Below are 288,358 nucleotides of genomic sequence, written 5' to 3'. Positions count from 1 at the left end.
CATCTAGGAATCCGTTCTCTCCTTCCACATGTGAGTTCTGAGAATTGAGTGCAAGTCATCAAATTTGGCATTGAATGTCTTTACTAGTTAAGCCATGTTGCCATTCCGACTTGTTTTTTATTTTATTTTATTTTTATTTTTTATTTATTTAATTTAATTTAATTAATATCTGCCTACATGCCAGAAGAGGGCACCAGACCTCTTTACAGATGGTTGTGAGCCACCATGTGGTTGCTGGGAATTGAACTCAGAACCTTTGGAAGAGCAGGCAATACTCTTAACTGCTGAGCCATCTCTCCAGCCCCCCCTACTTGCTTTTTAAATTAAACTTTTAACCAGTGGGTATACAAACTCCTTCCTCAACACACTCTACATTTATTTCTAACACGAGGAGTAACCAAGAATCAGCACAGTTAATTCTGAAGAAGGGAAGGATCCTTCAACTGAATTTAATATGAATGACCCTCTCTATTTGCATAATTCCTGTCTCCAGGGAATCATCCCCTCTACATGGATGTGACTCACTCAGAGCCAAGGATGCTTGAGAAGATTGCCCTTCCTGACTGGACAGATCAAGAAGACAAAAACCTCCACTGGGATGCAACTCCACTGAGCTCCAAGGATGCCTAGAAAGACTTCAGAATTTTTTTCATCTCGTGTCAGATTTCTTCCATCTTAATAAATTCAAGTTTTATCACTTCTATTTCAATAACTAGAAACAACGGGTCTTACCTGGCTATTGGATGTATGATCCACCTCTGGAAGAATTAGAAGTTTACTTATTCTTCTTAATTTCTGTAAATACTCGATGTCATTTAAACCCAGGGAATTTCTAGCCTACTAATGGCAGATAATCTTGTCTACAGTGCAATCTGATCAATCCTTAGACGGCTCTCATTTTCACAATCTACAAGGCAAAGGATACAGTAGTTTTCTTTACGGTTGTCTGCTATCTTTGTATGACCCTAGTGTTAAACGGAAGTCCATTAGCTAACTGTATAATAATAGAATTGAGGTTTTGTATTTAGAGTTCACTTTATGGTTACTTTAGCAATCTTAAATAATTTACTCTTTTTGCACAATTTTCTATGTCTGTAAAATGATCCCAGCTTTGGCTTTTATGAAGATTTAATGGTAGTGCATGTGAAAATACTACACAGTCTCATCTCCAGTAACAGAACCAACTTATATGTCTAATTAGATTTTTAAAAATTCAGTAGCTATAGCACAGCAACGGATAAGAATATTTTAAATGTAATAGCCTGGTGGTATGAGTCAGCCATTTTCATTAGCATTCTTTCTGGGGCCATACCCAACCTTTGTATTGTCTGCGCAAAAACACGGCAGTTTATTCTGGAGTCACTTTGAGTCGCCATGGCCTGGGAACACAAGATTTAGCGTTCCCAATTCTATTTTCCAGTGTGGAGGCAGTTTCATGAAGTCTTATGTTACAGAACATACATTTAAGGCAAGTTTAAAATACTTTGGTGGGTACAGCAGAGAGGCAGGTTCAGAGATGCGGGGAGCTTGTCTATAGGCCTAAGATGCTAACTAAGCTTTTGGTTGGTCGAGTCCAGTGGGCTGCCAAGAACCAAAGGGTTCTTATCGATTAGTCACAGGGTGTTGTGACACAGAGGTGAGAGGCTTATTAAATATACTCCCATGAAATACCTACGTAATTCTCACTCTGATCCTTCGGAAAATCCCTGGTTGTAATTATGATGTCCACCTGTTGTTTCAAAGATTAAGAGCAAACCGACTGAACAAAACGATTCCTGCAAGTCTTCCTAATACATAAGACAATAAAAAGCCGGAAGGTTTACAGGTATTGCAGGGATAATCCTACCGGGAATGTCCAACCTTTTGACATTGCCACACAAGGTTGTCATCTACAAAGCTCACACTGGAGCCTCTCACGACCCATAAGAAACAATCCCCACAGTCCCTGGTTTATATAAAGGGGGTGTTAATCGGTGTAAAAGAAACAATCCCCACACACGCTGTTTATTGAAGACTGGGAATTTTGTGCGTGGGCACAGCTGGAATCCTTAGAAGGCAGTTTCTGAAATAACAGGCACACCTCAGAGCAAAGGGGTCGTGACAGTTCTCTTTCTAGAAACCGGGAAAACCGGCTCTGCGCTGCAGGCGGCAGGGCAAGCTACGTGGGACAGCGCACCTTCGCCCCACCGTGCGGCCCCGGCAGGAGGCGGGTTGGGGCGGGGCTAGGAGCGCCGCGCCGGGCTCCGGAGGAGGAGCAGGGCGCCTGCGCGAGGTTTCTCAGCGGCCCTGGGTGTTGGCGCGCGTTCCCGAGGAAGCGGAACGAGGCGCGCGCGAGTTCCTAGAAGGGCGGGCGCCTGCGCGCGGTCGGAGAGGCGGGGCGGGGCGCCTGCGCGCGGACGCAGAGGGGGGGGCGGAGCGCCTGCGCGCGGACGGAGAGGAGGGGCAGGGCGCCTGCGCGCGGCCCGGGAGGCGGGGCGGGGTGCCTGAGTGGTGGGCGTGGCCGACTGGCGTTGGTTGCTAGGCTGAGGCGGGCTGGGCGTCAGACTTAGTCGGCTCCTGGTTCGGCCATAGCGGAAGTGCGGATTCGAGCGGCTCTCAGGTGCGCCGAGCTGCAGCGAGAGCGAGATGGAGTTGAACCAGGCGGCGTCTGGCACCGACGGTGTCCGCGAGCGGGGAGGCTCGGACCGAGCTGAAAGGAGGGAGCAGAACCGAGATGAGCGGCGTCAGTCCGGGACGAACGGGCTCCCGAAACACTCCTACTGGCTGGATCTCTGGCTCTTCCTCCTTTTCGACCTGGTGTTGTTCATCTTCGTGTACCTCTTGCCCTGGTGAGTGCAGAATTGAAGTGTTCAGGTTGCGGGTTGCTCCAGGCTTGTCGGGGACGGGGCACAGCTAGAGTTGGCCGAGTCGGGGGGTGGCGCTGGGAGGGAGAGCGACAATGGGCTATCTTTGCAGCCGTGCCAGTGTGGAGGAAACTTGGCTTCCCACTTTTGCTGTCTTGGGTTCCCGAATGACCACGAAGGAACTGAAGTTAACTTCTAGAAACTTTTATCTTTTATTAGAAGCCGTAGTATATCATTAGTAGGGTGTAATAGATTAAACGTGATTTTATCTAAAAGTGATTTGGATATTGTGTACGTGCTTAAAACCCGTACAAAAGCAGGCCATGTCATGCTTAAGCCTTGTCATGACATGTCTAAGCCTTGTCAATTTATGTAGCTATGTTTATTATCTTCTAAAGTATCCCTATTCCTACATCTGTCAAAGAATGGAGTATCTTAAACTTCTTTGCCACCCATTTCCGTCCCCCGATTTTGTGGCAAGTTAGAAGGCAGAGGAAGGGGTGGTGGGGAGGATGTAGAGTAGTGAAAGGATAGGAGTTCCTTTTTTTTTATTTTTTGATAACTTTTCCTAAGCCATTTTGGTAGAGGTAGACATTTCAAGAACAGCGAATGTCTGATTTTCGCCTCTGATTCGAAAATTCAAGACTTCATGACCTAGGCCTTTTGTTTTTCCTTACCAATGTAAATTATGTAGGGATAGGCATATGATTAGCAATCTAGGTGTTCCGTTTGGCATTAAGTGTCAAAATAAGCAGATACAGGAAACGGTAACCAGCGTTTGGTTTTTGCAGACTGTTTTGCCGAGATGTCAAGAGCATGTGGCTTCTGGGGTGAATCCTGAATACTACAGACTTCTTGAATAAAGAGGATTTCCAGCAGCTGAATTCCAGACCTCTAACCTTTCCTTAAGCCCTGACCTCCTCAAAATAGCACCGTGTATTTCAAGCCTGTTTTTAGTGCTTGAATTAATATTATTGTAGCTAAATGATATATGTATATATAATATATTTTTAATAATGCTTGCAACTTAAGTACTTAAGGGAAATGTATGTGGAATTTACTCACCACATGAGGTATTGGGGCCCCTCACTATTAACCAGGACACAGCGGTCAACAACAGAGGAAAAAAAACATTCCTTTGTGACACTATCTTGAGTATTGTTTTAAAATATTTATCGTCTGTGGTTGGGTAGGTAGCATTTACTCAGAAATGCAACGGTCCCAAAGCAGCCAGTATAAGTACTTTGGAAGCTGTTCTTTTTCATCCTAAGATTTGTGTAATTAGAAATTGGTTACTGTTGGTTTTAATGCTGTTCAGTATGAGGAATGCCTAAAATATAGGGGGGGCTTCTCCCTTATAGTTAAGTCATATTTGGTAAATTGTTAACAGCTATGTCTTCAGGATATTGTTGCATTTACTTGGATAATTTTTTTGTAATTGCAATTTATAATTGAAGCATTTGTATCAGAACACAGGACTGGGAGGACACTGAGTATACTAGACTGTGTGACCCAATTTGTACTGTGTACTAATTTTCTCTAATAAATGTTTAGTTATACTGCTGAATTTGGTTTCACTGTGTCATATTCTCATGATAAAGTAGGGAGGTTAATAGTCCTGACATAGCTCACATGCACTTTATTCTCGAGCCCCAAAACTGAAAATTTATAGTATGGAGATCTTAGATGATGGTTAATTTTTGGGTCACTTTATTCCTGGGTATGTCTCTGTTTCTGGAAGATAAACTAATATGCTGGAAAAATGGTAAAGATACTCGCCCCCATGTGAGACCACCAGTCCTTTGAGAACTTGGATGAAAAGGGAAGGCAAGTTCTCTGTGCTGGGACATTTGTGTGTATACCGTCCTGGGATGAATGAAGGTTGTGCCGAGCTACTCTAGACTAAGAACAAGACTAGGATCTTGAGGACAAGCTGGGCTCAGCATCGCCGTCCTCTCCAAGCACGACTGTTCTTACCTCGGAGTTAGGCATAACAGGCGCAGCTGTAACTGTTCTGAGCGCCATGACATCCAGTCACTGCCTTAATGCCTCCCCTTAAAATAGCTTCCGAAAGCTTTTGACTGCAGTGCCCACTATAGCTGCACAATTGTATTTAACGAACTATTCCTGGCCTTCTCATGATTATTCTGTCACCTAGTGCCAACTGCCACATCAACTCCAGTGTTGTCTGTGTGACATGACATACGTCATTATGCCGGATGGGAGCTACGTGTCCTATGGGACTAGGCTTCCTGGAGGTCAATGGCAGACGGCCCGGTATTGGCCACCGCTGAGGCATAGACTGGTTTCTCGATTAGCTGGCTATGCGAGATATGGGCTTTGCACAATCTCTTTTATAATAATGATATTCTTATATCTACAAGACAAGGATTATCATTCAGGAACAGCTCCGGGATAGGGAAGCAAAGTATTGGAATGTATAAGACTACAACAGAACCATTGTCATACACTGGGGTGTATGATGAGCAAGGGAATAGATGGGTTAATGTTGATGGACAAAGACTTATATTATACTCTGAACTTTATGGATAGGCTTGCTAGATCTCAACCTCCATGGTGTCTGCTGCACAAGAAGGTACTAAAAAGTATATTTCAGCAGGTGCAGAGAACTGATTAGACATATTTGGTCACTAGATGAGATAAAGGGTTAGGAAGAGGAAGGGCCATGATCGTGATAATGAGACAGAAACTTTCTATTCATAAGATAAAACCACTTGTCTGAGGTTCACGTTCCCGAGGACAAGATTTCCTCTTCTAAGGATGTTTTATGTCTAACACCTGTCCCTGGTAATATGCTTTTCTTAAATATTGCTGATGTGACTAAAAAGAAGCTTTCATACTGTGCCAACCAATGATACATGACCTTCTGATTTGTTTTGTTTGAATACTATATAATGAAAACATGAATTCAGTAAGATCACAGCAGATTCCAACCATTCTCTTGTGTGTTGTGTCTGTCATTCGCCGAACTTGGGCCTTCCTGTGTACCAAGACCCTGCTTCTTCCACGGTCTGAGTGGCTCCCTCCGTGGCAGCCAACCTGTGAATTTCTAGGTGTGGCGCCGTGTCTGTGAACATTAGCACTACAGATTTCTTCGTTCTCAGGCTTCAGACTGCCTAGTCTCCTTGGTTCTCTGTCCTAAGCTGTGAACTGGAATTCAAGCTTTCCTAGGCTTCAAGTCTACAGTGGACAGCTGAGGGGACTGCTGAGCCTCGATCACGTGAGCCAATGCATGCTAAATCAATTCCTATCTACCTACCTATTTATCTGTCGTGCTCTTTCAAGAACTCTGCCCACACTGTGAAATTTCAGAGTACCTGGTAGCTGTAGTAGGCTGGCTTGGGGCTCAAGAGAAAATGTGCACTGTAATTGACACATAAGAGCACGAAGGCTGAATCTCCAAGAGATAATTACATTTTTTAGTAAACTGTGGTGCTCACACTTGGGAAGTTACCAGAAATATGTAAATGGAACTTCAAGGCACACTGAAAATTTGTTCCCATCAAAGATAGCAAAAGAGTAATCTGGTAAGTTCCTTTGTAAATTCATTTAGCTCCTAAACATGAAATAGCTTCTGACAGTTCCATCTGAATTGGCTTCGGACTCAGAAGAAGTTTTAGGGAGATGTTAACCTCAAGTTACAAGACGCAAAGAGTCCAAGTGCCAGACCACAAACAAGAATACATTGGAAATCAGTTCTGTGACAAGGTAGAGCCTGGGCTTACTTTTGCTTTTACATTTTATTTTCTGACTGTGTTGCCCTGTATACAGGGCTGGTCTGGAACTAGCTTTGCAGGCCAGGCTCGCCTTCAACTCTGAACAATCCACCAACCTTCCTCCTCAGAGCTAGGATTAAGAATGTGGGCCTCTGCCCAGCCGATTTTTTTTAAATAATTTGAAGTGATTGGAAAACAAAATAATTTCATGACACATGAAAATCACATACAATCTAGATTTTGATGCCGACAAGGTTTTATTGAAAAACAGCCACACTCATCCATTACCAGTTGTTTATGGCTGCTTCTAAACCAGAAAGCTATGTGACTGTTACAGAGATCTGCTGCCCATAGTCCAAATCATTTATATCTTGCCCTCTAGAGAACAGCTGCCACTTTCTCTAGGAGTTGTGCTTCAGACTTTGCTGGGATTTAAATCTTAGAAACATCCTGGGCTAATATTTTATGATCTTTATTTTTTTTTAACAATTTCCCATAGAATATGTAATGTGTGGAAGGGGACACAGTTCATAAGTGCAAAAAAAGACCAGCTATATTAGCTTAAAAATGAGTCTCTTAATTTTTTTTTTGAGCCAGAAGAAATTCATTTCACATGAAAATACAATATTCTGGAGATAACTATTTGAAACATGATTGCATTATTTGAGAACTTAGAAGCTTATAACAGAAACATTGATAAAAATAGGCACCAGAGGAGAAGAAATTTATACAATTGGCCAATATGTAGTGAAATTTATTCTGTGTTGAATCAACAAATGGCTAGTTTCTACTTCAGTCAGTATTAGAGAATGCAGAGAGTTTTAACTGAGTAGTGCATTAAAGTGAGAAACAATATTTCTGCTTGCAAACTCAACTGAGTTGAAAGGGTGTATCTATGAAACTGCTGTAAAATACAGAAATTAGTTTAATGTTTCAAATAATACATTCCCAACAGGAAATATGGACCAAATAGAAAAAATTTTTAAACTTAAAAATCTTTTATAAGCTATTAAAAATAACGGAAGCTCTTTTCTAGTATTTTACAATGTTATAAAAGCAAGAATTATAAACATTGACATTTCAAATACAATTTTACAAACTTTACATTATATACAAACTCTTCATACTAAAAGCTGTTAAAAAATAAGCTTTAAGGATCAATTTCAATTTGCTATTCAAGTGTTTAAGAGAATACAAAGTAACGACCACCAACTAGACAGCTGGAAAAAAACAAGAACAAGATTTGGCCAAGAATTGATTAACAGTGTGAATTCAGACTTATAAGCAATTTTCAGTTTATCTAAAAGTACTTAAATACACTTTGGATTTTAACAATTTATGGTACTCATCAAGCTATTGATTTTATCAGTTTACTGAGTTTTAAAGTAATGATTACAAAATTTACCCACTTAGAGATATTATAAAGACAACTAATTTTGTAGTTCTCAATTCTCTGGGGCAGGCGTTAGGAAACTCTTCTAAAGCCCAATTAGTTTATTGGCCTGTTCCAAAATAAAATCATAACCAATTAAAGCAATTCAATTAACTTACTTTCAACATAGGAATAAAGATTCCTTTCAATATAAACTCCACTCCATGATGGAAGTGGAGATAAAATTACTATTGAAGAAAAAAAAGAATAAGATTTCATCAAGATTAAACCTTTATATAAAGGCAAAAATTTAACCTAAGCATTGACAATCTTTAGCAATTTGTAAGTCACCAAAGCAGCAATTACAGCCACAGTCCCAATAAGAAAGCCCAATGCTAATTTGTAACACTGGTTATTAGCAGCCCAAAGTAAATCAAACCAAAGGGAAGGCCTTTCACATTTCATACAGAGCTAGAAAACAATTTAACAAGATAAAGAATATACTGCAATATTCTTACTTTTAACTTACATGATGCAAATGTTTTTAGTACAAATTATAAAGGCTAATTTATGTTAAGTAGATATTCTGAAAAGTTGTAGAACAAAATAAGTTTTATATGGCCTTGAGATTTTGATTTAAAAATGTTGATCATTAAGGCAAATGCTTTCCAGATGATAACTTAACAAATCCATGGGTGTTTTTAAGACACTTGAAGGAGCCCACGTACTAGACTATCACAGAAGTCAAAAGCATGTGGGGATAGCCATCTTTGGGTCACCCACTAGAAAGTGCTCTGCAAAAAGCAAATACTGCTTTCGCTATACAAACGGCATCTCTTAATTAGCAAAATGGACCAACCCACACATTAATACAGGCTAGTATAATCCATGTCTATCTGCCAAATCACAGGAGGGAGGCATACAGGCTAGGATAATACATGTTCACTAGCCAAATTACAGGAGGGAGGCATGGCGTTTGCTCATCGGTTATATACAGCAAATGAATTTTACCTTTCTTACTTTTAAAGGTATACCATGACCACTCCAAGGAAATTTCTAAAATACTTGGCAAATTCATCATCATAAACTATGTAAGGTTAACCTGGTTAATAATTTTCAATACCAGTTTCTGTTTTATATATCATTAGGTTTGGTTAGTTTGTATATTTAAAGGCTGGCTCATTTATCTTACAATGGACACCAGGGTTTTATATCCTTGTTTAGAAGGGCAGCGGGAACCAAGATACCACTATGTAATAGATCCTTCTATGTGCTCAGTCTGAGACAGCGAATTATTACAACGGCCACTGCTCTCTGGGAAACAGAGCTTGGGTCTCTGATGATATTTCAATCTGTATGTATCAGTCATGCAACTATCAACTGAGAAATAGGTCGTTAGTGAAATTGCTTCATTTGGGCACACAGAACTGGAGTGTTGATGTGGTTGGCACGGTGCGTCAGGTGCTGCTTCTGAGTCTGCCTGAGAATCGTGAGCTGCACAACTGGACGGGTAGTTGTGGGCGGTGTGCTGCCTCCCTTGGACAGCATCTTTGTCGCTTTTGTGGATCATGTGCGCACTCCCTTCGGAGCTTGGTCCTGATGCAGTACTCAAACTGTGTTTTGGAAGATTGGAGGAATTAACTTTGAATACCTCTGTAAGTCTGGTATCAGGTATAAATTCCGCTCTCTCTAACTGTGGCACACTGGGCGCAGAATATTTCTTTGGCGGCAAAGGGGGTGGTGAGCTACGGCAGTGGGGTTTTGGCACCTGACAGCTGTCAGTGTTGCAGGCTGACTGCAGTGTGTGTCCTCTGGATAGGGAGTTCTCAGAGTAACACTGCTCAGCAGTTCTCCCGTGTGACCACAATGACGACGGTGAGACCGTTTCTTTCCTGCTGACTCTGGTTCCGGGCACAGAACTATCATTAGTGTGAAATGGCAAACCTGTTCCTTCAGAATTTTCTACTTCATGCCACTCAGAAAACTTGGTCCCATCAGAGTTTCCCATTTTTTGCTCATTGGTCTGGTAGACATGATCTCTTGCACTATGGTCCTTAAGTATCTGTGGGCTGGCTGAAGGGAAAAACTTATCACTGGTTTCGCCGATATGTGACCTGAAATTTGAAAATAAAAATACAAAGTAAAGCCAAATAACCACATAGAGAAACTAAATATTTATCTTAGTTTGACTTTCCCAATTTATGATTTATAGTTTTACAACACAGCAGTGGAAATGGGGACTGTTTTGTAGCCATGCCAGAACTGTACATATATGACTACCAGAAACATCCACCGCATTAACAATCGTTATCTCTGTCTCTGTATGTCAGGGTTGTGGGGGTGGAGAGACTGAAACCAGGGCCTGTCCATGCTAACCATGCACTCTAGTATATCACTACACAGTCACTCCCCGGATCACATTCCTAGTAGTTAGAAATGTGATCCTAAAAAACATTTCAAATTAAAAACACTGAAATTACATTTATTTATGATAAAATATAACATACAATTTAAGGTAAATGTTACAAGTGAACAATTCAAAACTTTAAAACATTTCCAGCCAACATTACAATGCTTACAGGCAGCAGAGGTAGAGAAAGTTAAAATTCTGATATATAGCACAGGGTTTAATCAAGACTGTCCTGAGGTAATCGGTGATTTTAAAGTAAAGAGAAATAAAATTATTTTCTCCTATTATAAAGCTATTTTTCTTCCATGAATTATTTGAGATGAAACAACAGAATGGCATGGCTCAGTAAATACAACTATGATGCAATGGAGGAAGGTCATTGGTCACTTAATAAACTGCTTGGCCCTGATAGGTTAGAACATAGGCGGGTGGAGTAAACAGAAAAGAATGCTGGGAGGAAGAGGAAGTGAGCTCAGAGGTCATGCTCCCCTCTCCTCTCTGGGGCAGACGCGATGAAGCGCCGACCCAGGATGGACGTAGGCTAGAATCTTCCCGGTAAGCGCACCTCGGTGCTACACACATTAATAGAAATGGGCCAAGCAGTGTTTATATGAATACAGTTTGTGTGTTGTTATTTTGGGGCATAAGCTCGCCAGGCGGCCGGGAGCTGGGTGGCAGGAACGCAGCCCACAGCTCCTTCACCAATGATGAAATCTCAGTTTCACTGCTTTCATATGCCACTTGATCTGAACCGCAAATGTTGTGGTTTTCTGTAAATACAGTAGACCTTCCTTATTCACAGTTTCAGTTACCGAAGGTCAACTGCAATGTGACTCATTAAATGCAGAATTCCTGCCATCATTAATTCAGTTTTAAACAGTACAAAGCTCTGAGTAGCATGCCATTGAGGACCTGACCCGTCCTGTGTGCAGTCTGCCCGTGCTGTCTACCCCTGCCCTTCAGCTGTTACACTGATGACTGCTGTGCCCTACCCAGTGCATGTGCCCACCTAATCTCGGCCTCCAAGTGCAAGCACAGTGACTGATATCAGCTCTGAGATGCCAAAGGAAGTGCTAATATCTACAGTAAGAACCCGCGACCATGGAGAAGGAAAATGAAAGTCATGCTGGTTTTGCTTACACCTCAAACTACAAAACCGTCAGTGCTACAGGGTAAATCACAAAAGGCATTAAGCGTCTCTAGGTAAGTATAAGAAAAAGCCAAGGACACTGGTACTACACGTGCATTAAAATAATAAAGAACTGTACCCAACAGTTTGTAGGCATTCTACCTTAGGCCTACATGCTATTAAATAATACCGGTAAAATATGCACTGTAATGCTTTTAGATTAGAAATATACCTGCAAGTCTTCTGCCAGAATTCCAATTATATGTAAATTTAGGAACTGAAATTTTCCTATTTGTAAATATCTATGGTTACCTTTTTATGAAATGGCTTTTTATTTGCAGATGTGATTCTGGGTGGAGCTCATGACATTTATCACCTGCTTCCAAGTCCTGGGTTTTTTTCCTAAAACCTGGGGTAGAAACGGGGGGGGGGGGGGGAGAGAAACATAAAATTATTTAAATTATCTTACAGACTCTATCCTACTCAATTTTACATTTATGTAAGTAAGCTAATGAAAAATATGCAATCCTTTTGTGCAAGTAAAGAACAAAAGGCACATTCTTCAACACAACTAAAAATAAGACACCTGCCATTCCCCCCTCCACAATTTTTCTGTTTGTTTAATGAAATCTTTTATAAGCAAGAAGCAAGGCTACTTGTTCTTAGTATGTCGGCAATCCCAGAGCAGTGTTATTCTGGCTCATGGGTACTTCCCGGGGCATGTGCTTTACTGAGAAAATGTTACAGGACGTATCCTGCATCTGAAGACATGGTAACTCTAAGTAGGCCTATTACCATTACGGCTGCCTCCTTTATGCGATGAGAAGCCATTTGCCTTACCTCATGGGAATGTTTAGGGACATCAGTTGAATTAAAACGGTGGGATGGTATTAAAAAGCACAGAAGACAAACTCCTACCTATCAAGGCATATACATCAATTTTATTAAATTATTATCATCTTTGTGTACAAACAGACTTTGCAAGGCTCCATAACTTGCTCAAGATTATATTGGTAGCAAACGCAAAACTAGATCTGTATAATTCAAGCCTGTGCATTCCCTCTCCAGTGCTGGGGATGGATTTGAGGGCTTCTACACAGCAGGCAAGCACTCTACCATTGGGGCTCTACCCAGGCTCATGTCCACTCTCTTCTCTTGTGTGACTTAACTTACCCGCAATTCTAACAATGACTCAAGTATTTTTGAATGTTAAAGACATATGAAAAATAGCTTTACAATTTTATTAGATATTGTAAAGTAACACTGTAAATTCCAAATTCTAAATTCCTATTTTCCTGTTTAAAAAACTATTTAGTACCCGGGAGGCAATATTGTAGCATGTAAAAGACAGCAGCTCTCCCTCCTTCTAGTTCTTTCTAAACATCGGTTCTTGGAAGACTGTCCACTAGACAGGCCTTAACAATATTAATGTTCAGAGTAAAGTATCTGGACAGCCTTACTTAAAAGAGCTCTTAGTAATTTTCGCCTCTATTTGACTAAAAGCTAAAACCAAACCAGGAAGGTGTGCAATGAAGAGGCTGAGACACCTGCATTTTACAGCAGTTTACCCAAGGGCATCCTTGTTTCTGAAGCAAATGTTTGAGGAACCTGAGAATCTGAACAGCTAAGCACAGGAGATCTGAGACAGACAGGGTAACATAATAAAACTACAAGGACAAAATTATAGCCAAAACTCGGAAGTAACTTTGGAATTTAGTAAATTCCTTTGTGAATCCCCTGACATCAATAGCTGGAATTTGTGCTTATAGCAACCGTGTTGTTCACTGCCACACACCTGTGTTCTCAACAGAACCAAAGTTCAGTGAAGCACTGGAAGCTGGCTCAGAAGGTGACACCAAGTCTGAGGACGTGACTCTGATCCCTGGGGCCCACGAGACAGAGGGAGAGAACTTCCTCCCTCCCAGAAGCTGTTCCTGTGATCTCCAACTGTGGCCAGGATGTGTGCGTGCATGTACAAGAACATGTGTATGCAGATACGGATATATACGCACACACACACACACACACACACACACACACACCTACCATTGTTGGTGATATTATCAGTGGTAAAATTTAAGCTTTTAGATAAAATTTTGGAAAACTTGTATCTACTATTGTCATTTTTTCATCTTCCTAATACTCATATTCATGGTGATATTAATAAATAGCTAAGAATAAAATTTATCAATATCTTAAAGAATTGAGTAACTTAGCAAAGCAGATCCCCTTCCCCAAAATTTAGATGTTACAATATCATGCTCAATAAAATACCCTTTAAAGTAGAAGTATCAGTGATTTTAATGAGTGGTGTCTGAAATTTCACGGTTTATATTGCAAATATCCTTGACAAAATGACCATTTTGGTCTGTAGAGTCATAGAAGAGTGCTAGCCATTCCTAGAACAAACAACAAAACCTGACATTTCCCAGCTTCCTCTCTGTGTGAAACTGGACCTTCATAAATGAACGGTCCACACGCAAACTCCTGTAGGATGCGGTCAGGCATCACAGCCACTCACTCCTCTCCCCGGCTTGCTTTGTTTCTGGAAGCACTCTTTTAAAGTCAGACACTTCCCAACGGTTATCTAGGTTTGCCTTCATTCATCTTTCTGAAGCTTGATCTTCAGCTCCAAAGAATCTTGTTTATATCAGCATGTGCTGATTTTTCTCTAAGTAAACGAATACTTTTAAATTTTTCTTTCTCCATCATCAGCATAGGAAATGCTGACATAATCCTCAGAAACAAAATCTGCTACAGACCAATCCTGTTTTGAGATTATGAAGAGCTCCGAAACACAAAACTTGCCACACTTCCTGTCCTAGTTGTTGACAATAGTTTTGTTTTAAAAACGCCAGTGGTAACTATTCTGCCAACAATCCCCTTTCACATTGAGACAGGCTGGGGAGCTTAGCCAATGCTATACAGCTGGCAGGAGATGCCCAGTTAGGGGAAAGCCTCTGCTGTTCTCACTCCCTGTGAGCTCGCTTTTGCATATGGCATTAATCTCTAAGCCCCCACTCACCCATCGGCATGATGAAACTAAGACAGTAGTTTAAACATCTGATAACACGAACATTCTTTTTTCTTTTTTCATGTTTAAAGGTGCAGCTTAGGCAGGCAGGCAGGCAGGCAGGCAGGCAGGCAGGCCTAGAACTCATGATCCTCCTGCCCAGCCTCCTCTACACATCCCACCAGTATATGCCACACAACAATATTTTTAAACAAGGTAATGCCACAGAAAATACCCAACTACCTAGCGTTACCAGTTCGCTATACAATTGAGAATTCTTCTTCTCTTTTGTACTTTTATCTGTTCCCATTCATCCCCCTGTCCTAACTTATCTGTTTGTCACATCTATGAACTGAAGGCTACAAAGAAAGCAAAAGGAACATAAGCTTACAAATCACTGAGGTGCTCTGACTTAGGTGGCCTTTAGTCCCTAAATAGAACTTCTCGGTATTTTATAAAACAAACAAATCTGATCATTCTAAATTCAACTGGAAAGTACATTTGACTAAGATAAATGTTACTCAAAAAGGATCAATAGTTATGATCAGAAAGTTAAACTTTAGAAGTGACTTAAAGCCAAAGATTAGCATTATTTAATCATTGTACACTGATTAAAATTCATTTAACTTTGTGACCAATGAATACAAATATGGCTTGCAAATATATAATAAGCATTTTTAAAGAAACAGTTCCTTCCTTGTCCCGATTATTCACACACGAGGCAGCAGGAGGCAGCAGAGGGCTTATAAACATTTCTGAAAATTTAATAGCACTGTGGCAGGCATTCAACCCAGTGGTTTGAGTTCAGAATTCCAACTAACTTAAAAATAGATGTGTTATTTCTCCCTGCTGCTGACACAGACATCCACATGTCTTTACTGGGAGTTTTGGCTCCAAGGTCTTTATAAACCTGACAGTCCAATTTTAACGTTAACCCAGCACAGAAGAAACCTCAGTACTAAGGCAAGCGACTCTAACTCATGTTTACTGCTCCTGTAAGAATGACAGAACACAAAATTCCAGACGCTGATATATACGCTTTGTCTAAGGCTTGTGTCTAGAACAGGTTCATGGAGAAATACACTCACATGAGCCAAAACAGTACAATCTTCACTGGATGTAGTGAGGTTTAAAAACACAAAGCTAATTATTATAGTTCTCAACTTACATACTTATTTCAACTTATAATTACAAATGCTAAGCATTCAAGAATAGGAATCTAAACACTGACTTATTTACAAATAAAATGTAATTAAATATTTCAGGAGAATCATGAAACTTTTAACTTTCTAAAAATATTTCATCCATATACTAAAAAGATAGTGAGATAAGTTAGTATATAGCAATCTGTGCTACATAAGACCTAAGTTTTGTAATGTTATAAACTAAAACAGTAGAAGTTAGTTACTTCCTTTGTCACTGGAATTATATTTTAAGGAAAAAAAATTTGTTATTTTGTTATAAATGAATTCCAACACTACAAGTTTAGTTCTTTAAAAATGCATAGATTATATTTCATAAAAGTTCAGAAAAGATTAAAAACTAAAAGTGGCACAAAGAATATACAAATGCTCCTCAAATGATCAAATATTAACATTTAATACCCCTTTAAACACCAAAAAATAAGTTGTATACATTATAATCTAATACCTCAATGCTACCCCCATCATACCGCCATTTCTAATACTTCTTTATCACATAACTAATGACTTCTTGCAAAACCAAGCTGGTACTCTGAAGTTCTGTTTCATTTGTTCTTAAAGCTCTCCAACTCCTTGGTTCTTCTGTGCAGTGTCCTCTCCTGTTTTCTATTTTTGCAGCTACTGAGACTCGGACCCTTCAGCAGCTGCTCCTTCCAGAGGCTCTGACTTCCACTGTTTCTCTTACTCAGCTTCTTTGCTTTCTGTCCTCTCTTGTTTTGCAGTTCCCAGTCTTCCTGAATGATTGGTCCATATATAAGGTATTCAATACCACATGGAATGGTTACAAAGCACATTATTTTCTTGATTTCTGGACTTGGTTCTTCACTGAACAATAAAACCTTATTTATAGAGGTGATGAGCTCAACAACTTAAAGCTTAACACCATACCTGTCTTTCACTTCCCTCTTATTTTCCCAGTGTACCTGGTTATGCTAGCCCCAACATAGCTTCTTTCCTTTCTCATCATATATACCTACCCACTACACTCAGCTTATCTTCCTGGACATGGCTAATGCCTTAGTTCATGACCATATAGTTATCTTTTAGGTTAGGGCAAAATTCAGATAATTTTTCTCCATGCTCAAAAATTCACCTTTACACTGCTACCACAGAGCACAAAGCTGCAACCTGATATAGGTCCTATTAATTCCTCTGGCGGTCATCTCGTAACCTCCACGTCTATACCACTCCAGGCCTGCATCTGTCAACCTGTATGATCATTTCTGACAGCGTACTCTTTGCATGTATCTTTTTTATTGCATTGGAAAGAATTTGAAATCCCACTAGGAATTTAGAAGAGATGCTAGAAATTTCAAGTATCATTATGGCAACTTTAAGAATATCCTTGTATCGCAGCAGAACTCATGATATGGTGATAAGGCTACAAGAATCTCTAGTAATAAAATGCTGATGTCCTTGACTGGTCTTGACAGGCACTCACACACAGGGCAGATATTCACAGACACACACAGGAATGCAAAAGAGTAAATTTCAAAAACAAACAAAAAACCAGACAAACCACCATAGGGTGTGGCAGCACTAAAAAGTGACTGTGAAGAGGTTCCCAGTAACAGTGTTTACAATAGGTAAAAGGTAGCAACAACTCAAATGTGCATCAACCAATGGACATACAGCAACAACAGACATGCCATCATGGATGGGGAAAGCCCAGGCGGCCTGGAACGGTGAGAGCAGGAGAAACAGGCTCACCCATGAAGAACCCACCGATTGGTTATCCAGTACCAAATGGTCAGCTTGGAAAACATGTAAATAATATTCTAGACTCAGCAGATTGTATTTATGTACTTAGGAAGATACATGTATGTATACATATGCTTATAATAAAAAAAGGCATCCATGGATTTGAAAAAAAGCAAAGAGGGACACGTGAGAGCTTGTAAGGAGGACAGGGAAATGGGAAGTGATACAATTATGTTATTATCTCAAAAAATGAAAGAAAATGACGTTCTCACATGTGTTACAGCATGGATAATCGCTGGGGTCATTATGAATAAAATGGCCCAGATACAAAGGATATATAAAAACCTATTTACATGAGGCACCAAGAACAGCCAAACTTGGTGACAAACAAGCCAAAAGAACCAGAGTGACAATTACAGTTTAATTTCTTGAGGGGAGAAGAGGAAGCTGTTTAGTGAGCAGAAAGCTTAGCTTTCGATTAAAGAAGTTTGGGAGATGGAGGCGGTGATAGCTAATGACACATAAAAATAAACTAGAATCATAAGTTTTGTTAAGTATTCTTTACTGAACACTGATGTTCAATGTGTAAAGTCGCTGCGAACAATAAGGTCTTCATCACGGAGATCGCCATGACCTTGTGTTTTCACACCCACCAGGAAACGAAGAACATTCCCTGAACTTGCAGTTATTGTTCATTTCACTGACCTCTGCTGTGATTTCTGGCCAACCTTTTACAGTTTCCTGTAATACTTGTTACTTAGACTTTTATCGGGTTTTTAAAGCAAGCCAGGCATTTTACTATGGGAAGGGAAAGTTACTTCCTTAATATAAAGTGTTTCCTCCTGATAGCAAACATTTGATGAAAACAAAATAAATTATCAAATAATCATTTTCAAGGCCTGTAACCTGGAAAATAAACTCCACAAAAACCTTAAGGAGGATAAGGACTAAAATGTTTGATGTTTGGCTCTTTATGGCTGTTTACTGTGAAAAGGGACTCTCTCTGTCTGAATTCTAAAACTTCAAGTGTTCTCGTGCATCTCAGCAGCCCAGCCCCTTTCCTCCCCCATGGGCCCTCACATTTGTCTGGCTTATAAGCGGCTGTATATTTAGGAAGTCACATATAATAGAGCGGCACCATCACGTATTATTTCCAAACTGATCCTTTTCTGATGACTGCTTGTCAGTCGTTCTTAAGTCTATGGTATCATTTCCGCTATTATGCGCACTTCCCCAGCTCTAGGCATTTGTAAACTACACTCCATTCCCCCTGCTATCATTACAGCTATCACACACACTTAATTCAGCTCTAGGGATTTCTTAGAACTCACATTCCATTCTTAAAATGAGGCCTCCTTCTAAGAGTTACCTTAGACAATGGGGAGTGAGCAGAAGAACATGTGCCACCTCTAGTGTGACCTTTAGACCTAGAGATGGTTTTCCATGCCGTACGTTCCTTTCATTCCTACAATTACAGTACTGCTTGTATGAGGCCTTGACTGATACATTGCACAGATATGAACAAGGTATAAACCTATGACAAGACACTGAAATCTTGAAGCTAATACCACACAAGTGTTATAGTTAATACTCCCAAACTGACAGAATCTAGAATCGCTTAGGAAACATCTCTGGACATGAATATAAAGACTGGGGGACTGAGGTAGGAAGACATACACTAAATATGGGCAGCACCATTCCATGGACTGCAGCCTAGACTCAATATGAGCATTCATCTTTCCCTGCTTCCTGGCTGCAGATGCAATGTGTCTCAGCCACCTCAGCTTCCTGTGGTCGCCCATCCTCGCCATGCTGAGCTCTAATACTCTCAGAGTGTAAGCCAAGATGACTCAAGTCGCTTCGTCAGGTATATCACAGCAACACGAACACTGACTAACACAGTAAGCTAGAGCCTGTGTACCCTATTGATGTTTCTCTTTCTCACTGCCTAGAGTAGCTAATGCCATCCTTTAAAGGCCTTTGAGCATGAACTTCCCTTATAGCAGGGAGACCAGCTCTGGCTTGCCATTTGGTGAGGGTATCTGGTATCTTGGTCTCAGTTCTGGTTCACAATTTAAAGCAGGGGGCCCATTATCTACATTCTGGCCTCAGTTCTGGTTTGCCATCTGAAGGTAGGGAGTGCAAAGACATCAGTCCCCACCCTAGGTCACCGGACAAGGTTAGGTAATCAGCAGAGAATCAGTCTCCCCCAGTACTATTTCCCTCTACAGCTCTTCCTTATTTATAGACTACACAGTCACTGTGGCAAGCCACTCTGGGTCCTCACTGTTCATGTCCTCCACATCCTGTCCAAACTGTCCCCTCCAAAAACTACAAAGCCCAGAGAAATGACCTAACTAAAATTCCTGACACACAATTCAAATAAACAATTTAAAATATGTTCACATAACTCAAAGAGGACATGAATATATTCAAGAACACAAACAGCTGGATAAAACGAGGAAGTCAATTCAGGATACTAATAGAAGTCAATAAGGAGATAGCAATATTGAAGAAAAATAAATCAAAATGATAGAAATTAAAATTACAATAGGTGAAATAAAAGTTCACTGGAAAGCTTAGCCAACAGAATGGATCATGTGGAGAAGAAGACTTCAGGACTCGAAGGCAAAAGAAAGGAACAGGATTACTCAGTCAAGGTCAATGATAAATTTTAAGATTATATATGCATATATATATAAATTATTTATACACTAAGTTAGATAAACAGAAAATCTTTGGAACACCATGAAAAGCAAAACTGATGAATTATGAACACAGAAAGAGAATAGGAAATACTTTCAATAAAATCACAGAACATTTCCCAAATCTTGTGAAAGAGATACCCATCCAGATATAAGAACATCATATAGATAGGACAAGAATATCATATAGTTAAAACACTGAATATACAGGACCAAGTATGCTAAAAGCTGCAGGTGATAAGGGCCAACCTACAAATTAAGACAAGTCCATCAGAATAATTGCTGACTTCTCAATGGAAACTTTAAAAGCCAGAGAACCTGGAAATATATAACTCAAATTCTGAAAAAAAAATTACCACAGCTAAACCAGTTTAATATGTCTAGCAAAACTATCTATACTAAATGAAGGAGAAAGGAAAATTTACCATTACGAAAGCAAGCTAAAGGAATTTATCACCCAAGTCTAAGTCCTACAGGATACCTGAAAGATCTATTTCAGACAGAAAGGAAAGATAAGAGGTTCATAGAAAAAAACAAGAAGGCAGTAGTTTCACAAAATGACAAAAAAAACAAAACCCCTAAAAAAACCAAACCTACAAAATCAGAATGAAAGGAATCAATACATACTTTTCAACAATAATTCAATATTAATGATATCAATGTTCTTGGCAAAGACAATGTAACAAATTGGATTAGAAAATTTCCTTCTGTTGCTTTCTTTTCTTTCTTTCTTTCTTTCTTTCTTTCTTTCTTTCTTTTTTTTTTTTTTTTTCCGAGACAGGGTTTCTCTGTAGCCTGTCCTGGAACTAGCTCTTGTAGACCAGGCTGGTCTCGAACTCACAAGAGAACCGCCTGCCTCTGCCTCCCGAGTGCTGGGATTAAAGACATGTGCCATGGATCATGTGGTCCTTCTGTTGCTTTCAAGAAATGTACTTTGCCATCAAAGATAATGTCTTAGGATGGAAGAGTGGAAGAAGTCTTTCTCAGTGGGAGGTCTTTCTGTAAATGTGTTGTTTTTATTGGTTGATGAATAAAGCTGTTTTGGCCAGTAGCTTAGCAGAGTAAACCCAGACAGTAAATCCTAACAGAGATAGAGTAGGTGGAGTCAAAGAGAGGCCATGTAACCTCCGAAGGAGAAAGATAGATACCAGAACATTACCTGTAAGCCATAGCCTCATTGAGAAAACACAGAATAATGGAAATGAGTTAATATAAAATGTAAGAGCTAGCTAGGAATAGATATAAGTCTTTGGTCAAACAGTGTTGTAATTAATATAATTTTTGTGTGATTCTTTGGGTCTGGGTGGCTAGGAAACAAAAGAAGTCTCCGTTTACAATGAACAGGATGTGGAAGTATAAACCAAATAAATCTTTCCTTCCCAAGTTGCTTGAGCTGTGGTATTTCATCACAGCAATAGAAACACTGACCAAGACATAGGTATATCATAACAGCGAACAATAAATCATTGTAATTCACTCTTTACTGAAACCATCAGGCATATAAGTGCAATTTTTACCTTCTAAGTGGTCTTTGCTCTGATGAGATATACACTCCACACTGTTCATATTTAGACTGCTCATCTTAATCTGTTCACTGGAAAAGAAGACACACACACCAAGAACATCAGTTATTGTGGATTATCTTTTTTTTCAAGAAAAAGGAAATAACATTTGTTAAAACATTACTGCATGCTATTCTAAGAACTTAATGTAATGTTTGTTATTGTTCTATTTTGTTTTACAGTTCCACAATCCTCCTGCCTTTGCCTCTGAAGTGCTACAATTAGTGGCATGGCTCAATGCATATTATTTATTTATAGCTTATAGACACTTGAATGTAGTTATACTCCTTATAATGAAAAATTGGTTTGTAAATCAAATTAATTTGCCCAATAATTAAGATGCACATTTCTGTCTTTAGAAAGTCCTGTTCTTTCTACTATGTGTTACTGCATTTCCAGAAGTGTACGAAATTTAGTACTAAGAAAAAAGTTCCTTTAATTCTTGATGGAAACAATTATTTTAGCTAAGCATAAGCAGCTGATTTGTATAAACCTAATTTTTTAAAAAATGAATCAATGTGGTCAAGCACTAGGTAAAATTAAGTATGTTTTTGGAAAATTAAAAACAGGAAAACATAGTAAGAATGATTCTAAGAAAACCCACTAGACTGAAAGCAAGCATGTTTGGGAGATTACAGAGAGGAATGTACTATTGATAACAATAAAAAATTATGTATTTAGAGTTAATGAACTGATCACAAATTTATTTTGCTCAATTACTTTATACTTGCTTCCATGGAACTGTGTTATAGGTAACAGAAACTACCCAGTTCTGAGATACAAATGTGTATGTGTATGTATGAACATGTGTATGTATGAATATGTGACAATATGAATGTGTATGTATGAATGTGACAATGAATATATATACACACATATATATACACACATGTAATATAATATATAATATATTATCTCTGACGCATATATTTTACATATAAATAATTCAACAATGAATTCAAAGAATTCACCAATCAGTTTAACTAAAATACCAATTTAAGTCAACACTTTAAAGCCTTTACTAAAAAATCAATAGTTGAGAGGAAAAGCTGGCTCGATGGTGAAGAGCGCTGGCTGTTCTTCCAGAGGACTAGTTCAATTCCCAGCACTCACATGGCAGCTCACAACTGTCTGTCACTCCCAGGGCTCCAACACCTTCTTCTGGTCTCAACAGGAACCACATATATTTGGCGCCAGACATACAAGCCAAACACCCCCCAGCCCCTCCCCCCCACAAAACCAAATGAGTTTATTTTTAAAAATCAAGTTGATAATAATGAAAATAAAGCTATACATTTGTAGTTTTCAAGTTTCCTAGAAACAGAGAGCTGTTATTTTAAAGTCAGGAAATAAATATTAAAGTTGACAATATGAGCTGTCAAACAAGCTGCAATATCCTAAGTCTCTTCACTCTAAATTCACATCAAACACAGACCTGTAAAACTACTTCAAACAATTACCAAGGAAGATGGTGAGTGCAGGGAGGCAGCACGGAGGAAGACGGCTTACCGTCTTTACGAGCAAATCAATACAATGAAGTAAAAGCATATATCTCACTTGTCTAAGTTCAGTCCAAAATTTACATAACAGTTTTAAAGCAGGAAAACATCTCTAAAAAAAGATAAAGAGGGTCTGGAGAGACAGCTCAGCATATAAAGACACTATTTGCTCTTCCAGAGGACCAGAGTTGAGTTCACAGCATCCTTGTGAGATTTGGTTGTAACTCCAGCTCCAGGGGATTCATTTTTGGCCTCCATGGGCACACACACAGTAAAATTCCCACAAAAAACCCACTATATTATATATACACAAATAGAAGAATAAAATTAAAAAATAAAACAATAAAACCCAAATAGTGAGGGAGAAATTGTTGATCTCTATTACCTGAAGGCTTTAACAGCAGCGGTCTCCATTACTGTCCCACTTCCATCAGTACCAGGTGAGTCCAAATTAGCAGATCCATTACTGACATGATCGCTGCTTTCATACCCAGACTCTGTCCTTTGCACCTGCCAGCTGTTACCAGGACCTCTGCTCTCTGTGGGGCTTGTATTTTTCTCTGTTCCTTTCCCATTAGTTTCCAGGGAACTTCGGCTTCCTGTTTCCTGCTTCATTTCATCTTCGTAGATGGTCATTAACCCCTTCTGCTTTAGGTTTGCTTTTGGCCAGTTCGTGAAACTCTGATCCTTGCTATATTTAGGTCTGCTACTGACATCTGACTTATGCCTAGGACTATGCTGCCTTTTTTCACTTTCACTAAAAACACTATCAACATTTAATGTTTCTCTCATAGGTTTCCAGGCACGGTGGCGGTTTTTAGTCCTGCTACTGCAGCTGCTTCCTTTGTCCCTTGAATCTTGACTGCTGTCGGTATCATATCCAGTGCCACTGTCACTCCTAGCCTTGCCTGTTGTTCTCTCTCCAGGAACAAGAAGATTCTGGGGTTTGCTTGAGCTGAACAGTTTCCCAGAAGTGTGGCTCTCATGGGCAGCTCGGTCATGTTTGCAAGGTCCTTTGCCTTGGCTATGGTAGAGATGGGGGCTGCCCTGTTGTCTAGAGCCATCCAGGGCAGGAGGTGATCCAGATTTGAGAGGTGAGACGTCTTCATCAACCAAATCTTAAAAATAATAACAGCACATAGACACACATCAACCTCCTCTCACAGCAGCTCAGTGAACACAAGCTAAACAACTTGTTGGAAATGCTAAACCCATCACATGTAAATAATAAAAATCAAAATATATAAAGCTAAACCCATCACATGTAAATAATAAAAATCAAAATATATCATTTTTCTATTTAGTATAGAAACATTCAAGAAATCAAACTGACAAACATGCAAATACATAAAATGTAAATATACACTGTATACTATAAAACTCCGTTTTAAAATAAGATTTTTGCTGGTTCTTTCTAAAGTGAATGCTCCAAGAGCTAACTTACCCCTGTGCCGGCCTGTGTCTTTCCTTTGTCCCTTTTCCAAATCTTTCCGTTGAGAAGAAAGTGCATTTTTCTGTTCAATGGCTTTGAGAGCACATTCTCGGGAAATATCTTTTATCTTTTCTCTTTGATCATTGCTTAACTTAACTGTAAAAAAATATTCTTATAATAATACACAGCATTTTTTCAAGTTGTTCAACAAAAGTAAACCCTGAATTAAAAAAGAAAAAAAAAACTATACTTAAAAAAGTCATGGAGCAGAGAGATGGCTCAGTGGGATGGGGCCCTTGTTGCCAAGCCTGACAACCTCAGTTCAATCCCTGGGACTCATATGATAGAAAGAGAGAAGCAATTCCCCAAAGTTGTCCTCTGACCTTCACACACACACACTGTGTCGTGCACATGTACATACACAGTGTACACACTCGCACATGCACACACATGTACATACACAGTGTACACACTCGCACATGCACATGTACATACACCGTGTACACACTCGCACATGCACACACATGTACATACACGGTGTACACACTCGCACATGCACACACATGTACATACACGGTGTACACACTCGCACATGCACACACATGTACATACACGGTGTACACACTCGCACATGCACACACATGTACATACACGGTGTACACACTCGCACATGCACACACATGTACATACACGGTGTACACACTCGCACATGCACACACATGTACATACACGGTGTACACACTCGCACATGCACACACATGTACATACACGGTGTACACACTCGCACATGCACACACATGTACATACACGGTGTACACACTCGCACATGCACACACATGTACATACACGGTGTACACACTCGCACATGCACATGTACATACACAGTGTACACACTCGCACATGCACACACATGTACATACACGGTGTACACACTCACACATGCACACACATGTACATACACGGTGTACACACTCGCACATGCACACACATGTACATACACGGTGTACACACTCGCACATGCACATGTACATACACAGTGTACACACTCGCACATGCACACACATGTACATACACAGTGTACACACTCGCACATGCACACACATGTACATACACAGTGTACACACTCGCACATGCACACACAAATGTAATTTTAAAAATCAAACTACATAAACTCATTTTTATGCTTAACTAAATGTTCAGCATGATTTTTCTTGACATTGGAAAACCACATTTTCTTTGAATACATTTTATATAGTATTTAGGGAAAGCATTGTAAATAAAAAAAGATGAAAAGTGTTATTGAATAAAGAGGCAGAAAGTATTTTCCATGTTCTAAGTATTCTTATTTATTTAAATCTCTGAGGCAGGTACCATAACAATCTCCAATTCGTGTGAGATATAAAGCTGGTCAAAGTTTACAAAGCTGTGTGACTTCATGCTGTCTTGTACCACTGCACAGGCTACCTTGAACTGGTCAGTAGAAATATAACTCTCAGAGAAATGCATTCCTGAGCCAGGCAAGGCAGTTTAGCCTTTCTGTTCAGTTCTTACCAGGAGATACAGGTTCAGTAAGTGAGTAAGAAAGAGCGCTCAATTGTTTATGAACCATGTACACGAGGCAATGGAAACATACCTGGTCCTCGCCTTCCGCTTGTCTGCATTTGCGTCCGATTAAATGATGACGTATCAGTTTGAAGTTTGTGATTTTCTCTTTGTTTAGCCTGACCACTAAATCCGTTTTCCTTTGCGTTATCTGGTTTGTAACTGATAGGCTTTCCACATCCTTAAAAAGACAGTTAAAGATGCATCATTCCTTTCCTTCCCATTAGAAGATGTTTAAATCACCTTTTCAGACATTTTAAATACTCTAGATAAAATAACTTAACGCTTACAGGGCTGATACCACTCGGGGATTGTATGCTTTGCTGCTTTGAACTTTCTGATCACTAAACCATTTACAATCTCAGAGTTAACCCCCACCAACTAGCCTCTTCTGTGTTATGGGTGTATCACACTGGGTGATTCCTAAAAGGGCTTCTGAGGCTACTGACAGGGAAAGGTTTCTTTGAAAAGATCAACAAAATATAGTAGAATTATTTTGAATTTTACCTGACTGAAACTCAATCTTAAAATATTCTCAATATTCATGCTACATTCAGCATTAAATGTTAGTTATTTTATAGTAGAAAAATACCAAAAAAATCCAAAGAATTACCCATATTTTCTGCAACCGATTTGTAATGTGACCAGTGGACAACCTGCCTGAGTGCATCCTCAGTCGAGACTGCTGTGCCATCTGGGTTTGCGTAAAACAGCAGAAGTGGCTGTAAGTGGCATCGTATGCACTTGGAGACTACATCTTTCCATCTACTTCCAATCTTTAAAGAAAAAAATCACAAAATAAAAACAAGAATTAATTCCTGAAGTGTGGAACACAAACAGGCAGAAACTGAATTAATTCACATTTCAAAGGCTTTCAATTGCTAACAATTCAAGTACTATGAGTAATTTTAATAACTAGCCCAAATAAAAGTTTTACAGATCCTTTTTTTTTTCTTCCAGATTCTCATTTTTAAAAAACTTGATAGGCAAGAGCCAATGAGATGGCTCAGTGGTAAAAGACTCTCGCTGCTAACCCTGATGACTTGGGCTTGCTCCTCAGGACCCACAAGGTAGAGAGGGAGAACTGACTCCCAATGGACTCTCCTCTGACCTCATACAATATTGTAGTATGTGTGTTCTCCCTCCCCAAATGTACATACAATAAATGTAAAGAGGCAAAATGATACTTTCTGTACTAATATTTAATAATTAAATTTTATTTATATACACATCTCAACCTGTACCTGGTTGAACTCATGGCAATCATAGTTCAGCTTGTCAAGGGCTGGAGTTACAGGTGTGAGCCAACATGTCTGGCCTAATACTAAATTTTAAGCAGCTTTTCATATATATCATTTAACAAAGCATCCAAGGCAGTTCAATAGAGACATATAAAGGAGTTTATTCAACAAATGGTGCTGGAAGGCTGGACAGCCCAAAGAGAAAGCAACTTCCACCCAAAGTTCATAAAAATAAACATCAGCTCAGAAAACTAAAGAGAAAATCTTTACCAAACAAACTCAGAGAAGAAAAAAAAATGGAAAATGGTCTTCATCAACTTAAGTAATAATATCTGTTTTGGAAAGATGTATCACTATGAAATGGAAAGTAGCCAGATGTATTGGCACATTCCTTTAATCCTAGCACTAAGGAGGCCAAGGCAGGGCATCTCTCAGAGTTCAAGGCCAGCATGGTCTATATCATAAGTTCCAGGCCAGTCAGTGCTACTTAATGAAACTGTCTGAAGAAGAAATTGAAAGTAAACATAAAAATAATAAAGGACTTGTGCATAGAACAAAGAAAATCCTAGAATTCAATAAGATATTCCAATTTGAAAAACTGGCAGAACATTTGAATAGACAACACATACAAACACACACACACACAGTCACAAACACACAACCAATAAGCACATAGGAAGAATGCTCAAATTACTATTAACCACAAGGAAAAACATCTAAACATTATAGTGAGATGTTTTATTCACAGTATTCCAAGAGCTAGTTTGAGCTACACAGTAAATTCCAGATTAGATTGGACTGTAGTGTGAGGCACTGTTCCAAAAAAGTGAAAAATTTATCAAAAGATATAACATATATGATCTAACTCCTTATTATATAGACACAATTTGAAAGGTAGTGCATCGAACTGCCTCTACCCTAAAACATACTATTCTAGAAATGGACTGGATTAAAACTTAAGTTGCAAAAGAACTTAAATTTTAAATAATTTTAACAGTAGCTTATCTTTACATTCATTAATCTAATAGTTACAGTTATAATTGTTATTGTGTATTTCTAAAGTATAAAAAAGTACAGTGATTGCTGCAGTTAGAAGGTCTCACCTCCTTCACGTGTGCATCGTCAAAGAACACCCACTTGGCGCTCTTGGTATGAAAAGCAAAGGCACAGTAGTGTCGGCTGGTGTAACAGATCATCCCAACAAGGTGAAGCTCGCTGTCTGTGGCATTTTCATCAGTCACCCTATAAAAAAGCTATTTAAAAACATTAATGTATATTTACTATCGTCTCTTTAAGAAGAGAAACAGTGAATGACAGATTTGAATTACTATGAAAGCATCTCACAGACAGCCTGGCCTTCGCCACCGTTCCTCCCGAGGCATGGCTGACAATGAACTGTGACAGAGCACTTCCAGTCTGCAGGGAACCTTAGGTCCCACACGCTGAGTCCCTATGCATTAGTGCAGTAGGTTTCTCTAGCGACACACAAATGACACTTAACCTAAACCCCAGATGTGAGATGACGTACACATTCTCAATTAGATAACACATCGGAAGAAACACTAAAGTATAACTGTTTAAAATCTTAATTGAAACAATAACAAACAATATAGCAATCAATTTTTAAAACCAAGTATGTATACATTGATTAATTTTAAACCTTAAGCCCTTCCTAGATTAGAATTTATCACATTCATGTCCAGTGGCATCGATCATCATTCCAAGGAGAAGGGGCATGAGATGGTTTAGTTTGTAAATTGAGTTATTTCTAGTCTATGGACAAAGGTATTATGCTTTGTCTGCCTTAAAATCATCTTCATCAGAGCACATCTGGATATCAATATTCCTTTAAAAGATTTAGGTTCTGATGAACAAAACTAAAAATCATGATATATGAAACATCAGAAAGGAATTTAAAGGCAGCAGGGAAAGGCACAAAGAGTTGTGATACCCCAGGAAGGTAGAGATGTGTGGCTAGGCTTCGAACAACATCTTCAGTTAAGTCAGAGTGCTCAGAATCCCAGACTAGTCCAATGGTAACAATCTCCGGGCAATTCATTAAAACACGGCGAATTTTTATTTTTTGGCCACAGTTACTCTAGAAAAAAACAAATGCAAAGAATAAGCTTTTAAATTACCAATTACTATATATAGCCTATATTACATAATGAAAATCAAAATGTATCTGAAATTTGTTTTTTCAGTTTACTAGAAATTGACTTCTAACCAGCTATTTGTCTTTACTCATTAAGCAAGAACTTAATTTTAACACATTTGGTATTTTTAGATGTGTTAAAACAAATATTCATCCTGAAACAACAACAAACACAGGAAGAAAACCCTCAAGGTTGCTAGCAGCTAGATAGATGGTGTTTAGGAGGCTGAGCCAGCCTGGACTATGGCATTACAATCTGTCTAAAAACGCTGAAGTCATTAACAATACTATGGAAAAAAACCTCACTTCTCACATTTACTCAAAGTAACAACAAAAATGATTCCTCTGCAGTTATATGATAAATTTCAGTGCTTTATTATAATGAATCCAATGGATGCACACTCTTAGTATTCAGACATCTGCACTGACCTGCCCTCGGGGTTCTGACAGGCTATGCCCTCAGCCGCAGCAGCCACTAAGAGCACCTCCTGTGCAATTCACTACGTTCCCTTTAAAAGGGCCCTGCCCACCTCCCATCTCTCTCTTCTCTCTCTGTCTGCTCCTTTTTCTCTCCTCTCCTCCCCTCCTCTCTCTTCCCCTCCCCTCCTCTCCTCTTCTGCTGCTCCTGCCCCCAGAGGCCAGCCTCCCCTCCCCTTCCCTCTTTTTATGCTCTCTTTCCCCTAGTAAAAAACCCTCCATGTGAACTCTGCAGCAAGGCATCTTTCTCTCGCACGCTGCTTATTAGACCAGGAATCAAACCCGGGTCACAGTGTTAAGAGCACCAAATCCTAACCGCTAACTCAAGTGATCTCAGTTTTGGCTCAATCTCCCAAGCAGCAGGGATTACAGATGTGAACATAGTTAAAGAGTTTTAAAAGTAACAGTGCTAAGATAAATAGCTCATGTGATGTAAAGTTATCTCCAATATAATTAAATAAAGAAAAATTTTTATACATGTACAATCAGTATTTGCATGGTAATTTCTGAATGCAGATTCTCAAGTTTAGACATAGAAGTACACTAACATCCTCTAAGTGTACTTACAGGACACTTCCGATAGTCATCTGCTGTATTCGCTGCTTGCAGCAATTCCGCAAACATCTCTGGTTTAAATCGCTCATGCCTTTCCATCATTCTGTCAACTTCATTGCTACAAAATAGTAGGAGTTTTAATCTAGCCTAGCCTATAAACTTACAACACATCTATAAATTATACTTAAAAGTGGGTATTAGTATATACTGATAGGTGTGAGTTACTTTTCTGTCTGAAAAATTAACCATACAATAAAAAATTACTAAATTTGGAAGGTGTATGAAATATTAAAGACAAATATAGAACCCTATGAGATTTTCCCTTTTGAGCTGTTATCCAATTTAGCCAAGGCTGGCCTAAACTTGAAATTCTCCCACCTAAACCTCCCAAACACCTGGTTTACAGGTCAACATGTCCAGTTAAGCTTTTGTTTAGGACTTCCTGGACGAGGATAAAACGTTCTGTATGGAAGTGGTCCTAATGTAAGTGTTTTGCTTATCCTATTAATTAGCAAGTAGGAATTTGAATTTAGATTCTACCCTAAGGAGCACAAAATTGAAGAAAAGTTTCTTTCCTTAGCCCAAAGTTCCCAAAGGCAAAGCTAGCATTTCAGCTGGGGGATGCTGACTCCACCAGCAAAGTCACTTAAGTGCTGCACTTGTGCCTGTCGCTTCTACTGTGAACACTACCGGCTGCGTCAGAGCTGGGACAGACATTTTCCTGTATTACTGGGTAACTGTCCCACCTTTGAAAACATCAAGGCATGTGAAACCTTAACACAAGTCTTCTCTTTTTGAAAAGCATTTTCAAAAGGAACTGGTGAAGGTCAAACAGCATCACTACTTTCCACAGACGTTCCAGTTCTACTCGATGGTACTGTAACTACTTTGTATATGCTTCACAGCTCCATGGTTTAAAATTCACAGTATTCAGTAACCAGAGTACTCCCTAACACACTCAACAGGTAAAGAACACACGAAGAGTCTGATAAGCATTCAAATTGCACGTGGCAGTTTTATAGTATAGGGTAACTGTTCCTTCTGCAATCAGATGTGGGTTTCAATCTTAATCCACCCTCCTGCCAGATAAATTTACCAAATTAAGCTTATTAAATTGATAAAGGACTTGCAAGCAACTTTGACTGACTGATGTTACATAAAATCTAGGATAGGTTTTGTATCTTATCTAGGTCCCTGTTTCATGAAGAGGGAGAGAGAGGAGCTGGCAGACAGGCAGTAGGCACGGCAGAATTTTAAGGTGACTGGTGAGGTCTCAAATAAAAGAACCTACATAAGGATGATGTCCATGCTTTCCTTTCTTTTTACTTCATCCCAGCTTTGACCATCATAAAGGAGACAATGAAAGTGGTGGGAACCACGGCCAATACAAAGGGAACATCTTAGTAAAGACAAGGTAAAGGTCAGCTCAGTTACCAGCGAGTGTCTCATTTCTAGCTCATTCACAGTTCCAAAAGTCTGCTATAAATATAATCTGTACATTTATAGTATAAATTGTATAAATTCTGTACATTTCATTAAATAATGCATTTAGTCTGAAATGCTCCAAAATCTGAAATTTTTTTGAGTGTTGAAATCATGTTATGAATGGTAAATTCTAAACCTAAGTTTATGCAACAGGTCATGCTTAAGATGCAGAATCTCTATAAATACTACACAAAATTACTATCAGATTATGTACATAAGGGAGGTATTAAAAAAAATCCCATTTTTAGACTTGGGTTCCACCCCCACGATACTACATATTACATATCTGCAAATATTCCAAACCGAAAGTTGAAACTTTAGCCAAGCACACATGCTAAGCCTCTCGCTCTTGTGAAAGCACACTTGACAGTGTCACACGAGGAAGCGCACACTGTTATAATGATGCAGAATAAATGTCACCGTGCGTAAACGTGCTCTTGGGCTCTGTTGAATGTGTCTGAGAGGTCTTACCACAGGGCCGTTGTAGAAATGTACCGCACGAACTCTGTGAAGGGCAGAGGGTCTGAAGACGCTCCACAGCTGCGGCACACGCACTACAGGCAAAAACACAGGCTTACTCTATCGGTCTCAAGACAGAAGTCTGGGTCTAACCAGATAATCAGGACACTTCACCTGTTCATACAGAGTCATGGCAAACTTCTGATGAGTGACACAGGATTTAGATGTGCACATGTCTGCATCCCGGCTTGGCACCAGGTGAAAATGAATCCTTGCCAATATATTTTCCTAATTAAAAAAATTCAGAAAACACAAACAAAATAACTTGCTAAGTTGCTCATCTTGCAGAGAATACTTTGATATATAACTGCTTTTAACCAAATCCTTTCCATGTGTAAATGTATCAATGTCACAAATGTTTTTCAATTTTCCTCTACAATCACTTCAAATGTTCATCTTCTACAGTACTAGCTTTAAAAAAACTAATGGGAAAAAAAAAACACTTAAAGTTTTATTTTAAATACCAATCAGTGGTTGTGGTCTAGAATTCAATATCAGAAACATTTCCTACATTACCAGCATTCTCTTAATACGTAAAATCAGGTAAACGTTTTTTAAGAAAGTGTATCTATGTGAGCGCACGTGTGTGTGTGAGCGTGTGTGTGAGCAGATGCACGTGCGTGTGGAGGCCAGAAGACAGCTTCAAGTGGCATCCTTTGAGACAACGTAAGACACTGGCCTGGAGCTCACCCATGAAGCTAAGGTGGTAGCCAACGAGCCCCAGACTCTCCTCCCTCTGCCTCCTTAGCTCTGGATTGCAAGTGTGTTTGAGCATGATGGGCAATTTTACATAGAACTGAGAAACTCAGGTCCTCAACTTGTTAGGTAATCCAACTCGGCTATGTTCCCAATCCTAATTACCGTTTTATATTCCTACTTGGACCAAATAGTCTATATAACTTAAGGGACTCAATGGCTTTAATTATACCATAATTCATGCAATGTCCTTTGCAACAAATCAATAAAATTTCAAATTTATACCATGGATCAGTAAATGGCAATCTTTTTTTTCCCTAAGAATAGATCTTTTACTTGCTATAACCCTTGGTACACCTCCTTCAGGCAGGGAGTCCTAACATGCACTATTCTTACCTACCCACTCTGAGAGCTCCTGACCTATGCCTAGTCAGACAGACTAGATTCCCATTACAACTCAACTCCACCCATATGGGCCAGCTTTACCCATCTCCATTCCAAACACCTGGTCTCCTCTCTAGGGAGACTCTAGGTTCCTGTGCCAACTCCACGCATCCCTACTACCCAAGGACCACTCTCTCTCTCCAGGGAAGAGTACTAGACTCAAACCAGCAATGCCACCCACCCCCAAAGCTTGCTAAGGATCTTGTAGCCAGCGCCTGCCTTCCAGCCCTCCACTCCTGGCCTTCCTCTTCATAGAGTGATCCTACACAGTCACCATCAATCCCACCAGCACCCACTACCTGAAGCCTTTTCTAGACTCCTGGAGGTTGACTGTGAGCATCCTAGGCCTGTACAGAAGGTCTGCGGCTGTTCTAGGTAGGAAATATACTTGAACTCATTAGCACAGTAAAGACCTTATAAACAGAACACCAATAGCACAGGCATTAAGAGAACAATTAGCAAATGGGGCCTCAGGAAACTAAAACATCTGTAAAGCAATGGGCACCATCACTCGACTAAAGAGGCAGTCTGCAGAATGGGGATAAAAACTTTACTAGTTATACATCTGAGTTAGGATCTAGAATATATAAAGAAATCAAAAAAATAAACAAAAAAGCAAAAAACCCAATTTAAAAATGGGCACAGAACTAAACAGTTCTCAGAAGACAAAAAAAAAAAAAAGGCTGAGAAACACTTTTTGGTTTTTTCTTATTTCTTTTCTTTTCTTTCTTTTTTTTTTTTTTTTTTCAAGACAGGGTTTCTCTGTAGCTTTGGAGCCTGTCCTGGAACTAGCTCTTGTAGACCAGGCTGGCCTTGAACTCACAGAGATCCACCTGCCTCTGCCTCCTAAGTGCTGGGATTAAAGGTGTGTGCCACCACCGCCCTGCAAGAAATACTTTTTAAAAATGTTCAACATCCCAGTGTAGATCTCTGTATCTGCTTCCATCAGTTGCTGGATGAAGGTTCTATGATGACAATTAAGGTAGTCATCAATCTGATTACAGGGGAAGGGCAGTTTAGGTGTCTTCTCCACTATTGCTTAGAGTCTTAGCTGGGGTCATCCTCGTGGATTTCTGGGAATTTCCCTAGTGCCATGTATCTCTCTAGTCCTTTAATGGTTCCTTCAATCAAGATAATTCAGTCCTAAGGCTCTTGGATCATTGATAGGGTGTCAAGGCTATAAGAGCTACAAACAGTGGACAACTACAAGGACACATTGTCTTTTGGACACAACAAAGCAGTTGCACATATGAACTCAGAGATTTTAATAGAACAATAAAACCTGAGCAAACTGAAGCCACATCAAATCTCAGCAATGGAGAGGGGAGATGTGAACAGAATTCTACCCTCAGCCAGTAGCTTTTGGCAGTTGTCAGTTGCTGGGACAGGACTGTTTCCTCCAAGAGTAGTAAGTCAACCACCCTCCAGTAAAACTACACACACAAATCGGTCTTGAAACATTAAAAACAAAATAAGACACAAAGTTGGATGGTCGATATATAAGTTATATATAAAAATATAAGAATTCTATGTATATTTTTATAAACTAACATGCAGTAAAAAAGCAGTTAATAGTCAAAACCCAGTATACAACATCAAACACAAAATGATTTAAATTCGATCTTGAGGATAAACAACATAAAGACACTAACCAGTTCTGACATTTTTCACTTAATGTTTTATTTGCCTTCAAATTTGCATCATATCAGGAATTAAAACTACTTCTGTAACCTCTTATCGTTTGTCAGAGATACTTACAAAGCACTCAGCAGCATCGTCCATGAGGCCAAGCTGAAACCTCTGCTCATCTTTGAAGCTTTCTGCAAGAGCATGCCTTATGTTATCTGAGGGAAGTGCTTTTTCTCGACTGTGTTGAAACTGGGCAAATATTGTCTAGAAATCAAAAGTACATCAGTAGGTCTAATGCTACCATTATAAACACTTTAATAATTTCACAGCAGAGAAATTCAAGAGAGCATAACCATACCCAGAAATGAATACAGAACAGTTAATCCTGATATTCCATACAAAGTGAATTATTTGGGAACTGAGGAGATGGCTCAGAAGGCAAAACACCCACTTGGATACTGGAGTCTGAAAGTCTGAATCCCCAGAAACCACACAAAAAATCTGGGTGGGCACAGAGTGCCTGCAAGCAATCCCAGTATGCAGAAGGCAGGGATAGGGAGTCCCTAGAGCTAGCTGGCTAGCCTGACTCCCCCAAACACAGCTCCATGTCCAACTAGAGACCCTGCCTCAAAACAACATGGAGAATGACTGAGGAAAGCACCCGACACCCAAAGTCACCCTCCCCACCTCCAATTCCCAGCTGGGGTTATAGGCAGATCCAAATTCAGGTCCTCATGCTTGCACAACAAACTGAGCCATCCTCCCCTCCTCTGTAATAGCCCTATTCTGGAGCTGCCAGAACTCCCCCTTCCTCTGAAATCCTTCTCTCCCCCCCTCCCCCCAGCTCTCTCATTCTCTCGCTTACAATGCTTCTGTGTCCAGACCTCTTTGGTATTCATTGAGAAACATTTTTAAGTTGTTTCTAAATCTACCTGGAAGATTCTTCTCCCACAAGGCCCTTTACTGAACGCCATCACCTAAGTCTCAAGTAAAATGTCAACCTCCTAATACTTCCAGTTCTTTCTCTGGTTAGTATTTCCTCCTCGGCCATCCACATTCTTATCACCTAACATACTCTCCATTTGGCATACACATTGTCTCCTACTCCACAAAAGGCCATAAAGGTTCCATGAGAGTGGGGTTCTGTTGTTGTTTGTGTTAACAGGCTCTCACTATGTATCTCAGGGCAGCCTTGAACTTGAAAGTTACCTGCTTGTATATCCCAAGTGTGGGAAGAACAGGAATTGTTACAAATTGTGCTCAGTGAATTAACCCAGGCTATATCAGTGCATTAGGCCAGTAATGAGAGCAGCACCCAGAACTCAGTAACAGTCGAAAACACATTCCTTAAAATGAATAAACAGCAACTACAAAGCAAAGTATTCTCAACAGTTTCATATTACTTAAAATATCAATTTTTAATTATCTAACACAAAACTAGAAGACAAAATTCTGTGATATTTTAAGCATTCATTTTCAAAACTATGTCATTTGACAATGAACTTCAGCCCTAGCCAAACGAAGCAGCCATGAAAATGAGAATTTTGGAGGACCAACAGTAATTACTAGATAGTTACCTTCAATGCACAAAATATACAGGCATCGCCCTGACACACATGTCCAGTCAGAACTCTCAAGCTTCTTCGGAATATATCTAGTTGCCATAAAACCTAAAAAACAGATTTAAATGAAAAACAGACTGAGCTTGTTCTCATTATGAAACAAGGGCATATTTTGACATTTTAAAAGCATTAAAATAGTAAATGACTTCTTTAATCCCTGTACATAAATGGACTTGCATAACCACTAGAAACAATGGGAAGCACAAGACTACACAGAAGAAATTCCAACCGACTCACATGAAAAGCCACGGCAGGCACAGAGCACGAGAACAAAGTTCTCAGAGTTAAGGGTCAGGACAGACAGGAGACAAGGGACACTACACAGAGAACTTGGCCGAGACATGAAAGAGGAAGAGGTCATAATACTTAGCACCACCGGAAGTCTGGGAAGGAAGTATAATTAGACTTTAAAGCTAGGATGTACTAAATAGTGGTCAGTGCGTCCTGCCAAGAAGAATGGGTATGTGTGTGGTCGTACTAAATGAAAGCGGCCTGTGGCAATGGGGGCATGGTAAAGAGGAAGTCAAGCAGCAAGTTGAGTATATTTGCTGCAATTACTCTTTAGACACTTGCTACTAAGAGAAAGGCAGACAGCCAAGTGTCAGTGTTGAAATAAATCAGTCTACTACCTAAAAGCCATGTTTGTAAAACCTGAATTCTACACAGTGAAATAAATAATATTACTTGTCTCATACAGTTTTTGTGAGGATTAAATAAACAAAATGTAAAGGGTGTGAACAGCAGGGCCTGACACATAGCTGGTACACAAGTAATTACTTTAAAAAAGTTCATCAAGATTCCCTGCATCTTTTAGTAATTTCTTCAGGTAATATAACTTATAAAAACCAACTTCAAACATCTAAATTCTTGACAAAAGAACAAGATATTAGTAAAAGGTTAAGTAAAAACAAAATGAATGTTTTGCAAAACACTTGGTAGTATTTAACTTTCTTACATATTATCTCTTAGCATATCACAAAAATACAAGATTGATATCCATTTTCAAAGGTCTCAACCAAGACGAGGAAGATTAATGATAGCAAAATGTCCAATAACACAAGCTCTGAAGGCAGAAGTCCTGGGCTCCAGCTCTGGCTCTGTTGAGCAGCTCTTGAACTGATAGACAAATGTTTACTGTAGCATCTATCTCCAAGCATTGTAAAGATTAAAGGAAATGGTATATGTAACAGTCAGACAGGGATCGAATTCATAGTAAGGGCACAGCAAATGTTAGCTATTAAATATAACTTTGCTTCTAACTCAAAGAATTTATCAGAGTACTAACATGCTAAGCATGTTTTAACTGTATGCTTTGTCACGTAAAAGTTTTAGATTATTCAGTGAGTAAGACATACTCTAGCTTCTGTTCATAAAACCAATGTCTTTCATGTTGTTTCAAGAGTTGAAGTATCCTCCATGGGTGGGCCTCCAAAGTGATTACTTAATGCCAATCTCAGTGCCAGGCATGGGTATCTCCCTTCCACTGATTGGTCAGGGAGCCAGAGGCACCCCAGAACACGTAGGCATAATATTATCATTGCTTTTGGTTGCCCACCATAACCAGATGATAAGATGGTACCTGCTGAAGACACCACCCACTTCCATTGCAGGACACAGAGAAATCAACCTGACAGACTAGGAAACCCTCTCCCCCTTGGCTAGCGTTCAGAGTGCTGGAAGGTACCACGCATGCTAACAAGGGGAGAAAAGACATCGACAGTGGCCTTTCTGGATCCTTCCGGTTACAACAGTGATCTGTCTGCCACACTGAATGCACTTGTGCAACAACAGCATAACAGTTATGAGAGTAACCAACTGTTTTCTGATTGGCTACAAGGTCTGCTCCATTTCAAGTCTGGTTCTGTAAACTTGTCAGAAGTTTGTCATGACTAGGGATATCACAGGCTCTAGAGGAAGGAAAACTCATATTAAATGGTTACGTTGTCAAATTAACTTCCAAATCTGTTTGTACGCACAGATTAGTGCTGCTCTCACAGAAGTTTCTTTTTGCAGTAGGTAACAATTAATGCAGAGACTCAGTATCTGGTCAATGTACCAACTGTAAACAATAGTTAGTACTAAGCTGCCAGATGAAGAGAACTCTGAAGTGCAGACTTGTAGATATGACAAGTTTGGGCAAATGTCATCTCACAGGACCTGTGGTTATCTGCAAGGAAGATCTACAAGATCAAGCCAGTAAAAATTCTGGCATGAATAATAGGGAAGGAGCTACTGAGACCACACCCCCAGCAAAGGAGCTCTTGACACTGATGGCTGCTGAGGAAAAGTCACTTTGAGGGAGAAGAGGCCTCTAGTGGGTTGCTTATGCCAGAGTGAATGGCCTAAATCCGTGTACATATGTGCAGTACTATTTGGACGGAGGAGGAGGGGATGAGGATAAGGATAACGACAACCTCCATGCCACCACTATGATATGAAACTGGGAGGTGACAAGCTGGGGAGTCCCAGAGAAATTGAAGGGAGGGAGTGAGGGATGGATATAAGACTATATTATATACATATATGAAATTTATAAAAATAATCCTTCCTGTATTCAACATACTAGTATAAAGCCTTAAAGTTCTTATCACAAAATTACTTTAATTATAATTCATCCTTATCTTCTTTCATAAGATACAGTCTATTGACTGATAAAATAAGTCTCAGCTAACTGCTGAACTAATTAGTTTTTAGTGACATATACTCTTTTTTAATTAATTAGTGGCATATACTCTTTTTTAATTTCTTGCATGTAGTTATTTAACATGAATCCTAAAAAATGTGTGGTCTTTTTACATTTCGACAGTTTACGTATCCCCTAAAATTCATACACACAGTAAGTTTAACAAAGGAATATACACTTTGATCATATTCCTCACTTTGAAACACTATAAAAATACACTGACAACTGAGAACTGGTATAGAAGCCTTACACTGACCCATATCTTTTCATAGGTGCATCTGAAGTTGCTACAGCCTCACAAGATGTATTCTTCAATCAATTTCTAAGCAGGCTTTAAAACAGTCATGAAGCCGATTCTTAACAAGATATTTTCTGGCAGAAAGTCTGCCTGAGTAGTAGTTTTGTGGATGAGAACTGGCTTTGCAGATCAGCCTACAGCAACATCTCAACCCTGGAGGCTTCTAGAGCAAGCAGGACAGAGTGATGCTGGGTCTCACCCTGGACTGCACAGGCCCCCTCCAAGTATTCCAGTAAGAACAATGCGGAAGTCAGAAAAGGAAACATCCAAACTAGAAGGAATCATGCTGAGAGCTCATGGGAAGACCAGGATGAGACCTCACCACCAGCACCTCTCCACATAGCCACCAAGGGTCAAGACAGAAAACTCAAGTGCACAGAGCACTGGCTAAAGAAAAGAAGTGTCTGGAAGTACATTAATGTTTGGAGTAACTAAAACTCCCTGTCCAAGAAACATGAACAAAATGATCAGACTGTTTTCAAATAAATTAATATTGCCCCAGAATAAAGTTCAAAATTATCTTTAGGTATCCTAAAATATCTATAACCCCACAAGGTGAAACTTCTGTGACATGCCCTCCACACACACACACACACACACACACACACACACACAACCAGAACTTCAAAATATAAAACTATCTTTTATATAAAGGGCAAAATTAGTAGACAAGCACAGGAAAACAATTCATAGGCTAAAGGTTAAGACTGAACACATGATTCTGAGACATGAAGACACATACCTAATTATTTGCTAATGAAAACCAATGTCTAAGATAAAAAATGTAGTACGACAAATAGCAGATTAGACATTGCAAAAACAAAGACTTGGAGATACAGAGACAGAACCACACAGAATGATACAGAGGAAGGAAGACTAAGAAGGGCGTGCATGAGCTGTGTGTCACTCCAAACAGCATGTGAGTACATGCATGAGCTGTGGGTACTTCAAACCACATGTATGAAACTGGAGTCCTCCACAGAAGGAACAAACAGGACAGCAACTTGAACCAATAATAGTAAATGAGTTCCAAATAAAAATTACAAATTGACAGCTTCAAGAGACTCAACAAGCTCAACCATGAATGACGTCAAGAAACCTGTAGAGACACAATGTTATAAACCAGGGATAAGGAAAAACCTGAAGAGGGGCCACAGGACAGGACATGACATACAGAAAAGCAAAAAACCACTGTTTTCAATAGAAACTATGAGCGTACAGAAAGAAAACTATCAGGAGGCACCAGGGAGTCCATATCGTCTCCCCTATTTGAGATGCACCTAAGGCTGGCCTTCCAAGTCCTGATCTTCCTGTCTCCACCTCAAAAGAAGCGAGATTAAAGGCATGCATGACCACAGGCAGCTTTAATCTGCTAATCTTTCGAATAGGAATGAAGTATGTTTTTTTTCAAACACACAAAAACTAGAATAATACATTATTAACAAGCCAGCTCTATTTAAAAAAAAATGCAAGCAAAGGTCATTTAAACAGAAAAAAAAATCTGCATTGAAACATGGTTCCATTTAATGTAGTAGGAAGTACCATAAACAAACACTATATAGAAAAATGGTCTTTATGGCAAAGTTCCATGGAATGTCCATTTAAAAAGAAAGTATGTTGCCAAGAGAATAATTTCTACTTTCTTGACTATGAACATTACCATACTTGGAATTTGTTTTTGTAGCAACTTTTGTCTCCCTAAACCTCCCCCCCCCACACACACACACACATTGTGGGAACTAAAGAAAAGGAAAAACGTAAAGCAGAAAACAGGAAAAGACCTGAATTGACAGCTGGACCCAATGAAAGCATCTGGAGCTTGGATTTCCTCATATCCACTGCCATTCAACAAGGATTTTCTTTTCTCTTAATAGTGCCAGCAGAATGCCTAAGCTGGGCAGAACATTGCTGTTTGAGGTCCAAAGTGAACCAGAATCAGTGTTTTCCTAAAGTCTCTGGCTCCCCTTCCTGGGTGGGTGAGTGGGGGACATGTGCTGCAGGTGGAGAGCCACTGAGAACAGGTGACTCGGCGTGGAGCATGCGGCACATCACAGACGTGCATCACAGGTGTGTCTGTTCACTAGACTGGATCTGCCGCTCTCTACCTTAGTGTTCGGAAGAAAACATCTGGGGCTGACAGAAAGCAAAAGCATACTATATAAAAGAAAGATTATTTAAGAGATCAAGTTTTACAGTTATTGAAATAATTTCTTAAAAGGTGTGAAATAGAGGAAATAACTGTTTGTTAATCTAAAACAGTGATACTGCCGGGCGGTGGTGGCGCACGCCTTTAATCCCAGCACTCTCTGTGAGTTCGAGGCCAGCCTGGTCTACAAGAGCTAGTTCCAGGACAGGCACCAAAGCTACAGAGAAACCCTGTCTCGAAAAGATAAACAAACAAACAAACAAACAATAAATAAATAAATAAAACAGTGATACTCAAATTATGATTTCAGAGGCAGTTTAAGGGTCACTGGGAGGTGAAGAGAGCTGAGCTACTGAAGTAAAATAAATCCGTATTATTTCAACCTAAGCAGCTTGTTTCTTTTTATCCCATCTACTGGGATGTATACTAGACTTACTTTTAAAAGATACTGCAGGAGAGTGTTAGCTAAATAAAACAAAAATGTTCATTTAAAAATATTTTTAATCTATTAAGCACTGTGAATAAAAATTTTCTTTACATCAGAACAAAAGTATCATTCTTTGGAGAAATATCATTTCCAATTATTATAAAAACCAAAATGTTCAGCGAGATTATCTTGTGTCTCACTGAAAGTGACAGGAGGTATTCCAAGGCTGAGCAGAATGCTCAGTTGGTAAAGTGCTTGTCATGCAGGCCTGAGGACCTGAGTTCAGATCCCTGGACCCATGTAGAAACCAGCCAGGGTAGCATGTATGTAGCCAGTGCTGGGGAAGGAGGAGAGGCAGGCAGCTCTCTGAAGCTCAGTCAAGCCAGCCTAGCTGAACGGATGAGCTGCAGTCCAGGGAGTGACCATGCTTCCAAAAAGGAGGTGGAAAGCAGCTGAGGAATGACCCCTGGTGCTGACTTCTGACCTCTGCATGTGCACACGTGTACCTGCATGCTCATGGGTATATGAATGGGTGCACACCACCCCCAGCACACAGCCCAATACTGGAAGTCACTCCAGTTAATGAGGAAATAAAAGAATCATTACACAAGAGGGCCCTAAATGTCTTTAACAGCGGAAACAAGGAACGAATGGTCTCACCTGTACAGCACTATTAAGAAAGCAGCTGTTCTGTCCTGGTTCGTTTAATAAGCCGACAGTAGGGGCTAGGGACAGCAAACTTCCAGCCTGATAGGCTTTTCCAAGATTACCACCAGGCTTCCGTAAGAATTTTACCCAGGCCATTTTCAAGCAACTTCTTTTGCATTCAAGCTAAGCAGTAAGCTTATGCGGTGTTACTTTGGATGACAAAATGGGTGATGTCTTGAGTTGTCTGCTTAAACCCACTGTAATCCACAATAAGACTGTATGCTTCTAAGTCCCTATCTTCCCTGATGGTCTACATTTCTCAGGACTTTGATAAATCAAGGTAAATGTTGAAGTTCTCCGTGCTAAAAAGCAAGGTATTTTAAACAAGGCCTTACAGGTTTTATAACTCTTAAAATTTATAAGTTCTACACATTGATGAAAATAATTTTAACTGCTAAAAATATACGATGAATGATTCATCTTCTTTAATGTTTAAGTCCTTAGTCCTGATGGGCTAAAAATATATAGAGAAGGTGCAAGGTGCAGAGCTGGCATCTGTGGGGTTCTTCTGGGCATGTTTTCTTTGTTTCTCTAACAACGCAGCTTTTCTCTGATCCAGGTGAATTTATCAAAGGTGACTCCATATTTCATCAGCGTGACCTCAAAGCAAGTCTACAAAAAAAGAGAAAAGAAATGTTTAAATAAAAGTTGATCAAAACTTTCTCACTTATGATTTTATATAGTCACTGAATAAAGAATTACAACTCATCATCAGAAGGATTAGAATAGCATTCTGAAATACGAAAATGAAAACATGTCATTTAGAATGTTTTTTAAGTTGATAGGACAATAATCACTATCTATCACAAGACTGCAATGCTAAGAGGAAGGTTTCCTAAGAAAAATGTTCTCTAAAAAAAGTAAATTAGATGTGTAGTGGTATTCTGTACTTGCCAATAATAAATTATTATATTAAATAAATATGTAATCTATAAGCAGACTTTTTCTAAGAACATTAGAGTTTATGTAAATTAATATTATAATTACAAACTAGGCAGAGTAAATAAATATCTCTAGTAAGGTATTTCTTTTTTTTTTTTAAACAAATGTATGCTTTAATGGACTTTAAAGTTTCAACTCCTGAATTAAAAACAAGTTCTTGCTATCAGCATTTTCTTTAATCAACTGAATTTCCTCCTTGCACTCTTTCATTTAACAAATTTGTACCAAGCCATGTACTGTCCTGAGCACTGAACCTACAATGAAGTTCAGACAATGATTCATACAATGACAACACATTAAATTATAGAGGGCACTAGCAGCCTTAACTGGGGAAGGGTCGGGAAGCAGGATAGGATGTGTACCTTACACTTTAAGCTGGATGTTGAGAAATGACTAAGCAGCTTGTATCTACATCAAGATTTGAAGGAGGGAAAGCCAGCGGATGGCAAGGACCCAGTTAGTGTGATCAGCGACTGTAGGTAATTACCTGGATCGAAATCTGGTCTGGTGGAGGAACATAAAGAAGACCAGTGTAACCAGAGAGATGCTAGAGAGGAAAGCATACTGCAAAGGGACGATAGGAAAGCAACTGCATAGAATCGCAACAGACGCCGTGTTAATTCTAGGTCAAAGTCACCGAATTCTATCTTCACAGCACACACAGATGAGCGACTGGGTCAGCCTGCTATCACTGATCAAATACCCACTTGGTAACAAAGCACTAGAGAAGAAAGAAGAAAGACACCAGTCTCTAACGACTCACCCAACAGACCTTGTTTCCAGGCCAGCTTATCAGCTGCCTGGCCTCAGATAAATTCTTCCCATCCCAGAGTCAAAACTTGCTCACCTCACAAATGGGGTAACAGTAATTGTCCTGCTTGATGAGATTAAATATTTTTAAAATTATAAAAGTATGTTAGCTGTTTCCTCTACTTAACTCTCTTAAAGAGATCTAAATAATCCTGAAATACATCATATATACTGTTTCTAATAAACTCAGCCATGGTTTTACAACATTAATAGAGCTCTAAATGAGAATGGCCCCCATAAATTCACATGTTTGAATACTTGGTCCCCAGTTGGTAGAACTTCTTCCAGTTGGGAAGAAGTGGGAGGTGTGGACTTGTTGAAAGAGATGTGTCACTGAGGGAGGGCTCTGAGGTTTCAAATGCCCATCTCACCCCCAGTTAGCTCTCTCTCCTCCTACTAGCAGATCAAGATGAAACCTTGCTGATTCTGTGCACATGCCTGCCTGTTCACTACCACATCATGATAGTGATGGACTCCTATCCCTCTGGAACTGCAATCAAAAACCAGCCCTTCCTTCTATAAGCTGCATTGGTCATGGTGTCTTATCACAACAATAGAAAGTAACTAGTACAGCAGCATTTTTAATTCTTACCTTAAATTGTGTGTGTGTGTATGTGTGTGTGAGTGTGAGCATTCACATACCATGAAATGGGCAGAGAGGTCAGAGGACAACCTCTGGTCTTGGTCTGAGCTTTCTGCCTTGCTCGAGACAGTCTCGTCATTGTTTTTCTGCTATGTAGGCCAGACTAGCTGGCCTGCGAGCTTCCGGGAATTCCCGTCTCTGCCTCTCAGCTCCATGTAAGAGTACGAGGATTAGACACTTGTGCTACCTGTTCAACTTTTATGTGGGTTCTGGAGATTCAAACTTACGTCTATACACTTGTACAGAAAGTATTTTTATCACTAACTCATCTCCACAGCCCATACATTTCTGTTTTTAATGGAAAATCGTTTTAAAATTATATTCTTTCAACAAAACTTCATTGTCACCAATTCTATGCCATGAAGTAAGATATGTAAAGCAATTACTCCCTTTTAAGAACTCAGGTTTATGAGGGGCACAGACACAGATACTTTAAAAATACTGTGCCTTCCATTCCCACATAAGATGTCAAACAGGAATGTATGTGTTCAGTGCTGTCTTCTGACTCAGTAGCTCTCAAACTGAGAGTTGTGATCCCTTGGGAGTCGACTCTTTCACAGGGGTCACCTAAGAACACTGGAAAACACAGAAATTTACATTATGATTCATAACAGCAGCCTAATTACAGTTCTGAAGTAGCAATGAAATAATGTTATGGTTGGGGATCACCACAACATGAGGAACTGCATTAAAGGGTTGCAGCATTAGGAAGGCTGAGAACCAGTGGTCTAACCTATCCCTAAAGAGTAAACAAAAGTCAGCTGTAAGGAAAAGCAGGGAGAAAGTCTGAGAATATTAAAAGTGACTGGCTCCTGAGGAGGAAAGAGACAGCAGTTAAAGCGATGGAGAACCCCAAATACCACGGACCAAGAAAGACATTCCTAGTTGTAACCTTTCTATTCCAGAGAACTCTCAACCCACACAGTACAAATACAGGAAAGTACCGATATCCAGGGCTATCTGGGAGAGTCTACATCAAGACTGTATTACAGGAAAACCTGTTTATGAAGTGGTAGCAAGAACAGGCACAGCCCCTTTGTGCTCTGTCCTGCCCCCACTACACAGATTACTCTAGAGCACCACTCCTGTTAGCAGGCAATAAAAGCCCCTTAGGAATAAATTCCCAGACTTCATGAAGTCCCTCCATCTCCTCTGCTCCTGAAATCAGCTCACATACATATTAGAGCCTTGTCACCTGCTTCAGCATAAACAGGGCTAGTTTATGACTCGGTAAACCTCAGGTAACTATTGTTGGACTTTCAGAAAACGTGAACAGAGCAGATGCAGGCCAGTGAGATGGCTTAGCAGTTGAACACACATGGTGGAAAGAACGAAACAGTTCACCTAAGTTGTCCTCTCACTGCCACATGCGTGCAGAGGTGTAAATATATATATAAAATCTCTCTCTCTCTTTCTCTCTCTGATTCTAACTACATAAATATGCAAAAAACTAACAACAAAAAGAGGTAGGGAACTGAACCCTCCAATAACATAATGTGATAGTTTGAATATAATTGGCCCCCATGAGCTCAGAGAGAGTGGCACTATTAGGAGGTGTGGCCTTGGAGTAGGTGTGTCACTGTGGGGGCTGGCTTTGAGGCCTCCTTTGCTCCGTGTAGAGTCAGTCTACTTCCTGTTGCCTGTGGAATGAGATGTAGGACTCTCAGCTCCTTCTTCAGCACCACGTCTACCTGCACACTGCCATATCCCACCATGATGACTAGGCCTCTGAACTGTACGCCACCCAAATTAAATATTCTCCTTTATAAGAATTGTTGTGGTCATGGTATATCTTCACAGCAGCAGAAACCCTAACCAAGACAATAGAGAATGAAAAAATAAGAGTTAAGACAAACAACATAGTATCAACTAGTTCACAATAATGTGTAAATTAAAAACAAAAAATTGAAAAGATAGGTAACAAAAAATTTGAATGAAAGAGAAGAAAATATTTGTGATTAATAAGTTCAGGCTATACCCAGAGACTGATTTATCTCTCAACCCCCATCAGAGAAGCTTATGTTTGTAGTAGATGGGATTAACATAAAGGCCCAAAACTGGCCAACTATAAAGATTAAGAGACCAGAATACTCAGCTCTAAATGGAATATATATTCCCCATTCTTCAAAGGCTTAGGGATCACTGTGGAAGACAGTGTTAAAGAACCAGATGCAGTCTATGACTTAAAGCAAACAGTGTCTTCTGGACAGTGCAGGGAAGCTATACATATGAACATATGCACAGTAACTGAGAGAAAACACACAAGACCTCTGAAAATTCAAGCCATATCAAATCCACAATGGAGAGGGAGTTGGACAGGAAACTCCTTTTTAGCTGAGGAGTTACTGAAAACTGATAGCTTCTAGGAGAGGGAGCGTCGGTTTCTTCTAAGAATGTAGCCCCTGAAAAGTAGATCACACTCCAAAGGAAGATCACACATGCAAAAATATTTGGGCAACACAAATTGGTCTGGATGGGTGGGGAGGGGGTAGATCGAGGAACAGTTGGGTGGTATGGTATAAAACTATGAAAGAATTACTAAAATAGTTTTAAGTTCTCATGCAAAGCACTAAAAAGCAATGCAAACACACACACATTAAGTATGATTTAAAAGTCAAGAAGCATAAATATACTCAAATTCACCAATGATTCCTAGAAAGAAAAGGCAAATACTTCTAGAAAGAGGTAAGAATTTCAGAGTTCAACTTGAGAGGTGAAAGCAAGCAAAACAGGTGACTTAAAGTTCAAATATAAAATGAAGAAGAGAAGTAGAAAAAAATTGTCAAAAGGAGAATGAATCAAACTTAGTTTCTGCAAAAACTACACTAGAAATATCTTCATGAGGCTGATTAAAGAGAAGGGAGATATAAAACCAGTAGAACTGATAAAGGAGAAAAGATCATAGATATGTATGTGAAAACATTGTAAAATAATGTCTAAAAATAGCGCTAAAAATTTAAAGGTCCAGATAAGTGCATAGCAAAATATAAAGTACTAAAATTAATCCAAGCAAAAATACAAAACAAAAAGACTAAGTAGTTGAGTTAAAAATAGAAAAGAGATAGGCATTCTCCCTCTGATAGTGGTGCCAGAACTGGACTCAAAGTCAAATGTTACCTAATTTTCAAAGACCCATTGCTTCCCAATGCTAAATTATCATAGGTCACAAGGAAAATAAACTACATTTTTAAACAGCCCTTCATATCCAAACATGAGCCCCAAATCATGAAGGAGACATAACCTTCATATCCAAGCATGGTAAGCCTCACATCAATGTGACAGAAAACTGTAGTTGCTGGAAATTTATTGACAAAATTCATCAAAAGAATGAAAGATAGTTGATTCCAAATGGAAGTCTATATCTATGCCTAAGTAAGTCTTGAAGAGGTGATGCAGAAGAGAAGTAACACACTCTTCATAATAGCCAAAAAGTGGAAATTGTCCAAATTCTAGCAACAGATGGATGAATGGATAAACAAAATATTGTGTGGTCATACAATGAAATATTAATCAACACAAAAAGGAATAGAATACTGGTAACATGAAACATGGATGAAACCAAAAACAAGCTGAGTGGAAGATGCCACTTTTTGACTGTAAATGAGTTAACTACAGAGAGGCATTGCATTGTATGAGCTGCTAAGCTAAACCAACATATATATTTTAAAGATATATTGACTTCAAAATTTAAGTCTCAGGAAAAGTGGTTCTGCTTTTGCTTCCACAGAGGATAAAAAGCTGTAGATTTCTTACTGGCTAATATGGTTTGATCAAACAAGACCCCCTGAAGTGACGGCCCAGGAGGTCTAACATCCATGACAGCTTCAGGACTGCTGGCTGCGATGGATCAACTACACAGGATACTCCACGAAAGATCTGATTAACAGCACCCCCAATCAGCAGGAAGAAGTCTAGAGAACAATGCCCAAATTTCCAAATATTGTTTATAAATGTTTGTTTTCATTTAAAAGGGGTAGGTTGTAAATAGTTAATGATTACAGTCAAGGTCTTTCTAAAGAAAAAAAAGAGAGTATGATAAAGAAATGAATACTTTGCAGGTTTATTGATACAAATTTAAGATCAGTTTTGTTATATGTATATTTCTACTCTTGTTTAAGGTATTAATGTTTATGATGCTCATTTAAAAATGCAATGTATAATTTAAAATAACAGGGTAATAGATAGTCATTTATAATAGCCAAACTTATAGTCATGTTAGTTAGATTTTCTAGACACGCAGAGATATATTTCAGTTAGATAATCTTCAACACTTCAAAGACCTACAGAATATGGCATTTAAAATGTTTTAATAACCTAAACTTTTCTCAACAGTGAGACATGTCTGCTCCTGGCTGCACCAATTACTTCAGAGAGATTGATGGGCATCAAAGAAACTTGTTATGGAATGTGCCTTCAATGGCTAGCCATTTGGGTAAGAAACTGATCTTGCCTGGACTGCTTTATGGTATACTGTATGAACTGGACATGCAGGACCCATAGAAAAGTGACTGCTGAACTTTCCAAAAGATGGAATGGTCCTTCAGAGTTCCTGCTTCACAGAAGAAACTGCCAGACATTCTGTAGGACACAGAAGAAAACAACTTATGAACTTTGCCATTACAGGTAGAACAGATCTTCAAATTTCCTGCTTCATGGAAAATACCGGATGCCGATACTATGGGCCTGTAGGCTGAAGATGGATACCCCAATGTTACAGAAGAATTTTGGGTGACTGTCCAGGCAGTGAGATGTCTCTGTCAATTCTAGAGCTTTGGAAGTTGCACTTCCTGTTTACTTAGATAGTATTATATCTTTCTGGGGTCTTTGAAGAGTTGAAGACAGGTAGTTATAGTTTTCCTTAGTTATGATAAAAGATAAATTAGATATGAAACTTTCTAGAAACAAATAGACTAAACAGTGTAAGAGTAATTCTTGCCTGATACTGGTTTTTTCATATGTAATTTTACTATGTTGAAGTTAAAACCTTACTTTTTATTTAGACAGAAAAGGGTAGATGATATGGGATTCCTTCTGTATATGTGCTGCTCTTATTGGTTAATGAGTAAAGCTGCTTTGGCCAATGGCAAGGCAGAATATAGTCAGTCTGGAAGAGCTATAGAAAGAGAGTAGGCAGGGTCAAAGAGATGCCATGTAGCTGCTTAAGGAGACAGACACCATGTAGCAGTCCCAAGAAGCAAGAGGTAACAAAACGAGCCTCATGGTAAAATACAAAATAACAGAAATGGGTTAATTTAAGATATAAGAGCCAGCTAGAAATACACTTGAGCCATTGATCAAACAATGTTATAATTAATATAGTTTCTGTGTGGTTGTTCAGTTCTCGGCATCCAGGAAACAAATAAGCAGTCTCCACTTACACACACACACACACACACACACACACACACACACACACACTACTATCATGCCTTCTGGCAATATCTACCTGCCAACAAGCATTAAAATTTAAAATATAAGGCATACAGGGCTGGAGAGGAGGCTTAGCAGCTGGGACACGTGCTGCTTTTTCAGAAGCAGAGCTCTGTTCCCAGCGCCCCAGCCATGCAGTTCATAACTGTTGCCTATAACAACAGCTCCAGGGTACCTAACTCCCTCTTCTGGTCTCCACAGGCACCAGCACACACATGTGACACATACATACAACACACACACATACACAAATCCACAACAATGACAAAAACTTCAACACCCACCACCCCAATACTGAGCGTTGTATACTGAGCAGCAGCAGTAAACCATGAAGGAAACAAAAGCAGGCACCCTCAGCAGAAACACACAAGCCTAACAAGGCATCTGCAGAGGCTCCGCATCCGCTCTCAACATGTATGGCCTTTCTTCTAAGAGAGGCGGTGCTTCTTTATCCTCCACTGCTCTAACTCTCTAATCTCCTCCCACCTTATCAGTGTGGTAGATACAGGTCCTTATCTGCCCTATACAGTGGCCTCCTGCCAGACACTTTCTTATGGGGTGGCTAGATCCAATGGACTTGAGACTCTGCAAAGACTGAGCAGCTAAATGGCATGCTCACCTCACAGCTGTGGTGTGTGTAAAGTTGTGGCATGCTGCTCCAAAAAATGTTACTGGACAAACTCTGGTACACACCACTAGGTAGCATCCTGAACTCCTCTCAAGGTTTGAATCCACAGGTCCTCCCTTCTTGTTCCTCACCCACTAGTGGGAGTGCATACTTAGAGACACCTCTCCTTCCTGCTGGCCCTGCCCCCTCTTCTCTGAGGTGGAAGATGTTCCTTGTCTAAACAGACTCCAAGCTGCCTGCCTTTCCTCTTAGAGCTCTGTGAGGGAATGGCTATCCGAAACTGGACGCGGGCTGAGCAAGAGCCACAGAAGTCCCTGTTGTAAGTAACTTCCAAGTGAGAGGAACACCTAGTTCCACACGGGGCCTGGGTGCTCAGACACTAGGGTATACTCCAGAACAAAAGTACCCAAATCACCTAAACCCTTTCAGGCCAGGGCTTGTTTACAGCCACTCTCCAGAGAGACCTTGGGACCAAATTAAAGAAATAAACAAAGCAACAGTGCTTTTATGTAACAATGATCCCATTTGATAAGCAATGAAGTGTGAGAACATGTATGTTTTATGTGAATGAACATCCAAGCAATTTCATTTGTTATTTGAAATAGAGTTGCTCAACCTGAGGAAAAAGAGAGAAAAATCCTGTGCCAAAATAACTATGAATTCTAGGCTAGGCACATTTATGTAATTCATAAAGGTATCTGTGTGTGTGTGTGTATTTGTGTGTTCACAAATGCAAAAAGATAAACTAAATCTCAAGAAATGTAATAAAATAATGTTAGAATCATGAAAAATTAAAGGGACTCTCAGTAAATTCAATATCAAATTGTCATGGAGAATTGTTTTAGGAGTTAGAAGTAAACAACAAACCAACAGTTTAAGTGATAAAATGTGAGGTTAATATATAGAACTCAATGACAAAGCAATATATATCAAGCTTAAAAGCTGCTAAAATTTGAAGTTCTGAATGCAACAGAAAACAAAATACTGAATATAAATCAAAAGACTTAAAAAATAAGAAAACAATCCTTCTCTCCAAAAAGAAATTAGACAAGGTTGTAATAACTACAACCAACAAAACACACAAGGAACTGCTAAAGGCTACAAACAAAACAAGTTTACAAGTGGAAAATAGGCTAAGACTATACATCAACAAATGGAGAAGACTAAATTGTAACAAACACACACTCCTTGAAACACACTATATACCCATCAAATTGGCAAACTTCACATCAGGACTGTGGCACTACTTGAGGTAAATGGCTAGTTATAATAGATGGATATTTTGTTATAGACTAATGATAGCTATGTAAAGGAGTACATGCATAAGAGCAACAAATCCGAAGGTTGGTCCAGGAATGTGTGAGAAATACCAGGGTCCTGGGCAAGAGCAGCAGAAGACAGACTGCTAAGGGAAGGGATACAAGGTACCCTTCAGAAGGCAAATCAGCAAAGCATATGAAGCAGGAAGTTGAAGGTGCTAGCAATGTCTGGCTTTACCATCTCCAGGTCCAACAGCTGAGCAGCAAAAACCAAGCAAACTACAGGGACTCCAACCCTAAAAGACGCCCTAAGGATGGGTTGGCTGTTACTCTTACCTCATATTAATCCCAATCCTTTTACACACTAATATATATATATATGATTTTTCTCTGCTGTGTATACTATGGACAGTATAGTATTCAATAAGATAAAATTAAAGCAGTTTGGAAGATACTAGTATCAACTTCTTTTCACTATCAGTATTTTTAAATCCAGGATTTAAAAACTAGCCTGCTTTTCTGAATCGTGGTTAGTCACTAAAATCCATTCCTCTAGCGTGTACAGCTGAGGACGTTTGACATGCAATCACTACCATGGCCAACTGTTTCTGATCCCCAATAGCTCTCTTAAGCCTCTTCGTAGTCATAACCTTTGCTAGTGTAGAGGGCGGAAGTAAAATAATGTACACACACACGTACATGCATGAACACACATACACATCCTTACACAGTGTACACCCTGCTCTCCAAAACATGAAGACAGGCAAGATGCAATCCATCGATGGTATTTGTGTTTTATGACACGGACGATGACAGGAGTTTTGAGGTTTTTTTTTGGGCGGGGGGGAGTTGGAGTTGGGCCAATCTAATGATAGGAGCCCTTAAAAACAAAGAGGGCTTTCTATAGCTTGTGGGGAGTGAGGAGAAGGTGGGCAGATTTCACTCCTGTAGGGCAGCAAGGATGTGGAGCCCACATGAGGACTGTGGGGAGCCTTTAAGACCAAAGACCCGAGATTTTAGTCCTACAAGGAAAAGAATCTGCCTGTTAGCAGATTCTTCCCTGAGGACTCTGCCAGCCAGAAGCCTACCCACGCCACACTCTGACCTCAGCCTTGGACAACACAGGACAGAGACCTTGTAGAACCCATCTGGATTGGCTCACTAAAAGCTGTAAAAGAATGAATAGGAATTATTTTAAGTTGCTAAATTTGTGGTAATTTGTTACACCACAATAGAGAACTATGACACCCAACTGAAGCAAGTATGCATCTGCTTTTTGTTCCCGCAATTTTAATTTTCACACAAATGAAATTGTACACTTATTTCTATTGAACAAACTCTTTGAGTTTCACCAATTTACTGCACAACTCAGCAACTGTCCGCTCCTTTTTAAGACTAAGTAATGTGAATTAACATACTAAAATTTATATGTTTGGATTGCTTCCAACTGAGTTATTGTAAATAAGCATGAACACTGAGTACAAGCCTTTTACAGTCTGTTTTTGGCTGGTTTGTTTTTTCCCCATTTCTCTTGGGACGATATTGAGTGGGATTACTGGATGTATGCTTGCTCATGTGTCACGTCATAAAAAATAATCACCAGAGTGCACTGTAAACTTTCAAATACCAGTTTTCCATTCCCAACACTGGCATGGGAGAGCTGTAGCTATGCCAGGTCTTCACTAACACTGTTACCTCACTCAGTGTCTCTTACTTCTGGTATTGTTACAGTGTGGCCGGAACACACACTTCTAGGGCGAGTGATACTGAGCAGCCTTTCCCAGGCTCAGGTGCCTTCCTCTCTTGGGAAAGACTTATGCTCAGTCTTCTAGTCATGATCTTACTGGCTTGTATGCCTTTAGGAATTCTTTAATTTTGAAGTTCTAAATTCTGGTGAAGTCTAACTTATCAAGATTTTAGATTTTACACCTTTTTGGGGGGGGCTTGCTTTGGCAGCTATAACAAAATACCTTTGTTTAGATATTATAAATAATAAAAACCTATCTTTCACAGTTTTGAAGGCTGGGCATACAAAGACAACAGCGTCTGGTGAGGGCTGACTTTCTTCTTCATCCACACATGGGAGAAGAGTTGAGCAAGGTTACTCTAACCTCTTCATTCATGAAGGTTTTGTTTTACTGACCTCCCCTAAACCTCACCTGTTAACACTACTGCACTGGGATGAGGTACCCACTTACGTATTTTAAGGGTTCGCAAACATTCACACAATAACAACTATTAATATACCTACATCCTACCCTCTGACCTCACTTCTAGCTACCTGACCTTCGGCATTTTCCATTCCAGAAGACTGGCCCCTTGTCATTCAAACACGTATCGAGCAAACTCCCACTCTCCAGAGCCTTGATAGTGAAATGGCTCTGCCTGGAATTACTAGTGCTCCCTGATCCCAGTGGCTTTGTCTTCTCTCACTTCTAAAGCCCCACCTTCAGCTACTTAAAGTTGCAAACCACCGTGACTTCCATCTTCCCTTCCTAACTCCCCTGCTCTACTTTTCTCTCCCTTGGCACTTTGTACCTTCTAAAACACTATATAACTGACCTGCTGTGTCCTCCACTCCGTTCTCTGAAAATGTAAAGCAAATCTCAAGCCTCTTCAGTGCTCATTAAAAGTAAGTTATTGAGGGGAAAGGAGAAATCCGAAATAACAAGGACTCTCGAGTGTTCCAACAAAGATCACCTATCAGTGTCCAACCTTCTGACACTGAAATATGATGCTGTCATCTACAAACATGTTCAGTTGCACTCATAGCTAGGCTGGGACCAGGCTACCCTTGGGCTGCAGACACAAGACAATTTCCTACCCTCTGGCAGCCAGCTCAGTGTCGGTACTACACCCCCAAGGATACAGTAGAAGTACGCCATGCCTATACGGCAGCACTATAGAGGAGGGAAAACTTGTGGTGCTCAAGCAATTATCTAACTTTGGGAAAGTTATTAGAAGACAAGGGCTTCAATATGCAGATTAGGACGTTTAGAAAAAGCCTAAGTATGAAGTACTGATGGGCAAAGAATGTCTACCTGACTCTTGACAAAGATGGAATCCATGTTCCGATACTTACCTCATAAAATAACATGAGGATGCCCCTAGCCAGAGAAAATAACAGAAGGGGCACCTTGCGAAGGCCTGAAATGCTTCCCAATTTGCCTTAACATCTCTTTCCTGATCAGTCGTCTTCTTAATCTTAAGATGATGGCTCACACAGCTCCAGGTTTCCTCAGGTACTCTGTGTTCTATAGCAACACAATGTAACCCAAGCATGAAGTAGCCTACCATCCTCTGTCAAATCAGAATCTGCTTCAGCAGTGTGGTGTGGTTGGAAGTTGAAAGGAGAATGGGAAGAGAAACAGAATCTGACAAAAGTAAGTGCCTAAGAGAGAGAAACTAACCCACCACCCTTTCAACTTTGGAAACTTAATAGGGGGAGGAGATGGCCAGAAATAAGGCTTAGAGGAGAAAGAATTCAGGGCTTGCAGTGGTTGCTCATACGTACCAACCAGCACAGCACTCAGGAGGCTAGCACCTCCTGGGTTGGCTTAGCCTACAATGGTGAATTCCTTGTCTCAAAATAAAAGATAAGGAAAAATTTCTGACTTATTACTTAATATTTTATTAATATTTGCATCTCTAGTACCTAGCACATTGAGTATATTAGAAAAGGTTTACTTAGAAAAACTTATCCCAGAAAAACTCAAAAGCTAAATTAGAAAGAGAGATGGCTGATCAGTTAACAGTGGTTGCTTTCCCAGAGGATCTACATTCGGATTCCAGCACCCATATAGCTTCTCAGAACTATCTGTAACTCCAGTGCCAGGTGATCCACCAGCTTCTGGCCTCTCTGGGTACCAGGCACACATATGGTGCACAGGCATACATTCAGGCAAAAATACATATCATTGGTTAATAAAGGAACTGCTTTGGGTCTATAGCAGAGCTATAGAGGAACAGAGCTAGGTGGGGAAAACTAAGCTGAATGCTGGGAGAAAGAAGGAAGAGTCAAGAGAGGCCATGTAGGCCCACCGGAGCAAGACAGGACTTTACCTGGTAAGCCACAGCCACATCGTGATACACAGATTACTAGAAATGGATTAAATTAAAATGTAAGAGCTAGCCGATAAGAAGCCAGAGCTAATGGGCCAAACAGTGATTTAAATCATATGGTTTCTGTGTGATTATTTTGGGGCTAAATGGCCAGAACTAACTAGCGGCCTCCTCCAACAGTTTAATATAATAAAACTTCACATTATCGAAAGGCTACCATTTTATTTACTAGAATAGTTAGGGTGGGACTGAAGTTGTAGAAGCTCTGTGATCACAGCATTGGCCTACCATGGAGATTTAGTTCAATCCCCAGCACCAAAAAACAACCACACACATACATACACCTACAATAGTGATGGTTTACATAAAATGTTATTTCCCAGATTACAAATATGAATACATCCTTTTTCGTCAAGATGGCGCCGAAAGCGAAGAAGGAAGCTCCTGCCCCTCCCAAAGCCGAAGCTAAAGCGAAGGCCTTGAAAGCCAAGAAGGCAGTGCTGAAAGGCGTCCACAGCCACAAAAAGAAGAAGATCCGCACATCGCCCACCTTTCGGCGTCCCAAGACCCTGCGGCTACGAAGGCAGCCTAAATACCCCCGGAAGAGCGCGCCCAGGAGGAACAAGCTTGACCACTATGCCATCATCAAATTCCCCCTGACCACCGAGTCAGCCATGAAGAAGATAGAAGACAACAACACACTTGTGTTCATTGTGGACGTCAAGGCCAACAAGCACCAGATCAAACAGGCTGTGAAGAAACTCTATGACATCGATGTGGCCAAAGTCAACACCCTCATAAGGCCCGATGGAGAGAAGAAGGCGTATGTTCGGTTGGCTCCTGATTATGATGCTCTGGATGTTGCCAACAAGATTGGAATCATCTAAACTGAGCCCAGCCAGCTAATTCTAAATATACACTTTTTCACCATAAAAAAAAAAACAAATATGAATACATGAGACAATTTGAGCCCTGTAGACACTTCCAGTGGCCCAAGACAGCCTTCTCTGATAACATTCTGATTTTAAAGAAAAAGGCATGTTTAAAAAAAAAAAAATCAAAGTCACACAGAAAACCAATATACTAAAATTCACTTCTAAGCCTCATATAGTGGTGCACACCTATCATTTCAGCACCTGGGAAGCTGAAGGAGGAGGACTATAAGTCTGAGGGTTAGCCTAGGCTACAAAGGAAGACAAACAAATAATAAAATTATAAGTAAATACTACATTTATGATTAGGGACCAATAAAGAATTAGTAGAGAATATGAATTAACTTTGAAAAGAATAGTACAAATGTGTTTGCTTAGCCTCTCTCTATATGCAGTACACACACACACACACACACACACATGCACACATATATCATATTATTCCTATTTTTTTAAAAAACATTAACCTGCCAAGGTTAGGGTGTTATATAAAATTACTTAGGATTTCAAAAACTTGTAAGGATTTTCTATGTATGGCGGAGCAGTTACACCTATTTCTATTATATACATACACTGTAAACAAACACTTTAAAAGTCACTTGGATACAAAGTGAATCATCTCCCATACCAACACATTTGTGCTCACGCTAATTTCTGCTTTTCCAAGATGACGCATGTCCTTCCTTAACGCAAGATCTCACGAAGAGCTCCCTATCTTAGCACAGTGTGTCTGAAATGTTTGCACATGCACTATATAAGCTACCAAGGTTGCTGCGGATTGTCATTAGGGTCTATAATTAGGGCGCACCTTATAGTTACAGCTGCGAAACAACAAGTCTGCTAGGTATTTCAGTAACTTCACACCTGGGTCTGCTAATGTAAACCATCACTGTGTAGAGATCAAATGTCTTTTCAGAAAGTTGTGGAGTCAAGCAGCATTCACCCCTTCTCCAACTAGAGGAGGTCCAGCAAGTCTCGAAATGGAAGCAACTGCCTCTAGCTTCTAAAAGTGCATCATCACCCCTTAAAATAGGTTAGGTTTCTTTCCAGTCTGTAACTTTGTCCTGTTAAAACAAACTTCTAAGCCCTTGGACACTAAAACCGCACTTCTTGACACCACATAGTCAAAATAAACGTCCGAGAGTAAACAACATAAAAAGTGTCTTGAATCAGACAGAGTTCAGACTGAAACGGGAAGGGCACGGTGGGCTTTCTTTTCAAGGACAAGAATAAGTAGAAAATGCGTCCTACCCTAAAATGACAAACTTTTTATTTAAAAACAGTGTGACGTCTACATCTTTTAGAGAAAACAGTAATGAACTGTTAGCGTCACGTCCCATGAGTTGGAGAGAACCTACAACTTTATGAATTAAAAAAAAAACAAACCTAAGGAAAAGGCTTCGGGATGGGGGGGGGGGTCTCTTGATTTTTACAGTTCGGGAAGTGTACCTCTTGGTACCCATTGGTACTATCATTGGTTTGATTTACATACCAAATAAATCACTTTCATTAAGTGTCTAGTCAGTAATCAAGGTGTTAAAGGAGTTCATTTTAAAAGCCTCTAAAAAATAAGGCAGAAGCCTTATTTTTCATAATACAGCTCCCACCCACAGTTAAGTCTGTTTGGATGAATCACCCATTACATTTGCGGAACGTTTCCTTCATTTTTTCCTATTAATTTTTATTTAACAGGATGAAGGATCGTCATCGTCATCCCAGACTTGAAGACGACAGAAAATAAAACTGACAAGTTAACAATTTAACTAATTCTTCCCATCATAACTTCGTGTCAGCACTTGCTACACCTTTTAAATGTGAAAATTAGCATGCCGTTTTCCAAATGTTTCAGTGCTAATCACAAAGAATTTAAGTTTACCGTCCATGTACCTCAAAAGCAGCCTTCAAAGTATCGTGTGGGGGGGTATGTTTCCAGATATGGAAAACTGCAAAGAGATAAGGACGTGAGGTTATGTTTTGGAAGCCTTTATCAGGTTCTGCATGGATAAAGCAACCCTCTTGAGAATAACAAAACCTCCAAACAGGCTCAGATTGCAGGCTTTCAGAGCCTCCCTGTTACACCTGTGCGGGCACTTCCTGTTCTCCCGCGCCGCCGCCGAGTAGTTCGGGTAATTGTACCGTAAAGCGCCGCTTGGAAGCTAAACATTAACTTTGTCCATCTCCGTACAGCGACTGAGAAACCACCACCCCAAGATTCTAGCGCATCCAATCCAGCCTGCTCCCCCGAGGAGGGACGCCAATCAGGCAGGAGCCCCGGAGAAGGCTGAGTGCCCTGGCGACCGCGGGGCTGGACAGTGAGGGACAGGAGCCTGGACAGCACATCCCGACCCAGCCAGATCCCGCCGTCAGCCCGCGGCCACCCGGCTCAGCGCGCCCGATCGGAGGGCGGGCGGGCGAGCGGGAGCAGGCCGAGGGGGGCGCGGGTCCTCCGCTCTCTGCCCAGCGGGGGCTCCCGAGACTCACCCCAAGCTCGACCTCCCGAGCGCCGCAGCCTTGCAGTCCCGCCGGCCCGCCTCGCGCCGCCACCCACCACGTCGTGACAGCCGAACCGAACCGACGCGCACAGGGACAGACAGCCACCGCCGCTTTCGGCCGCCCGACGCGCGCAGAGCATGCGCGCACACCCGAGAGCCAGGGGCCGGTCTGGCCAGTGACACCTGCGATCAACAGGTCCCCGGACCCCGCCCTCCCTCCCTCGCGTCAGGACGCTCCGCCCCCTGGCGCAGGCCCCGCCCTCCCGCCGCGCCCCGCCCCCGCACGTGAATTCCCAGCTTTCCTGCGGGTAATGCTCCAGTTCCGCGGGCTTCGTGAGACGCGAGATCCCGCGAGAACAGGGCTTTTTTTGGGGGGGGGGGACGCGGGGGCGTGGCGCTCGGGGCGGGCCGTGGTGAAAACGTGGCGGTTCCCCGAGCGGCGTCTCTGGCAGTGGGACTGAGTCCGCAGCAGACGCGGTGGTTGTACCGTTCTCCGCCTTGGTTTGCGGTTTTGTAATCCGAGTGCGGGTTCGGCGGGAGCTGAGCCAAGGTTCCGCGGATCTAGCCAGTGCTGGCTCGGCGCCCAGGGAGTCGGGACGGTTTGTTGGCGCTTGAATGGTTTCCTTTGGCGTGAATGTATTTTCCCCTCGCTGGTGGTTTCGTGACCGTTAATAAAATGAAAGCCTTAATTAGCGTGTTGACCCGGTTAATATTTGTCAGGAAAATTTGGCAGCTTCGTTTCCGTGTTTTGGAACAGGTTTTAAGTTCCAAGCTGCTGCTGAGAACCAAGCTAATCTTTGTTTGCAAAACCTTTCTTAGGGATCATAGTGAAAAGGGAAAACAAAACAAAAAACCTGCCTGGCTGTCTGGCTATCAAGATCTCTCCAGAGTAGACGTGGTCTTGAAAGATCTTTCCCAAGCTGGGATGTGTAGAACACAGTGATAAAAACAGACGTAGGTGAGCTCACAGATGACTAGAGTTTACCTGAAGAGACGATGAGGAAGCTTTAGAAGTTGGTGGGTGACATGTGGCAAGTTTATTGCGCTTGAAACTGGATCTCTGAGAATTTATTGAGCCTCCTTACCACATAAGAGAAGTAGAACGAAATGACGCTGCCCTCCGCATTAAAATTCGGAGTGGAAGGAGGAGGAACCAGCTCTTAGGAAGTTAAAAGTAACTGGTATTATGCCATGTCCTCCTGGCCCCTCATCAACCTCTCTGATGCACTTAGCCTATCAGCTCTATTATAGACAAAGCACTCCGAGGTGTGTATCTTCATACTGGATCCGTCTAACGGTGTCCATTTGGATTTCACATGAGTGCCTTAAGTATGTCCTAAAATAGACCTGGACATCTTTATCTTATCCTGAGAGCCGTCTTCTCCCCACTCATCTGCACTGTTGCTGTTCTGTTCTTCAAATAATGTCACCCCAGAGCCCTTCTCTTCATCCCACCTCACTATTGCCAAGTCTAAATATCTCTCAAACCCACCTGTTACAATTCTCCCTCATCCGTCAATGGATCGTTTTATCTCCTAATTTCTTCCTCCGAACTCCGTTCTATTAGTAGCTTTTCTAACGTGAAAATGAACTTTTTTCAGGCACCTTCCTTCGTTATCATCTGCATTGCCCTTTGTGATCTTACCCCAATACTGGTAAATCGCACCTGACATTTCCCCATTTTCTTCACGCTAGCTATTCCAAAATCCCCACTATTCTGTCATCCTGCGAGGGCCTCATGATCAGCTCAGTCTCAACTGAATACTTCTTTTCCTTAGATCGTTTCATAGCTCCCTGAGATAAATTTGCTCCCCCATACCCCATTTACCCCTTTTGGATCTCTCTCTCTCTCTCTCTCTCTCTCTCTCTCTCTCTCTCCCTCTCATTTGGTGTTTCAAGCCAGGGTTTCTCTGTGTATGCCTCGCTGTCCTGGAACTCACTCTATAGAGCAGGCTGATCTCTAATTCACAGAGATCTGCCTGCCTCTGCCTCCCAAGTGCTGGGATTGAAGGCATGTGCCACTACTTCCTGGCTAACATATTTCTATTATAGCAGTTATTGTTCTGATTGTCTTAAGTGTTAACAGGCAGAACTGTGACATTTATTCTTAAGAAACATCATATGAATTATGGCTAGCAGGCAGTCTACCTCTTTCTAATTTAGAGATTACAGCATGTCCCTCAGTTTGCACTGCTCAAGAGTTTGACTAAATCCTGACTGTACATAAAGTCTCAAGCATTGTACAAGTTTCAGTATACTTAAGTACTGACTTGTAAATGATGGTATTGTAGCAGCTCCCCATATAAGCATTAAGAGAAAAGAGTCTAAAGTCACCTGAAAGAACAGGACGTCAACATGACAAGATCTGAACTGTTGGCTCCCAGAAAACTTTGGGGTTAGGAACATTGCAGTGTGGAGTATAGCTGTACTGACTCTCAGAATCTCTCTTCGTACTTGAGAGGTGTGTGTGGTAGGGGTTGAATTCAAATAGTCCCTGAGTGAGCAGACCTAAATTATAAAGGACCATCCTTGCCTCATTGGTAAGGGATCATAAAGTGAATCGTTTTGGTGTGTCAGAGAATAGCCTGCATCATTCAGGTGAAGTCCAAGTGAACTGCACAGTGCGAACGTAGTTCTATTATTATGGGCTGATTAGAACTCAGACTGGGGAATGCAGTACCCTGTGGCTAGGTTCCTGCCACTATTGACTGGTAGGAACAGCAACATTCTGTCCTGAGGAGCTGGGATCCAGCAGTTCCTGGAAGCCATTAATAGTTCTAGGTGTGGTAAAGTCATGCCGGAACTGGGTGGAGCAGAGTGAAATGTGGGGTGAAGAAACAACACTAAAAGAATGAGTCAAAATTAGATAGTAGACAAATCCTTTTCCCTCCAAATGCACCCATGAGGAGGTCCGATGAGTAATTGCACATTAGCTAAGGCCTAGGGAGTAGGAGCTCTATTTTTTCCCAGTAGCTTTAGGGCATAACTGAGTGCCTGGCACCACTGTTTAACAAATATCCCCTAGTGAATGGAATAGAGAATATTCTCTCAGAATAGAGAGCTGTTCGGACAAAAGTTAGAGCTACTGGGGATGTTTGAAGGAAGAGATGTGCCTGTTCAGAAAGCCAAGCTTTAGAAGCAAAGTAAGGCTACTATGGAGTTGATGTCATGGGAAGCCCTTGTAAATTCTTGAATGATGTGATTAGTTTGTGAGAAGAAAAAGTTCAGACCGTGACTTAGGCATGAGTCTCCTAGAGAAATCTAGTCAAAACTGTTTCCTCCACACATATCACAATTTTTGTGACACAGTCCTTTCGCTGCTTTCCTCTTATGATGTGGGATGCCCTTCTGTGAATATGTTTTATTGCCATTGGTTAATAAAGAAGCTGACTTACCAATACACAGGCAGAATAGAGGCAGGTGGAAAATCCAAGCAAAGATACAGGGAAAAAAGAAGAAGGTGGAGTCTGAGAGACTCGAGTAGCTGCAGGGGGGAAACAAGATGTGAGGTCACAAGCCACAAACCTTGCAGTAAAATATAGAATAATAAAAATGGGTTCATTTAAGTTGCAAGAGCTAATTGATAATAAGCCTGAGCTAATAGGCCAAACAGTTTGTAATTAATATTACAATAATTAATATTAAGTGGTTATTTGGAAACTGACGGGCAAGCAAGAAACGTCCAGTTCACTCCTACTTCATCAGCTTTTCCTTCTCACTTTACAGGGCTTTAAAACAATTATTTCCATTTATTTATTTATTTGTGTATGTATATGCACATACTATATTGTGTGTGGAGGTCAGAAGACAAGTTATGGAAATCTCTTTTCTCCTTCCATGTTATTTTACTCATGTTATTTTACTTTGAAACATTCTGATTTTCTTACTGTAAAGTTTGGGATGAGACAGAACATGTATAATGTCACTTGACAATGCTCTAAATGAAAACAACTACTCAGGACTATGCTGTATTATTATGGCCATTAGTGCTTCTGTTTTGATTACCAGTATTGTGTAATATTGTGATAGTATAATGCTGCAAGAATCTATGTCCTGTGTTCCTGCCATATGCCCTTGTCCAGACTCTCATTCACGTAAGGATCTGTTCCCTTCCAAACTGAGGGAAGGTAACCTATTATTTCCTTTTTATGACTTTCTAACTCTTAAAATGTATCTATCACAATGAAATGAAATCCACCTCTCAGTAATTTGCACCCACTGCCCTGAATTTTGTCCTTTACAGCAATGGAATTTTATCTTCAATTTCTCTTAAGACTCTGCTTAATGTTGAAAATACCTTTGTGCTCTCAAGCTAAAAATAATCTCCCCTCGGTTTTGAAGGCCTAGTGAAAAGCAAACTAATTCATTTTTTATATTTGTTATACTTCACCATATTCTACAAAATACTTGAAGTGAATTCTAGCAGAGCATATAAATCATTGGTAAATATAAACAGAAAAAGATACTAAAAGTAGAAAGTAAAGTGTGAGAACAATCAAAACAATAACACAGACACATGCATTAGTTGCTACTTTAAACTTCAGTTTGCCTTTGAAAACCAAAAGTGATCAATGTATTTAAATGATACATAGTAAGGAAACACCTTCCTGTCTTTATCTAAAGCTCACCTCCCCCATGAGAGGAGAGGATCTTCATTTAAGGAGGTTTGCGCATTGTGAGGTTCTTATCTACATTCTTCGATATTCTCCTTATCAACATGTTCCTGGTCAGTGCAGACCCAAGCTTCATGTGCCCATGTGACTGGATTCATAATATACTTTTGTTTTCAACTTCCGAGAAAAATGGGCTACCCAAAAAGAAAACTAGATTTTGCAGGGGGTTCTGATTGCAGTTTGAAGAAGGATTTTCCATCTCACACCACTGATTTTTTTAAAAATCAGAACAGCGCAACAAGGGTTGTTTGAAATATTTTGTAACTGTGATTTGCTCTCCAATGTAAGTTTATATTCAAAATAGTTCTTTTATTTGATGTCTTAAATGAATTTATATGAAACTGAGTTTCTCAGATCATAATACCCTCAGGTTCTTCATAGACTGTAAGTGTTATGTGGACTCATAGCACAAAATCTTACTAGATTTTCAAGTTTTACCAATAACTTATAAAAAGGATTCACATTCTGTCTCTATTTAGTTTTAGGATGGTTTGTCTGCTTGTTTCCATTTGTTTGTTTGGCGACATAGTTATATGTAGCTTACTGTCCTCCAAGCTATGTAGTAGAAGATGGGCTTAAAATCTTGATCTTGCTGCCTCTACCTTCCAGGTGCGCACCCTCATGGCCAGCTTTTTCCTAGATTTTTGTATCGCCAAAATTAGTAGTGTCTTCTTTATCTTCAGCAGTACCAAAGAGAAGAACAGTGCTGAAGGCTATGGAACTCCAAAGATTTTATCTGGATCTGACCTAAAAGCTCTTCTTCCTATGCACTAGCTTTTGTAATATGTGAAGACGCTATGCTAGCCGCCAAGGGAGAAAGCAATCAGCAGTCTACCTGGCTGACTCCTGTGAACCATAAACATCATACTGGTGGCAAGATATCCCTAACAGTGCAGGAGAGACACTCAGATCTTGGCAATAACTAACAGTGGTCTAATGAAACTGAAAGTCTAGTCAACAAGAGGAACTCATGCCTGGTAAAGGAAACCTAGCCAACTACATGGAGCTAATGATCTCATGAATCATGGAAGAGAACCTACTGCTGCCAATTTATTAAACCAGCATAAATCCTAACTGTGTTCTGAAGACTTATCCTTATACCCATGGATGAGTGTACCTCTCACCCCTCATCAAAGAAGCTTCCCTATGTAGCAGATAGAGACCATTATAGAAACCCACAATTGGTCAAAATATAGACATCAATTGATCATGGGTGCTGAGTCCTAATTGATGCATCTACATCACAACTCCTGTGCCTGGGCTCAGAGAACATCAAGGAAGAGGAGGCAGAAAGATTCTAAGATGAGATTGTATCTCCTAGAAGTGACAGAGAAGCTACACTCATGATACCTCAACAGGATGGCTGCCTAAACAAGATCCAACAAGGATACCACTCATAGACCTACTAACGCGAGAGGGGAAAGCTCACGGGACCCTACTGCAAGACAAAGAACTACAGGCACTAATGACTGCTGAGAGGAGAGAGGGAGTCAGTTTTCCTGGGGATGAACTCCGTAATTGGTTATTCTATGCAAAATGGCAAGAACTAAAATCATATAAACACAAGCTATAGAAAACAGACTTGGCAGGCTATGTATATATAAAAATATAATATATTATTAATGTATATATAACAATTACAAAGGAAAAGAGGCCATCCATTTGAAAGAGAGTAAGGGAGATATGAGGAGAGTTGTAAAATGGTTAAAAAAAAAAAAGGGCGGGTGTAAGAGATGTAGTTATATTTTATTAAATTTTTTAATTTATAAAAGTAAACATTAAAATTTAAAATACCATGATATTTGGAGATTGGTCAAACATTTTCCTACCCTTTGGTAACCTATAAAAGCCACACAGAAGCCTCAGTGCCATGCACAGCTACAGGTACATACACAGGTACATACACAGGTACATACACAGGTACACGCACAGGTACACGCACAGGTACACGCACAGGTACAGGTACATGCACAGGTACATGCACAGGTACATGCACAGGTGGGAGCAGGCACACAAACACATGAACGTGGGCACATCTTGGAGTGACTTATTTAAAAACATTTCTTAAAAAACACAATAGAAAAGTAGCCCAGCTCAGGGCACATTGGCTGGAATATAAAGGAAGTTGCCCTGGAGAGTGTAGTTCTTTGTAAAGATGACCAAAATATTCAGGACACCACTGTTTCCAAGTTAAACTTCCTTGTTGAAATTCACTTCACAGGACTTAATAAAAAAAAAAGGTGGGGGAGGAGGAATTCTTAATTTTTAGTAAGGTAATAAAATTGTCGGAAAAATATTCAGTAATAGACATTTCAGAGAATTATAAATATTTCTAATAGCAGAAATTTACCAGAGGACTGAATTTATTATGAGTTATTTGTTTATTTTGATTCTGGTTTTTTGGATTTTGATTTGTTTTGTTTTTGAGACAGGGTTTCTCTTCTGGAACTCACAAGGTAGACTAGGGTGGCCTCAAACACAAAGAGAGGTCTGCCGCCTCGGGGTTCATAGTGTTGGGATTAATGGCCTAAACCACTCACTCAGCTATCTCTAAATCTTAACTGCTTGTATTCTTGAATCCCTTCTTGTGAAACCAGCCCTAAACCTGAAATATACTGAAGAAAAACACCAGCCAGCCTCTCAAAAATAATGTCTCTGGACATAGTGTATATTTCAAAATCAAAGTTTTCTGAGTAAATAAAATAGCTTTTTATAGATTTTTCTTCTACTAATATTTCAAATTACCTTTTAGCACGTCTGGGTCAAATTCCTTTATGTTGTTAATTACCAAATTAGAATAATTTTAATGAAATAGACACTATTATGTTAATAAAAACAAAACGGTATCTAAAATTCCAAGAGCTGAGCCACCATGACCACAGCGACTCTTATAAAGGAAAGCATTTAATTGGGTTCGGAGGTTTAGTCCGTTAATGGTGGAAAGCATGATGGCACACATCCAGACACATTGTTAGAAAAGGAACTGAAAGATCTACATGAGAATCAGCAGGAAGCAGGAGGAGAGAGTGACCCTGGGCTTGACTTGAGCATGGGAAACTTCAGAGACCACACCTAGTGACACACTTCACCAGCAGAGCCACATATACTCCAACAAGGTCACACCTGCCAATAGTTCCACTTCCTATGCACCTATGGGGCCATCTTTATTCAAGCCACCACAAGCTACTGGCAGATTTCGGATATTTTATTATACTACAACCTAGTGTATATGGAATGGTTTGTTTGTGACCCTACACACAAACATGCTTAAAAATGAGCCCAGAATTTCATGGGCTAATATTTTGACTATTAGAGATTTATTCTGATATTCTATTTTATTTCATTTTAAAAGCTGTAATCATAAGCAACCAAATGAAGATCTAGACTTCTTTACAAAACATAATAGTTTGACAGACAAGGATCAAGAGATTTTTTTATTAACCAAAGCAATGTTAACTCTTTTTTTTATTATACAGAATATAAATTTATTCTTATCCAGTTAGAAAATATTCATTGTGGGTCACATATTAATTTACTTTCTATTTGCATAACAAAATATTTGAGGTTAGATATTTTATAGTGGAGAAGGTTTGTTTATCTTACAATCTAGGAAGCCAAAGGTAAAAATCAGTCAGTCCTCTCCATTCTTCCCCTGGTTTGGTTGCCATAATAATTATAGGAACAGATTCAGAAGAGATCACAAGACCAGAAGCCATAGAGATCCAGGACCCTTTTGTACAGTCTGCTTTCTCTGGAACTTACATCTTATGAAAACTAAATTAATTGCTTTTTGAGGAGGAACTATTAAAGTTCTTATCACCCTCTGCTTGGCACCATCTTAACACTGACATAGTGGGGACCAAAATTCCAGCATTTGAGCCTATATGAGGCACACAAAACCACATCAAAGCCATAGAAGTTTGATATCATCCTATCACTGATTTTACTGATAAAATTGAAATTTCCAGGTGTTATAAAAATGGACTTTAACCACTGGCCCCATATTTTACTAACATGCTGTGGGATAGTGCTCTTGTCCTTGTAAAGATCTATCACTTGTATTGGTTTAATAAAACGCTGATTGGTCAGTAGCCAGGCAAGAAGTATAGGTGAGGTGACCAGACTAGAAGAATTCTGGGAAGAGGAAAGACTCAGTTTGCAGTCATCACCCAGATGGAGAGGAAACAAGATGAGAATTCGTCATTGCTAAAAGGTACCAAGCCATATGGCTAAACGTAAATAAAAATTATGGGGTAATTTAAGTTGTACGAGACAGTTAATAATAAGCCTGAGCCATTGGCCAAACAGTTTATAATTAATATAAGCCTCTGTGTGTTTCTTTGAGACTGAATGGCTGCAGGACCAAATGGGACAGAAACTTCTGGCTATACTAATATTAAATTTTTGGTCTTATTTCTCTGTGGTTCATAAATTTTCTGTCATGTAGACATTACTCCTAAGAAAATTGCTTTACATTTGATCCCATCTTGGCATTAGCTTCTAAAAGAACCTACCAGTGACATTCTGTTAGGGAGTAACAAGTCCAGTAAAAAGAAAAGCAGCAGAGGAAGGAGAGAAAAGTTGATGTGGATCTTTCAAGTGTGGTCAGGAACACAATCTGAGGAGTAAATTATCTAAGCCACAGAGTTCATTGCTTTACTGATTGTGATAGACCAGCGTGTAAACTTCTTTCTCGAAATACAACAATTTTAAGCACAACCACTTTATGTATTATTTGAGTGATGAAGAGAATATGAGAGTGCCTAAGTATGTGGCAGTCCCTATCAAGCTAATGTAGAGATGGAATACAGTTACATCACAAGGGATGAGGGAAAAGCTTCAGATGCCACAAGGTATCAGGAATTGCCATTTACAGATAAAACTGCGTTTTCTTTTCATCTTACTTCATTGTGATGCAACCCTCTACTTTCTCCATGTTTAATTTGCTAGTAAGGGAGTAGTTTCTGTATTGATTCCCAAAAGTTGTCCTTCGATGTCCACACGTGTGGGTGCGTATGCATGCGTGCTCACACACACACACACACACACACACACACACACACTTTGAAAATATAGAATGGCATTGAACTTTTCTTTTTTTCTCCTGACTTTTCCAGTGATATTTCCTAGAACATTTGCCAACTTACTATTGAAATAGTCTTGAAATTGAAACCACTGGGTGATCGTCATATTCTTATTTAGATTTGAGCTATGAACTCATTTGTTTGTCTGTTTGTTTGCTGAAAGAGGGTCTCCTGTAGCTCAGTCTGACCTCCAATTCACTATAGCCAAAGGTAACCTTGAATTTCTGATCCTCGTGCTTCAGTCTCTACAGTGCTAAGATTACAGGTACGAGCAACCATTCCAGTTCTACAAACCCTCAACAGTGGTTTTCTCATTGCCCTTTGTCCCATGTACTTAATTTTCTTTTTAAAATTATATTGCAATGAGAAGTCAGAATAAATTTGTATCTCACGTTTCATAAGAATCCAAATAAGAAGGCATGCTTTTAAAATCTAGGAGTATCTCATTTTAGCCCCTGAAAACCTTACAAAATTTTTAGCTTTTAATTTTGTTGCTTAGGTAATAAAGAAAGGCTGTATAGTTTTAAAGCAAGTCTTTGGAATACTTGCAAAGTGTGTTTGCTCACTTAGCTTGGAATGGATTCCCTTCGCTTGCTGGCTTGCCAGAAGCCTACATTCCAGCTCTCAAAGAGAGCAAAGTGCCTTTCTGTCCTGCAGAAGGACAAACACCAACAAAATCATTTTTTTTTCATAAGAAAAGAGTTATTCAAAGCCATACTTTACTAAGCTTCAGAAAGAGGAGGCACAGCTGAAGAACTACAATGATGTCATGTAACTTTGATCTTACAAAAGCAGCAGAGTGAGGAAATTCCAGAATGAGTAAGTCCGCTGGTAGAACTGTGCCCTGGACTGAAAAGTTCAAGATGTTCTTTGCATATTCAAGACTGGGCAATTGTGCTCACATTTGGACGTCTCATTGACTCCCCTGTGTTTCCAGGCTACTAAACTATTTATAAATAGATCTAGATAGAAAGTATAAAACCTTAATATAAAAGCTGGATGCAATCAATGGTTATTTTGACTAGTAAGCTTGATTGCTAAGTCCTTTAACGTGTTGATTTCAGAGCTGAGAAGAACCGGAGGGAATGCAGACCGGAGCAAGCCTGTGGAAATCAGTGTGGAGGATTCTCAAAGAGCTGGAAACAGATCTACAAGAACCAGCTATACCACTCTTAGGTATATACCCAAAAAAGATTACTTACTACAGAGATACTTGCTCATTTATATTCAAAGCTAGTCTATTCATAAGAGCCAGGAAATGGAAACAGCCTAGATGTCCATGAACTGATGAGCGGATAGTGAAAGCGTAGTATTTTCATGCAATAGGTTATCATTTAGCTGTTAAGAGAAATAAAATTTGTAGGCCAATGAATGTAACTGTAAACAATCATCCTGAGTATGGTAACCTTGACCCAGAAAGACAAACATCAAATGTTTTCTCTCATATGTGAATATTAGCTTTTAAACTTTAGATAAGTAGAGATTAGCAAACTGGTAAGGAGTCATGGGGGACAAGGGACTATTTCAAGGAAGGGGACATAGAATATAGGAATATAAAGGAGGAAAGGGAATGATATAAAATGGGGTAGGTGATGGGAGGATGGGATAGAGGGGGGAGTATGGGGACAGATGTCTAATACTAAAGGCCTTTTTGAAAAAGCCATGTGGAAATCTATTTTATATATGTGGAGTTTAAATATAGTTACCCAATAATGGGGAAACAGTATCCCAGCTAGACATCATATACTACCAAATAAAATCTCCTATCCTAAGGTGGGTGGCTTCTTTCTGAGTTTCTTACCAATGAACTCCCATAAATCCCCCAAACATTACAGACTTTTGCCAATGCTTTGGATTACCTGCCAAATGTGTCAGTAAGATCATATTGCCGGAGACACCACATCCTTGAATCATAGAACATGAAGAAACCTAACTGGTACTCAACTGGACGCTTCATCTCTACTAGCTAGCTTTCATAGTGATGAAAGGTGCTAAGCATGAGACTGGAGAAAAATCATCAGTGATCTTGCCCAGCTGTGAAGCTTGCAAGCTGCAAAAACAACCTGCCTGGACAGACATGCTCCCGGTGCAATGGAAACACAGTTGTTATGAGAGTAGCCAACCACGTTTCTGTTGGATTTAAGGTTCATTCAAAAAGATGAGACTCACCCGGGCAGTGGTGGCGCACGCCTTTAATCCCAGCACTCGGGAGGCAGAGGCAGGCAGATCTCTGTGAGTTCGAGACCAGCCTGGTCTACAAGAGCTAGTTCCAGGACAGGCTCCAAACCACAGAGAAACCCTGTCTCGAAAAACCACAAAAAAAAAAAAAAGATGAGACTCATGTCTAACACTGCCAATAGAACAGAGAACCTGTGGCTTGATGGGGCATAAGCCCTGGGGAAAAACCTGCTTTTATCATTCTGCTAAAAGACATAACATTAAAGGGACCCTTAATGACTTACTGTTATAGCCATAGACCAGGACTCTGCTCAGTCCTCATCAGAGAAGCTTCTTCTTCTAGTAGATGGCAATTAACACAGAAAACCACAATTGGTCAGCATGCAGAGCATAAAGGACATTAGACTGCTCAGCCCCACATGGTACATATATATCACAACATTCTGTTGTGAAATATTCCTTTCACTGGGTGAATATGTGTCACTGTGATTGGTTTAATAAAGAGTTGAATGATCAAGAGCTTGGCAGGAAGAGGTGAGGTGGAACTTCTGGGAACAGAGAGGACTCAGTCAAGAAGAAAGGCAGGGAGAAAGCAGTGTGAGCTGTAGAAGAGATGACGTAATGACCCAAGTGACAAACTGTACATTAAAATAAATGGATTAAGTTGTAAGAGTTAGTGGGATAAGCCTAAGTTAAGGCCAAACTTTCATAATGAATAATAAGTCTCCATGATGTTATTTGGGAGCTGGCAGTACAGAGAAAGACTTGCTACAACCCTCCCCTCAAGGCTCAGGGGTTATCGTGGATGAGGTGGTGAAGGGATTGTAACAGCCAGGGGTGGTGGATGACTTCAAGGAAGCAGTGCTTGCCAACATAGCAGGGCAGATGCACATAGGAACTCAGAAGTTGTGAGCTCATGCTAAACAAAATTTCAGCATGGGAGAGGGGAGGTGGGCATGGTCCCAACCCTAGTTAAGGAGCTCTTGGCATTTGATTGCTGCTGAGAGAGGAAAAGTCAGTTTTCTTTAATGATGTGACACCTGGTCAACCACACTCCAGGGCAGGCCCCGCACCAAGGAGTAGTCAACACCAACTGGATGAAGATAGATAGATAGATAGATAGATAGATAGATAGATAGATAAATAGATAGATGTATAGATATAGATGGATGGTGGATGGGTGGAGAGAGAGAGAGAGAGAGGAGAGGCTGGGAAGGATGGAGGGAGAGACAACATGAAGTTGTATGGATAGAAAGGTAGGGGAGGATCTGGGATGGTGAATATACGCAAAGTAATTTGTATGAAATTCTCGAACATTTAAGAACAACATTGAAATAAGAAAATTCTAAGAAAAATGATTAGTGAAAGTTTGCAATTAAAACCTAAGGATTGTCTTTTGATTGACCAGACAGTTATTAATCAATCCTAGCTACGGTCTAAGGGCTGGTGCAGTTGGTCAGCTTTACGAAGAAAAGGAAACTGGCAAAGAAAATAGGAGGTGAACTGAACACCAAATTCAATTGAACAATGTAATGGAAACTCAGAGTTTCATCTAAAATTTTTCTTTTGACAGAATAATTCTGGCGTATTGCTACAATGGATAATTTCTTTTAGCCCATTCCTTATTTCTTTCCTCATTTTTCTTCTTCCCTTAGAACAGAATGAAAAGGGAGAGCATGCAGGCCCAGAGGAGTGAATTACATTGAACAGAGATGAGCAGGTTTATCCTGAAAAACCTTTGTGGTTTTTCCATTTCAAACTTAGTATGCAATTGCTTGTTTTAATAGCTCAACTTTCAACACAGTCTGGAAGTGTAGCTCCTGATAGTGTGTCTTTGGACACAAAATTTAGTCTTTTTTTTTTCAGTATAATGAACCAAAATTAAAATAATGGGAAGTTTTAAAAAGAACTTATCTAAAGGATATGACATAAAATTAGTTGAACAACCTATTTGTCTAAATACAAAGAAACAATAAAGATGAAATAGTATTTGCTTAACTCTAACAAAACACAATTATTTACCTAAATATAATAAAATAGTTTGCGTTTTTCTATGAGACGAGTGACAAGCATTTGTTCTTAGAGTTTGTGTTTTAGGGCTGAAGGCACCCAATTCTGTCCCTTATGCGTAAGGCTCAGGAAAAGGTCATATTAGCTACCCAAGGATTATTTTTTATAAAGTTGAGATCATTTATATATAATACCTGCCACACAGAATAGTTACTAAAACACATAATTGTTTTTATAAAGCAATGTATACAGTCTGATGTCCAGCAGCTCATCGACAGATGTTATCTTTATCCTTTTGCTTTTTCTTCTGACATTTTTTAATTTTCTCCATCTTGCACATTTACAAATTCTGTGGAAAAATACCACAGTTCTTATGCTCTTCTAAAGAGACCATTATTTTTCTCTGGACTCCGAAAGATTTAGCTGTTTTTCAGGTCAATGAAAACCCCATTCAAAATTCCTTTTGAATTTTAAACTGCATAGCAACCAGAGTGAAATTTTGGCATTTCTGACTCTGTCAGCTGAGCATGAGTTCATAGACATTTCCAGGAATGGAAGAAGCACATTAGTGAACAGAGGGTTATTTCTTCATTTTCCACATAATCTGAAGAAATCATCTAAGCTACTTCAGTTTGAAAGGCTTTACGGTATTAAAGAATACTGTTTTACAACTGACACACTTAATTACTTTCAGGGGTGGACAGAAAAAAGTCATATAAATCATATAAATTAGAAATTGGGGCATAACTAGAGTAGTGTAATAAAGTTATAATTTCATTAAAGTATTGATTCAAATGATAATAAAACACAAAACACGTCATAAGAGAATATGACTCAATTTTTAAGACTATGTTGAACAAAGTATGGTGTGGTAGAATCCTGATACTGTACCACAGATGCCAATGTTGTTATTTTCAAATGAGTAAATACCAAAATTTATAAATAAATATTACTTAAAATATACCTTAAATTATTTATATTCTCTACAGTAGTCACTGTATATATAAACACAACATTTTGACATTATTTCTAGAGAGTGTATTTTTATTAACATTGAAATTTTTTTCTCCCTGGGTATGGTGATGCACACCTTTAACTGAAGAACATGAGAGACAGAGGCAGGTAGGTCTCTTGAGTTTGAGGCTAGCCTGATCTACATGATGAGACAATTTATTCTTTTTCTCTGTAGGTGCAGAAGATGATGAAGTCACCAATTCCTACACTATCTGCACATGGGGGCGTTTGTGGATATATGCAACAATTTTGCTGCTTGATATTTTCACTGTTATTTCTTTACTTTCCTGTCTAAATTTAGCACAGCAGAGTTTTCTACTAGCGAGCTGTTCTTCGTTTGCTGCTGCAAAGCTACAGAGCTTTTCTTCTCTTCTTTTTTCTGTTTTTCTTTTCTGTTTTCTTTTTTTGTAAGGTGTTTTACTATGCTTCCTCAGCCTCGATCTACAGATGTGAGCACCAATACCCATCAATGTTCCCCAAATCAGTGACTATTATTATTCTATGTAAATTATTATTTTTCAGTACTTGCTTAAACTCAGCAACTCATGCATGTGAATAAGTGTTCTATATCCACATCACTCATAGACGTCTTAAACAAGTTAAAATGGGAAGAACTTGCTGTCAACAAGTTCTAGATTGCACACTCTTTCATTCATATTTAAGATATATTTTTAACTTTATTAGTTTTTAATTACTGTATTCAGATATCTTGTGGTGGATGTGGGCTACATTGCTTTGAGAACCTTTTGTATTCTTTATTTTATTTTATTGTATGCAATTCACTGATTTGAATTTGACTAGAATTTGACTAGTTGACCAATTTAAAAGAAAGTTGCTAATTCAAATTTTATACAATTGCTCATATAGTTAATGTATGTTGTTACTCTTGTAAAATTTATGTGTAAATATACGCCTAATCAATACGTTGTGTTGTATTGTGGGTTTTTTTCTTGTACACTGTGAAGATGTATCTCTGCCAAGGCACCGTCTCATTGTTTAATAAAGAGCTGAATGGCCAGTAGCTAGGCAGGGGAAGATACGCCGGACGTCTGAGGAGAGATGGGAACTCTGAGAAGAAGAGAGGTAGAATTCACCAGCCAGACACCAAGGAGGTGGGATGCACAGTACTGAGCTGAGGTAACGAGCCACGTGGCGGAACATAGATTAATATAAATGGGTTAATTTAAGTTATAAGAGTTAGTTGGGAACAAGCCTAAGCTAAGGCCAAACATTCATAATTAATAAGAAGTCTTCATGCCATTATTTGGGAGCTGGTGGTCCAAAGAAAGTCAAGCAATAGCATTGAGATTTGGGAACTTGGACTCTAAGAACACGTCAGTCTTTCAAGCTGCAATGGTATTAGGTTCTGTTCCCTGGACCATCACCTCCTAGTCTTTTTAACAATAGTAGACAAATTCAATAACCCATTCTAACTCAAGAGCGTTAACAATTTCAAACAAGTAAAAAACACATAGGCATTTATAGTTCTACTCACAGCTAAAGAGAGCACGTATCCAAATGCGCTATGCTACATGGTACCAAACAGGAAGTACCTGACCCTCATCTTCAGCAATAACATCTGTAGAGCATCTCACACAACTCTCGCCCCTCGGATAAAATTCCGAATGGCCCCACATACCCTACTGTACACTCTAAATCCAGTGTAAGTTTTCTGGAATAACTCATTGAAACAAAGAAAACTTCTGTTAGTTACTTTTCCACCTGAGCCTTCACAATGAAAACTCTAGATTATGGAAAACAAAACTGAATAGGAAAATAAAGTTATGAAAAAACACATGTGACTTAAAAGTTTTTTAAATAAGAATTTAATTGTTCAATTCAAATTAAATGCCATGAAATGGAATCCACTTAACTGCCATTAAATGATTTTAGTAATGAATAACTTAAATGGTTTTGCCAGCAAGTAGGATAGCAGCAACTTCTATAGGCAGAGCTTTCCGAGGCGTGTCCGGCTTCCCTGTCACAGGTCGTCTGATTCTGGCACAGCGGCATCTTCTGTAGGTTCAGTTGTTATCACTACAGGAATATTCTCAGATATCCATCCCTTCGGAGTCCTGTTAAAGGACCGTCTGCCTGAAAGAGGATTGGCAAAGGCCATGAACCTGGGATCTGTTAGCAGTAGGAATTCAAAGTCTGGAACTTTGAATTTAACCATTTTTGATGCTTTTTCAAAACCTCCAAACGGAGTGGCAACTCTGTGGGAATCAAAAGAAAAGCAAATAATGATTAATATTCAATTTTTATTCATCATAAAAATGCAAGCAATTTCATTGTTTTATGGACGCCAACTGATATTTTTCAGTTTGAGTCCCTGGAATCAAGCTATTTCATTGAAGGTCCATACGTTGATAGGAAAACAGATAAAGGACAAATTACTGCAAAGACCCTTTGTATGAACTTTTATCTTTGAACAAATCTGTTCCCTGAATCATTACAACCAAAAGCTTTTGCTGTCTGTAGCATTTCAGGTCTAACTTCCCTCCGACTACCCCTGCCCACACTCCCTTCATTAGATTCCTGGGCTAGAGGTTGTTTCTATTAACCATGTGGTACTTGGGGGCATGGTAGATTGTACTGTTCATGCATGATTTTAAGATTATTATCTGCTTAGGGACATTTGTGAATTCTTTAAAGGTGAGAAATTGTCTTGGGTATATGTTTCTGTCTTCATCTTAGAAATTTCAAAATCTGTGAAAAAGAGGCCATGAATTTGAAGGAGAGCAGGTAGGGGCATATGGAAGGGTTTAGAGGGAAGAAAGGGCAGGGAGATATGTCGTAATTAAAACAAAATCTCCAAATAAGCAAACAAAAAATTTCAAAATTTCCCTATTTATCTCTGAATAAAAATCTAACCTCTGCCATTGCATACAGGAGCTCAGATACATTTCTCACTTGTTTTATGCCAGGCATTATTTGCACATTCATTGGCGGGCGTGGTTTTAAAAGACCAATGTGGATAATACAGTTCCAGATCTCAAGCAGTGATGGGGGCATAGCAAATCAAACCAACACAAGAAACTATTTCACAGTGATGAACTATGCAGCACATATAACTAGGCTGATTCTGTGAATAAGTGAGTGTTTAGTTTCTGTAGACTGAATTGTCGCAAATATTTCTCTGGGAAAAAAAAAATGACATTTAAACTACCTTCTGAGGAGGAGAGCTTAGCCGTTAGAATGTAACAACATGTCCACGACAGAGAAGAGTCAAAGGCAGATAAAATTTCAGAAAGTTCAGGGAAAAGAAGAAGACCTATCTTTCTAAACTATTATAAATTCTAAAAATATTGTAAGATTATTAGTTCAGAAACACTTGAAATTTTATATACTGACTTGAAAATTTTGTCAAATTTCTAAAACAAAATCATGTTTTGAAATGCTCACTGGACACTGCCCATCATGTTTGTTTTTCTTCGAACGCTGCAATATTTGTTGTTTTGTAACAATATGACAGTAAGTTCTTAAAATTGAGCCTGTATCAATTTAAGTTGAGTCCTGATTTTTTAATCTATTATCTTTATTCACACATGTGACATGGGTTTCTCCTTATGTGTTGGATTCAGGGTTTTCTGTTTGTTTTGTTGTGCTCAGGGTCAAGCTCAGGACTTTGTGCAATCTGGCAAGCATCCTCCACCTGGGTTACATTCCCATCATTGGGTTCTTCTTGGCCAGATGCTTAAAATGTGTATATTTCTAGAAACAGTCTTGGTGTTCCACCTTTTCAGTATTCAGCTATATTTTTTCTAGTAAAACCATATGCCTCCATTACCACTTATTATCTTAGTTCACATAAGAATACCAAATACCGACCGAGACCAGCCTGGTCTATAGAGCTAGTTCCAGGAACAGGCTCCAAAGCCACAGAGAAACCCTGTCTCAAAAAAACCAAAAAAAAAAAAAAAAAGAATACCAAATACCATGGGGAGAAGGTAGGGGAAGTGCGAGGGTGGAAGGGAGAGGGGGCTGGAATTGGTATGCAAAATAAGATTGTTTTAAAAAATAAAACAAAATAAGTAAAAAAGGAATACCAAAGAGCAATTATGAAAATTATTATGAAAATCCATTGTTTCTCAGAATGTGCTAGAAGACTGTAAGAAGAAACCAAAGGCATCGCCGTTACTCTCAAAGAAACTGTAACCCCTTTAGAAGCCAGTCAAGTTGTCGTCCTGTAGTAAAGGTATGCTGTACTGAATTACATTGGAAAAGTCTCCCAGAATGTACAGGAAGCAGAGACACAACAGATTAAACAAGTGAGAGCTGACATTGAGGACATTCAAGCTTCCGGCAGAATAAGAGAGCAGTGAAATCACGATCGGAGCCAATGATTGTTAGAGTATAACTTTCTTGAAAGAAGTGAGAAGCTCTCAGCCAAAAAGAGTCACCCCTTTGAAGGGGGTTGTGGGTAAATCTGCTTGTCTAGGGGAGGAAGAGGGAGTGGGTCATTTGACTCACAGAGGGGTCATGAACCACAGGTTGACAACCAATATTCTAAGATAAATTGCTTAACATTCAGGGCTTCCCAAACATTATACAAGATCAATTCATTATTAACATAGATGTTTAATGAATGCCTTCTAGGTCTCAGGTGCCATTATAAATTCTAAAATCATGGTAAAAATAGGACAAAGTGGTACATTTCACTGGTGTCTGCATTAAAGAGGGAGATTCATTGAATGAGAATGGATTGGCCACACAGGAGGCAATGAGAAGTACCACGAAGAAAAATAAAACATGTTACTTATTACGAGGATGAAGAGCACAGTTTAAATTCACTCACCGGGAAAACTTGGTAAGATAACACAGAGCCCTCCTTCCCAATTTATTAATTATTTTAGACTGGAGATAGAGCTCAGTCAGTAGTAGAGCCCATGCCTAGCATGTGCAAGGACTTGGGCTCAGTAAGAACACGAAGAGAGGAAAGGGGGAGGGGGAAGGAAGAGAGAGAGGGAGAGGGAAGGGGAAGAGAGAGAGACACACACAGAGAGAGACTAGGTAGGAATAACAGAGGAAGAGAGAGAGAGAGAGAGAGAGAGAGAGAGAGAGAGAGAGAGAGACTAGGTAGGAATAAGAGAGCCCCTGGACCAAGCATGGCTATACGCATTAGATGAAGAGGCTGGAGTCTAGCATTTCTGAAGTACGCAGAATTAGGTCAAGTGATTTTATAGCTATTCCAGAAATGACATTTGCTCATTTTAAAATTATTTTCTGGATTAAATCTCAGAGGGAGCTCTCCCCAGCGCCCAGCCCAGTGCTGAGGTTCCGCTCTAGTGCCCTGTCTTCTCTCTTTTTAACCAATGGTAGTTTATTTTTCCCAAGAAACCGAGAGTGGTTTTCCAGCCCTTCCATCGTCCACTTTTGAGCTCCCACCACTGGCCCAGCGGGGGTTGCTGTTTGGAAAACTGTTTTTCTTTTCTTTCCTTTGCAGCCACAGACAGGACATCCTGTTGATTTGGGCTCCGTTACCCTCTCCAAGGGCATTAAAGAGAGCACAGAAGCATCCAGAGTGGCAGACTGCCTGCAAGGCGCTGTGGGTCCACGGAAATACTCTGAAGCTTCACTCCAAGTTAGTGGAGCAAAAATGTCCAGTGGAAAGACTTCAAGTCTTCTTTTAAGATGAAATTGTATCTCTATAATTTCCATAATACTAACTTATCAGCAATAGGTCTGAGTTAAGATGGTTTTCATATCACATCATCTCTGGAGTGAGTAATAAGCCTGTTTCTTTCAGATTCACAGATTGATGCTTTCTTGTTTATCCTGATGGTAGTCCATTTGTAAAATTAAACAACACTAGATGCATAATATACTCACAATAATTGTTATTTTTTTCTAAAAGTTAAAACATTTGCCCAGAAACTTGAAAAATAAATTATTCTACTAAATAGCAAAAAACTGTGCTATATTTAAAGGCACTTTAATCATAAAATATAAAATATATTCTACAGATAAGAAAATTAAGCTAAATATTGAACCTAAGATCATATAGCAATTTGAAGCACAGCTAGGAGTTTCCTGTCTCTCAGTTTATTTCTTGTCTGTCAATGTAGCATGGAGTTTGAATACATATGAAAGGAATAAAAGAACAAAAAGATGTATTCAGAGGAGCAAGGGGTAGGGAAGATGGCTCAGCAGTTAAGGGCATGCCCCCGCTCTTGCAGGTTTCTAGGCTCCCAGCACTTAAATGGTGGCACGCTACCATCTGTAGCTCCAGTTCCAGGGGACCTCATGCTCTTTCCTGACCTCCGTGGGCATCATGAGCACACGCGGTGCACATAGATCCAGGCAAAACACCCATCCACGTAAATAAAAGACACACATCTTTTAAGAAGTGGTTGACGTTGTTCAACTTTTACCATGTGTTTTACCATAATAAAAAGTTGATAGAAACTTAACAATCATAATAATGATTTGAGCCTAAACACTGTGTCTTCCAAACGGACCAGCTTTGTCACTGCCGCCGTGTGGCTGAAAGGAGGTGGTGTTCGCCCAGCTTGACAGCGCAGATTGAAGCCACGTTGAGTGTGTTGAAGCTGGTCTACTGCTTGCCTTTACTCCAGAGGAGTGTGCTAGCGATGTCTTTCAGAGAGTCGGGAGTAGACAGCAGGGCTTCTCCGTGAAGGAGCCTAATTCGTTCCTGCTTGTCCAACTCTCCAAACTGCTCAGTTCGGCTCATGCCCTCAGCCTTGTATGTTTTACCGGTGAATGCCCCCCCCCCAAAAAAAAGTGGTGTCAAATATTGGGTTTAGATTCTAAAATTTCCTTTTGCTTTTCTCTGAGATTTTGGTCTTCAAGATATTTGACTATATTCATGGCTTTTCAATCACTTAAAAAATATTTCACCTGCAAGGCAGTTCAACAGGTAAAGGCACCTGCAGTCCTGATGACCTGAGTTCAGTCTCTGGGTCTTACTTGGTAGGACACAAACAGACCCCTGCAGATTCTCCTCTGATCTTTGCAAGTGCACTGTGGCCTGCGTGCTGACCTCCCACCACACAAACAAGATGGGGAAATTTAAAGAAATAATAAGTAATAAGTAAATGGTAACATTTAAATTTTTCATTATTTTTATGAAGTTCTTCATACAGACCCCAGTGAATTAGCCAGATAAAACTTTCCGAGTATCAGTAATAGTGCAGAGAAAGGAGTGTCCACTTTGATTTAGACACCTGTGTTTGTACTTAGATTATTTTAAGATCGAACTTGGTTTCCTACAGAGGATTCTACTCCCTGCCCAGCAGTGAGAATGTCTGGGTTTCACAAATCCACCGAGTCACGCTGGATCACCGAGTCACGCTGGATAACCGAGTTACCTGTTGAAGCTCCTGTAATCCGGCAGTTCCGCCTTTCCTTCGGGCTTGAAGAGTTTCGGGTACAGAGCCTCCAGGAGCTCAGGGTCGCCGCCAATGGCCTGCTCCCAGGGTGACTGGTAGTACTTAGGGACGGCCGTAGTGTTGAACCTTTCAGGAGGGATTTCCTTCAGGGGTCCAGAGTATCCTTTGGAAAAGAGCAAAAGGGAATCAACAGAGCGCCCTCCGTTTCTAAATGCCACCTAACGCGGTTCTGCATTTAGTGTCTCTTGCTGGGGTAAGTTTATGACGCACGCTTTCTATAAGTCACCGGAAAGCAGCCAATTGGAGACATTTAAAAACTCTTTTAAGTTTAAGGATCTTAGAAAGGACCTTACTATTATTATTTTCACCATCAATCATCATTATTATTAACTAACACTTATTATTCTAATGATTTGCTTTTCCAAATCATGTTATTTTCTCTTGACTATGTATCACATTCATTTAAGTCAAACTATTATTTTTAAATGTGCTTTTTTGTTACTTTACATAAGACTAAAAAATTTATTATTTTAAAGAATATCTGAGTACTCACTGTAGCCTTATTGTTATGAAGTTCTTCACCCTTTAAAATTTTTACCGAGCTAAAAATTTTAACCAGGCTGTGGTGGGGCACGCCTTTAATCCCAGCACTCAGGAAGTAGAGGCAGGCAGATCTCGGAGTTCGAGGCCAGCCTGGTCTATAGAGCAAGATCCAAGACAGCCAGAGCTGTTAAACAGAGAAACCCTGTCTCAAGCAAAAAACAAAATAAACAATCAAACAAAAAGGAAAAAGAAAAAATTTAAGTATTAGCAATAATGCAAAAATGATGATATAGACTACTAATGATTACTGAGAGGAGAATTACCCTCTCCCAAGATCGAGTCCCCCCATTTGTTCATCCAATACAAAATAATCACCCCTGAAGCAATATACACACAAACATAAATAGACTCAATAGATTATATTTATTCATTTTTTCATATCTATGTAATGGCAATATACATACACATGCAGACATATATAACATATATGTAATAATTTTAAAAGAAAGCTATCAATTTGAGAGTGAAGAGGGGTTGGAGGAAGGGCACATGGAAGGGGCTGGAGGGAGGAAAGAAAAGGAGGAAGTAATATAATTGTATTTTAATTTAAATTTTAAAATTAAATAAATAAAATTTTAAAGATTAATCAAGTACTCATTATATCTTAAAGACTATACTCATCATATTTAGTTCTCACCCTACCTTGTTTTCTTTGTTTTAAAGATTTTAAGACATCAAACCAAAATAAATAATTTTCTTTTTAACAGTGCAATAGTAAAATAAAAACGAACGAGTGAACAGAACGGGTGTGGAATTTAACCTACTGTGACCCAAAAGCTTGCTTTCTGCCACAACTTTTGTTTGGAACTATTGAAGAACTTTGTTACCATATTAATCTTAGAATATTGTGCAGTTTAATTGTATTTACTCATTCTTCTGCAGTGTTATTTTGGTATGTTTTTCTATGGCTTTGCTCAATGTGATCAGTCAGAATGCTTCTAAACTATCAAGCTCAGCAGTGATTGATGTTCAACATATTTTTCTTTAAAGATTAAATATTAGTGAGTTGGCTCACCTGCATTCAGGAATAGCTCATTACTACTCTGAGGAAAATCCCTGCAGTGTTTCTCCTAAATTGTTTATCCATTTTCTAGAACCCAAGAGATACTATTACTCATTTCACAGTTCAATTCCGTAAATTAAAAAAATCTACTTTGCATAATGCTTTTAAGGAAATATTTGAATTTTCAAAGACAAAAAGTACTTTCTGTAGGTTATTTTGAAAGTTATCAATGAACTAATATAGTTTTTCCTAAATATCTCTCAGAAGGTAATAATATTTCTAAATGATGCATATTAACTTAATGGGATTTGTTTTTAAAACAAATTAAAAGCCATGTTTTTAAATGGGTTTTGTTGTTATTGTTGATATTATTTGTTTCTTTTGAGACAGGGTCTTAGTAGCCCAGACTAGCCTATTAGTCATAAACCTTCTGCCTTAGCTTTCGGAGTGCTGGGATTAAAGTAATGAGCCCCTTACATCTAACTAAGTCTATGTTTTCCAGACCGCATATAAATCCTTTCCAAGAACAGAAACCAGTGGAAAAGCCGACTACTGGGAGCTGTCTCCTACCTCCACACGCACTGGGCAGAAGTCCCCCCACCTCACACACACTGACACATAGACACGCACACCCTACACACTCACACACACTCATACACTCTCTCACATACACTCATACATACATTCTCTCACACATACATTCAAACACACTCCCTCTTTTACACACACTCATACAAGTGCACACATGCTCTCTCTCACACACATCTATAAACATGTACTCTCTCTTACACACACATACACTCAAATACACACACACACACACAAACCCAAATCAATAAAAATTTTAAAAAGGAATACCATGAACTGTCTTAAAGAATATATAACTATTATAAATATTTTACATGATTCTTTTAAACTTCAATTGTATTTTTGTCTTAAACTTACACACAAAATATAGTGAATGAGAAAAGCTATACCATTTAAATGTCATGGAGTAGTATTTTTAGATACACAGAAATTCTACTGTTCCATTTGAAGGTGGTTTGTTACCTGGTGCAATGTTCTCTGGATTTGGGGGACTTCGTGGATCTGGGGTGTTGGGAGGAGTCGAGGGGGCTTGCTGTGGACCACCTTCAAGGTTGCTGCCATCAATTTTCCCATTCTGCATGGCAATATTGTGCTGTAATTGTTCAAAAGTAAGATGAAACCATTATGCACAGTAATAGCATATTGTAAGCTTCCATTTGCATATCAAGAAATTAAATATAATGGCACTGTATTGTTTCTCAGGACCTCAGTAATTTACATTGTAATAAAGTTGAGCAGTTCAATAAAAACCTTTGTGTATGTCAGGCTATAATCCATTTGACAAAAATTAAAACCAAAATTAAGTTAGCATTACTGTGTGCATGACAATATAGAGCTTCCCCTCAGTTTATTTGATTTCTGTTCATAACATCACTGCGAGAAATATGCTTACTTTTAATATCTTTACCAATCTAATAAAACAAAGCATATTGGCCAAACATTTGATCTAGAGATTCTTTTATAAAATAATGTTTCTATTCATCTTTTGAGAATGTTATACAATGTATTTTAATCATATTCATTTCCCTCCACAAATTCCTCCAAGATTCTCCCCCACTTCCTTAAACTCCCCCGACCTTTGCAGTAACAAGTTCTTAGTTCTATTGACAGTTATTGTACTTAGTGGTTGATTACGCCCATAAAATTTGTGCCCCCATTGCATCTATCAGTGGGCGTGTCTTTTTTTCCACTTTAGTCTCCATGTGTATATCTTCCTTGACTATTTTTCTTATTCTCAGTACTCATGAAGCAGATGCAGATGGATCACTGGGAGTCTGAAGCCAGGACTACACAGTGAAACTCTGTCTCAAAAATGTTTTAAAGGTTATTTTTAATAATTACTAAATATAAAGCACTTCACATTTGTATATAATTTGATGTTTTACAGTTTGAATTTACCATCTACCTCATGTTTTACTTAATTTACTGTATTAATATTTTACCAACTTCAACTGCAAACTAAAAAACCATTGAGAAAATGTGGGGAGGTACAAAACATAATGGGTAAAGAATCACCTGCTGTAGAGTTTCTAGAAGCTATCTATGGAATGAATTTCACCTATAGGGACAGGAAATCCTACCTGTATTCATTTTAGGGATTATGATTCTAGCCTGCTGGAAGCTTCTCCTGAGGCTTGCAATGAACAGGAACATCAACTCTGGTTAGTCATTAGCAGGAAGGGGCCAGACTTCTATTATCATAGGATAGTGTGCAAACAAAGCACCATGATGTGCCGCTGGTGACTGACTGTGACATAAGCCTTAAATTATTATGTTCAGCATCTGTACTTCCTGTCTGAAAGGTTGACGCAAAAAATGAACGTGATTTTTTTTAGTTTAGTGAGGCTAACTCTAAAGAAAACGAGACCAGAATAGAACATTGTAGGCCAAAAGCATGCAAGTTAAAAACAAGTATGTAACACATGTTACACGATTTCTGAAGTAATAACAAAAAAGGAGGGTTCATTGTAAACTTTACACCAAATCTAAAGAAATTGTTTTTAAACAAAAAATAATAAATAAATATTAATACTCCTGAGATAGCTTGGTTAGTCTTATTTAAGAATTGGATTATTTTTCTCTAAAAAATCAGAAGTTTTTATTTTGATATATTAATAAATATTTTGGATAAAAATGGAATGTGGCAGTCTAATATCATAACAAACTAAACTATTTTAGGAGGGAATAAATAATAAACGATGATAACTTAATAGTAGAAATGATGGCTTTGGTTATTGGGGATTTGATTCATATTATCCTCTATATGAGATACTAAATATTATAATAACAAGGGAATGATACAGGTAAGTAATTATTTTTAGAGTGTCTGTAGCTCAATGGATGGGGAAGAGTAAAAGCATTCTCCAGAAAATGTAATCAATAATTAGGTTAATGGCTCAAGATACGTTAAAAGGCAACTCTGGCCTGGGAACCAGGCACTGAGGGTTTAGTCTTAATTCTCCTATCAACAATGTGATTAGTTAATTTACAAGCTTCTCTGCCTTTCTTAATTTCTGTTCTTGTCTACAAAATAAAGGGACTCACATCCTCTCTAAGATGCCATCTGACCGTACAACCTCTTTGTGACCTGATTTTACTTCTAAAACACGCCTGAGGAATATGAGGAAGGCCACGCGTGATGCCATGCAGGATGCCAGAGCCACTGCACTGTGGCACATTGTTAACATGGCAGGAATTTTTAAAAGAATGCCTACTCTTGTCCATTAACTTACACCTTGGGCAAGTATTTATTGAGTACCTATTATGTTGTAGAAACTATGTCGGAAATTCAAAGGCAAATAAATCCATCCTTTGTCCAGAGCTGATAAAAACACACAACATTTAAAGATAGAGTAATTACTGCCTTTACAATCACTATTAGTGTTTACTACTCTGAATTATTTATCATTAAATTGCTTTAGTATGACTGCTTGGGATTCTATCAATCATTTAGTGCCCAATTTTCTTGCAACAGTAAAAAATTCTCAAATCATACATGTATTATAACTGAAAACAGATATATAAGATTATTGTCAACAATTTAAGATTGCCATGATGAGAGATTATGTTACGTTCATAAGGACAGTTTTAAACCCATGCACAATGGTTTTCAACCGTGGGTTGCAGTCCTTTCAAAGGGGTCACCTAAGACCGTTGGAAAACATAGGTGTCATACAGTTTATAACGGTAACAAAATTACAGTTGTGAAGTAGTAACAAAAATAATTTTATGGGGTGGGGGCTCACCACCACATGAGGAACTGTATTAAAGGGTCTCAGCATTAGGAAGGTTGAGAACCATTGTCACGGATCTTCTTCAAAGCAGTAGTTAAGTGCTTGCAGCATAAGAGGGAGTCATGAAAACAGACATTATTCATTTACTGAAATGTCTCAACTTGCAGGTGACTTTGCAAGGCTTTCCTTAATCCACCGATTTCATGTTACTTCATAAAAGGTCTTCTTTGTTGTTATTCCTTTATGAATGCAGTTACATAATAAACCGTCAGATAAGTGCAGATTATTTCCAGCTCATGCTGAACTAGCCACAGATATCTTCTATCTAGAGGAGAGGGTGTTGTGTATAATAATAGGCTAAAATAACATATATTTACCCATGATTTCAAGCAAAGAACTATCCTTCGCAAATGGAAATACTGTAGTTGAGCAGGATTTTATGTCTAACTGAATTCACAATTAAAACTAGAATTAAGCTACAATTATTGATTGATTGATTGTAGTTCTGGGGATTGAATGTGGGGCCTTGAACAAGCCTGGCAAGGATTCAATCTTTACGTTAAATCCTCAGCTCTCAAAATCTTAATATAAGCCTGGCCTAGTGGCACAGTCATTAGGTAGAGGAGGTAGGCAAATCTCTGTGAGTTCAAGATCAGCTTGGTCTACACAGAAAGTTTCAGGCCAGCCAGGGCTGCATAGTGAGACTCTATTTCAATTTTTCTTTCATTCAGCTCTTAGTAAGTATAACAAGGAAATAAGTAATAAAAAAATAAATAAAGTCATTCTGCCTTAACTGTTCATCTGCCTTTAATGAACTACCTTCTCTACAATTTCTCTCAAAGACTGCTTAAACGAACATGATGCTAACACATGTAAAATCTGATTTTTGTTAGTTTGGGATAAGGTCTCACTATGTAGTTTCGGCTGGCTTGGAACTCACTATATAGCCCAAGTTTGCCTTGAACTTGTGAGTGATCCTTCTACTTATGCCTTCAGAATGCTGGGGTTACAGGTGTGGAACATCACACCCAGCTGGAAAACATAATTTAAAATGGTAAGGTTTTGATGCTTACTAGCCCACACAGTTACGTCCATGATGGCTCTGTCATGACCATGTAGAATTAAAACTTTGCAACAAGACTGATAGAGTTTGCTGTTCTCAGCATTTACAGGGCCAGGATGTACACAGCAAAAACAATGCTCATCCTTGCTTTGTGGTCCTCTGTGTGCTTTGGGAATGTTTCCACCACAAATTGTAGGTGATAAGGCTTGGAAACATCGGTACCAGTTCTCTCCACTCACTGTCCACCCTCCTAGCAAAACAGGCCAGTTCCTCAGTGCCAAATCTACAGCTCACAATGTCCCTAGTGAACACAAAAAGCATTCTCACATCATACATAATGCTTTCTTTATTGAACCACCTAAGCTATTCATCACCCTGAATAAAAGGGTCTAATAGAATCAACCGAAAGCAGAGACGTAGAGGAACTTGTTTGGGAGCCTGGTAACACGTACCAACTTAGGTATGCTGTTAATTCATGTAGATACTCACGGTTCAGTTGTACCTACATTTATTTGTGCCTTTGATTCATACTGGAAATTTTCAAAGGTGTACTTGTCAGATCTTCTTTGACGCATCTTAAAGAGTCTGGCACCACGATTACCGAAATGGGACAATTCTTCAATCATGATGTCTCTGGGGATACTGACTTTTTTGCCCAGGTTCATGCCATCTACATCTGGAAAACAATATTTACATTCATGAAAATCCTAAAGAAAGCATTTTAAAACACTTGTTCCGTTGTATAATTTGCTTCCTGCTCTACATTATAATAAGTGATTGACATGTGCTTCAGTAGATTGGCCTCGGGGGTCCATCCTGAACTCATCATTTTAGCAGTGCGCGATCACGTATGTTGCTTATTTTGTCCAAACCTCTATCTCCTCATCACTAATGTTCAGCTAATAATCATGAGAATAATAATTACTGCAAGGAGTTGGTATTAAATACAGTTCAATTATATTTAGTTACGCCCATGTTACCAGGCACATAAGAAGAATGAATAAAAGCTAGCTATCATGCTATTAGTAAAATTTAAGCTTTCCATTTTGTGACTTTTCAAACAGAACTGCTCCATATTTATATTAATAAGCTTTGCTTTTCTCCCCATGTTTCCATTCATCAGCTTGAGCTTTGCCTAACCCTGAAGTGCATGCATGCTCCCTCCAACTCCACCGTCTAGTCTTGGAGAAGCACCATTCATGCTGTGCCTGGCCCCAAGCACCCTGCATGAAGGGGGGAGGTAAGAAAAGCGGAGTGGACATCTTTCCCAGCCAGCTCAGCTTCTGTGCATCTCTGCCATAGAATCTACACACAGTTACTAGTATTTCCATTGTATCCAAGGCCCTGAATCACGACTCTTTTATGGTTTGAATTTCCTTCTGGTTTTAATTTTTTATGAACCTTATATTGTAAATCCAGGAAAAATTTTGCAATGAGTGTTAGTCTTAGAGGAGAGGGTGGGTACATGTCTGTAATCCCAGAAGCCAGAAGTGGATGCAGAATAATTTGTGAGTTCGTTACCAGCTTGAGTTACATAGTAAGCTGGATGTCAACCTGGGATGTCAACACCGACACAATGAACAAAACAGGCAGTTCTTTACCAACTCTCAAGTTCTTTGTTGCCTCCCAATGTGGAGCGTCTCAATGTTAATTTCCCCTCCCACTCCACAGTGGCTGTGAGTGACTGAACAGCTTCGGGATGCTAAGCTCAGGAGCACTGCATGGAAAACAAAGTGACGGCTGGGACGCATGCTGGTTCACAGACCAGACTCATAGATTTTCAGAAATTCTATAAGGCAGCAGTTACACGGTGGAGACACAATCGCTAAAATTCAGAGAGAAGTCAGGGGTGCTGATACACACCTGGCCTCCCAGACTCTGGGGGTGGAGGCAAAGGCTCAGGGCCTCAAGGTCAACTTAAGTTCAAGACCAGTTTGTACCTAAAAACTTGTGCGTACACACACACGCACACACACATTATATATAGTGTTATGAATGTAGCTCAGTGGGAGAGTACTTGCCTAACCTACGTGAAGCCTTGTTCCATTCCCAGCAATGAGTAGAAAGATCTTCTGGCTATGTATAGTGGGATATCACTGTTATCCTGCATTCGGCAGTCAGAGGCAGGAGGATCACGAATTGAAGGCCAACCTGAGCTACCACAGTGAGTCCATGAGCAAAAAGCAACAAGTTCCATAATTAGCCGAATCACAGTAAAAAGAGCAACGACTATTAAAAAGGTATCGCTCTCTAAGTGGCTGGCTACCTTTGCTGTTATCCATGTGGTCTTGAGGTCGTTCGTGTCTGTTGTAGCTGCATGAGGGAAATCTGAAAACACTGCAGTGCTTGCCATACCACTGCTTTGTGAGTCCCTATGTGGCGTTGCTGCTGCACGTTTCTTCCCACGCTTCATTCAGTGTCTCTATGATGGCAGCTTGACGTTGGCCATGGTGGGCGTATTTACAACACAAAACATGGCAAACTCCCAACCAAAGCGTCGCGTCCCTATGTCAGGGACATATTAGGCAACATCCTTTGCAGAAACAGACAACAAAAGATAAGCTGAATTCTCAAGGTTGCCCTGCACACACCCTTTAAAGTTCAGTGTGTGATGTCACAGGTTCAGAACTGGCTGTGAGCTGAGAATCCAGTGAATGATCGCTCTCATTATTCATTAACCTTCAGTGCAGAGTGCTGTCCACCCCTAGGCACACAGATTCCAAGCTCAGGTGTCCCTGCCCTTTAGTGTCACCCCAGCACGGGGTTTTAACGGGCATTTTAACCTCAGTGCCCGAGCGATGAGACACATCCTCGCCCTCATGACTTAGAAGGTTGTCTTTGAGGCATTAGATCATCCATTGAGAATAAGATTGCTAGACATACTTTCCGACTGCGGTCATCCCTAGTGATATGGAACTGTAGTCGGATCCAGGCATCTAATCCGCCAACGGACAATTGCAGTTAAAGCCGAAGATCTTTTAAAATCGCTAGCTCATGCTTGTCAGGTGACTGCAACCTTAGTAGGATGTATCACCCATAGGAGGAGAGCTGGCAGAAGCTCACTTTACTTAGGAGGTCTTGCTGATACAAAGAGATGCTTTGCCACACTTGCAAAGGGCTCCAAGTAATAGTTCATAAAGTCTACTTTTAATATACTGTATGCCATATAGCACATAACAGAAGACACTGTAGTCCAGTCTGTGATCTTGAATAATGCTTGAAAATTTTCCCAATTAATAGAATTTTACTGATAATTTTTTTTTCTAAATGAAGATGAATTTGAAATCCATATGAGACACTTTGCGTTCCTATTTCAGATATCTTTGTGTCGCTTTGGGGACATTTGTTGTTGTTATTGTTGCTAAGGTTTTTTGCTTGTTTTTTGCTTTTGAGACAGAGTCTCACTATATGGATCTGGCTAACCTAGAACTTACTACGTTCCAGTAGACCAGGCTGCCCTTGAACTTGCAGAGATTCAATTGTCTCTTCCTCCCTGGTGCTGGATTAAAGGTATGCACCCCCACCGATGGCTTTCAATTTAAGTTTTAAGATTACTCAGAAAGGCTTCCATTAGTGTGTGATTAGCTCTAAAGATCTGTAAATATTTAGGAAATCCCATTACCAGTGTTCTGAGTTGCACCACAGTTCATCCGGCGCTGCCCGGAGACTGCAGGAGAGGAGCCTCTTCCAGCAAAAGGCTCTGGAGAAATGCAGGGTGCTGATCAGTGTGAAATGGGATTCAGCTTTGTTCTCTCAAGAACCTTGATCAGGTCAGGCGCTTAGACAGCGAATCCTCTATGGGTGACTACACACCATTTTTCAAAATAAAAGATGCTCTATTTCTCCTTGACCTTACGATAGTGCTGGTGGAAAAGTTGAAGGACTATCACAAACCCGTGCACTGAATTGCTCCTCCTCCATCCCAAGTTTTGGAGATGTACTAGGTCTTTCTGTTGTCATCATTTTGATACTGAAATCTTGCTTGACAGGAAAAGTAAAAACCGATCCTCACACGATCCTTCATCTGAAAGGCCTTGTGCTCTAGAGTCCTGGCGATTTCTGGCCATACGATTATTCTATTATTATTCCTTTTTTTGTTACTGATGGAGAAACAGGCACATCCATTCCTGCCTCCCGGCAGCTCAACAGATGTAAATACGGTATTTCTGAGTTAGACGCACCAGTGAAGCCATATCTACACAGTGCCCTGTTCAGAATTTCAGACCACAAAGCTGAACTCTTTCCCTGAAATTACAAAAATCGCCAACCTGATTCTCTTCAGTGTGCCCCAGGAAAACTATATAAAGAAATAGACAATAATCCCAAAAGCATATTACAACAAAGCCCTCCCAGAGGGCAGGAGGAAAGGCTGCAGGGGGCAAGCAAGCCAGCACAGCAGACACGGAGGTCCCCTTCCTGTTAAGAGGCTCTGACTCTGAACTGCTAGTGACATCATAGTCCTGGTCCATCCTGTGGCTGTTTTAGCTCCAATTCCTTTCCTGGCCATACTGTAGAGTGCTTGTCCTTAATCAGTTCTGATGACCCCATCTCTTCCTTTGTCACACATCCCTATCCCTCCTCGTTTAGTCTTCAGGTTTGAAATGAGTTAAGGAGTGAGCGAAGATTACAGTGCATGCTGGAAACCCACAGAGATTCAGGTAAATGACACAGGGCTTATGGGTAGGGACTGTTAGGGACTGTCTTTTCTTGTTCTCACAGCTAATCCATGTGTAGACGCAGACAAAAGATTTCTTCATTCTTGCATCACAGTGCTTTTTAGATGCTCGCATAGATGCTCACAAACACGGCTGGCAAGCTGTTGTGTAGAGGATGGAGGTTTTGTTACAACAGTAACACTAGAACACATCTCCCCTTTCGGTCCTCTCAGGCCAAGAGGAATGCAGTACAGGACTACGGTGAGGCCGACTGGGCAGAGAGCCTTGGAAACAGGAAATTCATTTCTTCTTTAACATTTGTTTATTCAATCTCTTGGTCTCTGTCTGTCTCTGTTTCTCTCTCTGTGTGTCTCTGTCTCTCTCAGTGTGTGTGTTTATGTGTGTGTGTATTGTGTGGATTCCAAAGATTGAATTCAGGTTCCAAGCCTGACAGCAAGCTTGCTGAGCCCTCTGGGAGGCCCTAGACACTTTTATCAGCTTTTCGTTGGACATGTGATGTATTCACTTCTGGTGTATAATGTGACACCAAATTACAGTGGGTCCATATCGAGCAACAACATGGGGAAAGCAAATGGAAACTAGCGATTTCAAAAACTCGTTCTACCCAGTTTACTCTAGTCCATATGGGTAGAATTTTTCACTAATTCTTTCAGGCATTTTGTCCTTCTAATAGTAAGAGGGATAGAATGTGGAACTTGCCCTCTTATATCCCCAGCTATGGCCTCAGCTCTACAAGAACTGCAGTTGGCTGAACCTCATTCATTATTATTGTTGTTTTTGGAGTGTAGTAATAATAACACATGGTTTTCTAATAATTTGTTCTTATGTACAAGGAGACTAATTACTCTTAAAATTAAGATCAGAACTCTAGCATATATCATTTTAAACTATCCAGATGTTTCATAACTGCAACATGTTTTAAAATATACTCATCCCCATTATAAATGTTTTCTCTGAAGTCCATATCTCATTTCTATGTCTAGATGATGGCATTCCCCAGCTGTAGTGTCCTCGACTCCCTGCAGCATGCAAATAGTTAAATTCCGTGCAAGACTCCAGCAGAAAGAAAAGAAAGGAATTAAGTATTTGTCCTGCTTCAAACTATATAGTTGTTTTATCTTGGATGAGTCTGCTTATCCAGCTTATCTAGAATATTCAACATCATAAAGCCTGAGTCTGGGGCTCCTTCTACCTGGGCTGGAGCTCATCCAATGTTGGAGGGAAGGCCTTCACATGGCCAAGACTTCCTGGTGGGGAGGTTGTAGTGTTCCCAATTATATATAAGTGTATTTTCTTTATATTTTCTAAAAATAAAGCTTTCAATGGTTATATTTATAAAAAATTATGAAAATACAATTTTACTTTTGTAGCTATAGGCAAGCAAATAAAGAGTAGAATCTAACATATAATTTGAAATGAGATTATATTAAGTGGATTTACTTACTTATGATTATGATGTAATTAGATGGAGTCAATTGTGTTCAGGGGGGTATGGCCTAAGACAATTATGATGATGACATAATGGAAAGTGATTTAGCCAAAGCCTGGTTTTACGACAAACAATTTAGTCCCAAACTTGAGTTATCATCTGATTTTTGCCATATTGACACAAACAAGTAAATTATTGCCCAAAGTAGATCACCAGAAGATACACACAAATTTAAAAGAAGTGGGGGGGGGGTTTCAAAACTTTGGATTGATATAATTTGGTTGCTAGGCCAGAATTACTCTCATTTAACTCTAAATGAATTTAGCATGAACGTAAAGCCTGGGAAACAGGCAGAAGCCAGCACAATGACTTGACAGGGAAGAGATTAAAGGCGAGCCGTGCCCTTTCAACATGACTGTGGTATGTGGCCGGTATGTAAAACACTTTGATTGGTAGTTCAGCTTGCTTTACAGAAAGGATGATGTGAAACACTACACTCGGCATGGTTTCCAGATACCTCCCCAGGGCTCATGCGTCTAGATGTGAATATTTTCATGGTGCAGCTCCCCACTTGTCAGCTGCACGACCATGAAGGGACACCCTGCGAATTCCACAAACCTGTCTGGAATGGCTCAGATCAGCCCTGAAAAGGACCTGTGTATTCAACTCAAAAGTTAACAGGATGCTCATTTTCATTCATGAACAAAATAAATTTGCTTATTTTTAACAAGTAAAACGTACGGCCTTCCAGAATTATTTGCTAGGATTTTAGAATAATAACAATATTATTTATTATTGGACTGATATCTTACATCTATCATATATTAAAAATAAAGTTGTCTTGAGATTAGAAGAACCCCATTTTTTTTCATAAAGCAAAATTAAAAGTAGATTCTGCATGCAATATATGTTAGTAAATCAATTGCTGAACGGGAATACCTGAAGTATCAGGTTTAAACAATGAATACAATGAATATGAAAGCCTACGCTGTTGGTTGTTTTGTTTTGAAAACTTTAGAAGGCAGAGAGAACCTATTTTAGAGTTTTTGATGTAACACAAAGTCAAAGAAATCAAGATAGAACAACAAAAAACCACAGGGTTGTATGAAAATTATCTATAAAGCAGCAGAACCCGTAAGCATCATGCTCACTGATAGCGCGAGGGGCCGGGAGACTGCACATCAGCTGTCAGCCTGCCTCATTCCTTTTGCAGCAGCTGCCCATCTGAAAATAGCTCCCCATGAGAAAGGAGGGCTCCAAAGGGATCCATGACCATAGGTTTCTCTACAGCACCCCGAGAGCCTCACGTTTGTTATGGTGGGTGGGAAATGAACTACAGAATAGTCACCACAGAAGGGACCTCTACTTATGCCACGCTGCATTAAGACCATGACGAGGTTTTAGCGGGTACCGTTTCCGTGGATTTCCTTTGTGATGGCTGATGCCTGCTGCTTCCTTTGCTTCACCATGGCACTGTGTGATAGCATGGTGTTTTGGTTCCCTGTTGAAAATAAAGGGACACTGTTGAGACGGTGCAAAGAACTCGTTATGACCATCCTTTCTGCAAGAGAACATCTTTCTTCTTTATTAAGAATTTATCATTGCTTTTGACTGAGTGACCACCACATACTGCTTGTCTGTCTGCAGTGCATGGTTTTCATCAGCAGCCCATGCCTCAGGGGACAGAGGACGGCACAGCCTCAGACCCCTTCTTTCAGTGTGTTGACCACTTTGCACTGAGAAGCAATGAAAGTGCCAGCTTCCTTATGCTCCCCTCTCTCCCCTACACTTTAGTTTTTTGTTTTCATCTGCTAGTACTTTTCTCCTGGCTGCCATCCCACCAGCATCAGAGGACATCCCTTCCAGCACCCTCTGAGACAGAGGAAGAGGCCAGCCTCAGCCAGAACTCTTCGGTGCTAACATTTCAGGTCGGCATCAACAGCCTCCCTTTAGAGCAAAGAATGGCAAATTTATGAGTCACAACTCTGGACCTCTGGGGACAACTGACTAATATGACATTTTAGGAAACAATATACTCACCTTACTGTCAGACTGCACTTTTCAGCAGGGGTGGGTCCCAATTGTAGAGGAAAACGCTGAAGGTGGAATATGATGGCACTTGGGCCTGATGGGTTTTATCCTTGAACCTGGAACGGCATGGTCCCTAGCTCCGACTCAAACTGGGGACTGAGCCTCTCTGAAGAGACTGGCATCCAGCTGACATCAACTGACTATATATAGCACCAAATACTTTAGCTACTCATATCTTCCTGGCAAAAGGGAGGGAGAGGGGGAGATTAAGTTCTCTCTATTGTGTTTCTGGGCTGTGAGATAGTTGAATGGAATACTCATTCAAGAAGAACGCTTTTAGTGAACACCTTCTGTTGGAAGAGACCACAGCCCAAATGGATTTTAAAGATGTAGTTCTTATTCTATACTGTAGTTGAGGTGACAAGAGACAGATATTAATTAGAGCAAAACGATTGCTTATTCAAAATCAAAATGAACTGTAGGGGCCCTGGAGAGATGACTCTGTGGTTAAGAATACTTGCTGTTCTTGCGGAGGACCTGGGTTCAGATCCCAGTCACTCGGGTGGTGGCTCACAGCTGCCTGGACTTCAGCTTCAGAGGATCTGACACATTTTTTTAGCCACTACAGGTGGGCATTCAGAGAGAAAGAGAGAGAGAGAGAGAGAGAGAGAGAGAGAGAGAGAGAACAGAGAAGAAGAGGAGGAGTGAGGAGGGGGAAGAAGGGGAGAGAGAAGAATAAAATAAACCTTTTAAAAATTAACATTATGGACAATATTCATGGGGCCTCGTCAAGACCAAAAGCTGTGATGAGCTGGTCAACAGAGCAAGGATGTAACCAAAGAGGAGAATGATTGCAGCTCTTAACAACAGGCAATATCTGAATGGTGACATAAGGAGAGCTTAAAATTGGCTTCTAACTGGGTCACACTTTGGAAGGCATCCATTGAGGTTATCCCTGCGAAGTTGCCCGGCCTCTTCCAGGCCTGGAGGGAAGGATTTCTGTCTCCAGGAACAATAACAGGGAACATCCTCAGTGTCAACCGTCTTGGCTTCCTTGATGGACTTTGATCACAAAGTCACGTTCCCTTCTCCCACGCCATGTTTTTCTTTCACTCTTTCCCATTTCCAGGAGCACCCTTCCCTGCTCACCTGGCTCACTTCTTCACACGTTCAGGGCTCAGGTTGAATACTAAGTCCTCACGATACCTTGTCCCAACCATCCTGCCTACATCACACTGTACCACTCTCAAGTCCCTCACTCAGTGTTCTTGGTGCCTTGAAATTAGTCAAGAGTAATAGCATATGGGAGTGAGTGATGGAATCACTCCTCATTGAAACAAACAACTGGGGCTGGAGAGATGGCTCAGAGGTTAAGAGCACTGACTGCTCTTCCAGAGGTCCTGAGTTCAATTCCCAGCAACCACATGGTGGCTCACAGCCATCTATAATGAGACCTGGTGCCCCCTTCTGGCATGCATGGAAGGAATGTTGTATACATAATAAATCTAAAAAAAAAAAATAGGAAAAAAAAAAAGAAACAAACAACCAACAAGGAGGTGGACTTTTGTTTGTCCCCCACCCCCGGAAATTTAATCCAGAGGGAGGAACTTAGGGTATGTCTAACTGATCTAACTAAACTTGACTCCCTTCTTTTTACGCCATTATCCCTAAAATCCAGACCTCCGAGGGCTAGGTGATTGTTCCAGTCAGCAGGCTTTTACCTTAGCCAGCAGAAAAGAAAGACAAGAACATTCCCTCTTTAGAAGATGTCTGATTATTGTTCACATCTCTCCTGTTTATATCCGTGGAGCAAAGGTTAGTCATACAGCCTCACACAAAATAAAAGAGTAATTTACTTAAAAAAAAAAAAAAGGAGGTAATGGTTTCAGAGTAACAATTCTTGGGATCTGCCCCCAAAACATGACACTATCTTATCTAATCACTGATTTATCTACTGCATCTTCTTATTACTAAACTATGAACTCCGGAAGAATTGGGCCTTGCTGTATCTTTAGCACGTAGAACTGAGAACTGGACATGTAACTCAATTGGTAGAGGGCCATCCTAGCATGCATGAAGTCCTAGTTTTCATATTTACTCATCTTATTTCTAGTTTTACATTGGCTACAGTTATAAGGTTGAAATCAATATTTTTGAAAATTTAAAAAGTATTTTAGGATATTAATAGCTAAAATGTTTCCATTTAGTTTTCAGACATACTTCAATCTATTTTTGTTTAATTAGTGATTGTTTAACTGGTGTTTTGGTTTCTGAGTTACTTTTGTTTGCAAGGAAAAAAGTTAATCCCCTGGAGAACACAAAGCAAATCCCTGGTGTTGGAGATTTTAAGGCAGTATATGCTGGGTACCCATCTTACGACACAGTGGAGAGCATCACAGCACTCGGGTGCTAGGGTGAAGGAAGCCTTGCCAGGTGTTCCGTTCTTAAAGGCTCTTGATTCCCAACAAAGTCACACTCAGTATATTTCATTGTATCTATAGACAGATCTGGCACTTGACCAAATCATGCCCTGCCCCATGTCACATTGTGATTACCCTTTGGTCCGTAGCACCACCATCCCATTCCTATGGCCCAGGCTCAGCCCTGCCCCTGCTCCACCTCCAACATGATGAAAGCTAGAAAAAGATATCCCCGTACTCAAGACACCTGTCTTCCTAGGAAAATCTTCCAAAGTCTGTTCAAACAAGGCAGTGCTTTCTTTTCCCCTAGAGTTCTGAATTCTTAAGTAGTTCCCAATTGATGCTAAAGACCAAAAAAAAAAGGGGGGGATTTATTTTCCTTAATGATCAGAATGATGGCATTCTAGTATCTAAACTCTGTCTTGGGAAGATGGAGACTGGAGTTCCTTTGCTGTGTATGTGATAGAGCTACATAATATCTGTGTGGTACAACTGTTCCCATTGTTGGGCCGGCCCCAGCTGCATTTCCAATCTTACCATTTGGTGAAAGATCAGAAAAGATCAAATAAGGTGATTCTTTTCACCGCATTACTGACCAACAAAAATCTACATCTCGAGACCCATGAAAGCCAAACTTATACTACTGCAGGTAAACACGGGCACCTCAGCCAACTGGTAAACAAGGTTTGCCACGACTGCCCTTAACTGAGAGCTTGTTTTGAAACTCTGTGTTTCTCCTTGTCCTCTTTGCAGTCTATCTTAGGTGGCTACAGGAAATTCCAGATTCAGGCAGGATTTGAAGGGTGCAGGATGTGGGAGCTGACTGGGAGCTGAGCAAATATCACATTACTGTTCCTGAGGCTTGGGTTCAGGTTGACACACATGAAACCTAAAAAGGGCAGGAGCTGCAGTGGCACTGAGGGATGGCTCCAACAGCAAGTTGTCATGCTACCTGTAAGGGATAAATAACAAATCAAACCTTAAAATAAACCAGGGAAATAGTGGGGAGGAAGCAGAATGCAAAGACCAGTCTGTCAAGGCAACATTAAAGGAGTAAGTCTAGGAACTTGGAAATATACTTCACAGATGTGCAAACAAGTAGAAGGGCTTTTAAATAACTTAGGGTTCTGTTTGACATGAGACATTATTGCTCCTGACAGCACCAATATATTCCTAAGAGAATGTTGAGCACCGAAGACACTCCACTTGGAGCTTGTTTTCTTCTTGACAAAACTGGTCTTTGGGCAAGGAATTGCCCATGCATCGACCACTGACAAAATGCATGCTGTTTGGACAGGACAAACAGGATACAAGAAACAAGACTGTTAAATCCTGCCAAGATAGGGTAAGATAGTTTTGAAAAGTTTCCTGGCCGGGCGGTGGTGGCGCACGCCTTTAATCCCAGCACTCGGGAGGCAGAGGCAGGCGGATCTCTGTGAGTTCGAGACCAGCCTGGTCTACAGAGCTAGTTCCAGGACAGGCTCCAAAGCCACAGAGAAACCCTGTCTCGAAAAACCAAAAAAAAAAAAAAAAGAAAAAAAAAGAAAAGTTTCCTGCCTCTGAAAATGGTCTGTCAATTACTCTAGGCCTTAGGCCTTAGCCAAAGTTGGTTGCTCCAACGCTGCAAGTGAAACTTCTGGTGATTGCCCAGGTAGCCAGTTGTCTCTGTCATTTGTTGCACATTTTAGAAGTTGCTTGATTGCACGTCCTGCTTACTCAAGTAATATTATTTCCCTTCTCGGGTTTTTGATGCGGACGAAGACTAGATAGTTGTAGTTACTTTCCTCTCATGACTTGGCCAAGTTATTTATTACACAAGACTTAAACTCATTAGAATAGGATAATCATTGAAACATTTATCACATGTTTCTTGCTTGATATTGTTTGTGCTGGTTGTACTTCTAATTTTATACCTGATATTTGTTCTTATTATATCTAATTTTATATTAGGCTTAGAACTTTCTTATTTAAACAAAAGGGGAAGGTGCTGTAGGAATTCCTACAGCCAGTAGCCTTTAAGTTACCTGCCCACTTGGGCATGGCCTCTTATACTATATATGCTGATGTAAAGCACACGTCCAGCCTCTCTTCTGGCGGCCTGATTTGGTTCCTGTTCAGAGGATTGTGATCTGTGAGTCTACTCCCTAAATAAATAACCCTTTATGATACTTAATTCTGAGCTAGTGTGGGATTTCTTTTTATTGTCCTTCTTCACTAGTCTGTTTTGAACATGTCTATAATAAAAAGAACAGCAAATGCACCAAATAATTACAGCAATGTGTTCCTTATATGTGTTCCTTTGGAGTCCCAAAACCCCAGGACTTGGTGGAGGTGAGTTTTATTTATAACCTATGCAACTGTTACCCTGTTCATGCTTTTCTGGTTTGCCGACTCCTGGAGATCTTCATGATATCTATTCTCAGTGTGTTTCCCTTTCTGTCAGCTGTGCAAATATTGAAGTTATTAAAGTGGGAAGTGTAAACAAATAAAGGCAAGGGCACTGTTTTTCAGTCCCTTCCTTCTTTTCCTGGCCTGGGTACCACAGTCCTGCAAACACACCACCTCATGCTGAGAACGAGCATCAAGTCCCACTCCACTGAAACGACTCACGAAGGGAACACACAGGCTTCATCTGTCTTCTTCTGCAAGTTACTTTTGTTTTCTTTTGTTTCTTATGCATTTCTTTAAAGGCTCAAATGAAGCCTCAAAATAAGTTGAGAAGAGAAAAAAGGAGTGGTAAGCAGAGTCCGCTGGCTGGCTTTTTGAGGACAAATCCTAAAGTAATGGGCTAAGAACTTGGAAATTAAGTTTTGTACACAGGAATATCAGGAAACAAGTTGCCAAAACAAACCTGCAAGTCATTTTCCTTTCTTGCTCAAGCTGAACGTTGCAGAGCCTTGTCACACTCTCTTGCACAGTTCCAGCCAGGCCACATTCTATACAGATTCAAAACACTGAAGCTCAACTATACAAGGAAAAATAATCCGTCTCTTACATATAGACCTCAACTGACATAATTAAATAAGTTCATTCACGGAGTCAGACATTGTGATATGTATCTAGAATCTCAGCACCCAGGAGGCTTGGGCTGTAGGCTCATGATTTCAAGGCCAGTCTGGGCTATATAAGTAAGGCTGTCCTAAAAAACAAACAAACAAAAACAAAAACACTAAAGTATGAAACTTCGGAGACAGGTCAGAGGGTCCAATTCTTGCTGTGAAAACATGAGGCCGTAAGTTTGAATCTCCAGAACCACATACAGGTGGCCAAGGTCGCAAGTGTCTAATCCCAGCTCTCCTACACCATGATGGGAAGCAGAAACAGAAGAACCCCCAGGAGATTGCAGGCCCACCAACCCGGCACACACAACAGAGAAACAGCCACCGGATCCTTCCTTGAGATGGGAGGCAATGATCTCTGATCTCTACACACATGCCATGGCACACATGCCCCAGCCCCTACAAACTGTTCTTTTTGTAACCTCACAGTCTGGTGGCGCATGCCAGAGTGTCTGTAACATGGCTGTCAAATGGGGATGTAAGAGTCTTGGCTGTTTCACTAGCTAGGGTAGAGGGGAGGTGGGAATGTTGGCAAAAAGGGAGGGAGGAAAAGTTTGGTCAGGATGTAATACATGAGAGAAGAATTTGTTTAAAAAAGTTAGCTTCAACCTATGAAAAGATATGTCATCTTAAATAACGGCTGAACACTTTTGTAGATGAGGCACAGAGAGATTCCTTCCTGTGTTAAAGGTTGCACATAGAGAAAAATAGTACAATGTTTCTTTATCTGAGCAAAAATAAATATAACTTGAGTTTTGGTATTGATACCTGTGGGATTGCAAAGAAATGAAGCATCCAAAATGAACGGTGGAAGGCTGGCATATTTGATAAACATATGTGGGTGCTATTTATGATGAATTAAAAGCTCATATGAATTTGAGGGGCCTGTTCATTAAGACCAGAAAGAGCAGGATATAAAGCCCAAGCAAATGGAAGCTGTGCAGACGACTCAGGTACTGGAGGTTTGAACTCTAATTTTTACGTTAAGGGGGTCCACAAAAAGTACACATCTGGCAGGAATATGCCATGTTTGGGATTTTTGTCTTTTGTCTGTCTATAGATAGGATGTATGATGCTGTCCTGAGATGCAGGCTGATGACAACGACCACAGTTTCAGGTAGACATTGATCGTCAGAGGAAAGAACACAGCTCTGCAGTGTACTGTGTTACTGAGCTTAGGTGTGCTAAATTCATCTTGCTTTATTTTTCCCATATGGCTGGCTTATCAGGACACTGTTCGGGGGATATTTGTATTTAAAAGAACCATTTATGGCTCAAAGGAAAGAGCAAGTTTGATGTGAAATTCCCCTCTGTATGCTGTGATAAATTACCATTGATAAATTAAGGAATTGCTTTGGGTCTATAGCAGAGCAATAAGGGAACAGAGCTAGGCAGGAAAAACTAAGCTGAATGCTGGGAGAAAGGAGGAGGAGTAGAGAGAAACCATGTAGCCCTGCCGGAGTAAGACATCAGAACCTTGCTGGTAAGCCATGACCTCATGGTGAGACACAGATTGATGGCGATGGGTTAAATTAAGATGTAAAAGCTAGCCAATGAGGAGTTAAAGCTAATAGGCCAAGCCGTGATTTAATTAATACAGTTTCTGTGTGGTTCTTTTAGTTCTGGACACCTGGAACGAACAAGAGGCCTCCCCCTACTCAGGTTTCATCCCTCAGAAAGAGAGCAAGTGGCACGCATGTGTGATTACCTGGGCGTGATTTGGATGGAGAAACATGGGCGCATTTGGAGCTAAAAACAGGAAGAAATGATATAAAAACCAAAATGTCTGGTAGTCCGAGATTTCAGATGGTTTGTGTCTGAGGCTTGAACCGTGGAGAGAAGAGACGCTGTACTGTCTCATTCCCAAATACATTATTTTACTTACATAAAAGTTGGCAGAACTGTAGCTTCAGCTTGGGAAACAAGAGTGGGAGGTTTGAAGAGGTTGATGTAAGGGGGTTTTATATTTTTTCCTTTTATTGAAAATAGATTTTTTTCTCCCATAATCTATCCAGATCAATCTTCCCCTCCTTCTACTCCTTCTAGTTTCTTTTAAGCTCCCTGACCCATCCCCAGATGAGGTATTGTTTTGTGTTAAATCATTTAAAAAACATAACTCTTGAAGGATGATCCAAGCATTCATGTAATGAGAAGACTGGGCCAGGATAGGAGTAATCTCGGAGTTCTGTTTCCAGGGACTAAGATGAACTAGTTTGACTAGATTGGTGCCTACTACCCGAGGGAGGTAGTATGGAAGATGGCCCTAAAAGGTCAGTCAGGACTAAGCTGTGAGTATTCTTGAGTGATAAGGAACTGTCTTTTACTTCATGGGTAATAAAAGCAATTGGAGACTATATGACAGGGAAGTTTATGCTGTAACCATGGCAGCAATGTGGAGGCTAAATCCAGAAGAGGCTGTGAGGCCAACCAGAGTTTGTTGCAGCAGCTCAGAAGCATACTTTCATAGAATAGCTGAGGAAATGGAAAAAAATATAATGAGGAGACTTTAGGGACAAATCATTTTATTACAAAATATTTGTTACTTTTTTGCAGTGCTAGCTGCTAGGGACTCAGTGAGAAGACAGACGTGGGAACAAACAATTATGTAGCAATAAGATAATCATTACAGTGAAGATAAATAGAAAACAACTGAAAACCAGTGAGGAGGGACAACCACACGTGCGTTTCAGAAGCAGGCACATCTCTGTGACTGAGGCAACGTGTCATGTGGGAGTTCCAGAGCAGAGATTCTCCAGGCCAATGATTCTCAACCTTCCTAATGCCGTGACCCTTTAATACAGCTTCCTGTTTCCTTAAGATCAAGATCCAAAGTCGATCGCCAAAAGGAAGTGGAATCCTGGCCTATGACATCTTTGGCTGCTTTCTTACTGCTGCTGAGTCACACTGTTAGTCTTTCTTCCTTAAGGATTCCACCCACAGAAGGGCTTTCAAAGACCTCCGTAGACACAGCGTCATGGGGTGAGTGGACTTAAGGACACTGTTGGGTCAGTTTCTCATTCCTCCATCCTGGCTTATCTGGAGCATCTCCACCGTTTCTTGTAGTGAAGGTGCTACCTAACTCACCAGCCCCTCAGATTCTTATCTTCTTAGAACTTATATTTTGTCTATTTTGTAGCACTTTCTCTTCTGGATATTTTGAGTATTTTTGTGTTTGTGTTTTGACTATGTAAGACACTCCTATGAGGTCGGTCCTTTAAGTGTAATCCACTTTGTGGATTCAGAAACTGAGAAATAGATGAAGTGATTTTCCTTTAAACACACACACACACACACACACACACACACACACACACACACACAGAGCAGTGTGACTAAAAAGTCCATGAGTTCTGGAGTCTGTTGGTTACTTTGAAAGAACGTGTAGCCTGGCCTGGTGGTGCTCGCCTATGATTCCCAGCAATATGGGAGGCTGAGGCCAAAGGACTATTGCAAATTCAAGGCTAATCTGAACTACAAATGAGGCATGGGCTACAGAATAAGATGTTGTTTCCAAAAAACAACATCCCCAAGGGGCTTCAGCACTAGCTCAGTGAGTAAGAGTGCTTGTTGAGTGTTGGAGACCTCACTTTAAAATCCTAGCAATGGTCAGCCCTGAAAACATACAAACAAGTAATATTATACAGAGTAAGCAAGCTGCACTTGTGTGTTTAGCAATGTATGTATGTATTACGCATGCATGCTTGTATGTATGTATGTACATATATGTATGTATGAAAGGCTAATTAATGAAAAAAGAGGCCATGGATTTGAAAGAGATCAAGGGGGTCTATCAGAGGGTTTAGAGAAAGGGGTGGCAGAGATGATGTACTGTGGTAGTTTAAATGTAATTGGCCCCTACAATCTCATATGGAGTAGCATGATTTGGAGGTGCAGCTTTGTTGGAGACGCATGGCCTCGTTGGAGGAAGTGCGTCACTGTGGGAGTGGGCTTTGAGGTTTCCTATGCTCTGGATACAGCTCAGTATCAGTCCACTTTCTGTTGCCTATAAGATGTAGGATTCTCAGTTGCCAGCATCACAGTTGCCTACATGCCACCATGCTTCCCATTCTGATGACAATGGGCTGAACCTCTGAAACTGTAAGCAAGCCACCCTAATTAAATGTTTTCTTTATAAGAGTTGCCATGGTCATGGTGTCTCTTTACAGCAATAAAACCCGAACTAAGACATGTACTTATATTATAATCTCAAAAAAAAAAGAAATAATTAAAAAAATCTAGAATCCATGAGAAAAAGGTAGGCCTGTATACAACCCTATAATAGGGAAGAAGTGGTGGGTGGAGAGACAGGTAGATCCTAGGAGCTCACTAGCCAGTCACCCAGCTCCACGTTCAGGGAGAAACCTTGTCTCAAGAGACTAAGGCAGACAATGATAGAACAGGACACTTTATATCCTTCTCTGGGCTCCTCAGGCACAAATGCACATACACATACATGCACACACCCCCAAACTTAATAAAATATACTACAATAATTAGACCTATGGTTATATTTAAAATAGTTTTTAAAATACTAGAAATAAATAATAATAAATGCTTAATTCCATATCTTTAGTAAAGCATGCACAATTGCAGTCTGGAGAGGGGAGTGAAACCCAGTGTAGTGGAACCTTAAGCTGGCCTCCAGCTCCATACAGTGGTTGAGGCTGGCTTTGATTCCTAAGCTTTCTGCCTTCATCTCCATGATGCTGGGCGTCTTGGCACTAACCGTCATGCTTGGTTCAACGGTTGCAGTTTAAAAGCTCATTTGATACCTTCCATTTGATATTGGTGACAACCTATGAGTAAAACAAGGGGAAAGTCACTTTTCCTCATTTTCTTACCCCCTCCCTTTTTCTCTTCTCCCATCTCCCTCCCTCTCTCCTTCCTCCCTCACTCCATCCTGGCCTTCCTTTCCTCTGTTCTGTTTTTCTGCAAGACCATCACACTGGCTGGCCTGAAGAGCACCATGTAGCACAGGCTGGCCTCAACCTTATATAAATCATTTTGCCTCAGCCTCCCAAATACTAGGATGACAGGCATGAGCCATCACCCTTGCTGTGCCCCATTTCAACCAAGCAAAAGAGCATAGACAGAATAAGCTCACTTAAGGTTGTATGGCAAGGCTGGGGCAGAAATCTCTGTCCAGCTCCCTGAGCATCTTCCTGCTTTCCTGGGTATCAACACCCCTGTGGGTTTGCAGGTCAGAGGCAAGGACAATCTGAGATATTCTCCTACTGACTCACAGAGAAGGGTTTTTTATAGTGAACACCTTTTGTTACGATAGTCAACACCACGCCTGAGTCCCTAGTGAAGACTTCTTATATCATCTTATCTTATTTTTCATGGATACGAAAAGATCCGGTGTTGGCATCTCAGTTTTAGAAACTGTACTCTTTCAAAAGGAAAGTGGCAATTACAGTGTACTACCCTTTCCATGGCCCACTCCTCGCTGGACACAGGGTCTCATTATGTGGCCCAGGCTGGCTCACACCTCCACTGTTCCAACCCCAGTCTCCTGAGTGCTGGTATTTTGGGTGTGAGCAGCCATATCCAGCCCTGCTTGCTGGATAAAAAGAGAAAAATGTCCCAAATCTTTAAATGTGCTTCTAAGAATACAAAGTTGTGTTTGGTTTCATTTGAATGAGTTTCCTACCATAAAAATAGAACTACATATAAAAGTGGGAAAACATGCCTTCTAGTATATACTATATGTATAATTAATATAGCCTTTATTCTCAATAAATTGCTAAGATTTTGCATAGAAATAAGACTATTTAATTGTTATTTTAGGCCCCATAGTTTTGATTATAGTCTTCATGAAAATTTTATGATTGATATTCATATTCAACTTAGATATGAAGAAATGTACTAAGAAGTTGAAACATAATGCACTCTACAGACCGAAAGTAACATATTCCTGGGTATATTTTTATAATAAGAAAGTCTACTTAAACAAAACATCAAGAGTAATAACTACAACAAAAACCATCTGATAGCAGTTTTCAAGGAAGAATAGTGAGGATTAAATCAACCTGTGTCCATAGATGTGGTTTAAGGGGCAATGGGGTTATAATGAGAATGTCAGCGTGGTCAAATCAGATAGCTTTCCTGGCCGAAGCACCCACTTTCTTAAGCCAGGATTTAGGAAAAGTGAGCACAGAGGGGCAAGCCAGTACCTGACGGACAATGGCCTTTATTACCAATGGCCGTGGTTCTGTTACTGTTCGGTGGCCCAGAGAGAGGCACACACTCACAATACACCACTGTTTATATTCAGCCCAAGGGGTGTTCCAGGCTTTTTCTTTGGGGCTGCCAACCAGCTCCCAAATCATGGCCTGGAGACTTGTTAGTTATGAATGCTCATCCTCAGTTTAGGCTAGCTCTTTTAACTCAAACTGTCTCTTTCCATCTACATTTTGCCTCGGGGCTTTTAACCTTTCATTCTGGATACCCTGCTTTTACTGCTTCTTGTGTCTGGCTGGTGTGGCTGCCTGCCTTCTGGCACCAGGCATGTTTCTTTCTTTCTCCTCCTTGTCTTCTCCCTTTTCTCATTTCTCATCCTATTTATTCTCTCTTCCTGCCAGTCTCGCCTCTCCTCTCCTATCTAGATTTTTAGCTGTTCAGCTCTTTATTAGACCAATCAGGTGCCTTAGGCAGGCAAAGTGAAACAAATGCAGCAGGTCTTTCTTTACATAGTTAAACACACATCCTTGCATCATCAAACAAATTCGTTATAAACAAATGTAACACACCTTTACACAGTTAAAGTAATATTCCTCAGTATAAACAAATGTAACACATCTTTGCCTAGTTAAAGTAATATCAAACAACAAAGATGGCTGGGCCTTCTAATTTTCCTCAATTCCTATTATCTCCATAACATTTGTGCCTTGCTAAGTATTTAGATTTCAAGCTATGATTTGCCACAAGGACCTGCAGGTTGATGTCTGCTTTACTATCTTTCTGTTTGTTTTATTCTGCTTCTCTCTATTGATTTGGTTTGGTGGATTCTAAAACCTGTCTACTTAACAATGTTTCAGAAGAACCAAAAAATTTAAGTGCTATTTGCTGTGTCTGAAGTTATAGAAAAGTAAACTATTTGAAATAAAAGTCCCACCTTCTCCATAGAGAACCAAAGTGCTGATGTGTTTCCAATTTCACATGGGATGAGTGATCTCAAGACTGTACGGGCCATCTTCCTCAGGAAATCTTTGCTAAACAAAAGTTGAAAAATAAATAAACTTTTTCTAAACTATTGCAGTCCTCAACATGGCTGCCAAAACAAGCCCTGAAACTTGGGTGACACATATAGACACAGTAATAAAGAACGGGGACATCTCATGGGGCCTCACTACTAGGCAAAGACCAATAGGCAATTAAGGAATTTGGTGGGTGGGAAAAATAATCTTCCCCAGGGGATATTTACCCAATTCCAAGTAGTCAGTCTTAAAATCATATACTTATAAATAACATTATATACACTGAGTAGATTATATTTCTATGTTGAGAATTATATATGTACACATAAAAACAATTAAAAAATCGAGAGCAATTTAAAAAAAATAGAGACCATAAATTTGAAAGAGAGAAAGGAGTGGGGTGGGGGGGTTCGTGAGAAAAGTTAGAGGGAAGAAAGGAAGGAAGAAAACAATGCAATTGTATTATGATTTTTAAAATTAAAATAAAAATGATATATAAAAGTGTGGCTGTTACTTTTACACACCCGAACAAATGGTTTTAGGCCTTTGGAAGAGGTTTATAGAAGAAATATGAAAGACTTTGGACATGGACTCTGCAGAAGCTCAGAATACTATAAGCAGGGCTTCATAAACCATTTGGGTGTGAATATGGGAAAGCAGAATTCTTATAGAAACCAGGTAGTAAAAATCATGCCCATGGGTGTTTAGGGGCAACAAGGAAGGGTTCTATTGCTCTCAAGGCCCTGTATGCTATACTTTGGGGAAAAAAATGGGTAAATTAAAAGACAGTAGTTTGGGGTTGATTTGGTGGCTCAGTAAAGGCACCTGCACTTGGGAGATAAATGGAGGTGAATCTCTGAGTATAGAGGCTAGGTTGAGAGCCCCAGGCCAGTTGTGGCTGCATAGTGAGGTCCCATCTGAATGAATAAAAATCAAATGGGTTTGCCACACCTTCTCAGCAAGATCTAGGATCATAGTTTTAAAGCCAGTATATATGAAAAAGTCTTAATTCTTTAATCTCCTCCTCCAGTGTTCATGTGGAAACAGCTCAAAATTTGTGTTTCCAAAGAAAATAGTAATTTATCAGAAAATTGCTATGATAAGGAATAATTTTTTGCTTTATGAATCTTTCCCCTTTTCTCTCTTTTTTTTTCTTTTGTTACTGTTAACTACTGGTCATCAGAGAGGGAAAAATGTCCTGTGTTCTCGAGCTTTCTAACTAAGTCATTGTATAGTTTGAAGGAAGTTCAATGCCTAGACTTTAAACTGTTATAATAATGTTTATTATAATAGTAAACCAAAAAAAATGGCGTAAGGAAGTTACTGGTTTTAAATGTTATATATATGTATATTGGGAACTTAATCCACCTTTCTTTATGTCCCTGCCTCAAACCTGTTTTTGTTAAGGAGTATGGTCTTATTTTTAAACGTGACCACCATTGTGCTTTGGTAGTTTATTTTTGTGGTTGGTATAAAAATCACAGTTTTATTTTGAGATGTTAAGTATAAAAGTGACTAAATGCCAGTTTCCAATTTCCGCGGACAAACTTTGCTTTGGGAGTTAATGGCTCTGGAGAACAAAGGCTTTGACCTTCAGACAGGCTTGAGTCAGCCAACAGGAATGAAGAACACAGACGCGTGACCCACTGCCCTCTTGTTGGGAAGGAGTCTACACCCACCAGGTATCAACCTAGCGTGATGTAATATTTCAGGGGAGGCAACGTTAATATCGTCCCTACAATGTGTCACTGTTGTCTTCATATGAGTATGTCTAGCATTCATATCCGATGAGCTGAATGTTTGCTTTGCACTGTTTTATGGTTTTGAAATTCATTGTACACATGTGTTGATCATCCTTAGTTATCAGGTCTATTTTTCTATTCCCCATTTCTCTCTAAATATTATTTCTGGGTAGAAGTTTTCTTTGACACATTTTTCCCATGAGTTGGTTGTATACAGTCAGCCTTGTTGGCTTATGAGACATAACACAGATTATCCCAGGGAAAAAGGAACAAGAGACCTCTTTGTTGGTGTTTCTTCTTAGTATGACAGGCATTATACAGACTGAGTCATCTTTTTCTGTCCCTCCGCAGACCCTTCCATAGCTCCCACGGATTGGCAGTATCGCTGATGAAATAACATGTACATTTTAGATACCTTTTTAAATGTTCCTCCGGTGACATCCCTCCTTCCATTTACAGTCACAGTACAGCTCATTCCAGTATTTGTGAGCCCGAGTCACATGATAACCCTGAAAGCTGTTATACCATCTAGTTGCTATTCTTGGAATGTACTTCCCTTCTCCTAAGCTACAAGTCTTCCCTCCTTTAAAACTGCTAAGGGATTGACTTATGTTGTTTTCTTATCTACCTATACTATTTACGGAGTTTATTGCCGTCAGATAGTAAAGAATAGAAAGCAGAGGGCAAGCAAGGCCAGAGTTCTAATCATCACTTCCTCTGGTGGTCAGATAGAAAGACTAGCCACAGACTCCTAGGCAATCACAATCTGCTCACCAATGTAACTTCCTGGTTACCGTAAGAGAGGATTGCCCCTGTTCTTATTTAGAGTCAAGGCCTACTCCTGTGAACTAGGTCTCATTTGCTCATCTCTGTTCAAAATTAAGCCCTTACTTCCTACAATTGCCACTTGTTTCCTCTCTATTCCTGTCATTTCCTCTTTCTACTGGAGTTTCCCCATCAGCATAGAAACAGTGCTATTCTCTATCTTACATCAAAAGCAAACACAAGCCGGGCGGTGGTGGCGCACGCCTTTAATCCCAGCACTTGGGAGGCAGAGGCAGGCGGATCTCTGTGAGTTCGAAACCAGCCTGGTCTACAAGAGCTAGTTCCAGGACAGGCTCCAAAACCACAGAGAAACCCTGTCTCAAAAAAAAAAAAAAAAAAAAAAAAAAAGCAAACACAAAAGGCTGGGATATAGCTCAGGAGTAAAGTGCTTGCTTAGCATGTTTCAGCCCATAGGTTCAATCCTCAGCACCACAAAAATAGTTACTTAATGTCTCATAGGTTGGCTGGGTGGTGGTGGCGCACACCCTTAATCCTAGCACTGGGGAGGCAGAGGCAGGCGGATCTCTGTGAGTTCGAGGCCAGCCTAGTTTACAAGAGCTAGTTCCAGTCAGGACAGGCTCCAAAGCCACACCAAGAAACCATGTCTCGAAACACACAAACATACAAAAAAAAGTCTCATAGGCCTGATGAGATGGTATATGACTCTAATCCCAACACGCAGGAGGCAGGAGAATTGTTGAAAGTTCAAGCCAACCTGGTATATACGACAGGTATAAGAACAGAAAAGGCTACATAGCAAGACTCTGTCTTGAGGGCATTAGGGCATGGGCTAGCGGACGTGTTCTAAGTTCACTCATACACTTTCTTAAACATGGCCTTATGTGAGCCATTGAAATATATTAAGATAAACGTGGATAAAAAATGAATACTTAAAAAATAGTTTAAAAGAAAGAAAGATCCTTTCCCAAAGCAAAACAAAACAAAATAGAAATGACATAAAATCAAAACATAAACACACACACAGAGAAGCTCACAGACAGAATCAAAGCATAATAAGCCCTTCTTTTGGTCTACTCTGCCCCTAGAGTCCCTGCTCAGCCCTGCCCTCCAGATGTAGCCACATTGCTGCTTCAGTCTTAATCTGCTGCACCAATACAAACTGGTTCCTGTCATGTCCCTCTGGTGCTTAACTCAAAACCTTGACCATTCCCCATGACTTTGTTCTGTTTTTCACATTCCATAATGAAATACCCAGAGGAAAGCCTGTCTTCAAAATGAGACTGAGTCTTTGATTTTCTCTTTTTAAAATTTTATTTATTTGTTTGTTTGTTTGTTTTTTATTTATTTTGGTGGTGGTAGTGAGGGTTAAGACAGGGTCTTGTGTAGCCCAGAACTTACTATACAGCCAAAGCTGACCTTGAACTCTTGGCTCCCCACCTCTAGAGTTTGGAGATTACAAGCATGCTTGTCCACCACTCCCTCACACCTTCTGCCATCTGTTTTAATAAAGTTTACTTAGAATGAAGTCATAGCCATTTGCTGGCCTTTCTATAAAAACCTCTGCTTTATAATAGCAAGACCGGGCATCATAACATGCATGGCCCACAAAGCCTAAGCTATTTACTGTCTGACCTCTTAGACCAAAAGCTGACCTCTCCCTGCACTAGAATATAGACACACCGAGGAAAGTGCTTAGTTTTGTTTCCTTGTATAAAATCCTACAAGAATATCTAATGTCTAGCAGAGGCTTTCTTACCACTTTCTGAAGGAAACACAAAGAAAGAACGCAAGGTTATTCCGAGGCCTTAATGTTTTTTCTTCCTCTCTGACTTCACAAACCACCCATTGTGAGTGCTGAAAACCAAACACTGGTCCTCTGCAAGAGCTATTGCACTCTACTGAGCCTCCTCTCCTGCTGGCTAACTTTCTTCATCAGCTGAAGATGGCTGCCTATGGATGGTGCCTCCCACAGTGGGCTGGACTTTCCCACATCAATTACCAATCCAGATAACCCAGCTACAGACATGCCCATAAGCGATTCTGATCTAGGCAATTCCTCGGTTGAATCTTTCCTTGCAAATGAGTCTAGGCTGTCCCAGGATGACAACTAAGGATGACTAGGAAAACTCTTATGAAGTAATTCACCTTTCTGTTTTCTATTTCTATTAATAATAAGACACCTTATTATTAGTAGGGATCATGTGTACTCCATTTACAGCTTTTGTTCACGAGACGTCACCCAAACACTGGATTTCACCGGCACAGGCCACTCCCCTGATTGTACAACACGCATCAGAAGGAGATACTTCCCATATGAACTCTGATCTCTGCAGGCATGACACAAAGCCTGTAATAAATAAGTGGATGTTCTATGTTCATGGTTAAAACAAAAAGCAAACAAGCAAGAAGTCTCGGCTGGATCTAGTTAGTTCTAGGTGACTAAAATTTCTGTGAGCCTGTGAAGTCTGGAATGTGCTGGCAACACAGAGTTATCTTAGAGTATCTTTTGGAATCTTGGAAATTGTTTTGTTTTGTTTTTCAAATAGGAGATTAATGCTTTAAAGTATCCTAGAATAAGTTTGTGTGGAATATTATTGTTCTTATAAAAGTAGTAACTGTAAAATATCTGATAAAAATGTGCATTGCTGTATATATGTTATTTGTTTCTTGGGAGTAGGCGCACCATCAAATTCGATCCATGAGCCATGACCCGACACAGTCCCTGCTGTGGTTTGACTGTAAGAGCACAGAGACCTTGGTGGCTATGTGATCAGCTTCAGCTTTGTCCTGGGTAACGCTGAGGACACGGGACTTTTTCTTCTGCTGTTCGTTCTCACCTTAGGTCATGGAGTCTTGAAGTTTACTCCTACTGCAGCTCCAGTTAACAGTCACCCTCCTATAGAACATCTCTGTGCGTATCTCTGTGCGTATCTACACCATTTTATGCATCTTATGGTGAACGACAGCAAGGAAGATACCCTGATGAAGATCTACATATGAAAATATTTCCAAATAGAAAAATACCTAAATAATAAAATTTTCTTTTTGTAATCATGCAAGGTTTAAAATAACTTTGACATATACTAGCTTTCAATGTTTTAAAAAGAACAGGATTTTATGTTTCTAACGATGGCTTAGAACTCAGTATTTAGCCAGCTGACCTCTGAATCATGAACCTCCTTTTATAAGATTAATCTATTATATAATGAAAGTCTTTAACTTCGCTCTGTGTACAATAGATTCATTCTGCTTATTTTCACAAATTTGCCATTAGACACCCCACAAAGCTATAGTCATAAAATAGAGCATTTGTTAAACACATTCACCATTTTCTAACGAAATAAAATTGTATGTTACTCAATAACATGATGTAGTTGCAGGAAATTGTTTCCCAAGAATCGGGAGCTTCATTCCTAGCAACGGTTCTATTGTGCATTGGCAGGTCACAAAGCTCCCATGGGATTGGGGTTCCAGGAGCACTTTGGATGAGCTGGTCCTCTAGTATTGCTAATAGCCTTGTATTCCAGGAGCTTCTGGGTCTGTTGTGGAAACAGTGCACAAGCGGGTATATGTATTCCTGCTTCTATGTTTTGTTGTTGTTTAGTTTCAACAGTCTCCAGAAGACAGACAAAATTAAATTCATGTAGCTTATTTACCTTTTGCTATTCCAAAGGCACACCCAGCCTTGGGGTCAGTGAGCAAATGTTTAAACACGTGCAAACAGTTAGCTTTTCCACTGTGAAATCAACTTGGCAGAATCGTAAGCAGGATAAGGCAAAGAAAATAGGCTAAGCCCTGCTTGGAATTTCTAACAGGTCCCTAATAAGATTTTTCCTTAACTTCTTAAACCCTTTTTCTTCTATAGCAATGTGTTATTGCATAAATACATACATACATACATACATACATACACACATACATACATAAATAAATAAATAAATGACAGGAAGAATAATGCAGCTGACTTATTGATATATGAGTCTCAGGATAGTGGATTAAGCACCATGACTTTGTATTAGGCTGATCATCCATCAAGATGAGCTGGTAACTTAACCCACCATCAGACTGAACAAACTGTAAAAGGTGTCTAAAAAAAGGCATTCGCCAGCAGGGATGCTGCTGCAATGAGGTAAAAAGGGGGCGGCTTTAGAGATGCGGGGAGAAGACCAGAATGCACTCTTGTACCTGTTTCTGGGACGAAGCCATGCTCTCAAGTGCAGAGATTACAGGTGCAGTCCCTGCCTGCATCGCACCTCCGAACACCACAGTTGACGATATTTCCTGACCTGAATGAACCTGATTACTAAATCTGTTTATCTTTTATGAGGATGGGCAGGAAAGTCAGGGGTTAGCCTAGCACGAGACGCTTAGTTAAAGACGCACTCTATGAAGGCAGAATATAAAAGGACTGGACTTGTAACACAAGAGAGAATCGGAAATAAACTTGCTTGTACTATGTACATTGCCCCTCCCGAGGGATATTACCTGTATTTAACCTGGGCAATAAAGCCAGGCGTGGTTCACACTTAGAAGCCCAGCTACTCAGGAGGTAAGGCGATCAAGCATTCAGGGCTAGCTTGGGATCTGTAACCATAGAGCCAGACTGTGTAATTTAGCAAGACTCCACAGAAAGCAAAATAAAAAGAGAGATGAGCTTGGTGCTGGCACTCCTGTATGGTATGCAAAGGCCCTGAATTTGGCAATAAGCCAAATGTTTTGGTTTTTTTTTTTTAATTTTTTTAAGATTTATTTATTATGTATACAGTATTCTGGCTGCATGTATGCCTACATGCCAGAAGAGGGCGCCAGATCTCATTACAGGTGGTTGTGAGCCACCATGTGGTTGCTGGGAATTGAACTCAGGACCTTGGAAGGAAAGTCAGTGCTCTTAACCTCTGAGCCATCTCTCCAGCCCCCAAGCCAAATGTTTATAAAACATTGTTTTAGAAGTTCTAACTATAAACTAGTTTCCATATGTGTTTGAGGACAGAATTCTCACATTCTCTTGTAGCTTCCAGACTCAATTTTCAACTGATCCAAGACCAACACTGTAAAGGCACTTAAGACACTAATGGAAACTCCGTGTATAAAAGCCCAATTTTCCTCAGGTCTTAAACATGAGGGAAGGTACAAGGAAGATGAGTAACTCATGAAAATCATACATGCCCCTTCAAATTCTGGCTTCTCTTTGCACAGAAGATAGAGACCATTACAGAAAGCCATAGCTGGTGAAAACGCAGAGGATAAACTCACCCCAACAGGTACATCTACAATACAAAATCCCTATACCTGAGTCTCAAGGGGCATCACAGAAGAGGGGTTGGAAAGATTGTAGAAGCCAGGGGACCATGATGCCTGCAGAGAGACCATGTCTTCTGTGTAGGACAGGGAAGCTACAGCCATGAAATAATAACAATATGGTAACCTAAACAGATCGTTAAAAAAATGGTGACACAACGGCCATGCCAACACGGGCGAAGGAAATCTTACTAGGCTCCTAGAGGAAGAGCTACAGGCAACCAGTGATGACTGGGGTGGGGAGAGGGAGGGAGGGAGGGAGGGAGGGAGAGAGAGAGAGAGAGAGAGAGAGAGAGGAGAGAGAGAGAGAGAGAGAGAGAGAGAGAGAGGAGAGAGAGAGAGGGAGAGAAAGAGAGAGAGAGAGAGAGAGAGAGGAGAGAGAGAGAAGAGAGAGAGAGAGAGAGAGGGAGAGAAAGAGAGAGAGAGAGAGAGAGAAGAGAGAGAGAGAGAAGAGAGAGAAAGAGAGAGAGCGAGAGAGAGAGAAGAGAGAGAGAGAGAAGAGAGAGAAAGAGAGAGAGCGAGAGAGAGAGAAGAGAGAGAGAGAGAGAGAGAGAGAGGAGAGAGAGAGAAGAGAGAGAGAGAGAGAGAGGGAGAGAAAGAGAGAGAGAGAGAGAGAGAAGAGAGAGAGAGAGAAGAGAGAGAAAGAGAGAGAGCGAGAGAGAGAGAGAAATGTAGTCAGTGCATAAATACTTCTTAAAATTTTGTAGTGATTTAAAGATCCATTCTTAATAAATCCTCCTGGTGTCTGCCAGGGAGCTTCACAGTCGTGCCTCGCTCTTGGAGATGTAAGAGGCCTCCTTTACCTGCTTTAGTGATTCTGTGACAAGCATGCTTGATATTATTGCTACCACCTATGGAATTGCTAACTCGTCTGTAGGTGTATAAAAACTAAAAGCCTTGTGGAGAAAGATCCTTTTTCTTCCTCGCCCATGCAGAGAAAACTGCTTGAGTCAGTTTGTTCTACCCCCTCGGGTCCCTTTCTCAGCCAGTTTTCACTTGCCATAGATGTCCTGTTCTGGACCCTGAGGAAGTGCTGAAGCTGGTTCAGTAACCCCTGTTTAAGGACAACTACTTGGTACTGGACGACAGATTAGGGGGCTCATCCCTGGAGGGTCAGAAGTTCAAGGTTGTCCTTGGCTACAGAGACTAGCAAGTTCAAGGTTATCTCCCTGGGACAAGAAAGGGAGAGGCAGAAGAGGGAAAAGGGAAAGGCAGAATTCTAAGACAGTCTTATCAACTGTAGGAAGAAAATATCTGAAAATAGGAGAGATGTAGAACAGTGATGAGCATATCAACCTTGTAGAATACAATCCAGTCACAGCAGAGGCGAGAGGAGAGAGTGTACTAGGATTCATATCTACCAAACCCTCGTGTGTGTCGGGAGGACCCGTACGAGCCGACTAATTCTTGGACAACGCTATTATGGTAGGTGTCTTCATTTTATTATAAGGAAAACAAAGTGGAAGATAATTTATTCTTCCTAGCGTGTGTGTGTGTGTGTGTGTGTGTGTGTGTGTGTGTGTGTGTGTTTCACTATATACCTCCAAGCTGGCTTTGAACTCATGGTCCTCCTGTCTCTTTTTCCCAATTGCTGGTATTGCAGGCTTGTGCCATCATCGCTAAAACAAGCATTATTTTTTTTTAAAGACCGTTCCTCCAGATACTGTGTTTGCTTTGCTTTGTGGTTAGAAAGAGCAAGAGAAGAAAACAAGCAAATGAACTAAGGAGTTCATGATGTTCTCCCCTGTGAGGCTCTAGCCTGGGAAAGAGACAAGGGAGAGGTCGAGATGCAAACACAGTGGGTCTGTCCTAGGACAGATTTCATTCGGGACTGACCACAAAAGCACGGCACATTTTACTTCATGATGACTATGACCTGTGGGAAAGTCTACGTTATTCGTTCATCCCTTAATTCAGTGAATGCACATGACACTTCATGGAGATGAACACCATCCTGGGGGCTGAGCTCCAAAAGTCTTGATGCCTGAATTCATAGAACTCATAACCTACTAGGATGAAGATACACACACAAAGGAAATTCCGACCTGTTGGGTTCTGGAGGCAAATGGGACTGTTACAGAAAATGTGCAGAAAGAAGAAAGTTCGCCAAAGGATAAAATGTGGGAAGACAAGGCCAGGAGAGGCTTGAAATCCAATGGCCAGTGATAAAATTCAATGTATTTAGCATTTTTTTTTTTTTTTTTTTTGCTGTGAATGGTAAGACTTGTTGGCAGATGAGAATAACCTGTGACCCACCTTCAGCACCTCAGCTGGTGGAAGTGATCTCCACCTCCATCCAGGTTGCATCCGGTGGAAGGGGCCTGCCTCCCTGCAGGGCAGGCTGGAGATGGCAAGTAAGATTGAGCCTGGGGGAACAGACAAACCAGAGACGGATTGCCCAGAGGTCTGGGATTGCTGTGTGTGGAATGAGGATTGGCATCCTTGCTGCTGCAGGGAGGGGCTGACATTGCTGCTGGTAACGTTGCTGGAGGGAAGCCAGGAAGAGAAGTGGGTTGTCTGGAAGGAATTTTCTAGTGGCCAACTGCAGAGAGAATGGTTTCACTTCCCCTTCGTTTCCATGAAAGCTTGAGTTAATCCCACATTTCTCGGTAATATTTTTTTTGGCCAGGGCATCCATTTCTAGGGCGAGGCAGAGGTTGGGAAGATCAAACAGGACAAGGGCCAGAAGACATTGGAATTATGCTTGCTCTGAACGCCTCCTTAGAGCCCCCAAGGCCATAGGATGATGAACAGGTGCTGTTCTGAAAACTAAAATGGCATTTCCACCACATCTCAGTATGACATCAGTTCAGCCCCCGGACTCTGAATCCCAAAGTATGACACTATCTGGAGAGAGAACCATTCTTTCTCTGTGGCCAGAAGCTTCTCCTGAGACATGGAGGAAACTCTCCTGGGCCTGCACACTCATCCTCTCGACTCTCAAGCGGAAGCATCCATTAAGAGAGACACACCTTGGGCATGTGGCTCTCCTATCCCTAGCCTGATTTTAAGGAGAGGGAATTAATTAGCAGTGCGCATAGCTCAACATCATAAAGCCAGGAAGTCACCACTGGAATGTGAGCCCAGGTTACCTCACCAGACTCAGGTACTTTGCCACAAAATCAGACAGCTGGCTTAGCCTCCTATCCAAACACTAAGTTCCAACTACAACCTCCAAGGGAAGGAGTGTTTCTTTGTTCATCCCTCTACACTCAATGGCCAAAAGGCGTTAGGTATCCAGTAAGCATTCATGGAATGAAATCAGATGCATCAGTACATTCCTGGGGCGTGCTCTGTAATCTGGGCAGGCACCCTTTTCTCTGTATAAGTCCGTAGGGTGCACAGCCTGGGCAGAAGTGTTTTAAACTGTTTTGTTCAAAAGAGGAAAGAAAATGATCATGAATAGATCCATGGGGATAAGGGGATATCACACACCAACTTTATAATTGAGCAAAGAGGGCGGGAAGGGACCTTCCCACAGTCACACAATCAATATAGGCTAGCACGGGGCGGGACAAGCAAACTGGAGGAGGGGACGATCAGATCCAGCTAGTGTATGTTAGGAAAAATCTCAAGACGAGCATCTCCGCCGCTGACGCAAAGAAATCCAATCAGACCAGAGAAGCCAAATTAAATGCCCGTGTTTAATAGCGGCACATTCCTGGGTGGTCGGGAGAGCATGGCGAAGGAAAGACAGAGGGAGCACACGTGCAAACCCAAAACCAAGTCTTCGTCTTTCTGGCATGAGCTTAAATACCCTGTAGGGTCAGCGCTTGGCAGGCTGGGAGTTGAAGTCCAAGAGCAAAGCACCCGGCAGGCTGGGAGTTGGAGTCCAACTCAATATTACATTCCAGCGTCTTTGGATACAGGGGTGTGAGAGGCCTGGGGTCTCACTTTTGACCAAACAGTTCACCCAAAATGTACAAATCCCAAAATTTAGAGGAAAAAAAGCATCCTAATTTTAGCATCTGTGTAAACTGTCACTAAAATATATTTAAAAGTGTGGTTTACATTATGTAATGGAAGTAGTGATGATCCCATTTTTTTTTTTTTTTCTGTACTAGGGACCTTGAAAGAGCTTGATTCTGCCCCAAGTGTAACGTGGACTCGTAGGCCACAGAGAAGCACCATTCGGCCTTGACTGAAGGCAGTGCTGTAGGTGGGACAGGGAACCCCAATTCCTTTTCCAGGTCTGGGAGGCCACATGGAACCTCATTTTTGATTTTGCTTCCCACCTCCTCTTTCCCCTATTTCTGCCCTGCTGGTATTTTCTCCCCCAGGAATTTCAATAGCGCTACGGCACCATCAGGAACCAGCTTGAGCCAGTGTCCTGGTCCTCTCTGTCCTAATTCACCCTCTGTGAGGAGTAGTGGGCAGGAGGAGAGCTGGAGACAACAGCCCTCCCTCTGTGTTTTCTAGTTCTTCAGGAGGGGGTGGGTGCTGAGCTCCTCCAGTCAGCACTGGCTTCCCCACCCAGGAGGAAGTAGGTGCCACCTCTCTGCAACCCACCCAGAACCGCTGTTGACTTTTTCTTCAGCTCTGTTTACAGTCTGTGGCCTCAGATAAATGACTGGCCAGCCCGGAGCCAGGGTGGATGCAGGTTTTTGTTGGACCTGAAATGGATCTAACTTTAGGAGCTGCGCTTAAGAAAAGATGTTCTAGAAAAGGTGTAATTTTCCATTTCAAAATATCAAACAAGCACAGTACTTTAGAAGGGGAAGTTTCTAAACTAGTTCTGATGTTAGCTGCGGGGAAGACCCACTGTAGTACCAGTGACATAAAGGGCATGGGAGGGCTTGTGACTTTGGGACCAAAACATTCTACTCTGTGACTCTTCAGAAATATAGAGGACAAGAGTTATTCTTTCCGCTTTCCCAACATTTGGCTGTAACACCTACATCTGGCAAATTCTGAATACTCGTCATATCTATTCAAGAGTGCGATAGGCAAGGGCTGGGCGTGTGGTTCCTTGGTAAATATTCGCCTTAGGACCCAGAAAATCCAAAGAACAGGACTGAGGAAAAAGGGATCTGATAGGCTGGCACTGGGCTGCGCTGACCAGACAACCATAACAGAAGTGATATGGAAATATTTCATATTGGAAGCACCAGGGGCCAGAAACAGGGGCAAGGGTCAGTTCTATCTGAAGCAGAAGATGAGGGGGCAGGGAAATGCTTCCGAGAGAAGCCGGTCTGTAAGTTGAGGCAGGGAAGGTGAGACCAGGTTTGGGAGATGGTGTTGAAAAGCTTTTCAAGCTGATAGTCCTCAAAGCTGCAAGGCTCCAGATCTGTATCCATGAAAGGTGTTTACGGAGTTTAAAAGCAATTTGATGTAGAGGACGTAGGCAGGGCTGAGGTAGCTGGGCATCGTGGCTCATGCCTATAATCCCAGTGCTCTGGAAGTCTGAGGCAGGAGGATCAGCATGAGTTCATAGCCAGACTACAGAATGAGACTTATATCTCAGAGTGGCACACATGGGTACGCGCGCGAGCACACACACACACACGCACACACACACACACGCACACACACACACACACACAGCATACACACACACACAGCATACACACACACACACAGCATACACACACACACAGCATACACACACACGCACACACACACACACGCACACACACACAGCATACACACACACGCGCACACAAAGGCAATGAATGAACACTTCTGTGCCATTTTCAAAGTGCTCTGTAAGTTTCTCCTCTGCTCTGGGCATTGAATGTTGGGTACCTTCCAGGTTAAGCTCTAGCTCCCTTCACTGAAACATAACTTCTTCCACAAGGGCCAGAGGAGACAGTCTGCTGTTGTCCCCAGCAGGGCTCTTGTCCGACACTTCTCCAGAAATAAAGTAGGCAGACAGTGAAGAAGAACACAAACAGGAGGTACTTGTCATCAATCCACAATTAACAACCTTAAAGTGAGTGAAAACTTAAAACAGATTGCCCCATGAGACCTAGAAGAAACCAGTTTGAACTCTCAGTAGCAGCAATGCTGATCAAGACTTGGAGCAAGCCGACAGCCCTGGAGTGTGTTACAGCTACTGTAGACCTGGGGAGGAACGAGCGGGTCTCTGAAGTAGTGGGTGGGTTGAAGGCTGGAGGCTGGGGACTGAAGCTGTCACAAGAATGAATCCCTGTCCACAGCTGAAGTCACCCCACCTTCCCTAACATAATACAAAGAACAGATTCGGCGCCACCTTCCCAACAGCTGGACATCATTGTGGTATGTCCTATGCCCCTGTGATATGTGTAGATATGTGTAGATACACCCCCTGCCACATACGTACCTGTTCTAACATCTGGGATGTCAAGGCAGTGTGTACGATACTCAGCAAATTATCACCCCATTTACCCTAACCTCACATCAGTGTGCAATGAAATAAGACAGGCTACCTACCCTAACTTCCAGTGGTCACTGCTGTGTGCCCTACAGTCAGCAAATGTCTCTCCCCCCAACTCCCAAAACATCTGGACCTCACTGTGGTGTGTGTTTTCAGCAGTCACAGCCTAAGTAAATTACTTTATGGCTTTGTATTTTTGTCTCTGTCACTGCTTGTAGGGTCCAATGTCGGAGGGTGTCGAGGTCCTAAGAGTGCTCAGTTCACTATAGCAACTAACAACCTCTGAAGTGACTCCTGGAGTAAGTGAGAATCTACAGTCGGATGTGTCCAGGCATGTAGTGTTCTAGTTCCTTCTTTGGGCGAACTCCCTGCTCAGTACTGTAGGGGTAGGCAAAAGACCATGTTGAAACATTTGCTCTTAGCGCTCAGAACACACTGTAGCTGTGTAACTGTACTTGCTATAAGAAGAGTCAACTTAATCCAAGTGTAATGCCATGCATCCACATCTCAGTTCAGTGGCAGGAGGATTGCCAAAGTGTCAGAACACCCTGGCCTACCTAGAAAGTTCTAGACCATATACAACCATATAGTGAGACCCTGACTCAAAAACTAACCAGCCAACCACCAATAAAAACAGCAAGAAAAAGGTAAAAAGAAAAAAAAATAGCCTTATTTCAGCAATAGGATTGCTGAGATGTATTAAAATCAGTGTTTAATAGGTCCTGGCGTGGCATGGTAGACTGTCACGTCTGCTTCCTGTCGGCATGATTTGAGATGAGTAGTGTTTTAATCCCTTCTCTGGTATGAACACTCTGATTTCATGGTGCAAAGATTAGCTCTGAAGCTTACCACTGCATCCCAAGTCTTCGGTTACAAGTATAGCTCTTGGGAAGCCGGTTGACCAGCCTGTCCTGTACCTTCTTTTCCTCATCTGTAAAGTGGAAGTTACATCAGCATCTCCTTTGTATGTTGGCTGTGAGGATTAAATAAATGGATATGTAAACAGTCTGGCGCAGAGGAAGCAAGTGCCGCCATCCTTAGCTCTCGGGATTGCACTCTGGTGGTTCTTTTCTGTCAGCAACGGTTTCCCCCATAGCTTAAAAACATCCATACTCAATATCAGCTAAAGGTGTCCAGTGCAAGGCTTTCAATTCTTCCATTCGAAATTTACCTCTCACTGTAGAGTTTCTCATTCCCATAAGAAAACAAACAAAGATACCATCTGTTCAGTGTTTGAGCCACAGAAATCTCAAAACCAACTCCTCCCTCCTTCTTACCTTCCTCCTCTGATGCTTTCTTTTTTTTTTGATTTATTTATTATGTATACAGATTTCTGCATGCATGTATGGCTGCAGGCCAGAAGAGAGCACCAGATCTCATTACAGATGGTTGTAAGTCATCATGTGATTGCTGGGAATTGAACTCAGAACCTTTGGAAGAGTAGCCAGCGCTCTCAACCTCTGAGCCGTCTCTCCAGCCCTCCTCTGATGCTTTCTAAGACTCAGCCAATCAATCTTCTGAGTATGACCGACGGCTTTCTGCACCTCTGTCTCTGATTATTCCATTTTTAGCATTGTTTCATGGATTTTGACAGGAATTTCCTACTTAGTCCTCCTGATTTTATCCTCACCTTTTCCAATCCTTTTTTCTTTTCTTAAGTAGAAACAAGAAATAACTACTGCTCATTGGCCCAACAAGTTGGCTTTGCCTCTAATACTGCGATAACACAAAAGGGCAGGGGTGAGGGTCACTAACAATTTGGATACTGCAGTGATTAATGGGTGATATACGAGCCATTTTTTAAAGGATGAACCAGTTGGCAAGGCAGGAACTGAAGTAGATGTGGTAGACCTAAGAAAGAGGCTGCTGGGGGACAAGGGAACTGGGATGATAGACTGGCCACCATCTGGAGGAGTGGTGAGAACTGGAACAGGAGATTGACTGGTGTCGATAAGGCAAGGGAACTTTGGGAAGATGAAAAGAAAGGGGGCCGTAAAGAGCTGACGTAATTCAACATTGCCAGGCCTGAGTCTGAGATGTAGCTAAAAAAAACCCGGGAGGGCGAGATGTGGACAGAGGCCACTTTGATAACCCACTCCATGTAGACTAATAAGAACATGCATGAAGTAGCGTGCAGAATGAAGTATTTCTATACTCCACTGAGCTATCACGGCCAAATGTAATTTTCTTATTCGTGTTATAATTGTCCAACAAAAACAATCTACCTAAGGAAGAAGGGTTTATATTGGCTCAGGTCGGAGATGGAGTGCTGTCTATGACAATGGGAGGGGAAGGAGCTGAGAGCAGCCCACCTGGAGTGGCCGGAGCCTGCAGCAGCTGAACCCTTCCAACCTCAACCAGGAAGGAAGGAGAGAGAAGGCAAGGTTGGCGCTCATTTTTCCATCTTTATGTTAAAGTTAGTCTGGAACCCCATGTGTACTTTACATTTTTTCTGTTGTTGTGAATTTACCTTTCTCATTTCTACATATGGGGAGACCATATCACCTTCATCTTTCTCTCATGTGCACGCAGACTAGAACATAGAACAGGTTCAAATTCAACCCCGTGTTCACCAAAGTCTACCAGTATGACACTTTCATCTGTAAAATGGAGATAACAGTACTAAGCTCCCGACTTAAAGGCATTAACTGAGTAGAAGTAAATTGTTTGATACAGGGTTTAGTGCGCTGTAACTGCAGACAGCTGATGGTTACTGTGATCCCCACCACCTCCACCATCATCTTGTAGTGTACTCAGCACTTAGAAGTACCTCTCGTGTCCAGGTGGGGGCGCTGACTCACACCCGTAGCACTCTGAGGCTGAGGCTGAAGGATTGCCATGAGTTCAAAGCCTGACCAGGCTACCTAGTGAGTTTGAGGCTAGTCTGGAACAAAGAAAACGGATCGTGTCACCAAAATACAAACTAAGAAACTAACCAACAACTTACTGAATAAATAAGTAAATAAATAAGAACGAAAACTCTCCACATCTTCCTGATGAGTGATTTGATGAGTCAGGCAGATTATGTCAAGCCAATTGCTGCTGCAGGTTTTGTTTTGTTTTATTAGTCTGATGATTTCAATGTGATACTGATTTTATGAATACATAGCTTCCAGCACTTACGTCTCCAGCTCTTATATCTTCATCTTTTTATCTAAAAGCTGAATGTGGTTGAGGTAGGTGATAAAAATTCGAATAACCTAGATGAGCATGTGAATCCCTTTCCAATTATTTCCATTTGTTTAAAATATCATAATAATGAAACCATTGCAACTTTCTGTCTGTCACCACACAGTTGACAGACCTGTGTGTCTCTGGAGCACAATCTGTCTGCGTGGGGAGCACAGGCTGGCAGCCTTCCAGTTGCAGAGTTGCTCTGTTTGGACCCAATTACCATGCCGTTGGCTGATACTGTTTGGCTCTTTCGGAAGCACATATCATAATACGTTTCCTATTGTGGTATTCACCTCCGTCTTGTGCCTGTTTGGGGAGAATTATTGAATGGAAGTAACGATAGACTGCCATTTAAGATCAGCCTTCTCTCGCCGTGACATCATCTTCGTCTGTAAAACAGGAAGGGAGGAGAGAAGCTATGGCTGGAGCAACACCAGCTCTGGTCGCCACACACCCAGCTCCTTATGACTGGAAAATGATCTACAACACAGTGACATTAACGTCTGAAGATGGCATTATACCAAGGTGTAAGGGCGCCGCTTTAAACCTAGCAGTGGCTGCCTACAAAACTTCTGCGGTCATATCTCTGTAAGAACACAGCACAGAAAAAAAGAGAACCAGACGTGATTTTCTCGTGGCTTCATCCCCTCCTCTACGCCACTGCTCAGCTGTAGGTTCCCACCTAATTTTAATTATCCAAGTTTTAAAAACCCAGCCAAGGTGTTATTATCTTAATCTTGGAAGAATAATTTTGGTATCATGGCATTTTGTGGCATATATAATTTCAAATACTTTGAAATCAGGGATTCGAGATCATTCAACAGAGGATAACTTCTTAAATTATAGTTCAGGAAGGAAATCTACTCAGTTTTTCTGAGATCTCATTATTTTGTCTGACAAATAAATTTTTTTTAAGTATCACTATTCTGGTCATTCATAAAATAAACTCTGCTGAAACCATAATTGCACGTTCTATGCCTTGGCAGCCAGGAGGAAGGGTGGCTGTCCCTGGCTTGCTCAGTCTTCCCGGCTTTCCTAGAAATCAGCAAGGGGGTGGATGGGAGTCACTAAGCACAGTTCTCAGCTCTGCTGACCAAGATTTAAAGGGGTAGCAGCTGGTAATGACAGTGCTCTGGAGGTGGGAGCCAGGTGAGAGGGAGGAGCAAGGACACACAGTGAGAGAATGGATGGCAATGATGGAGAGGAAGGGGCCTCTGGGGACAGTCTAGTGTTGACTTACTTCATAAAGAGTGTTTCTGAAGGTGAAAATACCTGCTTTTTCATATGGAAAGATTTTTTTTGTTTTGTTTTTTACATTTTGTGTTTGACTCCCATGTAATTATTATCTGAGTGCAAGGACAGAGGGGGCATCCCAGTGCAAGGACAGAGGGGGGCATCCCAGGGCAAGGACAGAGGGGGCATCCCAGTGCAAGGACAGAGGGGGCATCCCAGTGCAAGGACAGAGGGGGCATCCCAGTGCAAGGACAGAGAGGGGCATCCCAGTGCAAGGGCAGAGGGGGGCATCCCAGTGCAAGGACAGAGGGGGCATCCCAGTGCAAGGACAGAGACGGGCATCCCAGTGCAAGGACAGAGACGGGCATCTGAGTCCAAAGGCAGTGCTTACTTCCAAAAACAAAATTCAAATAATCACAAAGTTACCAAGTACAGTGCCTTGATGAGCTGGGTTATTGAATGTAAAGGGTATCTGATGCCCTCAGAGGTGGGAGAGATCCTCTTAACCTGCATCCTTCAGGCATCCTCTGAAGCCTGTCCTGGAAACTAAAATTCCTCTTCCCCAGGAGAGTCACAGCACCCAGGAAAGCCACTCTTCTTTTTGTCCCTTGGAATATTGCTCCAGAAGGTCCTTTCCCATCCTTGAGAGAGTTATGTATTCCATAGAGAAACCCAAACCAGTCCCTTAATCTGCTACCTTTAGGCCACACCTTTTTATCCAGTCCCATTTCAACATGGCTGTCCATTGTCAACAAACTAAGCGTAAAAAATGGACACTACTCCCTGGGTCTTTGAATCTTCATTCCGAAGACTTCTGTGTTATCCACGACTGTCATTAAACTGTTCTTAATGTTTTTTTTTCTTGCTAAATTGTCTTTTATTATGGGTGCTGTTGTGATTCTCTAGGTGAGAAGGTGACCCTCTGCCATGCAGCCCCATAGGGCTACCCTACCACTCCTGGATTAGTTATTTGATGTGGAATTCCCCTCTGTATGCTGTGAATATCATTGGTTAATAAAGGAACTGCTTTGGGCCTATAGCAGAGATATAGGGGAACAGAGCTAGGTGGGGAACTAAACAGAATGCTGGGAGAAAGGAGGTGGAGTCAGAGAGAAGCCATGGAGCCACCAGAGACAGACGTGCTGAAACTTTGCTGGTAGGCCGCAACCTCATGGTGATGCATAGATTAATGGAGATGGGTTAAATTGAGATGTAAGAGTTAGCCATTAAGAAGCTAGAGCTAATGGGTCAAGCAGTGATTTAAATAATAGTTTCTGTATGGTTATTTTTGTTCTGGGCAGCTGGCACGAACAAGCGGCCTCTTCCTACAGTTATTTGTGTAAACCTTCATGCTAGTCCTGCAGAAAGCTGGGCTGTGAATGAGGTGATGATCAAAGGAAAAACCACCCAATGTGTCTCGAAATGAGGCCAATCGCTGTGGGACAGGTAGCAGCCCTGAGACCAGCAAAATGTCTGCAGTTCCTCCACACACACACACCCCTCCCCCCGCCACTCTCTCTCCTTTATTTTGAAACAGGATCTAAGTGTGTAGCACGGGGTGACCTCCACTTCACTAGGTACTCCCAAATGACCTTGAACTTTTTTGTTTTGTTTTGTTTTTCGATACAGGGTTTCTCTGTAGCTTTGGTGCCTGTCCTGAAACTAGCTCTTGTAGACCTGGTGCAGCTTCCCCAGTGCTGGGATTACAGAAGCCCATTATGCCCAGCCTTGCTTGACTGGTTTTCTACCTTGCTTCAGGACCTGTTGATTTGTGGCCTTGAGGGCATGTGCACACAGAAGACAGCCCTTTGCTTTTTACTACTCTATGTGGAAGAAACATCACCAAAGGGTACTAGTAAGGCTCAACCATGTATATGGATAAGTCCCTCTATAAGGTACAGCTAACAAAACGCTGCCGCCCATGACTGTTTTTGTAGGAATATAGACGAGGCCTTTGGGGGTGGGATTTGAGCCAAAGATCATGCTATTGCCTGGGTTTAAGCTGTTCTAATTTACTCCACTATTAGAGAAAACCCCACACTTACGTCATCACAGTGCGGCATTCCTACCTTAAAAGCCTTTTCAGAACCTCGAGTGAAGACCTAAGGTACAAAGTGCTGTGCGGGGGAACCAAGCTTTTCCTCCTGTAAAAGAAGAGCTGCAGATAAGGTTAGGAAAAGGGGTGATGGTGCCAAGAAGCCAGTCTTCAAGAGACTGTGGGGAGAGAAAAATATGCCGGACGTGGTGAGATGGTTTCATCTCTAAATGCCCTTAGTGAAACTGCCTGGCTTTTATGAGGGGGAAGGGTGTTGTGAGGTGGCCCCAGGAAGATGAGTAGTCTTGTTCATAACGCTGTGAGCAGTGAGACATTGCTTCCTGGAAAACACGCTGCTCTACTACACTGAGAAAACCATCACCACGCTGCGGCTTTCCTCAGGCTGCTGAGAGATGGGTGCGCTGTGTTACTATGTGCGCCAGGGAGATCGGGTCATCTTGGCTTGGTTTTGTTGCCGTCTTCTTGGGAGAGGAGGCACCGGGCTTGAGTTTCCCTTGGCTTGGACTTCCTCTTGAGTTCAATGGAATGGCATTACCTATGTCTTAGCGTATTGAAGCTTATAGTTTACTAAGCCTCAGAATTCTCAGGGAAATGGGATTTCAGTGCAGTGGTTGTGTTTAAGCCAGGCTAGTTTGCTGCCTCCCTGTCCCCCTCTATTTCTCTCTTCCCAAGGCTGGGGATCAAAGCCAGATCTCCAGTGTGCTCGGTCAGCAGTGGACCATGAGCTCCATCCCCAGTCCTACTATTTTCTCTTAAGTCACATAAAACCCTTTAAAGCATCCCTCATTATTCAAGTATGCTTTCAAAAATCACCCTTTATTATCAGGCAAAAAAAAAATAGCCTTTTACTCAGTATTTATACAAAAACAAAGTTAGAAAACTGTGCTGAGTGATACTGAGTGACTGGGAAACTCACATTCTAACTGTTCAGATTAATAGTCCAAAGGAAAAATCCAAGCCACTGCCAAGGAAGCGATATGTAAAACAGCAGCTTCCGTTTCCCATAGGCGAGACTCGGCCAACCCCAAAGTGGGCAAAGCATTAGAAACCCTGGAATGCCACACTGGGAAGGACAGAGAAATAACACAGTGCTTTTAGAATTCACCAGTATGCATCCACTTCTGTCCTGGCTGGGTTGTTCTTCTAATTGATTTCCAAAAATGATAAGAATAATATCTAAAAAAAAAAATGCTTCGCTTCTGCATTAGTTTCTTTTCATATGTTGATAAAATACACCCCAAAAAGCAACTTGAGGGAAAGGGTTTATTTAGGCTCACACCCTACGGGTATAGTCCCTCGCAGAGAGGACATCTCGGTGACGGAATATGGGGTAGCTGATCACAGTGCTTGCACAGTTGAGAAATAGAGAGCGACAGGCCAGCTGCTTTCTCCTTTTTAGGCAGCTCTGGAATCAAGCTCATGGTGTGGTCTTTCTTGGTTTTAGGGTGTCTCAATCGCCCCAGGGAGTCCCTCCCTCACAGCTGTGGCCAGAGGCCAACTATAATGTACTCTCTCACAGGAGAACCCAGAGGCTTGACTCCTAGGGGCCTCTAGGTCCTGTCAAGAGAACAACAGTAAGCCTCACGGATCCCACACTTGTTTTTGTTTTACTGTGCTGTACTTTGGATTATGAGAAAGGGTCTTGCTATGTAGGCTAGGCTGGACTTGAACTTGTTACCCTCTTGCTTCAGCCTCCAGTGTCCTGGTATCATAGGCACAGGCTGTCACTCCTGGCTGGATCTCAACTACCTAAAGTGTGAAACTGACTGTATTCTCAAGTGAGTCTGGAAAGAAGTTTTTGGATGTTACATTGATAGCCTTTTCTTGGCGAAAGTCCAATCAGTATATGTATGCATGGTGAATTAAGCATATCTGTATGCTTCCTCAGAAAACCCAGTATTGGCAAAGAACATGGCCAGGCTGGTGTAACCTAATCGGGTCCCTTATCTCCCAACACTGCCCAGAAGTCTTCTGAACATCCTGGCCTGTCAGCAGCAAGTACCCTGTCAGATTGACTTATCCAGACTTTTGAATGTCCCAAAGTGTCCTTAGTTATCCCCACCCTCCCTGTCCCATGTGTCCCTTCACTGTGAGTCCTCTCTACCACGCCTCACTTGGAGGTCAATGCCATCTCTTTCCCCAGTGCAAGGCTCCAGTGCTGAGCCTCTCACACCGTGGCCTGATACTGAACCAAGCCTCTGCCATGCTTTAGTAAATGTCATACAGTGACAAAATAATAATAAAAAAAACAATTAAAATGTTGCCACGCAGTATGACATCCTTACAATGTGTCTGAAAGCTGTTATGGAAAATTTGTGAAATTTGTAAACCAGGCAGTAGGCAGGAAAAAAATCTCCTTTGCAATGAAAGATAACTCCAAAATGATCTTTATATGGAAAGAAATGAAACAACTCCTGTCTCAATTTTCAAGTTACATTTATTACTAATATCGCTTGGATTTTCAGTGCGAGTCTTTCACCACACAGCCTCTGGGGACAGAGAGAAACAGAAATGACGATCTAAATTAGACAGAGAACAGACTTCTCTTTGATAGGAAGGTGTGAACCGTGTAGCAGTTACTTCTGCTTCGAACAGAAACCAAATGCGAAGATCTACCTTTCCTTAAGAAACATTCTTGCAATTCCTCTCTATTACGGCTGTCCCTAATCGATGTATTTATTAATCCAAAGTTTAAGTCACTAATACACATACATATCTATGATTAAAGCCCTAATAAGTATATGCTCTCCAAGGTGTATGATGCTGCCAAACATGAGACATCCTCAAAAGATAAAAGAACTTGGATCTGTACCATCACCACACTCCAAGTTCAAGTTCAAATTATCTACCAACTAATGCTCCGCACCCATGCATTGGTATGATGTTCGGACTCGATGGGAGGAAATGCCGTATGAAAGTCCCTATGATTGGCATGCTCAGCCTTTCAGGCAGGTTTAGTAAAACACGACGCAGCTGCCGGTGATTGAAACGTGTCTTGCAACAAAGGTGGCACCCCATTCAAAGCCGCAGCTCCTCTGTACAAGCGCTATTATGGGGAAACTGAGACCCCCCTCATTTCATTCTGGTGAGAATAGTAGCTATTGACATCTTACTAACCATAAGAGTGTGACTGAATGCCAGTGATGGAACTGGATTACTATCTAGTCAACTAAAGGAGAACCCCACAGTGCACCTGGTGCGAATTTGCAGCGGCATTCTTGTTTCGCGGAGGTGTCTGCACACTGACTGATAAAGATGCTTGGGTCCTCACGAACAAATGTGCAGCCTTCCTGAGTTGTGCAGACTAAGTTCAGACAGCTCAGTATCAATGCTAGTTTGGGTGTGGCACACGCAGAGGTCAAGTGCATTTTATAACAGTACCTAAAGCATCTGCTTCCTTTGAATCCAGTGAGTTCTGGCAAATAGTGAGAAATGAAACCCCCGGTGGAAAGAAAGTCCAGCACTTACGAATGAGAGTGGCAGGGTAGAATGTGGACCCGATAATAACATCTGTTCTGTTGAGTCCCCCATTTCTTAAACCAGCCTAACCCAGAATGACTCAAACGCTGTGATCAGTTTGAACCCGGTAAGGATCATACGTGCAGGATTCTTAAGAAGCTACTAGCCTGACATTATTCTTTTAAGATTCTACCCAAAAAAAAAAACCTCATAGGTGCCAATAATTACGTTTTATACTTTAAGGGAATTAACATTGTATCAATTTTATATAAATAAACAATGAAACTTTTGCCATTGAGTTTTGATTTTGCTTTTGTTGTTGTTTTGAGACACGGTCTCCCTGATAGCCCAGCCTGGCTGGGAATTTTCGGCAGTCCCTCCTCTTCATCTCTGGAGTTTCCGGGGTTGCGGGCGCGAGGTGCCACAGCTGGCTAGCAATCACATTTTGGAAAGTAGCCTTCTATTTTCTTATCGCCTAATTGAACGAATTAGTGCCTGGCCACTCCTGCCACCTGTGGAACTTCCTGTGAGTCCTTCAAAATTTTAAAACCTTCTAAGGGGAGGGACCGATCGCATCCTCATTTTCATCCGTGAAAGATCCCATCCTAATGATAAGGTGGAGAGCTAAAGAGGAGAATCAGGCACTATTATCCCTTTCTTAAGAGACAGGAAGATAGTAAACACTCCAGAATTTTTAAGTTAAGAAGTATCCTGGGTAGACTCGATGGTCTGAAGCACTCTGAACCCCCTTATATTTAACCCTTTGTGGGCAGGGCAGTGAGCAGCAGGTGTTCATGCTGACAAGGCCTGGGTGAGTCAGCAGGTCTAACTTCCCTGGAACAACCTGGAAGCAGCCCTGTGTAGGCTTCCCCAGTGTGTTTTCTGTGACCAAGTAGGTGGTCATGAACAACAGTTGCATAATGGCAGGCACATTCATCTACCACTTCCTGAAATCCACTCATATTTTTATCTTTACATCAACCCTCACTCCACATAACACAAAACCCGCCACTTAGAAATTCCTTTTGGGACCTTCGGTGACGCATGTCATGGCGCTAAATAACCTCATCCACTCCTAAAGGTGATCTGATATTTATGTAATGAGCAAGAATAAACGATACATCAGAGGTCATTCTACTGAGAGATTTTCACCATACCAGAATTGTTAAGAACCTAAGCAATTAGACAATCCAGCCTTCTCATTTGACGAGTGAGGATAAGTGAACTGAAACCTTCCTGTCTCAGGCTGGCTTTTAAATGAGGAATAAACCCAATGTTTAGATTTGTGCTTCCCACATATTATTACTCTGTGTCCTCTCAAGTCCACTTGAGTTGTGTAGTTCCCTGACCCTGACACATCCCCGTCTCAGAACATTCTTCTGTCGGCCAGGCATAATGCTGCCCACCCGACATCCCAGCACTTGGTAGGCTGAGACAAGCTATGGGTTTGAGGATAACCTGGGCTACAAAAGCAGCACCAAGCCAACCAGAGCTACATAGCAAAGCACTGTCACGGTTTCGGTCTTCTAAAACACCTGAACTGCACCTACAAAAGGTTTTTGAGAAATATTTGGGATGACACCAAGGAGATTCTTTCCTGCATAATTATCATACTTCCTGTCAGGCACGCCTTAGGAATTTATCCTAATAGGAAAGGTGGGAGCTGCCCAAAGGAAAGGCTTGTGTCATGGGGAAGGGCAGGCAATGGGGTGACAGATGGATTAGAACAACGTATAATGGTACATGCATATTAACACGACAAAATGAAACCGCTTTCTTTGGATGCTAACTTAAAATTAATAAAAAGAAAATTTTATATTCATTGCTACTGGCAATTGATACACCATATTCTAATAACCCCCTGTTGGGCTGAGGCATAGAGAAGAAGATGTTGGATTCACTGTAATTAAGTGAACTTGGGACTCCTTGCAAAAGGAGTTAAGATTTTGAAGTATATGTAAGTGCTAGAACATTAATGTGAGAAAGTTGGGGGGGGGGGGGAGGGTTGCTTTTTTTTTTGTTTTGTTTTGTTTTGTTTTTTTGAGGCAGGTACCCTCGGCTGATTTCAATCTACAGGCCTGAGGATTATCTTGAATTCCTGGTGTTCTGCCCTGCCTCGTTATGGGTGTGCCCCACCACACCCTGCTCACAGGACTCCCTGCTTCCAAGCAGTTCCTCGGGTGCTCCACACTTGTGTGCTTACACACGTTCGCACTCAGATAAATGACCCGTGAGAGCCACAAGGGGCTAAAAGTGGCTTTAAGTCTACTTAAGAAGTGAAGAACCCGCCAAAGGATCACGGACATAAGCTATGAAACCCACAGAGTTGTCACGCTGGCTCTCATGGTTGGTGTCTCCACCCCCGTGGGTGTGGGTTGTAATTGTAGCCACCTAATGGAAGACCGTATTCAGACCTGGTCTCCATGGGCATTATTTTCGGGTCGTATCTGAACTCCTGCCTAGGACTCACATATGGCAACTGAGAACTGTATACGGAGTGGGTGGACATGAGGCTGCTGACTGGGGATGGAGCATTATACTCTTGCCTTTCAGGGAAACTCATGTTGGTCTTCTGAGTTTGGGAGACAAAGGACAGTCTCTCTTTCCAGTCCTCTTGGGACCCTGAGCACGCCTTCCTCCGAGCTGCGGAGACTACATTCGCCACAATGGATTCCTGGATGCTTCTGGGTCCGAAGGCGTCATCCACTAGACCAAGGGGAGACCTAGCCGCTGCTTCCCAAGGTGTTGGTCTCTTGTTAGCTTTCTCCAGCCCGAGGGTCGGCCTGCTGGGGTAACCGTGAGCCTGCTGGTACAGCCACGGAGATGCAGATATGTTGGGCGGGGCTGGTTTTCCAGGAAGAGAAAGGGAGCGTCCACTCGCCTAAAAACAAAGAAAACATTACTGTATCTCATTTGCTTCTGTCTGCACTTGTTATTGCAAGCCACAGTCAGCACCATCACCAAGCTCTGCCCAGACTGAAGTCCTGCAGTCCTGAGGTCTGGAAGGGTTGCCGTATCTAGTTTAATCCAGCTCTGGTCTGCCGCTGGAGTCCCCACGCCCTTCATCTGGCCCTCCTTCTTGGTCTGCCCTCTTTGCTCTCATTGTTCAAACTGCTGCCACGTCTTTTCCCAGGAGTAAGCAAGCTCACAGGGCAGAAACCCTAACACCCCTGGGACCTACCCTTCTCTCCGCCTTCCACACCCTCACAGCCCACCTGCTTCATTCCAGTTCTGTGTTTCCTGGCACAAAATCAACAAAACAGGAATAACTCCAGAAATGGGCCATCAATTCCTATAATTTTTACTTTTTCCATGTAGCTTGTTGTTCCATTGGAACCTCCAGCTCGCCCTTGCACAGTCTGGAAAGCCCCATTCCTCTCTCTCTCTGTCCCCAAACCCTGCCCACTGAGAGAGTCTCCCAACAAAAAGAAGATGCCAAAAAGCCCAGTTCCGCATTTATTGTGGCTACTGCATCTTCCTCCCCTGAAGACGCCAATCGCCCAAGTCTGCCTAAAGCAGTCAGCTTTGGACCATACTTGGGCACAAACCCAGCTTGTGGTAGATCCCTCATTTCCCCCTTGCCTACAACTTATAGGGTCTCTTCGCTTTTGTTTGTGGATGTAGCTTCTCAGGCCTTGATCTCTGGGACTGGAGAAGTCTCCCAGGAGTTGCTTTGTTCAAATAAACCTGTTATACTCTTTCAGTTTGGCTTAATCTGGTTTACTGTGTTGGCAGAGAAGCCTATTATGGGGGTAGGGGGCAGAAAACCTATTTTAATTGCTTGACTCATTTCAGTTCAGTAAATTCACTGAAAGATACTTAGAAGTGGCTACTGGTGTGAAGGAATGAGACACCGCTCCTCTCAGAACCTATTTATGTGATGAGGACCATACGACATAGGTCTTTGTTCTGTCTGTCTCTCTCTCTCTGTCTCTCTGTCTCTCTCTCCCTCATGCTATAGGTACATGGTCTTACTCTGTAGTCCAGGCAAATTTCTGGGAAATCTTCTTGCCTCAGCCTTGCAAGGCTAGGATGGTAGCCCTGAGCCACCCAGTTTTTGTTCCTTGGGTTCTCGAGGGTGAGGCATGGCCCCTGTCTCTAAGGGAGGGCTGCTCGGCTCATGTGCATTTTGGCTCTATTTTTATTTTTATTACATTCCAGAGCCTCTCAGAGTTGGACTCCACAACATTCCCCTGTGCTTGCTAAATGCTCTGCTTGCCAAGACTATAGAAATACAGGGCAGACTCAGTATATACACACGCGCACACACACACACACACACAACACACAGGCGCGCACGCGCGCGCACACACACACAGATACACACACACTCACACAGACATGTACATCATACAGACTCTGAAGTGATGAGCTAGCTAAAACACCAACTAAAAGAAATTCATTTCCTCCCTTTCCTCCCAACTCACTTAGTTTGAGAATCTTAAGAGGAATCAAAATTTAACCGAAGTGGAAAGATCAAAGTATTTTCAGAGATAACCTAGTATGAAAGATGAGGCTTTTCTCAGTGAAAGCAAATACTAATTGTTATGGTTTTGGTCCCTTTAAGAGACAAGCCACACCCATTCCCCTCCCCATCCGTGGAGGCTTCCGGCCTGTGCTCGTTCCCTTTTCCATCTTCCTCTCGGAGAGGCAGCTTTGCTTCTGCCTCTCACCCCACTTCTCTGCTTCCCCCCTTCTCTGTCTCTTTCTCCTCTTCTCTCTCTCTCTCTCTCTCTCTCTCTCTCTCTCTCTCTCTGTCTCCCTCCCTCTCTCTCTGTCCCCCCTTCACCCTTCCTCCTCCATAACCCCCTGAATAAACATTCAGCCTCAGGCTGCATGTCGTGTCTATCCATGTTTCTGTCTTCTGCCCGCCTGCCATATGTCTCCCTGCCTGAGACCAGCCATTGCTCTGAGACCAGCAGCCCTCTCTGCCTGGGACCCGCTGTCTGCCGCCACATGGCCCGCCACCACAGCTCAGGCTGCCACTCTGGGACCAGCAGTCATTTCTGCCTGGGACTGGCTGCTCCCAGGGCCCGCTGCCTGCCACCACATGGCCCGCCGCCACCATTTGGGACCTACAGCCTTTCTGCTGCTTACTGCCGCGGGAATCTTGCAGCATTTTTAAAAAAGAACAACACTAATTATTAGTCAAATATGTACAGAGGAAAGCAAAACTTGGTGGTGTGCTGATGACAGAGAAAGTCAGGGCTTTCTGGGGGGGGGGACATTAAGAATCACAGCGAAGAGCCAATTCAACGCCACGTGGGATGCACACGGCAATTGTGAGGAGGGGAGACTCATTGTCTCAATGAACAGACTGAGCACGGTCTGTGTGTGTGTGCCACATACGCCTCACCATCCTTTAACTGCTAATCATAGGGGACAAACTTTTGGATTATTTTAGGTGGGAGATTCAGTTACAGTATAAACCACTCATCTTTAGGTACGGGGTTTTGGGTGTGTGCCTCAAATACTAAGTGCTTCCAGTCTCCTTTTCCCCTGAATCCCTTACATGAGATCGTCACGTCTTGTTCGTTGGTGTTACACCCTTCTGTCCATCTCTGACCCGGCTCCTGATGCTCTCCCCTCAGCTGGTGACTGGAGCCATGTGACACACCTTGACCCAGAAATGACTAATAGACCTGAGGATATCAAAATGTTTCTTCTGTTTTGAAGTTTGCATCTGGAGTGGTAGCAATCCAGCATGACACCCCCTCCCCCACACACACCCGGGACTCTGCCTCCATCGTGTGCTTTATTATTGTCAGAGAAATAAAAGGTCATTTATTTTATTATCGCGCGCGCGCGTGTGTGTGTGTGTGTGTGTGTGTGTGTGTGTGTGTGTGTGTGTGTGTCAGGGTAGAATACGCCACTTCCTGAGTATGGAGGTCGGCAAGGACAATTTTTGAAAGTGGGTTCTTTCCTACTGCGGGATCTAGGCCTTAACTCATGGCAGGCTTGCATGGCCAGTGTTTTAACCCACTGAGACATCCTGCCTGACCGGAATGAAAGCTTTTTTTTTTTATTAGAGATTATTTCTCATTTATTAGTAACAGTATTTCAAGTTGGCTTTTTGCAGTTACCTCATCAATTTGTTTCTCTTTGCTCCACTGAAGTTTTGTTTAACAGAAGGAAAGAAGATTTTCCTCTGCCAAAACCGAGCAGGTCCCCACATCCTGTTTACTGGTAGGGGCAGTTCTGTAGCTGCTCAAGCTACCCAAACCAGGCTTACTTTGAATTAGAAGCCTCCGCCTTTGTCCAAGCTCTAATTTTAACTAAAAGTGAAGACTGCTGCACTTTCCCCACACCTGCTGGAGAGAAGAGCTAAGGTAGGCCCTCTCTCTTTTCCTCTTCCAGCTTGCCAACTCTGACGCCTTGGGATGAAGGAAAGGAAGGTTTCTCTTGGGAGAGAAAAGGAAGGTTTTCAGTAACACTGTCCTCTGGCTTTTAGCTCTTGGGGATAGACAGTGTGAGAGAGAGGTACTTTCATAGGATAGATAGAAAGATTACTCCCTGGCGACATAGCCATGGTTCTTGATGCTTGCTTGTCTTGGTGCATGTGTGTGTGACACAGACAGATGTCAACTGAGAAGATATCTCCACCAGGCATTTTCTTGATCAATGACTAATGTGGAAGGGTTCAGCCCATTGTGAGTGGTGCCATCTTTGGGCAGGTGGTCCTGGGGTGTACATAAGGAAGCAGGCTAAGCAAGCGCAAACAGAGCAAGTCAGTGAGCAGCGCTCCTCCATAGTCTCTTTCAGTTCCTGCCTCCAGGTTCCTGCCCTGGCTTGCTCAGTGATGGAATGGAACCCAAACTTTTTGTCCCCATGTTGGTTTTGGTCTTTGTACTTCATTTCAGCAATAGCTAAGGCATTGCAATTTCTCTCCATTCTAGAAGGTAGTTTGTAAATCATTTTACATTCACTTAGGAAGCTGTCTACCTCAGCTTGTAGCTATTAGAAACCACTTGCCTCCTTGGGAGGCTTGGTGAATATGCCACTCGGTTTTCCCTTGCCCCTGCCCTGTCCTGGTCCACAATGAAACACATATCATTTGTGGGCACGAGGCAGCAAATGTCCTGGTTCTTTGCCAACATGGTTTGCCAGCCCGTCTCTCCTCCTCCAGATTTCCTGAGCACGTCAGGTCACAGCTCTCTCTGTGACCCCTCAGCTGTCCTCAAATTGCCTCTCATGTCAGCTCATCGCAGACGCCACTTGAACATTCTTCTCCCACGTGGTCTGAAGTGAAAATGCAGGGTTCCTCAGCTTCTACCCTCCATTGTCCTTGCCCATGCTCTGACCTCTTTAGCTACGTGGACCTGGCTGAGGAGCCCAAGCGCTGTAGAAGTAATCTGTTATTGCCTTTGTCAAAGCCCTGCATTCTGTTGTGAACTCTCATGCCCGTGGGCAGCAGCTCCTATCTGGGATTTCTTGACTAAAACATCAGGTGTTCTCTCCTTCTGGACCCATACATTCCCACATCTTCAGTCAAGCATGAAGCTCTCTATCCCAGTTTGCTTTCTAAAATAAGAGCTAAAAAGGGAATAGAATTTTATTCTACAGATTAATTTCAAGAAAAATGACTAGGAACTGTCTATGTTCTTAAGAGGGGAGACTTTATGACTCGTTCAGGCCCTGCCCTGAAGAAGAGGGCTTGTTTGCTTCCAGGGCACCATGGACCATTGGCCTGAGCACTTCTTCTTTATATTGACCCAAACCCCCCTCTCATGGCTTTGCCTGCTGCTTGATCCTGATGATGCAGAATAGTCTTTGAACGGTACTCTCCCCCTCCTTTCCCTCCTCCTCAATGGCTTGTTGGCTGCCTCCAAGCAGTGTCTCACTCTGTAGCCCAGGCTGGCCCTCTGAGTGAGCCTTCTGTCTCAGCCTTGTGTGTGCTGGGCTTACAGATGTGATCTTACTTCTGCTTCTTCACAGCGATCTTACGCAGATTCCAGGTTTTAACACTCCCCCACACATTTGATCAGTTCCACTCTTATTGTCTTTCATTTTCTACATTTTTCCAGTTTGTCAAGAAGGTTCATGCAGAAACACTTTGAAATACACACACACAAAACCAACCTATGGGCTAAGTAAAATCTTCATTCAGACTGACTATGGGGCCATGTCATTTGGCAGATGACAATCAGTCACGTGGAGCAGTCAATCGTATACTTAGAGCATTCCATTCCTTAACCCATGAGAGTACGTGCCAATTCTTTTTTCCATGCCAATCTTAAAATAGCCCAATATTTTTAATACAGTAAAGACTACCAGATTCTCACTGAACTCATGAATCGGCAGGAGGTATATACTCCCACGGGAGGACTGAACACTAAATACTATTTTTCTACTTTCACCTTTAATTATAGCTGACGTGAACTTATTGCTTATTATCATATATCCAGCGGGGGTGTTTATCGCTTTGGCGGACTATTTCCTACAATCCTCCCAACAGACCCAGGAGGGAGACACTGTCATTATCTCTATGTTCTGTTTGTCTTCTGCTGGCCCTTGATAAAGGTGAGCAGCCTCTCTGAGGGTAGGAAGCTAAAGGCCATTGGTGTGGAGAGTTGGGCACAATAATTCTCATAGCATAGATCTTTTTTAATATTTTTCTTTCTCTTTTTTCTAGGAATTGAACTTGGGGTTTTGCATATTCTAGGCAAGCACTCTTCCATTGAGCTACATACACTTGGATCAGGTTTTAATCTGATAGATTTACATACACCTGTAATCCCAGCATTCAGGGGGCAACAGCAGGAAGATTGCTGGAAATTGAGGGTAAACCTGGTCTACATAGTGGTTTCCAGACCAGCTAGGGCTACACAAGGATACCCTGTCTCAAAAGAAAAAAAAACTCAAATGTTGCTCATTCTTAATATAATGTTAGACTTTACTTGAAACAATATATAAAATTGTTTTGGGGGAGACATTTATAGAACAAAAACTAACAAATCGCTGGGTGCTGATACTGTAGCTTGGTTGGTGGAGCATTTGCCTAGCAAACTCAAAGCCTCAGTTTTAATCATGATGACATAGGCCTGTAATTCCAACACTTGGGAGGTAGAAGTTGAAAGACAGGAAGTTCAAGGTCAAACCCTGGCCCTGAGCAGGTTCAAGGTCAGCCTGGGCTACAGGCAATTCTCTCTGTATGTTCTCTCTTAACATTTGAACCCAGGAAAACAAAATGGAATGCAATCTTAGAAATTTTAGAAAAGGTCATTTAAATTCTGATTAAATCGGTGCTAGGCAACGCTGATTAGCATTAATGACCGGCACACAGGGACCACGCACAGATCACATTTAGACATTCTTCTATTCTTGTTGGTGAGACACGCCTGGGCTCTGCACTCAGGGAAGAAGCACAGAGGAGCTAAGGGGCATTCTCAGTTTTTCAGCAACTGTCTTTTCAGGCCAACTAAACGTCATTTATTCTCGTGGCTTTGAAACCAAACAGCTTAGCTGGCTTCTTCCTGACCCGTCTGGTAATGACCTTAGCATGGAAACATCATCTGAAGTTTACGACAGACAAAGGCTGTTCTAAAGCCTTGCGAATTGTCCTAGCAGCCAGAGGCGTAGAATGTGATACGGGTTTTCCGATCCGAACAAATATTTTTATCTCCAAAACTCTGAAGGCTAGAACAATTTTCTTGGCTGAAGTCTTGCTTACACGTGCACCATGGAGAAAGCATTTCCACTTGACAAATATTATTTCAGCTCCTCTGGTACCTTTCTCTCTTAAGCGCATAATCAGAAAATACTTTTTGCAAACACACACTTTATCACAAGCAGCTCTCGAGAGGTCCAAAGCAAGGAAATAGGAGCCGATTGTACTTCCTTTGCCTTTTAAAACACTGATTAGGGTTTCTGAAAGCAGAGGTCCTAGGAGACGTGAACTCATGGAAGCAAGCGTGCAAAAAGCAAAAAGAAGCTTCCAGGTTTCCATTTGCTAAGGCAAAGGCCTTGCAGCCGGCGCCCCTCCTGCCACTGATTGGTCGGGAATCGACAGCACTGACCTCACGCATGCTCAGTACCTTGTGATTGGTCCCTGCTTCCACTGCTGCCACGTTGGGCTCAGGCACCAAGAGCCCTTGTTGGATCAGCACCATATAGACCCCAGCCCCATCCTTGCTTCTGCAGTTGATTTTCAGTGTCCAGCCTTCCTGGTTGCTCAAACTGAAGTTAGATTATGATACTCTGATTAAAATTCCCCTTTGACTGCGCATGTCACAAGAGCCAAAGCCAAAGATCTTTCGCTGGCCTCTACATGGCCCACAAAATCTGCCAAATCCCCACTGCATCTCTGTTTGCAATTCCTGAGACATTAGGCATTCTCATAACCCAGACTTGAGATCTGCTGATCCTTCTGTGTGGGACACAATGCTCCAGACACCAGCGTGACTCCGTCCTTCGTCAGCCCATACTCAAATGTCATCCAGTCTGTGTGTTCCACCTCTCAGAGTTCCCCATCTCCGTTACAACCTCTCTCTCTCTCTCTCTCTCTCTCTCTCTCTCTCTCTCTCTCCCTCCCTCCCTCCCTCTCTCCCTCCCTCCCTCCGTACTCAGTCTAACATGAAACATGTTTTACATCATTATTTTGTTTTTCTCCTGAAGAGAGAAATTAAGGTCTGAAATCTGTCTAAGGGTGATGTTTTTTGTTTTATGAAGATATCCCTAGAGGACAGGTTTGGAAGCTTAGGTCAACAGTCAACAGCATTTAGAAAGATGAGGCCCCAGAGGATCAAGAATTGTAGACTACAGAGTGAGAACTTGTTTCAAAAATGCCAAAAAGCTCCCAAAAAAGAAACAGGTGGAAGAGAGAAAGAGAGGGAGGGAGGGAGAGAGGAGAGAATTCTTAAAACAATACCTGGCATCAGAATAAAAGCTGTTTAGCAAATATTTGTTAAATGAATGTTGATTTCTATATCATCCTATTGTAAGTAGGACATTTTCTTATCATCACTGGAATTTTTGATCGACTTACAAAATGTAGCCCGTTTCACATATCAGGTACGTGTGGCAATAGAAACATGCACACTCCCCTGACCCCTAATGCAGATGCATCAGTGTGCTCTCCCATCCATGCCGATTTTCCTTTGTTGCTCTGTGACGCTGGAGATGGGGACCCCGGACCTTGCTCATTGGAGGTTAGTGCTCTACCACTGAGTTAAACCCTGACCCTCACCTCATGTATTGACCAACTTTTTCTAAATAAGTGGAGTATGAAAATGGACGATTGGCATCCAAGGTATAGGAATTTGGGAGTTCTGAACTGCTTTTTCTTCTTTCTTTGGGGCAGGGTCTCAGGTAGTCTTTAATTCCTCTTCCTGTCTCCCAAGGGCAGAATTACACACATCACTCTAAAGACCATGACCAAAAACAACTTCGAAATGAAAAGGCTTATTTGGCTTATGTATCTCAGGTCACAGTCCATGGAGGGAAGCCGAGGCAGGAACCTGGAAGCAAAAACTAAAGCCGAGGAGATGAAGAAATGCTGCCTACTGGCGTGTTCCCCAGGGCTTGCTCAGCCTGCTTTCTTACATGACTCAGAACCATCTACCCAGGGGTGGCGTTGACCACAATGACCTGGGCCCTCCCATCATCAGTCAAGAAAATGTTCCCATAGATTTGCCTGCAGGCAATCTGATAGAGGCATTTTCTCCATTGAGGTTCTTCGCAAATAATTCTAGCTTGTGTCAAGCTGACCAGCAACTAGCCAGGACAGGGCTGGAAGAAGAGAAAATTAAGTTGATTTTTCCATTTATTATGTGTCTGGAAACAGTATTTTTTTAAAAAAAACTACATTAATATATAGACTCACTTTATCTTATGTTGCTTTATTATACTTTTTGAGGGAGGATTTCATATAGCCCATAATTGCCTCAAAATGGTCAAAGATGGCTTTGAACTTCTGATCCTCCTGCCTCTGCCGCCCGAGCTCTGGAATTACAGGCATTCAGCACTACACCTAGTTTCAGCCGAGCTGGAGACTGACCAAGGACCCTGTGCGTGCTAGGCAAGCACTCACCTACATCCCATCCCTAGGTGAGGCTTTAAATACAGGCAACTATTTCCTCAAGGTGATTAAAATATAATCAAGATTGACGCTGGAGGATGAGGAGGCATCTCATATGCTTTTGTGCTAGTGTCTTTGTCATGGTCTCTTCAAAATCCTCCCATGGGAAAGTTTTGGAAATCCAATTGTTGCATTCTTTTATCACCGAGAACGAGACGAGAGTCTTAACAAGTTTGCGTTATTATTCTGCTTGCAACAATAGACAAAAGTCCTGCCAGACCATATATGTCTCTATGTCTCTATCTTTTGCACTGTGTCTATCTATCAATCTTTGTTTCTATCTATCTGCTTTATCAGGAAAGTAGCCAAGAAACCAAACATTTTAAGAGAGTTTGATGAACGTGATCATTATACACAAAATGGCTCCTGCTTCCAGGTTCCTGCCTGAGTTCCTGTCCTGATTTCTCCTGATGATGAACTGTAAAGTCTAAGAAGAAATAAACCCTTTCCTCCCCAAGTTGCTTCTGAACGTGGTGTTTTATCACAGTAACAGAAAACCAACTGAACGGCAGAACTTTTAGACTTCCCCTCAAGTTTATAGATAACCTGTCTGAGAAAGAGTAAGGGCTGGGAGTGACTGCACATTGCACTGAAAAGAAAGAGAATTTTGACATCCTAGAGACGCGGACACACTGCCTCTGATTTCCCACTAGGATTCAGCTTTTCTTATAATTGTAAACTAGGAATAATGTTGACTACCATTTCCAGATTCCGGGTAGAAGAGGACTGAGTTCGTACATTGAATGCCATGTAACCCAGCAAACATGACTATTTTTATTATTGGGTGAAGAGACCGTGTGGCTCTAAAGGTGTCAGAAACCTGGCAGAACCTTTTGTTCGAGAGGCAACTGCATGGGCGAGCTGCCGGTCCTACATAAAAATAGAAGCAAGCCTTGACTTTGAAGTGGGGTTAGCAATGCTGGCCTCAGAGAGCGCCAAGCCAGCCCTGCCTCCCGTGCTAGCAGGAACACAGGCAGCTGTGCTGGCCAGAAGTACCACCACCCCTGACCCCAACTCCCTGCTAGACCGGAGTAGGAGCGGTTTGTCCCTAATGGTCTATCTTAAAAAGAAATGAGATAAAGACAGCAGCGCTCAACTTAAGGTCAGAGAGATCCACGCTATGGAGAAATCTGTGCGTACTTCTGGCGATCCCTTCGTTTTAGAGACAGCCAGTGAAAACACAGCTACAATATCCCGATTGACCATGTGCCCATCTGAATGCTGAGAGCTCAGTGTCTGTTACTCTCTGCCATCTGCAAAGCCTCCAACTCGTCCCCCCCCCCCAAATAAAGAACACAGCCACAAAAGGTATTTACCCCATACCACGGAGCGTGTATTACATGCATTTGCATAAATAACTGGAGAATTGAGGACACAGGCAATAACATTGAATTTGAATATTCTACTTTGAGGCCTGAAAGCAGTTATTACAATCATTTTTAGCAACTTCAGAAAAAAAGCCAATGCATGAAGTATAGCTTATTAAAATGCTTCTATTAATAATATAAGCTACATTCTATCGAAATAGTTGAAAATGCCGCCTTAAAGTTTTGTAACGTGTAGCGTTATTTAATTCTATGTTAATAAGAGTCTAACTTGGGTAAAGCTGCCCAGGGAAGAGCAGTGGAAGGTGCAGAGGAAGCTCGCAGGGTACACATGCAGGGGAGCTGCAAAACCAGAAGTGGCCACGGCGCATGTCCGGGCTTTAGAGGCACTACCAGGAAAGACTCGCAACCGCCATTACCTCAGGTGCCCGACTACCAGGGAACCTAGGCTGCAGAGGCCAATCCTCCACTCCTCCCTCCTATACAGACGCCACACAAAGCCTGGAAGAGCCAGAGGGGTCTGGGAACCTTGTCTGTCAACTGTGTCGCTGTCCCAGCCGCTTACTCCATAAGCGTTCTTTGATTTTTTTGCTTTCCACTACTTAACTTCTGTTCTTGCATATCTGTCTCGTGATGGTTTTGCTTTTGTTTTCACGGAGCTTAGTTAGGTTTTAGGGCTGCTGCTCACGCTCCCACACACAGTGTGCTCTAAGGCCTTTTTTACTCTTCTGCCACGTCTGGTGCGCTCGCCTTAGTTCCCTCTGTCCTCTTCCCTCATTTTCCAGCTACTTCCCCTGCCTCATTCTGTTTTTTGCTTGGTGTTAGTTTAATACTTCTCCCATTCCTTACCTAGTCCGCTTCCCTCCTAATTCAAATCTTATTTTCCAGTAGGTGTATTTTAGGTTACATGATGATTTCATATATATATATATATATGAAAAAATATTTTCCTACAATATAGTCAGATTAAAGCTTCCCTTCCCTCAACTCCTCCCAGATTCTTCCAACCTCCCTACCCACCAAATTCCATACTTTTTTCCTCTCTTTCTTTAGAAAATAAACATGCTAACTAAAATCCAAGTGCACTTCATCCTATCCTATCCTATCCTATCCTCCTGTTTAGCCTCCAAAGTTACTGCAGTCAAAGGAGCCACTGTCGCTAACTGGCTAGTAAAATATTTGAATAGTGGCAATATTCAGCAGCTGTGGTTGTTCTTGCAGTTAATCTTCTAGTCAGAGGATGGATGCGGAGTTTACACCAGGCCTCCTGAGGAGTTATTTTCTGAACTGTAACACGTTCAGCTCGAACACATTCGAGTTGTGTGTGAAATTTGCAGATAATTGAAACTGGAAGGAAGTAGCTGATCAAAAACTAAACCAAATAACAAAACAATGCCAGATGCATAAATTCCAACATCACATAAAAGGGGGGGGAAAAGTCAGCAAAAACAAGACACAGCAGGTCTTTCTATACGTGTTAGCTTTACAATAACGGCACTTGGTGAGATGGGGTTAGATGAAACCCCACCCAGAACTCAAAAGAATGACTGTGAGTACGAACGATCAAAGCCACAAGGGGCTGAATGACATTTCCTTATTTCCTTCTTGGTGATGCAGAAAATAAACAAGGACTTCAACAAAGGTAGAAACACCAATCCAGAACACTGGAAATTGAAGGGGAAAAAGCAACAGAGTGGATGGAGGCGAGGACAGAAGAGGTGAGCTTGACAACACTGTGCAAGCACAGAACAACCCCACAGGACGGAGATAGATGTGGTGGTCTGAATGAGAAGGGCCTCCATGGGCTTCCGTATTTGAATGTTTGGTTCCCAGATGGTGAACTGCTTAGGAAGGATAAGGTGCAGCCTTGTCAGAGGAGGTGAGTCACTGGGGATGGGCTTTGAGGTTTCAAAAGCCTATGCCATACCCAGTTAGTTCTGGCATTCTCTGTCTTCTGTTTGCAGATGGGATGCAAGCTTTCGGTTACTGTTCCTCCACCCTGCCTGCTTGCTGCAAGGCCTCCCTCGTGAAAGTCATGGACTCACCCTGTGAAAGTATAAACAAGCCCTCAACTAAATGCTTTCTTTTATGGTGTTTCTTCATAGCAACAGAAAAGTAAGATAATAAAATAATAAAAAAGATACTAGTGAGAATTCAAAGATATATGTGATACTCTGAAAAGATTAAACATTCAGGTATACAATAGAAGGAGAAGACTCTCATTCTAAATGTATAGAAAACATTTTTAAAAGAATCATAACAGAAAATTTTACAGAGCTAGAAAAAGTATCCAAACACAGGAGGTATTTGGCGGGGGGGGGGGGGGGGGGGCGACAGACAAGACTGGAAAAGAACCTCACTTGTCGTTTTAAAATAAAAGCATTGGATATACAGAACAAAAAACTAAACTGAAGACAGTAAGAGAAACAAAAAAAAATTGCACACAAGGGCAGGCCCCTAAGAAAACAGCAGATTATTCAACTGAGACTTTAAACACCAGAGGGATTGGAATGGTGTATTTCAAGTTCTGAAATATCTGCCAGCCCATACTAACCAGCAAAGCTACTTATCATAACTGAAGGAAAATAAAACCTTTCCATAACAAAAATAGACTAAAAGAATTTATGATCACTAAGTCAGTTCTACAACAAATGATTAAAGAAATTCTTCAGATTGAAGGGGAAAAGTCCCCATACATCAGGCCACTGGGAAGAATAAACCATACTATAATAATAGCTAAGAAAGAGAGGAAGAGGGGAAAAATTCAATATTAACAAAATGATAGGAATTAATACACATCTTTAAAGAACAATTTGGAACACTAATGGTCTTAATTCCTCAGTCAGAAGACACAGACTAGGAGATGGGATCAAAAGGTTGGAACAAACTCCTTATTGTTCCTGAGGAATGTAGCCCACTACAAAAGACAGACCCTCCCTCAGAGTGAAAGGCTGAAGAAACATATTCTAAGCAAACAGACATACAGAGCAAGCAGGTGTCACTGTTCCAATATTTGACAAAATAAACTTGAAGCTCCAGCTATTAAAAACAGATAAAGATGGCCAGTTCCTGCTGACTAAGGGAATGATCAATCAAGAATACTAAACTTAGCAGCCTGAACACAACTGCACCACATTACATGGAAAAAATAAAAATTAAAAAAAAACACTAATAAATGTGAAGTCACCAAAATAACCTCAGTACAATAGGAGTGGGTGGCATAAATATTCTATTCTCTCCAGCTGATAAGCATTCAAATAAAAACTAAACAGAGAAATCTCTGAATTAAGTGACATTATATATCAAATAGACTTAATAGGCACCTGCCAAATACCCATACAAACAATAAAGAATATATGTTTTCCTTGGGAGTCCAGAGATTTCTCTAAAACATATCATATACTAGGACACAGAACAATTCTTAACAGATATAGGAAAGCTGAGATAACTTCTTATATTCTATTGATCATAATGGACTAAGGCTACAAATCAATAGCAAGAGAAACCCTAGGACATATACAAACTCATGGAAATTAAGCAATGAACTATTGAACAGTGAATGGGCACTGTCCTTAGAAAAACCAAGACAGAAAAAATTTACAATCCTAGAATCAAATGAAAATTACAGCACACCATATCAAAACCTATGAGATACAATTAAAGCTGTCTTAAGGAGGAATTCTAAGCTCTAAGTGCCTATATTTAAAAATTGGAGAGATTTAAATAACTTAACGAAACACCTTAATAGTAAGTAATAGAATAAATACAAACAAGCCATACAAAGATAAAATATGAACAGAGAGTCAGAATTGTTTATATTATTGTGTTTTCTTTGAATTTTTTGACTTTAAAGAGCTAAGTAACCAACATATATATTTTAAAAGTATCTTGACTTCAAAATTTGAGTCTAAGGATACGTTGCTTTGGAAAAGAGGTTCTTCTTTTATTTCCACAGAGGATGAGAACCTGTGGAATTCCTTCAGGACTAATGTATTTTGATGGACAAAAGATGCCCCCAAAATTATGTTGCTCAACAAAAAGCAGGAAGCAGTTTGGAGAGAACTATGCCAAATATTGTTTATAAATGTTTGTTTACATTTAAAGGAAGATATGCTATAGAGATTTGCATTGGTATGGATCTTGGTTTATTGACACAAATTTAAGATCAATTTTGATATATGTATATTTCTCCTCTTGATTAAGGTATAGTGTTTGTGCATCTCATTTAAAAATGTAATGTATAATTAAGAAATATAGGTAATAGATAATCATCTATAATAGTCAAGCTTGTAGTCATATTATTTAGATTTTTCTAGATTACAGAGATGTATTTCAGATAGATAGGTATTCTTCAAATCTTTTGGAGACCTTCAGAATATGGCATTTAAAATGTTTTAATAACTTAGCACATTTTATGACACTGAGTCACATCTGCTCCTGGAAGCACCAGTTACTTCAAGAGGAAGAGGGGCATCAAAGAGGCTACTTAAAGAGTTTGCAAGCCATTTGGACAAGAAACTGCACTTGCCTGGACTGCTTGATGTTATGCTATGTGAGCTGGACATGTGGGATCCACAGAGAGATGACTGCTAAACTTGCCTAGAGGTCCTTTGGGGTTCCTGCTTCATGAAAGAGTCTACCAGACATTCTGCAGGACACAGAAGAAAGTGACTGACAAACTGCCAATATAGGCAGAACTGTCTTTGAAATTTCCTGCTTCATGAAAAAGTCTGCTGGATACTATGGACCTGTAGGCTGAAGATGGATGCCCCAATGGTACAGAAGAACTTTGGGTGACTTTCCAGGCAGTAAGATGTCTCTGTCAATTCTAGAGTTTTGGAAGTTGCTTACAATGCACTTCCTATTTACTTAGGTAATATTATATCTTTCTGGAGTCTTTGATGGAGTTGAAGAATATATAGTTTTCCTTAGTCATGATAAAAGTTAAATTAGATATAAATATTGTAACTGTAATTCTTGCTTGATAACTGTTTTGGTATATGTAATTTTACTGTGTTAAAGTTAAAACCTTCCTTTTTATTTAAACAGAAAGGGAGAGGTGATATGGGATTCCCTTCTGTATTCTGTGAATACCACTGGTTAATAAAGAAGCTGTTTGGGGCCTGTGATAGGGTAGAACAGAGCTAGGCAGAGAAAACTAAACTGAATGCTAAAAGAAAGGAAGTGGAGTTAGAGAGAAGCCATATAGCCCTGCTGGAGCCAGATGGAACTTTACCCAGTAAGCCACAGCCATGTGGCGATACACAAATTATTAGAAATGGGTTAAATTCGGGTGTAAGACTTAGTCAATAAAAAGCTAGAGCTAATGGGCCAAGCAGTGATTTAATTAATACAATTTCTGTGTTGTTGTTTTGGGTCTAAGCAGCCAAGAACAAACAAATGGCCTCCTACTACAGTCAACTAAAGAGATAGGCAGCTTACTGAGTGGGAGAAAGAAATTTGCCCTCCTACTACAGTCGACTGAAGAGGTTGGCAGCCTACTGAGTAGGAGAAAAATTTTTGCAAGCTATACATTTAATAGATGATTAGTATCTAGAATAGCCAAAAAACTCAAATACCTAAACATCAAGAAAGCAACTCAACAAAGCTAGGCTGTGGAACCGAGAGAGTTCTTGAAAAGAAATACAAATGGCCCATAAGCAGTCTAAAAAGTTTTCAACAGCATTAGCTACCAAAGGTACGCAAATTAAAACTACCTGGAGATTCCATCTGCTGGCTAGCGTCTTGTCAGCTCTGCACAAACTAGAGCCATCTGAGAGGTGGGAAGCTCAGCTGAGAAAATGCCTCCATACAATCAGCCTGTAGGCAAGCCTGTGGGGCTCTTTTCTTGATTAATAATTGAGGTGAGAGTTCCCAGCCCATTGGGGGTTGTCCCATCCCCTGGTAGGTGGTCTTGGGGTAGATAAGAAAGCAGGTTGAGCAAGCTATAGTGAGCGAGCCAGTAAGCAGTGCTTCTTATGGCCTCTGCTTCAGTTCCCGACTCCAGATTATGCCTTGAGTTCCTGCTGGGAGTTCTGTCAGTGATACAGTTGACAGGAGAGCTATAAGATGAAATAAACTCTTTCCTCCCAGGTGCTTTTGATCATCATACTTTATCCCAGCAATAGAAATCTAAGACACAATATTACCCATTAACAAATCAAATGAACATTGACAAGGATGTAGGGAAAGGAGACACTTATTCGCTGTTTGTGGGAGTGCAAGTTGGTGAAGCCACTAGAAATCTGAACAGAGGTTTCTCAAAAAACCAAAACTATACCTACTGTATGACGGAACTAAAGCCACTCCTATAGATACACCCAAAGGTCTGTTTCCTACTACAGACACTCACTCAGCCACGGTCACAGAATAGGAGGAAGTGGAGTCAGTTTAGATGTCCATCAGCTGGGTAACAAAAATGTGCTCTATATTCCCATGGACTTCTGTTCGAGTGTAAAGAAAAAAAATTAAATTTGCAGGGAGATTGATGGAACTGGAAAATAGTATACTAAATGATCTAATGATGGTAAAGTTGAGGGGGGAAAGTTGGGGTTAGAGGCTTAATCAAGATGGGGGTATGTGGACTGAAGAGTGGCAGACGTGGATTAAATGCAACAAAACATACATAAAAATCTTTATCCAGTTCTACTCCTTTATAAGCCAATATAAAAGTATGCAATTGTTTCTTAAAAGGTGCTTAAGCAGAAATACCCTGCATGGGTTGATAAGACTCATGCCAGAGCCGGGTGGTGGTGGCGCACACCTTTAATCCCAGCACTTGGGAGGCAGAGGCAGGAGGATCTCTGTGAGTTCGAGGCCAGCCTGGTTTACAAGAGCTAGTTCAAGGACAGGCTCCAAAGCTACAGAGAAACCGTGTCTCGAAAAACCAAAAAAAAAAAAAAAAAAAAAAAAAAAAGACTCATGCCAGAACACAGGGTTATTAATCAGAAATCTCAAGGCCAGACAGAAGACACTTCCCTGTAAGTTGGTCAAGGAGGCCCCAGAGGCCTCCAAAACAATGCTGCAAGACTCCAGTGGTCTTACCCTGTGCTGAATACTGCGTGCTGCAATACTGATATACCCATCAGAGCACGCCCAGTGATTTAACACTGAGACAGATGTCATGGGGATAACCAGCTGTTTTCTCACTGGATTTGGAAACTGCTCCCCAGGAGAGACTCATGCATGATACTGTAAACATGGTGAATAATTCAAGGTTAAGGAGTTCATAGGATCTATTACTGCTGTTTTGCTAAATGCTCCTGTTGTCAAACTACTGTGTAAATATTTAAGCATACATACATATGTATTTTTTGTGTTCTATTTATGAAAATATTTACGCTCATCCTTGACGAGATAAAAATCTCCATTCTTCTTCTACACTGCAAGGACAACATTGGAAGTCAGTTGCTGAGCCAAGAATGACCAAAGCTCTGGGAGTGGGGAAGCGTCTGCTGCCACCTGGTGGACATTACGCATCGTTTGCATTAGTGCCTCTAGGCAGCTTCAGAGCCCGTCTGTCCACAACCCCCAAGGAGGAGCGATTGCAAACCCTTAGGAGTCTTAATTAGTAAAGTTGACAGATGTTAGAAATGGGTTTCAGAAAATGTGGTGCCCAAGCAGTTTGTACCAAAATCACCTGTCGGTATGTTAGATGACAAATTCCTGACTCCCACCCAGATCTAGTAAAGAAGTTCCTAAGGTGTGGCCCAGCACCCATCTATCCTAGGGGAATAGAAGCTGAAAAACCAAGTGTTAAAACACCAGAAAGTGAGCCAGGCACGGTGGCTCATCCTGCCATTTTACACTCTAACTGCAGAACCCACAGGATTCCTTGGAGTTCCCTGCTTACTGGGCCACAGAGTGAGAAGCTGTCTCCAAAACATTAAAAAAAAAAATCCCCATCCAAAGCTCCAGATAAATAAAAACACCGAAAAGACAACACTTTACTCAAACAAATGTGCTATGTACAAAGGACTTAGTCTCACTGAGCTGATGAAGTACCAAATTAAAATTAAAAGCAAATATTTGGAGTGATACGTTTACTTTGTTTCAATGTTACGGGTGGAGCTGCGTCACTTTGAGCACGAAGTTTTCAGTGCGAAGTTCTTGGTTTGGTTTGAGACAGAGTCTCATGAAGCCAAGGCTAGCCTCCAAACTTCTCTGTAAATGAAGGTGACCTTGAACTCTGTTCCTACCTCCACCTACCTCAGGCTGAATTATCAGTTTACACCATTAAGCTGGCTTCAGAAGCAGGCATTTCCTAACTGAGATTCCAGCATCTATGGAGGTCATAGTAGGCCACCGTGAAGAATTGCAGTTAGCCAAACAGGACAAAAATTAACAGGCAGGCCAGGTAACCAGGCCACCATCCACTGGTGCTGGGAGTGGTAAGAAAGAAAGAAAGGAAGGAGGAAGGAAGGGGGAAGGAAGGAAGGAAGGAAGGCAGGAAGGAACCTGAAACCTGATTCTGAAGGACTGATTTACAACTCTCTGGCCACCTGCTCTGTCCTGCCTCAGCTTGTTCTGTGGCGAATCTTAGGTGGAGTGGCTGGCTGTTGAGGGCACACTAGAAGAAAAATGACCACGGGTAAACCAACACAAGACCAAGGTGTGGCTTTTTGGGTTTTGTTATTGCTATTAGGACCCGGTTCTGTGTTGTGTTTGACTGTAACTAGATGTCACACAAGGAAAACTAAGCAACGTCAGTTTAATTATATTCAAAAGAAAAAGTACGCTGGATCTAAATAAAAATTCCAAATCAAGGCTTGTTTTGATTTGTCATTCTTTTAAAGATCAAGTCTTCTGAGCTCTGACTTCTGCTTCTGACTCAGAAACATTCTCAAAGTTCCAGGAAATCCACAAAAATTTCCTGGGCTGCTAGGTCCCTCCCTGCATCGCTTCTCAGACTGGCTCCCTGCCTTCCTGGGAGCTGGGTGCCTGCTCTGTGGAGGCCTGAGTTTCACTGTGGTTTTGGAAAGCAACCATGCCTCTCAGGCAAGGAACACAAATACTGCAAAACAGGTCGGGCTGTTGACCCTTCGTTGTCCTACGTGACTGCCACAGGCCCAAGACAGTGAGCAGCAGTGAACCCGGTCAGTGGGTGCGGTCAGCACACTGAAGGCTTGGGCGGCTTCGGGAAAGGCGAGTAGGGGTGTCCCACTTTCTATATGACAGGTGATCCTACTGAACCTTATTCAGAAGGCTGCCTATTTTACTCTGAGAATATATTTGACTTACCAAGATCTCTCCCGCAAAGAGTACTCTCCAGATTGCTAAGCGTAACATATTCACTCTATCGGAAGCATTGTTTTGAATTAAACATTATCTCAAAAATATTACAAAGGATTATCTCAAAAATTCATCCTGGTCTCGCCTTAATGCTCACTGAAACTATGCCAGCGCACCTGGGGACTAGAAAGCAGAAAAATGAAAGCAGCTGAGCAGAGAGGAAACGTGCAGGGGGAGTGGGGCTAACCGGGTAGGGAGTGGGGCTGGCCGGGTAGGGAGTGGGGCTGGCTGGGTGGGGAGTGGGGCTGGCCAGGTTGGGGGAGGGCACGGAACACAGGCAGTTGAAGCTCTGGATGAGGTCAGAACACTGGATTTTTCAAGGATACTCTGAACTACAGAAGCAAGAACAAATCTAAAATAAACAACAAAAATCAATGAAGATGGACCTCTCAAATATTTTGGGAAATGGATTTCTGATGTCCATATGAGATTTATACAGATACTGGACAGGGTCTCTAGCCCAGGTTAGACTCAAACTCCTTACATAGCTGAGGATGACCTTGAACTCTTGCTCTTCCAACCCCAACCTCTCAAGGGCAGGCATTACAGGCATGCACTACCAGACCCAGTTTTTACAGAGCTAGGGATTGATGTGGGGGTGGGCCTTGTGCACACAGGTAAACAACTGAACTACATACACTCCCCTAGTTGTGAGAGTTCCCCTAAAAGTAAGATTCATGCCAACAAAGAACCCACAGATCTTGTCTGGTAACATTTCCCTGCAAAGTTCCTGAAATAACAGTTCTGGTTTCTGGCGGGTGTGTCGTTAATAGAAATAACAATGTCTAACGCTCGCTAAGTGCTTTCCATATGTGAGTGGTTGCTCTATACATGTAGTGCACATTCATTTGCGTAAGCTTCATTTCACAGCTGAGATCCTGGGGTATGGAGAGGTACAGTCATTTGTTTAAAGCCTTGATACCCACAAGAAACAGGGTTGGATTAAGATGAAGGCAATTTTGCTCCAAGGACACACTATTTTTTTTTAAAAAAAGAATTACTTATTTTTATTTATATGCCTGCCTGCGTATGTGTCTGTGTACTACAAGTGTGCAGTACCACCAGAGGCCAGAAGAGGGCACTGTATCCCCCAGGAATTGGACTTACAGTTGATAGCCATGCTATGTGGGTGCTGTGATTCAAATTCTTGTCACCTGGAAAAGCTCTCAACCTCGACACCATCTCTTGGCCATGAAGGACACACTCTTATCCACTATAAAATGGGCCACTGGTCTGGGCACAGTGGCCTGCACTTGTTATTTTAACACTTTGGAGGCTGAGGCAGGAGGATCACAGAAAAATTGCAGGCTAGCCTGGGTTCTGTAGTGTGTTTCAAGGCTGTCAAGGATACACAGTGGGAGTCTACCTCAAAAATAAAAAACAAATGGGGGGGGGATTGCCTCTGTATGCTCCAAGTGTACATGTATTATCTCATGTACTGCATGGAATTCACTTAAGACAGCGGCTCTCAACCTATAGGTCATGACTCCTATAGGGTTGCATATCGAATATCCTGCATACCAAATATTTGCTCTGCGATTCATAACAGTAGCAAAATTATAGTTTATGAAGTAGCAATGAAATAATTTTTTGGCTGTGGGTCACATAAGGAACCATATTAAAGGGTTGCAGCATTAGGAAGGTTGAGAATCAATGACTTAAGGAGTAATTATTTTGTTATTATCCCAAATCAAATCATGTCCCTATCCCCTCTCCAGCCCTAGGTATGGAACCCAAGACCTCACACTTGCGGGGCAGTTACTATGCTATTGAGCTATACTTTACCCCCAAAACATGGCTTTTTTTTTTATAAAATGCACAAATTTTTGTTATTTAGTATCATTCTCTTTAAATTTTGAGGGTTTTCTTTCTTTGCTGTTTTCTCTTGGCCCCTTATTGTCCTGAAACCAATGAACACAGCTCTGGTAACTTCTGAGACTAGAAGCGGTGGGCGTTTGGTGGGTGTTTGGAGGACTTGGTCTGGCACATTCCCCTGAAGTGTAAGGTGTGGACTATGGTTGCAGGGAATTATTTGACAGGGGCCGTGCTAGCTAAGTTTATGTAAACTTGACCCAGGCTAGCGTCATCTAAGAGGAGGGACCCTCAATTGAGATAATGCCTCCATAAGACAGACTGCAGGCCAGTCTCTAGAGCATTTTCTTAATCAGTGATTGATGGGGGAGGGCTGTGCCCATTGTCAGTGGTGCCATCCCAGGCTTGGTGGCTCTGTATTCTATAAGAAAGCAGTCTGGGCAAGCCTTGGGGAGCAAGCCATAAGCAGCACCCCCATGGCCACTGCACCAGCTTCTGCCTCCAGGTTCCGGCCCTGTGTGGGTTCCTATTCTGACTCCCTTCAATACTGAACTACAATGTGGAAGTGTAAGCCTTTCTTCCCTAGCTTGCTTTTGGCCATGGTGTTTCATCGCAGCAATAGTAACCCTGACGAGGACAGCGATAGTTGTGTGTGGTGGGGAATCTTCCAGTGGGGTCTGCACAGCAGGAAGGGATTGACGCCTCAGCGTACATCCAGGGTGGCTGCTGGCTCAACGGGAAGTGTTGCTCTCAAGCATCCCAGGGATAAGTACTTGTATCCTTTGAAACACCAGGAACTGCTTTGTCCCTCATTATTCTGCCCAGAATCACTGCTGAAATGCCAAGAGTTATGGGTTTTGAAATAACCCAACTTCAAAGACTGCCTCGTAGGACATTTCTTTGAGCTACACATGGTCAGGATGGCATAAAGCCAGGGGACTGTCTTAATCGGCCCATCTGCTTGTGTGTACTTCCCTTCCCTACATCACCAACCCTCTTCTCAGATTTGGTATGTTTTATTTTGATTTTACTTTACTGTTTTCATTGCAGGGATTGAATCCAGGGCCTTACACAAGTTAGGCAAGTAATGTACTGCTAAGCTACATCCCCAGTCCCAATCTACCATCTAAATCACACCCCTTGCCTAGCCCGCCCATGTAACCCAGCCACACAAGCTCACTGTCAGAGCCATTTTTTTTAAACTTATAAAGTAGATATTTCTTAGAGATTTATTATTTTCATTTCTGACAAGATGTCATAGCCTATAAATTTTTGGACTGTCTTATGCTGAAAGTGGGGTCCTTCCTAAAGCCGCTCATTGTAGCCAAAGCCATTTATATGGCACAGGGAACTGTATGGTGAGTTTGCTTGCTCAACAGACAACTAAGGGGTCTTAAGGAGTGAGAACCCAGTGGAAACCATACAGTCTTGTATGGAGAGTACAGCCTTGGCTGGCAGGCATATAGCTAAGACTTGTGCACTACCCCAAGATCAGAACTACCACAGAAACTTCAGTAGCTCTCTTGAGCCCAAGAAAGCAGGGAAACATCTTACAGTTTGGTCAGTAGATCTGAACGGTAGACCTAGCAAACAGTACCCTCTCTGAGTTTCAGGTGTTTCATAGAGAAGGAAAACACCTCGGCTCTTGGGGCAATTCCAAGGAGTAAATGTGACATGGCTTAAGGAGGCAGGCTGCACACTGAGTTATCCAGGGCACACTAGCTCACAGCATACAGCCTAGGGCAAGGTCTCTAGCCTCTATGCCTCGGAATCCCATCTACAGTCCATGAAATGGGCACGAGAGATGCTATACAGGCCTTACCTGGACCACTGGTCAAAAGGATAGTGTGTAAAGGATACTCAGCGGACTGACGGCTAAAGGTTTTAAAAAGACAGTATTATCTTTACAGTTTATATAAATATTTCACAGACTGCCTGTCATATAGCAGACGACTGATACATTAATTCTCCTATCTGCCTTCTGCCTTCAACCTATCCCCTCAGAAGCTGTGAAACTGTGAGAATGGCTACCCCGGCTTCGATCCCCAACTGCCACCCTGATATAACCAAGAGTCTTGATTTCCTGGTGTGTGAAAATACCGCTCCCTCCCCAAGTGTAACAAGAGACAACCCTGTACTCTTTGACGTCGACTTCCGAGAGGAAGATTTTCCTGTTTATTCCTACAAGGCGCATTTCTTTCCCATGCATGGCCAACTGCAGCCCTTGGCCTTTAGACTGTCTCTCAGGAACATACCAGGGACGTTTCCTATGAAGCTGAGAAGGCGGGAACCCAGGGATCAGATCTTTGCAGTGTGCTGGGACATCTCTGAGTGTTCCCATCAGCAGAGGAAGGCTGAAGGGCAGGTCTCGGGAGAGTTGGCTTCGGGACTCTGACCAACCTTATAGCAGCAAGAATGAGATAAACAAAGACCCCCACAAGGATCTTTACATGGAAAAAAACAGTGAAGAATAAAAGCAAAAACTGATGTGTGTGCCCATAATGAGAAAAGTCATTTATAGGGTCCAGCAGAAGCCACCCTCTGAGTCTTGATTGTACCCTGTTAGCTCCCAAACTTCTGATAAAATCAGTTATCTAATAAGTGTCTGATAGGACTTGACTGTTTTTCCTCACAGTGATCTGGGGGATTGAACCTGGGAACCTATCTCTGCATACCTGAGAGACACCCCTAACCCCAGATTTGACAGTGTTAAAATTAAAATTCTCTTCATCCAGTTGCCTCTGAGTAGATCTTTGATTTCTGGGTGCCGAGTGCTAGATTGCTAGCGCATATCACATGGGCACACACTTTAATAATTTTGGAAACAGGCTTCACCTGATCACGTCAAGGAACCAGTTATGTCTCAGTGGTCCTGTGGAAGATGGCGCTCACAGGGGGATAAGTGGTGTCAGGGCCCTGTGGGAATTTACTGGTCTGCTTTGTGGCTCGAGGCCAACCCTGGTAGGAAGTCAAGAGAAGAATTTCACTTGGCATTTTCCCAGAATGCTTGTCGACTCCTCCAGCAGCTTTGAAGTGCTCACAAAGGTCTTTGTGTCCCCCAGAGTCCAGAAATATGGGACACAAGACCGGAGAAGGTCAGTGTTTCTGGGAATATTGGTTGTTGGAATTCACATACTTTTCTCATGATATGTGTGTATGTATGTGTGTGTGTGTGGTGTTTAAACTTTAAAAAACAAACTCAACAACTCTGATTTCAAGAGTTGAATGTGTCCTCCATATTTCCTTCCGAAAGCATGTCCAGGATTGAGCATTTGAGAAAACAGGCGCTTGGCTGATGACTGATTTCAAACACCCTTCCTGACGGCTGCTGGGGGCATTGTGGGTTCTGCTCTAAGTAACTGAGGTGACACCCAGTAGGTACTGACAACCCCGAGTCCGGCGCTCTGAACAGGCATGACTGGACATGCCCCAGAGAGGTTTGTAACAAGGACCCTTGGTGTCCTCTGTCACAGTGACTGCAGTTGGGAGAGCTGTCTGATATGTTCGTTTGTCTCTTCTGTTCGTGCATCTCTTGAAGAGGATTTTGTTTTTTGTGTCCCAGATGTGACTAACGGATGCTAGCATATAGGCTGTGGGATAAACCGCAGCTGTTCTACACTGACAGAGGTCAGCACCAACTAAGACAGCATTTTTAGCCAGTGGGCCGAGACCCCTTTGGGTGCTGAATGACGGTTCCACATCTCCTGCATATCAAATATGGACATCATGATTCATAACGGTAGCAAAGTTACAGTGATGAAATATCAACAAAATAACGTAATGGTCAGGGGTCAGCACAACATGAGGGACTGTGCTAAAGGGGTGCAGGATTAGGAAGGCTGAGAACACCGTTCTAGACTAAAAGATGCCAGCTTATGTTAAGTAACTATTTGGAGCTTAGACAGGGTTCATGTGCCTGAAAACCAGTTGCTTCTTATGCATATTAAATAAGATGGTGGTGGGTGTCATCGTCAACAATCCTTGTAGATAGTGCCATTTTCCATGTGCGAGAGCGGTCACTCAAATGTACATTATAAAAACTAGTTCTAACAATGTGTCAGTGGATAGCCTAAATACACAGGCGGTGTGTCGCCCCTTCTCCACACCAGGCACGCTTAATAGCGAAGTATTAAAAAACACACATATTATCGAGGTATCAAAGGCCAGTGAGTGCTCTTGGGTTCAGGTGTCAGTGCACTCCCTCCAGAACGTGGGGCAACGCTGTGCTTGTATTTGTATGCTCTCTGCCTTCCTTTTAGAATCTTCCACATTGTACGCACTTCCCCCAGCACCACTCTCAGAAGAAGAATTTAGCATAGCCCTTCAGCCAATCAGTGGTACCTCTCAGTGAATAAACAGGCAGCGGGTCCCTCTGGGTACAGTTCTTCAGGAACCCAGTACAAGGCGTGCTCAGGGATCCGTCATCGCTGTCATTGACAACAAAAATTGACTTCCTGAAGAGTGGAGGAGCAAGCAAAGCAAAACAAAACCAACCAACAAGGAAACAAAAAGGAAAGAAAAAAAGGAAACCGCTTTTCCAGACTCCCCACCCAGCCAACCAGCTGACCCAAAAACCTCCACCCAAGCAAAGCCAGGACCCAGATTTGAAGGTGGGTGCAGCAGTGATTAGAACCCAGAGTTCTAACCTCCTACCTTCCACACTGACATCTTTGTCATAACTCCAACACAGGGGCGGGGGCTCGCAGAGCTCCTTGGAGGAGGGAGAAGAGGAGGAAGCCCATCTTCCTCAGGGAGTTGGTTTGGCCTTCTTTCCACACTGGTCTTTGGTGAGTTCATCTAACTTCCACCCCTTGACCCTGTGGTCCTGGGCCACCTGGAAAAACTGTCGATACTGAGTCTGTATGTTTGGCATGTCTCTTAGAGGGGTTTCTAAACCCACAAGGGGTCTCCAGAGAAGACGACAGCATAGCCATGGTAGCTGTGCCTTTGGTTTTGGACTGCAGCTCGTGGCTGTGCCAAGATCGCTGGTCAACAGGAAGCACAGTCAGGACACATGTTATTACTGAACACCATAAACCACTGCAGAACTGTGGACACTTTGGGGTCACTACGAGCAAGAGCTCTTTGGAGCCAAGGATTTCAAATTAACTACCTGTCAGCCGTCAGGTAGAGCACCCATAAGTTCTAGGTCTTTCTTCTAACTCATGCTAAGCGATTTTTGGTTGTTCCATAAGATAAAAAAATTCATGCCATTCAATGAGCTGCCTATACAGGCAATGAGTAACACAAACACACTGTCGTCTAAGGGGTTGGTCTTCGTCAAGAGTCTTACTAATTGATTTCCATACAGGCAAACAGACCAAATCACTCCCGGTAGTTGCATCGCCAGCAAACACAACAGGTGGTTTTCTAGAGAGAAGCGGGACAGCGAGTTCCACCGCTCAGCAGCTGACCTACTCCTCCCTACATTTTGCAAATACCTAAAACTAACAGTTTGACAACGGATGCTCCCAAAAAGAAATGGGTACTCTCCAAAGGGAAATTCAGATGCTGTAAGAGAAACCTTAGGGAGATGATTAAGGTTAGAGCAAAGTCATATGCAAAGCTTGTAAGGAATACAAGGAGCAGATAAAGAAGGTAATAGTTTAATAGGATAGTGGAATACAGCAGAAAGGCGGTGACAGAGGAAGGCAGGAATACAGGTATCTTGAGACTGGAGTGCTACTGTGTTCTCTCAAACCATGAAAGTCTTTACATGAAATCTCTAGACACATCCATGCCCTGCCCACAGCAGACCGTTTTCCCTGGAGCTGTCAAAACTGCTTTCTACTCCTCTCCATGAACTCACAATGAATAGTTTCCATGGTTGGATGCGCCCAGACTTAAAATAGACACGAGAAAGGTCTTCAGGTTTGCGATCGGGGCCATTATTAACCTCGTCGCCAGCTGGATGACAACATGGTGTGTAACCAATCCAAATTCACAAGGTAACCTTGCTCAAAACTATGCTGGCTCATCAAATGCAAGTAAGAAAATAAAGGTGCAAGAATAGAATTGCAAGGGACAGTAGAGGAAGCATGGGTCAAGAGCAAGCTGAACAGGAGAAGAAAGTCTATGAGGTCACCCGGACAGGCTCTCAACGGTTCTTGCTTTGTCTTCACGCACCAGCTCCTGTGGTCAGTAACTCTCCCAGTCCCAGTTAGGTGGCTTCTCAAAGCAAGTGTGTGACTTTCTGTCCATCCTCCTTTTGATGTTCCTTCACCCTACTGTGCTCCCCCTTTGCCTCAGCTGAGGAAAACAAACACGTGCTATCATGGGCAATGGGAGATACCCTCACAGCTCCCCAAGGAACTGGGCAAGGACCGCGGAAAGCCATTTCTAAGGATAACGAGGTTTCTCGCCCTGTCCTAATTACTTTATATAAATCTTCTGAAGTGAGTAAAGTGTGTGAGAACAGCTAGTAAGGGGCCCAATACTGAGTAAATGCCTGTGTCTAAGAACCTCCTTGCAAGCTATTGCTAAGTTACACAAATCTCAACAAGTCTCTTGAGTTCCTTCTCTGCGGTAGAACAGGTATCTGAGGTGACTGGCCAGAGCTGATTCCTGCCCTCCAGAGATTTCCTATTTCCTTAACACCAGAAATAGGACTAAAGAATGACTTGAGGGGAATCTCAGCCAGCATGCTGTATTTTCACCCTTTTGAGCCCTTCCACTAGGGGAGCACAGCTATGTTACATAAAGGCTGGGTTTCCAAGCTTGGATACACTGATTGCTGTCTTTGGCTAAAGCTTAAAATTACCTAAGTATCCTGCTTACTTGATGTAATGGCACATGCCTATTTTGGGATATCACAGATAGATGTAAGTGTGCAAAGAAAATAAATATATTTTAAGTCACACTGAGTTGGGGTTTTGACCCAAAACCATATTATTATGCTTCTTGGACCCAGACTGGGAGGTAAGGTATCTGAAATTACGTAAGTTGAGGATCGGCTAAGCTTTCTTGGGGACTCAACACTGCAAACAATTCATTTCAAGCAAAGCGGACACTCAGCTTCAGCTATGAGATCACTCTTCCGCAACCGATGGTTTCCACACCTGGACTGTGACACCGCTTTTCTTGGCTGAGAACTTCGGTCTTGGTGCCACAAAATAGGACGAGGAAGCCGATTCTTGCTTCGGCGAGGTGGGAACACTCACAGGAACTGGGGATGCGCTCACAGGCGAGGTGGGCTCCGCGAAGAAGGACGGCTGAGAGGGATAAGCCGGTACTGAGTACACAGACGAAGCCTGCGCATTGGTGGGAGAGCCAACGTTCACCTGTCTGGGAGGAAGGGCATGCTTCAGGGCTGGGCCTGAAGTGACCTTGACCGTTGACTTTTGAGGGAGGCTATCCTTTGCATCAGGAGGTTGAAAGGTAAACAGAGAGGCGTTGAGCTGATACGGTTGATGCTTCATGACATCCAAAGTGTTAAGCGGTTTCTTGCCCTTTTTCTTGCTTGTTTTGGAGGCCTGGGCGGTAGGTGGCTGAGACTTGATAGCAGCCAGTGGGTATGAGGGGGAATGGATCGGATTGTAGGCCATAGGAGGGGGTGCTCGTACATTCGAGGAGTACTTCCAGCTGGCTGGCAGGGACGGTGTAGGAGACTGGGCCCGAACTGCGTGGGCCTGCACCGTGTCGGAATCTACCACGTACTTCTCCATCCTTGACTGCCTTTTAGCAAACAGCTGGGCTCCTTTCCCGCTCATTCCAGGAAGCTCATTGGATGGTCCCCCGGCACCAGCGTGAGCAGCATTTACTTGCGGTGTGGGTGCCGATAGCTTGGGTGTGTAGTTTTGACTGACAACTGCTGCTTGGGGTCCTTTGAAGGGACCGGCCAGGTTCAGTGAGCTCGCAGGCCGGGCAGGAGGGCAGGAAGGCTGGGCTATTTTGATGGAGGACACAGCTGTGACCTGTGGTGGGTTCGGTAGGTTTGATGTGGAGAAGACAGGACGCTGGGATGGAGCCACTCCTGGAGACCAGACTGGAGAAACTGGGGTTACTGGTTGTGAGGAGGATGACTTGACTGCAGGCTTTGGAGCGACGGGAGGTGGGGTCTTCTGCTTAGCAGAACTTTGCATGAAGTTACAAGCCTCTGCGCCTAAGCTGAGATAGTCTTCTTCCGGCCCCGAGTCCCCTCCAGCTCCAGTGCCTCGCTTACCTTCTGCATTTTGAAGAAGTGACAGGAGCTCAGGGTTGGGGCTCACTTTGGTTTCTTTGAACGTAAACATGGGTTTTGTTGTGCCTCGCCTTCTGGCTTCCTGCAGTATGCCTGTTCTTTTCGCCGGCACTGCGATCCTCTCGTCCCGGGAAGCTATTTGCTCAGAAGAATCGTAGAACGCTGGCTGTGACCATGGAGCAGGCTGGGGCCATGGCGGGGGCTGTGCTGGGCCAGTGATTGGACTTGCTACCCCTCTGGAGAAGGCTTCAGGTGGAGGTGAGACGGCAGAGTAAGGTGGTGGGGCAGGAAAGTCGGACATGGGGCTAGTCACACTCCGGGTTGGGGAGAAGGGTGCTGTTGGCTGGTTCATAGTTCCCAGGAACGGCTTGGCGGTTCTATTCATAGGGATCATCCTCTGGGCCCCTGTTGTCTCAGAAATGCCACTGAAGCCATTCTGTTGTGGCACATTGCCAAGACTACAGCCCATCTGGATGGAGCTTTCACTCACAGAGCTCTGCATTCTCACGGATTCCTCTTCCTTCCTTTTATAAGAAGTCACGGTTCTCAGACCGTCCGTCTGCAGCCCGTCTGGTTCTCTGCCTGGCAGTGTACCCGCCTTCTCCTCTTCGTTTTGGGCGGCGAACTGTTCCATCCTCTCTCTCTGCTTAGCAAACATGAGCGCCCCCTTGCCTGTGGTGTCTGGCAGCATCTCCATCTTGTCCCCTCGGCTCAGTTTCTTTTCAATGTCCACCAGTCCAGAATCCCAGTCGAAGTTCACAACTTGTGTGTCGTCGTCAATGTCCGACAGTAACTCTTCATCCACTTCTGACTCGCTCGTTCCAAGAAATGCGACTTCACTTATCTCGTCCTTGTCACCTTCCTCCTGGTCCTCCTCCTCCTCCTCTCTTTCAAGCTCGCCAGTACCGTAACTGATTAGGGTGTACTTCCGGGCCCTCCGCCTCCGCTTCTTAAACATCAACACCCCCTTGGAGTTGGGGTTGGGAGCATCCGTTAGAAGAAGAGCGATGCTTTTGCATTTAGACTTAGCTTCTTTCACTTGCTTCTCAGACAGACTTTCGCTCCTCCTGAGCCCTAGGAAAAATACACAGATTGTATTCAATTGATGAATGCAAGGACTAATGCATTGCAATTGATTCCCAATGGGGAAAATGAATATATACAAAAAATTCATATAATTGGGTACTGAAATTTAAAGAAATCTAACTCGTTTTCATTCATTCTACCCCTGTCCACGGTGTTTGGGGAGTGCACAGAATCAAGCACTGAACCACACACTCTTCACTGCTTTTCAGATTTGCACTTACATAATAGTAACATAGAGCCCAGCATATCTTGTTCCATTTCCTCACCCAAGCACAGCTTTATATATGCTGATTTATAACACAACTCAGAGCCCCCCACTCCCGTGGCTTCTTAAACTTTAATTAAAAAGAAAAATAGGTTGGGAAGTTCCAGTTAATAGGATATGATTGCATTAAAAAGAATATCCTTTAGGAACTTGAAAACAAGATGTACTTTGTACTGACATATCTAAAAGAAAAAATGTCAAAACTGAATTGCTTCGATGCAATGCATTTAAATATTTAAGTTTCTTCTTTTTTCCTTTGAGGGTCACTTCAAATCTTTCCATTGGGCTGCTGAATTAATATAAATTCACAATAGTGAATTAATAATAATTGACAGCACCGAGCTAATAATTAGTTGTATTTTAGAGTGCTGGAACATTGTGAAAATCTGTAATAAGCTCTAGGTTCAACACTATCTACAGAATTCTATAACTGTAACAGTCTCCTGAAAATACAATGCTGCTTAAGATGCAGAAAGAATGAGTACAAAGCTTGGGGATGTTTAAAAATTGTATGACTTGAGGTCTTTTAAACTGACATTGAAAGTGATCCAACAATTATGCCATAAAAAATAACTTGGCAGTTTTAAAATGATAAACTTTACATTTTCATTTTACTGTTAGAAAAAAACTAATGACAAATGAATTTATAGCATCAATTAATTGTAACCACTTTTAACGAGCATGATTCACAAATAAATTTTGTAATGAGTTAAATAAAAATACCAGAAGAATAAGATATTTCATGATTGAAATTAATTTTCGTTGTTAAAAGTCAGACTTGGTAAATCAAAAAAAAATGGAATGAAAGAAACTAATTTTGGAGTAATCTTACAGGTATTTTTCTGGTGATCCAATTTTGTGCAGACCAAATAGTTTAAAACGTGGTCATTATTAAATGTGATTCCTTTTTGACTAGTGATGTTACAGCTTATTATTAAACTGACAGTAACAACTGCACAGTGTCTTCTCGCTGCCAGCTTGTGAACTATGCGCATGCTGTCATAGCACTGGGGCTAATATGCTATATATGTGAGGGTGCCTAAAGGAGAGGGCGCGGCCACTGGCACATGCCAACACAGCTACAAATGCCTGTGCTAAAAATATGCACCCAAAGGAACAACAAGGGCTCGAAAGCTAATGCATGACTTTGGGAAACCAAGCTCACTGCTGGTGGGTACCGTCAGCCTTGTACCCTCAAAGAAAACCCAAAGTCGGTAAAACTTAGGGGAAAGAACTATATGTCCAAAAGAAAAAAAAATAGGAGCACTTAGTTGCCATTCTTGACCTCGTTCTATTTGTGACCCTAGTAACCCAGATAAAACAAAATCCGGCAGAGGCCTTGCATTAAGCCACATTTTCTGTGGGGGGAACCCTGAGCTGTCTGTCTGCCCATGGTTCTGGAGACCGAGCCTGGAAGGTGACGCGCACCGCCACCTAGTGAAGCTTACTCCACAGCAAGGATCATGTAACCTAACCGCTGGGCATCACACATGCCCCTGTCCATCAAACACTTCTGCAAGCATCATCAAGCCGCAGAATACTTCTTTTTTTTTTTCCCCCAAAATGAAGCTCTGCTTTTAATATCAGAGTGGAACCTGCGTTAAAGGTACTTCAGAAGAAGACAGAACTGTTTTTGTCATTTAAACTGAGTCCACTTAACTTCCAATACCCTTAAGAATATTTTAAACATGAAATGTCATAACACTCTTCAGCAGATAAAAGAGGCATGTTGTGTATTTCTTTAACAGTTCCTGCATCTTTGGGAATAAAAATAAATGTTTATGAAAAACATTTCGATCTAATATGAATTTCAAATTTACCGCTTCCAATTCCGAAACTGGCATTTTCCACACTATTCAGATTTGATATTTTATGCATTAATTGAAGCATTAAAGATGGTAAAAAGGTCTAAGAAAAAAATCTTTTTTAAAAAAATTCATGCAGTTCAACTAGCAAAATATTTTAAAAGCCCAGCTCCCCAGACAGCGGCCCCCACCCACGGCAGGACTTACGAGCATGTCGCGCCCTGTGTTTGTGTGGTCTGCTGTGATCCTTTCCCGGGCGTTGATCTTCCCCCTGCTCGGTGCCTTCTGGTGAGACGGCAAAGGAGACCAGAGAAGGAGGTGCTTCTGACCGCCCTCCTTCCACCCCAGAAGCCACACACCCCTTTCCTGCCTGCAGCCTGCACTCCTCCGCCTTCTGCCTGTCAGAGCAGTCCAGAATCACTTCCACCTGGGGCAGCCCTGGGCCTCCTGCTTCTCTCCCTTGGATCAGGCTCAGCTGCTGGCCGCTGGAGGTCTGGCTTGTTGTGCTGGGCAGGAGAGAAGAGTCTGCTTCCTCCTCAGGATCAGCGACCGAATTGATGTGGACGGTCCTCTCCTGTTGTGAGCTCCAGTCTGGGTCAGAAGACTTGGAATTCTCATTTCCCTGGAGAGTCACTATAGGGCCACTAGCATACTGATGTCTTTCCTTTGAGAGGGACAGTTGGAGCTCAACCACACGGCCCGGTTGGCCTTCTTCTGCCTTTTCCCTTAAGATGACCTCCTCTACCAAGTGTTCTTCTTGGGAGCCAAGCATCTGGGGAATTTTTTCTCCCGTTGTACATTCTGCATAACCCCAATCATTTCCTTGGTCCTCGGTTAGGGGAACTTTACTTGGGACTGAAGCGAGAAAGAAGTCTTTGCACTGGGTGTTTGTGGCTGGAAGAATCTGCAAGGTGGTACTTTCCATGGGTCCCTCATGTGTAAGATGCTGATGGTTTGTGTTTTCTGTTTCAGAGTCCAAAGTCTCACTTGTACCACTGCATGGTCTGCATACAAAAAAATAAATAAATTCCAAATAGTTATATCAGCTTGTGTTCCACCTGTCAAAGAATTTCCCAACACCAATGATGTCTCATGCATGGTTCAACAAAAATTCCCCCATAACTCCAGCGTATTAGAAAATAGAATTTGACGGCTCCTCTACATGGTTAACTAAAGATAATCAAGATAAAATTGTCTTTCAAGCACAATAAAAATGCTTGCAAAAAAACTTGAAACCTAAACCCATCTTTAATTCAGCCTTTATTTGTAAAAGCACAGGGTAGAGCTATGTGTGTGCCCCTCATTTGAAATTGTTTGGGTTTTCTCAACAAACTATGTTTGCTGTAGATGACCAGGAACTTCAGTGTCCCATGGAGTAAGTTTTGACCTAGATATCACCAAGTCACACAGACACATCCAGAACATCAGCTCAACCTTAAACTATGAATACATTTTAGACATGGTATACGCTTAACAGGATGAAATCGAAGTCCATTTCTTAGCTCTGGTGAGCATAGTAGGCCCCAGCCAAAACTGCTATGCAAAGAGTAATCCTGTCCATGCTGCAATAAATTGCTAAGTCATGTGGTACTTATAATCTGAAATGTTGTCCCTTCTCTTTGCAGTTGTCACTTGCAGCATTTTCCTTACAGAATCCCTGCCCCCAGACTGCTTCCTTAGCTCCTAAGGAGAGCAGAGCTATTCCACAGTCTCCTCTGATGAAAACCCAGCCACTTGTAGGCAGTTTTGCATATTTGCATTTATTTCTTGCTAAGTCTCCAAGCTCTCAACCCATTTGTAATAGAAATGTCGTTCTCGGGACAGCTATAGAAGTCTCCCTCACTTCTTACTTGTAACGTTTTCAGGCGGCAGTAGCCCTCTTCCCCTTCTTGCTTCCTGGGAGTGCATCCTGACTGCTGCAGGGATCAGTCACACAAGGGGGAGCTCCTACTTCTCTTCTCCTCAAAGGAAGTTACTTTAGAATTATGTGGATATGGAATTTCAGACCAATGGACAAAATGTTTTCGTCTAACTGTGATGTTGACTACATTTAGAAGAACCCAACAAAAGTCAAACCAAATGTGGCTTTCTCTATACAAGCCATCTGAAAGACTTTATAATGGTATACTATTTAAAAATTATAAAAACAAAACAAAATAACATAAAAGTAAGCCAGGTGGTGGCAGCATGCCTTTAATCCCAGCCCTTGGCCGGCAGAGTCAGGTGGATTTCTGAGTTTGAGGCCAACCTGGCTTACAGAGCACTTTTCAGGATAGCCAGGACTACACAGAAAAAAAAACCCTGTCTTGAAAAACCAAAACCAACAACAAACAGGACAAAACAGAAGCCAACAAAAATTATACTTTTTGAAACATTTTGTTAGCAGATTAGGATAGTCTTCTTTTCACTTTTTGCGACAGGGTCTTTACACTGTAGACCATACAGGCCTGGAATTCACTTCATAGCCTAGGCTTCAAGTCATGACTATCCTCCTGTCTCAGCCTCCTGAGAGATGAGAATATAAGCATGAGCTAGCAGATCCAGGTAGTTCATTCTCATACAGGAAATGATGAATAGCTCTATGCAACTGAGTTTGGGAGTGCCAGAAGTCGGAGAGGTTTAATCTAGCAGAATTTGGGATGAAGGCAGCTGAAGTCACTTCATCAATTATGCATCTGAGAAGAAAGCAATTTCAACTCATTCCAGCCTTAGAGATTGGGATTCAGACAAACAGCCCAGTGCTACTATTTCTTGGGAGCTAAAGTAAATGTATACACATGAATAAAAATCATAAAGCTATACGAGGGAGATACATACACACAGGTACTCAATCTCACCATTTGTACAATTAGAGACTCATTTGCTTTTGATTTTTTATGATTTTAATAACATCTAAGGTAATAAAAATTCAGTATTAAAAGGCTGGTTTTTGTTTTGTTTTTAAATAGTGTTAGCCAGAAATTTCAGGTTAATAAGGTCACACTTGGGTCCTCTGACTGTCAGTGATATGACTGAGGACTGTTTAGCTTCAGGAACATGTCCAGATGTCCACAGTGCTGTTGCTTTGGGTCTCATAAAATGAAAATTTCATTTGAATCTTTAAAATGCTGACTGATTTATTTGACTATTTTATGTGCCTGTGAGTGTTTTTTGCCTGCATGTATATATGTGTACCACATTTATGCCCAGTGCCCTTGAAGGTCAGAAGAGGGCCTCTAATCCCCTGGGACTGGAGCTACAGTTTTGAGCCACCATGTGGGTACTAAGAATTAATCCATGTCCTGTGTAAGGACAACAAATGTTACTAAGCATTGTTCCAACTCTCCAGCCCAATTAACTGCATCATAGAAATTCAAGATACTTAAGAGAAAAACAAAAAAACATGAGCTAGCCATTCGGAGCAGCGGAGAACAAATCCATTTATCTCTAAAACGAGGTAGGTGCCTAGGTTTGAGCGTTGAACCAAATATTTTTTCATGCGATAGCATCGCAATGGAAATGGGAACCAGCAGAACATGTCCCAGACTAATGTGTTCCAGAGAAACTGGCCTCATTAAGTCAGTAAGGACAGTAAACACCGAAGGGGAATAAAGCAGAAAAGGTTGATTCCCTATTTGTATGTGGATTCTTTGCTCCGGGGAGCTTGGAAGTCTTCAGACCTTTAGCAGACTTCATCAGAATGGTGCCTAATACAGAAACAATTCTCCCTTGGCAATATTCCTGATACATTGTTTGTTTTGTTTCTTTTTTTTTTTTTGCTGTTGTTTTTGTTTTGTTGGTTGGTTTTTAAATAGTTACTCTTGGTTGTTTGTTTGATTTTTCACTGGTTACTTTTAAAAGCAAAAGGCAATATTGTAAGTAAGTGGGATCTTAAGAACTTGATGAGTGAATGTTTATATATGCAACACACATGCACTCATATGTACATGGCGCACACATGGACTTAGATAACACAGGGTGGTTGGGGGGGGGTTTCTTCTACACTGTAAATAATACTTTGATAGCTCTGAATCTTCATCTAGCCTGCTTTGCCATTCCCAAATATGGTCGTATTGGGAGTCCTGAGCAGTGAAAACTTGCCTTTAAGTTTTTTGTCTCGCACCGCAAGGCAGCATCTTTGTATAATAATATTATATTGGTCAACAGTTCAATGCACAATTATTTCCAATTCATCTTCAAATCTAAGAATTATAATCCTGACCTTATAGAAACTCTTCACCTTGGAAATGGTGTTGTTGTTATGGTTAATACACCAGTCTTTCTAAAAAGGTGGTCTAAAATACCTAAGATTTTCAAACTCCTTGACTTGACATAAGTATTTGCAATAAGTATTTGCAGTTAATTCTCAACTAGCCAGAAAGCCCCATTAAGTGGAATTACTCATTTTCAAACACTGTGGTGATCTGTTTGATCTGTTTAACTGTCCTGGCTTTCTTTTCTGACGGAGGAAGGTCATTGGCTAATAAAGGAACTGCCTTGGCCCATTTTATTGGTTAGAAGATAGGTGGGAGGAGTAAACAGAACAGAATGCTGGGAGGAAGAGGAAGTGAGCTCAGACTCGACAGCTCTCCTCTCGGGGGCAGACGCCTCAGAGAGACGCCATGCTCCGGCTCCTGGGCAGACGCACGCTATGAAGACCCTACCCAGGATGGACATAGGCTAGAATCTTCCCGGTAAGCACACCTAGGGGCGCAACACAGATGATTAGAAATGGGCTAAATTAATATGTGAGAATTAGCCTAGAACAGGCTAGATAGAAATGGGCCAAGCAGTGATTAAAAGAATACAGTTTCCGTGTAATTATTTTGGGTAAAGCTAGCCGTGGGGGCGGCCGGGTGCCGGGGATGCAGCCCCGCTGCTCATATTACTACATTTTTCTTTCTTCCTGTCTTCCTTCCTGTCTTCCTTCCTTCCTTTCTTTCTCTCTCTCTCTCTCTCTCTCTCTCTTTTTTTTTTTTGGCTTTTCAAGACAGGTTTTCTCTGTAGCTTTGGAGCCTGTCCTGGAACTCACTCTGTAGACAATTCCGGCCTCAAACTCACAGAGATCCGCCATCTGCTTGCCTCTGCCTCCCAAGTGCTGGGATTAAAGGCAAGTGCCACCATCGCCTGGCCTGCCCCGACTTTCTATGTAGAACCATGAACTCCCTCATAACTGACAGTACATATGTTTTTAGACCCTATAATCATTCCCACACAGCTTCAAGCAACAAATTTGCTTTACCTTTTGATAAGCAAGTGGAGAGAGTCCGTTATGCTCTCCATAAGTTTGATGACTTCAGGGTAGGTAAGGTCTGCACAAGGGTTGCCATTGATGGACACCACTTCATCCCCCTCACACAGGCCAGAGTCTGACGCTTTGCTCTGACTTCGAATCTGAGCAGAGAGAAAAAAATAAAAAATTAGGTAATAGTTGGAATCATATAACAGGTAGAAACTAGGCCATCTTCTCCAAGAGAGAAGAAAATTATGGCCTGCAAGTTATGAATCCAACCCTGACTTTTACTTCACCTGCTAACCTGTAAGTCTGTCTTAAACACATCTCACCTCTCCCAAACACACACACACACACACACACACACACACACACACACACACACACACACACAATTTATGACTACCGTAACCACACCATTTAATGCATAATATTGTAAGGAAATAGGAAACAAGCAAGTCAAACCATCATGAAGAAACCATGAAAAAAATAAAGAATGAGGAAGAACCAGAAAAGATGCTGGGTATTTATTTCAAGGCAGAGAGTGACCACAGGAGCTTGGAGCTCCAATTTCAGGAAGCAAATGTTGGAGATGGCAATTAAGACAGATGAAATATGCTGAAAACCACCCCAGTACCCAAGGAGATCACATGACTAGGATATTAAAGAGTAAGGAACCCTTGATTAAGAGGAACTATTCAGCCAGGCATGGCGGCCAATGCCCTTCAGAAATTTGGTTCTACATAGATTTTTCCAGGTCAGCTAGGTAGGGCTACTTAGACAGACCCTGTCTCAAAGCAAAAAGCCCACCACTAAACAAACAGACAAACAAAAAAACTAGTCAGGACATAGAATTAAGGACAAAGTTTAGCAAAAAGACAAAAATGATGATAATTAAAATGATGAAAATTAGAAATAATAAAAAATAGAAATAGCAGCCATGCTATATAAGGCCTACACCACATTCCACCACCAATACAGACCTAGAAGGGGCTCTAGACTATAAGTATAATAGCAGAGGAGTCTCGTTAGCTCGATAGTGAGCAGATGCTGGAGGATAGCATCTAGGACCCACTGACATGCTTCTTACCCTCAGGCTACCCTTCCAGGCTCATTCCCCAGTTCCCTTGTGCAGAGGTCTCTGGAGACCCAAAGGCTGGGTCATGGTGGTTGGAGCTGGTCAACAGACAGCACTTGCATGAGTTCAAAGAGCGTGGGGACAAGAGTAAGGGTGTGTGGCCTCCCTCTGGGCCTGCTGTGCTTTGGTTTGGTGATGGCTCTGCTCTTTGGTCTAGATAGTTCTAATTCTTGTCAGCCTGTCCCATGGCCTGCACTTTTGTTATGTTCCAACAAAAGGCACTGTCAACTGAGTCTCTAGGCCTGCGTCCATGCCATAGAGTGTTGGGATGGATTCTGTATTCTGTACCCTTCACGACCCAGTCTTAGCTAGAGGTGCCCTTTACCAACAATAAAAAGTCAGAGTTTTGAGCAGCTTTATGGGCTTGCAGAACAAGATGACAAGTTGATTCTTGGGAGAGAAATGAGTCCCCAACACAACAGAGCTGTCTGTCATCCCAGCCTGTGTGGCTTGGGAAATATGCAGTCCATCACTGGCTTACGCCTGTCAAGTGGAGCTTTCAACGGTGTCTGAGCAAGCCAGTGCACCACGCATGGAGTCATCAGCATTCCTTCAGTGCGCACTTGCTACATTCCCAACCAACTGCGTGACTCTGCTTCTCTGGCCTCCATGTACTGTTAAGCCCTCAAGAACCATGGAAAGCCCGGGCCTGGCACTGCGCACCTCTAATCCCAGCACTCTGGAGTCTGAGGCAGAAGGATTCCTGGGAATGAGACACTTCTCAAACACAAACGAACGGTTAAGAATGGTCATAGTTTCCTAGCCATCATGATCTTCTGAAAGACTAATCTTTAATTTTCTCTTTAAGATGGTTTTGATTTGACCTCTTTTTGTTTGTTTTAATTTTGGTGTTGCTTTCTTTCCTTTATGTTTTTCTTTTTTATGAGAAAGAAAACATGGAGTTGGATCTGGCAAGAGTTGGGGGAAAAAAAAGAATATGATCAAAATATGGTATATGAGATGAAAAGGATACCAAAGAGCAGACTAGAACAGAGTGAAAAACCAACCAAGTAAAACCTTCAGTGTAAGAAGCAACATGCATCCTGAATAGCATAGAAGAAACTCAATCAAATAATATGGAGAAGGTACTTGAGAAAATGCCTAGAATGCATGATAAAAATAAATAAATGAAATGGTGTAAAATCAACTGAAGGAGTAGAAGCCCAGCAAAGGTGTTGGCCCTGCCCCTGAGAAAAAGTCATTTTCCCAAGCACCAGAAAGCACCAGCACAGCAGGTACACCGGTAAGAAACTTTTTATTTATATATGTGCTTATTTTTTATGAAACAGGGTCTCTTGTAGCCCAGGCTGGCCTTGAACTCCTGATCTTCCTGCCTCCACACTGGGCTGAAACTTGCATTTGGACCTGAGTTAAGAAAAGAGCCGTCCACTTGGGAGGCCCCTGTTTGGCTAGTTTCGATCTGCTGGATGATAGGTCTCTGGCTCCTCAGTTCCACGGCTCCATACTAACCAAGGATCCAGCCGAAATACCAGAAGTGTCCCAGTATTTTTCTTATTAAGCCAAGTGTTGCTGATCCCTTGGGCAGCCAGTTCCTCCACATCCAGAGGTTGCTTCTGGAGGCCCTTCCTAAACTCCACCGTTCCAGACCTGTCAAGAATTCTACGTGATATTTATTGAATAAGAAACTTTTCCTTTGGGAAGGTTGACTGATGGTCCTTACCCTCAAAAACAAGTCGCCATAAAAGTCAAACACATTCCGGGTAGCAATGTTGGACATCTTCCTAGAACAATAACTGTGACAAGATAGAGGGGCTTAATCCAGGGGGCTGCGTGTTTGAGAATCTGCATCCTGATTCCCCAGGCAGAGACCACGCAGCAATGCAGCAGCTATGCAGCGTGACGAAGCCACTGCCACGCTGTTAGAAAACCCGCAGCTACAAACATGGAATGGTATTCTTTGCCTCTCGTTTTCCCTTGAGAATGCAAACCCCTTAGCTCGTTCAGACAGACCAGAGCCTGTGCTGAATAGGCTTTCACTGCATTAAATTATGAAATTATATAAGCATATTCTTTTTATATAAATATTTATACAATATATGGAAAAGGTGCATTTTAAAGAGCTCATTTAAAACTACATATTAAGGGGGGAAATGTTTGTGTGCCCCGGATATGTAGCTCAGTGGTAGAGGACTTGCCTAACATGCTTGGTGGAGTCAATTCTACCCATACAGTGGGGGATAGGTGGGGGAGCATGACTAAATAAAAATTAACTTAATAAAATGCCTATTTAGCTGAAGTTGATAATGAGGAAGCAGAAGCAGAACCTCACTATTTGGGTTTTCCAAACCTCAATTCGTATTTGTCAACTGGACACACAACCTATTACTAAATAATTCTTCATACTCGGTGTTTTTATTCTTTTTTATTGAAAATAGATTTTCCTGTATAATATATTCTGATTACAAGTTTTTCCTTCCCCACCAAGTCTTCTCATATCACCCTACCCCCCACCTACCTAACTCCACACCCATTTCTCTCATTAGAAAACAAACAGGCATCTAATAAAATAAAACAAACAATAGGACAAAACAGATAAACCAACAGGGGAGAGGAAGCGTCAAAGAAAAAGCACAAGAAACAGAGTGCAGGGACACACATTTGCACACACAGAAAGGCCATAAAGGCAAAATTGGAAACTATAATATATAAGCAAAAGACCTATAAGTTTTGTTTTGTTTTTTGGTTTTTTTTTTGGGTTTTTTTTTTTTTTTTTTTGGTTTTTCGAGACAGGGTTTCTCTGTGGCTTTGGAGCCTGTCCTGGAACTAGCTCTGTAGACCAGGCTGGTCTCGAACTCCCAGAGATCCGCCTACCTCTGCCTCCCGAGTGCTGGGATTAAAGGCGTGTGCCACCATCGCCCGGCTAAGACCTATAAGTTTTAAAAAAGAGCTAAACAAAATATTACGAAATGGAAAATGCCCCAAAATACCACTGAGTTTTTGTGCGTTGGCCATCACTGCTGCCCTTCAGTGTGATTTGCATATTCAGTGAGACTGCAGGGGCAAAAATGAATTTCTCCTTGGTGGGCAGTTAGCAACTGGAGACAGCTGGGTTAGGATGGGGCCTTGGGACCCAGCTGGCTCAGACCTGCACAGGCCCTCTGCATGCTGCCCCAGTCTCTGTGACTTGTTAAGAAGAAATCAATTATCTGAGCTGTATGTTGTTGCTAACGTGCCAATGGGGATGGGTATCTCACATGGCCCCATGGGTGGGTGAAGAGCTACAGGCAATCCATGACTGTGGAGAGGGAGAATCAGTTGTCCCCAGGGATGAGCCCCAAGTTGTCAGCCCTAAATACATATATATTTATATGGGGAACCTGAAATGGACCGTGTGTGTGTGTGTGTGTGTGTGTGTGTGTGTGTTAGTAATAAAGAAAGAGTGCCCATGAATTTGGGTGGAGGTAGGAGTTGGAGGGAGGGAAATGATATAAATACAATACTCCTATATAAAATTATCAAAAACATAAACAAATTTTAAAAATTAAAAAATGGTTTTCTGAAAAACCTGTAGGCAAACCCCCAATGTCTTTTACTCACATGTACGTGTATATCATGTATATGTAGATGATTGTTCATGTGTATGAACACGTGTATATGTGCATGATTGCTTGCATATGTGGATGGAAGTGCATACGTGTGTGGTACATGTATGTGTGTGAGATTGTTCATGTATATAGATACATGTGTATGTATATATGGTATATATGTGTGTATGATGGTTCACATGTGTGGATGCTGTGTGTGTTTTCCCAAATGTTTTTTGTGTGGTCAAAATACAGGAAAAAGATTTCACTGAAACTTTTGCAAATTAGTAAAAGGGTCTCAGTCCTTTTCTTGGTCTTCTTAATTTTATACAATTCTAATAACTCTTGTTTATTTTACAGAAAGTTGGAAGTGGTAGGCAAACACACATCTTTATATTACTATGCATAGCTGATACAGAATAAAGGTCAAAATCTAAAAGTACATGCAATCTTAATGGCCAAAACTCTCACTCAAAAAGGCACAGAACCCTAAGCTGTCTCGGTCAACAGGATTGAATGTCTTTGCAATACTCAAGTAAAATCAATCGTGATTCCACGTCATTGAAAATGTTTAACTCGTTTTTAGCATGAGGTACAGAAACTTATGCTCTTTCAATCATTCCGAGAGCTAGCAGAGAAGCTGGGCGACCTGAAGGAGTGATCGGAGCAGAAGCAGGCACACGCATAAGAAGGGAACCACTGCAGAAATGGAAGTCTCAACTCAGGGGGTTGAGAAGGGACGCTCGGAACATTTTCTGAAGTAGAGAACTGGGATAAAAAGAGGAGCAGTAACCTCATCACAAAGCTGAGATTATGTCAGTCCCCAGTCCCTGGGCACACTGAGAAGGCGGGGACAAAGCACAGTGCCAAGGCCAGAGCAGGGACGAGGGGGATTTCATTGTATCAGGAAGACTGAGCTCTTCAATGGGAAGCGTGGCCATACATCCATATCTAATTTTCTTAGGAGCCATCAGGTCTCCTGAAGATGATAGAGAACTTCACAGATACTCTGGTCCATAGGTTGTAGCCAGTGGCATTTGTAATGTTAGAAATAAAAATGAGAAATTTAAATTTTATTCATTTGTTTAAAAATAACAGTAACATTCATTTTATGCACACCAGTAAGGCAGGTTTTCTAAAACAGAGATTACTTAGGAGGAATAGTGGCATTACTTTTCATTTCTGTAAATTTCTTCCATCTCTGAGCTTAGTAGAAGACAGGTTGATGGTTTTACATGCTTCTGCATGCATCTGTTATATGCTGTTTGTGTTGGTTGAAGCATACAAAGAAAATCAAGCCTCAGGCAGGCATATTGCTGTAAATGGGATACTTTTAAAAACTTATTTGCACACTGAATTTTATTGTTCTGTGGTTTTTTTATTGGCAATTAACATGATTATGGAATTAATATTAAAAACAAGGTAAGCTTCAGCAATGCCATTTGGGGATGAGGATTATATTTTTCCATGATTACTCTTTTGCCTAGATGCCATGCAGACACACACAGCTCATGTTTAGAGAGAAGTACTTCTGTGGACTGAACATCACATGTTCTCCAGATTCATATGCTGAATTCCTAATTTTTTTCTCTTTTTGAAAATTGATTTTTTTTTACATAGTATATCCTGATTTCAGTTCTCACACCCTCCTCCTATTTCCTCTCCACCTGCTCTCCCATAAAGATCCACTTCCTTTCTGTCTCTCATTAGAAAATAGACTTCTTAGGGTTGAAAATAAAATAATAAAATAAAATAACACATTGGAATAGGACAAAACAAACAAGCAGAAGGAATGGAGCCCAAGAAAAGGCACAAAACCCAGATATAGACACAAAGACCCACTTATTTGTACATTCAGGAATCCCATAAAAATACCAAACAGGAAACTATAATATATACACAAAGGACCTTTGAGTTCTCAGTCCTAAACAGGATGTCACCACTAAATCCCTCCCCTTGGGTCTCAGGGAAACGATAAGATAATTTTTTGGTACTATTCTTTGATGCCAAATTAAACTCAATAAATCACAGTTTCTGAAGCCGCAGTGTGGAATCTGATCCTGCCGCAGTGAGCTTTCTTTATTTATATCCTGCTGAATTAAAAGCCGCTGGCCCATCTGGACACAGGGGCTCACATCTAGACTCCCAGGACTTGCGAGGTCGAGACGAGAGATCCTCCATAAGCTCCAGGTGAGCTCGGTCACACAGTAAGTACCTGGCCAGCCTGGGCTCCAGTGTGAGCCTCTGGGTCATAATAAAGAAAGAGAAAAGAAGAGAAGGTCAACAGCATGCTCACATCTTGGCTGGGAATTCTTTTCATGTGTGATTTTTGGAATCCTGGCTATTTGGGAAGTATTCATTCATTACATGCTTTATCAATAATATAAATACTAATTCATTTCCTTGTATAAGAGCAAGACAATGACTCTCGCTGATGTCATGGAGGATAAGTAGTTCCTGGCGGGAAAGTAGTCCAACACACAACAGCTTACAAGACTGTCTCTGAATCTTATCTTTCCTTTGAAAGAGCAAATATTTTCAATTGTTTTTCCTGAGTGGCATACTTCATTTCCTCTTTTTCTAGAAAATACATACAAAATATGCAAATATAGATAACCATGATTTGTAAAAAAATAATGCCCCCCCCAAATGGATAATTCAGCTTTTAATTCAAAGAAATATGCAAATTTCCTGAGAAAAATGTTCTCAGTTCTCAGCCACAGGCTTGGCCTACCCTTTCCATTCTGTTATTCAGAATACTAAAAAGATGCCCTCAGTGCACAGAATGAGATGCAAGCAGGCAAGCGCATGGCCCTGCGGAGGGGAACACCACCTGGCAAAGCTGGTTACCGTTGCTCTGAATGACAAAAGTGCCAGTGGTTTGAGTTGCACTTGCCTTTACCCCATCACAGGGTGAATGCCAATAAGATTAGAAAAGACAAAAAAAAAAATACATGCCTTAGCATCGACAATATCATTCCGCTCTAAAGCATCTCTGATCTTATCAGACATCTGTGGATCGTGCTTCGAAAGGTGTAAAGAGCTAGGATTCTAACACACTTGGCCTCTCAGGTAACTGGGTTAGACCGGGGGTGGGGTGCTCATCAAAGGCAATCCAAGAGTAAGCAGGACCCAGGATGACTTGAGGAAGCGAGACTTACAGAAACCAGCAAAGGATGAGTGCCTTGAAGAACTGTGTGCCGGGACTGGGAGCACGGTGGGAGCACTTGCCTCGCATGAACTGTGTGCTGGGACTGGGAGCACGGCGAGAGCACTTGCCTCGCATGACCTATGTGTTGGGACTGGGAGCATGGCGGGAGCACTTGCCTCGCATGAACTGTGTGCTGGGACTGGGAGCACGGCGGGAGCACTTGCCTAGCATGTGAGCTCAGAGAGCATGCCTAAACCCAGCCATAGATTTAGTCTAGAGGTAGCTCTGGCTACCTCTAGATCAGGGTCTTTTGTAAAGAGGAGAAAAGGGGACGCCTTCACGGCCCTAAAAGGTCAAGTTTGCTTTGGAAAATCTTCTCATTCGCTTTCTAAAGAAGAGTTAGCGAAAGTTCCATGAGAGCTGACCTTGACACTCAAAAAACCATTGCATCTTCTTCAGTCTGAAGGAGATCTTGGACATAACAGGTCTGCAACAAATATGCCCCAAATGAATGACAAATGGGACAATTGAATTGTATCCAGGGTCTGATCTTCTGTCCCCAGTCCTTGGGCTAAGAGACATTCTCAAACCTCCTACTTACTATTTATTTTTCATTGTCTTCTTTAGGTCTGTATGGCATTATTATTAAAGCATTATGAGATCGATAGGAAACTCCCCCGCGTGATCGCAGAAAGGAAATGGTTCTACTGAGCCCCAGACAGCAGAAGTAAGTGAATTTTCCTTGCCAAGGCATCAGCCATACCACAACTTCTTAAGAAACTACAGCTGGGCCTGGCAGTGGCTCCACTTCCATCACAGTTTGTCTGGCTCAATGAGAAGAAAAGTCACAGGGCAGCCAATAAAACCTAAAAGCATCCACGCTGTATAGATCTGGCTGCAATCTGTGGAAATGAACACATACAAAGAAACAGACAGCAGCATTGGGTCAAAGGCACCACCGCAGTTGCCAATGAGTTTAGCATGCCTGTTTGTCTTGGCAGGTCCAAGGGAGCAAGGCTGGGCAGCGAAGGAGACTTCCAAACCAGGCACTTCAAGAAGAGGATCCAAGATCCTGCCAACTGACCTCTGTGCTTAGGAGATTGCACTGGCGATGAAGGGTGAGCCCGGCTGTGCTCCTTGCTGTGACCGACTACAAGTTCTCCTGTTTAATCCTGATCAAGGAAGGCCTGTGTGAAATGTCATCATCTTGTCTAAAGGATCCTGGGCCACCGCCAGTCACGGAGAGTCCTGCGAAGGCACACAAGAACCGCTGGCTACTCTACCCCAGGCACAAATCTGTGAGGAATTTCTAAGGGAAATGAAGTTGGACAGCAAGCAGTTGCTTGCATTTCTTCATTTGATCAATTAGTTCATCACCCCATTTGCCAGATAAACTACCTGTTCACAGCATAAGGACACCTTTGATCAATACTGCAGTATCTAGAAGGATGCTCGAAACAGTTGCTTGTTGGGGAACTCACAGATAGAGATGTTATGACAAGGGAAAACTTACACAGGATAGTCAAAGGGAGGGTTGCATACCGGCGTGCTGGAGGCAGCTTGTTAACAAGCAATTAGTATACATATGAGGGGTTAAATCTGTTCTATACTCAAGGCATGCAAAGTAGTGATGGTCTTCAGGAGAGTGGCTTCATGGACATCACACACTCATGGGGTAGAGTCTCTCAATATGCAGAAGGGCAGTGCTATTTCACAATTCCATGGAAACCATATCCCAGAAGCAAGAGTTTGTGTAGCTGCGTTTTTAATGAGAGTTCTTATGTGTGCTGTGGGTCTACTGTTGATACGATAAACTGTTGTTTCCATAAAACACTCTAAGGAAACATGTCAGGAGCCAACTCTCTCTCTCTCTCTCTCTCTCTCTCTCTCTCTCTCTCTCTCTCTGTGTGTGTGTGTGTGTGTGTGTGGTTTTTTAATAAGTGACTCTTTCTAATAAACTATAATATTAACTTTATTCAATTGACTCTCCTTTCCGAAGAACTAGAAGATGACTATATAATCATTACTTTAGGGTGTTTTGGCATGGCTCTTTAACTATATGACTCCTATTGTTCTAAAAACAAAGATGTTCCTAAGCCAAGACTCTGTGGGTGAGAACTGGCAACCAATGGAAGGTGGCATGCTGTTCAGCCTCTGCCTCCCACTAGAAAAACCACAGCCTTGATTTTGAGCATAGGCAGATCATGCATGCCAAGAGCGGGCGCCTTCAAAGCTGCTACGGGCAGCCCTCGTGCACACAAAGAGCCCACGTACCATTTGGTTATACTTCTGCCAGGAGCATAATGGACAATAACACATCCCAATTCAAATTTACCATAACAAAACCAAAACAAATTATGTTTAGTATGTGTGCGCATGAATGTGAGCGCATACATGTGTATGGGGATACCCACAGAGACCAGAAGGCAGTATCTTGTCCCTTGATCAGGAGTTCTAAGAACTTGTGAGCCACTGGATATGGGCACGAGAATCCAAGCTCTGGTCCTCTTATAAAGAAGTAAGTTTTCTTAACTTCTGAGCCATCTCTCCAGCCTGCAAACAAAGCTTTCATTCACAAAATGTGCCCCACTGCAGACAAAAGATTCCTATTGCTAAAACAATGCATTATTAACATGTGGACAGGGCCTCAAAGAACACACGAAAGATTGTGGATAGCTAGAGCATGGGGCTGTGGAAGCTGTCACCATCCTCGCCCCGGAGATGCGGCACTGTCGCAGATTCAGAGATGTGCAGGGCTCCTGACAGATGTGGGACAGAGGCAGCCTCGGTGCCGCAGCCCCTGGTGAGCACAATAGGCACAATAGCCCTCTGAGATCATGAGCTGCAGTCTCCAGGCTTCCTGGGCCGTGTAGAGAAGGCCAGACCCTGGGCCAACATAGAGGACCAATGAAAAGAAGCCGGGCTGTTTCGTAATGTAGTTTGGACTTCACAGGGAACCACTAATGGTGTGATTTAAATATTTATTTCTCTCACTACCTTCTGTCACAGTCGGAAGATCTTGGGCAGAGCCAGTCCTCCTTTCTTTAGCCACTTCAGAGCCAAATTCACCTCATTTTCAGGTATTTAAAGGTCCAGTTCACTCTAACACAAGACATCATGACATTTCTCAATCATCTCCAACATTCTCCCCAACTCAGCCTTCCTCACTTGCTGGTGCTGCTGGGGGCTCCCCCGTGGGCAGCTTCTTGTTGAGCTCCACCCTCTGACCTACAGCTGGCATTGCAGGCTGCAGAGGGGCTAAGGGTGGAAGGAAGATCAGCCTAAGGTATACCTGGGCCTGGTTTCTATTCCTCCCTTGGCTACTGACTATCTTCTGTGGGTTGCAAAGCCATAGGTCGCCTCTCCCATAGGACACACCATTAGATTCTGAGACAAGCTGAACACCTCACGTCCAAGTATTTCCTGGTAGATGATTCATTCTCTGCAGCCTTCACGGCTCTTTCCCAGCTCATTCTTTGTGGTCCACCTCTCTCAGCCTCCTCTTGCAATGGGACAGGGGGGTGGTGGTGGTGGGGTAATCTGAGCAGTCTTTCTGACTTACCCATGGCCTGGGGATTCCCAAACAGATGGGAGCAGAGTCCTTCTGCTGTATCCTTTCTAACTTCCCTTTTACAGAGTCCCACCAACAAGTGAGCAGAAGGCCCTGTCCGTCATCTACCTCATCAACCAGGAAAAAATCCTCTTCTGCCTTAAAGAAAGTCCCTTTGAATTTCTGGCTTCCTCGCACAGGCTGCTGAAGGTCACAGCCGCTGACTGGCATATGCCATCTTTAGAACACAGAGGCAGGGCCAGGATTCCATGCAACATCTGAACCTTGGGCTTTGGGAGTCCCCAGACTCAGGAGTGAAGAGAAGAAGATTTTAGTGCAACAAAATGCAACCAAAATTAAAGTGCAACTTTCTCAATGACCAAGATCACGTGATGGGTTTTCCTTTAGCCCCAGCCCTAACCTGACTCAGGAAGGCTGATTCTGACTTTCTCTACAGTTTTAATATTTTGTGCATCATATTTTGGTATTCATTCTATTTTTCAAATGTTGAGTTAAATACTATTTTTGCTAATATTTTGGTATTCATTTTATTTTTCAAATGTTGAGTTAAATACTATTTTTGCTAATTCCTTGAAGTGTAGAGGGCTCGGGGGAAGGGGGGGGGTCCACGTGCTTATAGGCAGAAATAGAGAAACCAGAATTGTTAAACACACAGGGTTTTCTCTTCAGTTTGGCAGGGATGTGCACACCTGCTTTCCATCCAGAAGGCTGGGAATGAATGTGCGAATAACCTGGTAATCTTGTGTAGCCCCTCAGTAACACACGCAGGATGAAGGCTATTCCTTTGAACTAGAGAGAAAGGGCAAGAGTGAGCAGAGCTGCAGGGAACTGGAAGAAGGGATGAAGTGGGCGAGAAAGAGGAAATGTCACACTAGTTGAGCTGAACTTTCTTTATGGAGGAAGGTACAGGCTTGGAGGTCAAAGTTGAATGCAGACCATGAAAATTTCAATCCATCAGTGATATTGGAAGCCATATCAATGAGTTATTTTTTATTGACAATAAAATTAAAATGTCATATAGAATTTTAAAGACTGGAAGGCACGAAAAGGTACTGCTCTGAGCCTTTGCAGAATTCTCCTCCCCCAACATGGATGTGAGCCCGATTCTGCGCATCTCCAGGGTTTGGCTCTGTCCACTACGGACTATTAGACAGAAGAACAATAGAGATGGCTGCTCAGGCATCGGCTTATGAACTGAACAAGGCACACTGTGCTTGTAACAGAAGGACTGATAGAACTGGGCACATTAATGGTGACCAGACGAACAAACAGTACAAAGCAAACCTACATTCTTAACTTATCTCGGAATACTTGTGGCCAGAAGTGCAAACGGGAGTTGATAGCTCATAATTCATGAAAAGCCGAGGAGCTGGCGTGTGCAACCCACCAACTTGCAAGCTCCCATTATATTATTTTGAGTGTGGCATGATGGAAAAGTCAGCCAATGACGTATCACTACACCCGTAGGTCAGTGAATCACTCAACAGAGACACTTGCAGAAGGTGGTAATTAATTCAGAAACCTACGACTGGGCCAGGTGCAGAGAATGGGCGACTTGGGAGCACTCAATCCTAACTGAGGCATCTTTATCAAACCGCTCACCTTAAGGGTAAGGGAGGTATTTGGAAGGGGAGCATTAGAGGTCCCACGACATGTGCATACAATTGACACCAAATTGACTCAAATATTACATATACTTTAGATTTATCCATAGGAGAACTATTTATCTTATGCCTCTTTTCAAAAACAGTGTAAAGTTAAATTTATTTCAAGCTGCTACAGTAAAACCTAAATTGAGCCTGGGGAGATGAGGACCTGGGCTTAAGTCTTGAGGACCCACATAAAAGCTGGCGGGGTGGCAAGCCCCTGTACTCCAGCACTGAGCTGGGGCAGAGGCAAGAGGATGCGTGGAGCACACTGATCAGACAACCTTGTCAAATCAGTCAGCTCCAGGTTCAGGGAGAAATTCTGTGCCAAACAGTAAAGTAGAGAGTGATTGGGGAAGATGGGTGAGCACTGATCTCTACATGTGAGCAAATGCACCTTCATATATGCATGTATACGACACATGAGCATGCATGTACACCACCACACACAATTATACATACTTAATGAGTATCATGCAGTATTGTAACTGTGTCTCTAACATATTAATTAGGTCAAGCATATTTCCTAAACATTATGGTTTCTTTATGCTGAAAACATTTAAACCCCTTTTTTCTAGCTTTCTGAAATACACAGGCCGCACTGTCATCTATAATCACCATCTGAATACACAGACCTCACTCTTGTCTATAATCACCTTTAGTATACACAGTACCTCACTCTCATCTATAATCACCTTCTGTATACACAGACCAGGTTAGAAATTCTTGCTTTCATCTGTCTATAGGTAACACCAACTCACCAACATTCCCACGTCTGCCCTGGAATCCCCTACTGTCTTCAGCCTCTGTAACAACCATTCTCCTCTCAACTTCACAAGACCAGCTTTTTACATTCGTCTTATAGGTGAGATCATGTGATGCTTATGTTCCTGTACCGGGCTTGTAACTTAACACAAAGCTCTCCAGTCCTTTCCATGTTGTCACAAATGACAGAATTTCATTTATTTAGTGAATATCCCACATGTATCTCACAGTTTCTTCATCCCCTCACTAGATAATGGTCACGCACACTGTTTCCATGTCTTGGCTATTTTAGTATTGCAAGGGACGTGGAAGCGCCGATTGCTGTGTCTTTGGCATCTCATTTCCTTTCCTTTGGATATACATCCAGGAATTAGACTGAGCAATCATTATCGGTAGCTCTGCTTTTAATTTTTAGGGGAATCTCCATACAGATTTCCCTAAAGGAACGGACTAGCTTACATTCCTACCAGCACGGTACAGAGGTACCCATTCTGGACATCCTTGCCAGCACTTGTTATCTCTGGTATTTATTTATTTATTTATTTATTTATTTATTTGTGTACGTCCATGCATGTGTGTGTTGGGGGTGTTAAATATCTACCTATTTCAAGACAGTAAAGACCACGTCTTTCCATCTGGCACAAAGAGCTAACTACAATCACCTGCTATGAACTCACTGCCTTCTGAAGTCTGTTCTTTCCCAACAAAGATAACAAAGCAACGAGGCAGAAGTTAAGTGAAGCTTAGAAAACTATAAGGTGATTCAAGATGGTCACAGAAATGTACACACACACACACACACACACTAAAAAAATAGACATACATTAAAGAATAAATATAACTTGAAAGACCAATGGTGGTTAGGGGACTGTCTACATGTGGCAACGCCCTGGTTCGGACAGGCAATCCCTGCTCTCCTAGCTCAAGGGGGAAGCTGTAGACATAAGCCAGCACTCTGTCTCTTGTATCTGTAGCTAACAGATGTCCCTACCACAAACATAAAAGATTATGGCTGTTATAACAAGTAAAGAAAAAACAAGCAGCATGCCCCTCTAGGGACCACCCTAAGTTCACTTATGTCAGACACAGAAATGGCTCCTTCTTTTCACTGACATTTCTTTTTGACAGATAAGTGCCCCGATATGTGAGGTTGCGAGGCAGTGATATTTCTATTCCCCAAGCGCATTCCTCTGTCTTTCCTTAAGGCAGTTGTAGGGTTTAAATCCAGAGGATCCACAGTCATATGATTTTCTTAGGAAATCCCCAGGCATTCCCAGGCTTGCTGCCAGGCAAGGGACTGCTTGGACTTCACGTCTTACATCTTCACTGTGTCCAGAAGACACTTGCGTGCTTGGGTTATTGAACACAAATTCCTCGGATAATCTGTGTTCTACCAAAGATGGGTGCAGCTCCCAATTGGCTGAAGGCGTGACATTTGTGGTTTCTTCATTTAACACTCTGACCCACCTTCAAAACACACAAACAAAAACAGCAAAAAATAAAGTGGGAAAAAAAGACCAGTAAATTAGGAAATAAAGAGAAACTCTTCTTGGAAGCCATCCAGAAACTGTTACCCTCGCTAGAGCGATGTCAAATGTGAGACATAGAAAGAGGGTGAAATATTAAAAAGCTCAAGAAATACTCCTGACAATGGAAACCATCTCAGAAGAAATGAATAGCTTAGCAAAAAACCTGGAAGAGAATGTTGAGAGAACTTTTCCAGGTTCTTCTACAACTCAACACATTCTGAAAACAAGACCAATAACTAAAACAGAAGAAACTTACCAACACTTGTTATCTCTGGTATTTATTTATTTGTGTGTGTGTGTGTGGGGGGGATGCCTACAAATAGTTTAATGCCCAAGTGACAGAAACAGAGACTAAGAAAACAAATGACAAATCATCAAGTAAATAATTCAAGGAATTCAGCTCCTGAATTAAAAGGCCCATGCAATATAAAAGTTTACCCAAACCAAGGCACCAGTTTGTGAAAATTCATGAATGTAAGTTTCTAAGGGAAAAATAAGGGCCCAAAGAATCACAATAACTTCCAACTGCTCAGTAATATTGGAAGCTGAGAGAGAGTGTGGCATCTTTAGCATTCTAAGTCAAATCGTCCTCAGTCTAGAATGCTGCCTAGTTAAGTTATCAATGAATTATGAGGGCGGAGGGTAAAGAGGCTTGCGTGTGAAGCGAGTGGTGAAATGGTACCATGAACGTGAGAAAGAAATGTAAGAAAAAAATGGGGCGTGTGATGTAAGAAATGGGCACTCTGACTCGCAAGAGAGAAAGGAGGAAGCCCAGAGTGACCGCGAAGGAAGGTTCCAGTAAATGGCTGTGCACCAGGCAACGGGGATGACGGATCCAAAGTAGAAAAGGCTGAAGAATAGGAGAAAACGACTCTATACAGGGGGATTGACTAGGAGGTCTCCTGATACATTCTTAAACATCAGGAGGATATTTTAATGAGGAAAGAGAGTTTTAGATATAAATGTAATGACAAGAACTTAAACTGAAGAGATAGTTGTTAATCGTTTTGTTTATTTTTCAAGGCAGGGTTTGCCCTGGCTGCCACGGAACTTGATGCAATTCTTTGCCTCCCCAGTCCTGGCATTGCAGGTGTGCAATATGTCCAGGCCGATGGCTGCTAACAGGAAAGAGGAAAGGGACTGCGTGCAGAAGGATAGGTAGCCACGGTACTACAGCTTAGCCTAAAAATCTAAACACATCAGAAAGATGTTTTGTGCGGTGGAATAAAAGTGTGCTGATAGAAAAAGAAAAAGGGATAAAACCCCACCACACTCCTTTAAACCCCAGACACAACAGTTTTGAGTCTTGGAGAATCCATCAGTTTCTTAGAGATTTTTCTAGATGTATGTCTCAGTAGCGTGTGTGTGCGTGTGTGCGTGTGTTTGTGTGTGTGTGTGTGTGTGTGTGTGTGTGTGTGTAAAGCAGAGAAGGGGAAGGCAGAGGGGAGGGAAGAAGTGAGAGTAACAAGACTAATCCTTTTTGCAAATGATATCACTGAATTCTAAAGAGATACATAGGTGTTTTAACTCTTTGAACTCACTGTTCTTTGCTCGCTCTCGCCTGTCTACCTCCCTCCCCCCATCTCCTGGGATCCAGCCCTGGCAACACAGATAGTGATGAGGTCATGGGCTCTTTATGGGCATGGTATGAAGATGATGGCAGCAGAAAGGCTGTCACACAGCTCTTTGCAGCACCTCTCATTGCCGAGAAGAGAGGGTCATACATCCGGAATGATGCTATGTCACTAATCCAGAGCCATTGCTGTGTGTGTGCATGTGTATGTGTATGCGTGTATCTGTGTGTATTTGTGTGTGTGTCTGTGTGTCTCTGTGTGTGCATGTGTGTGTGTCTGTGTCTGTGTGTATTTGTGTGTGTGCATCTGTATCTTCATTCAGTGGTTTCCTGCTTTCCCAGGCAGCCATCAATCAGGGAGTCTTTTCCAGCTGGACATACTGGGAGAATGGAGAGACTGGTGTGAAGCCTGCCCTAGCTTCTCATCTGTTACCAAGGTCTTTGACATTGAAAGAAAGGAGAACATCCCTTTGGCCCAGCACAGGCACAGGCGGCGTGCCTCCTTAGGACATTGTCCCCCACCCCCAGTTAACATCTTTTCTTTATTGTCTAAGAAATCCATCTTGGTCCTAACAGGAGTGACTGGCAAGGGATAAGATACCCTTGACTCTGCTGCTTGCTTCTTAGGTATCTTGCTTCCCAGGCTCGGAAGCTCTTTTCTCTGCCAGGGTATCTCCACAAAACTCTCTTACTTCTCCTTTATCAATTTCATTAGAAGAAAAAGAAAATGACTGCTTAGGCCAAAACATCAAAATGGTGGCATTTAGCATCTCTGCCTGGATGGCTTTAAAAGGTGCCAGCAAGGGCAGTGATACAGAGCCCTGAAGCAGTGAGGGAGGCAACACTTCTGTTTTCCACCGGCGCTCAGAACCTTTCTTACATTCCCCGAAGCATCTACCCCTCCTCCTGATCTGCTTTGTCCTCAGTCCCAGCTGTCCCCAGACAGAGACGGTGGCAGTCTATGAACTCAGCACCAATTACGCAGAACATTTCTTTGGGTTCTGCTTATTTTAATCATTAAAGTGTCAGCTCCATGGCAAACTGTATCTCAGAAGAGCAGAACTTTGCTCTGATCCTCGCCATGGTCTGGCCTGATGAAAGGCACAATGCTTTACTGACTGTTTGCCACCTCTCCGGACAGTTTGAGGAAAGAGTGCTAAGCCCATGCTGGGGAAGGCAAGACTGAGTTTCTGAGATCTATGGGGTGCTTGTCAGTGGCCAGGCAGGAGCCTGTGCCTAAATCTTTAATGGCTTTGCTGTCACCTCCAAAGAAATGGAGAGAAGGGGAGGGAAGTGAAGGAAAGAAAAAAAGAAGAAGGAAGGAAAATAAAGTTTAGAAATTCAGGCTTTGGTCCATTTATTAGACCAGCATAACCATTCACGGCCCTGGAGCTGTAAGGTTATGAGAAATTAACACACAAACTCCCTCTTTTCCAGGGAGAACGAAGACTCGGAGGAGTTAAGGTTGTGCAAGGCTGCAGAATCTAGTAGAGGCCCCAAGGATCTCAACCCCACCCCAAAGTTCCTTTCACGACAGGAAGTAAAATTTGGACCAGGCTTTGAAATATCAATCAAGGAGCTTTTAAAAGAGAATCCAAACTAAGACACAGCAACCGAGTGCTCAGACTCTTGTTTAAAGTTCTCTGGCTCCTAAGGAGCAAACACCACGCTCGGTAACACTTGCCTGGTTACCTTTTCATCACTGCACACTGAACAGTCTTAAGCACAGCAGATAACAGGGTCTCTTTGCCTTTGGAAAGAGATGCCTTGCCCAAAAGCCAGCAGAGCAGTCTGTGTACTCCGCTAGGAACATATACTAGTACTAAACGAAAGCGCCAAGTCAGTTAGGGATGTTCAGCAAACAGGGGCATCAGTTTGAAGACTAGAGAGAGTTCCCTCAAATACACGACACGCTTACATGAAAGTGTGGTTATCAAACAGGCATGCAAGCAAATCCTAAGTGACCCAAATCTAAAGAGCCCTACCACAGCTCCATATCATGACCGCTCCTCCCACCCGTCAGGAGACAGGGAGTGGGGGAGGGGGAGTTCTTGACACTGCCTCATCCAGGAAGCCTGCCTTCTCCTGCTCAGCTCCTGGAGCAAGCACACCATGGCAGGGATCAGGCATGGCCAAGACCTTGGCAGTGAGTGATGGGAAGGGCTTGTGCCTTCTGCGGTTCACCTCGGATACCAAGTAACATGAGAAGAGTGATACTCAGAGTTACCTCATAGAAATGGACTGAGCTGAGCCTAGGGCAGCCCAAATGAAGGTATTAACGTATCTAAGGAAAGAATGTGTCTTTTCTGAATGGACTGGCCAGAAATAGAAATCAGAAATGAGCCCAGAGACAAACAGTGCCCATAAAAGCACTGGCCAGGGAGAAAGATGCCCCCAGAGAAGGAACTGGCTGGCCCAGGGCCAGGGCAGGTGAGGGACCAACCTCTGATCCTCACTCTAGCATCGCACTAAGGGAAGGTCCTGCAGCCCAGGAGCGCAAGTATTCAGTCTTGGCCACACACTTTCTCTTTCCCCATGAAGACAGAAGTCAGACTTCTGGTTTATCGTGCCTTCTCTGTCCTCAGGCTGCAGCTAGTCTTAATACTGCAAGGACAGTGGCCTGATTGCTTCAGAACATGCCCGAGGGTTAGGCCCCAGCTATGCTATGATTACAAAGCCAAGGCCCCCTCGGTAGACCTTCCACAGCTGGGGAAATTACCCTTGCCTCGTGTTGCTACACGCCCCCCCCCCAACTGTAGTTAAAACTAATTGACTTCTCAGCCTGAAAGTAGGACCCCAACACACACGCACACAGTCACTCACACAATGCACACACACACACACACACACACACACCCCACTAGCACACCATCAGCCTCGTGGTTTGACTATTTTTATTTTACAAAACCATGGCTCTCCCATTCAGAATGAGCATGATTTTCATTTCCTTTTCCAACCCTAGGCAGCTGCGTGTCAATACTTAGATGCATAAGATCCTTTCCAGTTCTCTGCAACTGGCCTCAGAGGGATGTGTGGTGAGGCTACCATCAAAGTAAACAAATAACAGCTATTGCAAAATAAAGATTACCTTGTTGGGAGTTGGAGTCTGAACTTGATTTTGGTAGAGAGATAAAACTTCATCAAGATAAGCGGAAAGGGGAAGAGTGTTCAAAGCAAAGGGAACAATGTGTACACATTCTGTGGTGTGTGAGGCCCAGGACACAGCTCAGAGGTTCTGAAATGTTCAGTGTGAGGCGGAGAGCCACAGGGACAAGGCTGGAAAGGGAGGGGAATGAAACAAATGCTCGTGCAGCATTGGGACAGTTGGGAATTTCCACTGGAGGCGACAGGAGTTAGCAAGGGCTCTGAAGTACCAAAGAGGCTGCGTCACGATTGCTTACGCTCAAGCCGGCACTTTCAGTACCAGTGTGGACAAGGAATTGACACAAACCAGAAGAAAGCGAGGGGAGCTCGACTGGTAAGAAAAATTGAAAGAAGCCATTTGGGAAAGTCCAGGCCAGGACTATCCAACAGGAGCAGAATGTGAGCCACGAATACAAGCCACACACGTCGTCCCAAACTTTTCAGAAGCCATGTTAAAAGGAGAAACTGGTAAAATTCATTTTCATACTTATATTGACCAGGGCCTGGTAACGCAGACGTGTAACCCAAAACATGAAAGTCACAAGTACCAGGGTCTGCCTAGGCTATAGCAGAACTGAATTCAAAAGCAGCCTAGGGAAATTAGCAGGATTCTGTATCACATGAGGACCTTGGGGGGGGGGGTTGAAGTGGGGAGGGGAGAGGCAGGAAGGGGAGCAGAGAAAAATGTAGAGCTCAATAAAAATAAAAAAACGATAAAAACTGAGGCAGAGAGAAGATTTTTGTTCAAATGTCATAGTCATCAAGGTTCAAAGCTAGGATTCATGTTCAGGCAAGGGCTGGCAGTGTGGCTCAGTAGGAAGAGCATGAGCAAGACTATGGGGTTAGCAGGACCCCATAAATGAATAAATGAGCCTTGGAAGCGTGGCTCAAAATACAGAGTTTAGAGTTAGACTCAGGACCTTACAGAACACATCAAACTAACAGAAAACACAGGGCCAATGGGATCAATCACGTCGAGGGTCAGAGACCCCTTCAACGCTCTTTGTGGGTTTTGGGAACTTATTTTAACCACAAGTTCTCTTTTCTCACTTGTGTGCTTGGAGTGTGTCAGGCCTTGCTGATGGACTGCAGGAGGGCTAATGGCGGGGTACAGTACGCAGTGGCTGCATCCTCACTACGCACGCATGCAGTAGGCTTGAAGGCCAATACGCATGCCCATCAGAATTCACGTTTTCCTTCAAGTAACTAATAGCATCTTGCTTCTGCTGTTTTGGAGAAATGACTTTGATTTCAAGAGTTGGAATCTCTAAAAAGATAAATGATGCAAACCCTTAGCTAAACTAGCCAATCGAGAGACAGAGAACTCATATTAGCAAATTTAGAAATAAGGGAAACCTTCCGACAACTACCAATGAAACTCAGAAACCAGCTAGGACACAATCTAAAAGATAAGAGAAATGGGTGTTGTTCTCAAGGCTTATGTCTTCTCAAAGCTAAACCAAGATGGGATAAATAACTTGAGTAGATCGATTATAACCAATGACACCTGAAAAATATCCTTACCAAAAAAAAAAAAAAGTCCAGTTCCAGTTGGAGTCACAGATAGAATTGTTCCAGACCTTTAAAGTTGATCGAACAATTGCCTGTCTCAAATTATTCCATAATACAGTGTGGAGGTTTGAATAAGAATGGCTCATATATTTGAATATTCAGTCATCAGGGAATGGAACTATTTGAAAAGATTAGGAGGTGTGGAAGAAGTGTGTCACTGGGGGGGTGGGCATTGAGCTTTCAAAAGCCCATGCAAGGCACAGTAACCAGATCTCTCTCTCTCTCTCTCTCTCTCTCTCTCTCTCTCTCTTTCTCTCTCTGCCTATGGATCAGGATGTAAGTCTCAGCAGCTACTGCTCCAGTGCCCGCCTTCATTCTCTGCCACGATGATAATGGACTAAACCTCTGAAACTGTAAGCAAGGCCCCACTAAATGCTTTCTTTCAGAAAAGTTGCCTTGGTCATGGCGGCTCTTCACCCACAAAGCAGTGACTAAGACACAGAAAGAGGTGGTCGTTTTCTACAAGGGGCTCCACCTGCTGCAAGAGAAGCTTCCTTGATGAAGGGTGAGGTGCACACTTATCTGCACTCATCAGTCAAGGGCCCACTGTAATTTTCCTGAAGTCTAAGAAAATTGATTAAGGGGCTCTAGGTATATCACGTCTTCCAGAAGATCATCTCATTCTTACATAGACATGCAACGGCTTTCATCTCAAAAGCCAAAAATTAAAAAAAAAAAAATCGAACACCCAAATCCTTAAGGAAAAGATGCACGGCTCTGGGGCTTTTAACTTCAGGTTTCCCAGGGGTCATGTGTCATTTCTGACCAAGTACCATGGCTTGTTCCTGCTGTCCTTGAGGTTGTTTTTCACCAGACTTTCCGGTTTTCTTTCCCTAGGTGATGAGATGCAGGGTGCAGAGCCTTTAAGCCATCAGTGAGCTTTCCCAGCTCAGCTGTGACTCAACAGCCCTCTGCTGACTCCACCAAGGCAATGGTCCCTCCAGCCTCACCGCCTCGGGTTTCACATCGGAGTTAGGAGGCCTCATTCTGTTGGGATGACCTAAACGACACACTTGCTCTGAAAGCACGGCCCGCTGATTCTTCACATCCGACATTTTGGCAGGGGACCCGCCTAGGAAGCCGCTCCTCTGCAGGATGTTCCAGCGACCACATACCTGCCCTGCCCACAGCCCGAAAGAATGACTAAGGCGCGTGTGTGTGGATCTTGAGCTGTTCCAGCTGTCACGGATGTCAAGTGTATTCCTGGCACTCTGTCCCATCCTCTGGGCAGTTAAAACATCAGAGAAGGAAACTAGATTTTTCTATGAAACTACTTGTCAAAGAGAAGCCTAATATGGAGTCCTGGCCGGCTCCAAGGCCTCCCAGGGACACCACATGTTTGACAAGAATGGAGGGCAACACTCATTGGTTCTCCAGATTTTGCACAGGACTGATGAAGAAGAATGAGGTGCTGATCAAACCACCCATCAATCACCATGAACCCAGTGGTTACACTGGCTAGCCGGGTATATTTTTACCATCAGAACATAACTGAACAGTCATCTGCTGGACCTTTAAAATTAGAAAAATAGTTCCAATGGAAAACAAACAAAACCTCCTAAGACCCGAGAGGAAGAAAAGCGAAGTGGGGGGGGGGGGAGAAAAGGTTCAGAAATCTGTGAAGCAGATTTTTAGACCCCGGGACACTTGCTGAGTTGGAGCTTACAAGTCAGTGATGGCGGGGAGAGGGAGCAACAAGACAATTTTGAAGAGAAGTCTGTTTCAAGAGCAGAATGTGGGAGGAGGGAGGGTTGCTGCTGACACACAGGGCAGCGTTGGTGAGTTCACGATCCAAGACGAGAGTCCTCAACTGTGCCAAGGTCAGAAAGCCACACAGACATGTCACCAAGCTGCCTGTGGCAACAGGTCCAACAGAGTATGTTTCTACCATTGAGTTTGAAATCAAGAAACCCCAAATAATGAGGCAAACACATTTAAAAGAAAGTTTCCAAGTAAATTTCAAGCCTTGCAAATTCCAGCGGGTCCTACGGCTCTCTGCCACATACTATTGTGTTTCTACCTTGTAACGGAAGCTTCCCCTTTTGTGGAGGTTTCGTTTCTGTTGTTGCTGTCGACAGTTCTGGAGACTGAACCTAAAACCCTATGCACAATAAAGACCTGCCATTGGGTTACATCCAGCCCCTTTATTCCACTTGGGTATACAGTGACATCAAGTTGCTAAGTCAGAACTTGAAGGAGTTGTGATTACAGGCACAGCAGCACCCAGGTTGACTTGTTCCCTTTAAAGAGCACATGTACACACATACACACATACACATGCAAACACACATATGCACACACACAATATCAATACACATATGTACACATACACACAAATGCCATACTAATACACGCACATATACATATATATGGCTTCCGCTGTCGTTCTCTCCTCGCTTTAATTATGCAAATAATTGTTGAAATACATTAACAGTCAATCTCATATGACTTCACTGACTACTATCTTCCCACAGTTTCACTTTCCTTTTATAGTTCTCTAAATCTCAAAATGAATCTAGATTCACTAAACCATTCACTTCACTAGACTAGACAAGGTTTTCCCTAAGTTCACGGCCTGGTAGATCTTCCTACTCTTGTTTTGTTTTGTTTGTTTGTTTTTTGAGACAGGGTTTTACTGTGTAGTCCTGGTTGTCCTGGAACTCGCCCTGTAGACCAGGCTGGCTTTTAACTCAGAGATCCGCCTGCCTCTGCCTCCTGAGTGCTGGGATTAAAGGTGTGTGCCACCACTGCCCAGCAACATTTTGTCCTCTGAATATATGTGCACTATGGCCCATGCTTCCACATCTAAATATATAAGAAGATAGACAGGGAGGAAGGAAAGAAGGAAGGAAGAAAGGAAGAAAGGAAGGAAGGAAGGAAGGAAGGAAGAAAAAATGTAATTTAAAAATTTTAAATGTAATTTAAAAATTTTAGTGAAGGAGGCTCAATCGTCAATATACAGCTCTTTCTCCTTTGATTTTTTCTTATGCTGTTCTGTCTCCCTACTTTTTCCTCAAGTCTGTTCATTTTAGTCTTAGGGTTCCTTAGGTCTGAGAAAATTCAACTTTGATGATAATTCTGGTGGAATACTCAACATATATAAATATGCGTGTTTATATGTATATATACATATATGTGGAGAGAGAGAGAGAGAGAGAGAGAGAGAGAGAGAGAGAACAGCAAACTGCTTCTTTCTTAGTGAAAAACAACTAAACAAGAGGTCATAGTAAACAAGTCATTGAGTGGCCACAATGGCACACTTCGATAATGCCAGAACTCAGGTTGCTGAAGCAGGGTGATTTCAAGTTGGGGCCATCCAGCACCATTTTGATATTATCTCAGCAAGACAAAGCAAGGGTCAATTAGATGGCTTAGCAGGAAAAGTGCCTGCTGCCAAGCTGACAGCCTGAGTTCAAATCCTGGGCCCTCGGTTGAGAGAGTCAACTTCTGTCTTCTGAGCACACGAGTGCCACAGACCTGTACATGCTCCATTCCCTCAACATGCACACAAAATGCAAATTTTAAGTGTAAAAAAATACAAATAAATAGAGCAAGTCAAACAAAGGAGCCACTAAATTAGGTCAGAACTCTGTTCTGAAAGTTCAGTTCAAGGTCCTGAAAAAGTGATGTCTTGCCTATGTAACTTTATATTTAAACACGGGGTTGCCTCAGCAAGGCTGAATCTTGGGAGTCTCTGGGTACATCCCAGAGTCCCGTTTCCTTGCACGAGCCTCCCAGCTCATTACTGTTACGTCCATTTCTTTGGTGCTGCTCTGCATCTCTCATTGGAACCCATGCTTTACAAGATCCAGGGCCTCTCATCTCCCCATCACCCTAGCCCTGACATCTGGTCTAGTATCTGGCACATAAACAGCATTCGTTATTTTATAAACAAATGATTAAACAAAAAATAATTTTATTCTTTATAATCAAATAAAAGTGTTGCCTACTGGGTGAAGTCTCCTCTTGCTTTAAGAGGTAGCTAGTTACTGGTGCTTGACTAAAAACACAGCCCTTGGGAAGAAATCATAAAGCTACACATGTGCACTGTGAATATTGTTATTCATGCTTCTCATTCATCTTTTTTTTTTTTCAGAAATCCCTCAAGGCATCATTACAGATGAGGAAGTGATCTCAAAAAGTTCAAGTCATTCAGGGGTGGTGGCACAAGCCTGCAATCCCAGTACTAGGGAGGCAAAGAGAGATGGATCTCAGTGAATTCGAGGCCGGCCTGGTCTACAAGCAAGATCTAGGGCAGCCAGGGCTGTTTCACAGAGAAACCCTGTCTTGAAAAGAAAAGAAAACAAAACAAAACAAAAAAATTCAAGTCCTATATTAATAATAGATGGCCACTTCAGAATTAAAATCCATTTTTTAACAGAATCCCTTCTCATTAAACCACACTGTCAACACACACGGTATTACATCAAAATACACACAGTTCTATATTTTGATGTATTATTTTATCTGCTTACAAGTTTCAGCTGTAAAGGTAGAGATCCTATATATTTTTTATTAGTAGCAATGAGCATTGGTACCTTTTGTACCATATTTAATATCTAAATTAGATACACGAATGGATAATGAATGAGTTGGTGAATCAATGAATTGTGGTAAGTCTCTGAAGCACAGGGAACTTTGTAGCCCCAGAGCTCGTTTGCAGGAACTGCTGGTAACGGGCAGGTAATCCTTGTTCTCACTTGAGTACACTTAGGAGCCCCTTGACAAAGTCTCTGCCATTTTGCCCACCAGAACTCTTGTTTCTGTTTCAAGATCCCCAAATACTGGAAAGTATGACAGGTCTCCATCTCGTAGGGTATTTCCCTCTCGGGCATCCGTGAAATGCCAGGATACTTGTCTCTGTGTTATTCTTCTTCATGACTTGGAGCATGAGCTCTTTCCCTTTTCCTGCAACTGAGGTCCCTGATAGCAGTAGCTGTCAATCAACAAGGTAAACCCATGATTCTGACAGATTCTTTGCAGGAATCAACACTGGCAAGCATTCTCTTTTCAGAAACTCCCAGGCTCGCTATGGAGATACGGCCCCATAGAAAACAATTTAAGAGTGTTGCGAACAAGGCTAGGATAGAAGCCAATTTTGCATGTTGGTTTTTGAGACAGAGTCCTGATACATAGTCCTGGCCATGCTGGAACTCTCTATGTAGACCAAGCTGGCCTCAAGCTCACAAAGATCTGCCTGCCTCTGCCTCCCAAGTGCTGGGATTAAAAATGTGTACCACCATGCCTGCCTTTATATGCCAATTTGAGTCCCAGTTTGATTCCCTGGCTCCCAGCTTGCCAGAGGTTCAGCTTGGCTTAATAGCTCTCCAGAAATCTCTGCACAAGCTGTTCCCTCCTCACACTCTACCCTCGAACTATGAGCACACGGTCTCAGCCTAAGACCCAGAGCCCGTCACTTTCTGATGCAATTCTACATGTCCATCAAAATCATCATGTTGGAGTACCCTGAGTGGCGGATCCCTTGAATTTAAATATTAAATAATGCAGGTAAAAGCAATAGTTCTGAAATTTTCAATTCAGTTCCCAAGACTCAATGTGTTGGCTAATTCAATGACCCCTATGTGTATGGCCCTGCTCATTCTTTCGTTTTTCTCCAGTGAGGGAGCCAAATGGATGGCCTGCCAGGGTTCATCATAAACATGAACTGGAGAGTCTTCTGACAGAATTTTCATCAAGCTGAGCCTCATCTCACAGGTGGAGCGAAGACCTTCAGGATAGACGGGACTAGAGGGCTTTGATGGGATGAAGAAGTATATGACGACCCTCTTAGGAACTGGGCTGCTGCAAAGATGCTGGGGGTGCTTGGGAAGGGCCAATGGGAGGCCCCTATGGAGAGAGGGCACTAAGGAAGCCTGCACTTGGAGCCCTTCCTCACCATCTAAACTGAACTCCTGTCTTCTCTATAAATGAAAGAATCGCCATTTACTCATTTGCAAATAAAAGTTTGAATTCCTCCAGGTGTGTTTATTCACTGATTTATGACATAATGACCGGCAAGGACAATGCCCTGGAGTATATCTAGAGAGAATGCTAAAGCCACACCCCTCCCAAACTTCAGGCAAAAATAAATCAGAATCCGAATGTGCAGTCCAAAAGCAAGTCCCATTTTTAGACTGAGGTTTTACTCCTGCTGTATAAGGCTATGTTGGGAGCCTCTGCTTTTAGGGAAGTTTTTTGTTCTTCTCTGGGGCAGGGCCGGGGCAAGGGCCGGGGCAAATTTGCTTCCCTTGCCTTTAACACTTTCTTAACCATAGAGCAAATAAAATGAACACTGGTCTAGAGATTTTCTTAAAAACATGACAGTGTACAATGAGAAAACCGAAAATAAAAAAAAGTCAACAGCTAAAAAAAGCAAGACAGAAGAAACAAAGCAGTGTTATACACATGTGTTAATTTAGCAATATGAGTAAATATAGATTATGTTTGCTGTAGCTTCTCAAATAAACATGATTAAAGAAAGTCTCAAGCATTAAACCTGGGGCAGTCCGCTAAGTATTCAAATCATTCTATTGTATTTGACTTTGAACTCCAATTCTTCATTTAGTTATAACTGTGTTGCCCCTAGGGAAACAAATGCTAATCTTAGTGAATATTTATTGAAAAATTGTTATTAGGCACCGAGCTAAATACTTCATATGCTATATAACTTTCTTGAACTTTATCCTTTTCCTGTCATAATATGCAGCTTTTATGTTATAGAAAATACAGAAGTCAGATCAAAGGCATCACACATAGAACAGGTGATGATAAAAATGGCCCAGATCTCAACGGAACATATATGGAACCAGAAGTTTTGATGAGAAATATCACCAGCTCATTTCTAGTGTGAGAGATGATCGTGGCCACATGTGACCATCTCCACTCATGCAGCTGTATCTGGCTCTATGGTAATCTATTAAAATAGTCAGAGAGATCCTCTCCTCTTTCCAGGTGAGCCACTGCTCAATAAAGAAATCGATCTAGGGCTTGGAGGATGGCTCAGATAATAAAAGCCCTTGCCATGCAAGTCTAAGGACCTGGACTTAATCCCCAGTTCCTACATAAAAAGCCAGACGCAGTGAGTCACTTACACAACGCAGAATTCCTAGCGTGGGATGGGAGGTAGGGGCAGGAGAATTGACCATGAGCAGTTCACGGGCCAGTAGGCCTAGAGTTGTAACACAACCACAGAAACGAGACAACTGATTCTTGAAAGTTGTACACACACACACACACACACACACACACACACCACACTCTGAATAAATAATTTAAAATGGATCTGGAAGCATCAATCCTGGTCCATTTTAACAAGTGAAGGAGGTACAACTAAAAACAGCATCCGTGGCTGTTTCACACCAAAGCAAACTTCTAAAGAACAAGAAGCAAATTCTACCTGATGCTATTTGGACGTGTTATTCTATGCCATGGAAGAAAATGAACTTTGTCCCTTACACAGGAGAGAATCACGAGATCTTAGTTCGTTCTTTACTCTACATTTATGAATTTGTTCCCTGACCATGACATAGTTAACAGACTTCTTTCCATGCGCAGACACATATCCATGTACATAGTCCCTAGGGATGAGAGTTGTTTTCAGTTTTACCCAGAAAATTGACAAGGACAATGAGAAATCTAAATGACTTTGGCTTGGCATTACTCAACAAGGCTGTGCTAATTTTATGATTGAAACCTAGAACCCACTTGCAATACTCAGAAATGGACAGCAGCAACCCATTACAGCTTCCGGGCCCATTTGGAGGTGTGGGTAGGTAGAGGGAGCAATCCCATTATCATACACACACACACACACACACACACACACACACACACTCCCCTGGTTCCTGCTAACCAATGAGTGCATTTGTTTAATGGTGAGGTAAGGTGGAAAGGAAAGAGCACACACACACATAGCCCATTGAGCCAGAAATAGAGTCTGGAGCAAAGAGCTGAGAAAGCTGGGAACCAGGTCTCCCCAGAGACTGTCTCTGCACCATGCACTGTGACAGGAATCAGCACTAAATGGACCCCAGCAATCTATCGTGAAACCATCAGCCGCTACTGTTAATATAACCACACATGGCTGTTATCATGCCTCAGTCGTGGGAGAAGCCAGAGACATTTCCCATAGAAATTTTGGGGGCCATCAACGTGCAGTCGACAGTGGGGTCAAATTTGAGGAGCTGCTTTTAAGACGCATGCTCTCTAAGAAAGAAAGGAGCCCTAAAATGCCAAAACCTTATCTGGTTTGCTCAGGTGCCTACTCCTTGTTGGCAATCTGTAATGGTTTAGAGCACTCTGCGTGACCTAGAAGGATGTGTACTACCCTGTGTGGCATTCTTGGCACATGAATTTAATTTGAGCTGACATTTTAAGAGGCAATTGTTATTTTACAAGCCTTGGCTCATTAAAAAAAAAAAGAAACTGACAGAATTAAGTGGCTGTCTAAGCCGCATGCTTGTGGTGACACTTCATTATGAGATTCCTGGCAACTAAAGGGAGAGATGCGTGTTTAGCAAGACATTTTGTGTGCAGGTATTGTGTAGCTACCTGGTTTGTGAAAGGCATTGTGGGTAGTGGAGGCGAGCTCAGAGGTATTTAACCTTTGGACTTTATGGTCTGCAAACGTGGGCCACATTCATAACTATCCTGGGATGCAGCCTGCCCAAGGGGGCTGCAGGTTACACATACCTCATTTAGCTAACAACCCTAATCTGTAGAAGGACCCCAAAGTCTAAGAATGAAATGTTTTGGGGATAAGACTGGGGCTTTCAGCATACATGGATTGGCAGGGAGGAAGAAGGTTTCTTTCTTAAAGTTACAGGCTCATTTGTAGAATTTTTAATTTTTAGAAAAGGTTCCCTATTTAATGTGTATGAGTGCTTTGTCTGCATGTTTGCTTGTGCATCGTGTATGTGCCTGGTGCCTGTGGAGGCTGGCAGATGGCATCAGATCCCCTGGGACTGAAACTACAGACAGTTGGGAGTAGCCAGGTGGCCTCTGGGAACCAAAACTGGGTCCTCTTCAAGAGCAGCCAGTGCTCCTAATATTTTGAGCCATCTCTCTTGGTGTTAGACTTTCTAATTTGAATTTAATGACCAGTCCAAGGAAAACCCAGTAGAGCCAGTGACTGCCGCACAGCCCGTCACTTTGGAGGGTTGAACAGCTGACCTGCCCCTTCTCTTCGCATTATTAAGGGCTACAGAATTAGGCGGTAAACAATGATGCTCATGTAAAATATAGCTCGGCAACCTGGGATGACCACGAAGGCAGCCAGCTATGGACGGCATGGTACGGAATTAGATCCTAGATCAGAGATAATATAAGGACACTGAACGGAGCTCTGCAAGGGGCCCAGGGCAGCCAGCAGATGATAAACAAGACACTTCTGGATGTCTAGTTGGCCTCCAGCAAATTCTTGATGATTAATTGATTGACTTGCTGATTGACATAGTAGTGCCTGGGAGTGCCAAGTTGGATGGCAGGGCCTTTGAAATTAACTCTATTAATATGTCAGCGGCTTATACAAGTCCCAACATTTTCCTGCTACAGGATCCCCACATCTGCCGCTCAGGGGTGATCACCTGCCTGCAGGGAGACTAGAAGACTAAAAGACCATGAGGCTACTGCTGAAGTCAGAGGCGCCCTCCGCAATCGAGGGGGTGGGTAGTGCTAGTGTCTGCGAGAGGCCAGAGTTTGACAGCTCAGCTGCCAGTGTCCTGAAAGGGGAGACAGGACAAACTGTGTGCCAAGAGCATGAGGCAAGCCAGGCACAGGGACAAAGCTGGGCACCAGGAGCGAAGGACAAGCAGAAGCCAGAGAACATTGAGCAGACACCAGGCTGAAGAGTTGGGAGCCTGTCTCTCCAACCCCCACGCTTGACAGAACCTATCAGACCAGGGGTTACCAAACCTCAGTGAACATATGAGTACTTTGGTATAGTTGCTTCGGTTACACAGAACTAAAGCCTTCCCTGGAGACTATGAATCAGTGGAACTTAGCTTCAGTCCAGGGATATCCAGCGGGGCAAGCCCGCCGCACAATCCTGTAGCAAGCTGGTGGCCCACAGAACCATCATAGAGACTCCGTCAAGTTTTGTGCTTCTCAGTGACCATGATGAACACCAACGATGACACACAAGAATCATTGGGCTCACATCCTTCAAAATCTTAGCTTGGATTTCTCGGTATCTCAAAGATTTATGACCCTCTGAAACCACTTATCATGTGAAAAACTTCGACTTACGAGGTGTGGTTAGTTCTACTGTGAACTTGACCTAAATCTTGACACACCTAGAAAGAGGGAACCTCAATGGAAGAACTGGCTCCATCACATTGGCCTGTGTGCATGCCTGCAGGGCATTTCCTCGACCGATAGTCGATGTAAGGGCCCAGTCCATGGTAACTGGTGGCATTCCTAGGCAGATAAGCCTGGGGTATATAAGAAAGATAGCTGAGTGTAAGCCTTGGAAGAAATAAATAAGCACCCTTCTCCGTGACTTCTGCTTCAAGATTCTGCATCGAGTATATTCCTTAGTTTTCTCAACGATGTATAGCCAATCAACCAAAAGGCCCCTTTCCCCCTCAGTTTGGTCACTGGACAGAAACAAGTTTCATAAAAGCTTTAGGAAAGTGTCTTAGGGTTATTCTACTGATATCATAAACACCACGACCAAAGACAACTTGGGGAGTAAAGGGTTTATTGCATCTTAGAGTGTATAGTCCATTATGAAGAAATATGGGTCAGGAATTAGAGGAAGGAACTAAAAAACCAGTAGTTAAGTATATTATGTACTTTGGCTTTGTTTTTGTTTTTTTGAGGGGAGGGTTCTTGTTTTTTGTTTTTTGGTTTGTTGTTGTTTTTTTTTTTTTTTTTGAGACAATGCTTCCATGTGTAGCCCTGGCTGTCCTGGAACTCTCTCTCTGTAGACCAGGCTGGCCCCGAACTCACAGAGATTCACCTGCCTCTGCCTCCCGAGTGCTGGGACTAAAGGCGTGCGCCACCACCGCCCATTGTGTTCTTTGATCATAACTCTGTCCCCTTCTCATTAGTCCCCTCCCTTTGCCATCGTCCTGCTTCTACTTTCACACTATATATTTATACAAAAATAATCTTTAGGCGTGTCTTAACATTTATGCATGCATAAATAATATATAGGCCATGCACACACATATATATATGAAATCTAGAATCCACTCATGAGCGAAGATGGGTGACGCCTGTCTTTCTTTTGACCCCTGAGCCATTTCTCCAACCCCATATATACCATATTTTCTTTATCGATTTATCTGCAGACAGCTAGGCTAATTCTGTAACTTGGATTTGGTGAACAGTTTAATAGGTAATGGTTAATATTCAATTTAAGCATCATTCTTAGGATAGGAATTTTCAAAGGACTAACGTAAATTTTATTTTCCCTCTCTTCTTATTCCCAGCCATCTGTTTTGGAAGTAACTCATGTTCCCACCTGTGTTTTCTTTGTGGGTGGGGCAATTTGAAAAAGAGAGCTAATGGATACACATTAGTTGGGCTAGGATGAAAGAGAATTCAATGGTAGAAACCCAAGTCTGACAATCATTTCAACAGTCCCTATGAGGGCAGCTTGAAGTAGATAGAGCATTGTCAGAACGTCTTCAAGGGTGAGTCTCTCACTCAAGTTCAGTCTGCTCCTAAAGGTGACATCTGAGCCATAGATGATGGAAATTCAGCTGCGAGACTTTAGGGATGGGGTGGATGGGGAGTTGTACTGGGCCACAGAGAGGGAGAAGCTGTTGGGGAGAGATGCGGTTTACAGGGGTCGTTTTCACTTGTGATGCCATGCACAGGTATAGAAACAATCACCACGGCTTGGAAACGGGGTCAGAGTTAGAAATATCGGAGTCGAGGGCAAAGCAGTGCTGACGATGCAGGAGAGTTCCGTAAAGGGGACACAAAGAAAACTAAGGAGCCAGTGACTGAAGAAGACCTCATTTAAGGAGAAATGGGCCAACAGAAACCGGGTTAAGATGGCAGAGTGTGAGTGTTGTATAGGACCTCAGTGAGAGGATTATTCCAAAAGAGGCTTGTGGGATGGCTCCGTCAGTCAAAAGGCTTACCCTGCAAGCCGGTGGACCTGAGTTTTGCCCATAGAACCTACTTCAGAAGGCCTGGCTTGGTGTCACATGTTTGTAATTCTACAATCAGCAAAGCAAAGAAAGGTGGGGCCCTGGCCAAACTGGCCTACTTGACTAGTTCTGAGACAACGGGAAAACCTGTGTCAAAAACAAAGAGGGTGGTTCCTGAGAAACGCCACACACTAAAGGCTGCCCTCTGTCCTCCCACCCTGTCCCTGTGTGTGTTTGTGCTTTGCGATCACACTGCCCTTCCTCTGTAATCCCAGCAGCAGAGATCTCCATCACAGGCAGTCCCCTGACTCCATCCAGCTGTGACCCTCTCCACAAAACATTGCAAACGCCCTTTACAGTTTCTGCAGGCTAATAAGCAAATCAGATTGAACATACTAGAGAGACAGCAATGTTTAAACCCTTTCCCAAATGTTAGCGGGGTGGGAGGTTTTGGAGCAAAGCATCTGTCACGGTTATGAGGGTGTGATTTGGCAAGAAAGAGAATTGCTGGAGGGGAAAAAGCCGTGGACCCCTAAGGATGAAGGATCATTGAAGAGGTGCTGCGGAAGTAGTGGGGGATAGAACATCCTGAGGGCAGGATGAAGGGCGGGGAAGGTGAGGAGACTTTCCTGAAGAAATCTGGGATCAGTGAAGGCAAAGAGAACCTGAGAGACTAGACAGAGGAATATGGTCCTTCGTCTACAAGAGTGAAGAGATAATTGAAAAGAGAACAATGATAGAGAAGAGTAGACTATTAGATGAAGGGGCATTTACCCCTCATCACCCTGGCTATGAGAAAGGTATAGGTACTGGTCTGTGTTCAGGGGAATGAGTTGACTCCCTGGGGTTTGCAAGAAAACAGAGGGAGAAACTTTATAGATGATCAATTTAGGATGGGAAAGTAGACTCTTCTGAACACACTGAGGATCTAGACTTGACTAAAAAGTTACTCCCGTCAGCATCTGCCTGCTCTCCCAATATTCTGCTTCTGTCACACTCCAGTCTCTAATGGACTTTGCCTAAAGGTAAATCTTTGTCCTTTGTCCTCTTTGGAGGACATTTGTGCTCTTGGAGGTCGATGAAGAGAAACCAAGGAAGGAAGAAATATTGTATAATGCCGACAGGCAGGCTTCTGTCTTTAAGGTAACTAAAGCAGTGACATTTGGAAAGAGAACTTTAAGATGTCCTGTCACTGGAGGCTGCTCAATCCTGTGTCCCAGGAAAGCTGTAAAAGTCATTACAATGTATCTGGAAGAGGGCAAATTCCGGCAGGTGGTGGAGCACTCTGCTGGTGGCGCCCTCTGCTGGTGGCTTTTCAAGCATAAAGTGGCATGCTTCCTTCCTCCCACCCTCCTTCCCACTGCCTAGGACCCTATACTAAATTTACCCCAAAACAGGAAGGAGGAGGAGGAGAAGGAGGAGGAGGGGAAGGGGGAAGAGGGGGAGGGGGAGGGGGAGGAGGAGAAAGAGGAGAAAGAGGAGAAAGAGGAGGAAGAGGAAAGGATGACGAGGCTTTAGTGAGAGTCTGTCACTGTAGAGAACTATGTGTCCCAAGAGGTACATAAGGAGCTGAAAACACACTCCTGATGTCCTGATGTTCTCAGGCTTCTGGGATATATTTTAACTTGATGCTTTTAATTCTTTTATATTAGACCTATTTTTTTTTAACTAACACAATTCACAGAATAAATCTCTCACCATACAAATGACTTACCTCATGTCTGTCTCAAGCAATTATGCTTTCTATAAAATCTATAGATCACATCTAAATCAAAATCTCCATGTCTAAATAGGAATGGATGTCTCAGAAGAGTCCTCTAATTACTTAGAATTTAGTTCCAGAACTACAATAGTACAGATCTACCTGGATACTTTCTGCTTGGTCAAATCATTTGGTCACAAGACTATGCTGCCCTCAAGTGGTCACATGTAAGAGCAGCCCATATTTCATTTGGCCTGAAAACTGGGTTTCCAACTTGTTAGGTGTGTGTGTGTGTGTGTGTGTGTGTGTGTGTGTGTGTGTGTGTAGGGTTTTGTGTGTGTGTGCGTGTCCTAAACTAAAAAAATCACTTTGTGCCAAGTCAAAGCACTTACTTACACTCACGAGGTCCAAGAAGGTCCCAGTATGGACCCAAGAAGCATAGGGGTAAAATGGCCACTAGCAATGACCACAGCTTGTCCTTCACTCTGGAGCAATCCGCTGCCTGTTATGTAGCTGTAAGGTCCAGGATTTAGGGTCTAAGTGACCTGCTTTCCTTATGCATTAGGGACAATTCTCCACAGGGGGACCCTCCCGAGAGAACTCATGACGTAGTGCTCTGAAATTATGAATTCGGAGAACACAATTAGTTCTCCAAAGGGCCCAAACTCTCTGAAATGCCAGTCAGTCATCCACAAGGTTGCTCTTGGAGGAGGGTCACCAGAGACTTGTCCTATAATGGAGCTCTATGAGACTCCTTTGTAACTGGCCTCAGTCAAGACCTTCTGATGCCTGTAATTAGCTCCCCCTGGGGCTCCCCCTTCTCGTTGAGCTAGGAGAACATACAATCAGTGTAACAGCAGGCAAAGGAGTCTGCTGGCATCTTTTGCTCAAAGACGAGGCAGGTCATCTGAACAGCCCGAAGGCCCATCCTGGCACAGAGGGCCCAGATAAAAATGAACAAAGCTCATTTCATGTCACCCTGTAAGGACTGAAGACTACGGAGGGACAGAGTCAGCCATTAGGAAGTGTGGCATTGTTCCTGATCACAGACAGTCAAGCTTCCGGGCTCTTGACTGCCATGCAGGGCAGCAGAACCTCTGGGAATTCTCTTCATAAAACACATCTTTTTCTGGGCTGGGGTGTGGCAAAGTGACAGAGAACTTACCTCACATATATGAGGCCTTGGGGTTGATCCTCAGCACCACAAAACCAAAATACTGGCGCTAAATTATGAGGGCAGCATAAAGGAGAGACAATGTAGCTACCAATGTTCCCAGGTCCGGGGCACAGAAAGCGTGTGTGTGTGTGTGTGTGTGTGTGTGTGTGTGTGCGTGTCTGTGTGTGTGTAGCTGTTAAAAGGGTAAATCTGTCACTCATGTGTAATTCTAGAACAAGATGCATTTCAAGTGAAGCCTTTGCTGGACGGATGTATAGACTGCAAGTGAACTACCTATAACCCTGTCAAATATTATTATCATCATTAAACAGAGCCTCTAGAGAATAAGAAGAAATGGTTCCTAACACTATCGATGACAGCGAGAGAAATGTACAAGGCTATAGAGGTACTCAGCCCCTCCCTTACAGCAAGCATAGGGAAAACAGTAGAACCTCCCTAAGAAGGCAATCTGCTTTATCTCAACCTAGTTTTTGTTATTTTTTAAAGCATGACATTTTATTTATTTATTTTGTGTTCATAGAAGCCAAAGGACAGCTCTGAGTTGGCTCTCTCCTTCCAGTATGTGGCCTTGGGAATTGAACTCAGGTCAGCAGGTTTGGCAGCCGCTATCTTAACCCATGGATATCTGTAAAGCACTCACTGACAATGTAAAGCCTTCATCACAATCTGGAGAGAAATATGCTTTCCTGCAAACTATGTTTCCCATTGTAAACCAACACACACATACACACACACACACACAGACACAGACACATACACACGGCTGATCTAATTTCTAAAGAAGCAGGGTTCTCATCTAAGGTAATGTTTGTTGGCATTTCTTCTTTCTTCTCATGTTTCAAAAGTGACTGACTTTTAAAATCCTTACAGCTAGCTTTTAAGTCAACAGCCAGTTCACACAGACCAAGGACCTGGAGGAAGAGCACCCAACACTTCAACCCCAGATTTAAGAAAACCTAAATTCACAAGTACACGATGCTTACTTGCCTTCAGTCCCTGGCTACTTCATTGTGGGGATTTCCCCCACCAGACAGCAAAGTCTTTGCGATTCTCTATTAATAACAGTAAGATCCATAAATAAAGAAGTGGCCCTCCTTGGTTGGTGCAAAAGACTTGGCTTTTCAAACTCAGTGTTCTGTGCTGACCAGCAGAGGGCAGTGAAGGTACTGTTAATTGACCGTGTAAAGCCTTCATTACAATTTGGAGAGAAATTGTCTTGCAAACTGCTTTCCATTTTAATCCAGCACCGTACATGTCGGAGATGAGAAATACACTTCCCTCCTTTTTAATCTCAGATGTATTGGGGGAGTCCTATAGAATGTTTACGAAATGCAGTGAATGACGTATGTAGCATTTCAGAGATTTATAGTTCAACATAATATGTAAAAAAAAATACTTAAGAGAAAAACACTGGACTGGGAGCTTGGTCCAAACTGTTCCTATCTAGTGTAAGGAACGTTAGAACAGTGTTAACTTCCTAGGGCGCATATTACATCCCTGTTAGTAAAGACATTAAGGGCTGCAGGTCTACCTAAGGCCAACAAGCCCACGTCCCTCTTTAAATGACCTCAAAGGTCAGTGGGCTCTGTGACCCGAAGAGGGGCCAAGATGCTCAGAGCTCTAAGAGCCTCATTCTTCTCTTCCTACATGGATGTAGGTGTGTGTGTGTGTGTGTGTGTGTGTGTGTGTGTTGTGTGTGCGTGTATTTCACCATAACATAGATCAAATAAGTAGCGGTTTGATTTATGATTTTAATGTTTGATCAGGGTCCGGTGGTTAAGGAATTTCCCCTTGCCTGGAAGATCCAGAAGGGTTCAAGATTGTCTGACCTTGCCTCTGCAAAGTTCATATTTAACTTTGAAAGGGGAGACCCTGAGCAGTTCCTCTGTGCTGGAGGACACATGTGTATACAGATAGCCCTTAGCATGTGTGTGGAGGTCAGAGAACATCTTCCTGGAGTTGGTTTTCTCCTCCCACCTTTCCACACATTCAAGAGATTGAATTCCAGCTGCCAGCCTTGCAAAGTAATTCCCGTCACCTACTGTACCAGCCCCCCCCCCAAGTTTTTCAGGACAGGGTTTCTCTATGTAACAGCTCGGGCTCTGGCTGTGCTGGAGCTGGAACTTGCTTTGTAGACCAGGCTGGCTTCAAACTCACAAAGATCTGCCTGCCTCTCCCTCCCAAGAGCAGGGATTAAGGCATTAGACAATTAGACATCGTCGCTGGGCTAAGCCAGGTTCTTCAAAAGTGAGATCCCAAGAGCCAAGTGTGGTAGTATTTTCCTATAATTCCAGCACTCCAGCAGCTGAGGAAAGAGGACCAGAAGTTTGAGGCCAGCCTGGGCTACACAGTGTGTTCATGTGCCAGCATGAACTATACAGTAAGACTATGTCTCAAAAGCAACGAAAGAAAGCAATCAACAAAAGCAAAGCAAACACCACCATGGAATGAGTCTGCCATTCCCCTTTCTCTCCTATTCTGACCCCCCAAACAAGGTAAGGGACCTTGCTGCCCACAATGTTCACAAAAGCACACAAATTCGGCTCCTCTTCTTCTTAGAATGCACAAGGCAGTGTCTTTGTCAGAGATTTCATTAAACGGGACTGGAAATACATTCAAAACTTTGCATAGCATGAAGAATATGTTCTTAGGGAATAAGTCCCTACAGAGTTAGAGGCATCCCTATATCCTTGTAGACTGGAAACCCATCAGTGGCTACTGGTTTGACAGTGACCTCTGGGAGAAGAGAGGAATCTGGAAAATTAGTGCTGGAGAGGCAATGCTAAGATCTTGCTTCTGGACTTGCTCATCTGTGTGGTGCCCAGCAGGTCTGATTGGCATTAGCAAGTTCAAGGACTTCCATGACAATCCCTTGTCCTCAGAGCAAATTCTTCATTCTTTAAAGAACACACATTAGGTCCCCAATGGGACCTCTTGCTTTCATTTTCTATAGCTAGCCTGCTTTGTTCTGGCTTCTCTTAGCAAGCCCATGGCCAGGCTGAAATCACAGAGAGAATTCCTCCAAGCCCAAACAAGGGAATGCTTGAAGATCTGAAACCAATACCAGGAACATGGTGCTATCTTATTTACAAGTTAAATCATTGGCTGTTACCCTTTCCAAGGGAGGGAGGAAAGGAGGGAGGAAAGGAGGGAGGGAGGGAGGGGAAGAGAGAGAGAGAGAGAGAGAGAGAGAGAGAGAGAGATTTTATTGATTAGCACGTAGCTTCTTTGAGCCATCTGTCATATTCTCTAGGAGGCTAGGAGTGTACAGACACACCAAGGTTTTAAGTTGACAGTACTTTTTAACAATGTAATTTAAGAGTTGTTTAAACTCAATCAGAGGGGATAACAGCTGTACAGGCCGTGGTATTATAAACTTTAAATAAAATGTTACATGCTTTATGGTGTCTTGAGGACATGGTTAATAGCTAAGGAAATTATCCAGAGGAGTGCCAAAGCCATGAAGAAAAACATAGACCCTCTCTGGACAGCAATGACCAGATGTTGTTCCATAGCCCCTTCCCGCAGAAGCAAATGGTCCTCTACAAAGAGCCATAGATGGATGGGTTGGCCAGAGAAACCCCCAAACTTCAGCCCAAGGACTCGTGAAGGAATCCCAACAAGAACTGGGCTCTGAGTCTAACCTACTGACTGGGAAACGTGAAGCCAGGATGTTCAGATCCCGGGTCCACATGCACAGTGACGGAAAATTCAGGCTCAGGGACGGAAGATCTAGAAGCCAACTGCAGTAGTTTAGGGAAACTCAGTGAATATCACTCCTCATGACTGCCCCTCCTAGACCCAAAGGCAAAGAAGAGAGAGATGCCAAGAAGAGGAATAGATGTAAACAAGCCATGTAGAACAGGTCCTTAAACACTACTATTCTCTTGGCAAACACTTCCAAGCATTGTAAGAAAGAATCTACTCTGCAACTAGATTCAATACTGGAAAGAATCCCATTGGTCTATTTCAACTTACATTTTTACAGCCTGCACAACAGGGAAAAACCAAGCTGGCACTTACCCAATGTGCACTCCTCATAAGGGGAACTCACAGAAGGAGAACTTCCCTCACAGAGCTCTGCATCTAATTTTGGGTCATGTATATCTTTTGTGTTATTCATAAGCTTATATAATACTATTATATAATGCTAATATTATATAAGTATACAGTGCTTACATGATATGCATTACTTAAGTACATATATACAACTTATATATAAAGGAAACCCATCACCCCCAAAACCAGGGCCATAAAACAGGCCCAAGATTTCAAGAACGCTTCAACCCACAGAACTCCATAAAGCAGCCAGCTCTCTTCTGGAGAGCCAGAAGGTCACAGAAACTGATAATCTGACTTCTCTCTCACCCTGCAGACCAAAGGTCACAAAAACAGGCAAGCTGACTTATCTCCCACACTACAGTTAATCCAAAAAAAAAAAAAAAAGCAGTTTCTGGGGCCTGGCTTTACCAGGTCTTCCCCCTCTCTCCTCTCCACTCTGAAAACCATCTTATACGGAGAATAGAGAGTGGGTCTTGAGATATGAGAGGCATCTTTGCTGAGAACCAGGAAGGACAGGTGAAGGTGAAAACAAAATATGTCTGAACTTGAATTTGGAGGATTCATGATAAGGAATATGCTATCAAGCAAGACTGGCCCAGAGTTGGAGCCTGAAGAACATGCAGAAGGCCACTCACTCAGGAACAAAGGCTTGAGTTGGCAGGGAGGGACAGGAGAAAAGATTGGCAGAGGCTCACACACTTTGTGGGTGAAGCCAACAGCGAGAAGGTCCTGCAGGGATGAGAGCAAAAGGCCCACGGCTTGAGTGTGCATGGTGCCGTCTGAAGCTTATTGCTGTGCTCTCCCATGACCCAAAAGCTTTCAGTTCAAGTATTTGCGATCCATTATCAAGCTTGTTTCCGTGATTGCTTTGTGTGGGAGGAAAAGGAGCAGATAGAGTGTGGGAGAGACAAGCAAAGAAGTTGTGGCCCAAGCTTGAGCTTTTTACGCCGGACAGAGATAAAAAGAACAGCTACTTGATGTCGAATACACCAGAAAGCAGGGAACCAAAACTCCAGCTGCCGACAAATGCGACAGAACCTGGGGTGCAGTCCTGGCCTTCGAAAGGATGGCCAAACTCAGGAGGCAAGGAGGCCCCCTGGCTAGCACCTGGGAACCATACATTCCGCATAAGGGTTCGTTTTCTTTGGTGAGAACTTTGGATTGCAAATCTCCCTGGAAACATGTGGTTTCATGTTTGGAAGAATTTCTGTATCTCTACGCTGTATATAACTGTAGTTAGTTCTTGTGGATGGATAGACGAGTGGCTTTATCATAGGCCCTTTTCCTTTAGAATTACCTTAACTGAGGGAGGAAGAACCAAGGAGAGAGTATAAAGGAGGAGGACTGAAGGAAAAGGCAAACCAAGAAGAGGAAGAGGAGGAACAGCGGGAGAAGGAGAGCAGAGAGAAAGCAAAAGACTAGGAGAGAATTTTCCCTTGGCACCTGCGACATCTGGTGGCATTAGGCCGAGCTTCCTCGGAAGCCTGGTAGGCTTACTGATGGGACATCTTCTCTCCTGCAGATGCTACACACATCCTAACAGGCTCCTTCCATTTTTGGTAAGAGCCATTCCCCACCTGACCAGCCTCAGGGTAGAAGCACTCATAGTTCAAGGACAGAGCCGTTCAGTCCTCCATGCTATTTGATTTTACCTAGAGGCAGGGGCTGGATGATAGGGGAGAGATTTCCTAGGAATCCTTGCAAAAAAGATTGATTCAAGTCGTTAGGCCGGAGGATCTGCAGACTGTAACCCAGCAATGAATGTTTTACAGACCTTGGACGCCAGTCATAACATTTAAAATACTAATAAAAATGTCAGTTGAGGCTGGGCAGGGTGGTACATGTCCATGATACCAGCACTTGGGGGGCTGAGAGGGCTTCCAGGAGTTAGAGGCTGGGCTACATTGAAGCCAGCAATCCTCCTTTCCTTGGGCACTGAATCAATGGGTGTGAGAAAAAAAGATCAGATATTTAAAAAGATTAAAGGTAGAAACACAAAACAGTGGGCTGGGTCTAAGAGCAGAAATATCTGATGAAGAAGTATTACTGCTTCTGCAGCTTTATTCAGCGTGTTTAGAGACAGGGATACTCTTTCTCACGGCTAGTTTAAACATGTCCTTTGTCTAACTCACATTCCCCTTTTTTCCCTTTTCCTTCTTTTTATTTGTCTTAACAGGGTTTCCCTAGCCCAAGGTGGCCCAAGGTGGCCTCAAACACATGAGCTTCTTGCTTCAGCCTCCAGAGCACTGGGACTACAAACCTTTAATAGGGCTGAAACCACTGGTCTGTGTACTCACTGGGATGACCTAAGAAGATGCTTGCCCAGCATGGCAGTGGGCGGCACCTGACTTTCACACTTTCCCCTCTCCCCGTGAAGAAACTAGACAGGCCTCCTCAGAACGAGTAAGGGAACGAGTAAGCTCTGTCTTGGATGTGTTTAATTTTCACTTTCTTTTCTTCTTTCAGAAATGATCCCGCCTGCCTCATCTCTGCCTATCATCGGACAAAAACTCGAGGCCCATAGTCAAGCTCACTAGCCTGTGGCTCCACTGTAGTTCCTTCAGGGTGGTTTTCCCCTTGTTGTAACTAAATTCTCAACTTACTTGCCCTCCGATTCTAGACATTGCAGCATGCTTCCAGACTCCAGGGCCAGAATCGTGGCTAATGGGTAGTGAGGAGAAGTGTGCATGTCACCCTCGAGAGATGTGACTGCCAAGATCATGTGGATATGCTCAAGAAACCCAAACATGGGCACAGTGCTGGAGCAGCTTGCGACAGATGGACGCTTTTGCCAGCTCTTAAGGTTGTCATTCTCTGCTGCAGATCTCTCGGCCACTACACAAAGGGTGAACTGAAACGAACAGGACTTCTAGTTCTAACACTTTGAAGCAAAAAAATGGTCAAAGTTTCCCTAGGAAGTTAAAGCAATGCTAGAGAACTAGAGATTGGAGGATTGGTGTGAAACCCTTCACAGTTACAAGCATTTCAGCGCAGGGTTAAAGGTTTTAGAAATTAAGACAGGAATATTTTCATATTATTCCAGTCGCTCCTCCTAACATTGTTTAGTGCCTTCTTGTTCAATCATAGCTAAATTCATTTATTGCTTTTCCAGAAATTGCCAGTTGTTCCCCAATGAGTGACAGGAACATTGACTTTGACACAATGGCACATACTATCCGAGATCCATTAACACTTTCTTGACTGAGTGGCTCTTCTTTGTAAACTGGAACTTCAAACTTCGTTACATCATTTTCCTTTTCTAATAATTTGTTTTGTTTTGGTTTTGATAATTCCTCTTTTTCCTCTAGTTTCTATCAACATCTTTTTCAGGATAAATCTGTGACTTTTCTCCTTCAAAGCAGTTTCCCAGGGACTGGATAGATGGCTCCGTGGTTAAGATACATACTGCTCTTCCTGAAGACCCAAATTTGATTTCCAAGCTCCACGGCAGGTGACTCACAACCATCTATAAATTCCAGCTTCATGGATCTGATGTCTTATTCTGACCTCCCTAGGAACCTTTATTCATGTGCACGAACCCCTACAGAGATACAAACACACAGAAGAGGGGAACAAATGATTGCGGGACCCAAAGGGGTCAAGAACACCACAAGAAAACCCACTGAATCAACTAAACTGGGCCCATAGGGGCTCACAGAGACTGAGCTGACATCTAGGGAGCCTGCATGGGACTGACCTATGTTCTCTATATATGTTACAGTTGTGTAGCTTGACCCTCTTGTAAGACTCCTAACAGTGGAGCAGGAGCAGTCTCTGACTCTTTTACTAGCTCCTGGGACCCCACTACTCATGCTGGGTCACCTTGCCCAGACTTAATACATGGGGAGGTGCTTAGTCTTACTGCAACTTAATATGCCATGTTTTGTTGATACTCATGGGAGACCTGCCCTTTCCTGAACAGAAAAGGAGGAGGAATGGATTGGGGGTGGGTGGGGACAGAAGGGGGAGTGCGTGAATTATTTTAATTTATTTAAAAGAAAATAATTCTGTCAGCAGAACCAAGATTGATGAGTCCGGTATTCAGCCCACAAGAGAGGTCAGGTTACACGTGGGAGCATGGCACTTTGAAAGGGGAGGATGGGAGACGGCAGCCCGCAATGAGTCTATTTGATAGAATTAGGCGAATATATGAGGGGTCTAGCAGAAACTGCCAATCAAGGCATTAGCAGGACTGTGCTCCTGAGGACTGGGGGAGGAAGCCCACTTCTTGCTCCCTTAGCTTCTGAGGGCCTGTGCCATTGTTTACTTGTGGCCTTACAGACATGTCACTTTCCAGCCAGCCTCTCTGGTCACATTCCTCTCCCTCTTGCGTTTACAGAAACCCCAATATCTTCCCAGCACAACTTGTCACTAGATTTATGATCCACTTGAGCAAGACAGGGGCTCTTCATCTCGAGTTACTTAATTAAATCTGCAAAGATGTCTGTTCCCAAATAACATTCACAGATTCTTGACATTAAAATGACCGTATCTGTGAGTCTCCGTTCAAGCCACTAGGGGGCGTTTATCTAGCAGGGCAAAAGAGTCAAAAAGAGGGAAGCGGCTAGGAAAGCTAGGCAGTGCCAGGCTTAAAAATGACCAGAGAAGGGAGTTTGGCATTCATGTTTCTTTTTTATCTGTTGAATTTCTTTTACACTGGAGTTGCCTCTGAGTGTAACAAATACCCACCTCCCTTTAGTCCACACATCTTTACTTGTAAGTCTTCATTGCAATGAGTCATTGGTTCGTTTTGAGGTCTTTGATTTCTGCTACACTATTGACACTGGGTCCTCACTGGGACTCCTCTTGGATATCTTGTTTTCCTGTGTCATGGAGATCCTGTTGCTTTGGGTCTGTAGGTATGGCCCCTTCACATACTCCCCCAGTTCACAGATGAGGCTAATGTTGGGGTAGGCTAACTCACAGCCCTGGTTCTGGGCCTGGGTGGTGTTAGCATTCAGACATTATGCTGCCTCCCCCCCACCCCCACCCCCACCCCCACCCCCATCACGTTACCTGGCAAGATGCACCTGTCAACAATTCAGGCAAATACTTAGCCCAGGGCCCTGCGGCTTATGTAGTTACATCACGTGCTGAGTAGCTGCGTAAGACTCTGTACGCATGCGCAAAGGGCCTCTCCAGCCCATCACGATTCCTTCTCCACCCACTCCCCTCACCTTACCAATAAACTTCCACGTGGCTTTGTTGTATATCATGATTTGTCCTCACTGCACGGCTAAACCACAACAGGTGATAGCTGGGTTGGTTGGTCAGCCCCCAGCTTTCCCTCGCGGTTGCCATCAGGACAAGCTCTCCAATACTGCCTCAACTAGCTCCCCCACGCAGCCTGCAGCAAGGCGCTCACACCCTTGGGTCCAGCTCATCTGCACTCATCCATCCCACCGGGGTTAGTTCTATTGCTCTGCCCAGGCGAGGTACCGGTCCAGCCCTCCCTCGTGCTGTATACAGCTGGTGAGGGGCAGTGCCAATTCTCCCACTCTCAAGACCTCAGGGCCAGCTCTCCCATCCGCCACAGGTGGGTGGCAAGAGACAGGGGAGGGGGAAATCTTCTCTCCCTCCCTTACTCCATCATATGGCAGCACACACATTCCCACAGAGGCTTATTACCTGCCCTCCCCCACCCCCATCAACAAGGTCAGCTCTGCTGGCTGCCCAGGTGAGGTGCAAGGCTCGCTCTTCTGAGCGCGGCAGACAGTGAGGGGCAGGGACAGCTGTAACAAATACTCTTTAAACAGATGTTTCGGATGGTCTTGAAAGGCCTATTGTCCCACCCTGTACCTGCCTTGGGGTTATTGGAACATTTTGGTCTAATCACATGCACACATTTTTTTCTTCTCTAGGTGAACCCATGGAAAGAGCAGAGGAGAAAGTAACTTGTTTTATTTTGTGCCAAGTTTTGAATATAATAGCAGCCATCGTTCCTCCTTCTTCAGTTTTCAGTCTACAAAGGGGCTAACATCTGAAACCTATTTACCATGTTTTTCTGGAACTTACAACAAACTTCCAAAGTTAACATTTGGGGTTCAGGTGTTGTCAGTGAAGAGAAAGGGATGAAGGACAATGGTTCCCCCTGATGTTCTGATAGAAAAATGATGTGGAATTCCCTTTTGTGTATGTGTTGCTTTTATTGGTTAATGAATAAAGAAGCTGCTTTAGCCTATGATAGTGCATAACAGAGCTAGGTGAGGAAAACTAAACTGAATGCTGGGAGAGAGAAGGTGGAGCCAGTGAGATGCCATGTAACTGCCACAGGAGACAGATGTTGTAACCTTGCTGGTAGGCCACAACATCGTGATGATGCACAGATTAATTGAAATGGGTTAATTTAAGATATAAGAGTTAGCCACAAAAAATATACACAAGCTAACAGGCCAAGCAGTGTTGTAATAATACAGTTTCTGTGTGATTATTTGGGATCTGAGTGGCCAGGAACAAATGAGCAGCCTCTGACAACAGAGAAACAGGAAATTGATCTTGATGCAGTGAACCCACCAAGCCTGGGAAAAGGAAACAAGATTATCCGAACCTACTGTCTTAGTTAGGGTTTCTACTGCTACAATGAAACATTGCTATATGGAAAACCTGCTAGATGGAAGAGGTTCTCCAGGACACCCTGGGGACCTATGACTTAAGTCACCATGTCTCTTCTTACATCTACTCTCATGTGCTAAAGAAGGGGAAGTGAGGTCTTGGGTCTTATTGTCTGTATTACAGATTCCTTATTTTAAAAACTATTATTGTATACAATATTATATTATTGTAAAAATGTGTGTGTGTGTGTGTGTGTATTGGCATGCACATGCCATGGTACATGTGTGTGGACACAGAGCAACTTTTGGGAGTGTTTTCCCATCTTCTACCTTATTGAGGCAGTCTGTATTATTTTTGCAGTTGCACTCCAAGCTGACTAACCTGTGAGCTTTTAATTGATTCTCCTGTGTGTGCTTCTCATCCCACTGTAGAGGTACTGGGATTCCAGATGTGTGCCACTGCCTCAGCTTTTCTCTGTGAGTTCAGGAGACTGAACTGAGATCTTTGGACTTGCATGGTTAGTGCTTCTACCCAATGAGCCAACTACCTATCCCCCTGAATTAATAAATTAACTGTTTAATGAGACAGACTCTCTTTTTTTATTGCTTTGAATGTCTTTTGTTTATTCCTTGACAGTTCCATATATGTAAATAATGCATTTCAATTGTATGAATTCCTCTCTCCCCCACAGGATGCCCCACTCTTGCTTCCCACTCCCCTCAGAAGCCCCAATTCCTCTCTTCCACTCTTCCAAGTACTCCCAACACCCCCCCCCCAGAAGATATCCTCTCTCTTTCTGTTGTTGTAATGATCTATTGAGTCCAATTAGTGCTTCCTATTGGAATGCTATCTGGTACTGTTGACCTGATTTTGCTCAGGTAACATAAAAATTAAACAGGGTTTCTTGTAGCCCAAGTTAGCTTGAACTCGTTGTGTAAATGAGGCAGACCTTCAACTCCTGGTTTACTGTTTATTTCTTTGTTTATTTTTTGGGGGGAGGGAAGATTGGGAGTTTTTTGATGAAGGTCCTTGATTAGTGGCCTGAGCTGGCTTCTAACTTGTGGCAACCTCCTGCCTCCATTTCTTGAGTTCTAGGGATTACAGAGGTATACCACTATACTCGGCTTTATTTTCTGTAGTCTTGTTTCCTTGTACCTGGGAACCTCACTGCCTTCCCAAGGTTCCTAATCCTTGGCAAGAGGAAAGGGTCTTCCTGCACATAAACCTCTCCTGAGCCTCAGCAGACTCAGTGCTAAGAGGGGGACTCGAGTCTCCCAGTGGGTGTTGCTCTCTTAGAAATGAGTGGAACTTCTCAGGTGTGGGTGGGGCCTAGCTAAAAGACATAGGTGGATGGGGGAGTGCCTCTGGAGGTTATACTTGCCCTGCCATCCTGTTTCAATTTGCTTTTCACTTGCCAGGAAGTGGACAAATGCCTCCCCGACCCTTTCCCACTGCCAGAACATTCAGTTCAACAGCACGAGGTCAAGCAACCACCCGCGGAAGCCTCAGAGACGGGAACAAAACAAGTCTTGCCTTCCTTAAACTGTCACTGTCGGGTATTTGGTCGCTGTGACAAGAAAAATAACCAATACAAGAGCCAACCCTGATCTCACAGCTTCACTGCCATCTCTGATAGGCAATATGCCTCTGCCTCCACATCCTGGGCCTCCTGCTGGACACCCAGCCTTCCAGGAGTACTCAGGTGAGCCGCTCAGAAACCTACTCCATGGCTCACCTGCTCTACCCACTCCTTCCCATCCAGCAACAGGACTCTGTGCCGTCCTTCCCTTGTCCCCTTGACAGGCCTGGGCTTCCTCAGGGGTCCTGCGCGGCAGCACGTGCCCCTCCTTGTGGAAACCGGAGAAAGAAACCATCTTTCCGATGGCAGCTGTCCCCTAATCTGCTGGCCTCCTCATACCATAGCAACTGAAAATCCCAGAGAGATTTTAAAGCAAACCTATCCTTTCGCAGTCATTGATATTTTGGTATTCTTGCCTTTTTTGGATGGGTGTTACGCTCTAAAACTGTGTTTGGTTTGGTTTCTCTTCTCTTTATGGTGAAGGCTATAAAACTTGGTGGCTTCCCACAGGCCATACGAGTGATTTAGCCTTGGGCTGTATCTCAAGCCTTCTAAAATTATTTTATTGCAAATTAATGAGATCGCAATTTGTTGAAGTTTCTTACAAAAACGTAGTATTGCTAAGAACAGAATTCTTTCAATGTTGATTAAATGTATCTAGTGAGCGTCTGCCTTGAAAGAAGCTGTAAATTGTTCAGTGGCTTTGTGGCTTCAAACCAACATTTCGTTAGCCTCACCAAGACAGGAACATTCGCTATAAAATGAGATGGACGGATTTGTGACTGGAGTCAGGTAAAAACATATTTGTGATGAACTCTGAAAGAAAGGGGGGAAAAATGATGAGGAACAGCCCAAAGTGAAGGCACCCACAGGCAGGCATCTACTGTTGCAGAAGCCAGGGACACTGCTTTAACACCTGCAAGAGAATTCAACTAGATGTCCAAAGTATTTAGAAATTAGCAAGTCTTACAGGCTTCCATCAGCATGCCTACCCTCTTATTCATTATTATTTTCCAGAAAAATATGATTAAAGAAATTATCTTTTGAGATATTTTTCTAACACCCCACCCCAGACACACACAATGAGACCCTAATGCTACAGATATACACAAACCTTTGATTCTAATCACTAGTTTTTCACCACCAGGAATCAGTTTTCCATGGTGATGGGGGAGTGCCATGCCCTCATTGCCTATATGTGTAGGGTTACCAAAAGTCCAAGCCTTTGGTGCACATCAGAGCAGGAAGCCTCGACATGAAAGTTTTCAAAAGTTTCCTGTAGTGTCTCTGAGGTTTGGTGTGTCACATAAAGTTCCTTCAGTCGTGAGTAGACAGGAGCAATTCCAGTGTGTCTTTGGTGCCCCTAGCCTCTTGCACTTAGCTTAGGAACTTGAAATGGCATTTGCTAGCTGTGGGACATTGATGTATGATGTATATTTATGTGGACTCATACACAAGAGACAGGTGTGGCTAAGAACATATTTCTGGCATAAGAAGAGAAAGCAGGCAAAGATTATGATCCTGAGAACAGAGTGTTTAAAGGAAAAAGAACATTTTGGGGCTAGGGGTTCAGAAGAGGGACATGCCCCCAGCTTAAGCCTCTGTCCAGGGCTGTGTGTGTGTGTGTGTGTGTGTGTGTGTGTGTGTGTGTGTGCTCTGTTCTATGGGGGGCCAGCTATGGCTACAACAGGAGCTCCCAGGGTATAGTCCCTGGGCTACACAATCAATATGCTGTCAGAACTTATTGGACGGGTAAATTACCCTCCTCCTGGGCTTGAGTTAGAAACACAGCGCCAGAGGCAGCAACCTGCCGCTCAGCAAGCCCACCGTGGAAGATTCTGCCACATTCTCCAGCTGAGGACCTGTGGCGAAAACAGGCCCGAGCAGCATCTGTCGCGGTCACTTCTCTTCCTTAAGAAAGCTGACTGCAGATTTTCCAGGTATATTGGCTGATTGGTTCTTCTTTCTGTTCTTGTGAGCCAAGATATTAACAGTTTGGATCTTGTTAGTGTAATCAACAAGTTTTAAATCTCCTGTCTTGGTAACTGCCATCAGACTTCTTAGTCGACACCATCAACAACATATATACCAATCCCCTTCTTAGACAAATTCTACACGAAGAGTCTTCCTCCTTTGGTTTACAGAGTTAATGAACAAAACTTCCTCATAATCATAATCTATTAAAACTATACATATTTTGCTTGAAATCTCAAGCATTAATCAAAACCCTACAACTATCATGACACTGAACCAAAGAAGTCATTTGGACAATAGGGCTGAGGAGAGTCCATTTGCTATTGCAATTCCTGTGTTACTCTGTCCTTTTAAACACATGCACACACACAAAGACACACACACATACATACATACACACAAACACACACACATACACACAACACACACACACACACACACAATGCTATGGAAAGCACTTCCTATCAAGACTTGAAACACATCCCCCACTCCAGAATGAAACTAATCAACTGCTGAAGCTGTTTCCACCATTCTTTGAGTGTTCCACACTGTTCAAAATTGCCTCTAGCAAGGGGGAAATTTTACCCAGTGTGATGATTACTCTACGGGGCTTTATGAATATAATTTAGGTCCTGCTCTTATGGGCGAGGAGGGACTGAAGACAGGAGGATAAAGATCAGAGTTTGTGGCACTAAACTTCCATCAGGTGGCTTTAATCAGACGTAAGCGGACTGGAGTTGACAGTCATCCATTCTGAGGCACTTCAAGAGAGAATGCTGCTTTCAACAAGGCTGGGGCTGCTGACACAAACATGTTTAGAAAATAATTCTGCCCTGGAATCCAGACATAAAAACAAGGCTTCGTGTTCCATCGTCCGTGTGGCCGGAAGAGGAAAGAGGCTCCACACTCCATGTCTCGCTGCCCATAAAAGGCAACACCACTCTGCCTGTGACCTTAGTGTTCAGATATACATTGTGCCTGATGTAAACCATTCCCCCATCTGGCTACCAAAGAGCAGTATGGAGATGACAGAGGTTTATCACCAGATGCTCCGAGTGGATTCAAAGACAAATCTAACGTATCAGATGACAAGTAACCATATAACTGAAAAACTCCAAACAAAATACTCTTTTTGTCAAAATAGAGAGACGAAGGAGAGTGCTTGGTTCAAACGTGTTAGCTGGGATCTCACACAAACAGCCCACCTGTTCAGTTCAAAGACACAATTGATCTATTCAAGTGCCTGATCCCAACACTTAGAGAAAAATGGAAAACTTTTTATTTACTTACTTATTTATTGTGTATGTGTGTGTGTGTGTGCGTGCATACTTGAAACTTTTGTGATTTGATTCTCTCTGTCCACTATCTGACTTTCTGGGGATTAAATTTGGGTCATCAGCCTTGATGGCAACAGCCTCTGTCTTCTGAGCTGTTTCAATGGCCCTTGGAGAACTTTTCCTTAATTTCACCCCTCAAATACTCAACGTTCTCTCCTAAGCCTTGTACATGAGACATTAGGAAAGAGAAAAGAGGGCATGCGGCATTCTCTTATGCAGTGGATTTGACATGCAAGACAAAAGTCAAGAAGGAGACTAACAAGATTTAGGGTGAATTCCCAGGAAAAATGATGAAGATGCAACATGAATCAGTTCTTTAGTAAAGTCCGAGGAGCACAAAGGGTGAGAGGTGAGGGTGTAACACTGTGGGTGACAGGAAGGTATGGGAATGAACAGCATGCCGGTCAGCAGGGAAGCAGAGGCCAACACAGGAAAGTCCTTGCCACACTGTGATATCTCTCTCTCTCTCTCTCTCTCTCTCTCTCTCTTCTCTCTCTCTCTCTCTCTCTCTCTCTCTCTCTCTCTCTCTCTCTCTCGTCAGCAGAGGCAAATGTAGGAATGTCCTTGCCACACTGTGATACACCCCCCTCTCTCTCCCTCCCTCTCTCATTCTATAACTGGGCCACAGACCAAGAAAGTTCCTGGCTGCTCCCCCTCATCTGCCGTTGCATTAAAAATAACGCCTGTGCTCTGTGCTCACAAAGCGGCACATCCCGAGCCCTTATTCTGCAGGAAAGTGCTGGTTTTGTTTGATGTCCTACCTTTCTTCTTGAACCCTCAAAGTCAATCTCAAGCACATAAAACCCTAATCACCATGGTGGAATACATATTTTTTTATTTTAAGACATCTGGACCTACTTAGAGGTTTTCATGTGGGAAACTTTCTAGATGGAGGCCCCTTTCCCCTTCCTCTCTTACCTTCAATCTGTCAATCTCTGGCTGGCTGACAGCGTGAGGCTGACACACGTTTATCTCAGCGCCGGGGAATGGGCACATCTTGCCTTTTCTGAGTTTGTTCCTAATTGTGTTCAAGAAAGGGTGGATATGAGAGAACCAGCCACACCATCCCTTCTTTCCTGTCCAGTTATACACGATAACTAACGATGCATTTTGGTGAGTTTAGCAGCAACTTAAAGAGCAAAATATATCAGTGTTTTCAGAGACTGTATGTCACTGTCAAACAGACCACATAAAGTCATTAACAAAGTAAATGGTTGTTGTTTTCTTGCACAAATTCATTAGTTGTTAGAACCAAAAGAAATATAAATACAATAGCTTGAGCTTTAAAACTAAAACTCCATCCACGCTTCCTGTGCATTTCTGTGATTAGCGGTCAAAATATAGCCTGGACCATCATGAGAAAAGGGTCTGGCTCTAGCGTGAACCAGCACAGTGGGCAGGTTGTTCGGTACCGTTCTGGCCACTCACACTGCTCTGTGGCTCTTGCTGTGGGTATGTTTGTGCCTTACCATGGGAAACTGTTTTCAGCACGGATGAACCCCAAATAGTAGAGGATGAGCTAAGAAACCGAGTTAAGAAAGCGTCTTCTTTGCCCACAACTAAGGAGTTGCCCGGGATGCAGGAAACAATTTCAAAGTTGGGAGGGACGGTTCTGGACGGACTATGGTGAATTTGGTAGGTTTTTGAGACCAGATTTAAGTTTGAGACTCATCAATTCATCTCCTATGACACCAACCTGGGGTAATTATAGCTACTGAGAACTTGACTGGACACACAAAAAGCTGTCCTAAATTTAGGACCATATGGTGAAAATCATGCTGGCACCTGGCCAAAGAACCTGGGGAACAACATAACTCCTTGTCTAATCTAGGGATGATCAGATTTTGAAGTGTGAGATCATGGCTTAAAAATTCAGCATTAACTCTTTTCTCTTCTATCCTTGGTGCACAGGGGCCCTCAGTGTGATGTGCTGTCTAAGCTTTCCAGCATCACAGCCTAAAGCGAGGCTGGCCCTGTTCCGCAGCCCTGAGAATTAAACTGCATACCTTTATACCAATAAAAGTCAGGAACACACAAAAGCTGTGTGTGCTGTGTCCCCAGAAAAATGTTGAAGAGAGAGTGCCTAAAGTAGACCAAAGCATGTCAGTGGAGGCTACAGGGCTCCACGTGGGCTAAAACGGTTCTGAGATAGGAACCCAATGTCCTTTTCCTGCTGAGGAGTCGGAAATGTGAAGGTGTTGGAGGCGCAGGCCCAGTGTCCAAAATCTGAATAAGCTAAGTAACAAAAAGTCTTGTTCTATGTCAAAAGAAAGAAAAAACATTAAACACGAAGGTCAGCAGGATGGCTCAGTGGGCCTGGCAACCTGAGTCCGGTCCCTGGAGCCCACCCCACAGTTCTCGCCTGCTGTGCACACGCTACTGTGCCCACATCTCCATCATGCGCACTGTAAGAAACATGATGAACTTTTTAAAACAAGTGTCAAACAAGGGCACAATAAGATCTATCTTAAATCGTCTCTCTGCCACACAACTTTGGTTTTAAACAAACTTCATAATCTTTCCAGTCATGCACAAACACAGAAGGCCATGTGCAGACACGCAGACACACACACACACACAGACGGAAAGCCATGCGCTACTGAGTATGTTCGCAGACATATCTCAGTGTTTCATTTCTCCTGTGGTCACCTCGAGGGACTAGACCCTTGGCCCATGATGGCAAGCAGTTCTGAAACTCTTCAAGTTACCCTTAGGGCACTACTAGCTTAATATACAGTCTGTTCTCCATCTTAATGGACTTGTGTGAAGAACACAGGTCACTTCCCTTACTCACCTAGTATAAGACCACGCATTTTAATGTTCCCCCCAAAACAAAATTTCTACCCCGGAGGACAGCATTTGCGAGCCTTGGCAAGGGAAAAAGAGCACAGGCACCAAAGCCAGTCCCGAACAGTGGAAGCTTTGCTTTAAGGAATGGTGGCCTGTATACACAAGAATACTTCGGCTTAGAGATTAGAGAGATGACTCAGTGGTTAAGAGTGTGCGCTGCTCTGATGGGACCTGGGTTCAATTCCCAGCACCTACTGCTAGCAGCTCCCACTTGCCTGTGACTCCATCTGCCAGGGATCTGATATATTTTTGGCCTCCATGGGCACCTGTACTCATGAACATGGAACCAACACAGGCACCCAGGCATGCACGCACACACACAAATAAATCTTTAAAAGGAAATTTTAGTTTTGAGCAGCATGATTTGGCAGTTTCTAAATTCTTATGTAATTGCTGCCATCTCCCATGTCACGGCCACTAAACTAAACAAGCTTTTAAAATGTCCACTAACAAGCTTATCATCTCAGTTTCCATCCTAAACCCAGACCTCAGCATCTTCCAGCTGGGTCCCAGCCCACTGAGATTGACTTCCGTGCCATTTGCTCAGACAATGAGCTCATTGACAGCTTACATGTTGTGTTTTCCTTTGACTTCACTCTTCCTTGGGGCTTCGGTCTTTACTTCTAAGACACCGGCTAGTTAGCTCATAATTGCTTCGTGGAGGAGCCGGGAGATTATACTTATGTGAGGTCTTTTAATTAAGCTTGTCAAATGTACTAGCCTCTAACAATAGGTTTTCCAACATTAGCTCAGCTGATATTTTAGATTGGATTAGTCCTGGTTGGAGGGTGGCCTTGACATTTGTATTAGAAGATATTCAACAGCATCCCCAGCCTGACCCAGGAGATGCCCGTTGCGACAACTGGAAACACCTCCAGACAGTGTCAAATGTTCACTGTGGGGAAAAACACCCAAGAAAAGAACCTTGGCTTGGTACAAGGAGTAGAGAACTACTCTTCTCTTCATGGTCTTTGACGCAATAAATATTGTGCAGAATCAACTTAAAGGCAACTAGGAACAGTTACTATGTTTGCTAGCGTGAAAAAGGGACAAAAAGGCCTCACACTTTAAGCAAAGGAAAATATAGTTTCATCATTTTGTTGGTGTAGAAAATCTGAATCAAAAATTGTTCCTGTTCTACAGAGTGTGAGTTCCAGGACAGCCAGAGCTACACAGAGAAACTGGGTCTTGAACCACCCCCCCCCCAAAAAAAAATTGTTGTGCTTATCATTTTTTTTTTGCTTGAACAATTCTTTTTTTTCCTTTTAATTTATTTATTTATTAAAGATTTCTGTCTCTTCTCCGCTGCTGCCTCCCATTTCCCTCCCCCTCCCCCAATCAAGTCCCCCTCCCTCGTCAGCCCAAACAGTGATCAGGGTTCCCTGCCCTGTGGGAAGTCCAAGGACCACCCACCTCCATCCAGGTCTAGTAAGGTGAGCATCCAAACTGCCTAGGCTCCCACAAAGCCAGTACATGCAGTAGGATCAAAAACCCATTGCCATTGTTCTTGAGTTCTCAGTAGTCCTCATTGTCCGCTATGTTCAGCGAGTCTGGTTTTATCCCAGGATTTTTCAGACCCAGGCCAGCTGGCCTTGGTGAACAGTAGGCATAAATGCCAGGAAGAAAGGCATCTGTTCTTAACATCACTGTTTACTGAGCATGCATTAAATAAGGAACATCATGGGGCAGCTCTGGGCCTACGTGGGAAACAAGACAGACAAGATGTCTGTTCTTAAGAGACCTTTAATTGGAAAGTTTGAGACATGTAAATACAAGGAGATATGTATTCCATCATGGTCCTGTATCAATCATGTTTATTTATTTCATATTTCATGATATTTTGATATTGTGGGGATGTCTTTCAAGCTGGGGAAAGGGATACCCTCCCCCAAAAAGTTCATCCCTAAGATTATAGCTGTCACCCAGTGCTCCTTAGCAATCTTGAACCTATATCCACCGTCCATTCATTTATTCAACTATCAGAAACCAGGCTAATGCTTTCCCTTCCCTAAATCAACCCAAGGCAAGTAGGCAGGCCATCTGTTCCAGAACAGGGATTCTTGGCCTTGATGCTGTGACCCTTTAGGACCCTCATCCATAAAATTATTTTTGTTGCTACTTCATAATTGTAATTCTGCTACTAATTTGATAAACGTTGTTATTTTGTCATGAATCATAATATAAATACCCAATATGCAGAATATCTGATCTGTGAACCTCCAAAGGGGTTGTGACCCACAAGTTGAGAACCACTGCTCTAGAATAATTTGAATTAATCAACCCTAAGTGGTTTCTTCCTTGTTGCCTTTTCTATGACAAGCAAAATAAAGACATAGCCTTTGTTTGCCCTTTGCTCTTTCTTGCCTTCTCCTGTGGCCCTGCATAGTTAGGACAGGACCGCAGGGAACATAAGTAATAAAAACCTCCCTTGGTGACATTAGCTTCTCTGCGTTCTCTTAGTCACCTCCATAAATCAGAACCCTGTCACTCTAATCATGAGACAGAGCATACAGAAAAGAGGCCAGAAAGCTCTCCTGACCAAGAGTTCGTGTCAGGAAGATGAATACACAGGGAAAAAAAATCTCATCTATGGAGAAAAGGAGGCATAAGTGGTATAAGTGGCCAGGCACAACCAACTTGGAGTGGAAGAGCGGAAGCTCCGAACACTCAGTGCTTATCCCGAAGGCCGTTAGTAGCTACTGAGAGTTTGGACCAGAGCTTTATTGAAGGGATCTTTGTGGTTGTTGTTGTTGGGGGCGAGGGGTTGATTAACGAAGAAAGAACTAAACACAAGCCAGGTGGTGCGTTGTTAGGATGATGTAAAGGAAAGGTTGCCAGCATCTGAAATGGGTTGGTAAAAGGGAATAAACAGATGTTAATAGATTAGAAAGGAGAGCCCAGGAACCGACAGAGGGAAAAGAACGAAGACACTGTTGGGACCTTACAAGAGTGGGCAATATGCCATCTCTTTGCTGAGATATATCAACTATGAGGAGAACCAGAGTTGAGGAGAGGCTACAAAGGTCTGGAGCAGAGAAGGACACTTAATAACTGCATCTAAGTTAGCTAAAAGTTATTTATAAGTTATGGCAGCAGCCATGAGTTGGCCCTGGAGAAGAGAAATGAATGACATGAGCCCATGGGGAAAAGGAGAGGAACATGATCACTGCTCTCAGGGAGAGGGGGGTTCTGAAAAGAGCCTGAGACGGGGGTGATAGATGGGGAAGTAGGAAAATCTTCACCTAGAATCTCCAAGTCCCCGCCACCACAGCCTCGCTATACCGTCCCTCCACCCTCCCCAACAGCCTAATTGTTCATCTCCCACTACCCCCCAACAGACAGTCTAATTGTATCAACTCTGTTCCTTCCCCACAGCCTCTCTGTAGCATCTTCTGCCTCCCCCCACAACCTCTCTGTAGCATCTCTCCCGTCTTCATCCAAAATGTCATTCTGTTGAGACTCTTCATTGAAGGCTCAGCCTCTGGCCTCCTTCAGGGCACTTTCCCTGACCCCCAGGTTAGAATGAAGGTCCTTCCTCAGTCACAGATATGCACATGTCAGGCCTATATCTCCCTCCATGCCAGGCACAAGCTCATGGCACCATCTTGTCCCCAGCTCAATAAAGAACACACAGTAAGAATGACATATTGTTTTGCTGAATAAATGGGAAAAAAAGAAGGCTATTCCACTTGAGCCATTGGAAATCTTTCAGGTAACCATTGAAATCAATTTACTTCAAAAATTAGGTCCTTTATTTTTTGAGATTACAGTTTTGGTTACATTTGTCTTTTCCTTCCTACCCTCTCATATCTCCCTCCTTGCTCAATCTCATCGAAGCCAATTTGCTCTTATTTTAGAAATATTTCATATGCATGTTCTAATATTACAGGTACTCAAAACCAGAACTGAGAGGGAGAGGAGATGGAAGTTGAGGGGCACATATGAGGCTCGGGAAAGCAAGAAATACTTCAAGATAACAGAGACAAGGCTGTGGTACTTGACACACGAACTCTAGTGTTGTGGAGGGCAAGTGCCAGCATGTTCACAAATTTTAACACACATGCTTCAGAAAGTAGAGTCACTGAGCAAATGGAGCCCATAAAGGGGCCTACCATGACAGAGAAAACTGACGATAGTCAGAAGAAGACATGAAAATTTTAGCAAAGGGCACTCTTTCCAGATTTTAGTTTTTAAACCACCAATTATATATATGTGTGTGTGTGTATATATATACACACACACACACATATATATACGTTTTAGAAAGTGTCAAAATATATGGTGGCCACACATTTTAGCGTCGCATCTAGCTAGCTATAATGTGTTTCACGTGGACTGAGTGGTGGGTAACAACTGGGATGCATGCAGCATGTGCCAGGGACAACGCAGAATTCAGAAACAGTATTTCTCATTTATAAACCAGAAAGAGAAGGTTTCCCTACAGCTCGTACAAAACTGAACACACTATCTCCCTCACCCTTGCCTTCCAAGTCATCGTGCAGAAGGGCTTCCTAGCAGCAGGAGTCCCCCTGTTCATCCTGGATTTGTCCGTAAGGATACTCTCTGCCTTTTGCAGTCAGGGCGAGCTCCTAATCTATGACTATGCTCTCGGATGTTAAAATAATGCTCACTCAAGAATATTCCTAAATAGGGCACAATGGTTAAACTGGCAGTGCTATAAATATCACAGGGGCAAAGTATATTTTTGTCTTCATGTTTCGGTGCCAGATGTTGTTAAAGCAACCACTAACACACAGACTTTTCTGCGGCAGTCACAAGGGCAGGGCGCAGCTCCTTTGTGGTTATTTTAACTCGTGTGCTTCGTTTCACATAAATATTTACCCAAAGAAGGTATCTGACAGGGAGAATCTATACACCATCAGAACTGCTTTACACGGAGCTATTATTCTTACTGCCTGGGGCCTGGCAGAGACCTAAAGGTTGCTGTGCAAATATTCTTATGAACAGGACGAATACAGAGACACGGCATGGAGGGTATCATTGACTCCAAAGTCTGTCTTGAGGCTTGTCTCAAGCTGACTTGTGAAGAGACTAACTATTTTAGTGTGACTTACTGGGAATTTAAAAGAGGAAGGAAGGAAGGAAGGAAGGAAGGAAGGAAGGAAGAAAGGAGAAAGGAAGAAGGAAGGAAGAAGAAAGGAAGAAGGAAGGAAGGAAGGAAAGAAGGCCCTTGGTGAGAACAACAATGAAGTCAACATTTAAAAACGAATTTCTAGAGCACTGTTCTAACATGTAAAACAAGTCTGCTGGAGTTTGGCTTATTAAACTGTGGATCGTGACACCACATGGCAGGGGGCATCACATACCTGAATGTGATGGTTGCAAAAAAACAGCACAGGACAAGACACCTGTCCTGTTTCTGAACATGAAACACCAAAACGTAATTTAAAAAATCAAAGACATAATGAACTGGAGGTTCATCGGAGGTTTCTGGACATGATCAACTGTGGAGCATTGTGCAGCCTTGCAGCAGCCTTGGTTCTCCTACAGCAAGCTCACTCTGCATGCTGCATGCCATTTACAGCGGCCTTGGTTCTCATACAGCATGCTCACTTTGCACGTTGCATGCCATCTGCAATGGCCTTAGTTTTCATACAACACATGCATTCTGCATGCTGCATATCACCCACAGTGACCCTGACTCTCATAATACACCATGCTCATTCTGCACATTGCATGACATTCACAGCGGCCTTGGTTCTCAAACAGCATGCTCACTTTGCACGCTGCATGCCATCTGTAGCGGCTTTGGTTCTCATACACCATACTCATTCTGCATGCTGTATGCCATCCACAGGGGCCTTGGTTCTCATATACCATACTCATTCTGCATGCTGCATGCCATCTACAGTGGCCTTGCATGCTCATTCTGCATGCTGCATGCTATCGCATCACACAACACCAACCATCATGGCCTCAAACACCATGGCTCCAAGTCAAGACTTCTGTTTGTTATGTGATGGAGGAAGGTCATTGGCTAATAAAGAAACTGCCTTGGCCCATTTTTATAGGTTAGAACATAGGTGGGTGGAGTAAACAGAACAAAATGCTGGGAGGAAGAGGAAGTGAGCTCAGATGCCATGCTCCCCTCTCCCGGGCAGATGTGATAGCTCTGCTCTCTGAGGCAGACCCGATGAAGTTCTGACCCAGGATGGACATAGGCTAGAATCTTCCTGGTAAGCGCACCTTGGGGTGCTACACACATTATTAGAAACGGGCTAGTCCAGGTGCGAGAGTTAGCCAAGAAGAGGCTAGATATAATGGGCCAAGCAGTGTTTAAAAGAATACAATTTGTGTGTTGTTATTTCGGGGTATAAGCTAACCAAGCGGCCAGGAGCCGGGCTGTGGGAAGAGGCCCGCAGCTCCTTACAACAGTTATGAACTGCATTGCAGCATCTTCTCTATGCACACAACAATTTCTGCTCTTGCAGAAACATGACGGTTTAATTACAAACTATAAAAAGTCTTTTCCTACTGCCATTCCTCTGCATACATCAAATTAACATATCTTTGGAGTATGTTATCTTAAAATGTTTGATTTGAAAACCTGCTGTTTGGGTTTTATATTTTAAAAAAGTCACTGCATGAATTTTGGCGTGGGAACAGAACAAAGCTTCCAACTTCTGGACATATTTCTGTTCTTCTGTACTACATTTTTATGTGAAGTCATGTTCTCAGCACTGATGAATATAAAAATCACGGTCTCCATCAATTCTGAAAAGACTGAAGACACTCTGCACTCTGTAGTATCAAATATTCAGTCAAGATTGATTCTTCAAGCATATCCATCAGATTAGCGCACAAATTTGCTTTCATCTTTAATGAATGTTAAAATAACATGTATATCAGAGAACACTTTTAAAATAAATTCTTCATGACTCATTGCCTGAAGTGTTTGATTTATATACCTATATGTCCAGGGTGATGTAAAACTCCTTGGGTTAAAAAGTATTTTAAGTAGAAGTTCAGGAAACGGATGTCATTTCCTCATTACATTTGCCTTCAATGAGTAAAAACACTGAAATCACTAATTTATGTGTGGTGGACTGAACTGAAAATGATCGCCAAATGCTGGGCGGTGGGGGCGCATGCCTTTAATCCCAGCACTTGGGAGGCAGAGGCAGGCAGGTCTCTGTGAGTTCAAGGCCAGCCTGGTCTACAAAGAGAGTTCCAGGACAGGCTCCAAAGATACACAGAGAAACCCTGTCTCGAAAAACAAAAACGGAAGAGAAGAATAAAGAAAGAAAGACAGAGGGGGAAGGGAGGGAGGGAGGAAGAAAGGAAGGACACATAGCTTAATGTATTTGACTGTTTTTGTTTGTTCCTGGTGGGTAGACCATTTAGGGAGATTTAGGATGTGTGGCCTTATTGAATAAAGTATGTCACTTGGGGTGGGCTTTGAGATTTCAAGAGCCCATGCTAGGCTCAGTCTCTCTCTCTCTCTCTCTCTCTCTCTCTCTCTCTCTCTCTCTCTCTCTCTGCCATCTGCTTCCAGACAAGACCATTTCTGCCTCCTGCTTGCTGCCATGCTTCCCGGCCACATTGATTATGGACTAACTCTATGAAACTGTAAGCAAGTCCCCAAATAAATGCTTTCTTCTATAAACTGCCTTAACCATGGTGCCTCTTCACAGAGACTAGACCAGTAACTAAGATACTCTAGTAAAGCTAATATAGGTTAAACACCTAACATGCACTAAACACTCCATTTAACATTTTATATGAATTTTCTTACTGATCCTGTAGGGGTCCAATTTAGATAATGATATTGGTTCCTCTATGTCACAAAACCGAGGCTGAGGACGAGAAGTCGCAACGCTCCAGTGAGGGCTGATGGACTTCAACCCAGGCTGTTAGACTGTGCCTTCAAGGGCTAATAGAGAACCCATGCTCTCGCGCTGGAGGCAGACTTCACACACTTAGACACTCCATGCTGTCCTGTGGGGGATAACTTGGAAGATCTGCAGAGAATTTAAGACAGGATCCTAAACCGAACAGTCTGGGTAGACTGCAGAGTACATGAGACTGGCTGAGAATTTAATGAGAGTCTGCTTGTACAAAGAAATAAGGGGTATTCAAAAGCAGGGAAGAGGACTTGAGTGAAGGCCCCAAGACAGGAAAGAGATTGTAGTAGTGAAAAAAGAAAAGAAAATGAATGTACCTGTAATGTGTCGAGCAACAGAAAATGGAGAGACTTATGCCCGAACATACAGGCAAGCTTGCAGACCACATGGGAGATCGTGTTTTGCTGCGATAAAAGAGAAAACCAATGGAAGTGTTTCTAGAAAGACAGGCATTTTCCTACAATGGTCTGTTCTGAAAGAATCTGGTGGGTGGGAAAAGTTCAGCCTGCAGAAGTGTCAAAAGGCTCACGATGAAGTCTATGCCACAACAGCAATACGGTTGGGAGAACACAGGTTGCTGGTGACTGAGCACCACTGTTAGCCTCCTGGAACCTTGAGACTTGCTGGAGGACAAGAGAAAACCAGTAGTTCTGAACATCTCCCTGCAGACTTTTTCCACCCTTTGGTCCAATCCTTAGTAGAGCTAACTTGAGGGTAAATAATTCAGGGAAAGAAGACTATGACATCACAGGCTTAATTGCTGTTAATAATGAGACGGCTTAAGTCTGACTAAGCTTCCTTGGACCTTCCTAGCCGGTAGTGTTGGGACTGCACGGCAGGCATGCAGAGAAGAGAAAGAATGCTGCCCCCCACACACACAACAGCTGCAGGGAAATCTGTTCGTCAGATTTCCTTTCTAGGGTGCTTCACGTTTCAAGCCTGGGCTGTTGTCACTGATCCAGTGACACAGTAAAGAGAGAGCTGTGAATTCAGATTACAGATCCGACCTGAACAAGGTCATCTTCGTGAATGCTTTTTCCTTTGTTTCCCTAAGAGAAAGTAAAATGTTTTACCTTTAAAACAAAATGGGATACACACACACACACACACACACACACACACACACACACACACACACATATATATATATTCCTTGACACGTCCAAATTAAAATGGTAATTATTAATAATTCCAAAAATTAAGTACTAAGCTCCCAATGACAATAATCCTATGTGATGGGCAAGGCACTTAAGTCTTCAGAACACCCATTTTGTACACACTGTGACTTAAGAACCTGTGTCTGGCTTCTTCGATAGATGGGCCGCTAAAATTATTCTGCACAAGGGTTAGGCTCCTCTTCCTCAGTCCTCCACTCAACAAGAATGACAATGAACTACCAATCAAGGGCAACACCATGAGGTTCTGTTTCAGTGGCATTGACCGTGTGTCCAAGTGCAGATCAGTAAGCTAGAATTCACACAGTCACCCATGCAGCGGAAGACTTCTTCTACCTTAATATTAAAAACAGATGAGAGACAGCAGATGTTGAGCCTAGGAAAAGAGATTTTACTACTAGAAAATGTGAAAGGATTGCATTTCCTTGACATGGTTAAATATATAAAACAGACAAGCTGCTGAAGAGAAATAGCAGCCAAGGCCCACTCAGTGTAAGGGATCCTCTTTTCAAACAGCATTGATCAAAACCCAAAGGATTGTCGCAGACAGTCGCTGCCTTGTTGTCACACATTTTGCCTGCAGAGGACCAGGGACCAGGTTGCATTAATGTTTTTTTTTAAATATTTATTTATTATGTATACAATAGTCTGTCTGTGTGTATGCCTGCAGGCCAGAAGAGGGCACCAGACCCCACTACGGATGGTTGTGAGCCACCATGTGGTTGCCGGGAATTGAACTCAGGACCTTTGGAAGAGCAGGCAATGCTCTTAACCACTGAGCCATCTCTCCAGCCCCTGCATTAATGTTTTATAAGTGCAACCAGTCACAGATCCATTTAGCTGAGGACTCTAAAGTCTCAGGCTCAGGTTCGGGGTCTTAGTCCAGTCGAACAGCAGCAACTGCCCTTTGGTGATTATGTAGTTCACTGACCTCACATTGGGATAGGCAGATGTCAAGCTTGGCTAAATAAATATTCAGACACCCATGAGAGTCAAGAGCAGGCTGCATAGATAGCAAAGGCTCCCATAGGATTCGACCACAGTGGGGTTGCAGCTCTCTTGGTTCGGGGAACCCAACTAAGCGTCACTACAGTGTTTAAACAATGAAATTACCCAAAGGCACATTTTCTAGACTATTTTCCATCGTTTTGCAAAATGTGACCATATTTGGTACATTCCATTTCACTACAGCAGTAATTGGGTCAGGGGTGAGAAAGTAACTTAGCCCATTGCTGATTTCTAGAGAAATCAGAGACAAATGTGCTCCCCCCCCCCCCCAGCTACAGAGAAGGAAACACAGAGCTTCTACAATGACTGACATTTATCTCAGGACAGAAGGAGAAAGCATGCATGCCTAAATTGGTATGTTACCAGCAAGAAAACTAAGGAACTGAACAACAACGACAAAAACACATCACTGGCCCAAAAATGACTCCTTAAACAAGATCCAAACAACGACAACACTAGTTGACATGCCAACGTGAATGGTAAGTATCACGAGGTCCCACCCCTGGGTGGGAGCCACTGTGAGAGAACCAGTCTTCCCTAGGGATGAGCCCCCTGACTAACCAATACAAAGTGGTCTGCCCTAAAAATATATACATATGAGCAAAACTCAATGGACCCAGAAGTCTGTCCATATATGCATACACACACACACACACACACACACACACACAAACACACACACATAACTAAAAAAATATGACAGAAAAATAAGCCATTTTTTCCACCAGGAAAAAAATGTAGTTACTATAACATAGCAAGGCTAGAATCTGGCGAGTACAGCATAAAACAAGAGCAGCAGTCACTACCCCAAGCTTCTGAATCTTTACACATGTCTGTATTTGTTTATGATTTACCATAGCTGTTATATATAGCGCAGTCAAACACTGACTCACAGTATCTTGAGATAATTAGGTTTAAGATCCATATGTGTAAACTTACTCTAATAAATAGTTTAATCTCCATCAGCAGATGTTTAATCTAAAAGGAACAAAGAAAAGCGGGCTAAAGAAAATGCCCATTTTATATCTGGGTGGGTGACTTGCTATAAAATGTCTCATCTTTCTCAAGAAACGTCACTGTTGGTAGCGTCTGAGGCCATTGGAACTGGTGTGGGGTTGCACATCTTAAAGATGGCCTAATAAGGTCCTGGCCATCTGTTCTCTTCTTGCTTGGAGGTTTTTTTTTTTTTTTTTTGGGTTTTGTTTCAACTTGGTTTAGTTTAGTAGGGCCTATTTAAAATGTACTTCTTCCCACACAAAATTAAACGCATGTCGGCAGCTCGAAGATCAATGCTTTTGACTTCATTGAAAGGCCTTTTCTTCTTCCAAGGGTAATCACAGATAATAGCTTCCAAGATTTTTTTTAGGTTTGACTATGACTAATTAGTACACACATCCTTTCATGAGATAACTAGCTCTGTCCAAACAAACCTCTGGCCATAAAACATCAACACGTCTGGAAGGTTAATGCCATCAGCCAATCCTGTCCAAGTCATTGTGCCTACTTGCCTTCTTAGGGAACGGCAGCCAACCAGGCAGGAACATCCAGGCTTGTTTGCAAGCACCCTTCACGTTGCCTGGTCAACCTGCTGTCTTGAGAACACACTGGCCAATACAAAACCTGGGGAGTTCGCAACACAAACCTCTTCCTCTTTTCCAGATAAGCTCAAAGAGGTATGATAACCAACCATAGCATGCTGGAAGGGTGAAGATAGGGGGGCTTTCATATTCCTAGGTCAGTACAGCATGAAGAACACATAAAAAGCCACCCCCAAGTCAGCAACAAAGCTAAATTAAAAAAATAAATCAATCTCTACAGCAAGCCATCATTGTCATCTATAGGACAGGAGCACACTTCCCCCCAGCCCCAAATATCTGTAATGGCTGAACTTTTCAATATTGTTTACAAAAATAAGCTCTAGAACAACATCATCTAAAGCACCCCTGGTCCATTGTACCCATCACTCTACATGGTATGTTTGTTAAACAAGTTCTGTTAATGAAGAAACAGCGTGGAGCAGGAATTTCATCTTTCTTCTCTGCCCAGCACCTGCTGACATCCAGGAGAGGCTGTGCATTCTGTACTGACTAGTAAAACAGGCTGAGAGAATTCATCTGCCAAGAAAAGGAAAGAAAAATTCCAGAAAGACACTTGAGGGAGGACAGTCTTGGAAGCCCCAGCACCCCTCAGAAACCCAACTAAGACAAATCAGGAGCCAAAGGGGTAAAGATGCTGCTTCAGGGTTGAGATAGTGAAGGAGGCTTCATTGTGGGCAGAGGAGATTTTGCTGCCTGTGGATAAATGCTCTGGAGGAGTGGACCTGTCCATGGGGTGTTGGCAGCATCCTGCCTCTGCTAGGGCAAAGACTACTGAACTGTGTAAGTCATAACTTACTGTTTTGGTGTTTTATAACAGAGCGTTTGTGTTTATTGCATCATTTTATGATGTGCCTCTTCTAACCTTTGCTTGAACTGCTAGGAAATGTGGAGGACAAATGACTAATGCTTTAGCTCCCATACGCTCTTCCCCTCAGCACAGTGCAGTTACCAAATTCACAAGCTCCCTGTGTTTTGTGACTGCAGTAGGGTTTCCAGTAGCTACGGACACTGACCAAATGTGAACAGTCATTTCCCCCTGTGGTGGTTTGAACAGGAATGGCCCCCAAAGGCTCACAGATGTCAATGCTTGGTCATTAGGAAGTGGCGCCATTACGAGATGTATCCTTGTCTGTGTAGGTGTGGCCTTGCTGGAGGAAGTGTGTCACTGGGGTATGGAGTTTTATTTTATATGATTTTTTATTATTTAATTTTTTTTCATTTTCATTCCAATCCCCAGTTCTTGTTCCCTCCCCTTATCCTACACCACATCTCCCTCATCCCATTTCACATCCACTCCTCAGAAAGGGCAAAGCCTCCCTTGAGGAGTCCACAAAGCCTGGCATACCAAGTTGAGGCAGTACCAAGCCACTCTCCCCTACATCAAGGCTGAGCAAAGTATCCTACCATAGGGAATGGGCTCCAAAAAGCTAGTTCTGGGATAATTCCTGGTCCCATTGCCAGCGGTCCCCCAAACAGATCAAGCCACACAACTGTCACCCACTTTCAGAGGGCCTAGTTTGGTCCCATGCAGGTTCCCCAGCTGATAGTCCAGGATCTGTGAGCTCCCACTAGCTCAGGTCAGCTGTTTCTGTGGTTTTCCCCATCATGATCTTAACCCGTCCCCCATCACCCCTCCCCCCCTGCCTTGCTCATATGACCCCTCCTCCCTCTCTTAAATGGAAGTCCAGGTTTGGGGTTTTAAATGCTCAAGTCAGGCCCTGTGTCTTTCTTCCTGCTGCCTGCTGAGATGTAGAACTCTCAAGTACCTCTCCAACGCCATGTGTGCTTGCGCGCCACCAAGCTTCCCACCATGCTGATAATGAATTTAACCTCTGAATATGAGTTAGCCCCAATTAAATGCTTCCTTTTATAAGAGTTGTTATAGTTGTGACATCTCTTTCCTAGCAATAGAAACCCTATGACACACCCCCATTCATAAAAGTTCAAGAACTATGTGATTAGCTGCTCTTGCTACTTCCCCATCACATACTCACGGGGAAGAGGTCAGGAATTGTATTGGAACCCCATGATCTCTCTAACTCACCTCCTATGTTAGTCAGCTTTCCATGACGAAAGCAAAGACCTGAAGTAGCAACTTCCAAAAAAAAGAAAAAAGAAGTTAATTTTGATCCATAGTTTTAAAGGATCCATTGGAGGTATGCAAGTCACACTGAATGTTTATGTCCCAGCAAAATATCTATCTATCGTATAACCAGAGAGCAAAAAGGACAGAAAGGAAGAGGCCAGGATACCAATGTCTCCTTCAAGGTCACATCTACAGTCTACTAAAAACTCCCAGTATGCACCACCTCTGCAAGGTCACACCCACAGTTACCTAAGAATTCCCAGCATGCACTATGTCTGCAAGGCAACACCCACAGTTACCTAAAATCTCCCAGTATGCACCACCTTTGCAAGGTCACACCCACAGTTACCTAAGAATTCCCAGCATGCACTATGTCTGCAAAGCAACACCCACAGTTACCTAAAATTTCCCAGTATGCACCACCTTTCCAAGGTCACACCCACAGTTACCTAGAATCTCCCAGTATGCACCACTTCTGCAAAGTCACATTACAGTCTACTAAAAACTCCCACTATACACACCTCTGCAAGCTTCCATCAGCTTCCAACAGCACCATGTTGGGGAGCTAGAATGCTTAAGTCTCTAGAGGACATTTTATACCCCAAACACAGCATCTCCTTTGAGTCCCAGCTTTGTTCTCCATTGGTACTTCCACAATCAAGCCATGCTATAAAGGAAATGACGATGTTTCTCTGCTATGACCGCATTTCTGCTGATCATCTCTCAGCTGAGCACTGCCCACCTTGTCCTCGGGGAGCGATACCTGTGGAATCACAATCCATGTCTAGCTCATCTTTGTTTTCCCAGAAAACAGCAAAATTGTCATTCTTCTTAAACATTTTTATTTTATTTCATTTTATTTTTCTTTGTCTTTTGAGACAGGGTCTTACTACATAGTTCTGGCTAGCCTGGAACACAAATATAGAGCAGGCTGGCCTTGAACTCAATGAATTCCACCTGCCTTGAGTCCCAAGTAGTGAGATGAAAGGCATGTGCCTTGTGCCTAGATTAAACAGTTTTTGAAGTGGGAATTCTGAGACGCTAAGGTCAGGGAACTGTTATAGACAGCAATACAATGCCGGGAAAATATTCTACATATTCTCAAACTCAACTGATTATATTTATAGTCACACAAGTTTATGAAGAAAAACTTGTATCTCTTACATACCCTTAATACTGTAATTCACATTTCCTCCTCTTCTGAATACACTTAAGGAAGAACTGAACTGATGCATTGATTTTAATTGAATAACTACAAGGTTGCATTCAGAAATTGTGTTAATGACAGTCTTTCATGAGATTGAAGGTTATGAATATTGATGTGAAAAAGCTGTAGCAGTTGACCCATTTTCTCAAAGAACAGCTTTAAAGGACATGAAAGAGAATAGCAAAGACCAATGACAGACTCAATATCCAGGACCTGTATTACAATAGAAAACCCAATACTGTAAATGATCATAATACACAATGACTAGGAAAGCCATGCAACAATTGTATTTGGAGCATGTAAAAATACCAATGCATTCTTTGCAAGTAAGCTGAGCTTTTAAGGTCAGTAGCCCAGCAATTTCAAGTTGATATTCAACTATCTGGTGAGACTGGTAGTACATTGGCTCTGAATGGTTAGGCAAGTCCAGATAACTAAGTTATTATTTTGCTTTGTTGTTCTCTTGCTGTGTCAAAAATATTTTCCTACTTAGCACACACTTTTGAATTGTAAGAATCCTGAAATGATTGCATTCTTTAAAATGTGGTGCCCTCCCCCCACATAATTAAATAACAGACACAAATTCTAAACATGTGCTCCCTTGGACAGTACAAAGAAATTAAGTGCATTTGTGTGTATACCCCAGATAAGAGACAAGAGGATGGATCGGCCTTACTCCAAGAGTTCAGCGGTGGGAATATTACAGCCATAGAGATGGTATACTGGGTTTTATGTACCTAGGATTAAAATTTTGAAATGTTTTTTTCAAAATTTAGTAATAGGAAGTCAGCTCAAATGCATAATATTTGGTTTTTCAAAGTAAGAGACTGGGGGAAAAAAGCCAAACAAACCACGAATGGGATTAGAGACATGTTTTATGACCTATAGAGTGGCCTAGTCACAAATATCCCTTTGAAGCACCAGTGTTGACTGAGGTTTCTGTCCCACCAGGTCCCACATCCATTTAGTCCCAAATAAACACACAGAGGTCTACGTTAATTATAAACTGGTTAGTCTATTACCACAGGCTTCTTATTAACTCTTATAACTTATATTAGCCCATAATTCTTGTCTGTGTTAGCCACGTGGCTGGTACACTTTTTGGCAAGGCAGTCACATCTTGCTTCCTCTGTGACTGGGTGATGACTGCAGACCAACTTTTCCCTCTTCCCAGAATTCCCCTGTTCTTGTCACCCCACCTATACTTCCTGCCTGGCTACTGGCCAATCAGCGTTTTATTAAATTAAATTCTACTAAAACAATACAACTGACAAATCTTTAAATAGTATAAGATCATTGTCCTACAGCACACCAGGAAGACTGGGATGTAACTCAGGAGTAGATGTGCTTAGCATGTGAAAGGCCCTGGGTTTGATGCCAGGTATCAAATAAATAAGCAAAACAAAAGAGATACCAGCAAGAAAGACTGCTCAGTTTCCAAGTACTGAGCTCTGCATGGCCGCAGAAGACATGGTCCCAAAGAAAATCCCTCTCTATTTGTTGAGAATTCTTCAGCTTGTTCCCACAACATAGTGCAGTGCACATCTCAGACTCAGGGCTAATGGCCTGGAGAGCAAAAATGGGTACAGTGGGGATGCCCTCATGTGTGATTCATCCAATCAAACTGGCCAGTGCCTGAGCTTCTGTGCTCTGAGTCCCCACTATTATTTATGTTGCCAATGCACAGGGTACATATATGGGGAGATAATTTCTCCCTATTAGAGCCATGTGCTGGAAAAATCAGCCTACAATGTTCATGGATTTATTTTTATCTCAAATGACAGCATGTACAGGTGCTGGAAAATTAAGCATCTATATTCCTCATTAGAGGTCTACACATGACCCTCTTCTGCCAAGTATAGGTGTCTCTGCTGAAAACATGAGCAAAAGTTTCCTATAGACATGTGCCGTCCTAGAATAAGGAATGTGTGTCATGGAGGGGCTGCTTTCTAATACACCCATAGCTCTGCATTGATCTGGGCTTAATCCATTCAGGAACACTCCAAACCCACACTAAGCACCTGGGTACCGCCTTTTCCATTTAAATTTCAATCCACTGACAGATGTGTAAAGTATAATCCATGTAGACAGCTCCTATCAACTGCATATGTATCAAAAACACAAATCACCCAGAAGTGCGCATTCTTCAAGCTGAGATCAGCATTAGTTGCAATTGAGAATAACAATCCCCTCCAGACTTTCTTAGAACACATGCTGCCACATGACTTGACTTCTGTGGATGCAGCCTGTTGAGATGTCTGTCCTTTCCCTAAGGCTACCCCCATAAGGAGAGTTCTGGAGAACACAGAGAAGGAGCTGTCTGTACAGAGCACAAAAGTCACTCTGATATTAAGCCTCCTTTCCTTTGCCTAATGGTCTGTGCTCTATACCCCTTCCACATCCCAGCAGAGACAGCACAGCTCAGTTGGCTATCCTGTTTGGTCTTTAGAGCTAGAAAGCACACTCAAAGGTGAGCATTGGGGTGTTTAGACTATATGTAGTAAGGTGTCTAAAACATCCACTTTCTGAGGCTACAGACAACGTGTACACATGGCAGAGAGGAGTACCAATAGAAGCAGAGCGCCAAGGAGCCACAGCTGTTCTATCATCTTTACAAGGAGCTTGTTATTTCACCTAGAAGATCCATGGTAATATTAGTACAGACCTATAATTAAAGGTATAAACATAGGGTAGAACAGCCAGTCAAAATATGACTTAATTGATCCCTGTGGATGATACTTCTAAAAAGGGTTTATTTCTTTTTGATAGACTGGCCCTATTAATTGTCTGGGTTCCCTGTATATAAAATACAAGTCACATTTCCTACAAGTTTAACTTATAAGATACCTCTGACATGAGACAGAGATTTTGAATTTCACTTTAATAAACATGCTTGGTTTTAGAGAAGTAGAGAGCCACAATCCAACTCCAAAGGTGACTTTAATCTTCAACTGGACTGCAAGTAAAAAAAAGACCATTTGCATAGAGAACAGCAGAAACAAACATTTGGGAAGATTTATGAAATTTTATTCTGTTGGAAATGTGATATACCAATAGGTCAATTTTGGTAAAGAATTTTGTTTCTGTCTTTTTCAGAAGGAAAAAAAGGCATCCAACTAAGGAATCTGAAGACCACTGGACAAATTAGACATCTGAAGAAAAAGGACAAAGAACCCAGAAAAAATGTCCCAAGGAAAAGAGTAAGTTGTCGCTCCAGGACAGCAGGAAAAAAGTTTAAGAATACAATGCCCACATTCCCAAACGGTGGGGTGGGTGATTTTTGATCCTTTAATGGGTTATGAATATTTGTCATTGTTTAGGGTGGTTTGGTTACAATTTGTCATTGGTTACAGCCAGGAGGAAAGCTGAACAAAGGAGATTAGATTCAGAGTTCTTCTTTTGAAAAGAAAAAAGGGAGGATATAGATACGATGAGATAAAAGGGTAGATTATAGAATCTACTTTTAAAAAGCAACTACTAGCTTTAAATATTTTACATTGGATTGAACTTTTGTATATTGTATACAAATTCTGTATAGTTACACAAATTTGAGATTAATTCTATTAAAACATATTGTACATACATTTCTAATCTAGTTAAAGGCACTGTATCTATACAACTCATTTAATAATGTAATGAAAATTTATAGTTCTCAAAAGTTATTATTACCAACTGTTTAGAATAATAAGGAAATATGGGCTAGTAATTAGTCACCTATTACAATTAAACTTGCAGTCACTTTAGGTATATTCACAAGATCAAACAGAGATATATTTTAAATAAACAGGTCATCTTCAAACACTTCAGAGATGTACAGAATATGCCATTTAAGATGTTTCAATAACACAGGCTAAGACATATGTGCTCCTGGCAGCACCAATCTACTTCAGAGAAGATGATGGGCATTGAAGAAACTCAACCTGGTGTTTACTTTCTTTGTGGCAAAAGTAAGACACTGGGTAAAAAAATGCCCTTGTCTCAACTGCTGACAGTGTGCTATCATAATTGGAAAAGCAGAACACAGAAGAGAGTGACTGCCAAATGTTTTCAAGCACAGCAGGACAGTCCTTCAAAAATCTTGCTTGTCAGAAATATTATAGGCCTGTAGGCTGAAGATAGATGTCCCAACATTGCAGCAGAACCTTGGGTGACTATCCAGGCAATAAGCTGTTTTTGTCATTTCTCACATTTTTTGGAAGTTGCCTACTAGCACTTCCTGCTTACTCAGTTAGTATTATTTCCTTCTCAGGTCTCTGAGGTGGTTGAAGACTAGACAGTTAAAGTTTTTCTTGTCTATGAGACTCAGAAAAGAAATTTGGTAAAGAAGTCTAAAGTGTATAAGGTTGAAAGATATCAAAAGATAGTTTTGGATGGTAATGCAAGTTATGATAGAAAGTAAATTAGGTACAAGAATTTAGACTCATCAAGATAGGATATATATGGAGTATTTTCTCTGAATTTGTCAAATGCAAATGGACTAGACGTTGTTGATGTACTTACTGTCTGTATCACCGTAAATAATTATTGTACTTATTGTATATAGTTTTTCTTATATTAGTTTTAGCATTCTTTTTATTTTAGGCAAAAAAGGGGGAAACATTGTGATATTTTATTTGTGTTTTAAAAAATAAAGCTTGCCTGAAGATCTGAGTGCAGAGCTAAGCCTTCAGAGGCCCAGGAGGGGTGACACACACCTCCAATCCCAGGACTCAAGGTCACTCTGGGCTACGTAAAATTGAGTTTGTCTAAAAAGAGAAATAGAATTCTCACAAAGGTGTTCCCAGCACTCAGGAATTACACACCTTTAATCCCAGCACTAGGGAAGAGGAGACAGGAGTGAAATGGCTGGGCAGAGAGAGGTGTATAAGGCAAGAGGAAACAAGAGCTCATTGCAGCCTGAGGTTTGGTGGAGAGCATAGCTGTCTACAGTCACACTAAGGACAGGATCATCCCCATTTTTGTCTGAGCCTTGGTAGACATAAGAACTCTCTAGTGGCTTGACTGCTTTGATTTTCTGATCTTCAGCTTGAACCCCAATATCTGTCTCTGGTTTTTATTATTTGTGCTACAGATAACTTTGTCTTTCTCTGTCTGTTATCATAGCCTTATATTCACAACTATTACAAAAATGGTGAGAATTAATTCCAATGAAAAAGTCATTGGCTTGGCACTTATTTACATTTATTATAGAAATCAGGGAGCAGGCTGGGCGGTGGTGGCGCACGCCTTTAATCCCAGCACTTGGGAGGCAGAGGCAGGCGGATCTCTGTGAGTTCGAGGACAGCCTGGTCTACAAGAGCTAGTTCCAGGACAGGAACCAAAAGCTACGGAGAAACGCTGTCTCGAAAATCAAAAAAAATAAAAAGAAAGAAATTAGGGGGCAACTCTCAGGAATTGGTTCTCTCCTTCTACCAGATGGCTCCCAGGAACTGAACTCAGGAATAGAACATTACTGTCAGGGTTAGCAGCATGTGTCTTTAACCCAGTTGGTGATCTCACCAGCACTCTCTTGATTTAGTAACCAAAGATCAGAAGGTGTGCCTGAGTATGTTCATGTTTACATGATCGTGTGTGTGTGTAGATGCATGTGTCCATGAGCATATGTATTTAAAGTGTTTAAAGAAAGGTGTTAAGAGTAGAGACATCTTGACCATGCCATCAAGCTTAAAGCAGCCACCAATTTTTGCTCAAGGAGCTCTTTGTTTGGCTTCAATAATGACAACCACATATACTACAAATTTTTACTCCCAGAAGAGATCAATGCAGTCTCGGACCAAAAGCAACCTTTGCATTTCTGCTCTCTCTGAAAGATTTTGGTGTGTAAGAAATAGCTCTGTTCATCCTACAAAGGTAAGTAAGTCTATTTGTTAGCCTTTAAGCCATATCTAATTAGGATTTGGGAGTTAGGATGAATAACAGAAGCGTGAAGAAAACAAGACTGCTTATAGCCAGCTGGAATTACTGAATGGATAAAAAGTCATGCCAACGTACAAAGACAAGCTTCCCATGAGAGTTGGCCTTTGACCTTCACTCCTTCATTTACTTATAAGCATATGATGTGTGCCAGGTTATGAAGCTGAGAAGGTACAGTCACAACCCTCAAATGCTTTAGTGAGAGAAACATGTAAACAGATAATGGTGAAACCATGTATTAAAGAACACATACGAACACAGCATTATAAAAATACTCAGAGCCAAGTCAGGCTAGTGGAGAGGATAAAAGTTCCAGGTGAAAGGGGAGGAGAGTTGCAGACTGACAGGAACAAGGGTGAAGACGGGACGGCCAAGAACAATCTAGCCATCCAACCCACTCATCTATCCACTCACGTTCACATCCGTCCATCCCACGTATCAATAGTAACTCTGAGAACCTTGATTTGAACTTTATAAAGCTCAAGTAATAAATAAAAATGGTAAGGCTAGAAATGCCAGGACTTTGGGAGGATGGAGCGGACATTGCTCTATTTGACCTCTCCCTCAGGGTTCCAGTAACACCTTGGTTACATAGGACTCCCTCAAAAGAGAAAGAAATATTTGTAATCGGACACCTGTTGCCTTTACTGCACTCCAACTTCTTGGCAGGTTCAGTGAGCCCTTCAGTGATGGGATTCCCAACTCTCTATTGCTTCGGCTCCCTCTCCTCAGCCACCCCTGCAAGCAGAGCTTCTGATCTTGAGACAAATGTCTGCCCTCTAGGCTCTTAGCTGAGTTGAGGCTTAGTACTTGACAGAGGCTGTCTAAAATACTTAGTGACCCTCTCATTCACCCTGTCAGATGCCTTCTGTACTTCAACCTCCAACAATGTATTTCTCCTAGAAAACCTATAGATCTTCTCTTTCAATTATCCTTTCTGTGCCCAAAGTTCTCTACCTCACGCTCCATGATTATACTTACAGAATCTTTGTATGTCTGAATGGGGAATGGGTTTGCCTGCCTCTGCAAAAGTGTGAGCACTGTTTAAAGCTATATTTCATGTATTTATTTTGTGTGTGTGTGCACTTGTTTGCCACAGTATGCATTCAGAGGTCGAAGGACAACTTGCAGGAAGTTGGTTCCCTCTTTCCACCACTCAGGGGCTAGGGAACTCAGATGGTCAGCCTTGGAGGCAGGTGCCTTTACCTGCTGGACCTCAGTGAACTTCTTGAGTTGAAGACTCTGTAATATTCACTTTTACATCCCCTGGAGCCTATCTAATTTATAATAATCCCTTAATTGATGCTTATTGACATCAAATGATTTAAAAATTAAGGTTCACAGGAATAAACTTTCTCATTCGGTTACTTTGGTAGTGGGCACATGAAGACAGAAGACAGCTAAGTGCAAGGCTTACAAAGAGATTTTTGTCTCCACTTCCAGCTCTCACCAATTCAAATAGTTGGCAATGGCACAAGCCTGGGAGCTGGGAAGCTCTGTCCAGGCTTGGCAGAGTGACTGCAATATGCCAGCCCTTTGGGTTGTATCAGTTCCTTATATTTATTCTCACTTAAAGTAAGTATCCCATAGTCAAGTCCCCCTGAATAAGTATTCAGTGTGTATTTCTGAAGTTCTTGCCAAGAGTGCACCAGTGAGCCAGCTTCTCTATTCAAAGACTGGTCACTGGGAGCGACATGATGAAACTGAGAGAGGGAGTTTCTGTCAGTTGCTACTATACCACTGTGAATTTTTAAATGTATGTTTATTTTTATGATAGTCTGAACGTTAGCCTGGGCAGTCTGGTTGGTAAAAAAATATATCTGTATGTGTGTTTTCATGAGTGTGTATGTATGTATTGTGGGAACATGCATGTATGTACTGTGAGAGCATGAGATGTATGGATGCATAGGAGTGCATGCATGTGCACATATATGTGTGCATCCATGTGGATGCCAGAGCTCAATGCCAGGTACCTTCCTTGATCTCTCTCCACCTGATTTCTTGAAATCAGACACTTTCACTGAACCTGGTGCTCACCAGTTTGGTCTGGCCAGGGAGCTGCAAGGGTCCTCTGTGCTCCACCTACTCAGCACCAGGATCACGTGTGCGTACTGCCACGTCAGGCATCTTACATGAGTGCTGGGGATCCAAACACAAGTCTTCTTGCTTGCCTGGCAAGCACTTTACAAAGTGAACCTCCCCCTCCCAATATTTTATATGTGAATCAGATGAAATTGCAATTAAATTATCTTTGCAACACTTGAATAAGGATTAAGCTATGACTCTCTAGTATACTCTACATATCATAACTTTTGGTACGTAAAAAAATTAGATATAGTGAGTTTACAGGGTAAATATAAACTTTAACCCAATGTCTGGATTAGCTCTTTCCTTAAAGGGTCAACTTATTGTATCGACAAACTAAGAGTAAGAAACTGCCATCCACGGACTTCCTTTTGAAGGTTACTCTTGTTCCAGTTCCACATGGTCTAACTGAGGCTCGTTTCTTTATCGTGTGATCTGAAACTCTATATGTGCAGCACCACTCTGCGCATGAGTCACAGGATAGCTATTCCCAGTCTGCAGCCAATTCTCCAGAGAAGCAAAGGAAAAAAGAAACAATTGCCTTTTAAGGAAGTCCAGCCTGTTCTTAGCGATAAGCCTATTTTCCTTTCTGGTTGAGCTTAGTCTCAACAACCAACGAAAGAAAACCTCCGGACAATACATTACATACTAAATGAGCTGCTCTGCAGAATGTGTCTGCAGGTCTGTTTAAAGTTCCTCTATACCATAAGCTATCATATATAAACAGACTGTAGAAACACACACCCAGGCTCATGTGAAATGTTAAACTGAAGGCACAGGGGTTTCACAAACATTAAGACATCTAAGTGCAGTTTGGAATTAAAGGTTGGATATTTTTGTTAAAGACATTCACTTCCAAAAGTTAAAAAAAGAACATTCACTATCGAGGAATTTTGTACGGCATGGGATTTATATTGCAAAGGATTTATATAAGCCATTGAAGGAGCCAAGCCTGTCTGTAGAACTGTAATCCCAGCCACTCTGGAGATTAATGACTGGGAACAGTAGATTCAAGGCCTGCATGACCTACACAGTGAGTTCAAGGTCATCTTAAACTGTTTAGTGCAAACCTGTCTTCAAATACAAAGCAAGAAGTGAGTGGAGGATGCAGCACAATGGCAAAGTGCTTTCCTAGCAGGTGTGAGGCCTGATACCATGCGTGCGTGCACAAAAATACAAAATGTTGACTATCTACTTAAACGTGAAAAACTAACACTTCTCATCCTTTGAATTCTTGTTCTTCACATTTGATTCTCCCTACATTATAGCAAAAAGTTCCCACACAAAAAACCTGCCTATCAGAATGGGCTGAACAAACGACCCCATCACAATGAGGTACTTCTTTACCAGCACCACAAACTCATCTGGCAGTTTGAGTGACCGACCTAGTGCTGTCTGGTCACACTGGACACATAGAGCACACATGCACATCCACACAGAGCACACATGCACACTCATACAGGCACACATGTGCACATCCACACACAGAACACACACGCACATCCATAGCAACATACATGCACATCCACACAGAGCACACATGCACATCCACACAGAACACACATGCACATCCACACAGAGCACACATGCACACAGAGAGCACACATGCACACACAGAGCACACATGCACATCCACACAGAGCACACATGCACATCCACACAGAGTACACATGCACATCCACACAGAACACACATGCACACACAGAGCACACATGCACATCCACACAGAGCACACATGCACACACAGAGCACACATGCACACACAGAGCACACATGCACATCCACACAGAGCACACATGCACATAAAGAACACACATGCACATCCACACAGAGCACACATGCACATCCACACAGAGCACACATGCACACAAAGAACACACATGCACATCCACACAGAGCACACATGCACATTCACACAGAGCACACATGCACACACAGAGCACACATGCACACACAGAGCACACATGCACACACAGAGCACACATGCACACACAGAGCACACATGCACATCCACACAGAGCACACATGCACATCCACACAGAGCACACATGCACATCCACACAGAGCACACATTCACACACACAGAGCACACATTCACACACACAGAGCACACATTCACACACACAGAGCACACATTCACACACACAGAGCACACAGAGCACACAGAGCACACAGAGCACACACAGAGCACACAGAGCACACACACAAAGCACACATGCACATCCACAGAGCACATGCGCACATCTATACAGAGCACACAGAGTACACACACAGAGCACACACTCACACACACACACACACACAAAGCACACATGCACATGTGCATATCCACACAAAACACACATGCACACACACAGAGCACATGCGCACATCCTCTTAGTGTAAAACTTGATTTGGTTTTGACTAAATAGGCCCTATTTCTCTTATCCAAGCAGCAAAATCACCACTGAAAAATTTATAGATTCAAACAATAAGTATCTTTACTAAGGTGAAGAATTTTAATACCATGATTTAGTCAGGAAATTGCAGAGTTGGTTAAAGTCTCTGAATTTAAAGGGCTTTTTGTTGGAGTTGTTGGTTTTTAATCAAATGCTGTAGGGTTGAAAAGAGCACTATGGAAGAGACTAAGCACTATAAAAGTGTATGTGAAAACCCTGAAAACCTCTTCAGCTAATAACATTAAAACACAAAGATGGTAAAGCAAAGTTTCTTGGGCCTTCATGTTGCTAAAACTTTCCTTTGACAAGGCCCCCAAATACACACTTAAAAGTTCAAAATATGAGTTTGACTACATTGGAATTATTTTTCAAAAAAGAAACTTTAAACAGCATGAAAATATGTTATAAAACTGAGTCGTCATTTGATGATAGTTTAATATGAAGAATGACAATATGAATAATCAAACATGATTACTGGCAATGTTCAATATGATAAATATATAAAACATTTGTACTAATTAACAAGTACACAAATAGGAACATCGGAAATATGAAGAGTCAATCTACAGAAATGACAGACAGCCAATAAAAACATGCAGGCTCTTCTACTTAACCGTGGTCATAGAAACACAAATCGAAACCACACTGAGGACAGCTGGGCATTCAGCAGAATGATATAAATAAATTCATGATAATATCCAGTGTCAGGAGACACGGGTCCCTTCTACATTACTAGTGGAAATACTAAAATCATGCATCAATTTTTTTTCCTAGACCTCGACTTCAAACACATGACCAAGCCTTTCCATTTCTAGGCATACTTAACTAAATCCTTTCCAATTTACAACAGCAGATGTGTCCTAATAACACTGTTCACAAGAACAAATACCTGGAGCAAACCAGATGCCCATCAAGAGGATGGCAAGTTAACCGCAGGCTATAAGTGGATGATATACATCAATATTAACTGTTTACAGGTAATGCAAATGAGCTGGAGCTACAACTACATGGACAAATCCCAATATTATGTCTTAAGAAAGACAAGCTCTACAGAGACTACACGCAGCATGAAATCCTTTCAATAAAGCTAAAACAACTAAATCAGTACTTCATTGTACCACGTAAATCTTCAGTAACACTATGTAAAAAGAAAGGCAAGCAAAACCCAGGGTCATATTACCTCAGGTGAGAAAGGCAGGGTGATGTAAGGTGGGGCAGTCATAAAGACAGACACAGGGTGCTACCTGAATTCTGGCTAGGGGATTGAGCTAGCATGTGTTCAGGATAGTACTAAAACAACAAGAAACATACAACAAACCAAGGATCATCATTATTAGATTCTTTGTTCTGTTGTCTAAAGTAAAATAATGATAACAATATAATAATGATAATAATAATTTAGACAAGTTAACAATTTCAAATTGTAGTGGTTTGAAAGAAAATAGTCCCTATAGGGAATGGCACTATTAGGAAGTATGGATTTGTTGGTATAGGGGTGACCTAGTTAAGGAGATGTGTCACTGTAGGGGTGGACTTTGAGGTCTCTTATGTTCAAGTTACACAGAGTGTGGCACTCAGTTCACTTCCTGTTGTCTTCAGATAAAGAAGTAGAGCTCTTAGCACCTTCTTCAACACCATATCTCCTGCATGGCTCCATGAAGACAATGGATGAAACCTCTGAAACTGTAAGCCATCCCCAATTAAATGTTTTCTTATAAGAGTTACTATGGTCCCTGGTGTCTCTTCACAGCAATAGAGACCCTAAGACACAAATCTATCACTCAAATGCCTTTAAGAAAACTTTAAGATGCTAAAACTATTGCTTTATTTTTCTGGTCCTAACACAAATTAATATAACAATATGTTTATCATCTAAAGAATACTAACCAAATATCAAGTTCTCATGCTATGTTGTCTGTGATTCACCTTCATGCACTTCAGCTGTGGTCTCTACCACTAAGTAGCCTGCTGAGTGTGTGCAGACCATCTTAACTGGCTACCGAGTAGCTCCTCCCCTGTTCTCCACAGATAACTCAAATTTGATTTTATTTAAAGTTACATTCGTTTTCCTTTTCCCATAACTGTTCCTCTTACATAAAGGTTCAATAAATGCAATATTCACCTTTTTTTGTCATCCTGGAAAATGTCTCAACACAACTGTCTTCTCTGCTCCTCAGCCTGCTGTCCACCTCTGATGTTTGTCTGCTTCATCTGTGACTCTTGCTTTTAGTAAGAGGATGGAGCACACCACTGGTCCTGCTGGACTAACCAACAGTCTTTGGGTTTGCCACGTGGAATGCTTAAATGCATTTCTCCCAGTTCTGCTTCTCAACCCATCCCTACATCATCACCAGCCGTCTTCAGGATGCATCAGACAATGCCACATCCTTGCTTAAAATTTTTTAATGACTGTGCAGAAAGGGTTCTTAATGAGTAGATAATGCACTTGAGAGGAAGAGGCAGTGGTTTTAAAAACTTGGTTCTTCAGGAGTTCTGAGTTAATTAAGGCAGTTCTAACAGTCAGCACTCTGAACCTATCCATGGCAGTCGGGTAGTAGCAAGATCACTGTCATGATCCTCTTCACATGGGGATTTCTTCTTATTCTGCCATAATTTCTTCATGCAAGTGATGGAAAATGAGTAAAGACTTGCATGCTGTCCAAGGGACATGCCAGTGGTGAGTTATACATGTCCACAGGCAAACTAGACTACTTCAGACAACGTTGTTCTCTAATTCCTAAGCTGCCTCGATAAATTAAGGGGTAGTTTAAAAATTTATTTTTATCTTGTCTGCATATGCAAGTGTCTGAATGTATGTGTGTGCTTGGTGCTAAACAGGCCAGAAGAGAGTATCAGATCCCATGTAAATGAAGCCATGGGCAGTTAAACCATGTGAGTGTTGGGACTGGAACCTGGTCATCTGCAAGAGCAGCAGTGCTCTTACCCACTGAGGCATCTCTCCACTCCCAAGCCCAATGCTTATGAAAGAAGTCACTGAAAGTTCTCTGGCATTTTCCAGAGCTCCTGACATCCACTAGCCATTCTCCTGCTGATCCTGCATCTTGGCTGGTGCTGTTCCCAAGGTTTGGAATATCTCTGCCCAATTGAACAATCAGGGTCTTGTAGGTTTGGAATATCTCTGTCCAACTGAACCATCAGGGTCTTGTAGGTTTGGAATATCTCTGTCCAATTGAACCATCAGGGTCTTATTTGAATGATAATTCTTCGCTGATACTCATTGCTACCAAACAGAATTAACTTCTTCTTGATTTGTGCTTTAGTGTATATTTTATGCTATTTTCTCTAAAATCTTGCTATCTTGCATAATGATTATAGATCTACCTCGTCTGTAGATGTTTACATTCTAACGAGCAAGGCCCCCGTGTGACAAATTCCACAGGCAGCCCAGCACTTTACAGAACAAGTGAACATGTTACAGAATGAAAACAAGCATCAGAAGCTGGAGCCACAAGCCAGAGATGAGGAATCTGTGACCTGGGGCTGATTTACCCTGAAGCTCTTCCAGTGGTTATGGATCCCACCTGAGAAATTACGCGAAACGAGTATTCTTATAATGAAGTCAAAGCTAGAAACAAAAGTCATAACTATGAGTCTTATGAAACATTTTCCTTACTTATGATTCAAGGAAATGTTTTATTTTATTTATTTTTTTTTTTTCGAGACAGGGTTTCTCCGTAGCTTTTGGTTCCTGTCCTGGAACTAGCTCTTGTAGACCAGGCTGGCCTCGAACTCACAGAGATCCGCCTGCCTCTGCCTCCCAAGTGCTGGGATTAAAGGCGTGCGCCACCACCGCCCGGCTAAGGAAATGTTTTATAACTGCCAGATTTTACTCTATGAACTGGCGCTGAGTTTACTCAACTAAATCCCTGTCTAACAGACCTGAACTACCCACTGTTGGTGGCTACCACTTTATACAACTGATATTATCTTATTAAATGCAGTGGTTTCCATCCATTGTCTGGGCTCATAGAGTTTCATGGTAGATGGGTTCCATTTGACAGACAAAACAGAAGAGAATGATTGGCATTCTGGAGAAGAATCATTTGAACGGCTGTTCTGGGAGGATTGGCTTGCTCCATTCCTCACCAAAAGCAAAGATTAAACCACTGAGCAGAAGTTAAAAACATGAAAGTCATATCTAATACGCTTTTTTCCTCTGTGTCCTGGTGCTCAAGACCCGTTTCATGATCAGAACTATTTTGAAAAGGTAATTTCTTTGTTCTGAGTGATCAGCTGTTAGTGATGTCATTAAAAAAAAAACAAAAAAAACAAAAAAACAAAAAACCAAACAGGGCTTCCAGCTAGGGGCAGATAACCTCAAAAGAGTTATCTCTTTCGAAGTCTAAATTGTTTTGTTCATTGGTTTCATTTTTTTGAGACAGGTCTCCTGTCGTAGAGGGTAGCGTCAAACTCCATAGCTGAAGCTAGACTTAAGCTCCTGATTCTCCTACCCTCTTCCTCCCAAGTGCTGGGAATTGAGCGTGTGCATCACCGCACTTGGCTCTTCAGACTCCCACTTCTTTATGCTTCCCATGGTTTTTCAATTATTATTTAATTGCCATCTGCAACCAGTCATATTTTGCACTTAGGCTTAATCATGTCTGATGGCTTAACGTGTTAACTCATGTCTGCCCTTTAAGGGCCATTTTTCTATTAAGTCTGTGTGCTCCTTGAGGTATATCTAGATCCATTATAAAAGAAAAAAAAAGGCCTTGGATAAAATTAGACTTGAAAACAAAATAATGTTCATTTCATTGTACATCTTAGCTCCTGCAACTGATGATCTCAATAGCCCCTAAATGCTAATATCTCTTAACTCTTTCTACCTTGGCAAGATGGCAAGACCTTCATGTTCAGTTTTGCTTTTGTTCTGAACACAGAGATTTCATGCAAGTTGTCCTGAAAGTATTGAGATTTCTTATGTTATCATAGGAAGATGCTACAAACTTTTATGCCTATGCTAATGCAACACTAATAAAAGAAAGAAGGAACAGATAGGCATCAGTGAACAAACTGGTTTGCACTGGATTCCACAGAGAGAAAAATGGAGAAGAGAAAATAAAAGTTGAATTAATCTCAGCCATGCATCTGCAGTTCACAGGAGCAGATTCCTGCTTCTGACTCATCCATGCCGATAACTAAGACACTGGAGCGGCCCTAGTGCAGGCCACCCCCAGTTTCCATGATAAAACGTGCTCGCAGGGAGAATGAAACGATTGGAATTCACAGATAACACAAGTGTCAACCTTGATTCAAATCTCATCATATGTCCCTTAGGCTTTGGTTTTTGGAGGATTTTCGTTTGTTTGTTTTAGCTTTTGCTACTTTTCACTTCATTCACACGTTATTCAAACTGGCATCAAGCAGGAAAGATGCAACGGTGGAAAATAATTAGGTCTACCCAGGGGAGACCTCTTGGTATTCGCTGAGCGTATTCTATGTTCAAGAAGCCATCAAATAAGGGATTAAAGCATCCTCCCTAAAATTAGGGATTTTTTTTTTTTCGAGACAGGGTTTCTCTGTGGCTTTGGAGCCTGTCCTGGAACTAGCTCTGTAGACCAGGCTGGCCTCGAACTCACAGAGATCCGCCTGCCTCTGCCTCCCAAGTGCTGGGATTAAAGGCGTGCGCCACCATCGCCCGGCTAAAATTAGGGATTTTTATCATTTTATTTGTGAGAATATTTATTTTTAAAAAGTCAAGTAAATTAACACAGTATGACCCACAGACAAGGAGGGCAGGGATGACTTTAGACAGCGAAACACTTACTTTTTAATTTTCTTACAGATATATATATATATGTGTGTGTGTGTGTGTGTGTGTGTGTGTATTGTATGGTAGGCATAACTCCCCACCCCCACCTCACTTCTCCACCAATGTTTTCTCACTTCTTTTCCCATTCCTGTTAGCCCCCCGACAATTTGACTTTGCCTTCCACTTAACATACACATACACGAATTTATGTGACTATATAAAGTCTAGGGACCACATATGAGAGATATTTATCATCCCAAGAAAGACTTAATTCATTAATATGATTTTTCAGCTGCTTCCATTTCTGGTAAACAACATGACTTCATCCTTCTTTATGGACGAAAAAGCTTCCATGTGTCTGTGCACATTTCCTTAACCATTCCCCCGTTGTTGGACACCTAGGCTGATCCCACAACTTTTCAGACACTCATGTTTATGGAGAGAAGGAATCATTAAAACAAACTGGCTTGAACTAAACTTTAAAGAATGGCAGTAAAGAATATTATTAGAAAAGACCAAAGAAATGATTATTCAGGTCCAACATATGTTTCTTTGAAATGAATGAATGAATGAAATTTATGCTCCAGCAATGCTGAAGCATGCATGGGCAGCCCGTACATGATGGTTCTGTTGAACTTGTCCATGTTGGGTTTCATGGTCTAAGTTGATGAGGACGACTGACTGGGTCCCTTCCTCAAGAGGACACCACATTTCATTGCAGATGGTTGTGAGTCACAATGTGGTTGCTGGGAATTGAACTCAGGACCTTTGGAAGAGCAGGCAGTACTCTTAACTGCTGAGCCATCTCTCCAGCCCCATATGTTCCTTTAGCCTATCTTAAAATAAACTACTGAATTAGCTTACGTATACATTTAGACTATGTGCATGTATGCACATACTTATCCACCTACATGCTAAGACTTAAGCTCCTATCTGTGGTAGCTGCTTAAAGTCACCTCCAGCCAATGGTCCTCGGAAGTTACTCCTTGATTTGAAGAACAGCATTTCAGTTTTCCTTGCTTTTCCCATCAATACTGTATATATCCAAATTATATTTCCCATATATGCCTATACAAAATGAAAGAAGAAATTTCCAGGCATTTGTCATAGTGAAGAGTAGAAGACTGGGAAATGGAACAAATGGAACCATCCAGTACAAGATTCTTCTTTCGGATATGCACAGAGGGTGTTACCAGAGGTTAAAAAAAAATCAGGGAGAGACAGAACAGCAAAGCTGAGAGAGCCCAACACAGCTCCTCCTGACACCATCCTCTCAAGAGGACTTGGTTCAGAAGAAATGTCCGAGATTGCCAGGTTAAGGTGTGGCAGAGGGGAGGTAGTGAGCCACACCACACTGAGTGATGTCCAGGATACAGTGAGAGCAGAAACAGCAGCATGCACTTCTGCATGGTGTCTGGGGTGAGTTACAACACCTCAAAACGGACAGGGGAGCTTCTAACACTGGAGGGGATTTGACAGTTTGTGGGTCATAGTAAAACAAATTCTAACAATGGAAAAATAAATATGGGGGCAAGAAAAGAAATTATATTCACATCCCGTCCATCTTCTTAACTGGAGGGATCAGGAAAATACTGAGCGATCAGTCAGTGCCACTGCGTAATCGCCATGTTGTCCCTTCTGTTAGTTTGGAGCAAGGCATGATGGCCTGTAATCCTAGCATTTGGGAGGCTGAGACAGCATGTTCACAAGCCTGTGGTCACAATGAGTTACAGAGTAAGACTCTGTCTCCAAAACTTCATTAATAAAAATGAGTTTAGAGAGCCTTTGGTGCGTGGGTTCCACCTTCGTTATGAGTCGAAGATAAAGATCCAGCCTGTGTCCTATGAATACACAGATGACATTGTATGATGACAATGCCCTGAAGACACCAATGCAACACTCCTCTGCTCCTCTTACATGTCTGCCAGCCTTCCCAAGCTTGGATAACCATGGGCATGACCAGAAATCCACCCTGCATCTGCCACAACCATGTTGATCTACATAGAAGAAGAAACATCCAGAAAATCCCTCTCCACAGGGTTGACTCTAGCAATGCCGACAATCTAAGAGTCACAAAAAAAGAATTCTTTTTTTTTTTTTTTTTAAATATTTATTTATTTATTATGTATACAATATTCTGTCTGTGTGTATGTCTGCAGGCCAGAAGAGGGTACCAGACCCCATTACAGATGGTTGTGAGCCACCATGTGGTTGCTGGGAATTGAACTCAGGACCTTTGGAAGAGCAGGGAATGCTCTTAACCTCTGAGCCATCTCTCCAGCCCCAAAAAAAGAATTCTTACAACCTCCATCCCTCCTGCCCCCCATGACTCTCAAGCTTTCCTTAATGTAGATCTGGGAATAGGCATCTTCACATCCCACAGACAACCCCCTTCCTCACATCCCCAAACATAACAACTTCTATGGGTCCATATCTTAGATATGCTTGGAAAAATCTCAGCTCCCTCAGGGGCGGCCCCACGACTCAGCTCAACTAAGGCCATGGCAACAGGGCATATGGCCATACTTGTGTCAAGGCTGCTTATTCTTCTTCTTCTTCTTCTTCTTCTTCTTCTTCTTCTTCTTCTTCTTCTTCTTCTTCTTCTTCTCTCTCTCCTCACTGCCCCCCCCCCTTTCTCTCTGCTAGATTATGTGTCTTCAGGCTGAATTTATAATCACAGCTGTTCCTCCTTTCTGCCTCACGGATGTTACACATGAGCCTTGCACAATACTCCAGTGAGAACGGTCCTAGGGAGTAGGCTTTGGACCAGGCTGTTAGGTACGTCTAGTCCCGTCTTCCATACCAGCAATTAAACAATGCACCTAAAAGTTAGCTGTCCCTCCCTTGACGCTTTCAGACTCTTTGGTTTCCCTTGCATTTGTGAGGCCCTGACTTCCCTCTAGGAGTGAGAAAAGGGGGTCAGGGGAGAAATTGTTAAGACATTTCAACAGGATCTGGTGGTGAGCACCTGTAACCCCAAGTTTAGAAGGTTGAGGTCAGAGAATACAAACCCAAGGCCAGGCTGAGCTGCAGTCAGAAACCCTGTCCCAGACAAACAAACAAAAGACCTTAAGTGCCATCCTGTTGGCATGAAATGGACACTGCCCTGCCATGCGGAGCTCCAGGAAAGCTGTTGTCAAAATGTGACCGCTGTAGTATCTCTGGCTGTAGGATGTTCCTTTCCTTTTTAGCCTTTTCTGTGCAGTTTGGATCATTTTTACAATGACAAAGTTGTTTTATTACAATCTAAAATTGAAACACATTTTCAAGTCTATTTTAAACATCAAAAAAAAAAAGTTCCTTTGTTAGGGAGAGACAGTTTGATTTAAAAGACCACATCTGAGACACAGAAACTAGCGGCTCTCCTTTCTCTTTTGACACTTGGTGAATTCCTTTCAAGTAAGTTTAAGGGGCTAAGATATAGGTGAGCAAGATCAAATATGCTTTTCTCTTCCATACACATCAGAGTGCTTCACGGACTTGAACAACTAGGTCACTTGTATTGAAGTAAGTTTTTAAAATTAAACTGTATAACCACATTTATTTATTTATTTATTTATTTATTTATTTATGTATGAATGTATGTATGTATGTATGTATTTATTTATTTTTATGGGTGTATCTCTCCACGGAGCATGTGTGAGGGTCAGAGTATAACTCATGGGAGGTAAGATCTTGTGGGATTCTCCCCCTTTACCATGTAGGTTCTCAGGGATCAAAGTCAGGTCCCTCCCGCTTGATCAGAAGCTTTTTTATCTGCTTAGTAGCTGTAATAAAGGAAATAAATGTGAAATAATCTGAATTCTTTGCCTTTTTGGGATTTCCAGCAGAAATATGAGAAAAATCTTACCTGCAAATAATTCTTGACCCAGAATATAAATAAAGAACTTAGATTTATGAAAATATCAACTATGCTTAAATACAGGAATTGCAAAAGGTTTTATGAAAAAGACTAACTACATTTTTGTGTGATGGAGAAGTATCTCATTATTTAGAAAATTAATAAAGAAACAATTTATTTTAAAATCATTTGTTTCAAAATTCATTTATTACCTCAAGCATTTGTTTTAAAAGTAAAAGCAAGAGGACACATTGAATTCACGAGTAACTCAAGGCACTACCATTTTAATCAACTGGAAAGTAAAATCTAGTGAAAGCTCATTAAATTGGTAGCCCTTGAGAGTTTTTGTTTTGCCTTTTAAAATAAATATGTCCCAGAAATTATGACAAAAAGAGATGCACATAGGGTTTCCATATAACACTGTGTAAAGAATTAAACTTTCTTTAGAAAAAAGTCTTTGGTAAGTTAGGGAAAATGTTGCCATTCATGGACATTGCCTTTCATCTATGATCTTTTGATCTAAAAATAGACTCTAGCCAGAATGAACAATAAAATCATCTATTCCAAACCCTTCATTTAAACAGAGCATATAAAGAGAGCAGTTGAAGGCCCTTAATATGACTGATGTCCTTAACATCAAAGTCAAACCTGACACGGGTCTAGAACTCAGTGTCCTGAATCAATCTTCAACCAACGTGAATCTCATCAAACTTTGAGGATTTATATCATGGTGCCATATAAGATCAAATAAAAACATGAGCACACACATACAAAACACATTGGTAATCCCTTTAGTTACCCTTTAAATCAATTTCTCATAACACAGTGTAAAATTAAACCTCTGTAACATCACTTTGGCCAGCAAGTGGGTAAACACAACACCAAGCCTGACCACCTAAGCCCCAGAGACCACAAAATAAAAAGAGAGAATTGACTCCTGTCAGTTATCTCTTGACCTTCAAACTGTCACCATGGCACTTACGCATACACATACACACACACCCCCACACACACATGCACACACGCACCCCTACATACATGTAAATAGCTTCCACTCTCACACTAAGATTAAAGGACATATTGATTCACTAGTTAATTTATTCCACATTTCAGCAATAATGTGTAACCTGCTGTAAATTTCTAGTCAGGCACACATGTGGCTTGTATTGATTATTCATGTCAATTAGAAGATGCCAAGAACAGCCAGGCAGTGGTGCCGTGGTGGCGCACGCCTTTAATCCCAGCACTCAGGAGGCAGAGGCAGGCCTTGCCTCTGTGAGTTCAAGGCCAGCCTGGTCTACAAGAGCTGGTTTCAGGACAGGCTCCAAAGCTACAGAGAAACCCTGTCTCGAAAAATCAAAAACGAAGAAGAAGAAGAAGAAGAAGAAGAAGAAGAAGAAGAAGAAGAAGAAGAAGCCAACAACTATGAAATGACATGGTTCCCACATTTAAAGATGAAGTTAACAACAGACATCTGGAAAAAGCAGATCTTTAACCAGGAACACTAATGAGGGGTGGGGCCATGGTGAACTGTTCAGCTGAAGCTATGGGGAGCTTCATTTTGTCAAGGGGAGGGGAGCAAGGGTAATGAGCTGGTAGAAAGATGAGCTCTTCCTCCCCATCCCCAACCCCACTGCCATTCTGCTAAGCTCTGCTCCATCTGCCTGGGGTAAAACTGCTCAAATTTGCATTTCTTCCTCCTGCTCAAGTAGGCAGGCAGCCTAGAGGTTAGAGCTGGAAACTCATCCCTGTGTGGCTACAATCTACAATCTGTAGCCGCCAAAAGTACACGTTATGTTTACAGCCTCCAGATGTCATGCTGACCTCCATCCAGTAGGATTTCATGAGACAAAAGAATAATAAGTACAACTTCTACTGTAGTCACCTCTGACAGTTTTTGGTTTTCATTTTAGTTTGATTTTTTCCCCTTGTTTTTTTGAGACAGGGTTCCTCTGTGTAGCGTTGGCTGTCCTGGAACTCACTCTGCAGACCAGGCTGGCCTCAAACTCAGAGATCCACCTGCCTCTGCCTCCCCAGTGCTGGGGTTAAAGGTATGTGGTACCATGGTCCATTTTTCATTTAAGTTTGAACATGAGGGATAAAAATAACTGACCATTCTTTGAAAAGCTAAAAGGACCAAAGAGTACAATATATTATCATGTACTTAGGAAACCTTATATAGTAATGTCATCTAATATTAGAGACTAGAGGAAGAAGAGGCAGGGAGAGAAGGATGCTCGACAGCCTCTGCCATGGGAGGGGCACAGCCTTCTTCTGACTTCAGAGAGCTGTGCCCTACAGTTACTAGGGACAATCTATTTTCCTTTAGCGTTCCTAAGCACATGGAATGATTCCTTCTCTCCATGATGATTCTATGTGCTATTTCTGACTACACGGTGATGGAGTATTCCCTAAGAAAGAAGCAACATTATGGCACCATTCACTGTCACTTCCCAGGAAGGGACCCAGAGGTGAAGCAGCCTTCTCAGTGACCTCCTAGACTCAAAGCCTTGACTCCACAAAGTTGATTTTAAAAACCCTGTCTCGAAAAACCAAAAAAAATAAAAAATAAAAAAATTAAAAAAAATAAAAAATTGGGATAACCACAAAGGGGATAATAATGGCTTTTTTAAAATCTTGATTGTTTAAGTTGTTGTCTTATGTAATTCCTAGCCCTGTAAACAATTCTTGGAAATACAGCTATCACTATATCTGTCTCACAAGTGAGGAAACCAAGTCTCACAGATAGAGTCTACTCACTCTAAGTACTGCTTGATAGTTATGTGCGGTCACTTATTAATGTGTGAATAAGTAATAAAACAATTTTGTCGTCGTATCTTTTAAAAGCCATACCATTTTAAGTGGGCCAATCATTTAACCTTATCTTGCCTTTAAAATCTGTAATTTCAGCCAGGTGTAGAAGTGCACACCTTTAATGCCAGCTCTAGAGAGGAAGAGGCAGGGAGGGGTACCTCTGTGAGTTCAAGGACCAGCCTGGGCTAGTGAGTTTCAATCAAGCCAGTCTTTGACTGTATAATTTTGGAGACTGGCAAGATTGCTCCATGGATAAAGCACTTGTCAAAATGTGAAGTCATGAGTTTGGATCCCCAGAACCCACAGAACAGCCCAACAAAGAAGTGTGCATCTATAATCCCCAAATTGCTACTGAGAGATGGGAGGTAGAGACAGGAGAATTCCCAGAAGCTTATGGTCTAACTAGGCCGGCATACACAGTGGAGAACAACAAGAGACACAGGCCTGAGGTTGTCCTCTAACCTCCACACGTGTGCTGTGGCACATACACACCCCACCTACACACAGACACGCACGCACACACACACAAATAAAATACATAATTTCAGCACCTACTGATTTAAATGGAGGGAAAACTGCACAACAAAGGTCTCTTAATTAGTGATTGATAGCACATATCATGAAGTGTGTGAAACGAACTGGGGATGTGTCACAGCTCTGATGGAAAAATATCCTGGCATTTGGGAGCCAGGATGCTAGCGTAAACCTCACACATGAGAGATTTACTGGGAGGGAAAAGATCAGGCGGCTGCTTCTGCTCAGGTGAGAAACAGCAGGGAACTGAGTAGAAGGTGGGGTTGATATAGAGCTTCTAGGGATGGCAGGGTGGTGGAACTTTCCAGGGAGGGAATTGGTAGCATTTCAAGTTCAGACTGTCCTCAGACTGTCCTCAGACTGTTCCTCAGACTGCCTAACTAGACTGCACTGAGCTCCTGTCTCCTCCCACCTTATATTCCTCTCTCTGCCCAGCCATATCACTCCTGTCCCCACCTCCCTAGTGCTGGGATTAAAGTCCTGTGATCCCAAGTGCTGGGATCACCTCTGTGTGAGCTCTGTTTCTACTTTAGATAGAGTCAATCTCCTGTAACTCAGGGTGGCCTTGAACTAACAGAGATTCCTCGGCCTCTGAGATTAAAGGTGTTTGCCACCACTCCTGGCTTCTAGTGGCTTAGCTCTGCACTCTGATCTGCAGGAAAGCTTTATTTGTTAAAACACAAACAAGCCGGGCGGTGGTGGCACACGCTTTTAATCCCAGCACTTGGTAGGCAGAGGCAGGCGGATCTCTGTGAGTTCGAGGCCAGCCTGGTCTACAAGAGCTAGTTCCAGGACAGGAACCAAAAGCTATGGAGAAACCCTGTCTCGAAAAAATCCAAAAAAAAAAAAAAACACACACACACACACAAACAAAATATCAGTACAGAAATTGCCCTTGAGTCTAGGAGTATCCAGTATTTTCTATATTAGTTTGCTTTCTATTGCTGCACTAAAACACTGACCAAAAGCAGCCCAGGTATTCCAGATTACTGCTGAAGACAACATCTACATAACTCACTGAACACAGAGAAGTTGAGCTGGTGCCTACCTAGAGCCTTCACCCCGACTGACTAGTGTTCATGGTACAGACAGGTACTCCACACAATATCAAAGGAGAAAGGTAAACACCAACCCAGCTACACACCCTGGGATCTACAGTGATGACCTGCCTTTTGTGCAATAGTGGCACAAAGCTTGTGGGAGTAACCAACCACTGACCGGAAGGAATAATGCACTATCCATGAGCTAGAACCCATGCCTGACACTGCCCAGGTGGCCAAGAATCAAAGACTAGATAGGCCATAGACCTAGGGGAAACCAAATACTATTGTGCTGCCAAAGGAACACAACAGTGAAACAACTCCTAACAACATTGTGTTATACCCACAGATAAGTGTCTTGACCATCCATCATCAGAGAAGTTTATTCCTGCGGTATATGGGAACAAATACAAAGACCCACGACTGGAATGAAAGAATGAGAGCCTTTGAAACACCCAGTCCTAAATGAGATGTCTCCATCAAATCCCTTCCCCCAGGGCTCTGGGAACTCTGAGGAAGAGGAGGCAGAAAGATTATTAGATCCAGTGGGGATGAAAGACACCAAGAAAACAAGGTCTTCTGGACACAACAGGATGGACACAAACATATCACAGAGACTGAGGCAGCATGCACAGGGCTGTGCATATCTAAGCCAGATGGGAAGTGGACACTCGCCCCCATCCCTAACCCAGCCATCTCTGATTGATAACTGTCCAAAAGGGAAAGGTTAGTTTTCTCCCCCAGAGTCCCAATGAACATTCGAGCCACCCCTAAGGGCAGTCCCCAGGCTCAGTAAATGGCCCAAACAGAAGGACCTCAGTAGTATTTTTGAAGAGTTTTTTTTGTTTTGCAAAGTTTTGTCAGGGATTTCTTTTTCTTTACAAATCTTTTCCTTATATGCTACGGTTTCCAATTTTGCTTTTTATGTGTTTTCTGCATGTGTGAATGTGTGTGTCTCAGTGTCTGCCTGTGTTTCTTGTGGGTTTTTTCCTGTGGCTCTTTTTGTTTGCATGTTTATCTGTTTATTTTGCCCTATTCAGGTTTTTTGTTTTTATTTTATCTTATTATTATTTTTAATTGATGCTAGTTTGTTTTCTAATGAGAGAGAGAAAAAAAGAGTATGAATTCAGATGGATGGGGAAGCAGGGGGGACCTGGGAGGAGCTGAGAGAGGGGAACCATAATCAGAATATATTACATGAAAGAAAATCTATTTTCACTTTCAAAGGAAAAACAGTCCATGCATGTAAGCAGAGAAGTGTGAGATATTTAATGTAGTTTGGGGAAAAAATAGCAAAGAGCCTAATATCGTGCATACAGTAAAATAAAACTGAAAAAGAAGAAACATCAAAAAGAAATGCTCCAGTGTTTTCTGAGCTAAAAGAAAAATCAGTGCCAATGAATGAAGGTGCTTGAATAAAAAAAATTTCCTTGACTTTTGTAGTAATATGAGCGGCAGGGTTTTATCACTACAGTCTTTTTCTTCCTCCTTCGTCTTCTCTCCGTCCCCGGCTCTGTTTCTCTAGTTTGCACTGTGCCCTACTGCTGTGTAGAGACACTATGCCCAAAATGACTATGAGAAAGGGAAGCATTTAATTGGGGGCTGGCTTAGGATTTCAGAGTTTTAGCCTATTATCATCATGGTGGGGAGCATGAGAGCGGGCAGGAAGGCTTGGTGCTGGAGAAGTAGGCTAGAGCTTTACATCCTGGTCCACAGGCAGGAGTGGGGGAGGGGGAAGAGACCTCAAAGCCCACCCCTAGTGACACACTTCCTCCAACAAGGCCACACCTCCTAATGCTTCTTAACAGTTCTACTACCTAGTGAATAAGCATTCAAATATATGCGCCTACAGGGGCCACTCCCTTTCAACTCCCACACCCACCAACCAAACAAGCAGGGGGGGGGGGAATGTCAGCTGTCCCACCTTGCAGGCAGTCTGTTTAGCATGGTCCCTCTGGGCTTCCCAACACCTCTTCAAGATCCAATAGCCCACTTACCTTGACATCAGAAGGGGAAAGAAACCCCCTATTGCTAATCATGACCTGCTTGCAATGCCAAGGCCTCACACAGCTCTTAGCCCTCCCTGTTCCACTTCTTAAACTGAGAAAGAATGAATGGGGATGTGTCCACAGAACATCCCAGGCGCTAGTCATCTCTTAGGGGGCATGGTTGGCCTCTTCTCTCTTCAGCAGGCCTTGTGTTTTTGCTCACATATCTGAATTCCCTTGGAATGTTAAAAAAAAATCAATACCAGGGCAAACTCACTAACTCAGGGCTAGACACAGGTTATGGGATTAATTTTTCTTTTTTTTTTTTAAAAAAAAAAGAAAAAACTTTTATGGTGGTCACCTTAACTTACATTTAGTCTGACCATTTATTTTCTCATTGCTTTCAAAATGTGAGTTACTTTTCAATTGTAAGATTTGTTTGTAACAAAACTTTCTCTCCAAGTCCTTAGAGGAAGATTTCTCTTCCGCTAAGTGGTTTGCCAAAAAACCATCACGGCCATGTAGGCATAGGTTCACGAAGAGAGAAGTTCATAAAGCGAAAACATCAACATCCCTTCTGTGAGGAAATGTGCAAACACACACACACACTCACACACACACACACACACACACACACACACAAAATGGGGCTTTCTGTCTAGATAAACTTGTTCCTGGGATGAATGAAGGCTCTGCTTTGTCAACGATTAGCCTGTCAGTGGGTGTAAGGAAGGTCTGTTTTTAATTACAGATTATGGACATGTGGAATATTACTGGTTACTTGGACTTTTAAGTTTTTCAGTTGATTTAAAAAAAACTGGAATGTTATAGCATTGAGCTTGAATGTCAATGAAGACTTTCACTAACAATCTTCTCGTAAATCTTTAAAATTTTGGGTTTGTATACAGTGCAGTGCACCAGGAAAATGTTAAAAGATGTGTGTGCATAACTCATAAACAACTAAGTTGTCACTAGAAAGGTATTTCCTGGGGGTTAAGAAGCAATTAAATTTCTAATCTCAATAATACTGAACTAAATTTTATTATGCTATTTCAGCCTGTTAGAATTTCTACAAAGGGTTATAGAAAATCTAGACATATATTTTATCTAGACATATATTTTATTATAAGCCAAGGGGCACTGCTTTAATTAGATTGTCTATTTTTTAGAAACATGTACAGTTTTTAAACTCTAAAACTAGTAACTTGCATGGATTTTGTTGAAAGAGGCTGGACTAGAACTCGCCATGGGGATGTGGAAGACTGCACCACTACTCCAAGGTCTACCTTCCCCAGTGTTTCACTTGAATATTCTTTGTCTAACTTACTGGCCATCCTCCTCCTTAGCCTTTCCACTTCCTTGCTTACTCCCTCCCGCTTGGAGCTTACCCCATCTTACAGAGACACACAGAATCTACAAGCAACTGACATTCACTGTCTTGAGTTCAGTGAAAACCTTTACTGCAGGTTCACTCACTGAGTTGCTGTAGTCTCTTAAAAAGCTCTAAAGTTAAACAGGTATGATAATATTAAAAATCAAATGTAATACATTTAGAACAATGATAAACATGGAAAGTCATAGCCACAGTTATCTGGAGCTTACACCTCGGTTAGCTTCTCTTACAACTCATTAACGCATGAGGAAAAGGCAGGCTGGAGGAGGCAGAGCGCCCACAGGAACACAAATGAAGCCAAACATTCAAAGCTTTCACAACAGCATTTGAAAATCAACTCTACATAAACTAGGAAATTATGCAGTGTGCTGTGGGGGAGTGATGAGGAGGGAGCTCAGTGCCTCCCCTGTGCTCTGCCAGACCTGCATCTGCCTCTGACAGACTGGTCCATCAAAGTGAACACCTAGATGCTTTCATAATGTTCTTTTAAAAGCCACCGACATATCGCCTGGATATTTTAGGGAAGAGTGCAGGACCGGTATACTTGACTTTCCTACAGCCTGACAATTGGGAGACCGGTAGAAAATGAGCCATAGGGTTACCACAGTCCATCTCCGGGGAAACCCGCCATGCCTGTGTTTCCCAGGCTTGGCTGTGGAAAAGCCTGTGCAGAATTCCAGCTGTCTGCCACCTCTGTTCGGCTAGCAGGTGAGGGACTCTAAATTACACACTGTTAGGATTAGTGGATATTTCAGCAAGCTAGAACTCACGAAGTTTCTTCCTCGATTTCTTTCCTTCCCTACCCAGTCAACATCTCCCCTTTCACAGCAACTGAGTCAGGGCCAGTGACCTCAGGCCAAACTGCAAGTTAGGTCAGAGCTGCAATTAGAACCCAAATCTCAGCTGCTGGAGCCAGCCAACCAACTGCTGGTGAATAAATCTGCCTTAGCCTCCCGAGTCGTGTAATGTGCTGAATCCGGCAGTCACATAGCCGCCTCTGCCGCTGGTCCCTGACTCCTGAAGAATCCCCACGGAGCAGCCATCCAACCCTTTGTCATTCCGCCCTTCCAGAAAGGAGCCTCTGGAGGCTTTTTTGCTTATCCAAAAAAACCAAAAGAACGGAGGACCTCTGAGGAACTTTCCAGATATAAACCGCTTTCATCTTCCAGGTCCGTGCTCACAGCTGTTTCCCCGCACTTCTCACTAGGTGGCAGAACTCAACCACCGAAGAAAGGATTTTCGGATGGATGCCTGCAAGCACAAAGTTTCAAAGAAACTTCTAGCTTCACAGGGAACATTTGTAAAAGGTAAAAAGACAGAGGGAAAGAATAGCTCTGAAGGCTAAAGTGAGCCACGTGTTCCATATGGGTCTAGATTCATTTGAAATATAAAAATACAACAAGAAAGTAACCTCTTCCGCCTCCAGAGCCGGTCAAAGAGGTCATAGGATTCTAAAGCTCTCAGAATTAGCGTTCGATTAAAAGATATTACCTTCTTGGGTTTTTTTTAACTTTATTTTAGCTTATCCAAAATTTCTGATGCCAATCAGAAATTAGAGCTCTCTGTTAGATCGTGGGTATTGTGCTAAGCTGAAAAATCGAACTACTGCGACAAAGATATTTTAAGTAGCTATTAGGTGCACCAGAAAGTTAGCTGTAATTGGTGCATATGTAAAGAATCTCTGAATACACTGAACAGACTCAGCAGGTTCTGTTTATATGTTTATGCCTAAACACACACACACACACACACACACACAGCCATTAAAAAAGAAAAGGTCGGGGCATGGGAGGAGGTGGAAGAAGGAAAGGGAATGGCGAGAAATAATGTGATTATATTTTAATAAAATAAAATTTAAAAAAATAATAAACTATCTATGAGTCTATCCGGAGCTCTTAGCCAGATGAGTCTAGTTAATGGAATATAGTACTTGGGCTTTTGCATTTCTTTAAATCCTTAAAAGGCCACTCTTTTAAACAGATCTCATTGCAATTCTTTATATCTTAACGATTATTGCTCCAAACTGCCCTTCTTAAGCCTAATACACACCAAATTTCACTACCAACTGTTTATTAGAGCCCAGTGATTGTCCACGGAAGCGAAGGCCTTTCTCCTCGGGTGGGAGTCAAGCAAAGCCATGTGAAGGAGAGAACACATCAAAGCTGGCTGACAGATGACAATTAACCAGCCCCTGTCTTCACCTGATGGGTGTAACAAAATTGATAGCTAATTACATGGCGTACGGTGTACATTTCTCCACAAAACACTCTTTAAAAAGCCACATCAATGAATAGATAAATTCAACAGCGCAGAAAGCAAGCCAATGACCAGAAAGACCACCAACAGGTTGTTCTCGTCCCTCCCCCTTTTTCCCAGCGTCTAACAGCTCAGAACACGTCTCTGGGTCCTACCTTCGCCACTTGCAAGGGCTGCTTCTGTTCCTTGCCTCCCTGCAGCCTGAACCCCCAGGGCGCCCCTCCAGTCATGGAAATGCAGATAAAATCTCCAGTGCCCATTTTCTCCCTTCAGCCGGGCAGCATCAAGAGCTTGGGAAAGACAGGCGAGGCCGGGGAGCGGTGGAGGATGCGCCTTAAGCTGGAGCTAGTGCTGAGGGTGCAGGACGCAGGGCTGCCCCGCTGCAGGCGGCAGGGAAAGTGCGCGGCGGCTGAGCCTCCCCACCGCCCTCCCAGCACCTGAACCGCCCCCTCTTGCGTCACACCCTTTGCTCAGCCCACTTTCGGCAAAAAGGACAGGGCTTCACCCTAAAGGAAAAAATCCCTGTTTGGGACGAGAGGGGATGGGTGTAGAGCGGGGAGAACGACTTTGTTCTCGCTGTAACAGATTCAGCACCAACACCTGAACAGAAAGGAGATTTAACGGTGTTATAAATAGTAGCCAGCTTGGGGGAGTTTTAACTTCCATGAGTAACTAACTAAAGATAAGTTCTCAGGACTCAATTACTAGAGAGTTAGACTCTCTCTCTCTCTCTCTCTCAAAGAATACTTCTATATCTACCACACTGATGAATGAAAAGGAAGAGGTAAAGCGAGTTTCAGTACTGTTCTATCTGCTGCCTGCAGAAAGCAACCCTTTAAAGGGCGGAAATAAAACACAAGCGTTTTTTGAAAATCTTTCCTGAAACTGTATTTTTCTGAATTAACATATGTTTAGAGGAGGAAGGAGGGGGGAGGGGAGAAGAAAAGGGGGCTAGCTCCACTGGGAGCTATTTTCTAAAAACTTTTTTTCTGTTGCAAGGTTCAAGATACTTTTAACGTTTTCTGCTGTTTATTTCATGCATGTGTACAAAGTGCTTAGGTCAAATCTATCCCCTATTCCCCTTCCCTTCCAATTCTTTCCCTATTCCCGCCACCACTGATGTGGTCATCTGTTAAACTGAGTCCTCTTTTGCTACCAGTGTGTGTGCTTGTGTGTGTGTGTGTGTGTGTGTGTGTGTGTGTGTGTAGGTGGAGGACAATCTACTGGACTATAGCTCTCCTCGGTGAGCATCCTGATGAAAACTGATTCTTCCTTTCCGGGCAGTCATCAGCTGCGAAAAGCTCCAAAACACACACTGTTTTGATAAGCAACACAATGGCTAAACGTTTCTGCGGTCACCGCAAACACGCGCCATTATACTTCTGTCAGAGGGTCACAGATTCATCATCCCCTGCTGACCTACCAGGGCCTGGTGGGCCCTGAATTTTTATGTCTCTCTTGGAAAGCATGCTATGGGAATGCCATCGGAGCAGGTGCAGACTGGGGGACGACAGAAGAACAGTGAGAGAAGGGGCCCTGGGGGCCTTCCGTGAGGCATTTTCACTCATTCATCCAACCTCTCTTCTGAGGCTGACAGTGGTATGTGGAGGAACCGCTATCATGAGGGTCCCAGAGCATGGGGCATGCTCACCAGCAACAACTGCTTCCGTCAGCAACAACTGCTTCTGCAGAGCTCAGAACTGGGGCCTTTCTCAGTCTCTGAGCATTGGCGCATGCATGAGTACCAGGGCTGCCAACACCAAGCAAAGACCACGGACTTGCTGGACTTAAACACAGCAAAATCATTGCGCAATTCTGGAGGCATCACGGTTTGTATGTCTTGTGCTTGAACACTTGGTCCCCAGCTGGTGGCACCACTTTTAGAGGTTGTGGAATCTTTGTGACTGTGGCCTAACCTAGCAAAGGTGGGTCACCAGGGTGGCCTTGAAGAGCACATTCTTTTCTGGCTCTGCCCAACGCTTTTGGCTTCGTACCTAATTCATGTGGGAGGAGCCCAAACCATACTCTCCTCTCCAGCTACGTTGATGGCCTATATCCACAAACCCTCAGCCAGCGGAAGTCCTTCCTCCCTGTGTCGCCTCTGTCAAGCAAAAGTAACTGGTGCAGGTGGGTTCCGGGGTCAGAGTGCCAGCGGAGACAGTTTTGAGTGTTTCCCTTGGCTTGTAGGCGGCTCTCCACTCGATCTCCACAGCGTAGGATGATTACTTTTCTTATTGATATGGCCAAGAAGTTGACAATAATCAATTCAAGGAAAGAGTTCCATTCTGTATCCCAGCTTAAGAAGAGCTCTGAGTCATCACCACGGGGAAGGCAAAGCAAGGGGAAGGGGGGGGAGGGCAGCTGGTCCTACTGTGTTCCCACTTAGGGGACAGATAGAAAGTGAGGTCAGGTTACAAAGCCTCAAGGACCGCCCCCATCGACTCACTTCCTCCAGAGTCACCAGCGGGGGGGGGGGGGGGGGGGGGGCGCAAGTGTTCAAAGGCAGGATCGGAGAGAGGAGCAGCTTACATTCAAATCACAACACGGTCTTCCTCATCTTTGTCCCAATCTCCTCTTATAAGGAGGAGACCAGTCATTTTGGATAAGGCACACCCTAATTATTCATATCAATTAATTATGCTTTAAAGATCAACTTCCAAATATAATCACATTCTGAAGCGTGTGGGGGGGGAATAAAATTTCTACATAAAAACTCGGGAGCTGTAATTCAATTATAGGAGTGATGGCTACAGATGTGGGAGAGATGGCTCCCAAGTCAGGATCACTTACTTCTATTACAGATGACCATGTTCAGTTCCCAGCACCTAATCAGACGGCTCACAACTACCTGTGATTCCATTTCCACTCTGTCTCCACAGACACCTTCACACACATTCTGTACACACACACACACACAAATAATAAATAAATCTTTTTAGAAGGGTGATAGACACAGATAACTTAGATGAAAGTTCATGTCTTTTCAATACACGAAAATATATAAAAACACCTTCAGACTGTGACAATTGTGTTTATTATCCGGATTTTCCATTTCTTGCTATTCTAAGCCAGTGGTCAGAGTCTTGCTGTTTCCCTTGTTGAGATGGAACAGAAGATGGCAATCATTGTGTTGATTTTGTTTTTTTGTTTTGTTTTGTTTTTTTTTGTTTTTTGAGACAGGGTTTCTCTGTGGTTTTGGAGCCTGTCCTGGAACTAGCTCTGTAGACCAGGCTGGCCTGGAACTCACAGAGATCCGCCTGCCTCTGCCTCCCGAGTGCTGGGATTAAAGGCATGTGCCACCACTTCCCGGCCATTGTGTTGGTTTTGGAAAGCCTATACCTCCATGAAATAAGTGTGTAAAGTATTCCAGACCAGGAGGAAAGAGGAGAATGTCGTTGAGATGAGTGATAAAGGTCTCACCCTAAGAACGGTCTGTGGGCCTCTCAGGAAGCAGCGTCCACTATGCTGGTGACGCGGAGATAAAAGACAGGCCCCAGAGAGAAAGAGGTGCTGGCTCACAGGAAGATACTGGACTCCATCCCCTGCCACACGAATGTCATGAAAGCTGAAGATAGATAACCAATGCCATAGCTACTGTCAGTGACTTCAGAGAGAGCAAGGGACAAGCCACCTAAACTCCCTAGAACCACGAGAGCTTTGCAAATCCTGGTGTCTCCGTCTGTTTGGAGTGCTATAGAAGAATAAAATAGATGGGGTGATTTTTAACTCAGACATTTATCTCCCAAAGTTCTTGAGGCTTGGAAATCTGAGACCAAAGTACTAAGAGATTCCATGTATGATAAGAACTCTCTTCGTGGTTTGGAGGAGTCCACCTCCTCCACACATTTTCACGTGGGGAATTGAAGTTCACCTCCATTGTGACTATCTGTAGATATAAGAGCACTAATCTCATTGATGAGGGCTCCATCCCCAGGATCTAATTGTCTTTCCAAGTCCCTCCCATTAAGTACCATCACAGCATATGCATTTGAAGAGGGCACAAGTGTCCACTCCACAACATCAGGGCTTCACCTGTAGTTGAATTATCTCCCCACCCACCCAGTGGGGAGGAGGACTAGAGTTGGAGGTTTAAGCAATGAAGTAAAACTGCTGAGGTAGTTAAAAAGATATAAGATATCTATATTCATAGTTTGTCCACTTGTTCAAAGGGTTATTTGAAGGAATGACTATCAGATGCTCTTTAGGTGATATTTCAGTGAGGCACAGAGAAAAGTTTCCCACTCTCTTAGGGAAAAATCTTTCTGGAGAAATCTGAAAACTAAGTGGAATCATTTTGAGAGAAGTGAGAGCTGAGAAGGAACTGGAGCAGGGTAAAGCAGGGTTATGTGATGAGAATGATAGGCACAAGACACAAGAACATCGGATAACAAGAACATCTCCGTGGGCTGAGATGAACGACAAGGAGACAATCATTTAGGAAGCAGTAGGAGTGGAGGGAGGCAGGGTCTATACATGACTAAGTGGAGCCTGGTGTAGCTGAGGCACTCTTGCTCAAACCTTCCACCACAACCGGAAGCTGATTAGGGTGAAGTCCCACAGACTTTACATCCAGAACACCCCTGAGGCCTAGGAAGAAAGACCAGAATGTTTGCATATTTGTATGCCCTTGTGAAATCGCCAAAGTAAAAACACTTAAATGGATTTGGGTGTCACTAACTCTCATTTCTCCTCTAGTGTGGTACTGATGTGGCAGGAATGTCACTGGAATTTAACTAGGAGGAAGATGGTGGGGATTTCTTTACTCTCTGTTTGGCTTGGCAATCGCATATATGTAAAGTTATTGTCAACTGTCCAGAGGAGGAATGGTGGCTTCCAGGCACAATCTTCCCATGCCCTGTGCCAACTCACTTGATGTGGAAATACTACAGGCAAAGGCAGAGGTAAGTGTGCATCCGCCAGTTGGACACAAAGTACCTGGGCAGAGGGAGGGAGACATGGAGATTGATGTATGAAGTAACAGAAACTGGTCTGAGGACAATTTCTCCTATTTCCAAACAGAAACCAAAATGGAAAGACTTGTTTTTAAATGAGGATTTGTCAGATACAAAGGTCTCATGACTTTATGGGTACAAGCCTGCAAGACTGTTAGGCTAATTCACATTTTGTGTGCATGTAATCATCAGTAATAAATAACTGATTCTGATTAATCTTGCTTAAAGTTAATGAAACTTGTTACAATACTAAGGGATTAGGAGTTAGACGAATTCTCTGATAGGCAGACAGAGAAAAGGCCCATAAAACAACGATGGTGATTTTCCAAGATGGCTAACTTCTTCCTCACCCTCCTGACCTGAGAGAGAAGCCTGGAAGCTTAAACTTTAAAATAAAATCACACCCTTCCCCAATCCCACCGCACCCCTGCAGATGACAGACTGGCCCTGCAAGTTCCAGGCAGGATCAGAACATGTTAATATCAAAGCTGTGGGCCTTTCAGTCCCTCTGGCCTTGTCCAAACTAGGTAACGTAAATTAGGGAGACACCCCTCAAAGATTCTTAAAAATCCAAGTCCTAGAGGAGAGACTGAATTTTAGGGTCCCCTAGTCTCCCCCTCCGGCTGTGTTTATGTGTTCCTTGTGAACATGTCTGGAGGAGGCAGTCTTCCACAGGCCATGAAGAGAGCTCTCCTCACACACCGAGTCAGCCTTTCTTCATTGGCTGAGTCTATCTGTCTGCTGTGTTTGAGATTCTCCCTGCTACTACCTGTTGGGCCTCAGATTTTTTCCTCAGAGTTTTGCCTTTTGATTCTTTAACTGAATAATTAAAATGGTTAAACTGATTAAAATGAACCAGATCAAGACCCTTAAGCAATAACGAAATTATTATCATATAAAAAGATTATGCCATCCAACAAAGATCATGTAGGGGAAAGTATGCCAATGGGTACTGTATAACCTTTCCTTTGCCTGAGTTTTGTATATTTTGGTAGCATGGTGTACATTTGCAATATTTATCATCTTTGCTCCTTTGGTGTTTTTCTCCTTGTAAACATTCCTTCCCATCCCTAAATTTATAATTCGTATACTTTTGTTTAATGTTTGGATCTCTACCACAGAGAAATAAACCACCGCCATGAAGAACAACTGTGACAAACCACCCACAGACCTTCATTTCCTTACAGAAAGAGCCACAGTTGAGACAAAGAGTTTGTGTTAGAATGTGTCAGATGAAATCTGTATCGTAGAGTATCCCGTTCACTGTGGCTGGCACTGCTCAGGGACCACGGAGGAGCCGAAAATGCCATCAGACTCCAGGAGGGAACTATGAAATCTGCCTCGTGAAAACAGCTCAGCTTTGAGTTCCTGCCTTGGGGAAATGCAGGGAACTTTCAAATACTTGCCACTAAATCAACAGCCTTCTTCTATTAGACCCACGTTGGCTTTAATTTTAGGCTTCAATTTTTCCTGGCCAGGAACTAAAGAGAAACATAATTCTTATCTCTTTGACAATTGTCTCTTTCCAATCCTGAAGGGTTTGTAAGAATCTTAAGTTTTCATCTTCCGCTGCTAAAGCAGATCTGGACATGGGAGATTCTCTTTGCTGCCTTTCACACAGAGAAGATTTCCTGGTAGTCTCAAAACAGCCAGGAGTGTTAGGCCCGGGATTTGAGAGTCTTCATCAGTAGAGTGTGCCAGTAAATTCAACATAAAGTGCTAAGCAGAAACACAATAAAAGCAGATACACATTAACCAACTGGAAGAGTGTTGGCTTTTCTTTTAGATTTCAGTTTTTACTGGCCAGCAACTAAAGGAAAAAAAAAAATACTTTTTAATCTCTTTGATAATTTTCTCTTTCCGGTCCCGGAAGGCTTTTAAGAACCAAGCTTCTTTACTTGAGTGTCATTGCTAAACACCTCCAGGGAGACGGTTTATAAAGAAGAAAACAGCCAGCTCAAGTAAGTCCCCTGAAGTCACAGCAGAGCCACTGAGAAAGGAAAACAGATTCTAGAGCCCCCGGGCTACATCGGCATCTCGAAAAGTCACACAGAGGTCAGTTAGGCCATTCCCTGGCAACACAGTCAGGGGATTTTCCTGTATTTTGTTTTCCAGCATTTGGCTAGGTCTAGCTTTAACTGTTGGAAAGGATAATGTTCTTTTCATCTTTCTTTCTAACTTGGGTAACTACAGGAGCATTTAAGAGCTCTGAGCCCCAGACAAAAGGTATCTGTGATTCAAAGTGTAACTTCTGGAGCCCTTGTCATTTTGTAGCGAGACTCCCTGTTGCAGTGGTTTTGTGTATACTAGTCATGGCCAGGATTACTGGGGGCAGGGCCAGCCAATATGAAAATGTCCTTCTCTGCAATCATTTAAATATCTTTTGTTTTTTTAAAAAAAAAAAGCCGCTGGGATTTTTTTGTTTATTTTGGTTTGGTTCTGTTTTTGGTTTTTTGAGACAAGGTTTCTTTATGTTACCATGACTGTCCTAGAACTCACTCTGCGGACCAGGTTAACCTCGTACTTAACAGAGATCCACCTGCCTCTGCCTCCTGAGTGCTGGGCTTACAGGCATGTGGCACCACCCGGCAACCCTGCCATTTTAACCCAAACTAAAAGGTAGATTTATTTTTCCAAACATTAGAGTAACATTTGAAAAGATCATCTGGGTGCATTTGTCTGATGAGCTGCAGAATTTTTTATAATATGTTGTCCGCACTTACTGTTGACACATGCGTGTAATCCCAACATTCAGGAGATAGAGGCAACAGGATTGCAAATCCAAAACCCAGCCTGGGCTCTCTATACAGTGACTCTCTTTCAAAAGCCAGAGAAGAATGAAAGGAGGGGAGAGATGAAAACATTTTCTTGAAAAGTCATACATTAATATGTGTAAAACTTTGTACAAGTTGATAAACAATGAAGCATAATGTTAGCATCACAGGAAAAATGTTAATCAGATGTGAAATGTTTCAAATACATTGGTCTGAGATCCAATTTAAGAATACATCTCTAAAGATCTAAGATCATTAAATTTAGATGAACAACTTGAGAAGTTTTAGCATCTAGACCACTATTCTATTTTTGGAATAATCCAATATTTTAACAAGTCCATGGAATTTGAATTTTTAAATCCATCAGTCACCGCAGAAATCTCAACCAAGAGCCGGGCGGTGGTGGCCCACGCCTTTAATCCCAGCACTCGGGAGGCAGAGGCAGGCAGATCTCTGGGAGTTAGAGGCCAGCCTAGTCTACAAGAGCTAGTTCCAGGACAGGAACCAAAAAGCTACCGAGAAACCCTGTCTCGAAAAATCAAAAAAAAAAAAAAAAAAAAGAAAGAAAGAAATTTCAACCAAGATTACATTTCTTCTTATTCCAACATTTTCCATTAAGCTAGTTTGCTTTTGTTTTTGTTTTGATTTGTTTCATTCATGTTCACAGGGAAGGAAAAGGTGGATGACGTCATCGATTATGTCACTGTAACTTGTTCCCAATGAAGCACACACTTTTCTTAAAAGTCAAACATGGCAGAGACCGACTTAAACAGAGAAGGCAGTTTTCAGTCTGAAAGCAAGACCAGATAATGGTCATAAAAATGATTTCACTTCATCCCTGCCCCGCCCCCCATCTGTTGTATCCTGCTTTATTAATAAACTAAATCCAGATGTTAGGACAATGTGAAATGCTTTGTCTCATGCTCGTCAAGGCAGAGCATGATGTCTAGTTAATAGAGCCATTTGTTTGAGATACAAACCCTTTGGTTTCTTTACAGAACTGTTGCGTTTAAGGAATCCCCAAGCTATTAATCTTTAAAGATTATCAGTCACTTTTAGGAGGCAAGTCAAAAGCTAATAGATGGTCCCTAGTTCAGTGGATGCTCCAAATCACAAAATAACATGATTTCAGAGGTGCAAAGCATTCAAAGACAGTTGAGAGTTATAGCATGATAAGATACTCTCATCACAGTATTAGCAGAAAGACAACTGTATACATCAACCTTCGGGAAATAAAATGCGTTCAGCATAGCATCCAAGTAACAATGTTCCGCATGAAAGATTGGCAGAACACATTTTTTTTTTGAGACAGGGTTTCTCTGTAGCTTTTGGTTCCTGTCCTGGAACTAGCTCTTGTAGACCAGGCTGGCCTCAAACTCACAGAGATCCGCCTGCCTCTGCCTCCCGAGTGCTGGGATTAAAGGTGTGTGCCACCACCGCCTGGCAGCAGAACACATTGTTAATAGGATGTTTTGATGTGGAAACATATAATCGGCCACTGTATTGACAGGCAGGGCAGATAAACACTAACCTCAACAATGCTGGGCTGGAGAATTTATCCCCTTGTTTCAGGAGGTACTTAGTTACTACAGCAATTGTCTCTACTGATGGGGGAGTGTCATATATCAATCTGTTGATTTCATTGGTTAAGCAATAAAGAAACTGCTTGGCCCTCATAGGTTAAAACATAGGTGGGAGGAGTAGACAGAACAGAATGCTGGGAGAAAGAAGCTGAGTCAAGGAGTCGCCATGATTCTCCCACTCTAGGCAGACACAGGTTAAGATCATTCCTGGTAAGCCAGCTCGTGGGCTACACAGATCATAAGAAATGGGCTAGTCCAGGTACGAGAGTTAGCCGAGAAAAGGCTAGATATAATGGGCCAAGCGGTGTTTAAAAGAATACAGTTTCCCTGTAATTATTTTGGGGCATAAGCTAGAGCTAGCCATGTGGGTGGCCGGGTGCTGGGGACGCAGCCCCGCCACTCTTATTTCAACACTCTACCTCCTTTGTTCCTCAACGAACAGCTAGTGAATAGCGATTATTGTGTGGGGGTCACTCCTTTACACTGTGTAAATATATATCACTGTGATTTGGTTGAATAAAGAAGCTGACTGGCCTGTAGCTAGGCAGGATAAGGTTAGGCGGGAGAACCAGACTATGAGAATGCTGGGAGGAAGGAGGAGGGTTCTCAGGAGTCACCAGTCAGACTTGGAAGAAGCAACAGGAAAACACATAGATGAGGTAAACGAGCCTCGGGGTAGCACATAGATTAATAGAAATGAGTTCATTTAACTTACAACAGCTAGTTAAAAACAAATCTAGTCTATCGACCAAGCATTTATAATTAATAAGTCTCTGTGGGTTATTTGGGAGCTAGCGGTGCTGGCAAAAAAAAAAAAAAAAAAACACTCCACCTATAATTGTGTTACGAGGTCTACTTGCATCTGTCACTGAAAGTAGGAGTTAGGTCAGCCAGCAAAGCGCTTGCTATGCAAACGTGGAGACCTGAGCTTGATCTCTAGGATACATGTAAAAGAGCCAGGTGTGGCAGCACCTGGCAATAATCCCAGCTCTGGGCAGACAAAGGCAGGAGGATTCCTTGTTGACCAGACGTGCCAGGCAATTTGGTGAGCTCCTGGGGCAGTAAGAGACTCTGCCTCAAAAAATAAGGTGCACAACACTTAAGAAATAAAGGCACCTGGTTGTCAATTTCTAGCCTTCACACAAATACAAACACATATGCACAGTCAGACATTTGCCTAAGTAAATAAATACATGAAACTAGATAGAGGGCAGCCATTGTGGAATATGAGATTACCAAGTATATTCAATGTAAATTAAGTGTTTCATATAGAAGCCAAAGGAACACATGACATGAAATGTAGAAAAGAGATTGGGAAAGATGAATAAACAACTGCCTTGAATACATGTGTAATAAGTGAAATGATTTGCTTTTCATTTCACAGACCTGGCTAATTTGAATCACGCATTCTCTTTCTCTTATTCTCCTTGTAATAAATGATACAGGGCTGAAGAGCTGGCTTATGAGCCCAAACCACCTATTGCTCTTGCATAGGATCTGGGATCAATTCTTTGCACACATATGGTGGGTAATAATCGTGTAAAACTTCAGTTCCAAAGCATCCAATGTCCTCTTCTGGGCTCTTCAAAAAAGTGTGTTCACATGAACATACCCTTCACACGCGTGTGTGTTTGCACACACACAGAGACACACAGACACACACTTAAATACATTTAAGGGGCTAGGGAGGTGACTCAGCACGAGCACTTAATGCTCTTCCAGAGAACCTGAGTTCGGTTCCCAGCACCCCATTCGCTGGCTCACAGCCACCTGTCAGCCCACGCTCCGGGGTATTAGACACCTGCAGCCCCTATGAGCGCTTGCACTCATGTGAGTTCAAGTTTTAATCTGAGAAGATGAAATCTTTTTTAAAATTTTACACAGGAAAGGCTCTGACTCGTCCTCACTCTGCTGCACTCATCCAACCCCAGCTCCATTCATCCCAGCACCTGCTCGCTCGTAAGGATGCCGAGCACATACAGCAAATGCTAGTCATACTTTCCCGTTTCTACGCAGTTTCGCTATAACTTCACACGGTACTTTACATGTTTTAAAATATGTATTTGTTAGCCGGGCGATGGTGGCGCACGCCTTTAATCCCAGCACTCGGGAGGCAGAGGTAGGCGGATCTCTGTGAGTTCGAGACCAGCCTGGTCTACAGAGCTAGTTCCAGGACAGGCTCCAAAGCCACAGAGAAACCCTGTCTCGAAAAACCAAAAAAAAAAAAAAAAAAAAAAAAAAAGGATTTGTTTTATTTGCTTTTACCTGTATGAGTTGCAAGGCCATTGAAAAGAAGAGTCAGAACTGAAATGTCCTGAGGCTGGTTGCTCTCATCAACTCCCCATTTTGCTGTATCTTCAGCTGCTATAATATCTTCATACTTCTATAAAGTAATTAAGATCCAAAGGCAGACTCCCCCAATAAGCCATCAAAATAGGAACAAAGTAAGAGTGCATCAAAGTTTCCAGGTCAAGTCTGGTAAAATGAAAAGGGACAGCCTGCACCAAAACATTAAAATGCCTATTATTTTAATGGGGAAAACAAAGAGTGGTCTCAGAAGTGGTAAGGAGAAGGTCGTTCAGGAAATATGGCCAAGAAAAGTCATACTTGAGTAGGAATGCATAGATAGCACGGGGGGGGGGGGGGGGGGGGAGGGATGGAGGGGAGAGAGAGAGGGGAGGGAGAAAGACAGACCTAATTGATGCTGCCATAGGAATACACTTATGCAAGAAACTGAAGTCTGAGTGGTGACTTTGCTATGTGTAAGCTGTATCTTTACCGTAAAGAGCTCAATCAATATAGATGATGAGGAGGTAGGGACAGAATAATTGTTCTCATTATAGCTGCACAAATTCGGATCAGTTTCTTAGTATGCATAATCTCTAATCTATTTCTTAGTTTTCTTATTAAGCTATTATTTTTATGAGTCTTCTAAAATTGCTTACAATATTTAAATGTTTAGGTGCTTAAATATTTCAAATGTGTTTGAAAATTGCAATAGCTTTAATTGATATTTATCTTGCAGATGTAATATTCTAATGTGAAAACATTCTCTCCATTGTTATAAGATAAAAATAACTTTACATTGAGAATATTCACAATTATGGTTGCTAGGCACTAAAAATCTATTGATATTTTATCAAAAAATACTTTCATGGGGTCTTTTGCCTTTCTTTTGTCTTCAGTAAGTATTTTTCTTAGATAGAATTTATCAAGAAAATTGTCTTGGTAAATTTTGACTTTTTAAATTTTTTAATCAAATTTAAATTTCTTTATATTTTATTTTACTTTAACACAGAAAATACTTTTTCTCATGCTGAAAATGACAGATTCAGCAAAAGATCTACCTCACATGTCAAGACATTGCAAAGATATGTCACCAAATCTAAAATCTAGACCTCAGGTATCACTCAAGCTTTTGAAAAGACACGTCAATTCTTCTTTTGTTTTAGTAAAACTTAACCAAGATATCAACCTCCTTGTCAGTACTGACGGTCACTGCAACTTTCTAAGTGCTTCAAATGCCGACGAATTCTATTCACTTCTCATTTGATATGCTCAAGAAAGTTTGAAGACGTGCAAAGAAGTTTCATGTAACTGTCCTGTTCTTAGCTGCATTTACAAAGAGATTGTTTAAAGACTTACACATTTCCTAAATTTGACATATATTAATAGCAGAGAAAGTACCTGATTTTGTGTGAATCTGATCTATTTCTTATTTTAATACCAAAATGTGTAAATTATATAGTCCAAGCCCCCTGGGTAAATATAGCAAATCTGTATACAGTTTGACAACTGTGGCATT

General features: G+C 42.2%; 5 protein-coding genes across 7 annotated transcripts; 2 read left to right on the top strand and 3 right to left on the bottom strand.

Moving 5' to 3' along the window:
* The first annotated feature begins 2,511 nt into the window (after positions 1-2,511).
* On the top strand, positions 2,512-4,410 carry CUNH4orf3 (chromosome unknown C4orf3 homolog). The gene is made up of 2 exons (XM_041651029.1): positions 2,512-2,828; positions 3,635-4,410. Coding segments are annotated over exons 1-2 (204 nt in total). The 5' UTR covers positions 2,512-2,625; the 3' UTR covers positions 3,636-4,410.
* A 2,414-nt stretch (positions 4,411-6,824) lies between these two features.
* Positions 6,825-60,608, bottom strand: Usp53 (ubiquitin specific peptidase 53). Of its 2 annotated transcripts, none has more exons than XM_041648488.1 (16): positions 60,480-60,608; positions 43,245-43,904; positions 36,986-37,078; positions 35,538-35,672; positions 32,754-32,867; positions 32,592-32,674; positions 30,648-30,753; positions 29,400-29,546; positions 28,552-28,701; positions 26,821-26,983; positions 26,239-26,388; positions 24,618-24,761; positions 23,559-24,291; positions 21,630-21,706; positions 11,804-11,900; positions 6,825-10,066 (listed from the first exon to the last, which is right to left on the bottom strand). In XM_041648488.1, the coding sequence occupies exons 2-16, from the start codon at positions 43,386-43,388 to the stop codon at positions 9,202-9,204; spliced, it is 3,201 nt and encodes a 1,066-aa protein (XP_041504422.1). In that variant the 5' UTR covers positions 43,389-43,904; positions 60,480-60,608; the 3' UTR covers positions 6,825-9,201. The 2 variants fall into 2 exon arrangements, with proteins under 2 accessions (XP_041504422.1, XP_041504431.1); XM_041648497.1 differs by lacking the exon at positions 60,480-60,608 and adding an exon at positions 41,056-41,110 and having other exon boundaries at positions 43,245-43,275.
* Positions 57,476-58,008, top strand: LOC121446110 (60S ribosomal protein L23a). The gene has a single exon (XM_041648508.1). The coding sequence runs from the start codon at positions 57,483-57,485 to the stop codon at positions 57,951-57,953; it is 471 nt and encodes a 156-aa protein (XP_041504442.1). The 5' UTR covers positions 57,476-57,482; the 3' UTR covers positions 57,954-58,008.
* A 16,661-nt stretch (positions 60,609-77,269) lies between the features above and the next one.
* On the bottom strand, positions 77,270-97,594 carry Myoz2 (myozenin 2). Of its 2 annotated transcripts, XM_041654659.1 has the most exons (6): positions 97,437-97,594; positions 96,808-96,897; positions 89,798-89,967; positions 85,458-85,587; positions 82,781-82,964; positions 77,270-77,665 (listed from the first exon to the last, which is right to left on the bottom strand). In XM_041654659.1, the coding sequence occupies exons 2-6, from the start codon at positions 96,881-96,883 to the stop codon at positions 77,431-77,433; spliced, it is 795 nt and encodes a 264-aa protein (XP_041510593.1). In that variant the 5' UTR covers positions 96,884-96,897; positions 97,437-97,594; the 3' UTR covers positions 77,270-77,430. The 2 variants fall into 2 exon arrangements, with proteins under 2 accessions (XP_041510593.1, XP_041510601.1); XM_041654667.1 differs by lacking the exons at positions 96,808-96,897; positions 97,437-97,594 and adding an exon at positions 91,558-91,578.
* A 35,581-nt stretch (positions 97,595-133,175) lies between these two features.
* Synpo2 (synaptopodin 2) lies at positions 133,176-275,641 on the bottom strand. The gene is made up of 5 exons (XM_041668623.1): positions 275,400-275,641; positions 175,269-175,420; positions 170,255-171,051; positions 165,771-167,965; positions 133,176-137,089 (listed from the first exon to the last, which is right to left on the bottom strand). The coding sequence occupies exons 1-5, from the start codon at positions 275,502-275,504 to the stop codon at positions 136,550-136,552; spliced, it is 3,789 nt and encodes a 1,262-aa protein (XP_041524557.1). The 5' UTR covers positions 275,505-275,641; the 3' UTR covers positions 133,176-136,549.
* Between the last annotated feature and the right edge of the window lie 12,717 nt (positions 275,642-288,358).

This window comes from Microtus oregoni, unplaced genomic scaffold (genome assembly GCF_018167655.1).
Source record: "Microtus oregoni isolate MIOR12 unplaced genomic scaffold, Mior012 000000F_ref0000247, whole genome shotgun sequence".
In the NCBI taxonomy this organism is placed as follows: Eukaryota; Metazoa; Chordata; class Mammalia; order Rodentia; family Cricetidae; genus Microtus; species Microtus oregoni.
Note: the sequence above shows the minus strand (reverse complement) of the source record. Positions and strands in the feature narration are given on the sequence as shown.

What these genes read in the sequence shown, in the direction of transcription:
- CUNH4orf3 (XM_041651029.1), top strand. Translation starts at nt 2,626, where the DNA reads ATGGAGTTGAACCAGGCGGCGTCTGGCACCGACGGTGTCCGCGAGCGG.
- Usp53 (XM_041648488.1), bottom strand. Translation starts at nt 43,388, where the DNA reads ATGGCCTGGGTAAAATTCTTACGGAAGCCTGGTGGTAATCTTGGAAAA. An exon ending in GTATATTTTGTGCATTGAAG is followed by an intron (nt 35,673 to 36,985) that starts GTAACTATCTAG and finishes TTTGATTTCTAG; the next exon opens with ACAATATTTGCCCAGTTTCA. An exon ending in CACATCTCTACCTTCCTGGG is followed by an intron (nt 28,702 to 29,399) that starts GTATCACAACTC and finishes GTTTTTAAATAG; the next exon opens with CTTTTTTATAGGGTGACTGA.
- LOC121446110 (XM_041648508.1), top strand. Translation starts at nt 57,483, where the DNA reads ATGGCGCCGAAAGCGAAGAAGGAAGCTCCTGCCCCTCCCAAAGCCGAA.
- Myoz2 (XM_041654659.1), bottom strand. Translation starts at nt 96,883, where the DNA reads ATGCTATCACACAGTGCCATGGTGAAGCAAAGGAAGCAGCAGGCATCA. An exon ending in AATCAAAGGCACAAATAAAT is followed by an intron (nt 85,588 to 89,797) that starts GTAGGTACAACT and finishes GAACAATTACAG; the next exon opens with CACAATATTGCCATGCAGAA. An exon ending in TCCAGAGAACATTGCACCAG is followed by an intron (nt 82,965 to 85,457) that starts GTAACAAACCAC and finishes TCTTTTCCAAAG; the next exon opens with GATACTCTGGACCCCTGAAG.
- Synpo2 (XM_041668623.1), bottom strand. Translation starts at nt 275,504, where the DNA reads ATGGGCACTGGAGATTTTATCTGCATTTCCATGACTGGAGGGGCGCCC. An exon ending in AGCCCTTGCAAGTGGCGAAG is followed by an intron (nt 175,421 to 275,399) that starts GTAGGACCCAGA and finishes CTCTCTGCTCAG; the next exon opens with ATTCGAAGTCAGAGCAAAGC. An exon ending in AAAGCGGTGTCACAGTCCAG is followed by an intron (nt 137,090 to 165,770) that starts GTGTGGAAACCA and finishes CTTTGTTTTTAG; the next exon opens with GCGAGTGGACGCTCCCTTTC.